Source organism: Rana temporaria, chromosome 12 (genome assembly GCF_905171775.1).
Source record: "Rana temporaria chromosome 12, aRanTem1.1, whole genome shotgun sequence".
NCBI lineage: Eukaryota > Metazoa > Chordata > Amphibia > Anura > Ranidae > Rana > Rana temporaria.
This window is the reverse complement of record NC_053500.1, coordinates 3061213-3332702: the sequence shown is the minus strand read 5'-3', so window position 1 is coordinate 3332702 and position 271490 is coordinate 3061213. Positions and strand designations below refer to the sequence as shown.

General features: G+C 47.3%; 5 protein-coding genes across 5 annotated transcripts; 2 read left to right on the top strand and 3 right to left on the bottom strand.

The window, feature by feature from the left end:
* Positions 1-7302: 7302 nt before the first annotated feature.
* LOC120919392 (protein SCO1 homolog, mitochondrial) lies at positions 7303-18101 on the bottom strand. Its single transcript, XM_040331545.1, has 7 exons — positions 17995-18101; positions 15346-15456; positions 13706-13796; positions 12456-12653; positions 10916-11008; positions 8910-9025; positions 7303-7592 (listed from the first exon to the last, which is right to left on the bottom strand). Exons 1-7 carry the CDS (start codon positions 18052-18054, stop codon positions 7458-7460), a joined length of 804 nt encoding a protein of 267 aa, XP_040187479.1. The 5' UTR covers positions 18055-18101; the 3' UTR covers positions 7303-7457.
* Positions 18102-27764: 9663 nt separating this feature from the next.
* LOC120919393 (ABC-type organic anion transporter ABCA8-like) lies at positions 27765-39961 on the bottom strand. Its single transcript, XM_040331546.1, has 7 exons — positions 39711-39961; positions 32367-32461; positions 30820-30939; positions 30176-30316; positions 28645-28724; positions 28491-28546; positions 27765-28241 (listed from the first exon to the last, which is right to left on the bottom strand). Exons 1-7 carry the CDS (start codon positions 39885-39887, stop codon positions 28149-28151), a joined length of 762 nt encoding a protein of 253 aa, XP_040187480.1. The 5' UTR covers positions 39888-39961; the 3' UTR covers positions 27765-28148.
* A 3134-nt stretch (positions 39962-43095) lies between these two features.
* LOC120919391 (ATP-binding cassette sub-family A member 10-like) lies at positions 43096-96433 on the bottom strand. Its single transcript, XM_040331544.1, has 39 exons — positions 96352-96433; positions 95384-95488; positions 91704-91947; positions 91287-91445; positions 89441-89538; positions 87311-87537; positions 85048-85186; positions 84758-84943; positions 81376-81523; positions 80300-80465; positions 78547-78605; positions 77438-77548; positions 71556-71731; positions 71357-71476; positions 69972-70110; positions 68916-69006; positions 67637-67776; positions 67316-67435; positions 66299-66500; positions 64297-64463; positions 64077-64207; positions 60848-60985; positions 60052-60159; positions 59801-59968; positions 57808-57921; positions 54612-54737; positions 54295-54357; positions 52002-52093; positions 51785-51905; positions 51002-51125; positions 50663-50754; positions 49854-50005; positions 48485-48560; positions 46810-46904; positions 46255-46374; positions 45875-46015; positions 45308-45387; positions 45156-45211; positions 43096-44031 (listed from the first exon to the last, which is right to left on the bottom strand). Exons 1-39 carry the CDS (start codon positions 96367-96369, stop codon positions 43939-43941), a joined length of 4905 nt encoding a protein of 1634 aa, XP_040187478.1. The 5' UTR covers positions 96370-96433; the 3' UTR covers positions 43096-43938.
* A 3405-nt stretch (positions 96434-99838) lies between these two features.
* Positions 99839-179151, top strand: LOC120918526 (ABC-type organic anion transporter ABCA8-like). Its single transcript, XM_040330155.1, has 39 exons — positions 99839-100139; positions 106978-107082; positions 111567-111774; positions 111979-112134; positions 115387-115484; positions 117815-118041; positions 118302-118440; positions 120589-120774; positions 122579-122726; positions 122994-123162; positions 125473-125531; positions 128232-128342; positions 129255-129430; positions 129523-129642; positions 131368-131506; positions 132238-132328; positions 134708-134847; positions 135129-135248; positions 137410-137605; positions 139654-139820; positions 142474-142604; positions 144829-144966; positions 147706-147816; positions 152940-153110; positions 155431-155544; positions 157606-157728; positions 161284-161349; positions 164031-164122; positions 166370-166490; positions 167078-167201; positions 170027-170118; positions 170513-170682; positions 170932-171007; positions 173344-173438; positions 174475-174594; positions 176646-176786; positions 178215-178294; positions 178393-178448; positions 178698-179151. The coding sequence occupies exons 2-39, from the start codon at positions 106978-106980 to the stop codon at positions 178788-178790; spliced, it is 4869 nt and encodes a 1622-aa protein (XP_040186089.1). The 5' UTR covers positions 99839-100139; the 3' UTR covers positions 178791-179151.
* Positions 179152-188385: 9234 nt separating this feature from the next.
* LOC120918527 (ABC-type organic anion transporter ABCA8-like) lies at positions 188386-243580 on the top strand. Its single transcript, XM_040330156.1, has 39 exons — positions 188386-188650; positions 193455-193559; positions 194804-195011; positions 195167-195322; positions 197207-197304; positions 197882-198108; positions 198351-198489; positions 199878-200063; positions 200419-200566; positions 201502-201670; positions 203119-203177; positions 203957-204067; positions 204725-204900; positions 204993-205112; positions 206233-206371; positions 206815-206905; positions 208973-209112; positions 209663-209782; positions 210125-210320; positions 212019-212185; positions 213470-213600; positions 215872-216009; positions 217928-218038; positions 219482-219652; positions 220799-220912; positions 224136-224258; positions 225994-226053; positions 229109-229200; positions 235454-235574; positions 236247-236370; positions 236737-236828; positions 237175-237344; positions 237721-237796; positions 238435-238529; positions 239569-239688; positions 240541-240681; positions 242832-242911; positions 243010-243065; positions 243315-243580. Exons 2-39 carry the CDS (start codon positions 193455-193457, stop codon positions 243405-243407), a joined length of 4863 nt encoding a protein of 1620 aa, XP_040186090.1. The 5' UTR covers positions 188386-188650; the 3' UTR covers positions 243408-243580.
* The last annotated feature ends 27910 nt before the right edge of the window (positions 243581-271490 follow it).

The window sequence follows — 271490 nt, the reverse complement described above, 5'->3', positions numbered from 1 at the left end:
GTCTATATACCCCTCTACTCACTATATACCCCCCTACTCCCTGTATATACCCCCCCTGTATACAATATATATATATATATACCCCCTCTTCACCGTTTATACCCCCTACTCCCTGTATATACCCCCTACTCCCTGTATATACCCCCTACTCCCTGTATATACCCCCTACTCCCTGTATATACCCCCCTACTCCCTGTATATACCCTCTACTCCCTGTATATACCCCCCTACTCCCTGTATATACCCCCTACTCCCTGTATATACCCCCCTACTCCCTGTATATACCCCCTACTCCCTGTATATACCCCCCTACTCCCTGTATATACCCTCTACTCCCTGTATATACCCCCTACTCCCTGTATATACCCCCCTACTCCCTGTATATACCCCCCTACTCCCTGTATAAACCCCTACTCCCTGTATATACCCCCTACTCCCTGTATATACCCCCTACTCCCTGTATATACCCCCCTACTCCCTGTATATACCCCCTACTCCCTGTATATACCCCCCTACTCCCTGTATATACCCCCTACTCCCTGTATATACCCCCCTACTCCCTGTATATACCCCCTACTCCCTATATATACCCCCCTACTCCCTGTATATACCCCCTACTCCCTGTATATACCCCCCTACTCCCTGTATATATCCCCTTCTCCCTGTATATACCCCCCCACTCCCTGTATACCGTCTATATACCCCTCTACTCACTATATACCCCCCTACTCCCTGTATATACCCCCCCCTGTATACAATATATATATATATATACCCCCTCTTCACCGTTTATACCCCCTACTCCCTGTATATACCCCCCTACTCCCTGTATATACCCCCTACTCCCTGTATATACCCCCCTACTCCCTGTATATACCCTCTACTCCCTGTATATACCCCCTACTCCCTGTATATACCCCCCTACTCCCTGTATATACCCCCCTACTCCCTGTATATACCCCCCTACTCCCTGTATATACCCCCCTACTCCCAGTATATACCCCCCTACTCCCTGTATATATCCCCTTCTCCCTGTATATACCCCCTACTCCCTGTATATACCCTCTACTCCCTGTATATACCCCCTACTCCCTGTATATACCCCCTACTCCCTGTATATACCCCCCTACTCCCTGTATATACCCCCTACTCCCTGTATACCGTCTATATACCCCCCTACTCCCTGTATATACCCCCTACTCCCTGTATACCGTCTATATACCCCCCTACTCCCTGTATATACCCCCTACTCCCTGTATATACCCGCTACTCCCTGTATATACCCCCCTACTCCCTGTATATATCCCCTTCTCCCTGTATATACCCCCTACTCCCTGTATACCGTCTATATACCCCCTACTCCCTGTATATACCCCCCTACTCCCTGTATATACCCCCCTACTCCCTGTATATACCCCCCTACTCCCTGTATATACCCCCTACTCCCTGTATATACCCCCTACTCCCTGTATATACCCCCTACTCCCAGTATATACCCCCCTCTACTTCCTGTATATACCCCCCTACTCCCTGTATATACCCCCTACTCCCTGTATATACCCCCTACTCACTATATACAATATATACCCCCTACTCCCTGTTGATACCCTCCTACTCCCTATATACCATGTATATACCCCCCTACTCCCTGTATACCATGTATATACCCCCCCTGTATACAATACATATCCTTCTACTCCCTGTATACTATATATACCCCCCTCTATTTACTATATACAATATATACACTCTGTATACTATGCACATATACTCACTATACACAGAGCATTTTCCCTAATTGTCAGCGCCATCTAGTGGCCATAATGCAGTATTGCGGCCTTTTTCCTAATTGTCGGCGCCATCTAGTGGCCATAATGCAGTATTGCGGCCTTTTTCCTTATTGTCAGCGCCATCTAGTGGCCATAATGCAGTGTTGCGGCCTTTTTCCTAATTGTCAGCGCCATCTAGTGGCCATAATGCAGTATTGCGGCCTTTTTCCTAATTGTTAGCGCCATCTAGTGGCCATAATGCAGTATTGCGGCCTTTTTTTCATGATTGTCAGCTCCTTCTAGTGGCCATAATGCAGTATTGCAACCTTTTTCCCAATTGTCAGCGCCTTCTAGTGGCCATAATGCAGTATTGCAGCCTTTTTCCCGATGGTCAGCTCCATCTAGTGGCCATAATGCAGTATTGCAACCTTTTTCCCAATTGTCAGCGCCATCTAGTGGCCATAATGTAGTATCGCGGCCTTTTTCCTAATTGTCAGCTCCATCTAGTGGCCATAATGCAGTATTGCAGCCTTTTTCCCGATGGTCAGCGCCATCTAGTGGCCATAATGCAGTATTGCGGCCTTTTTTCTGTCAGCTCCATCTAGTGGCCATAATGCAGTATTGCGGCCTTTTTCCTAATTGTCAGCGCCATCTAGTGGCCATAATGTTGTATTGCGGGCCTTTTTCCTAATTGTCAGCGCCATCTAGTGGCCATAATGTTGTATTGCGGCCTTTTTCCTAATTGTCAGCGCCATCTAGTGGCCATAATGCTGTATTGCGGCCTTTTTCCTAATTGTCAGCGCCATCTAGTGGCCATAATGCAGTGTTGCGGCCTTTTTCCTAATTGTCAGCGCCATCTAGTGGCCATAATGCAGTATTGCGGCCTTTTTCCTAATTGTTAGCGCCATCTAGTGGCCATAATGCAGTATTGCGGCCTTTTTTTCATGATTGTCAGCTCCTTCTAGTGGCCATAATGCAGTATTGCAACCTTTTTCCCAATTGTCAGCGCCATCTAGTGGCCATAATGTAGTATTGCAGCCTTTTTCCCGATGGTCAGCGCCATCTAGTGGCCATAATGCAGTATTGCGGCCTTTTTCCTAAGGGCCCTTTCACACTGGGGCATTTTTCAAGCGCTTTAGCGTTAAAAAAAGCGCCTGTTAAACGCCTGAAAGAAGCTGCATCTGCAATCCCAATGTGAAAGCTCGAGTGCTTTCACACTAAAGCGCCTGAAAAACACCCCAGTGTGAAAGTGGTCTTAGCGTTAAAAAAAAGCGCCTGAAAGAAGCTGCATCTGCAATCCCAATGTGAAAGCCTGAGTGCTTTCACACTGAGGCGCTGAGCTGGCAGGGCGTCAAAAAAAGTCCTGCATGCAGCTTCTTTGCAGCGCTTTAGGAGCGGTTAATACACAGCTCCTAAAGCCCCCTTCCCATTGAGGAAGCTTTTTTTAACGCCAAAGCGCCTGAAAAGCGCCTCAGTGTGAAAGGGGTCTTAGCAGCGCTTTACCAGCGTTTTTCGGGCGCTGGCAGTGTGAAAGGCCTCTGAAAGCACTTGGGCTTTCACATTGGGATTGCAGATGAGGCTTCTTTCAGGCGCTTTACAGGCTTTTTTTAAACGCCAAAGCGCCTAAAAAACGCCCGAAAAATGCCCCAGTGTGAAAGGGGTCTGTCTGTCAGCTCCATCTAGTGGCCATAATGCAGTATTGCGGCCTTTTTTTCATGATTGTCAGCTCCTTCTAGTGGCCATAATGCAGTATTGCGGACTTTTTCCTAATTGTCAGCGCCATCTAGTGGCCATAATGCAGTATTGCGGCCTTTTTCCTAATTGTCAGCTCCATCTAGTGGCCATAATGCAGTATTGCGGCCTTTTTCCTAATTGTCAGCGCCATCTAGTGGCCATAATGCAGTATTGCGGCCTTTTTCCTAATTGTCAGCTCCATCTAGTGGCCATAATGCAGTTTTGCGGCCTTTTTCCTAATTGTCAGCACCATCTAGTGGCCATAATGTTGTATCGCGGCCTTTTTCCTAATTGTCAGCGCCATCTAGTGGCCATAATGTTGTATTGCGGGCCTTTTTCCTAATTGTCAGCGCCATCTAGTCGCCATAATGTTGTATCGCGGCCTTTTTCCTAATTGTCAGCGCCATCTAGTGGCCATAATGCAGTATTGCAGCCTTTTTCCTAATTGTCAGCGCCATCTAGTGGCCATAATGTTGTATTGCGGGCCTTTTTCCTAATTGTCAGCGCCATCTAGTGGCCATAATGTTGTATTGCGGCCTTTTTCCTAATTGTCAGCGCCATCTAGTGGCCATAATGCTGTATTGCGGCCTTTTTCCTAATTGTCAGCGCCATCTAGTGGCCATAATGCAGTATTGCGGCCTTTTTCCTAATTGTCAGCACCATCTAGTGGCCATAATGTTGTATCGCGGCCTTTTTCCTAATTGTCAGCGCCATCTAGTGGCCATAATGTTGTATTGCGGGCCTTTTTCCTAATTGTCAGCGCCATCTAGTGGCCATAATGTTGTATTGCGGCCTTTTTCCTAATTGTCAGCGCCATCTAGTGGCCATAATGCAGTATTGCGGCCTTTTTCCTAATTGTCAGCGCCATCTAGTGGCCATAATTTTGTATCGCGGCCTTTTTCCTAATTGTCAGCTCCATCTAGTGGCCATAATGCAGTATTGCAGTGTTTTTTCCTGATTGCGCTATTTTAGAGAACACCACATTATGGCCACTAGATGGAGCTGGGGGGGGGGGGGGGATGACAGGAAATCACCACAAAAATCCAGCCAGAATTCATCAAATGAAAGCAAACATTCGTCCAGCAAATAGTTGATTAAAAAGGCCCCTAATCTGCACTTTCACTTTCCACAAATACCTGTTGATCCTGCCAGTGAGTGACGTCCACCCAATGCAGCTTCCTGTGACTGGGGGTGGGTGACAGCCATGCTCCTGAATTCAGAGCAGAGTTGTCACTCTCATGGGAGGAGAAGATGTTGCATGGGGCGTGGCAATCAGCCGATAGCCCCACCCACTGCTTTCTGGACTGACAGCGCTGCTTCTGTTGCTGAAACTCCTCCCACTGTGAGCTGCAGCGTCTGGGAGGGGGATCCTGTGAGATCCTGTAATGCCTCATTATGGCCACTAGATGGCGCCGACAATCACAGAAAATAGGCATTTAATTCCTAGGATGATCAGCTCCATCTAGTGGCCATAATGTATTATTTTCCTGGTTCACTCTATTCTTTATGAATGAATAACTTTTGATGTGGAGGAAGAAAAGAATAACCCAATAACATTTGATTTTTGCCCCAATGAATGTACTAATTAATTATTTCAGATCTTCCATCGTATGGAGACCCGTAACAAAGAAAGTCCAGCAGCTCGCGCGCCTCATCAATAATAACACACCGAATGCTCCTGACAGCCCATAAAATCCACCCCCTCCAGCAGAGGAAAGCCTTGTGTTGTGTGATGATAAAGGAATACAATGGAGTTGGTGAGTCTGCAGAAGAATGCGATTATTAATAATGACCCACATAGGAGGATTTATTCACTCGTCACAATGAAGACGATCGGCTCCCCTCCAGGAAATGTCACTTTATAGGAAATCCTTTTATTGGAATTCAAACTGAAGTTCATTTGTTCTCTGTGCACTAGGAACCGATACCCCTCCCCCTTATAGACTAGAGACCCATACACCCCCCCCCACAATAGACTAGAGACCGATACCCCTCCCCCCACCATAGACTAGGGACCGATACACCCCCCCACCACAGACTAGGGACCGATACACCCCCCCCTATAGACCGATACTCCCCCCCCCCCCCATAGACTAGAGACCGATACACCCCCCCCACCACAGACTAGGGACCGATACACCCCCCCCCCTATAGACCGATACTTCCCCCCCCCCCCCATAGACTAGAGACCGATACACCCCCCCCCCATAGACTAGAGACCGATACACCCCCCCCCATAGACTAGGGACCGATACTCCCCCCCCCCCATAGACCTATACCCCTCCCCCCCATAGACTAGGGACCGATACCCCTCCCCCCATAGACTAGGGACCGATACTCCCCCCCCCCCCATAGACCTATACCCCTCCCCCACCATGGACTAGAGACCGATACACCCCCCGATAGACTAGGGACTGATACACCCCCCCACCATAGACCGATACACACACCCCCCCCCCCCCCCATAGACTAGGGACCAATACACCTCCCCCACCATAGACTATAGACCGATACACCCCTCCCCCCCATAGACTAGGGACCGATACACCGCCACCCCCCCCCCCCATAGACTAGGGACCCTATACACCCCCCCACCATAGACTAGGGACCCTATACACCCCCCCACCATAGACTAGGGACCCTATACACCCCCCCACCATAGACTAGGGACCCTATACACCCCCCCACCATAGACTAGGGACCCTATACCCCCCCCCACCATAGACTAGGGACCCTATACACCCCCCCACCATAGACTAGGGACCCTATACACCCCCCCACCATAGACTAGGGACCGATAGACCCCCCACCATAAACTGGGTCACACCAGAGATACCCCCACCATAGACTAATGCACCGTGTCACACCCCCACCATGGACTAGGGAGCGATACACCCCCACACCATAGACTCATGTCACACCAATGATACCCCCACTATAGACTAAGGCCTAGGTCACACCAGAGATACCCCCACCATGGAGTAAAGATCACATGACACGGGACATGCAGACCATAATGTGGAAGTATCTTTGGCTATGATTGAGGAAAGTCCTGTGTTTTCAGGCAGCGATCTGATTGGACATCCCCCAATATTTGATACACTTTTCTTCCGGAGACATTTGCCGGCGGGGCTCCTGGGTAACCCCTACGCCGTATAAAAAAAAGAAGAAATTGCTGATTTTATCCCAATGGAAAAGGCCGACATCTCCGATCAGATCTCTGCCTTGCAAACCAAGAAGCGAAAGCTAAAACATTCCCCATGGTGCCCCAGGAGAGATCAGCCTGTTCATCTCCGGTGCCGGCCCAGCTCCTCTCCAGCAAAGCAATCAATTATTCCAGGAGCCCGGCCCACAGAGATCCCTTTACAGGAGGAAAATCATTTTCCATCTCTGTGTTCCTGTAATAATTGATTGGCTTCCAATCCTCCTATTGAGCGGCTCAAAGGGGGAAATACTATACAGGGGGGAAGGTCTGAGGCTGAAGGGGCGCTTTTACTTTTTCTTCTTCCAAATGCTGCAGAAAGGGTTCAAATTCCCCGTGCCGGCAGCACACAGGAGAGTCAGACTGCGGCTCTCCCATAACAAAGCAGAGGCCGGGCTCTCCAGCGGGCCGCCGCGCCCCCCCCCCCCTGCCCCCCAAACAATACACCAATCAACGGGGCTGCTTAGGGAGCAAGTGGTGCCGATTGGTGGGCTCAGGTAGTATCCACCTATCATATATATATATATATATCTCTCAATTAATATACAAAGAGTACAAGTCCAGCACAAGGTACACAGAAGATAAGACACCTGCAGGTAAATGCGACACCACGCTGAAAAAAAATCAATGCTCTATTTATTATAGATAAATCATAATTTATACTTCAGTTTGCAACAGAAAATAATTTGTATAAAAAAAAAAAAGAAGAAGAACGTAAACAAAGATGACTCTCCCCTCCCCCAAGCACTGCATTAAAGCTTCTGCTGGAATTTGGCCATGTGCAGTGCGATGGATCCGGCGATGTCGCGGTTGTTCTTGTTCTGTCCATAATAATCCACAAAGGAACCGTCCGGGGCAAGAAGATACATCACAATGGTGTGGTCAACCTGGGGGGGCATAAAACACGGGGTTATGGTTGGGGGTAGAGATCACATGTACAAAGCACCCCCGCAGCCGCCATGGGGACAGACACCACCCCCCCCCCCCCGCAGCCGCCATGGGGACAGATACCACCTCCCCCACCGCAGCCGCCATGGGGACAGACACCACCCCCCCCCCCCCCCGCAGCCGCCATGGGGACAGATACCACCTCCCCCACCGCAGCCGCCATGGGGACAGACACCACCCCCCCCCCCCGCAGCCGCCATGGGGACAGACACCACCCCCCCCCCCCCGCAGCCGCCATGGGGACAGACATGACCACCCCCCCCCCCTGGCAGCCGCCATGGGGACAGACATGACCACCCCCCCCCCCCTGGCAGCCGCCATGGGGACAGACATGACGACCACCCCCCCCCCCCCCCGGCAGCCGCCATGGGGACAGACATGACCACCCCCCCCCCGGCAGCCGCCATGGGGACAGACATGACCCCCCCCCGGCAGCCGCCATGGGGACAGACATGACCACCCCCCCCCCCCGGCAGCCGCCATGGGGACAGACATGACCACCCCCCCCCCCCGGCAGCCGCCATGGGGACAGACATGACCACCCCCCCCCCGGCAGCCGCCATGGGGACAGACATGACCACCCCCCCCCCCCCGGCAGCCGCCATGGGGACAGACATGACCACCCCCCCCGGCAGCCGCCATGGGGACAGACATGACCACCCCCCCCCCCCCCCCGGCAGCCGCCATGGGGACAGACATGACCCCCCCCCCCCGGCAGCCGCCATGGGGACAGACATGACCACCCCCCCCCCCCCCCGGCAGCCGCCATGGGGACAGGACAGACATGACCACCCCCCCCCCCCCGGCAGCCGCCATGGGGACAGACATGACCACCCCCCCCCCCGCAGCCGCCATAGGGACAGACACCAGCACCCCCCCCCCCCCCGCAGCCGCCATGGGGACAGACACCACCTCCCCGCAGCCACCATGGGGACAGACACCCACCCCCACCACCCCCCCGCCATGGGGACAGACATGACCACCCCCCCCCCGCAGCCGCCATGGGGACAGACACCACCTCCCCGCAGCCACCAAGGGGACAGACACCCACCCCCACCACCCCCCCGCCATGGGGACAGACACCCACCACCCCCCCGCCATGGGGACAGACACCAGCACCCCCCCCCCCGCAGCCGCCATGGGGACAGACACCACCTCCCCCCCCCCCCCCCACCATGGGGACAGGCGGCACCACCCCCCGCCATGCCAACCATGCTGCAGTCATCAGTGGGATAGGAATTAATCTTCACACTCACTATGTAATCGCTGTCCTCGTCTTTGGGCCCCGGGCTGAAGTACACTCTGTACGCCTTCGCCACCTGCGAAATCTGCTCCGGCGTCCCCGTAAGACCGATCAGTTTGGGGGAAAATTCTGAAGAGGCAACAGAAAATTTTAAACAAAAAAATGGAGTAGCGCTAAAAAAATAATAATTGAAGGCCTTCAAATGACAGAAGGCTGTGTGAAAATATCAATCAAGATTGTGTAGTACATATAAATAAAAACAAATAATCAATAGTCCAAGTGAAAAACAGATTAGGAGCGTGACGCCCCAAGCAATAGAGTGAAGTCTGGCTCCAATGTGGAAAAAAGCAACTTGCTGACCCTTACCACAGAAAATTTTAAAAGAGATGAAAACAAGTTCCCGACAGCCACCTTACTGGGTTTTTAGCGAAAGATGGCGGTGGGCGGAGCCATTGCTGATGCCGGCGCTAGCCAAGCTTGCCATGAACACAGCTCTGGCTCAGTACACACGGCACTTCGAAGTGACCCTTTCCTAGGTCCATGCAGGGAAAGGGAAAGGTTCACACTCCCTCCTTGCTGGAGAGGAAGCTGTACCAGAGGACCTGCAGTGCAAGGATCCCCCTGCTTCTAGTCTCATGGAATTTGGTGAGGTCACTTTTGTGCTGCTTATTGTTTTCCTTGCTGGAGAGGAAGCTGTACCTGGAGGACCTGCATGGAAAGATCTCCTTGCTTTCAAGCCCGACGATCTTTGGAGATTAGGTAGGGTCACTATTGTGCTGCTCACTTTTCCTTGTTGCAGAGGAGGCTGTACCCGAGGACCTGCACTGACAGAATCTCCCTGCTTCCAAACCTGGCACTCTCCAGAGATTTGGAATGAGATTCAGTAACGTCACTACTGTGCTACTCATTGCTGGAGAGGAAGCTGTACCTGAGGACCTGTAGTGCAGACATCTCCTTACCTCCAAGCCTGGTAATCTCCAGAGATCAGGCAGAGTCACTCTTGTGCTGCTCACTTTTCCTTGCAGCAGATGAAGCTGTACCTGAGGACCTGCAGTGCAAGGATCTCCCCACTTTCCAAGTCTGGTAGTCTCAGGAGATTTGGTGATGTCACTACTGTTCTCTTTACCGGAGAGGAAGCTGTACCTGAGGACCTCTAGTGCAGAGATCTCCTTGCTTTCAAGCCGGATGATCTCTAGAGATTAGGCAGGGTTCACTATTGTGATGCTCACTGTTCTCCTTGCTGGAGAGGAAGCTGTACCTGAGGACCTGCAGTGCAAAAAACTCCCTGCTTCTGAAGTCTGGCAATCTCTGGAGATTTGGAATGAGATTCAGCAACGCAACTTCTGTGCTGCTCACTGTTCTCTTTGCCGGAGAGAAAGCTGTACCTGAGGACCTGCAGTGCAAGGATCTCCCCGCTTTCCAAGTCTGGTAGTCTCAGGAGATTTGATGTCACTACTGTTCTCTTTACCGGAGAGGAAGCTGTACCTGAGGACCTGTAGTGCAGAGATCTCCTTGCTTTCAAGCCGGATGATCTCTGCAGATTAGGCAGGGTTCACTATTGTGCTGCTCACTGTTCTCCTTGCTGGAGAGGAAGCTGTACCTGAGGACCTGCAGTGCAAAGAACTCCCTGCTTCTAAGCCTGGCAATCTCCGGCGATTTGGAATGAGATTCAGCAACGTCACTTCTGTGCTGCTCACCGTTCTCTTTGCCGGAGAGGAAGCTGTACCTGAGGACCTGCAGTGCAAGGATCTCCCTGCTTCTAAGCCTGGCAATCTCCAGAGATTTGGAATGAGGGCCTGCAGTGCAATAATCTCTTGGTTTCTTCTTCACTCATTCTGTGGAACACTCAGTGCTCAATGTTTTCCTTGCTGGAGGCTCTGACATGAGGAAGCAAAGCCCTGCCTCTACCAAGATGGCCACTTCCACACAGTCCCCAGCTCTGCAAGCTATAAGCAGTGTCTCTCTCTCTCGCCCTCCTCCACCCCCCTACACATAACAATGACTGGAAGAAGTTGTTACCTTTAATATATTTGGCTACTGCCTCTGGGTTATCCCTGTCGGGATCAATAGAGATAAATAGAGGAGTGAGATTGGGAACGCCCTTCATGGCATCTGGAAGAGAGAAATCAACACTTTATAAAGCCGGACACCCGAGCATCGTTACCCTGAGCTACCCCCGTTCCATCAACCAATCCCAAACCCGATCAGAGCGGAAACCCAGGCGAAACCGATCAGCTCTACACAGAGAGGAGGAAGATTACAACCCCAGTCAGGCTTTTTCCTGCATCCGTGTCCCCACTGGAGACATTTCACTTCACTTCCTGTCCCAGTGATAGAACAGGAAGTGTAGGGAAAACGTCTACAGCTTATGTACTCCCCTTCCATACCCACCTGTACACTTCACTGGAAAATGAGACTCCTCTACCTTCCACTGTACCCCTCAAATACCCCACCTACCTCCCCCATCCCATAACTACCTGTAAACTAGGGATGTCCCGATACCGATACTAGTATAGGGACCGATACCAAGCATTTCCAGAGTACTTGTACTGTCAGGTATCGGGTGGTGGGGGGAGTTACAAGTCTTCTCTGTTGTCTTCTCCCCCCCCCCCCCCCTGATGTCTTCTCCCCCATGCCGTCTTGTTCCCCCCATGATGTCTTCTCCACATCCATGCCGCTCCCCCCTCCGTGCCATCTTTCCCCCCAATCCATGCCGCTCCCACTCCGTGATGAGTTCTCCCCCTCTGTGCCGCTCCCCCCCCAATCTGTCAGGAAGGAGAGCGGAGGTAGGAGCCGCTAAACCCGGCTCCTACCTTTTCCGAATGGACAGAGTCAGTGATCACTGACTGTCCATTCACATAACTAAAACATCGTAACCTCCTGTGTTTACAATGCTTCAGTTTATGAATGGAGAGGAGCTTTTCTCCATTCATTTCAGCTGAGGCTGCTGAGAAAGGGACTGGGGAATCTGTGTCCTTCGTCCCTTTCTCTGTCCTAAAGGGGAGATGTCAGAGGTCTGTTAAGACCCCTGATATCTCACCAAAGACCCCCAACAGGGCTAATAAAAAAACACACACACACTCTGACAATCCACTACCCCCCCCCCCCCCCCCTTAAAAAAAAAAAAAAAAAAAAAACACTGTAAAAAAAAAAAAAAAAAAAAAAAAAAGAAGAAGAAGAAAAAAAAATACTGTCATATCACATTAAAAAAAAAAAGTATCGGTATTCGGCGAGTACTTGAAAAAAAGTATCGGTACTTGTACTCGGTCTCAAAAAAGTGGCATCGGGACAACCCTACTGTAAACCCTCCTGGTACCCCACCATTTCACTGTACCCCTCAACCCCCCTCTTCTGTACCTACCTGTACCCCCACGTACCTTCTCCACTTTTCACCCCACCCATTGTACTTCCCTGTACACTCCAGATACCCCACATACCATCTCCCTTACCACCCCCATCCCATGCCTTCTTATGCCGTCGTCCCCCCCCAGCAAAAACTCTAACCCAGACGCTGTTCAGCGTTATCACGGCAACAATTTAGACATCCGTCACATATTACCGATTTCATCCACCACCTCGATCATCTTCTCGATCTCCTCCGGACAGATGTCGGGACAATGGGTGAAGCCGAAGTACAGCAGGACCCACTGACCCAGGAAATGCTGGTCGGTCTTCGGTAAACCGGTGTGGTCGATTAACGAGAACGGTCCGCCCAGTAATGGCTTCCCCATAGACCTGGTCCTCTCCTTCTCCATCTCTGAAATGGGGAAATGAATACAGGAAGTTCATTCATACACAATATGAAAATTATAATATATATATATACACACACACACACACACAGTATTATACACACACACATACACTGCCAACACCTCCCACTTCCTGTACAAACCAGCCAACTAAAATTACCATATAGGCGGTTATTTCACCCCAGATAGGAGAGCGCCCCCTATCATCTACGGAAGGGCTCGACAAATCCTGGTCGCCATGGCGACTAGAAATAGTGTCCTGGCGACTTGGCTTGGAAGGGGGGGCAAAAAAATATATATATTTTTTTTTTGTGAGCTGGAGCCATCTGGTGGTGAGTCGTTGGTATTACAAGTTATTACCACCAGATGTGTGAGCTGGCGCCATTTGGTGGTGGCCGTTGGTATTACAAGTTAAGCATTACAAGTTAAACAGCAATTCTAATGTCATTTTTCACTATTTTCACTGCCATCTTCTTCCCTCTAATTAGAACCCCCAAACATTATATATATTTTTTATCCTAACACCCTAGAGAATAAAATGGCGATCATTGCAATACTTTCTGTCACGCCGTATTTGCGCAGCGGTCTTACAAGCGCACTTTTTTGGGAAAAAATTACACTTTTTTTAATTAAAAAAATAAGACGACAGTAAAGTTATCCCCATTTTTTTTTATATTATGAAAGATAATGTTACGCCGAGTAAATTGATACCCAACACGTCACGCTTCAAAATTACGTCCGCTCGTGGAATGGCGACAAACTTTTACCCTTTAAAATGTCCGTAGGCGACGTTTAAAAAAAATCTACAGGTTGCATGTTTTGAGTTACAGAGGAGGTCTAGGGCTAGAATTATTGCTCTCGCTCTACCAATCGCGGCGATACCTCACATGTGGTTTGAACACCGTTTACATATGCGGGCGCTGCTCACGAATGTGTTCGCTTCTGTGCGCGAGCTCGTCGGGACGGGTGCGTTTTCTGGCTCCTAACTTTTTTAGCTGGCTCCTAGATTCCAAGCAAATTTGTCAACCCTGCTCTACGGATGGAGAACAGAACTTACTCTCTTCTTTCTCTTTCTTCAAATACTTCATCCCCACCAACACCACTCCACCCAGAGCCACCGTGATCGCCAGAGACTTCCAGGTGACCGGCTACTGGCACAGAAAGAAAAGGGAAATATCACAAAGAGCAAAACAAGTCACCTGAAAAAACTCTGAGCAGCAAAACCACAATGTGTGAGAAGATTACATACTGGAACACATGATGAGGCGGGGGGGGGGGGGGGGGAGAGAGGACAGAACAGGCAGGATCATGCCAGTGGGGGGTTGTTGTTACAAAAGGCGGGATCGCAGCGGGGGGGGCTTGACAGTTGAGTGTGTGGCAAAAGCGGGGTGGGTGGCGAGTGCGGCGGGGGTTTGGGAGGACATGCAGGAGCACAGCGGCATGGGGGTGTGAGACAACAGGCGGGATCGCAGCGGCGTGGGGTATTGGATGACGACGGGCGGGATCGCGGAGGCGGGGTTTAGGACGATGACATGTGGGATCGCGGAGGCGGGGTTTAGGACGATGACAGGCGGGATTGTAACGGCGAGGGAGGGGGGGGGGGGGGGGGGGGTTGTACGGCAGGCTTGATCGCTGGGGTGGGGTTTAGGACGACGACAGGTGGGATCGCGGCGGCGTGGGGTATTGGATGACGACAGGCGGGATCGTGGCCGCGGGGTTTAGGACGATGACAGGTGGGATTGTAGGGGGGGCGGGGGTATAACGACGGCAGGCTTGATCGCGGGGTGGGATTTAGGATGACAACAGGTGGGATTGTAGGGGGGGCGGGGGTAGAACGACGGCAGGCTTGATCGCGGGGGTGGGATTTAGGATGACGACAGGTGGGATCGCGGCGGCAGAGTTTAGGACGATGACAGACGGGATTGTAGCGGCGTTTTTTTTTTTAGAACGACGGCAGGCTTTATCCGGGGGGTGGGGTTTAGGACGACGGCAGGCGGGATTGTAGCGGGGGGGCGGGGGAAGAACGACGGCAGGCTTGATCGCGGGAGTGGGGTTTAGGATGACGACAGGTGGGATCGCGGCGGCAGAGTTTAGGACGATGACAGACGGGATTGTAGCGGCGTTTTTTTTTTTAGAACGACGGCAGGCTTTATCCGGGGGGTGGGGTTTAGGACGACGGCAGGCGGGATTGTAGCGGGGGGGCGGGGGAAGAACGACGGCAGGCTTGATCGCGGGAGTGGGGTTTAGTACGATGACAGGTGGGATTGTGGCGGGGGGGGGGCTAGAACAACGGCAGGCTTGATCGCGGGGGGTGGGGTTTAGGACGACAGGTGGGATTGTAGAGAGGGGGGTGGAGTTTAGGACGACGGCAGGTGGGATTGTAGCGGGGGGGGGGGGGGGGGGGGAAGAACGACGGCAGGCTTTATCGCGGGGGGGGGGGGGTGGGTTAGGACGACAACAGGTGGGACGGTAGTGGCTGGGGGGGGTTAGGACGACGGCAGGTGGGACGGTAGCGGCGGGGGAGGGGGGGGGGGGGATTGGATTGGTTTAGGGGGACAGTAGTGGCGGGGGGGGGGGGGTTTAGGATGGCAGGTGGGACGGTAGCGGCGGGGGAGGACGACAGACAGACATGGATACATTTGTTGCATTCAGGGAACAGACAGAACATCGCAGTGTGAAATGTACAGACAGACTTACCCCGAATTTGAACTGATCCCCCCCATGTCTAGGCGGGGGAGGGGGGAGAGTGCTCAGCAGGCGGGGGCTCCCGGTGGGTTTCGGACAGGTTTTCAGGTGATTGGTGGAGATCTGAAAAGACGAGACAATCCGGTCATCAGTAACATATTCACTACAAAACACACAGTTAGGTAGAGGGTTCTTTACTGTAAGAGCGGCAAGGATGTGGAATTCCCTTCCACAGGCGGTGGTCTCATTGGGGGAGGGGCATCGATGGTGTAAAGAAACGATTGGATAATCACCTGACCGACCCCAACATACAGAGATATACAATAGAATCACACACAGAGGGGGGACTTGTGTCTTTTTTCTTACTATGTAACCATATAGGTGACATCACTGCTTAAACTAGATCTCCTGTTTTGAATGGGGTGGGGGGAGGGGCTTATTGTTGTCTGTGGTCCCTCCCCCATTCCACGAGGGGGGGGTCACTGGGACAATTTAAAAAAAAAATCCAGAATGTGACCGCTGTCCCCAGAACAGGAAGTCGGAGGAAGGTGTCCCCACTTGTTGTTTCCCCCAGGTTGTGCCTCACTTCCTGTGTTGGTGACAATTAGTGGGGGGAGGAACCGCCCATAACACGGACAGAGACAACAAACCCCTCAGACTCCGCCCATAATGAAAACAAAGCGCAGTGCCGGGACTCGGCTGCACTCCGCCGTGCGTGTCGGGAGAAGAGCGAGTACAGCGCGTCGTTCTTCCTCGGGGGGAGATGTAGGTCGGTACATTGAAGGGAACAGAAATGTATTTATTTAGAGCTCTCATCCTCCAACAGGGGAGGTGGTAAGGTAGGTATCTGGTCCTCTTACCCTCCATCAGGGGGTACAGGTAGGTAGGTACAGTGGAAGAGGTGGGGTAACTCACCCTCCAACAGGGGGTGGGGGGCAAGTACAGTCGGGGAGGGGTACGGTACTATGGGGCAGGTAGGTGCTATGGGGGTAAGTAGAGTGGAGGAGGAAGGAAGGTACTATGGAGGAAGGAAGGTACAGAAGTTGTAGGTACTATGGGGAAGGAATGTACAGTAGAGGAGGTAGGTACTATGGGGCAGGTAGGTAATATGGGGGTGGGAAGGTACAGTAGAGGTAGGTACTATGGGGGAAGGAAGGTATCATAGAGGAGGTAGGTACTATGGGGGCAGGAAGGTATCGTAGAGGAGGTAGGTACTATAGGAGCAGGAAGGTACAGTAGAGGAGGTAGGTACTATGGAGGTAGGAAGGTACAGTAGAGGTGGTAGGTACAGTAGAGGTGGGTACTATGGGGGAAAGGAAGGTACATTGGAGGAGGTAGGTACTACGGGGGTAGGAAGGTATAGAGGAGGTAGGACTTATGGGGAAAGGAAGGTACATTGGAGGAGGTAGGTACTACGGGGGTAGGAAGGTATAGAGGAGGTAGGACTTATGGGGAAAGGAAGGTACATTGGAGGAGGTAGGTATAGTAGAGGAGGTAGGTACTATGGGGGTAGGAAGGTATAGAGGAGGTAGGACTTATGGGGGAATTAAGGTACATTGGAGGAGGTAGGTATAGTAGAGGAGGTAGGTACTATGGGGGTAGGAAGGTACAGTAGAGGAGGTAGGTACTATGGGGGTAGGAATGTATAGTAGAGGTAGGTACTATGGGGGTAGGAAGGTACAGTGGAGGTAGGTACTTTGGGGGTAGGAATGTATAGTAGAGGAGGTAGGTACTATGGGGGTAGGAAGGTACAGTGGAGGTAGGTACTATGGGGGTAGGAATGTATAGTAGAGGAGGTAGGTACTATGGGGGTAGGAATGTATAGTAGAGGAGGTAGGTACTATGGGGGTAGGAAGGTACACTAGAGGAGGCAGGTATTTTGGGGGTAGGAAGGTTCAGTAGAGGAGGTAGGTACATTAGAGGATGTAAGTACTATGGGGGCGGGTAGGAAGGAAAAGCGAGGAGGGTATTTGTGTCTCACCCCCCCAGCAGGGTACAAATAAGTAGGTGCTAGAAGGTATAGGTAGTTACCATGGAGGGTATTTGAGGTTTCTTACCCTCCAGCAGGAAAAATATTGGGGGGGAGGTAGGTACATTGGGGGGGGGGGGGGGGGGTAGGTACATTGGGGGGAGGTCTCACCCTGCAGAAGAGGCTACAGTGGGGTAGGTAGGTATGTGGGACCTCATCCAATCTAGCAGGGTACAGGTAGGTATGCGGGGTAGTTAGGCATGTACAGGGAAAGAGGTATTTGGGGTCTCTAACCCTGAAGCAGAGGGCACTGTGGGGTAGGTAGGTATTATAAGGGGTAGGTGGTGGGTATATGCAGGTCCTGCGAGGGTATGTCAGTACAGCGGAGGAGGTAGGTGTACTATGGGGGGGGGGGGGGGTAGGTGCGTATTTGAGGGGTTTTGACCCCCAGCAGGGTACAGACAAGTAGGTTCTATAGTGGGAAGGTAGGTACCATGGAGGGTATTTGAAGTCTCTTCACCTACAGCAATAAATATATTGGGTGAGGGGGAAGAGGTAGGTACATGGGGGGGTCTCACCCTCCAGCAGGGGGTACTGTTGTGGGTATGGGGGGGTCTCACCCTCTAGCAGAACACAGGGCGGTAGGTACTATGGGGGTATGTAGGCGCAGTAAAGGAGGTAGGTGGTCTCACCCTCCAGCAGCACACAGCGCCTCCCCGGACTCGGAGCAGAACTGACAGCCGGGCCGCCATCTTCACTTTGCCCTCCAAAGCCGCACATGGATGGCACTTCCGGTGTAACGGCTTCTTCCTCCCTCCGCCGGAAACAACGACCCCGGCACTATAGTTCCGCCCCTCCTCCTTCAATGTGATCAGCAGAGAGGAGACTTCCCCACACACAGCTGATTGCAGCATTCCCCCTTCCCTGAGCCCAGCTCCTCTCAGTACTGCTGACTACACGTGACCTCCAGACATTCCTTGGCAGCTGAGCTTGCACTTCTTTGCTTTATTGTTCAAAGACTCCCTTCCCCATGGCAGCGATACTCACTCCTGATTGGTGAGGATCTCCTCACTCCAATCATATGTCTGTCCATTATGAGGGGTTCCCACCATCCCTGTGCCGAGTTCCCGGGTCTGTACACCCGCTGTGCCCATTATGAGGGGTTCCCACCATCCCTGTGCTGAGTTCCCGGGTCTGTACACCCGCTGTGCCCATTATGAGGGGTTCCCACCATCCCTGTGCTGAGTTCCCGGGTCTGTACACCCGCTGTGCCCATTATGAGGGGTTCCCACCATCCCTGTGCTGAGTTCCCGGGTCTGTACACCCGCTGTGCCCATTATGAGGGGTTCCCACCATCCCTGTGCTGAGTTCCCGGGTCTGTACACCCACTGTGCCCATTATGAGGGGTTCCCACCATCCCTGTGCTGAGTTCCCGGGTCTGTACACCCACTGTGCCCATTATGAGGGGTTCCCACCATCCCTGTGCTGAGTTCCTGGGTCTGTACACCCGCTGTGCCCATTATGAGGGGTTCCCACCATCCCTGTGCTGAGTTCCCGGGTCTGTACACCCACTGTGCCCATTATAAGGGGTTCCCACCATCCCTGTGCTGAGTTCCCAGGTCTGTACACCCGCTGTGCCCATAATGAGGGGTTCCCACCATCCCTGTGCTGAGTTCCCGGGTCTGTACACCCGCTGTGCCCATTATGAGGAGTTCCCACCATCCCTGTGCTGAGTTCCCAGGTCTGTACACCCGCTGTGCCCATTATGAGGGGTTCCCACCATCCCTGTGCTGAGTTCCCAGGTCTGTACACCCGCTGTGCCCCATTATGAGGAGTTCCCACCATCCCTGTGCTGAGTTCCCGGGTCTGTACACCCGCTGTGCCCATTATGAGGAGTTCCCACCATCCCTGTGCTGAGTTCCCAGGTCTGTACACCCGCTGTGCCCATTATGAGGGGTTCCCGGGTCTGTACACCCGCTGTGCCCCATTATGAGGGGTTCCCACCATCCCTGTGCTGAGTTCCTGGGTCTGTACACCCGCTGTGCCCATTATGAGGAGTTCCCACCATCCCTGTGCCGAGTTCCCGGGTCTGTACACCCGCTGTGCCCATTATGAGGGGTTCCCACCATCCCTGTGCTGAGTTCCCGGGTCTGTACACCCGCTGTGCCCATTATGAGGGGTTCCCACCATCCCTGTGCTGAGTTCCCGGGTCTGTACACCCGCTGTGCCCATTATGAGGGGTTCCCACCATCCCTGTGCTGAGTTCCCGGGTCTGTACACCCGCTGTGCCCATTATGAGGGGTTCCCACCATCCCTGTGCTGAGTTCCCGGGTCTGTACACCCACTGTGCCCATTATGAGGGGTTCCCACCATCCCTGTGCTGAGTTCCCGGGTCTGTACACCCACTGTGCCCATTATGAGGGGTTCCCACCATCCCTGTGCTGAGTTCCTGGGTCTGTACACCCGCTGTGCCCATTATGAGGGGTTCCCACCATCCCTGTGCTGAGTTCCCGGGTCTGTACACCCACTGTGCCCATTATAAGGGGTTCCCACCATCCCTGTGCTGAGTTCCCAGGTCTGTACACCCGCTGTGCCCATAATGAGGGGTTCCCACCATCCCTGTGCTGAGTTCCCGGGTCTGTACACCCGCTGTGCCCATTATGAGGAGTTCCCACCATCCCTGTGCTGAGTTCCCAGGTCTGTACACCCGCTGTGCCCATTATGAGGGGTTCCCACCATCCCTGTGCTGAGTTCCCAGGTCTGTACACCCGCTGTGCCCCATTATGAGGAGTTCCCACCATCCCTGTGCTGAGTTCCCGGGTCTGTACACCCGCTGTGCCCATTATGAGGAGTTCCCACCATCCCTGTGCTGAGTTCCCAGGTCTGTACACCCGCTGTGCCCATTATGAGGGGTTCCCGGGTCTGTACACCCGCTGTGCCCCATTATGAGGGGTTCCCACCATCCCTGTGCTGAGTTCTCGGGTCTGTACACCCGCTGTGCCCATTATGAGGGGTTCCCACCATCCCTGTGCTGAGTTTCCGGGTCTGTACACCCGCTGTGCCCCATTATGAGGAGTTCCCACCATCCCTGTGCTGAGTTCCCGGGTCTGTACACCAGCTGTGCCCATTATGAGGGGTTCCCACCATCCCTGTGCTGAGTTCCCGGGTCTGTACCCCCGCAGTGCCCATTATGAGGGGTTCCCACCATCCCTGTGCTGAGTTCCCGGGTCTGTACACCCGCTGTGCCCATTATGAGGGGTTCCCACCATCCCTGTGCTGAGTTCCCGGGTCTGTACACCCGCTGTGCCCATTATGAGGAGTTCACACCATCCCTGTGCTGAGTTCCCGGGTCTGTACACCCGCTGTGCCCATTATGAGGGGTTCCCACCATCCCTGTGCTGAGTTCCCGGGTCTGTACACCCGCTGTGCCCATTATGAGGAGTTCACACCATCCCTGCGCTGAGTTCCCGGGTCTGTACACCCGCTGTGCCCCATTATGAGGGGTTCCTACCATCCCTGTGCTGAGTTCCCGGGTCTGTACACCCGCTGTGCCCATTATGAGGGGTTCCCACCATCCCTGTGCTGAGTTCCTGGGTCTGTACACCCGCTGTGCCCATTATGAGGGGTTCCCACCATCCCTGTGCTGAGTTCCCGGGTCTGTACACCCACTGTGCCCATTATGAGGGGTTCCCACCATCCCTGTGCTGAGTTCCCGGGTCTGTACACCCGCTGTGCCCATTATGTGGGGTTCCCACCATCCCTGTGCTGAGTTCCTGGGTCTGTACCCCCCGCTGTGCCCATTATGAGGGGTTAATTTTGTTTATTGAAAAAATCTTAAAAACAACAACTTATATCCAATAAAACCATAATAAATAAAACATATTTACAAAACAATTGAATATGACTATACAAAACAGAAACAAACACAAGAACATAATAAACGGTGCAAACCAAATTGCGCACAACATAATCCCTACGGGAGAGCCAGACTAAAGAGCATCACCATGCATGTCACCTTTTATATAAAGTGAGTGGGAACTGCCATTAAGGTGGCTGAGGCCGTTTCCCAGCCTGGCTCCTCCCTCTCCCTGGAGAACCAGCGCGCTTCGTTGCACCCTGGCACTCTTCATCCATAGAGGATGCAGAACTGAACGAGTCCCATTCATAGTCATCCTCAGACAGTACCGTAAATTTATTCGCCAAAGGCAAAACCTCAGGACTTAAGGTAACTGTACCTCCTTTTTTCCCCTTCTTTTTGCCTCTCCTCCTTTTATCCTCCAACCACTCCATATCATCCTTGGACAACCCGGAGTCAGCAGCCTCCCCACACCCTTCACCCCCCTCCCCCCCATACTCCCTTCCCTTATCTACCCCCAGGCCAGCCTCTTCACCATCCTCCCCACTCCTCTGCACCCCACCATCCTTAACAGGAACCCTGCAGCATCGAGGGAGGGGGACTGGCACCGCACCTGATGCACCAGCACCTCTTGCTGCCTCTGCAATTTTAGAAGACACAGAAGGATTGGACACATTCTCTGCAACTGACACCTTACTTACAGACTGGGAAGACACTGACACATTGGGAATTGGCACAGACTGGGGCACCACAGACACATTGGGAATTGGCACAGTCTGGGGCACCACAGACACATTGGGAATTGGCACAGACTGGGGCACCACGGACACATTGGGAATTGGCACAGTCTGGGGCACCACGGACACATTGGGAATTGGCACAGTCTGGGGCACCACGGACACATTGGGAATTGGCACAGTCTGGGGCACCACGGACACATTGGGAATTGGCACAGACTCAGAGGGACTCACAGGCCCTCCAGCTGTTGAGCTCCGAGCATCCTCCATGTCCAGGCGGAAGAACTCCCTCATGAGCTCAGGCTTATTGTGCATTGCCTCAGGACACTGGCTATAAGGATGCCCCACCGCATTGCACAGATTGCACCTTATGATGTTACAATCCTTAGCCAGATGTCCTATACCCTGGCACAGAGAGCACTTCATCACTGGACAGGAGGACGCAAGGTGACTCTTGTCTCCACATTTATTGCAGAGCTTTGGCTGGCCCGGATAGAAGATGGTCAGCCTGTCCCTCCCCAGGAAAGCTGAGGATGGCAGATGCTGGACGACATGGTCAATGACTTTTAGTTTCAACTGAGCAGACCATCCCCCCGTCCATATTCCCCGGTCATCCAGAATCTTCTTTAGGGGGCCCAGGACGTCTCCATACCTCCTCAGCCATATACATAGATCCCCCGGTGGTATGGACTCATTACGGACCAGAATCGTGACCACTTTAATGAGTGGCTGGCGGGAGACAAGCTTGGGCATGAGCCCCTTCCAGTCCGGCAGGCCCCTACACACGTGTTCATATTTCTCCCAAAAAATGTCCAAAGACTCCGGACGGAGAAAGGACAAATCATACTCATAGGAACCTGCCGGACTGATCAGGGCGAAGATATCTGCGGGCGTGAACCCCATCTGTAGAATCTTATCCACCACCGCCCTCCTGTGTGGGGGGATTCCACCGCCTTCCCACCTCAGCTGCACAACATTCCTCCTTTTAAACATGGAGGAAGACAACCCATTCCCATGCTCCTTCCCTGCTTGTTCCCCCTTCCCAGATCCTGCAGCAGCAACACCAGCATAGGATTTCCTTCCACCCCCAGTATTCACAGTCCTGTCCTTAGACACAGTCACACCTGCCGGCAAAGCGTCTGATTCAGCTGGGATTGTATTAGCAGAGGCAGGACCCACCCCCTCCCCCCGCTCTGTACACACAGCTCCAGTCCTGTCCAATGTAGACTTCTGCAGAGTTGTGGCACTACTGCACCCAGCATCTCCTCCATCATTCGCAGGTACAGCCGCTGTGCCTGGTCCAGGCAAAGTCACTGTATTGTCCATGGACCTCTCCGCAGACTGGCAGTTATCAGGTGTACGCTGTACATTGTCCATGGGCTGACTGCCTGCAGCACTACAACTCTCAGCAAGCTTATTGTCATTAATAAAGTTCCCACCACCATCCTGCACACACACTGTACCTGCTTGCTGGGTTGTCACCTGTGCGATTTTATGGCTGGGATCAGAGCTTCCCTCAGCTGCTGCAGACTCCATGGTGGATCTTGCTCTCTCCACAGGACTAGAAACGGCGTCCATCTTGACATCACCATCCGGGGAAGCCGCATCTGGAGGGGATTCCAACTTGGTTATGAAATCCAGCATGGCAGGACCTTCACCCTCCTGAGATGTGCCACATTGCTGGGGTGTGAAGGGGGCAGAGGGCTCAGCGAATGTCAGAGGTGCCTGTACCTGCATCTCCTCGCTGGCTTCCCCATCCTCCATGCATGAAGCGGCTCCTCTTCTCATGCGATTAAATCGCTCCTCATTCTTATATATTTTTTTAAATATTCCGCTCTTCTCCTTCAGAGAATACAGCAAATCCTTCTGTTTCCTCACAGCTTGTTCCAGGTCCTTCAGCTCAGGCCTCAGAGCCGGTCTTTTCTTACTGTATACTTTAGCACAGATCTGTTTTTTCTTTCTGAACTCGGCCATCAAAACCATCAATTTCTCCTCCTCCTTCTCAATCTGCTTCAACTTACTGACAGTCCTCTGTCTGGAGGCTGACAGGGACTCATCTTTCCTTTGGGTAGGCCCAGAATCTTCCACAGGCCTATCCAGGGGGGCCCCGCCCGGCTCTTCCCCAGGATCCAGCATCCCTCCTGGGGGAAGAGAAGCCACTCTAGCCCCTGGTCTCTGGAGCACAGGAGCAAAGGAATTAGCAACCACACCCTTCACTGACAAGGAGTGGAATGGCAGTTTCCCACCATCCCTGTGCTGAGTTCCCGGGTCTGTATAACCGCTGTGCCCCATCATGAGGGGTTCCCACCATCTCTGTGCTGAGTTCCCGGGTCTGTACACCCGCTGTGCCCATTATGAGGAGTTCCCACCATCCCTGTGCTGAGTTCCCGGGTCTGTACCCCCGCTGTGCCCATTATGAGGGGTTCCCACCATCCCTGTTCTGAGTTCCCGGGTCTGTACACCCCGCTGTGCCCATTATGAGGGGTTCCCACCATCCCTGTGCTGAGTTCCCGGGTCTGTACACCCGCTGTGCCTCATTATGAGGGGTTCCCACCATCTCTGTGCCGAGTTCCCGGGTCTGTACACCCGCTGTGCCCATTATGAGGGGTTCCCACCATCCCTGTGCTGAGTTCCCGGGTCTGTACACCCGCTGTGCCCCATTATGAGGGGTTCCTACCATCCCTGTGCTGAGTTCCCAGGTCTGTACACCCGCTGTGCCCATTATGAGGGGTTCCCACCATCCCTGTGCTGAGTTCCCGGGTCTGTACACCCGCTGTGCCCATTATGAGGGGTTCCCACCATCCTTGTGCTGAGTTCCCAGGTCTGTACACCCGCTGTGCCCATTATGAGGGGTTCCCACCATCCCTGTGCTGAGTTCCCGGGTCTGTACACCCGCTGTGCCCATTATGAGGGGTTCCCACCATCCCTGTGCTGAGTTCCCGGGTCTGTACACCCGCTGTGCCCCATTATGAGGGGTTCCCACCATCCCTGTGCTGAGTTCCCGGGTCTGTACACCCGCTGTGCCCCATTATGAGGGGTTCCCACCATCTCTGTGCTGAGTTCCCGGGTCTGTACACCCGCTGTGCCTCATTATGAGGGGTTCCCACCATCTCTGTGCCGAGTTCCCGGGTCTGTACACCCGCTGTGCCCATTATGAGGGGTTCCCACCATCCCTGTGCTGAGTTCCCGGGTCTGTACACCCGCTGTGCCCATTATGAGGGGTTCCCACCATCCCTGTGCTGAGTTCCCGGGTCTGTACACCCGCTATGCCCATCATCAGGGGTTCCCACCATCCCTGTGCCTCGCCCTCTCAGGGGCCCTCGCGGCTGCCTAGTTTGCCTAAAGAGCAGCCTCTGCTATCCTTATTAAAGGTATTTGAGCGTCTGCTATCTAGCAAACAAGGACAAGATGTATAGAGAAGATGTGTTTAGATAATAAAATTGACAGTTTACAAAATATAGTACAAAAATATATAGAAAAAGTTTCTTCACATGATTGTCATGTTTGCCCTCCATAAAAATAAAAAAAAACACCCACAATTTTATTTTATTTTTTAAACATTTGTGTCCCCCCCCCCCCTTCTCTAAAAAAAATATAAAAAAACTCCACGACTTTTATAAATGTAGAGTAACTGAATATAAGAAATATAAAACACTTTGGCTACTATTTATATTAAAAAAAGAAAAAGAAAAAAGACAAAAAGGAAAAGTAAAGTGGGCAAAAATAAATGTCCTATTTGGCCATTTCCCTTCCTAACCAATCTACTTTTATCACTTCAAAAAAAATAAAAAAATAAAAAAAAATTTTGATAAAAAAAAAATATTTGATTAAAAAAAAAAATATATATATTTTTTATCATGGCAAGCAGTTCGCTTGCCATGATAAAATATATATATTTTTTTAATCAAATATTTTTTTTTTTTTTTTTTTATCATACCGCATTGTGGCCACTAGATGGAGCAACATTTTAACAAGAGATACATCATAACAATTTTAGCCTGGAAGGTTTTATATAATAAAATAGCAGAGGTGATCAAATACTATATATCACCCTCTGTGGTTTTTATTTTTTTGCTTTAACTGACAATTGCGCGGTCGTGTGACGATGTACTCAAATAAAATGTGTCCCTCCCCCCACAAATGGAGCAGAATTGGCCAAAATTGATGAAGAAATTCGATTTTTTTTTTATTGGATGTTTTATAGCAGAAAGTAAAAAATATTGGCCCGGATTCAGTAAGATTTGCGCATAAATTACAGAGGCACAGGGCAACGATTTTGCCCTGCGCCCCCGCAGATTTGCGCCGCTGCCCTCGATTCACGGAGCAGTAGCTCCGTAAATTGCGAGGGCGCGCTGGCAAAATTGCCCGGCGTAAGCACACGCAATTTAAATGATCCCGGCGGGAATCATTTAAATTAGGCGCGTTCCCGCGCCGATCGTAAAGCGCATGCGCCGTCGGGAAACTTTCCCGACGTGCATTGCGGCAAATGACGTCGCAAGGACGTCATTTGCTTCAAAGTGAACGTGAATGGCGTCCAGCTCCATTCACGAATCACTTACGCAAACGACGTGAAATTCAAATTTCACGACGCGGGAACGGCGGGTATACTTTAGCATTGGCTGCTCCTACTATTAGAAGGGGCAGCCTTACGCTAAAGACGCCGTACGGAAACTCCGTAACTTGCGTACGCAGGGCCCGCGCAACATTGTGAATCAGTGTTAGTATGCAATTTGCATACTATACACTGAGCACAATGGGAGCGCCCCCTAGCGGTCATCGCAAGAATGCAGCCTAAAATCTGCGTGGCATTACGATGTTCCTGAATCAGGAGCATTCGTAACGCCGGAGCAAGTCAGCAATTGCGCTGCGTAACTATGGTTACGCAGGCGCAATTGCTCTCTGAATCCGGGCCATTGTTTTTTTTTATAGTGCAAAAAAATATAGGGGTAGATTCACGTAGATCCGCGTATCTTTGCGGCGGTCGTAACGTATCCGATTTACGTTACGCCTCCGCAACTTAGACGGGCAAGTGCTGTATTCTCAAAGCACTTGCTCCGTAAGTTGCGGCGGTGTATCGTAAATCGGTCGGCGTAGTCCCGCTTAATTCAAATGTGGGACAGGGGGGTGTGTTTTGTGTAAATGTTCTGTGACCCGACGAGATTGAAGTTTTTCCCGAATGGCGCATGCGCCGTCCGTGGAATTTCCCAGTGTGCATTGCTCCTAATACGCCGCAAGGACTTCATTGGTTTCGACGTGAACGTAAATTACGTCCAGCCCCATTCTCGGACGACTTACGCAAACGACGTAACTATTTCAAATTTCGACGCGGGAACGACGGCCATACTTAACATTGGTACGCCGCACTTACGCCACCATATAGCAGGGGTAACTTTACGCCGGGAAAAGCCTAACGTAAACGGCGTAAATGTACTGCGTCGGCCGGGTGTACGTTTGTGAATTTGCGTATCTAGCTGATTTACATATTTGGACGCGTAAATCAGCGTACACGCCCCTAGCGGCTAGCGTAAAAATGCAGTTACGATCCGACAGGTGTAAGAGACTTACGCCTGTCGGATCTTAGGGAAAGCTATGCGTAACTGATTCTAAGAATCAGGCGCATAGATACGACGGCGCACCTCAGAGATACGACGGCGTATCAGGAGATGCGCCGTCGTATCTCTTGTGTGGATCTGCCCCATAAACTGCAGAGGTGAGGTGATCAAATACTTTGAATATCCTCTGCGTTTTTTTTTTTTTTTGCTCTATAAACAAAAAAAGTCTGACGATTTTGAAAAAAAAAACAAGAATATTTTTTACTTTCTGCTATAAAACATATAAAAAAAAATCGAATTTCCTCACCAATTTAGGCCAAATACGTATTCTGCTACATTTTTCTTTTTTCTTTTAATGAACAGACGCCTGAAATTCGGCTCAAAACTCTACGAAAAAGTTCTGTTAAATTTGAAAAGAACGTTTACTTGGAATAGTAATGTAGCTCCTCCCCCCCCCCCCCTCTGTGGTTACATAATCACACAGCTGATAGGTCAGTATATACTGTATACAGGCACATATAAAGGGTTAGTCTTCTTTTTAAGGAGTCCTCCGACACTTCTTATAGGTCATGAATTCCTCGCTGGTCAGGTGACTTGATTTCGGCTTCCTCCATAATATCCATCTCAGTGCAACTTCTCAGGCAGAAGGTTCAGCCGCACACACAGGACCCATAATAATAATAATAATATTACAGACAATGTTATATCTCTTCACTCTTCAGGTGTTTCCATCGGAATGATGAATCCAAGTGGAAGTCTTCCTTCTCCTGTTCTTTGGCCAACTCGAGGAAGACCTGTCAGTAAATCCAACAACAAAGACTAAGAACCTTCTCACCGCACCTTACATTCAGGAACATGGACAGGAAAATCAAGCAAGTTAGTAAAGACAAAGGTTCTGTTTTTTCCTTGCCCCTGCTGTCCCCTGAGACCCTTATTAGATTTCCTAACCTTCTGAAATCCTACAGAACAAAATAAATCACAGCAAGAAAGTCGGGATTTTATCACCGTGTTTGTCAGTGTTCATTGGATATCAGGGCCATTACCTGCTCGAGGGTGGACTGGGAGAAGCTGTACTCCTCCATGTTATACGTTTGTTTAGCTGTGTAAAGAAAATACACAAATGTCAGCGACCTTCGTACCGTCCTGTGAGGTCCTTCACATTCATCTTCAGCTCCATTACCAGCTGCATAATCTTACCATTCTCCAAGTGTAGGAAGGCCTGGGACAGAGACTGGACGTTATCCATTGGGATCTTATAGACCAACAAGGAGGAGAACCTGCGGGGTAAAGAACGACATTCAATGGAAACATCCAATCACTATACCCAACAAGTCTATAAAGTAAAGGTCATCCAAGGAGAACCTGCGGCGTAAAGACCGACATTCAATGGAAACATCCAATCACTAAACCCAACAAGTCTACAAAGTAAAGGTCATCCAAGGAGAACCTGCGGGGGGAAGACCAACATTCAATGGAGACATCCAATCACTAAACCCAACAAGTCTATAAAGTAAAGGTCCTCCAAGGAGAACCTGCGGGGTAAAGACCGACATTCAATGGAGACATCCAATCACTAAACCCAACAAGTCTATAAAGTAAAGGTCCTCCAAGGAGAACCTGCGGGGTAAAGACCGACATTCAATGGAGACATCCAATCACTAAACCCAACAAGTCTATAAAGTGAAGGTCACCCAATAAGAACCTGTGAGGTAAAGACCGACATTCAATGGAGACATCCAATCACTAAACCCAACAAGTCTATAAAGTAAAGGTCACCCAAGGAGAACCTGCGGGGGGAAGACCGACATTCAATGGAAACTATCCAATCACTAAACCCAACAAGTCTATAAAGTAAAGGTCACCCAAGGAAAACCTGCGGGGTAAAGACCGACATTCAATGGAAACATCCAATCACTAAACCCAACAAGTCTATAAAGGTCCTCCGAGGAGAACCTTCGGGGTAAAGACCAACATTCAATGGAGACATCCAATAACTAAACCCAACAAGTCTATAAAGTAAAGGTCACCCAAGGAGAACCTGCGGGGTAAAGAATGACATTCAATGGAGACATCCAATCACTAAACCCAACAAGTCTATAAAGTAAAGGTCCTCCAAGGAGAACCTGCGGGGTAAAGACCGACATTCAATGGAAACATCGAATCACTAAACCCAACAAGTCTATAAAGTAAAGGTCATCCAAGAAGAACCTGTGGGGGGGAAGACCGACATTCAATGGAGACATCCAATCACTAAACCCAACAAGTCTATAAAGTAAAGGTCCTCCAAGGAGAACCTGCGGGGTAAAGACCGACATTCAATGGAAACATCCAATCACTAAACCCAACAAGTCTACAAAGTAAAGGTCACCCAAGGAGAACCTGCGGGGTAAAGAATGACATTCAATGGAGACATCCAATCACTAAACCCAACAAGTCTATAAAGTAAAGGTTATCCAAGGAGAATAAAAAAATTTGCTGAAAAACTCGGCTTATACTCGAGTATATTCGGTACTTACAGATCCGTCTATACAGGATTGTGGTCTGTCGTTGCTGAGATCTTGAGGTCACTTACCACGTGATTCTGCCATATCCCAAGATCCAAGAATCTGTTATCTAAGGGATATGTTAACACTGAGGATCAACCATTAAGGAGACCCAAGAATCGCTTAATAATGGGGTTAGAAGAATCAATTGTTACTGGAGGTCTTGGAATATTGTCCAGATTTACCTGTCCTGCCTGGCGGCTTGTGGGAAAAGGCAGAGGACCTCCTGGTGGATCACATCGGCCTGCTGGGTGTCCTTCAGTTTGATCTCTAGGAGGTAACCTTTACCAAATTTGTTCTTCAGATGCTGGATGGATCCGATACACCTGGGGGAGGGGAAGAATGCTGTGTGGGTGTGTATGCAAAAGAAAAACATATTTTTGTTAGTTCTTGATAGAGTAAGGAAGGGTTAGACCTTCAACTGAGTTTTTATCATGGACCGTGTACCCGCCGAGGAGATTGACCTCTCCATTTGTACTGGTGACCCTTCTCATTACTACAGAAAGTAAGAGGATACCCAAAATGTCACTGCTGTATAATCTTCTTAATACCAAAATATAAAACGTCTTTATTTGGAAATAGGAAGAAATTTCCAATAACTCGTGTTTGCAGAGAGGTCTCCATCTCCAACCTCTGTCATACCAGAGCGAAGTAATCTGCATTATATTATCCTTCCTCATGAAGTTTATGGGGTAGGGTTCCCCCATGACTCAGGTATACTGGATCAATGTCCTACAGATCATACATGGAAGAGATCCTGACTTCCTCTGTGTATTCCTGGCTTCCTAAAAGCTTCCCCTGACTCAGTCCTGACATCGTTCCTTCTCACCTGAGTTTTCCGGACACCATGATTGCCACGCGGTCGCACACAGCCTCGGCCTCCTCCATATAGTGTGTGGTCAGGATGGCGCCCCTTTCCCGGTTCTTGAAGGCCGCTCGGATGGCTCTCCTTGAACACACAAAAGAAGCCTAAGGTGTCATACCTTTGTATCAGTGGCATACTAAGGGGCGTCACACTGGGGGTGGGTGTCAGGCCGGCGCCCCCTTTCCGCAACTGAAGTGGAGACAGCGCTGTGGTTTTAGGCAGTGGCACCTGTATAAACCTCTTAGTGTAGTGCATGGGTTATAGGATTTAAACCAATAATATAAATGGAGGAGACAAATGTTTCTACAACATCAAGATGATGGGCACTAGCGCAATGTCAGAAACTTGGTAGAAGGCCGAGATGCTAGGAGGGCTCCCCTTGTGGCCGAGCACAGCCAGGGGTGGACTGACAACTCACGGGGCCCCCGGGCAATAGAAGATTATGGGGCCCACGGGCTTACAGATGGCCATCACGTCAGGAGGCAGTGCAGAAGCAGGGCAACTAAAATCTCAGGATTTTCACATCAAAAGCATGTTGGTTTTGGACATATCAGGGAAAGATGTAAAAAAAAGACAGATTTTTACATACTGTCCCTGGTTTTATTGAGCCTGGCAACCCTGATGGGGCCCCCTAGTGGCATGGGACCCTCAGGCAGTGCCGAAAACCCCAATGGTCAGTCCGCCCCTGAGCGCAGCACACCACTGAAGGTGACACAGCAGGTGTGGTGCCCACCGAAGCACAGGTGCCGGGAAGCTGGAATTGTAGACAGGCGTGCTTGGGTGGTCCAGGAAGCAGGAACCGGAGGGCAAACTAGATAGCGGAGTAGGGAGCCAAGCCAGGGGTCAACACAGGAAATCAGTCCAGAATTCAAGTTCAGGGAGCAATATAAAAGAGTCCAGTGGCCAGGCCAGGATCAGATGCAGGAAGCAGGCGGAGAGAAGTCAGGTGCAAGCCAAGGATCAAGCCAGAAGGTCAGAAGGATCAGGTCAGGGCAAGCCGGGTTGGTACACAGATCAGGAACAGCAGATACACGGAACTCAGGAATGCAGGACAAGCTGAAGATACACCAGCGATGCGCCAGTGTCAGCAGCGGGTTTAAATAGGCCGGGGGCAATCATCACGCCGGGCGTGCACCATTGCGCACGCGCGTGCGCCTATTCACGGCGTGGCGCATCCTTGTGCGCCCATGCGCATCAGCACGTCTATTTCCCTGATACGCTACAACTACACATTCAGTCCTCAAAAAATTAGGAGCTCTAATTTAATTTCTTGAGCTCAGTCTGGTGTTAGAAGGTCATGTGGCAGCAAGAGACACTAGTCAATACAGTTGTGACTATGAGAAAACAAATCCATCAACATGGATGAAGTCTGGCCTTGCTGTGTCCTGAGAAGATCACTGATACCATGAGGCTCTTGCTATGTGTCACAATAAGAATCGGGGTCTATAATTATAAAAGCAGAGCACCCCTTTAAGGTATTAGCTCCTTGATCAACTTGTGACGAGACTCACCAAAGCCTTTGTTGTCCTTTTGGGTCCAGACCAGTTGAAGGTTCGTCCAGGAGAACGATGGTGGGATTACCCAACATGCTGATGGCAAAACACACCTAAAGAACAACAGAGAGCTAAAAGGACAATTCCGGCTACTGCTATGTTGGCAACATTATTGATACCTAATGTTTATGATTACTGTATGAATTTTTAAGGCAATAAAGACGCAACCGAGATCGTGTCAATACAGTCTTTACAAGGGATTCCAGCAAATCAGAGGTCACACTGGGGTCGGATCTTACTATCTGAAATTAAATTGAAACGATGTAGTTTAACATCTAGGAAAACAAACGTCTCTAAGCATGAGGAACAGGCTCTACGGAAAGGGGTTAGTGATGAAGGAAGCAGATAATGGAGGGGCGGTGGGCCGGTGGCGGGAACAATATAGATCGGAAGATATCAGACAGCTTAGTGACAGCGATACATATCGTCCCCTGTCCAACAATCCCGCTAAGCCGCTTCAATCAACTCCTTTAACCACTTCAGCCCCGGAAGATTTCATCCCCGTCCTGACCAGAGCACTTTTTAGAATTCAGGAGAGGGGAACCCAGGGGTGTTGCTAGGTGGCTATAGCCCGAAGTCTAAGGCCGGAAACCGGGGGGGGGGGGGGGAGGATGCTTTGGTGTATGTGATGCAGGTATTTTTTGGCTGGCCTGTGACCTACCTGACCTACATACACTGACCTACATACCCTGACCTACATACCCTGACGGTAGTGACCTACCTACACTGACCTACATACCCTGACCTACATACACTGACGGTAGTGACCTACATACACTGACCTACATACCCTGACCTACATACACTGACGGTAGTGACCTACATACACTGACCTACATACCCTGACCTACATACACTGATCTGCCTGACCTACATACCCTGACGGTAGTGACCTACATACACTGACCTACCTGACCTACATACACTGATCTGCCTGACCTACATACCCTGACCTACCTGACCTACATACACTGACCTACCTGACATACACTGACCTACCTGACATACACTGACCTACATACATTGACAGTATTGACCTACCTACATTGACCTACCTACACTGACGGTAGTGATCTACCTACACTGACCTACATACCCTGACCTACCTGACCTACCTGACCTACATACACTGATCTGCCTGACCTACATACCCTGACCTACATACACTGATCTGCCTGACCTACATACCCTGATCTACCTGACCTACATACCCTGACCTACCTGACCTACATACCCTGACCTGCCTGACCTACAAACACTGATCTGCCTGACCTACATACCCTGACCTCCCTGACCTACATACCCTGACCTACCTGACCTACATACCCTGACCTACATACACTGACCTACCTGACATACACTGACCTACATACATTGACAATATTGACACTGTCTGACAGGGCTGGACTGGGACAAAAATTCGGCCCTGGTCAGAACTTGCATCCAGTTGTTCATCTTCCCTGCCTGCACCTGCCTAGCTCTGGCTGGAGCTTCTTCTACTGTGGGTTACCAGTCTTCCTGCACCTGTTGTCAGCCGCTGCCTGCTGTCTACCAGTCCAGGTTCTGCTGTTCCAGCTATCCAGCCAGCTCTCACAGCCGCCACTCATACCTCACCATACCTCACCACGCTCTCACAGCCACATCAGTAGTCCCCGAGCCAGAGGTGTACGAGAGGCCTCCCTCTGCACATCAGATTCAGGCAGCATGGTATGTGACAATAGCATTCTTCCCACTGATCACCAATGTAAGGGACATTCTTCCCACTGATCACCAATGTAAGGAACATTCTTCCCACTGATCACCAATGTAAGGGACATTCTTCTCACTGATCACCAATGTAAGGAACATTCTTCTCACTGATCACCAATGTAAGGAACATTCTTCCCACTGATCACCAATGTAAGGAACATTCTTCTCACTGATCACCAATGTAAGGGACATTCTTCTCACTGATCACCAATGTAAGGAACATTCTTCCCACCGATCACCAATGTAAGGGACATTCTTCTCACTGATCACCAATGTAAGGAACATTCTTCTCACTGATCACCAATGTAAGGGACATTCTTCTCACTGATCACCAATGTAAGGGACATTCTTCTCACTGATCACCAATGTAAGGGACATTCTTCTCACTGATCACCAATGTAAGGAACATTCTTCCCACTGATCACCAATGTAAGGGACATTCTTCTCACTGATCACCAATGTAAGGGACATTCTTCCCACTGATCACCAATGTAAGGAACATTCTTCCCACTGATCACCAATGTAAGGGACATTCTTCTCACTGATCACCAATGTAAGGGACATTCTTCCCACTGATCACCAATGTAAGGGACATTCTTCTCACTGATCACCAATGTAAGGGACATTCTTCCCACTGATCACCAATGTAAGGGACATTCTTCCCACTGATCACCAATGTAAGGGACATTCTTCTCACTGATCACCAATGTAAGGGACATTCTTCTCACTGATCACCAATGTAAGGGACATTCTTCTCACTGATCACCAATGTAAGGGACATTCTTCTCACTGATCACCAATGTAAGGGACATTCTTCTCACTGATCACCAATGTAAGGAACATTCTTCTCACTGATCACCAATGTAAGGGACATTCTTCTCACTGATCACCAATGTAAGAGACATTCTTCTCACTGATCACCAATGTAAGGGACATTCTTCCCACTGATCACCAATGTAAGGAACATTCTTCTCACTGATCACCAATGTAAGGAACATTCTTCCCACTGATCACCAATGTAAGGGACATTCTTCCCACTGATCACCAATGTAAGGGACATTCTTCTCACTGATCACCAATGTAAGGAACATTCTTCTCACTGATCACCAATGTAAGGGATATTCTTCTCACTGATCACCAATGTAAGGGACATTCTTCTCACTGACCACCAATGTAAGGGACATTCTTCTCACTGATCACCAATGTAAGGAACATTCTTCTCACTGATCACCAATGTAAGGAACATTCTTCCCACTGATCACCAATGTAAGGGACATTCTTCTCACTGATCACCAATGTAAGGAACATTCTTCCCACTGATCACCAATGTAAGGGACATTCTTCTCACTGATCACCAATGTAAGGAACATTCTTCTCACTGATCACCAATGTAAGGGACATTCTTCCCACTGATCACCAATGTAAGGAACATTCTTCCCACTGATCACCAATGTAAGGGACATTCTTCTCACTGATCACCAATGTAAGGGACATTCTTCCCACTGATCACCAATGTAAGGGACATTCTTCTCACTGATCACCAATGTAAGGGACATTCTTCCCACTGATCACCAATGTAAGGGACATTCTTCCCACTGATCACCAATGTAAGGGACATTCTTCTCACTGATCACCAATGTAAGGGACATTCTTCTCACTGATCACCAATGTAAGGGACATTCTTCTCACTGATCACCAATGTAAGGGACATTCTTCTCACTGATCACCAATGTAAGAGACATTCTTCTCACTGATCACCAATGTAAGGGACATTCTTCCCACTGATCACCAATGTAAGGAACATTCTTCTCACTGATCACCAATGTAAGGAACATTCTTCCCACTGATCACCAATGTAAGGGACATTCTTCCCACTGATCACCAATGTAAGGGACATTCTTCTCACTGATCACCAATGTAAGGAACATTCTTCTCACTGATCACCAATGTAAGGGATATTCTTCTCACTGATCACCAATGTAAGGGACATTCTTCTCACTGATCACCAATGTAAGGAACATTCTTCTCACTGATCACCAATGTAAGGGACATTCTTCTCACTGATCACCAATGTAAGGGACATTCTTCTCACTGATCACCAATGTAAGGGACATTCTTCCCACTGATCACCAATGTAAGGGACATTCTTCCCACTGATCACCAATGTAAGGGACATTCTTCCCACTGATCACCAATGTAAGGGACATTCTTCCCACTGATCACCAATGTAAGGGACATTCTTCCCACTGATCACCAATGTAAGGGACATTCTTCTCACTGATCACCAATGTAAGGAACATTCTTCCCACTGATCACCAATGTAAGGAACATTCTTCTCACTGATCACCAATGTAAGGAACATTCTTCTCACTGATCACCAATGTAAGGGACATTCTTCCCACTGATCACCAATGTAAGGAACATTCTTCTCACTGATCACCAATGTAAGGGACATTCTTCCCACTGATCACCAATGTAAGGGACATTCTTCCCACTGATCACCAATGTAAGGAACATTCTTCCCACTGATCACCAATGTAAGAGACATTCTTCTCACTGATCACCAATGTAAGGAACATTCTTCTCACTGATCACCAATGTAAGGAACATTCTTCCCACTGATCACCAATGTAAGGAACATTCTTCTCACTGATCACCAATGTAAGAGACATTCTTCTCACTGATCACCAATGTAAGGGACATTCTTCTCACTGATCACCAATGTAAGGGACATTCTTCTCACTGATCACCAATGTAAGGAACATTCTTCTCACTGATCACCAATGTAAGGGACATTCTTCTCACTGATCACCAATGTAAGGGACATTCTTCCCACTGATCACCAATGTAAGGAGCATTCTTCTCACTGATCACCAATGTAAGGAACATTCTTCCCACTGATCACCAATGTAAGGGACATTCTTCTCACTGATCACCAATGTAAGGGACATTCTTCTCACTGATCACCAATGTAAGGAACATTCTTCCCACTGATCACCAATGTAAGGAACATTCTTCTCACTGATCACCAATGTAAGGGACATTCTTCCCACTGATCACCAATGTAAGGGACATTCTTCCCACTGATCACCAATGTAAGAAACATTTTTTTACGGGTTCCTCTGTCAGCACCCAAAGCCCCCTTTTTTTTCCTTTTTTTTGTCAGCACCCAAAGCCCCCTTTCCCGACCTCTAAGGGGCCCGGTGGTCCCCAGGGCCCCAGATGGCTTCCCCCCTTTTAGTTTTTTCATTTATTTATTGTTCGTCAGCACCCAAAGCCCACCCCCCCCTCCCCAGACCTCTAAGGTGCCCAATGGCATCACCCTTTTTTTTTATTTATGTATTTATTTTTTATTTTATTTTTTCATCAGCGCCAAAAGCCCCCGATCTCTAAGGGGCCTGGTGGTCCCTAGGGGCCCAGATGGCTTCCCCCCTTTTTTTTCTTAAGCACCCAAAGCCCCCCGACCTCTAAGGGGCCTGGTGGTCCCCAGGGTCCTGGATGGTATCCCCCTTTTTTTTTTCATCAGCACCCAAAGCCCATGTGTCAGGTCACCTGTGGCCAGGTGACAAGTGCACCCCGTGGGGGTCAGGGATGCACCACAGGATAGTGAACCCTATAGCCGACTGCTGCGATCAGAGAGGAAGTGAACCCAAGATCGCCCAGGGCGTGGAGTCTAAGACCCAGCTTTGTGTTCACCAGAGCCTCTAGTGGTGAGGTTGGTCTTCGACACAGCTGGATCCAGGTCGCAACCCCTGGGATCGCCTAGGTCACGCTCCGCAGAGAGAGAGAGGGGAAGCAGCAAGCAGGACAAATGGTAGTGATGAGTAAGCCGAGGTCAGGGCAACAGGCAGACTAGGGTAACCAAGGGACAGGCAAAAGGTCAAGGGCACAGGCAAATAGGAGAAGTCAGGGACAAGCCAAAAACAGTACACAGGAAGGTAATCGTAGCACACAGCAGACAGGAACTTGAGCAAACAACACTGTTGAACAGCAAAGCAGACTAGCAGTGCAGTGGTTAATATAGGCTTCCTGGGATGACCTAGGGTGGAGCAATACAGGGAGGGTCAGGCCTCTAATGAGCACATGGAGATCAGGTAAGCTGCCAGACTTTATTGCATATCCATGACAGTACCCTCCCTCTTATGGCCCCTCCCCCTCCCCAGCCTGGGCCCAGGCCTAAAGGGAAATCCCAGATAAAACCTCAACAAATGGGGCGCAAAGACCTCATATGCAGAAATCCAAGATGCCTCCTCAGGACCAAACCCTCTCCAAAGCACAAGGTACTGAAGAATGTCTCTGCAGAGACGAGAATCCAGAACTTGAGTAACCTCATACTTTAGATTATCCTCATTGACCAGAACCGAAGTAGAGAGAGGACGAGAGGATTTATTGAGGACCAAGGGCCTTTTAGGAATAAGTAAGGGCATTAGAGGATCAACGGGAATCTGAGTAGGATCAAGCAGACCCTTAAAGATGAACTGGGCATCTAGCCCAGGACCATCAGACTGGGCAGAGGTCACAGGAACCCTGAAGTCAGGTTGGTTAGAAGGTGACAGGGCACAGGAGTCAAGCTGGATAGCAGAAAAACCAGCAGAATGCAGAGAGCCCTGAAAACAAGGTAGAAAATCCCACTTGGCCGAATGAGGCAATCTATCCAAAGGATGGATTGAGCCCCTTAGACAGGTTGCAGAAGGTCCTGAACAAGAAAAGGTAGGAGGCTCACTGGGTATGGGTTAGCCTGGCATAGCTGATGCAGAGGCCGATAGAATAGCATAGTCAGGTGTAATGACTACCCGAATCGCATCACAAGGCGTAGCGACTGCAGAACTTGCAGACAAGTTAGCCTGGCTGTGCGTTTTAGGGACAGACAACGGTAACCTGGAGTGAATGATCGGCTCAGGTTCACAGGCGGACTCCTCATCCAGAGTGCCACATTGGCTAGAAAATGCATTAGCCTGACTATTGCAGGACACATTCCGGACACCACTACATGTGGTAGGAAGAGCAAAAGATACTGGAATGGTGGCAACAGGAAGTTTCTCTTTTGGGGCAACCTTGGGTAGGCAGGACGTGGAACAGGAGGGACCCCAAGCCAGGATCTGTCCGGCAGTCCAGTCAATGTGTGGAGAATGGAGCCTTAACCAAGGAAGACCCAAAACGATAGGAGCTGAGGCCTTAGGTAGGATAAGGAAGGATATCCACTCCTGGTGAAGTGTCCCTACTGACATCTTAACAGGAAGTGTCTGGAAGCGAATGGGGCCCCCTGGGAGAACAGTGTCATCAATCGCCAAGACCACCAATGGCGTGGTGAGGGGCAAGAGGGTAAGTCTCATGGATGATGCGATTTCCCTGTCCACGAAGTTGTCAGAGGCTCCGGAATCTAGATATGACGAGACCGAACGAGACGAAGCACCAAGATGAAGGGACACAGAAAGAAGAAGACGAGAAGGTGAAGGTGATATTTCTGGGTCCAATACTCCACCTTCCAGATGTATTGAACCCAAGCGTTTCTCCGGGCGAAGAGAGCAAGTGTCACGAAAATGACCCACTTACCTTAGGTGTCGGAGAGGATCGGACACGCGGCCACCCCGATCCTCCTATACCACCATCTGTTCTGTCTTCTCCTCGCCCAGCACAGCGTCCGTCTGAGGAGGTCACATGACGGGGACGCAGATGTGCCTGCGATGTTGGCCCAGCTCCCAGAATCCTCGCTGGGGATCGCTGTTCCATTTGTGTGTGAGCCGAGAACGTCCATCAGAGACAATTCTCATATTGTGAGGACCCCCAGCCCAGAACCGTCTTCCCCCATCCAATCCACATTCTTCATCTGATGGTTGGGGAGCAGAGGAAGCCAAGATCCCCCCTCCCCCACCCAACCCCCCAACTAAAGATCTGAACTTTTGCACAGATCGGACCGGCTCTGTGGTCAGCATTGTGCAAGATACAGAAGGGACATTTGTACTGTATGGGGGAGGGGGGTCCTTAACCATTGAGCGCCATCCAGACCTATGAATGATTTATGGTAGATTTTTTTTTTACAATGCAGTGTTTTGATAGAATGACATGCTTATTATAATATAGTATTTAATTTTGTTTTTTGTTTTTTCCTTTTTTTTCAGTTTACAGTGGAACCTCGGATTGCGAGTAACGCGGTAAACAAGCGTTTTCGCAATACGAGCGCTGTATTTTTTTTTAAATCATAACTTGGTTTGCGAGTGTTGTCTCACAAAACGAGCATGAATCAAGCCAAAGAGGTGTGCAGTACCGCATTTGGCCTGAGGTGGGGGGGGCGCCGGGGGCGAGCAGAGCCGAACGTCGCCGATAGCAGCCAATCAGCGCCGTTCGGAAATGCACGGAAAAGGCCCTCAGCTGACCTTGGCAAATCTCGGGAACGGAGTCTTTCCGAGGTTTGCAGAGGTGTCCTCTGGCCTTTTCGGCTGTTTCCGAGGCTCTCCGGCGCCCCCCCGCCTCTGGCCACATGCGGTATTGCATACCATTGAAGTCAATGCGGAACAAATTAATTGTGTTTCCATTGACTTCAATGGGGAAACTCGCTTTGATATACAAGTACTTTGGATTACGAGCATTCTCCTGGAACGGATTATGCTCGTAATCCGAGGTTCCACTGTATGTTATTATACATATTGATTTGTTGTTAGTGGCCATTTATATTTATACCTGGTTCACCCAGGGGCGGCACGAGTTTGGGGGCGACTCGGCAAGGTCGATCTCAAGACGTTGCCCCCAAAGTCGTACAAGAACCTTTTTCTAAGTCGGAGCGACTTGAGCCGCTCGTATTAGAACGGTTCCATTGAACAGAGCGGAGCACGCCGACTTGTCAGGCGGCTGAGTCGCCCCTGACGAGTCGCCTCTGTGTGAACCGGCTCTTAGTTGTATTTTAGCTTTGTAAAGGGAAGGAGATCGCGCTAAAAGTAACAGTGAATGGTGAAAAAAGTTCAAATCAATGTAGATAGTCCCGCCACACAGGCAAATTCATAAACGTAATCTCCCAGGTGCACCAACGAAATCCACAAGAAAAGTGCTTTAAAGGAAAGATCCTCCACCAAGGTTAAAAAGGGCCTCTTACCGGATGGAATTGATCTCCAGATTATAAGAGATCTCACACAGCATGATAAGAGGTACTGGAATGATATCACATAGGCAGCCACAGCATTGGAATCCTTATCAGAATACGTCCTCATTAAGCCAGAAACTTCCCATTAGAACATCTGTTCATGAAAAACAAAGGTGGATTAAAGCTGCAGATGAAGTGAAGAATGAAGACACCTCTCAACCAGCAAACATGAAATTGGACGAGTCATAAAAAGCCCTCTCTGCATCCTTGATGTCCCAGTTTCAGAGGTGCTGTAATATGACCATTTCAGTATATCCTACCTAGGATATACTGAAATGGTCATATTACAGCACCTCTGAAACTGGGACATCAAGGATGCAGAGAGGGCTTTTTATGACTCGTCCAATTTCATGTTTGCTGGTTGAGGCAGTGACTATGATAGTTCATATACCTCCATCCCCGGTATGATTGAAAAAGGAGAGGGGCTGTGGGACTTTATATGAAGCACACTACTAAGACGAACCAATCAGTATAAACATTGTTTATTGTTACAAAAGTCATACATACACATGTAATAGTAGAAAAATATAATATTATAATAGTAGGTCTTGATAGATATCCTCTAAACAATTTGTGATTATACACAATTATCTCAACATGATAAACATAGTAATGGGCCTTGGGTATGTAGGCTAGAATTGTAATAGTAACATATAGGCATTAGAGTTGTCCCGATACTTTTTTCAAGTACTTACCAATACCGATTACCGATACTTTTTTTTAAATGTAATATTACAGTTTTTTTTTAATATATTTTTTACAATTTGTTTTAATATATTTTTTACAATTTTTTTTAAAATATATTTATTACAATTTTTTTTAAATATATTTATTACAATTTTTTTTTAAATATATTTTTAAAAAAAAAATATTTAGTTTTTTTTTACAATGCTTTATTTTATATATATTTTTTTTTAAAGGGGGTGGGGTGTCTGTGTGTTTTTATTTACATTTTTATTATTTTTTACAATTTTTTATTATTTATTGCGATACTTTTTTTTTTATCTCCACCTTGAGACAGAGAAAGAGACAGAGGATAGAGATTCCCGACTCCCTTTCTCTGCAGCCTAAGCTGCACTGAAAATGAATGGAGAGAAGAGACAGCGGCTCCTCTCCATTCATAAACTGAGACATCGTAATCACAGGAGGTTACAATGTTTCAGTTATGTGAATGGACAGAGTCGTCGATCACTGACTCTGTTCATACAGAAAAGGAAGGAGGAGGACATGGAGAGGGACAGCAGAACGGAGCGGGACACGGAGGAAGAACGGAGGGGGACACAGAGGAAGAACGAACGGGGACATCAGCAGAACAGAGGGGGTCACGGAGGAAGAATGAAGGGGGTCACAGAGGAAGAATGGAGGGGGACACGGAGGAAGAACGGAGGGGGACAGCAGCAGAACAGAGGGGGTCACGGGGGACACAGAGGAAGAACGGAGGGGGACAGCAGCAGAACAGAGGGGGTCACGGAGGAAGAACGGAGGGGGACATGGAGGAAGAACGGAGAGGGACACGGAGGAAGAATGGAAGGGGACACGGAGGAAGAACGGAGAGGGACAGCAGCAGAACAGAGGGGGTAACGGAGGAAGAACGGAGGGGGACACAGAGGAAGAACGGAGGGGGACAGCAGCAGAACAGAGGGGGTCACGGAGGAAGAACGAAGGGGTCACGGACGAAGAACAGAGGGGGTCACGGAGGAAGAACGGAGAGGGACACGGAGGAAGAATGGAGGGGGACACGGAGGAAGAACGGAGAGGGACATGGAGGAAGAATGGAGGGGGACACGGAGGAAGAACGGAGAGGGACAGCAGCAGAACAGAGGGGGTCACGGAGGAAGAACGGAGGGGGACAGCAGCAGAACAGAGGGGGTAACGGAGGAAGAACGAAGGGGTCACGGACGAAGAACAGAGGGGGTCACGGAGGAAGAACGGAGGGGGACACGGAGGAAGAATGGAGGGGGACACGGAGGAAGAACAGAGGGGGTCACGGAGGAAGAACGAAGGGGGGCAGCAGCAGAACAGAGGGGGACAGCAGCAGAACAGAGGGGGTCACGGAGGAAGAACGGAGGGGGACCTGGAGGAAGAACGAAGGGGGGCAGCAGCAGAACAGAGTGGGACATGGAGGAAGAATGAAGGGGGACAGCAGCAGAACGGAGTGGGACAGCAGCAGAATATAGAGGGACATAGAGGAAGAACGGAAGGGGTCACGGAGGAAGAATGAAGGGGGTCACGGAGGAAGAATGAAGGGGGTCGCGGAGGAAGAATGAAGGGGGTCACGGAGGAAGAATGAAGGGGGTCACGGAGGAAGAATGAAGGGGGTCACGGAGGAAGAATGGAAGAGGAAGGAGGAGGACATAGAGAGGGACATGGGATACCGTCAGCAAGCGGTTAAATCATTCAATGTATTGGTTAAATGCAAGCAACTTAGTACTGTATCAGTTCATATACAGCAGGGCTGGAGTGTAAAAGCAAGAAGCTGACAAAAAGCATGCTGATAGGAGGAGAGCGCAAAGTAACAGAGAGATGATCTCATCATTGTGCTGCTTCTTCTTTCACTGTCCAATCGCAGGCTGGGGGAGGGACAGGACCTGTAAGCGTTACTGAACTGCAGCAGAGAGAGATCAGGTGTTTTTCCGGAGTTCAGCTTTAAATGTCCTCACTGCTCAACTGCCTCCAACCGAACGATGATTCCAGGTGGAAGTCTTCCTTCTCCTGCTCCTTGGCCAACTCCAGGAAAACCTGAGAAGAAAACAACAACAACATTTAAAGATGAAACAACCTTTTCACACACCTTCCATCCCATAATACAGCCAGGCGAATCAAGCAAGTCAGCAAAGCTTTTTCCTCCTGCTGTCCCCCGGGAGTTGTGTGAGATCCCTCAACCATCTACCAGATCAGATCTCCGGGGCCTGTACAATGTCATCTGCAGATGTCCTCCTATAGCCGGCATAGGTACCACCCCACTACATACAACCCATCTCTGGAATGGTCAAATAAAATACTCTGGGCCAGATTCAGGTAGACTTACGACGGGCGTATCAGTAGATACGCCGTCGTAAGTCCGAATCCGCGCCGTCGCAACTTTAAGCGTATGCTCAAACTGAGATACGCTTAAATGTTGCTAAGATACGGCCGGCGTAAGTCTCCTACGCCGTCGTATCTTAACTGCATATTTACGTTGGCCGCTAGGGGCGTGTACGCCGATTTACGCCTAGAATATGTAAATCAGCTAGATACGCCTATTCACGAACATACGCCCGGCCGTCGCAGTAAAGATACGCCGTTTACGTAAGGGGTTTTCAGGCATAAAGATACACCACCAAAAAGATGGCGCAGCCAATGTTAAGAATGGACGTCGGAACCGTGTCAAATTTTTCAAATTTTACGTTGTTTGCGTAACTCGTCCGTGAATGGGGCTGGCCGTAATTTACGTTCACGCCGAAAGCATTGACGATTTGCCAACGTCATTTGGAGCATGCACACTGGGATACGTCCACGGACGGCGCATGCGCCGTTCGATCGAAGCGTCATTTACGTGGGGTCACACTTAATATGCATAAAACAAATATACATAAAACACGCCCACAGCTTCAACATTTGAATTAGGCGGGCTTACGCCGGCCCTAATACGCTAGGCCGCCGTATCTTCGGTGGCAAAATCTTTGAGAATACCATACTCGCCTCTCAAAGTTACGGTGGCGTAGCGTATAGGAGATACGCTATGCCCGCCTAAAGGTATGTGAATCTAGCCCTGCATTTCCATATAAAATACCACATGGAAGGAAATGTCATTGGTAAGGTCTAGAGAAGATTGAATAGCAATGAAAAAATTGGGGATGTTCTCTCCAAATCTGTGGTGTCACCTGCTGGAGGGTGGCCTGGGAGAAGCTGTACTCCTCGATGTTATACGTCTTCTTAGCTGTAGAGAGGAAGATTCATGAAGGAGGGTCAGTGTCACATCCTGAGGATTCATTTACAGTCATGGTCATCCTCATCCCAAAGTCTACCGCCTTACCCTTCTCCAGCTGTAGGAAGGCCTGGGACAGGGACTGGACGTTATCCATGGGGATATTATACACCAACAGCGAGGAGAACCTGCCGAGTAAAGGCTGACATAAGTTCAGGTCCCATCAAAAAATTCTACGAGTCTAAGAAAGTTAAAGGGGACCTGTCACCTACGTATTGATCAGAGTACTAAGCAGTAAGGACGGGCGAACGGTCCGGCCCGAGCATGAGTTTGGACGTACATTGGCTGTTTGCCCGTTCGCCGGACACCAGGGGCCAGATTCAGAAAGATGCGCGTATCTTTAGGCGGGCGTAGTGCATCTCATATGCGCTACGCCGCCATGTCTTAGAAGTTGTGCCCGAAGTTACGGTGGCGTAGCGTATATGAAGAGCATTTTAATTTCCATCTACCTGTTTCAGATTTCCTCTGTGTCCTGAAACCATCACCTGGTGCCAGTTGCATTTAACTTTAGTTTTAAATTAGCAAATTTAGAAGGATCTACAAAACGTTTTAGAATAAGATTGTGAAGTTGAAAACTAGACATTACCAAAAGTTGCCCCAGATTAGCGGCATTACCTGTCCTTCTTGGTGGCTTGTGGGAAAAGGCGGAGCACCTCCTGGTGGATCACATCGATCTGCTGGGTGTCCTTCAGTTTGATCTCTAGGAGGTAACCTTTACCATATTTGCTCTTCAGATGCTGGATGGATCCGATACACCTGAGAGATAAATTGCTGTGATGTATTATCTCCTTCTATTATACCCTTATTTATACATCAAATAGAAGGTCAATCAGCAGCAGCCCAAGAAACCCCTGGCATCCTCTGTAGGAACCCTTGGGTCCCCGGGAGCCTTGGTTGAGGATAGCTGCACCAAGGGTACATAACCTGATCATTTTTCAGATTGATTTGCATTACTGGGGTATCACCTGACTTGGTCCTGATGTTCATTCTCTCACCTGAGGGTCCCGGACACCATGATTGCCACGCGGTCACACACAGCCTCCGCCTCCTCCATATAGTGTGTGGTCAGGATGGCGCCTCTCTCGTTGTTCTTGAAGGCCGCTCGGATGGCTCTCCTTCAGTAGACAAGAAACACGTGTCAAAGCGACTGCTGGTTGTAGACACTGATGATGGGAAAACATCTTAAAGCAGAGACATTAGCTGCTGAGCCCAATGACTCACATGGAGGGAAGAAAAGCACAGATCCAGAAACCTGGAGTATCTAAGTACCAGGGAGCCATGATGACCACAAAATGGACATCTGTAGGGTAAATGGGCTCCGGTCTGGTCTGCTGTTGGGCACCTGATTCCATCATCTCTAAATTACAGCTGGAGAATGCCCCACCCCTGCTGGCATTTACATGTTCTGTTGGCAAATTTGTCAACATGGATGAGGTCTGGCCTTCCCCATGTGGGGTGAAGGGTGCCGGAAATCAACAGACTAAATTTATTCAAAATCAGACAACCCCTTCAAGGTATTAAGTCCTTCATCAGCCCGAGACAAGACTCACCAAAGTCTTTGTTGGCCTTTTGGATCCAAACCAGTGGAAGGTTCATCCAGGAGAACGATGGTGGGATTACCCAACATGCTGATGGCAAAACACACCTAAAAAAAAAATATAGAAGATCTAAAATGGCAACCCCAGGTTTTATCATGTTTATTTTCTAATGTAAATGTGCCAAAACTACCCAGCCATAATATATATGTTAAGAACACAAACAGCACCAGGCTTGAATCAGTGCTTTTCAGAAGTGGCGGCTGGTGAAGTTCCTTTATTTTTGACAATTCCCACTTGTCATAAGCCCCACCCCTTATAGAATCCACCCACTTCGTCCCCTGTATTCCACTTGCTTCCACCCCTAGTGTCAGGATCATACAGCTCAGCATCACAGGACAGAGTATATAGCTCAGCATCACAGGACAGAGTATATAGCTCAGCATCACATGACAGAGTATATAGCTCAGCATCACATGACAGAGTATATAGCTCAGCATCACAGGACAGAGTATATAGCTCAGCCTCACAGGACAGAGTATATAGCTCAGCCTCACAGGACAGAGTATATAGCTCAGCCTCACAGGACAGAGTATATAGCTCAGCCTCACAGGACAGAGTATACATCCCCAGTATCACAGGATAGAGTATACAGCTCAGCATCACAGGACAGAGTATACAGCCCCAGCATCACAGGACAGAGTATATAGCTCAGCCTCACAGGACAGAGTATATAGCTCAGCCTCACAGGACAGAGTATATACAGTAGCTCAGCATCACAGGACAAAGTATATAGCTCAGCATCACAGGACAGAGTGCATAGCTCAGCATCACAGGACAGAGTATATAGCTCAGCATCACAGGACAGAGTATATAGCTCAGCATCACAGGACAAAGTATATAGCTCAGCATCCCAGGACAGAGTATATAGCTCAGCATCACAGGACAGAGTATATAGCTCAGCCTCACAGGACAGAGTATACATCCCCAGCATCACAGGAAAGAGTATACAGCTCAGCATCACAGGACAGAGTATACAGCCCCAGAATCACGGGACAGAGTATACAGCTCAGCCTCACAGGACAGAGTATAGAGCTCAGCCTCACAGGACAGAGTATATAGCTCAGTCTCACAGGACAGAGTATATAGCTCAGCCTCACAGGACAGAGTATACATCCCCAGCATCACAGGATAGAGTATACAGCTCAGCATCACAGGACAGAGTATACAGCCCCAGAATCACAGGACAGAGTATATCGCTCAGCCTCACAGGACAGAGTATATAGCTCAGCCTCACAGGACAGAGTATATAGCTCAGCATCACAGGACAGAGTATATAGCTCAGCATCACAGATCATGGTATATAGCTCAGCCTCGCAGATCATAGTATATAGCGCGGCCTTGCAGATCATGGTATATTGCGCAGCCTTGCAAAATCGATTGCGCCACAGGGAGGGCTAAAATGGGCAAATGAAGTGTCACGGGATTGCACAGACGTCACGCTTCCCAATGGGGCACTGTGTCCGGCGCCCGAGCACAGTGCACATTTTTTTTTAAAGGGGCCCCTTTTTTTTGTGACAGCCTTGGCAGGGGGGGGGGGGGCGGCGCGTGTGCCCCCTATGGATGGGCTGCCACTGCTCTATAGGAATGCCGCCACTTTGATCCAACACCATCCAATACAATGACACACCTTTCTGGAAACTCCAGCTGAAAGCCTCCTGGTGGGTTTTTGCAGATGATCCCTCAGCTCCAAAGCTTCGGCCACCCTACAAAGACATCAATAGCAATCAGGTTATGCTTTATAGGACCAAGTTAATGATGAATTTATTTATAAATATGGAAAACAAAATATATAATGAATGGGGGTACAAGACTGTGAGCCATCTGAAGGAAGGAGACTAGGGGACAGAACCAATCTTTGACGAATATTAGCAACAATAGGGCAAGAAAGATAAACTATTTATTTAGGCCTCTGTGGAGATGAGATAAGGTGAAGCCACATCAGATTAGTTGGGGGAACTGTATAACAATATAGAGGGAAAGGTCCTGAAAGTCGCTGGTCTTTGCAAAACCTCGTAAGAAGGTGTATGACAGCCTCAGCCTGGGCTCCAACCAGGCCACGCCCCCCAACACGTGTCACTCCACCCACGGAGCTTAGTCATGGGGAGCATTTCACTCCCAGAAATGCTCTCCGAGTGCCACCCTCCAAGTAACCAAAGATGCCACGTATGCCCCGCCCCCTGTAATGTGCTTCTGCTCCCAGCGCGCCCGAGCTACAGGGATCTATTGGACAGGTACTGATCTATGGGGACACCTGATGTGGGAGGCTCTGATGGGGGACACCTTCTGTGGGGAGGCTCTAATGGGGGACACCTGCTGGGGAGGCTCTGATGGGGGAAAATTGCTGTGGGGAGGCTCTGATGGGGGACACCTTCTATGGGGAGGCTCTAATGGTGGACACCTGCTGGGGAGGCTCTGATGGGGGACCATTGCTGTGGGGAAGCTCTGATGGGGGACACCTGCTGGGGGTGACTCTGATGGGGACAACTGCTGTGGGGAGGCTCTGATGGGGGACACCTTCTGTGGGGGGGGGCTCTGATGGGGGACACTAATGAAGACTTCTTAGGGGAGCATCTCTGTGTTTAAGTCGTAGCCATAGAAACATTTGTAAAGGGGAGGAGTTAGTAAGAGGACCCGCCCATGTGGGGGCGCCAGAAATATTTCTGCACCCAGGCGTCTGTGACCCTAGGATCGGCCCTGATTGTAATTCGGGCATGGCCTCGTTGGAATTCGGGATGAGGCTGTCAAACACCTTATTACGAGGTTTTGCAAAGACGAGCGTCTTTCAGGAGCTTTCCTTTTTCCATTAGATGTGTAGAGCTGGGGCGAGCTCTGTCCTTCTCTGCATCCCAGGCAGTTGCCACATAAGACCGGTGGAGCCTTGAGTGGCACCTGTAAATTTAGTTTGGGTCACAAGCAATGTGGAGGAGCAGAGGAAGTTGAGTCAGGCAACTCCTGAAAGGCATTATGATGAGGACTTTGAGTCATGCACAATTTACCGTTTGATAGCACGGTCTGTGTCCTCTTTATTCATGCCCTTGATGGCGGCGGAGATCTCTAGGTGTTCCTTCACAGTCAGATTGGGCCACAAGGAGTTGTGTTGGGGGCAGTAGCCCAGTGTGGAAGAGTCTCCTGCATTGCCCAGTACCACCTGTAGGGGGCAGTCAGGTAAGGTGAGAGAGGAGACATCATGAGGGTCCATGATTAGAATCGCATGTTAATTGTTGAGTATGTGAAAAACTTTTCTACAACCTCCTGTCTCTTTAGGGTCATTCACCCTTTTTTTTTGTGGGAGTCAATTAGTTACTGCTTTGGTCTACCTGATGTAGCACCCTGATGTTTAGGCAGGGATGCTGTTAAATTTAGTTGCCAGGCGGTAGTTGCCTCGGCCAATTATCAGGAGGTCAAATGATTTCACCCTAATTCTGGAGTTTCTGCACTTTTCTCTTCTGTCGCTAGATGGCCGGGTACCTTGTGACATTAGATAAGACAAGGGCATTGCCAGCAGAGGCGGCTCTTTAATTAGGCGGTCGCCTAAGGCCTTGCACTCACAGGGGCCTCGCGGCCGCCTAATTTGGCTCTTTTCAATCCCTGTGTGCTAGATCCGTGCAACATTCTGCAGCCATTTTTATTTGGTTGAATTTTTTTACCCATTATGGGCATGGTGGGGCCCCCATGTCTAAGGCCTCACAAAGCCTAGAGCCGCCTCTGATTGCATGGACAGATTAACAATGAATGAGGTGTCTCAGCCAATGGGCAGGGATTTTCTTGGAAGGACTTAATACCTTGAAGGGCATTTCCCCCTCACCTGTCCAGCTGTGGGCTTCATCTCTCCCGCCAGAATCAGCACAGATGTGGTCTTCCCAGCTCCATTGGGCCCCAGAAGTCCCAGGACTTCACCTTCAGGAGAATAAAAAATTGCCCAAGCACCGATAAATATCTCATTGGACCTCTTTTACAAAAGTTTCTGTGAAAGATATCCATTTCCTCCTAGCAACCAATCAGATCTTTTGCTTCATTTTACAAAAAAATAGGAACTTTCGTCCTTTCAGTATTTTTAGATCGAAGTGAAGAAGGGAAGAACTGAAAACAACCTCGAGACATTTCCTTAACATATCCGGGTTCAGGCTCTAGGAGGAATGTTTACCTTTCTTGACGCAGAATGAGGTGTTCCTGATGGCCGTCCTCTTCTTTTTCCTCCCGAAACATTTGGAGACCCCCGACCTCTCCTCAAACTCTTTGCGCAAAGCGTCCACCAGGATGGCTGGGCTCTAAAGGGGAATAAATCACCATCAGAATGGGGTTCCAATCATATAGCCCAATTAGAGACTGTAGAGGAAGGGCTTCCACCCAGGAGAGGCTGAGATATGCCCCCCCAGACCACCAGAATGGGGTTCCAACCATGTAGCTCATTTAAAGGCTGTACAGGAAAGACTTCCACCCAGGAGAGGCTGAGATAAGCCCCCCAGACCACCAGAATGGGGTTCCAACCATGTAGCTCATTTAGAGGCTGTACAGGAAGGACTTCCACCCAGGAGAGGCTGAGATATGCCCCCCAAGATCACCAGAATGGGGTTCCAACCATGTAGCTCATTTAGAGGCTGTACAGGAAAGACTTCCACCCTGGAGAGGCTGAGATAAGCCCCCCAGACCACCAGAATGGGGTTCCAACCATATAGCTCATTTAGAGACTGTACAGGAAGGACTTCCACCCAGGAGAGGCTATGATATGCCCCCCCAGACCACCAGAATGGGGTTCCAACCATGTAGCTCATTTAGAGGCTGTACAGGAAGGACTTCCACCCAGGAGAGGCTGAGATATGCCCCCCAGACCACCAGAATGGGGTTCCAACCATATAGCTCATTTAGAGACTGTACGGGAGGACTTCCACCCAGGAAGGTAAACATGTGCATGATGTATACATATTACCTCTTCCTCTTGGTGTGTTGTTTTCAAGGTGTTAACCCTTTCTCTCTCAGCCAGGACCTCCTCATCGGCATCGTCCAGCTGCTCGGGATTCTGGGTAAAGGGATGTTCTCTTTTGGTGAACCTGATTGTAGAGAGAGGAAAGAGTATTGGCTGAAGTGGCCCCTCTAGTTGAGGTTCCACCAATTACCATATCTTATATTATGTCTTCTTGACCCACCTGAACATGGGATCTCGTTTCAGGCTCCTCGTTCCGAATTTCCATTCTAAGAACCACAGGAGGCCCCCGAATGTGACAATCTGAAGGTACGGCTGAAGGGAGAGAGAATTGTGTATTTTGCTTCTCTAGTGCAAAGGATTTCTGTTTAGTGGGACCCATTTGTGATGGCCATGGGAGCTGCGCAGAGATGGGAACCCTCACATACAGTGCCTTGAAAAAGTATTCATACCCCTTGAAATTCTCCACATTATGCCATGTTACAACCAAATACGTAAATGTATTTTATTGGGATTTTATGTGATAGACCAACACAAAGTGGCACATAATTGTGAAGTGGAAGGAAAATTATAAATTATACAAATAAATATGTGAAAAGTGTGGGGGGGGGATTTGTATGGGGCCCCCCTGAGTCAATACTTTGTAGAACCCCCTTTCTCTGCAATTACAGCTGCAAGTCTTTTTGGGGGTGTCTCTACCAGCTTTGCACATCTAGAGGAGCGGCCATAGCATGCTGGGGGCTGAGGAGGAGAAGGACAGGGGATCGAAAGAGCGGACGGAACACACAGGGTGGAGGAGAAGGGCAGGAGACTGGAGGAGCGGCCAGAGCACACTGGGGCAGAGGAGGAGAAGGACAGGGGACCGGAGGAGTGGTAGTAGCACACGGGACAGAGGTGAGGAACAGGGGACCGAAGGAGCGGCTGGAGCACACAGGGGGTGGAGAAGGACAGGGGAGCGGCTGGAGCACACGGGCGGAGGAGAAGGACAGGGGCCGGAGGAGTGGTCGGAGCACACGGGGCGGAGGAGGAAGAAGAGGAGAAGGACAGGGCCAGAGCACATGGGGTGGAGGAGAAGAAGTACAGGGGACCAGAGGAGTGGGAGGAGCACACAGGGCGGAGGAGGAAGAAGAGGAGAAGGACAGGGCCAGAGCACATGGGGTGGAGGAGGAGAAGTACAGGGGACCAGAGGAGTGGGAGGAGCACACAGGGCGGAGAAGAAGGACAGGGGACCAGAGGAGTGGGAGGAGCACACAGGGCGGAGGACAAGGACAGGGGACTGGAGGAGCGGCTGGAGCACACTGGGGGCGGAGGAGAAGGACAGGGGACCGGAGGAGTGGCTGGAGAACACAGGGGCGGAGGAGAAGGACAGGTGCCGGAGGAGCGCCCGGTGCAAGCTGGGGGCAGAGGAGGAGAAGGACAGGGACCGGAGGAGCAGCCAGAGCACACGGGGTGGAGGAGGTGGAGGAGGACAGGAGACTGGAGGAGCGGCTGGAGCACACGGGTTGGAGAAGAAGAAGAAGGACAGTGGACCAGAGGAGAAGAAGAAGAAGGACAGTGGACCGGAGGAGTGGGCGGAGCACACAGAGGCTGAGGAGAAGGACAGGGGCCCGAAGGAGCTCCCGGAGCAATCTGGGGGCAGAGGAGGAGAAGGACAGGGACCGGAGGAGTAGCCAGAGCACACAGGGTGGAGGAGGAGAAGGAGGACAGGGGACCAGAGGAGTGGGCGGAGCTCACCCAATGGAGGAGGAGAACAGGGGCCGGATGAGCTGCCAGAGCACACTGGGGGCAGAGGAGGACAGGGGACCGGAGGAGCAGCCAGAGCACACGGGGCGGAGGAGGAGGAGGACAGGAGACGGGAGAAGTAGCCGGAGCACACTGGGGGCAGAGGAGGAGGACATGGAAGAGGAGGACACAGGGAACAGCCGGGGATGATCGGTGCGTTGGAAGCCGCGCAGCCATTCGTTTTGACAGGCTCAGACTGTCACTGAAACCGGTCCACTGAGCCATCAGCCCACCGGGAAACTCCCGGTAGTTCCGATGGCCAGTACATGCCTGCTGACAACTCATGGGGCCCCCGGGCAATAGAAGATCATGGGGCCCCCTGTGTCCCCACCTACACTAAAGCCACACCGGCACAAAGCCCCACCTACATATTTCACTGTCCACATTACATGCATTTGTCACAGAATTTCTTTACATTACGTTCAACATAAATGCTTAATAAGTTAAGAAAACAAAGAAAAATAAACTTACATTAAAGTGCAACTATGGGGCATTTCCAAAATGTACAAAAAAAAATGTCCACAGTACACGGGGGGAAGCATGGCCAAGTGTAGGAGTCAGCAGGTCAGAGCACAGGGGGTCAGGAGAGCGCACTACATGGGGAACATCAGGATACATTATGGGGCACACCAGTGCACAGTATGGGGGGGGGGGGCTGCGGCAAAGCAGGGCACATTATGGACTCATCCCTGGGCACATAGTGGAAGATCAGAGCGGGTGGCCATCATACTTACAAATATCGGATGGATGTACAGATCCCGTTCGCTTTGCTCGGTTTTCATATAATGATGCATGGTCTAAAAAAGAGATACGACTTTTATCACTTTATAATGTCCGGAATACAAAGAACTCCTCGCCCCACAAATCTCCTCCTGCCACGTTCTGTACAGAGATTTATATTCTCTCTATAATGCGCTCTGTACAATGTGGGGGGCTCGGTCACCTGGGCTATGATTGCTGGAATGGCGGCTGTACACATGCCATGGCCACGGGAAATTTTATTCCCCCATATCACCTCTAAGCCACCTGAAATTTACACATCAGTACTTACCAGTTGTACATAATAACCGATGAGGTTGGTGGGCGGCAACAAGAACAAGACGATGAAATAGAATGTGCGAGTGCCTCCATCAATGTAGGGGGTGAAAGCTTCAATCACCAACGGGATAAGGGAAGACTGTAGGAAAGAGAGATGATGTTAAAGTATCAAATGTATTCCTAGGACACACGGAGAGCATACCAATAGGGGGGGGGGGGCAGAGGCGTTGCTAGGGGGGTGCGGGGGGTGCGGTCCGCACCGGGTGACACCCACTAGAGGGGTGACACCATCCCGTTTTTTTTTTTATCTGACATGCCTGCCCTGTGCAATCCCAGCCTGCCCTGTACCACCCCAGCCTGCTCTGTGCCACCCCAGCCAGCCCTGTACCACCCCAGCCTGCTCTGTGCCACCCCAGCCTGCCCTGTACCACCCCAGCCTGCCCTGTATCACCCAGCCTGCCCTGTACCACCCCAAACTTTCCCATGCCACCCCAACTTGCCCTGTGCCACCCTAACTTGCCCTGTACCACCCCAATCTGCCCTATGCCACCATAACTTTCCCTATACCACCCCAACCTGCCCAATGCCACCCTAACTTGCCCTGTACCACCCCAACCTTTCCCATGCCATCCCAACTTGCCATTTGCCACCCTAACTTGCACAATACCACCCCAACCTGCCCTGTACCACCCTAACTTGCCCTATACCACCCCAACCTGCCCTTTGCAACCCTAACTTGCCCTATACCACCCCAAACTACCCTAAATCACCCCAACATGCCCTATACCACCTTAACCTGTCCTATACCACCCCACTACACCAACCTGCCACTATACCACTCTATACTACCCTAACCTGCCACTATACTGCCCTATACTATCATTTACAGGGGCTGGTTTGGGGTGCGCCCCGTGCCCGTGCGCTGCCTGCTTGGTGCTGGGCAGCCTAGACAGAGGGGGGGTGACACCATGTTTTACTGCACCGGGTGACACCAACCCTAGTGACGCCACTGGGGGGGTCATCAACAGCCGGACAGAGCAGGTACCGAGACGTGAGGCAGAGACAAAGACGGGACACGGGCCAGGTTCGGTACACAGTCGGGCAACGAGGCACAGGAACATCAGGCAGAAGCGGAGTCAAGCACAAGCCCGGGGTCACAAGTAGGCAGGCGGAGGTCAATAGGAAGGTGCAGGTAGGCCGGGTCAAGATACAGGAAACTGGTACAGATCGGGTAAACAGGCACTAGCTGAAAAGACCACTCAGCAAAGTATGCATGTCACTGGCAGGTTTAAATATGCGGACTGGCGCCAATGAGCGCACGTGTGCGTGCACGCACCGGCTCATGCCCACACGCCTCACGCATGCGTCAATACATGTCTTTTCTTGTGCATCTCTGAGAATGTCCACGCCTGCGCACCACTGCGTGCTTGTTATCCAGGTTTTGTCTTAAGGGCCCCTGGGCAAAGTAATGCCCTGGGGCCCCTACCAACCTGACCCAATATACGCACTTATTCTCAAGAATTGAAGTATAAATAGTTGATAGAATTTAACATATATTATTTAATACTTTCAATAAAATCTATTTTAAACAACATAAAAAACATTCAAAAAATCAAGGACTAGTCAACACAAAGGGCACAGTACAGGGGGGTCAGGAGCATGGCCACCATCAGGGAGGTACAGGCAGTAAACCTGTAAGTGGCAAGGTGGTCCCCAGGGGCTCGGATGGCATCCCCCTTTTTTTTATTTATTTTTGCCAGCATCCAAAGCCCCCCAGACCTCAAAGGAGCACAGATGGCATCCCCCCCTTTTTTTTTCGTCAGCACCCAAAGCCCCCACCGACCTCTAAGGGGCCCGGTCCGACGGCATCCCCCCTTGTTTTTTATATATTTTTTTGGTTCGTCAGCACCCAAAGCCCCCCCACCTTAATTTGCGACGGCAGCCCCCCCAGCTTCTCGATTCGCGGCACCCCCCCTTTTCGCGCCCCCCGCTTCCTAGACTTGCATCACCCCCCCCGCTTCCTCAACTTACATCACCCCCCACTTCCTCAACTTACGCCACACCCCCCCCGCTTCCTCGACTTGCGACACTCCCCCCGTTTCTCAATTTGAGGAGGCAGCACCCCCCCCCCCGGGTCCCTGCTCCAGGGGGCCCCATGCCTGAAGCTGTGTAAGGGGCCCCAAGATTCCTGGTCAGGAGAGCACAATACTGGGATCAGGAGGGCACAGTATAGGTCAGGATATGGCCGTCCTGGGACAACTTGGTAAAAAAAAAAATTTACTAGCCCGGCAAATCCGGGACGTATTGTAAAATAATCATGGGGCCCCCCATGTACCTGGGGCCTCTGGGCAATGCCCAGGCTTTAAGACAGCTCTGCTGAGATAAGAAGAGCAATAAAACACAATGACATAATGCACTCAGGGGTGGGCGGAAGAGGCAGCCTGCCTTGGTTGCTTCAGCAGAAGAGAGATGCAAAAAAAAGGGGGGCAGCCAGGACCTGCAACCTTTTTGCCTTGGGTCCTAAACGAACTTGTCCCAGCACTGACCCTGCTCAGCGAGGTTATGTAATGAGCAAATACCATGGCCCTAAATGTGAGCGAAGATTTCATGAGGACTCGAGCAACTCTAATGCCGCGTACACACCATCACTTTATGTGATGAAAAAAAATGACGTTTTTAAAAACGTCACTTTAATTGACTGTGTGTGGGGGAAAACGTTGTTTTATGTCTTGTAAAAAACGACCAAAAAAAATTGAAGCATGCTTCAATTTTATGTGTCGTTTTTCAAAAGTGCACTTTTTACTTCACAGAAATTGACCGTGTGTAGCAAAAAACGTCGTTTTCTAAGACGTTTTTTCATCCGCGCATGCCCAGAAGCTACTTATTAAGCAAGCTTCAATGGCAAAACGTGGTGGAACGTAACCTCACTTTGCTAGAACATTGTGAGAAAACGATGGTGTGTAGGCAACTTCGTCTTTGAAAATTGAAGTTTCAAAAACGTCATTTTTTACTTCACAGAAAGTGTCGTTTTTTTTCATCACATAAAGTGATGGTGTGTACGCGGCATTAGAAGACAGTGGATGGTGAAAGCCAAGCTTCATCGGATGGCAATGTGAGCCATGTGTGCTGAGCTGAAGAATAATTGTATCATGTAGATCTCCTTCAAGACAACCACCTTATTCTGGGCACCTGATATCTGATGTACTTACCAAGATAAAGAGGAAAGACCATCGGTCGTTCTGAATTTTTTTCTTCCCAAGAAGTGATGCGATTACGTAAACATTAAGGACCACGGCCATTCCGTAACCCAAAGTTTCCATAATCTGAAAAAAAAAAAACGTTAATTGAAGATATTGAGAATATGAGTGGAGGGTGAAAATTCATAAGCACGCAAATCCCAAGAAGAGGAGAAACACCTAAAAGGTGAGCAAGAAGACCCTTAGCTGAATTGGGCACCTCTCAAGGTGGGTCGGAACACCCCAAGGTGACAGAAGAACCTCAAGATAAGCAAGAAAACCTCATAGGAACGGGCAGCTCTTATGGTGAGTCGGAAACACTCCAAGATAAGCAAGAAAGCCCCTGTTTATCAGGCACAACCTAAAGTCAAACAGACACATCCAACAATGAACCTTCCAAAAGGTGAAAAGGTGCATCCCAAGGTAAGGGGAAAAATCCCCAAGTGAGTGGCAACACCCCAAGGTGACCGAGATTACCCATGGTGAGGAGGAACATCCGAGGGTGACCAGGAACATCCTAAGGTGGGCAGGAACATCCGAAGATGGGCAGGAACATCCGAAGATGGGCAGGAACATCCCAAGGTGGACAGGAACATCCCAAGGTGGGCAGGAACATCCCAAGGTGAGCAGGATTACCCATGTTGAGAAGGAACATCCGAGGGTGATCAGGAATATCCCAAGGTGAGCAGGAACATCCCAAGGTGAGCAGGAACATCCCAAGATGAGCAGGAACATCCCAAGGTGATCAGGAACATCCCAAGGTGGGCAGGAACATCCCATGGTGATCAGGAATATCCCAAGGTGGGCAGGAACATCCCATGGTGGGCAGGAATATCCCAAGGTGAGCAGGGATATCCCAAGGTGAGCAGGAATATCCCAAGGTGAACAGGAATATGCCAAGATGAGCAGGAACATCTGAGGGTGAGCAGGAACATCCCAAGGTGAGCAGGAACATCCCAAGGTGAGAAGGAACATCCCAAGGTGAGCAGGAACATCCCAAGGTGATCAGGAACATCCCAAGGTGGGCAGGAACATCCCAAGGTGGGCAGGAACATCCCAAGGTGATCAGGAACATCCCAAGGTGAGCAGGAACATTCCGAGGCAAGGAGGAACATTCCAAGGCAAGGAGGAATGTCCCAAAGTGATCAGGAACACCCCGATGTGAGTTGGAACATCACAAGGTGAGCAGAAACACCCTGAGCTCAGCAGGAACATCTCAAGGTGATCAGAAACATCCCAAGGTGAAGGAACATCCCAAGGTGAGCAGGAACATCCCAAGGTGAGTAGGAATGTCCCAAAGTGATCAGGAACACCCCGATGTGAATTGGAACATCCCAAGGCGAGGAGCAATGTCCCAATGTGATCAGGAACACCCCGATGTGAGTTGGAACATCCCAAGGTGAGCAGGAACATCCCAAGGTGAGCAGGAACATCCCAAGTTGAACAGGAACATCCCATGGTGAGCAGGAACATCCCAAGGTAAACAGGAACATCCCATGGTGAGCAGGAACATCCCAAGGTAAACAGGAACATCCCATGGTGAGCAGGAACATCCCAAGGTAAACAGGAACATCCCAAGGTGAGCAGGAACATCCCAAGGTGAACAGGAACATCCCAAGGTGAACAGGAACATCCCAAGGTGAACAGGAATGTCCCAAGGTGAGGAGGAATGTCCCATGGTGAGGAGGAATGTCCCAAAGTGATCAGGAACACCCCAATGTGAGTTGGAACATCCCAATGTGAGCAGGAACATCCCAAGGTGAGCAGGAACACCCAGTACCCGATTCTGGGCAGAATCACAACTGGAACCATAGGAAGGGTCAAGGTTTTTGTCAATGGAGTTTTCAAGAGATGCAAGAAGCCAGACTAAAGTGAAATATCAACGATGAATGGTATGATCCTTTCCTTTGAGAATTTCCACTTTCAGGAACCCTGACAAGACAATTAGAAGACTATGGAAACTCACAAGCAGCCACAACTCCCAGAGTGGATTAAGCTTTGGATAGATCACATAGATGGTGGTGTTTATGAGGAAGAGCACCAGCCAGTAGAGGGCGACGTCCACCAGGACTTGTCCACACCAGTACGCGGAGGGGAAGAGGCCGAAAAGACGCATCTGGGAGCGAACTTTAATCTGAAAGAGAGAAGAAGAAGTCATGACCGATACTGTAAATAAGTCCACTCTAGAAGGTGACCGATGAGGGAGGGGGTACTTACTTTTACATCCTCCATACTGCTCATTGCAAAGTGGGGGGCAAGTCCAGAGGCAAATAATAACAGCAAAATCATTGCGTAATGGAACACAGGAGTAAAATACATCTCTTCCTGAAAAAAGAAAGAAGAATTATTCTCTATGCAGACGCTTCACATCTCCACTCGCCTGAAGCTCAAAAAAATTCTGGAGCTTTTTCATAGCTCGGTTTGGGCAGATTTGTGTGTTTTTGGCACATTTTTATTCCCATAGAAATTTATGGAAATGTGCGATTTTTGTGTGATTTTCTGCTCAAATAAAAACGAAGGGCCAGATCCACAAAGAAGTTACGACGGCGTATCTATTGATACGCCGCGTAACTTCTAGTTTGCTCCGGCGTATCTTTGTTTTGTATCCACAAAACAAGATACGCCTGAAGCTGGGCTAGATCCGACTGGCGTACGTCTTAGTACGCCATCGGATCTAAGGTGCATATTTACGCTGGCCACTAGGTGGCGCTTCCATCGATTTCGAGTATGCAAATTAGCTAGATACGCCAATCCACAAACCTACGTCCGGCCGGCGCATTTTTTACGTCGTTTCCGTAAGGCTTTTTTCGGCGTAACGTTACCCCTGCTCTATGAGGCGTAGCCAATGTTAATTATGGACGTCGGGCCAGCGTCAAATTATTTTCCGTCGTGTGACTCATGCTGATAGCAGAGGAAGGAGGGCGGGAACTAATTTTTAGGTAGGTTGGGGTTCCAGTCTCAGCATTCGGGAAAAGGCAGAAAAATGTTGGGGAGCCTCCAGAGGGGTCCTCACCTGATGGACGGGGTCATTCCACACCCTGATCCGCTCCGGGGAGTTATACAACCTCAATAAGGCGTTACTGATAATATTAACCAATACCGGGAGGATATTGTGCGCTCGGGGGTTTCCGATTATTCTGAACCCGTAACCCTGAAAAATAAACATAGAACATGTGATCAGAGATCTCTGTACAACACCACGGTATATGTGAGAGCCATATATATGACAGTGTGTGACTGTGATTAGAGTGTACATTTGTGTTTAATAAAAATCTTACAAACATAATAAAAACATATTTACATACATACAGTGCATTCAGAAAGTATTCACAGCGCTTCACTTTTTCCACATTTTGTTATATTCCAAAATGAATTAAATTCATTATTTTCCTCAAAATTCTACAAACATCCCCCATAATGACAACGTGAGAGAAGTTTGTTTGAAATCTTTGCAAATTTATTAAAAAAAAGTATCACAGACTCCTCCCATGCACATAAGCATCACAGACTCCTCCCATGTACATAAGTATCACAAACTCCTCCCATGCACATAAGCATCACAGACTCCTCCCATGCACATAAGCATCACAGACTCCTCCCATGCACATAAGCATCACAGGCTCCTCCCATGTGCATAAGTATCACATACTTCTCCCAGGTACATCAGTATCACAGGCTCCTCCCATGTGCATAAGTATCACAGGCTCCTCCCATGTACATAAGTATCACAGGCTCCTCAAAAGTGCATAAGCATTACAGGCTCCTCCCATGTACATACGTATCACAGGCTCCTCCCATGTACATAAGTATCACAGGCTCCTCCCATGTACATAAGTTTCACAGACTCCTCCCATGCACATAAGCATCACAGGCTCCTCCCATGTACATAAGTATCACAGGCTCCTCCCATGTACATAAGTATCACAGGCTCCTCCCATGTACATAAGTTTCACAGATTCCTCCCATGCACGTAAGCATCACAGGCTCCTCCCATGTACATAAGTATCACAGGCTCCTCCCATGTACATAAGTATCACAGGCTCCTCCCATGTACATAAGTATCACAGGCTCCTCCCATGTGCATAAGTATCACAGGCTCCTCCCATGTACATAAGTATCACAGGCTCCTCCCATGTACATAAGTATCACAGGCTCCTCCCATGTGCATAAGTATCACAGGCTCCTCCCATGTACATAAGTATCACATACTTCTCCCAGGTACATCAGTATCACAGGCTCCTCCCATGTGCATAAGCATCACAGGCTCCTCGAAAGTGCATAAGCATTACAGGCTCCTCCCATGTACATACGAATCACAGGCTCCTCCCATGTACATAAGTATCACAGGCTCCTCCCATGTACATAAGTTTCACAGACTCCTTCCATGCACATAAGCATCACAGGCTCCTCCCATGTACATAAGTATCACAGGCTCCTCCCATGTACATAAGTATCACAGGCTCCTCCCATGTACATAAGTTTCACAGATTCATCCCATGCACATAAGCATCACAGGCTCCTCCCATGTACATAAGTATCACAGGCTCCTTCCATGTACATAAGCATCACAGGCTCCTCCCATGTACATAAGTATCACAGGCTCCTTCCATGTACATAAGCATCACAGACTCCTCCCATGTACATAAGTTTCACAGACTCCTCCCATGTACATAAGTATCACAGGCTCCTCCCATGTACATAAGCATCACAGACTCCTCCCATGTACATAAGTTTCACAGACTCCTCCCATGTACATAAGTATCACAGGCTCCTCCCATGTACATACAGACTCCTCCCATGTACATAAGTATCACAGACTCCTCCCATGTACATACAGACTCCTCCCATGTACATAAGTATCACAGGCTCCTCCCATGTACATAAGTATCACAGGCTCCTCCCATGTACATAAGCATCACCTTGACAGGAAGGACTTTTTTCCCCCGAGTGGAAATCTGACACCGTGCATTCCATGTGAAGTAACGGACTACTAAGCCAATTAGAAAAAGTGTCTCAAAATCAAAATCCCAATGCGTCTGAAAAGCCCCGTGTGACCTCTCCGCATAACTCAATCGAGAAAGGAAAGGGACACCCAGAGCCCCATCCACCCACTTATAGACTTCTATATTGAAGGGGCACTGAAGCAAGAAATGGTCCATCGTCTCCTCCACCCCACCACACTCCACTCCACTCTTAGGCAGGCCATTCACGGGTCGAATTTCGAAAGTATTTTCTTTTGAAATTCTTATCTAAGAATTTTCGTTCGAATTTGGCACTATTAGTGGGGCTGCAGCAACAGACGATTTTCATGTGGCCACTAAATTTTAATAATCGATTTTTTTTTGAAAAACTAAAGACTTTCTAATCGATGATGGGAGAATCGTGCGAGAAATGTAAATCGAAAAAGAAATGCGCATGTGCAAGAAAGGAAAATTCCCGGAAATAAAGAAGATTCCCAGACACGAAAATTATTTTCTGTAGCCAAAGGAGGTGAAATTGAAGGTTTGATTGGTTGAATTTCAAAATCAATGGTGGCGCCATCGGATCACAAAACGCACACATTTTCTGGTTTTCAAAAGAAAATTCTTTCAAAATTCGACCCGTGTATGGCCAACATTAGACAACCACGGTTCCCCGTAGAGCGATGCTTCAGGTTGCCCTTCACATGGAACGAGCTCCAGGCCAAATCCCGAAACTTTAAAGGGATTCTCTCCGGATGAATTAAACGCAGACCCTCACCTTATAACAGGGCCTGGGCAATCCCTCAAGGCCAGCGGCTCGTTAAAGGCCGATTCAACAACCCTCCTCTCCAGGGCCTTCCTAGGAAGAGACTTCATTTCCCCCGCAGTCACTCGCCACTGCCAAAGCATTTTCAGGCATAAACATAAACCAAGAACTTACCATGTCGGACCTTCAGGCTTTTCACTGGCCCACCATTCTCCCAGCTTTGCAGAAAAGGTCTAAACCAGGACTAAAACATATCAACCCAACCAGGCGGTTCCTCTGGTAGCAAATTGCCAAAACATCAGAGAAGCGTAAACCACCAGGTTGACCATACCCAAGCCACCCATTCGCCTGGCAAGGTAGGACACAGACCTCTAAATGAGGTTCAGCCGTTCCCCCATAAGAGCTGGAAGAAACATCTGTAAATCTAGTGGTGCAGAGACTAGTCCGAATTTGGTTAGCCTCCTGAAACGCATACTAATAAACTCAGCCTTAGCGGGAGAGAAAAGTTGCCTTGCCTTATCATCACGAGTGACCTCTATAGCTCCATTGTATTCCGTAGTGTTGTCCATGTCATATGGCCCATCCACAACATCCACAGCAAAATCTTGAGCTGTGACACCATAAAGGAAGTTGTCGATGGGGACACCTATACAGGAGAGACAGTACTGTATGTTCTGATGACAGTTTTCTCCAAGGTGATTCACGATATTGTATGTATAAGTATTTTTTTGTTACCAGTGTTGTTGTTGACTAGAAGTTTGGTGTAAAATTTGTGTTCTCGTTCTCCAGCTCTCCGGAAATAAAGGTGCGGAGTCATCTCCCAGGCTTGGTAGGAGTAAGAGACTTTTGTCAGTATGATGACGGTGACCATAGGAAGGATGAAGAGAGCCAGCAGAAGTAGCCTGAAAATAGACAGGTTATGTTCATACATGGTGGGGGGTGTCATGTGCATGGAAGTCTCCTCTTGGAATTGCTTCCTCTAGTTTCTGTAAAGTCCTGCAGTTCTAATTTAACAATTCCACCCATCTGAAGGACATATTTTAATATGCATGCCTGGTCTTAATATGACCACTCCAAAATCTCCATGTCCTAACTGTGCACACCCCAAGATCTCCATGTCCTAACTGTGCACACCCCAGGATCTTCACATATACCTGTGCACACCCCAAGATCTCCATGTCCTATGTATGTACACCCCAGGATCTTCACATATAACTATGCACACCCCAAGATCCCCATGTCCTGACTATGTACACCCCAGTATCTTCACATAACTGTGCACACCCCAATATACATGTGGGGTGTAATGTGCATGGAAGTCTCCTCTTGGAATTGCTTCCTCTAGTTTCTGTAAAGTCCTGCAGTTCTAATTTAACAATTTCACCCATCGGAAGGACATATTTTAATATTCTTAATGTTCTTAATGGGACCACTCCGAAATCTCCATGTCCTAACTGTGCACACCCCAAGATCTCCATGTCCTAACTAGGCACACCCCAGGATCTTCACATATAACTGTGCACACCCCAAGATCCCCATGTCCTGACTATGTCCACCCCAGGATCTTCACGTATAACTATTCACACCCCAAGATCCCATGTCCTGACCATGTACACCCCAGGATCTTCACATATAACTGTGCACACCCCAAGATCTCCATGTCTTAACTATGCACTCCCCAGGATCTTTACATATAACTGTACACACCCCAAGATACATGGTGGGGGTGTCATGTGCATGGAAGTCTCCTCTTGGAATTGCTTCCTCTAGTTTCTGTAAAGTCCTGCAGTTCTAGTTTAACTATTCCACCCATCTGAAGGACATATTTTAATATGCATGCCTGGTCTTAATGGGACCACTCCAAAATCTCCATGTCCTAACTGTGCACACCCCAAGATCTTCATGTCCTAACTGTGCACACCCCATGATCTCCATGTCCTAACTATGTACACCTCAGGATCTTCGCATATAACTATGCACACCCCAAGATCCCCATGTGCTGACTATGTACACCCCAGTATCTTTACATATAACTGTGCACACCCCAAGATACATGGTGGGGGGTGTCATGTGCATGGAAGTCTCCTCTTGGAATTTCTTCCTCTAGTTTCTGTAAAGTCCTGCAGTTCTAATTTAACAATTCCACCCATCTGAAGGACATATTTTAATATTCTTAATGGGACCACTCCAAAATCTCCATGTCCTAACTGTGCACACCCCAAGATCTCCATGTCCTAACTATGCACACCCCAGGATTTTCACATATAACTGTGCACACCCCAAGATCTCCATGTCCTGACTATGTACACCCCAGGATCTTCACATATAACTGTGCACACCCCTATATCTCCATGTCCTGATTATGTGCACACCAGGATCACCATATATAACTATGCACACCCCAAGATCTCCATGTCCTGATTATGTGCACCCCAAGATCTCCATGTCCTGACTATGTACACCCCATGACCTTCACATATAACTGTGCACACCCCTAGATCTCCATGTCCTGATTATGTGCACCCAAAGATCTCCATGTCCTGACTATGTACACCCTATGGCCTTCACATATAACTGTGCACACCCCTAGATCTCCATGTCCTGATTATGTGCACCTCAGGATCACCATATATAACTATGCACAACCCAAGATATCCATGTCCTGACTATGTACACCCCACGATCTTCGCATATAACTGTGCAGGAGGCCAATGTGGCATCACCTACATGTACCTACATGGATCGAAAACTTTGCATGTTGTGGATAAGCTTCAAGTATCGGATCCTCGCAACGGCCAACACCTGCTGTCTCCACAATGCCATTCCACTAATGGTGGGTGTACCGGAGTCTGACATCAAAAGGGTCGAATCCTCCGGCTCCGAGGAGAAGTGATCCCGGTTCTGTTCTTCATTTGGTTCTTGGGCAAAAACACCGTAATCTGACAGTCAAGAAAAAAAAGGAAAAATGTATCAACTATCCTATGTTATAATCACCTGTAGACCAGAAAAGAGAGTGGAAGTACAAACACTGTATTTCATTGCACAGTTTTGCCACCCTTCCATGTTTCAGGCCAGGGCTGGACTGGGACAAAAATTTGGCCCTGGACTTCATCCAGACTGGCCCACTTTGACAGGTCTCTCCCATAGCGTCCAGACAACTCCCGCACCCCCCCCGGCCACCCAAGCCCCCTCTCCCCCTTCACTAGCCATTCTACTTTTTTAGAGTAGAACGGCTGGTACTCTTATAGACAGTACCAGTGGGGAAGCTAAACATTATTTCACCTGGGGCAAAGAATCAGTTTGGTGCCCCCCTTATGGGACAAGATTAGGCAGAAGTGAGAAACTCCCAGGCTACAGCTGTTGAGTCAGCTCTCTGTCCCCTCCCCCATGCTCCTCTGTCGTCCCCCCTGCTCCTCTGGTCCTCCCCCTGCTTCTCTGTTCCCCCCAGGTGAGCACTGCAGGAAGGGAGAGACAGAGGAGCGGAGGGGGGCGGCGGTCTGCTGTCACTGAAGCCGGCCCACTGAGCCATCCGCCCACCGGGAAACTCCCTGTAGTTCCAATGGCCAGTCCATCCCTGTTTCAGGCTGTGGGGGCTGGAGGGGGAGGTGTTTAGGCAGCTCACAGGAAGATAGAAAGTAAGGAGGACACAGCAGTGTGATCCTTCATGGCTGAAGGTCTACCTTAAATCACCGAGCTGGGAGATATCTTGCCCTTGAAGTGTTGAACATTTAAAACACATAAAAATGTCGCTCACCTCCTTTTTCAATCTCGTCCTTTCCTTCCAGTTTCAGGAACACGTCGTCCAGCGTGGTGATAGAGACGCCATAACTCACAATTTCCCGCCCAACATGTCCCTCCAGGTCAGAGAACAGAGCTTCAAAAAACAAATTCAAAGCATTAGACAATTCTCATAGAGTAGGTGAGGATCACACTTCATAGAGAAACCATCCTATGGTGGAACGGTTTCAATGTACATTCGCAGATATGTGCGACTGAGCCTTATGCTTTTTTTATTTTTTATTTAGACCTCCTCTGCCAGCTGGGAGAGTAAAGGAATTTTGTTGTGTCCCTGTACCTGGGAAGGTGTCTATGTCCTCGAAGGGTAGGGTGAACGTCACATCCTCGACGTTCTGAGTGCTGAGTTTGGCGTTGGAGACGTGCTGCGTTATGAGGGATGTGATGGCCTCTGTGTCACATGACGGGGTCACCTGCATCCTGGTCACCCAAGGAGAAATAAATAGAAAGGCATCAGACAACATTTTCCACCAATATTGTAACGGAATGGCCCGTGACACCCAGAGACTTTTGAAGGATGTGGGGTACTCCTGTGCCAGCTTCACTAACGACTCTTGGGTCTAGGGCCATCCCATGTCCCTTTTGGGCATAGGATGACTGAGAACTGATATCTCGGATTACATGAGATGGGACAGTAATGATAATTCATGTATTGCAGGAGATCTGGACATATTACAGGTGATTTCATTCTGACCCCCACCAGGTCAATAAGAGTGTCTCCTTCAATGCTTAACATAGACTGTTGAGATGCTAATTAGGTCTGCTTCTAAGATATTTAATTGTGTATGCTAATGACACTGTTTTGTGTGAAAAGTCTATTGATGATAAGATGTGGAATGTGACCTGTCAACTGTAGTAATTACCTCCTCTAAATGCGGAGCCAGGCTGTCTGGATAATGATTAGTAATTGGCCCATCTAAATGCGTAATTGAAGCCCCATTGTGTGATGTAGGGGGTGGAGAGTTTCATTGTCCCCGTAACGTGCTTTTTGGTTGTGAATTGTATAAAAGACTGAGTTTTACCATTAAAAGTATTCATTCATTTTGGAACCAGAAACAGAGCGTGTGTCTCGTCTTACTGGGGAATGAAATGGGTCCTGTCGGCTGGATTGTCGGATAAGCTGTCGTGGGGTGATGGAATGGAATATCGTAAACGGTGGTGACCGTTACAAATATTAATCCCTTATTCCCGAGAAGTCATCAACCTTTTAGCTGGGGCCAATATGTTTCACTGAGGGTGCAAAGATCACATTTTAAAGAGACCACACTGCAAAATCACAGGGAAATTTGCTTTGGTACCAACACAATGGATGGTGTGTGTGCCAGAATGACCAAAGGAGACTGGGACTTGGGGTCCAAAAGTGTCTGTAAGGAAGGACTGTCTACGATTCCCACCACAACTAATAAAATGTTCCCTCTTGTGGGGCAAAACAGTCAAGAGGCCAGTCATGTTTGCCAAGCCCCTTAAAGGGATTGTGTGAGTCCTATGCCAAATCCCACCGCTTTACATTCTGCAATTTCCTTTCTGCAAGGCTTTACCTTTAGGTTTTAGGTGCTTACCTCAAGTGATAGCCAATGCCCCATTTCCTCTTCAGAAACAAGGAGCTTCCCACACATTTCAGCCTTCCTTTGGAAAGCACGGCCTTGCGGTCTGCAAACAATTCAGATGATGGGGGTGAGATGTGGATGGAGGGCAAACCTTACATTCACTGAGGGTATTCTTGCAGGAGCCACCATTATACGATCAATGGGTGGGTGTTAGCATACAAGGTATGTCTATTAAATAACGAGACTGTGACAAAACAACTGCACAGAGCAGGTAAGTATAATAAAAAAATTTAAAGAGACTTTAATATCACTAAGTCATAGAGAATCTTATTGGGTTTATAAACTAAAGTACTTGTCCCTACTGGTCTTAATATAGAATTTGATTTGCAATTTTTTTATCAGTGACTTTTGAATTGCCATCTGTTTTTTACTTTTTCATAAATCTTACCCAGTTACAGACTTTGGACGTGTGACACGAGACCAAAAAAAGGCCAATGTACACAGGGCATGTGTAGTACGTTCAAATCCTTCTACCCTTCCACGGAGACCTCCCCTGTCCCAGTACTCAGCAATTCATCCCCACCTGTCCATTGCCGCCTCTCCTATCCATGCGTCCGACCCCTTTCAGGACACCAGCCCATGGATTACAATGTAGAGGGGCTGTTTTTTTGAAGCACCAATTAGAGCTAGAGGCGTTTATAGGCTTCAATATAGGGTGGGCTCAGGTTGCAGAGAGTGCGCTCCAACCCCACCCAGGTGCGAATCAATATTCTCTGTTGTAACACTGCGCCTCCTCCCGGCCAATCAGGAAGCAGGTTTTTATACCTGTCACCTGATTGGCTGAAAGGACAGGCGATCCTATTGAACACCTAGGAGGAGGAAGGAGGAGCCGTATGGTGGAAGCCGCCGTGATTCAGAGAGGACATAGGAGCCAGAAACCTGCTGCCTGTAGGAGCCCGCAACCCCCACCCATAGGAGTCCGCTGACCACCACCCGTGGGACTATTTTAAACAGGGTGTCATAACATACAGCAGAAAAGGTTTACATCAAACCCACAGAGCCCCGTACCTGCCAGGATGTCGGCTTCATCCATAAACTGCGTGCTGAATAAGGTGACGTGACCAGCCTTGCGCTCTTTGAGAACAGACCATACGCGGTGCCTGGAGGACGGGTCGAGGCCGGACGTCGGTTCATCCAGCAACAGAACCTGGAAGGAGGGGATGTTTTTAGGAAATTTGAATTTATATAAAAGACAGGGCCGCCATCAGGAATTTTGGGGCCCCTTACACAGCTTCAGGCATGGGCCCCCTGGAGCAGAAGAGAACCGGCGGGGGGGGGGGTGCTGCCACCGCAAATTGAGAAGTGGGGGGGTTATGGGTTATATTGCAAGTTAAGGAAGGGGGGGTTATGCAAGTTGAGAAGCACAGGGGGCACCGCAAATCGAGAAGCTGGGGGGGTGCCATCGCGAATTAAGGTCGGCGGGGCTTTGGATGGTGACGAACAAAAATAAAAAAGGGGATGCCATCGGACCGGGCCCCTTAAAGGTCGGGGGGGGCTTTGGGTGCCGACAAAAAAAAAAGGGGGGATGGCATCCGGGCCACTGGGGAGCAGGGGAGCTTTGGGTGCTGACAACAAAAAAAATTAAACAAAAACAAATTAAATAGGGGATGCCACCCCTAGAGGTCTGGGGGGCTTTGGGTGCTGGCAAACAAAAAAAAATTATAATAAAAAAAATTATTAAAAAAAAGGTCCCCCATACCATCTGGGCCCCTGGGGACCAGGGGAGCTTTGGGTGCTGACGAAAAAAAAGAATAAAAAAATTAAAAAAAAAAAAAAAAAAATAGGGGATGCCACCCCTTAGAGGTCTGGGGGGCTTTGGGTGCTGGCAAACAAAAAAAAAATTATAATAAAAAAATTATTAAAAAAAAGGGGGGATACCATCTGGGCCCATGGGGACCAGGGGAGCTTTGGGTGCTGATGAAAAAAAAGAAAAAAAAAATGAAACCAAAAAAAAAAAAAATAGGGGATGCCATCCCTTAGAGGTCTGGGGGGCTTTGGGTGCTGGTGAACAAAAAGAAATTATAATAAAAAAAATTATAAAAAAAAGGGGGATGCCATCCGGGCCCCTGGGGACCGGGGGAGCTTTGGGTGCTGACGAAAAATAAATAAATAAATAAAAAATTAAACAAAAAAAAAAGGGGATGCCACCCCTTAGAGGTCTAAGGGGCTTTGGGTGCTGGCAAACAAAAAAAAAAAAATTATAAAAAAAAGGGGGATGCCATCTGGGCCCCTGGAGACCACGGGGCCCCTTACAGGTGTACTGATGGGGATATTAAAGATAAAATGATATTTAGCTGTGTATTTCTGAGTGTTCCTGTCATGAGGAGCCTACATAGCAGTTAGTGAGATTAATTTACTAAATAAAAAAATAAAGAATATTTCGGGAAGATCACCTCGGGGTCTCCTAATAGGGCGATCGCCAGCGTCAGTTTCCTCCTCTGACCTCCACTCAGTTTCCCAGCTTGGAGATGTTGAAGGTCGACCATGGCCAGGTCTGAAAGGACCGTTTCTACCTAGAAAATACATCTTCTTGGTGAAAATATCGACATTCTCGGTAGGTCTGTAGGGAACACAGATTCATATTTATCGTACCTGAGATTTAATTTTTCTCTTAGGAATTCCTTTAATATTTGCAAAGACCTCCAAATTCTCCTTTACTGTTAGAAGGTCAAAGTTGACATCAAACTGCGGACAAAACCCGATCTTCCTCTGGATCTCCAGCCGGTGATTGAAGTCCGATAACTGATAATTATAGATGGTGGCAGATCCTACAAAGAGAGGGATGGGATTGGTGGAATGAGAGGGATAGGATCGATGGAATGAGAGGGATGGGATCGATGGATTGAGAGGGATGGGATCAGTGGAATGAGAGGTTCCATCCAAAACTGATATTTGTTATTGGGACAGGTACCAGTGACTTGATTCACATTCTGGCTTCCTATACTATCTCTTGAAGACTTCCGTGACCTTACTAGAATCTTATACAGTCATTCTCAACCAGGGATCCCTGGAGCTAAAGGGTCCTTCCAATAGTTTCTTGAGTTGTGGTTGATTGACCTTCCATTTCATGGTGTCTACATAGTTCTAAGACCAATGCCACTTGGCAGAGCCAGAAGCATGACACTATTGTTCCTTCTGTAAGGGTTGTATTCTCCCTTCTGACCACCAACGCAGGGGACATTCTTCCCACTGATCACCAATGTAAGGAACATTCTTCTCACTGATCACCAATGTAAGGGACATTCTTCTCACTGATCACCAATGTAAGGAACATTCTTCTCACTGATCACCAATGTAAGGAACATTCTTCTCACTGATCACCAATGTAAGGGACATTCTTCTCACTGATCACCAATGTAAGGGACATTCTTCCCACTGATCACCAATGTAAGGAACATTCTTCTCACTGATCACCAATGTAAGGGACATTCTTCCCACTGATCACCAATGTAAGGGACATTCTTCTCACTGATCACCAATGTAAGGGACATTCTTCCCACTGATCACCAATGTAAGGAACATTCTTCTCACTGACCACCAACGCAAGGGACATTCTTCCCACTGATCACCAATGTAAGGAACATTCTTCTCACTGATCACCAATGTAAGGGACATTCTTCCCACTGATCACCAATGTAAGGGACATTCTTCTCACTGATCACCAATGTAAGGGACATTCTTCCCACTGATCACCAATGTAAGGGACATTCTTCTCACTGATCACCAATGTAAGGAACATTCTTCTCACTGATCACCAATGTAAGGGACATTCTTCTCACTGATCACCAATGTAAGGAACATTCTTCTCACTGATCACCAATGTAAGGAACATTCTTCTCACTGATCACCAATGTAAGGGACATTCTTCTCACTGATCACCAATGTAAGGGACATTCTTCCCACTGATCACCAATGTAAGGGACATTCTTCCCACTGATCACCAATGTAAGGGACATTCTTCTCACTGATCACCAATGTAAGGGGCATTCTTCCCACTGATCACCAATGTAAGGGACATTCTTCCCACTGATCACCAATGTAAGGGACATTCTTCCCACTGATCACCAATGTAAGGGACATTCTTCTCACTGATCACCAATGTAAGGGACATTATTCCCACTGATCACCAATGTAAGGGACATTATTCCCACTGATCACCAATGTAAGGGACATTCTTCCCACTGATCACCAATGTAAGGGACATTCTTCTCACTGATCACCAATGTAAGGGACATTCTTCTCACTGATCACCAATGTAAGGGACATTCTTCCCACTGATCACCAATGTAAGGGACATTCTTCCCACTGATCACCAATGTAAGGGACATTCTTCCCACTGATCACTAATGTAAGGGACATTCTTCTCACAGATCACCAATGTAAGGGACATTCTTCCCACTGATCACCAATGTAAGGGACATTCTTCTCACTGATCACCAATGTAAGGGACATTCTTCTCACTGATCACCAATGTAAGGAACATTCTTCCCACTGATCACCAATGTAAGGGACATTCTTCTCACTGATCACCAATGTAAGGAACATTCTTCCCACTGATCACCAATGTAAGGGACATTCTTCTCACTGATCACCAATGTAAGGGACATTCTTCCCACTGATCACCAATGTAAGGGACATTCTTCTCACTGATCACCAATGTAAGGGACATTCTTCTCACTGATCACCAATGTAAGGGACATTCTTCCCACTGATCACCAATGTAAGGGACATTCTTCTCACTGATCACCAATGTAAGGGACATTATTCCCACTGATCACCAATGTAAGGGACATTCTTCTCACTGATCACCAATGTAAGGGACATTCTTCTCACTGATCACCAATGTAAGGGACATTCTTCTCACTGATCACCAATGTAAGGGACATTCTTCCCACTGATCACCAATGTAAGGGACATTCTTCCCACTGATCACCAATGTAAGGGACATTCTTCTCACTGATCACCAATGTAAGGGACATTATTCCCACTGATCACCAATGTAAGGGACATTCTTCTCACTGATCACCAATGTAAGGGACATTATTCCCACTGATCACCAATGTAAGGGACATTCTTCTCACTGATCACCAATGTAAGGGATATTCTTCCCACTGATCACCAATGTAAGGGACATTCTTCTCACTGATCACCAATGTAAGGGACATTATTCCCACTGATCACCAATGTAAGGGACATTCTTCTCACTGATCACCAATGTAAGGGACATTCTTCCCACTGATCACCAATGTAAGGGACATTCTTCTCACTGATCACCAATGTAAGGGACATTATTCCCACTGATCACCAATGTAAGGGACATTCTTCTCACTGATCACCAATGTAAGGGACATTATTCCCACTGATCACCAATGTAAGGGACATTCTTCTCACTGATCACCAATGTAAGGGATATTCTTCCCACTGATCACCAATGTAAGGGACATTCTTCCCACTAATCACCAATGTAAGGAACATTCTTCCCACTGATCACCAATGTAAGGGACATTCTTCCCACTGATCACCAATGTAAGGACATTCTTCTCACTGATCACCAATGTAAGGGACATTCTTCCCACTGATCACTAATGTAAGGGACATTCTTCTCACAGATCACCAATGTAAGGGACATTCTTCCCACTGATCACCAATGTAAGGGACATTCTTCTCACTGATCACCAATGTAAGGGACATTATTCCCACTGATCACCAATGTAAGGGACATTCTTCTCACTGATCACCAATGTAAGGAACATTCTTCTCACTGATCACCAATGTAAGGGACATTCTTCTCACTGATCACCAATGTAAGGGACATTCTTCCCACTGATCACCAATGTAAGGAACATTCTTCCCACTGATCACCAATGTAAGGGACATTCTTCCCACTGATCACCAATGTAAGGGACATTCTTCTCACTGATCACCAATGTAAGGGACATTCTTCTCACTGATCACCAATGTAAGGGACATTCTTCTCACTGATCACCAATGTAAGGAACATTCTTCTCACTGATCACCAATGTAAGGGACATTCTTCTCACTGATCACCAATGTAAGGGACATTCTTCTCACTGATCACCAATGTAAGGAACATTCTTCTCACTGATCACCAATGTAAGGGACATTCTTCCCACTGATCACCAATGTAAGGAACATTCTTCCCACTGATCACCAATGTAAGGGAACATTCTTCTCACTGATCACCAATGTAAGGGACATTCTTCCCACTGATCACCAATGTAAGGGACATTCTTCTCACTGATCACCAATGTAAGGGACATTCTTCCCACTGATCACCAATGTAAGGGACATTCTTCTCACTGATCACCAATGTAAGGGACATTCTTCTCACTGATCACCAATGTAAGGAACATTCTTCTCACTGATCACCAATGTAAGGGACATTCTTCTCACTGATCACCAATGTATGGGACATTCTTCTCACTGATCACCAATGTAAGGAACATTCTTCCAACTGATCACCAATGTAAGGGACATTCTTCTCACTGATCACCAATGTAAGGGACATTCTTCCCACTGATCACCAATGTAAGGGACATTCTTCTCACTGATCACCAATGTAAGGGACATTCTTCTCACTGATCACCAATGTAAGGGACATTCTTCTCACTGATCACCAATGTAAGGGACATTATTCCCACTGATCACCAATGTAAGGGACATTCTTCTCACTGATCACCAATGTAAGGGACATTATTCCCACTGATCACCAATGTAAGGGACATTCTTCTCACTGATCACCAATGTAAGGGATATTCTTCCCACTGATCACCAATGTAAGGAACATTCTTCTCACTGATCACCAATGTAAGGGACATTCTTCTCACTGATCACCAATGTAAGGGACATTCTTCCCACTGATCACCAATGTAAGGAACATTCTTCCCACTGATCACCAATGTAAGGGACATTCTTCCCACTGATCACCAATGTAAGGGACATTCTTCTCACTGATCACCAATGTAAGGGACATTCTTCTCACTGATCACCAATGTAAGGAACATTCTTCCCACCGATCACCAATGTAAGGGACATTCTTCCCACTGATCACCAATGTAAGGGACATTCTTCTCACTGATCACCAATGTAAGGGACATTCTTCTCACTGATCACCAATGTAAGGAACATTCTTCTCACTGATCACCAATGTAAGGGACATTCTTCTCACTGATCACCAATGTAAGGGACATTCTTCTCACTGATCACCAATGTAAGGAACATTCTTCTCACTGATCACCAATGTAAGGGACATTCTTCCCACTGATCACCAATGTAAGGAACATTCTTCCCACTGATCACCAATGTAAGGGAACATTCTTCTCACTGATCACCAATGTAAGGGACATTCTTCCCACTGATCACCAATGTAAGGGACATTCTTCTCACTGATCACCAATGTAAGGGACATTCTTCCCACTGATCACCAATGTAAGGGACATTCTTCTCACTGATCACCAATGTAAGGGACATTCTTCTCACTGATCACCAATGTAAGGAACATTCTTCTCACTGATCACCAATGTAAGGGACATTCTTCTCACTGATCACCAATGTATGGGACATTCTTCTCACTGATCACCAATGTAAGGAACATTCTTCCAACTGATCACCAATGTAAGGGACATTCTTCTCACTGATCACCAATGTAAGGGACATTCTTCCCACTGATCACCAATGTAAGGGACATTCTTCTCACTGATCACCAATGTAAGGGACATTCTTCTCACTGATCACCAATGTAAGGGACATTCTTCTCACTGATCACCAATGTAAGGGACATTCTTCCCACTGATCACCAATGTAAGGGACATTCTTCCCACTGATCACCAATGTAAGGGACATTCTTCTCACTGATCACCAATGTAAGGGACATTCTTCCCACTGATCACCAATGTAAGGGACATTCTTCTCACTGATCACCAATGTAAGGGACATTCTTCTCACTGATCACCAATGTAAGGGACATTCTTCCCACTGATCACCAATGTAAGGAACATTCTTCCCACTGATCACCAATGTAAGGGACATTCTTCTCACTGATCACCAATGTAAGGGACATTCTTCCCACTGATCACCAATGTAAGGAACATTCTTCTCACTGATCACCAATGTAAGGAACATTCTTCCCACTGATCACCAATGTAAGAGACATTCTTCTCACTGATCACCAATGTAAGGGACATTCTTCCCACTGATCACCAATGTAAGGGACATTCTTCTCACTGATCACCAATGTAAGGGACATTCTTCTCACTGATCACCAATGTAAGGGACATTCTTCTCACTGATCACCAATGAAAAGGGACATTTTCCCATTGACCCTCTCAATGAACTGGTTTTAATAAGGGTTTCCCAAAGCCAAAATACTATTTTAGGGGATCCCGCAGGCTTAAAAAATGGAGAAATAAATATATTTCTGGTGGTCCTGATATTTAACAAGAGGAAACTTTTACCGCTAGTGGCTCCGCCCATCCCGCTGAGTATATTCAGTAATGTTGTTTTTCCAGCTCCGTTGTGACCGAGTAACGCTGTGATCTGTCCCTCGTAAACGTTGAGATCGAGACCTGTGGGGATAGAAACACCTAAAAAGTATATTTTAAAACATTTGCTAAGTGAAGGTCTCACAGCATTTGCACAGATGTCATGAACAGTCCCTGTAATGTGTCTAATGTCGTTCATTTCCGATGATCGTCAGCGCCATCTACTGACCATAATGATGTATAGTCCTGAAAAAACTCAATCTTGGAAATACAGCTTTATAGCCACTAGATAAAGCTAGTAAAAAAAAAAAAGAGGAACCAGTCAGTTTATATATATTTTAGGAGGGTTGGATTTATTTTACTCCTCTCCATTCCTTTTTTACCAAAAATATGTAGAAGAATACGTATCGGCCTAAACTGAGGAAAACATTTTTTTTAATATATTTTTGGGGGATATTTATTACAGCAAAAAGTAAAAAATATTGATTTTTTTTCATAATTGTCGATCTATTTTTGATTATAGCGCACAAAATAAAAACCGCAGAGGTGATCAAATATCACCAAAATAAATCTCTATTTGTGGGAAAAAAGGACGCCAATTTTGTTTTGGAGCCACGTCGCATGACCGCGCAATTGTCAGTTAAAGCGATGCAGTGCCGAATCGCAAAAACTGTCCGGGTCCTTTACCTGCCTAAAGGTCCGGGGCTTAAGTGGTTAAACACCCTATCCCCGGTAGCTCGCACTCAGAAGCGAATGCACGCGTAAGTCCCGCCCACATATGTAAACGCCGTTCAAACCACACATGTGAGGTGTCGCCGCGTGCGTTAGAGCGTGTGCAACAATTCTAGCGCTAGACCTTCTCTGTAACGCTAAACTGGTAACATGTGAAAAAAAATCTGGTTTTATTGCCAAAGCTTAACCGAAGAAGCTGAACTTAGAAGCCGATTGGCTCCCACGCAAAGCTGTACCAGATTCTGAGTGCGCTAGTTTTAGTAAATCTCCCCCTCATTGACTTTCTACATGAAGGAACTTGTACTGTGAGATAGAGAACCTCGTATAACAGGCAACAAAAGTCACATCACCTCGTAGCGCCTCCGTTTTATCGTCTTTGCCGCTGTACATTTTCTTAACGTTGAATATTCTGTAAGGAAACAACATTTTGAAATTCAGTTTTTAGAAATGGAGTTAGCTTCTTCTAACCTTTCCAAAAATCCATCGATATGGTTTTGGCTGCCATGATCTTTAACCACTTAAGCCCCGGACCATATTGCTGGTCAAAGGCCGGGGCCCCTTTTTGCGATTCGGCACTGCGTCGCTTTAACTGACAATTGCGCGGTCGTGCGACGTGGCTTCCAAACAAAATTGGCGGCCTTTTTTTCCCCACAAATAGAGATCTCTGAAACTCTTCTTGGCACCTTTTTTCTGAGACTTGAGTGTAAATCACATGGGCATAAAAAGATACAAAGTTACATTTTTTAAGTCTGTACTGGCTTTATCGCTACATAATTTCTATATAAAAGAAGTGATAACATCCTTGTCATGGCATTGTTAGCTGCGTGAATACATGATTCAGGAATATTTGTTGTGTTGGGTGCAGGGGCAGATCCGGGGGGGGGGGGGGGGGGCAACGTGGCAAGTGACAATCTGCAATGTGTGGCATGGGACGTGGCAAGTGACAATCTGCAATGTGTGGCATGGGATGTGGCAAGTGACCCGCAACGTGTGGCGTGGGACGTGGCAAGTGACAATCTGCAATGTGTGGGGTGGAACGTGGCAAGTGACAATCCGCAACGTGTGGCATGGGACGTGGCAAGTGACAATCTACAATGTGTGGCATGGGACGTGGCAAGTGACAATCTACAATATGTGACGTGGCAGGTGACAATCCGCAACGTGTGGCATGGGACGTGGCAAGTGACAATCTACAATGTGTGGCATGGGACGTGGCAAGTGACAATCTGCAAGTGTGGCATGGGACGTGGCAAGTGACAATCTGCAAGTGTGGCATGGGACGTGGCAAGTGACAATCTACAATGTGTGGCATGGGACGTGGCAAGTGACAATCTACAATGTGTGACATGGGACGTGGCAAGTGACAATCTGCAATGTATGGCATGGGACGTGGCAAGTGACAATCTGCAATGTATGGCATGGGACGTGGCAAGTGACAATCTGCAATGTATGGCATGGGACGTGGCAAGTGACAATCTACAATGTGTGACATGGGACGTGGCAAGTGACAATCTGCAATGTATGGCATGGGACGTGGCAAGTGACAATCTGCAATGTATGGCATGGGACGTGGCAAGTGACAATCTGCAATGTATGGCATGGGACGTGGCAAGTGACAATCTGCAATGTATGGCATGGGACGTGGCAAGTGACAATCTGCAATGTATGGCATGGGACGTGGCAAGTGAAAATCTGCAATGTGTGGCATGTGATGTGGCAAGTGACAATCTGCAATGTGTGGCATGTGATGTGGCAAGTGAAAATCTGCAATGTGTGACGTGGCAAGTGACAATCCGCAACGTTTGGCATGGGACGTGGCAAGTGACACACTCGGGGCTCCCACTGTTTCTGCATTATGGTGAGTTGAACTATTTCATTTTTTAGAACAATGTAACAATAGTAAGAATGCTCTTCAATCATCCTGACACCATAACAACCATGGTGCCCTGATGATTGAAGCGCCAACATCAGCCATTGCCCCAACAAATTTACCCCAAAAAACATATTTCCTGGCAGTGCCCCTCCCGAAACAAGACTCTGGATCCGCCCCTGGTGGGGTGTCTACTATAGAGATGGAGGTTCCCTCACCATGAAGATGAATACCTGATCACATCTTTTCCCAGCAGATCAGCAGGAACCTTTTCAGCGTAGTCCTCGGAGTCAGGCTCGGCCCTTCCTTTCTCTCCGGGCGTTATGGGGGTCTTCTTCTTCTTCAACCAAAATGAAGATCTCAGGAAAAACAGCGGCTCGTGCCTCAATCCGTGTTTATCTAGTGGCAGAAGACATGTTCGAAGGGCATTTCCAGACCAAGATAACACCAAGCTATTAACAGCTAATGTTAATTTCTCCTTTATGTAAGATCACCGGATTGCATCTAGCCAACCAGGGATGGACTGGCCATTGGGACTACCGGGAGTTTCCTGGTGGGCCGATGGCTCAGTGGGCCGGCTTCAGTGAGCAGGGCCAGTTTGGAGCTGTTCGGAAATACTCAGTTCCCGGGGGTTTGCAAGCCTTAACTTGGGTTTCTGAGGTCAGCCTAGCGGTCCTCGGGGCTTTCCGACCATTCCAGAGGCTCTCCGGCACTCCCTCTGGCCACATGCGGTATTGCATTCCATTGAAGTCAATGCGGAACAAATTATTTTCATTTCCATTGACTTCTATGGCCCCGTACACACGGCCGAGGAACTCGACGTGCCAAACACGTCGAGTTCCTCGGTGAGTTCAGGGATGAAGCCGCCGAGGAGCTCGGCGGGACGCCTTCTCCCATAGAACAACGAGAAAATAGAGAACATGTTCTCTATTTTCTCGACGAGTTCCTCGGCGGCTCCATCGGGCCAAAAGTGTACAGACGACAGAGTTTCTCGGCAGAATCCGGGTTTGACCGAGTTTCTCGGTGAATTCTGCCGAGAAACTCTGTCGTGTGTACGAGGCCTCAGAGGGAAACTCGCTTTGATATGCGAGTGCTTTGGATTACGAGAATTCTCCTGGAATGGATTATACTCGTAATCCGAGGTTCCACTGTACTTATACTCTCAATTGTTGGTGTGGCACTCTTATTCAACTACATCTCTTATATGTTTCTTGTACAAGCCGGGGACACAAGCGGTATACTGAGGCTCCTCTTGAGTTCTTCAACCAAATCCTTTAATAGAAAATACCAATTCTCAAGCTACCATTACCTGGAATTATCTTGTCGAAGTAGAGAGTGAGGAGGATGTAAAGCACAGAGTCTATGATCAGGTAGATGATGCTGGAGAGTATGTGGAAGGAGTCACCCGTGATGTCCGAGAAGAAGGAGCCCTGAAGGTCATTTTCCATGTGCATGCCCTGAAAAGGCAGAGAAGCCATAAGTAACACACACATCACACACCAGCAATACAAGAGTCATTCCGAAACATAACAGGACCTTAACCACTTCAGCCCCGGACCATATTGCTGGTCAAAGACCAGAGCACTTTTTGCGATTTAACTGACAATTGCGCGGTCGTGCGACATGGCTCCCGAACAAAATTGGCGTCCTTTTTTCCCCACAAATAGAGCTTTCTTTTGGTGCTATTTGATCACCTCTGCGGTTTTTAGTTTTTGCGCTATAATCAAAAATAGAGCCACAATTTTGAAAAAAATTAATATTTTTTACTTTTTGCTATAATAAATATCCCCAAAAATGTATAAAAAAAATTTTTTTTCCTCAGTTTAGGGCGATACGTATTCTTCTACATATAAAAAAAATCACAATAAACGTTTATAGATTGGTTTGCGCAAAAGTTATAGCGTTTACAAAATAGGGGGTAGTTTTATGGCATTTTTATTAATATTTTTTTTTTTACTAGTAATGGCGGCGATCAGCATTTTTATCGGTACTGCGACATTATGGCAGACACTTCGGACACTTTTGACACATTTTTGGGACCATTGGCATTTCTATAGCGATCAGTGCTATAAAAATGCATTAATTACTATAAAAATGGCACTGGCAGGGAAGGGGTTAACACTAGGGGGCGGGGAAGGGGTTAAGTATGTTCCCTGGGTGTGTTCTAACTGTAGGGGGAGGGGACTGACTTGGGGAAATGACTGATTGCTGTTCATACATTCTATGAACAGATGGTCAGGCATTTCTCCCCGGTCCTCGCTCTGTAAGGAGCGATCGCGGGTGCCCGGCAGTGATCGCGACCGCCGGGCACATGCGCGGGAGTCAGGAGCGAGCGGGGGGCGCATGCGCCCCTAGTGGCCGCTTCGCGAGGCAACGTAGAGCTAGGGCTCTTGTGCAGGAGAGCCGACCTGCCGCCATAGAACTGCGGCGGCTGTTTGGCGTGTAGTTAAAGTGACTTTTTTTCTAGAAATATAAAAAAATAAAGAATCAAAAGGTTTCATGCAAAAGACAGTTATCGCACTTAGCAGTGTGGAGGGTGGGGTACTGCCGAAAAAATTGTTTGTGTTTTTTTTTTGCATTTTTCGGGAAATTTGAAAATTCTGAATTTAGAAATCCGGAAATTAGAAAATTCTGAATTTTCAAAAATTTTAAATAATGAGTTTCGGAAATTCGGAAATTCAAAAAAATTTTGAATTTCTGATTTTCTAATCTCAGATTTTCGAATTTTCGAATTTCCGAATTTTCGAAATTTAGAATTTCCTAATTTCTGAAGTTTCCAAATTTCTGAAGTTTCCCCTTCTTCTTTAGGGAGGCAGAGATATTTGCAAGCCTGGACGTCACCATTGCGGGCCGGGCTCAACGGGAGCATCGGTGGTCATACAGTACTGACAAACCACCCAGCTCCCAAAGGTTTGACTTCATACACCTCATCAAGAAGTTGGCTGCAGCCAGAGACTTTTAGCTAGATTCAGTAAGAGTTAGGTCGGTGTATCAGTAGATACGCCGACCTAACTCAGACTCTGCGCCGACCTAGGTTTAAGTGTATTCTCAAACAGAGATACGCTTAAACCTATCTAAGATACAACGGCTTGCACCGTCCTATCTTAGGGTGCAATATTTAGGCTGGCCGCTAGGTGGCGCTTCTATTGCGGTCGGCGTAGAATATGTAAATCACTAGATACGCCTATTCACGAACGTATGCCCGGCCGACGCAGTACAGATACGCCGTTTACGTAACGCATTAGCAGGCCTAAAGTTATTCCATCAAATAGCTGGAATAGTAATGTTAAAGTATGGCCGCCGTTCCCGCGTCGAAATTCGAAAATTTTAAGTCGTTTGCGTAAGTCGTCCGTGAATAGGGATTTACGTCGTTTACGTCCACGTCAAAATCAATAGGCCCGTGCAGCAGACTTAGCCGCAATGCACACTGGGAAATGTAGGCTCACGGCTCATGCGCAGTTCCAAAAAAACGTCAATCACATCGGGTCTAGCCCAATTATAATAAAACACGCCCCCTCAGCCGAATTTGAATTAGGCGCGCTTGCACCCGCCGCATTTACGCTATGCCGCCGTAAGTTAGGAGGCAAGTACTTTGAGAATACAGTACTTGCCTCTCTGACTTAAGGCGGCGTAGCGTAATTATGATACGCTACGCCACCTTAAAGTTGCGGCCATCTCTCTGAATCTGGCTATTCGTCAGTCCCTAAGATCGTGCGGCGCGTGGTCATGGACCGTTATTTACTCACTCTCCCCGCCACTTTGAGGAAGTGGGTCAGCCATGGGGACCCTAAGACTGCAAACCAGCTGGTGACCCTGGTGGAGAGATTTACTGCTGCTGAGGACTTGTCTGTGTGCCCCACCCCAAAGTCCCAAGGGGTGAAAAACCACCCAAAGGAAGCATCGAGTACATGAAGTCAACAGACAGTATGTCACTACACAACAATCTTTGACACCCTACCGCTTCACCATTTCAGGGCTCCTCCAGCAATCTGCAAGTTCCTCTGTTCTCTATACAGCTAGATGTCCTCCATTGACAGAGCTCGCTCTTAAAGTGGCTTCCACAATGACTTTTTATCTCTCATTTGAGAACTAAGTTGGCCAATCAGTGGCAGCACCCCCCCTCCCCTCCCCTGGTTCTCTGATCCAGGGGGCCCATGCCTGAAGCTGATAGCGGCCCTGAGTGCTGGAACAAGATAGATCATCCAGTGCCCAGGGCAAAGATGCCCAATTGCCCCCCCTTGCCCATTATGTATGAGCTTATGAGAAGGAGGCAGAGAGAGAGAGCACAGCCCGCACCTCCTCCCTGTTCTCTCCTCTTCTCTTTTCTGCTTCCAGAGCTGGGCTGACCGAAGTCTTATTGTGGAAGGAACCCCCATCTCTACATGCTGTGCCCAAGACAGCTTCCCCTTGTGCCCACTTGTCCTGGCACTGCTACCAATTGTGGCTCTGTCATCTGCACTGTAGAAACTACCAAAGAGTGACCTGCAACTGTTTAGAGAGACAACTTACATGCAACTCTGAGCAAATGGTTGGGGGGGGGGGTCCTTTAACAAGCTGGCACACAGGCTCATTCCACACATCCAAGAAGCAGAGTTGGGTAATTAATGAAAGCTGCTTTCTGATTGGTTGATGGTGATGACCGTACAACACTTGGCGCCGTTTAGAAAAACGAGTTATAAACAGTTATTTACCGATGTGATCCCAACAGCAAAGGAGAAGGGGTGGAAAAGGCTCAGGAAGACTTCCAGAGACGTGGGTATGACTTTCAAGAGCGGAAGGATGCCCAACGCAGACAGGAAGACGGTGATGAAAAATCCCGAAATTGCTGTGAGGTGGTGCTTCCTGAGGAGGGCGCTCAGCATGCAGTTAAAGCAGACCTGGGGGGGGAGGGTAGAGGATTATTCACTGAGATTTGTTTCATTTCATTGAAAGGAGCATAAAATGGACCTTCATTGACAGAAAATACATCGGTCAGACTTACCGTCGCAATGCCATAGAGACAGAAGAGCAGAAAAATAACTCCGAAGGAACTTTTCACAAACACATAAGTGGTGGCGACCAGAGTAATGAGGACGGCAATGATGATGGCGCTGAGTGAGTACAACACCACCCAGGATAACCTAAAATACAAGATTGTTTCCCCATATCAGAGACCTTGCAAAACAGGAAAACTCCATCCATATATTCAGGTGAGGCACCTACACCAGGACCGGTCCAATCAATCACCAGGACCGGCCCAATCAATCACCAGGACCGGTCCAATCAATCACCAGGACCGGTCCAATCAATCACCAGGACCGGTCCAATCAATCACCAGGACCGGTCCAATCAAACACCAGGACCGGTCCAATCAATCACCAGGGACCGGTTTAATCAACAAAAGGTTGTGAAAAACAGGACAGGTCCTCTTGCGGTCCCCCCACTCTGCTGCAGTGTTATAGTGCCACATGGCCTACAGAGGGCGTAGCCAAGTTGGGTTTTACCAGACCTAATTTGGAAGGAGGAGAGGCTAGTTCTTTACAAACAGGCATTTACTGAATTTTTTTTTATCCTATAGCCATGGGCGTCTGCAGGTAGGGGCAAGGGGGGGCAAGCGCCCCCCCCCTCCCCGGAATCAGAGATCAGCAAGGTGTCTGCCATAGGCATGCGCATGGCTTGTACACGCCTGGAATCTGCACCCTGCACACAGGGATGGACTGGCCATTGGGACTACAGGGAGTTTCCCGGTGGGCCGATGGCTCAGTGGGCAGGCTTCCGTGACAGCGGACTGCCGCCCCCCCTCCACTTCTCTGTCTCTCCTTTCCTGCAGCGATCACCTGGGGGGGAACAAAGAGGCAGGGGGAGGACAAGAGGAGCAGGGGGGACGACAGAGGAGCATGGGGGGAGGGGACAGACAGCTGACTCAACAGCTATGGCCTGGGAGTTTCTCACTTCTGCCTAATCTTGTCCAATAAGGGGGGGGCACCAAACTGATTCTTTGCCCCGGGTGAAAAAATGTCTAGCTTCCCCACTGGTACTGCCTATAAGAGTACCAGTACCAGACGTTCTACTCTAATAAAGTAGAACGGCTAGTGAAGGGGGAGAGGGAGCTTGGGTGGCCGGGGGGGGGGGGGTGCGGGAGTTGTCCGGCCGTCATGGGAGAGACCTGTCAAAGTGGGCCAGTCTGGATAAAGTCCAGGGCCAAATTTCTGTCCCAGTCCAGCCCTGCCTGCACATAGCACACGCCTGGAATCTGCACCCTGTACATAGTACACGCCTGGAATCTGCACCCTGTACATAGCACACGCCTGGAATCTGCACCCTGTACATAGTACACGCCTGGAATCTGCACCCTGTACATAGCACACGCCTGGAATCTGCACCCTGTACATAGCACACGCCTGGGAATCTGCACCCTGTACATAGCACACGCCTGGAATCTGCACCCTGTACATAGCACACGCCTGGAATCTGCACCCTGTACATAGCACACGCCTGGAATCTGCACCCTGTACATAGCACACGCCTGGAATCTGCACCCTGTACATAGCACACGCCTGGAATCTGCACCCTGTACATAGCACACGCCTGGAATCTGCACCCTGTACATAGCACACGCCTGGAATCTGCACCCTGTACATAGCAAACGCCTGGAATCTGCACCCTGTACATAGCAAACGCCTGGAATCTGCACCCTGTACATAGCAAACGCCTGGAATCTGCACCCTGTACATAGCACACGCCTGGAATCTGCACCCTGTACATAGCACACGCCTGGAATCTGCACCCTGTACATAGCACACACCTGGAGTCTGCACCCTGTACATAGCACATGCCTAGAATAAAGTCTGCCGTTTCCCCTTAAAAAATAAATACTTGCGAGTCACGGCTTCATTTACATTGTCAAAAGGGGGCGGAGCATGAGTGACCTTAAAATGAAGCCCCTCCCCACTGAAAAAGTTCTGCGGACACCCATAGCTGTTTGAAAGATGCTTTTTCCTGGAGGAGGTGAAGACACAGGACAAAAAGTCGGCACCCAAGATAAATTCAAATATCAGTGTTTCGTTATTGAATTACATGTATACAAGTGTAAAAAAAAAAAACAGCCATCAAGCCTTAGTCATGGCACGAATGGTGCCGAAACGCGTTGATCGTTGCATTAGGCATTGCAGAGTCATTAGAGGCCTCTACACCTTCTGTATCCAGCCTACAGCGCCGTAACATTCCTACAATGGGTAGAACTTGGGTTGACTGGCACCACTCACCAAAACGCCAGATCCTTCACTCCCATCATCCTCATCAGCTCTCTGGTTTTCCTCCTCTCCTGGGTGATGTGCAGCGTCATGACATAGGACAGCGAGACGAAACACACGCTCAGGAGAAAAGTGTAGTAACACATGTGCAGAGTTGACCGGTCACCGAGAGTAACCGACTTCATCTTCACCACCGTCATGGTCTCCATAGACTCCCATATGGATTGATTTGTGAAGTGCTGCAAAATATTTCATTTTATTGTATTTTTACAGCCAAACTTCTTGCAAACAGACAAATAAATACCATTGAAATACAAATAAAGAAAATAAGTCATCTATGACTTTGTATGCCTCTGATAGGCTCCTGATCCCATACCAATGTGTAGATCTCAACACTCAGTCATAGTCATCCATGGCCCCTGTGAGCCCCTGAGAGGGTCCTGACCCCTCACCTCTTTAGAGATCACAACATCCAGTAAGATCTAGTACCGATCCTGTAACTATTTATATTAATATATTATATTATCTCAAGGTTTAGTCAACCATGGCCCCCACGTGCGCCCCCCCCCCCTTCCAGGGAGGATTCTGATCTCATATACTGTACATGTATAGATCTCAATGTCTGGTTGCAATCAACCAAGTCCCCTGGTTGTCAACTAAGAAGGTCCTGATCCCATTCCTATTCATAGATCTCAAGGTCCATTAGGGTCAACCATGGCCCCCCCATGTGCCCCCCCCCAGGGAGGGTTCAGGTCCCATATACTGTACATGTATAGATCTCAATGTCTGGTTGCAATCAACCAAGTCTCCTGCTTGCCAACTGAGAAGGTCCTGATCCCATTCCTATTCATGGATCTCAAGGTTCAGTCAGAGTCAACCATGGCCCCAATGTGCCCCCCAGGGAGGGGTCTTATCCCATATACTGTACATGTATAGATCTCAATGACTGGTTGGTTGCGATCAACTAAGTCCCCTGGTTGCCAACTGAGAAGGTCCTGATCCCATTCCTATTCATAGATCTCAAGGTTCAGTCAGAGTCAACCATGCCCCCCCCAGGGAGGGATCTGACCCCATATACTGTACATGTATAGATTTCAATGTCTGGTTGCAATCAACCAAATCCCCTGGTTGCCAACTGAGAAGGTCCTGATCCCGATCTCAAGGTCTGTTCAGATCAACCATGCCCCCCCCCCCCCATGTGCCCCCCCAGGGAGGGTTCTGATCTCATATACTATACATCTATAGATCTCAATGACTGGTTGCAATTAACCAAGTGCCCTGGTTGCCAACTGAGAGGGCCATTCCTATTCATAGATCTCAAGGCCCATTCAGATCAACCATGACCCCCATGTGCCCCCATGCGCCAGTTAGGATTCTAATCCCATATACTGTACATGTATAGAACTCAATGTGCCCTGGTTGTCAACTGAGAAGATCCTGATCCCATTCCTATTCATAGGTCCCACGGTTCAGTCAGAGTCAACCATGGACCCAATGTGCCCCCCAAGGAGAGTTCTGATCCCATATACTGTACATGTATAGATATCAATGTCTGGTTGCAATCAACCAAGTTCTTTGGTTGCCAACTGTGAGGGTCCTGATCCCATTCCTATTCATAGATCCCACGGTTCAGTCAGAGTCAACTATGGACCCAATGTGCCCCCCAAGGAGAGTTCTGATCCCATATACTGTACATGTATAGATATCAATGTCTGGTTGCAATCAACCAAGTTCTTTGGTTGCCAACTGTGAGGGTCCTGATCCCATTCCTATTCATAGATCCCACGGTTCAGTCAGAGTCAACTATGGACCCAATGTGCCCCCCAAGGAGAGTTCTGATCCCATATACTGTACATGTATAGATATCAATGTCTGGTTGCAATCAACCAAGTTCTTTGGTTGCCAACTGAGAAGGTCCTGATCCCATTCCTATTTATAGATCTCAAGGTTCAGTCAGCGTCAACCATGGCCTCAATGTGCCCCCCAAGGAGAGTTCTGATCCCATATACTGTACATATATAGATCTCAATGACTGGTTGCAATCAACCAAATCCCCTGGTTGCCAACTGAGAAGGTCCTGATCCTGTTCCTATTCATAGATCTCAAGGTCCATTCATACACATCCATGTCTATGTAGCTCACCTCCACAATGGCGGAGTCTATGGTGGCTTGTAGAGACAGGAACCCCTCGCTCAAGTACTGCAGTGAGTGACAGTAAGTTAAATGATCTCCACAGGAACCTGAAGGAAGGAAGAGAAACGGAACCAGCTGTTCATAAATTCTGATTGGTCAGCTGATCTCTGAACCCTTTTCTCATCTTGTTTTTTTTCTAGATGTTCTCCCGTTCACCAACATAAAAACAGAACAAAAAAAAAAATCCCCAAAGGGTTCAAATATGAAATACAACATCTGAATTATTATCCTGATGGAACGGGCCATAATGGAAGAGGCAAGGGTCAAATCTGCAGAATTACGCCAATTTATAAAGGAGTGACGATACGAAAGTAAACTTCTTCTGGACCAGCAGGAAGACCAACATGGAATTCCTAATGGAAATTGTTGGGGAACTTGGAAGGTGTGTGCAAGTTATACAATGTGCTATTTTTTAGTCTGGCTGGAGAACTATTGTAAAAATTAGCATAGCTGTGTCCTGCCCCCACCCCCAGCTGGGGGGAGCCATTGTAAGAATTAGCACTGGCTTTGTCTTGGCCCCGCCCCTGACTAGGATGCTATTGTCAGACTTAGCACCAGCTGTGTCCTGCCCCCACCCCCAGCTGGGGGGAGCCATTGTAAGAATTAGCACTGGCTATGTCTTGGCCCCGCCCCTGACTAGGATGCTATTGTCAGACTTAGCACCAGCTGTGTCCTGCCCCCACCCCCAACTGGGGGGAGCCATTGTAAGAATTAGCACTGGCTATGTCTTGGCCCCGCCCCTGACTAGGATGCTATTGTAAGACTTAGCACCGGCTGTGTCCTGCCCCCACCCCCAGCTGTGGGGAGCCATTGTAAGAATTAGCACTGGCTATGTCTTGGCCCCGCCCCTGACTAGGATGCTATTGTAAGACTTAGCACCGGCTGTGTCATGCCCCCACCTCCAGCTGGGACAGCTATTGTAAGAACTAGCACTGGCTATGTCTTGGTCCCACCCCCAGCTGAGGAGCTATTGTAAAAATTATCACTGTCTGTGTCTTGGCCCTGCCCTCAACTGGTGGGCTATAGTAAGAATTAGCACTGGCTGTGTCTTGGCCCCACCCTCAAACCTGGAGAATTACGCCAATTTATAAAGGAGTGACTATACGAAAGTAAACTTCTTCTGGACCAGCAGGAAGACCGATATGGAATTCCCAATGAAAATTGTTGGGGAACTTGGAAGGTGTGTCCAGCTGGGAAACCATTGTAAGAATTAGCACTGGCTATGTCTTGGCCCCGCCCCTGGCTAGGACAGTATTGTAAGACTTAGCACCGGCTGTGTCTTGCCCATATCTCCAGCTGGGACAGCTATTGTAAGAATTAGCATTGGCTGTGTCTTGGCCCCGCCTCTGACTAGGAAGCTATTGTAAGAATTAGCACCAGCTATGTCTTGGCCCCACCCCCAGCTGGGGAGCTATTATAAGAATTAGCACTGGCTGTGTTCTGGCCCCACCCCCAGCTGGGGAGCTATAGTAAGCATTAGCATTGGCTGTGTCTTGGCTCCGCCTCTGACTAGGAAGCTATTGTAAGAATTAGCACTGGCTATGTCTTGGCCCCACCCCCAGCTGCGGAGCTACTGTAAGAACTAGCACTAGTTGTGTTCTGGCCCCGCCCTCAGCTGGGGAGATATTGTAGGAATTAGCACTGGCTGTGTCTCGGCCCCGCCCCCAGGGAGCTAATGTAAGAATTATAACTGTCTGTGTCTTGGCCCTGCCCCCCAGATGAATATTCATTATAATCATTACCCCCGGCTGTGCTGCAGGCCATATACCAGCAGATATATCATGCATGGACTCACCTCTCATAGCTGTGTAGTCATTTGGGTCAGTGTGGTACTTATAAGGAAACCTTAGTGAATAGTTAAATTCGTTCTCAGAAAAGACCACGGTGCCGAGGTGGTATTTCCATTTTGGACTTGTAACATCGGTGGCATTCTCATATTCCTCCACTAATATTCCTAAAAGGGGGAGATGTGACATTGGTAAGGAGGGTTACAACACTTTCCCCCGTCTACAGTTCTGTAGACCCAGTGCCTCTGCCCCACCCCCCTCGTCTACCCCGCAGTAATATCACTGGTGACACCCAACCTTGACTTTCTCACTTTCTACAAGACCACCTAAGAACCTCCCCCTTCCTGTCCCATCAGCTAACACAACTCCTACTGCCAGCCTGATTTTGGCCTTCAGCTCAGCTTGCAGGTGACGGCAGAACCTACCTGGCAGGATGGTGCTTCTGTTGACCAGCTGCATTATTTCCCGGATGGTCGGGCTGCCAGGGAAGTAGCCAACTTGGGAAGGGAAGACTGAGACGTTAAGGGAAAAGTTAAGATTCTCTAAATGATTGAGACTCCCCAGGACCCGGGCCGGGCTGTAGCTATTCCAGGCCTGTGGCTTCATAAATTGTGATTCATCGATGAAGAAGAACAGCAAGAGGACCAGCGCCAAATGCTGGAGCCACTCCTGAAAAAAACAAGTACAGGGTCAGCGCCAACATCGATTGGAAGAAACACAACTACATCACAGACAGTTCATAGAGCCAGAGATCTCTCCTCTTCTACTGGTAGTCCCAGATCTCTACTTAAATTCTTCCATCAAAGGAGAATTTCTTCTGCAGCATCCCCCTAGGTAAAAGTGTCTTGTTAAAGTGTCGTTAAACCCAGATTTATACTCAGAAAGCCACTTTGTTTTGTGTAGAGTGAAATATACCTGGTTGATCCTGCCTTCATCTGCCCCTCCCATCTTCTCTGTGTGCCCACTGCAGCCTGACATTGTATAGACCAGCTGGTGTCCTCTACGGAGCATGCTCCAGTTTCAGTTCCCTACTAAGCTCTATCGTTTCCTTTTTTATTCATATCTGTGCAGCCCACATGACTACAGAGTCGCACATATGGGCGTATACACAGTGGCGGAACTACCAGGGTCACATATACCAGTGGTCATCAACCCTGTCCTCGGGGGCCCACTAACAGGCCAGGTTTTATGTATTACCTTGGGGAGATGCAGACTAGAATACTGCAATCACTGAGCAGCAAATGATATCACCTGTGATGTATTTCAGTTATCTTGCAAACCTGGCCTGTTAGTGGGCCCTGAGGGACAGGGTTGATGACCACTGGCATATACGACCGGACCCTGACGTTCTGCCACCATAAGGGGGCCAAGCCCAGAATTTCCCCCTGCACCTTTGGCCGGCAGTTCACTATGCAGTGGGAGAGATTGGTAGCTCTGTGTGGTGCCCGTGGCATCTCCTTCTGCCCCTCTGGCCAGTAGTACAGCTGTACAGTGGAGAGGGGAGGGGCCTCAGACCCGGGCAGACACCGGCTTCAGTTCACAAGCAAAGCAACTTGAAATTGCTAGAAAATTTGAGTTTTGGCCCCTCCCTCTCTGCAAGTCATAGCCCTAGGTCCGGGACAAGAGGTGGGCAGGAGGGGCGATTGCCCTGGACACTGAGGTATCATGTGAGCTGGGGGGCACCTCAAGGAGATTGAGTGTGGGGATTTGTGTTGGGAGGGGGAATCTGGGGATCAACAGGGGGTAAGAATTGTTTCAGGCTGGGAAATTTGTGTGTGTGTGTGTGTGTGTGTGCGCAAGGAATGGTGATATGGAGTGATTTGTGTTGGGAGGTTATGGGGGAAAAGATTTGTGCTAGGAGGGGGGATTTGAGGGGGGGGGGGGCTGTGCTAAAATAGTTCATATGGTAGAGGGGGGAGAGAATTTGTTTTAGGAGGGGGGGGGTTTCGGGCTAGTAGGGATGATTGGGGCCGAGACATGTGCAGAACGGAAAAATTAGTTGAGGCCAGGTTCACACTGGTACAACACGACAGTCGTACTACCTTGGATTCGACTTTGGGTCACCGGAGATCCACCCCTTATGACGTTACCACCCACCATGCCCCCGGTAGTGATGTAATAAGGGGCAGGGCATCCGCATGACGCCCCATGCCTATATAAGTAGTGGCACACTGCGCACCGGGCATTAGAGTGGGAGAGAGCGTTGTGTCAACATCGGGAGAAGAGCAGAGGGAAGAAGACAACGGAGAAGAGCGGGCAAAAGAGCAGAAGATAGCGGAGGAGGCCCGGCAGAAGACACTGGACAGAGGAAGAAGAACCAGAGAGAGCGGAGAAGAGCCGGAGAGGGGAGAAGAAATCGAAAGAGACCTCCGGAGCTGTCTAATAAATAAAAATGTGTGCTGTGTTTTATTTCTGACACTTTTTTTTCAGGTGAATGGGTAGGGGTACAATGTACCCCATACTCATTCACATAGGGTGGGGGGCAGGGATCTGGGGGCCCCCTTATTAAAGGGGGCTCCCAGATTCCGATAAGCCCCCACCCCGCCCGCAGACCCTGGCAACCAATGGCCAGGGTTGTCGGGAAGAGGCCCTTGTCCTCATCAACATGGGGACTAGGTGCTTTGGGGTGGGGGGCACAGGAGCAGAAGATAGCGGAGGAGGCCCGGCAGAAGACACCGGACAGAGGGAGAAGAACCAGAGAGAGCGGAGCAGAGCCGGGGAGGGAAGATGAAACTGGAAGAGACCCCCAGAGCTGCCTAATAAATTACTTTAAAAAAATGCCATTCACCATCACACAGCAAGCTGTGACTTGATGTGTGGCTCCCGGGACACCTATCACTCTCTACCTTATAGGAAGATTGGGAACCAAGATATGAGTGTGAGAAGCTCAGGCTGTATGGGACTGAAGTCCCCATGAGTAAGCTCCGGTGGGAGGAGTGAAACGTTGGAGGCTCCCGGGACACCTATCACTCTCTACCTTATAGGAAGATTGTGAACCAAGATATGAGTGTGAGAAGCTCAGGCTGTATGGGAATGAAGTCCCCATGAGTAAGCTCCGGTCGGCGGAGTGAAATGTTGGAGGCTCCCGGGACACCTATCACTCTCTACCATATAGGAAAATTGTGAACCAAGATATGAGTGTGAGAAGCTCAGGCTGTATGGGACTGAAGTCCCCATGAGTAAGCTCCGGTGGGCAGAGTGAAACGTTGGAGGCTCCCGGGACACCTATCACTCTCTACCTTATAGGAAGATTGGGAACCAAGATATGAGTGTGAGGGGCTCAGGCTGTATGGGAATGAAGTCCCCATGAGTAAGCTCCGGTCGGCGGAGTGAAATGTTGGAGGCTCCCGGGACACCTATCACTCTCTACCATATAGGAAAATTGTGAACCAAGATATGAGTGTGAGGAGCTCAGGCTGTATGGGACTGAAGTCCTCATGAGTAAGCTCTGGTGGGCGGAGTGAAACACGCTGGAGGCGTGACATGGCAGGGGTCAAGACTGACACTGCCATTCACCATCACACAGCAGGCTCTGACTTGATATGTGGCTCCCGGGACACCTATCACTCTCTAACTTATAGGAAGATTGTGAACCAAAATATGAGTGTGAGGGGCTCAGGCTGTATAGGAATGAAGTCCTCATGAGTAAGCTCCGGTGGAGCAAGGGAAACACGTTGGAGGCGTGGCCTGGCAAGGGTCAAGGCTGACATTGCCATCACCATCACATAACAGGCTGTGACTTGATGTGAGGCTCCTGGGACACCTATCACTCTCTACCTTATAGGAAGATTGAGAATCAAGATATGAGTGTGAGAAGCTCAGGCTGTATGGGAATGAAGTCCTCATGAGTAAGCTCCGGTGGGTGGAGTGAAACACGTTGGAGGCTCCCGGGACACCCATCACTCTCTACCTTATAGGAAGATTGAGAATCAAAATATGAGTGTGAGGGGCTCAGGCTGTATAGGAATGAAGTCCTCATGAGTAAGCTCCGGTGGGTGGAGTGAAACACGTTGGAGGCTCCCGGGACACCTATCACTCTCTACCTTATAGGAAGATTGTTGTCTCTTTAATGTCTTTGAGGCCCCACTCTCAAGTATTCACTTACCAGTATGACGTAGCCCAGCCGCCTCCATTGTACCAGAATGTTCTTCCTCAGTAGAGCCAATGTCTGCTGGATGAGACTGACCTCCCTCTGTGCCTCTCCAGTCATCTGCAATGGAGGATACTGCCCATCAGTGCCATGTACTAATGCCACGTTTCAGTGCTTAGCAGTGCCGCCTATCAGTGCCCAGCAGTGGTGCCCATCAGTGCCCAGCAGTGGTGCCCATCAGTGCCACTCATAAGTACCCATCAGTGCAGCCTTTCAGTGCCCATCAGTGTGGCCTATGAGTGCCCACCAGTGCCCCATGAGTGCCCATCAGTGCCGCCTATCATTGCCCATCAGTGCTGCATATCAGTGGCACCCATCAGTGCCGCCTATAAGTGCCCATCTTCAATGCCCGTCAGTGCCCATCAGTGCCACCTCAGTGGTGCCACCTCATTGGTGCCCGTCAGTGCCGCCTTATCAGTGCCCATCAGCGAAAGAGAAAACTTACTTATTTACAAAAAAAATTCTGCTTGGGTATATTTGATGCCAGATACCACACCGGGCCTTCAGAGGTCTAGTGGAGCCCATGCCTGGAGGGGTCAGGGCTGTTTTAGCAGAAATTGGGGGACCTACTCAATATTAGGTGGGGGGGGGTCATAATATTGTAGCTGATTGGTGTACATCACTGCTACTGCTCTACTTGGCAAAACTGGTCCTCAAAAAGCTTGGGAGATGTCAGGATGACTATGAAGCTTACTTGGGCCATAATGACTTACCTTGTGAGGAGGACAACACAACCCAAAAAAAGTCTTGATGGGTTCCACGTGTGATCTGTCCAATCACCAACAATCCCAGCAGACGTCCAATTTGTTTTCCATGAACGCAGCTCACCGGCAACCACAACGCCCCCCGAGGAGATCAGCAATAAGAAAGCAGAACGTTCACAAAGATACAAAAACACTAAAGGACCAAAAACGAAGACTTACACTTTCTATCGTGTTCATCCCCGGACTGTCTCTAAAAGTTCTGCTCTGCAGTCAGGAAATCAACCGCCGTCCCCCTATTCCCAACCCCCCCCCCTCCCCATTCCCTCTTATATGGGAGGTGGGGGGGGGGATAAAATTCCTTTCTGGCCCCCGGAGAATCAGTTGGAAAGGAAGGAAAGATTCCAAGTATCGTATTCAATCCCATTATCAATCCAGATGTTCCAGTCTCTTGGCGGAGGGAAAATTATTCTTCTTCTAAGGATTTCTGGGTGGCAGAAAAGACGAGATATAAAAAAGGGGAAAGAAGGTCAGAAAAAAAATTAAGAGTTTCATAACTCAGGAAGGAAATCGCGAAACACGTCCAAAATCCCCAGATATGCATGTTGGCCTTGTAGAATTTGTTACAATGTTAATAAAAATATACACTCACTGGCCACTTTATTAGGTCCTCCTTGCTAGTAGCGGGTTGGACCCCCTTTATTAGGTCCTCCTTGCTAGTAGCCAGTTGGACCCCCTTTATTAGGTCCTCCTTGCTAGTAGCGGGTTGGACCCCCTTTATTAGGTCCCCCTTGCTAGTAGCGGGTTGGACCCCCTTTATTAGGTCCTCCTTGCTAGTAGTGGGTTGGACCCCCTTTATTAGGTCCTCCTTGCTAGTAGCGGGTTGGACCCCCTTTATTAGGTCCCCCTTGCTAGTAGCGGGTTGGACCCCCTTTATTAGGTCCTCCTTGCTAGTAGCGGGTTGGACCCCCTTTATTAGGTCCTCCTTGCTAGTAGCGGGTTGGACCCCCTTTATTAGGTCCCCCTTGCTAGTAGCGGGTTGGACCCCCTTTATTAGGTCCCCCTTGCTAGTAGCGGGTTGGACCCCCTTTATTAGGTCCCCCTTGCTAGTAGCGGGTTGGACCCTGTAACGGTCACCACCGTTTACGACCTTCCACGACAGCTCATCTGACACACAGACAAACCAGCAGGCATCCCATTTCCCAGAATAACAAGACTTGCTCCGTGTTCTCTGATTTCAAATGAAGACATCTTTAATGGTTTCTTCTCAGCTTATATACAGTTTTCAAGGCACAGGAACAATCAAACTGTCCCCACCCACACATCACACCGTGGGGGCTTCAATCACATTCTTTCATTAACAGCATTACAAACAAAACACCATCACACAATGCTCTTTTTCTAATCCACATCCCCAGACAGACGCTCTGTCTCCAACAAGTATATTCCACACATAAACAGTATTTAGCATGCATAATTAGAGTTCTGGGAGCAGACCTGGGTTAACACCTTTACAGCCATACACAATGGTTAATGGAATCTCTTAGGAGTCTATGCAATTAACACCTTTCACAAGGACTATGGAATGTCTTTCAGGCCCTGACTCAATTAGCATGTCACTAGTCAGGGCAAATCATAGAATGAGTCACTATTGACTGGTTGGGCCAACATCCTGCAGTATCTCAAAATCCTGCAATACGAACTATCAGTGATGTCAAATCTCATGTAATACATGAATTATGATTCACTTGCCACCCCATTCCCAAAGGGCACAGGGTGGACTCAGACCCAAGAGTTATCAGTGACGCTGACACAGGAGTATCCCCCATCCTCACAAAGTCTCTGGGTGTCCCGGGTCATTCTGTTACAGACCCCCTATATTACGTCCTCCTTGCTAGTAGCCAGTTGGACCCCCTTTATTAGGTCCTCCTTGCCAGTAGTGGGTTGGATCCCCTTTATTAGGTCCACCTTGCTAGTAGTGGGTTGGACCTCTTTTATTAGGTCCCCCTTGCTAGTAGCGGGTTGGACCCCCTTTATTAGGTCCACCTTGCTAGTACCAGGTTGGACCCCCTTTATTAGGTCCCCCTTGCTAGTAGCGGGTTGGACCCCCTTTATTGGGTTCTCCTTGCTTGTACCGGGTTGGACCCCCTTAATTAGGTCCTCCTTGCTAGTAGCGGGTTGGACCCCCTTTATTGTGTCCTCCTTGCTTGTACCGGGTTGGACCCCCTTTATTAGGTCCACCTTGCTAGTCCCAGGTTGGACCCCCTTTATTAGGTCCCCCTTGCTAGTAGCAGGTTGGACCCCCTTTATTGGGTCCACCTTGCTTGTACCGGGTTGGCCCCCCTTTATTAGGTCCCCCTTGCTAGTAGCGGGTTGGACCCCCTTTATTGGGTCCTCCTTGCTTGTACCGGGTTGGACCCCCTTAATTAGGTCCTCCTTGCAAGTAGTGGGTTGGACCCCCTTTATTAGGTACACCTTGCTAGTAGCAGGTTGGACCCCCTTTATTAGGTACACCTTGCTAGTAGCGGGTTGGACCCCCTTTATTAGGTCTCCCTTGCTAGTAGCTGGTGGGACCCCCATTGTTAGGTCCTCCTTGCTAGTAGCGGGTTGGACCCATTTTATTAGGTACACCTTACTAGAAGTGGGTTGGACCCCCTTTATTAGGTCTCCCTTGCTAGTAGCTGGTGGGACCCCCATTGTTAGGTCCTCCTTGCTAGTAGCGGGTTGGACCCATTTTATTAGGTACACCTTACTAGAAGTGGGTTGGACCCCCTTTATTAGGTCTCCCTTACTAGAAGTGGGTTGGACCCCCTTTATTAGGTCTCCCTTGCTAGTAGCTGGTGGGACCCCCATTATTAGGTTATCTTTGCTAGTAGCGGGTTGGACCCCCTTTATTAGGTACACCTTGCTAGTAGCGGGTTGGACCGCTACAAACAACAAACAACAAACAAAACTTACACAGAACAGCAACAAACAAAACTAAAACACAACAACAAAACTAGAACACAATAAGAAACAAAACTTAAACACAACAAACAAAATTAAAACGCAACAACAAAACTAGAACACAATAAGAAACAAAACTAAAAACACAACAAACAACAAACAAAACTTACACGGAACAGCAACAAACAAAACTAAAACCCAACAACAAAACTAGAACACAATAAGAAACAAAACTAAAAACACAACAAACAAAACTAAAACCCAACAACAAAACTAGAAAACAAGAAGAAACAAAACTCAAACACAACAAACAAAATTAAAACGCAACAACAACAAACAAAACTAAAACCCAACAACAAAACTAGAAATAAGAAACAAAACTCAAAAACAACAAACAAAATTAAAACACAACAACAACAAACAAAACACAAGAAATGACCACTAGCAACAATTCAATATGTATAATAATATACATTTTTAAAAAGGAGGTTAAACAAAATGAAATACTATACTATAATAAGCATATCATCCTATTATAACACAGCATTATGAAAAGAAAAAAAAAATCGAAATCATTCATAGGTCCAAATAGCACTCAAGGGTTAAGGACCCCCCTCCCCCATACAGTGAAAATGTCCCTTCTGTATCTTGCACAATGCTGACCGCAGAGCCGGCCAGTCCTTGTAGCTTTGATTGTCCGATCTGTGCAAAAGTTCAGATTTTTTATTTAGTTTCCCCCTCTGGTTGGGGAGGGGGGATCTTGGCTTCCTCTGCTCCCCAACCATCAGATGAAGAATGTGGATTGGATGGTGGAAGACGGTTCTGGGCTGGGGGTCCTCACAATATGAGAATTGTCTCTGATGGACGTTCTCGGCTCACACGCAAATGAGAACAGCGATCCCCAGCGAGGATTCTGGGAGCTGGGCCAACATCGCAGACACATCTGCGTCCCCGTCATGTGACCTCCTCAGACAGACGCTGTGCTGGGTGAGGAGAAGACAGAACAGATGGTGGTATAGGAGGATCGGGGGTGGCCGCGTGTCCGATCCGCTCCGACACCCAAGGTAAGTGGATTTCCTGCCCAGGAGATGGAGAGAGTTGATGCTTTGCAGGCGGCGGCTCTTATCAGGCTTCGCCATGACTCTTCCAACCGATAACAGCGGAAGTCATTATTATTCAGGATTTATATAGCGCCAACAGTTTGCACAGCACTTTACAATCTTAAGGGAAGACAATACAAAAATACAAGAGGATCCTACTCATAAGAGCTTACATTGGGGACATAATGTAACATTGTATATGTCATATGTAATGTTTATAGAACATCTTCCTCCGTCTGTATCATGGCTCATCCGGGGGACACATAGAAAAGAATGTTACATTGTATAAATAATATGTAACAGTGTATAGAGGATCTTCCTCTGTCTGTATTATGGGTCATCCAGGGGACACATAGAAAATAATGTTACATTGTATAAATAATATGTAACAGTGTATAGAGGATCTTCCTCTGTCTGTATTATGGGTCATCCGCAGCACTTGCAGCATATTGGAAAGTCTTATTTAGTTTTGGATAAAGTGGGGAAGGATTAGATTTGATTACATCAGAGTCCCCAGAGAGCCCCTCTCACATCAGAGTCCCCAGAGAGCCCTCCCTTACATCAGAGTCCCCAGAGAGCCCCCCTCACATCAGAGTCCCCAGAGAGCTCCCCACTTACATCAGAGTCCCCAGAGAGCCTCAGGCTTGCATCAGGGTCCCCAGAGAGCTCCCCACTTACATCAGGGATCCCAGAGAGCCCTCCCTTACATCAGAGTCCCCAGAGAGCCCCCCTCACATCAGAGTCCCCAGAGAGCCTCCCTTACATCAGAGTCCCCAGAGAGCCTCGGGCTTGCATCAGGGTAACCAGAGAGCTCCCCACTTACATCAGGGTTCCCAGAGAGCCCTCCCTTACATCAGAGTCCCCAGAGAGCCCCCCTCACATCAGAGTCCCCAGAGAGCCTCCCTCACATCAGAGTCCCCAGAGAGCCTCCCCTACATCATAGTCCCCAGAGAGCCCCAGGCTTGCATCAGGGTCCCCAGAGAGCTCCCCACTTACATCAGGGTTCCCAGAGAGCCTCCCCCTTAAATCCGGGTCCCCAGAGAGCACCCCTTACAACAGAGTGCCTCCACCTTACATCACAGTCCCCAGATAGCCCCACTCACATCAGGGTCTCCTGAGAGCCTCCTCTTACATCAGTGTCCCCATAGAGCCCCCCTTTTCATCAGTGTCCCCAGAGAGCCCCCCTTTACATCAGGGTCCCCAGAGAGCCCACCTTTACATCAGGGTCCCCAGAGAGCCCCCCTTTACATCAGGGTCCCCAGAGAGCCCCCCTTTACATCAGGGTCCCCAGAGATCCCACCTTTATATCAGGGTCTCCAGAGAGTCTCCCCCTTACATCAGGGTCCCCAGAGATCCCACCTTTATATCAGGGTCTCCAGAGAGTCTCCCCCTTACATCAGGATCCCAAGAGAGCCACCCCACTTACATCAGGATCCCCAGAGAGCCGCTCCTTACATCAGGGTCCCCAGAGAGAGGGCTGGCAGTGAGAGATGATGTAATCTCTCTGCTGCCCTTGGCTGCACAGTGAGGGCAGAACAGCGGTGATGCAGGGCTGGTGGCGAGACATGATTTTATCTCTCAGCTCTCTCACCCGTCCGGCTCTCCCGAGTTGCCCGCTGCACAGAGTACCGGGCCGGGGCCTTGTGGTTGGGAACCCCTGGGACATCGGACTATGGGCCCCAGATTTGGGGCTTTAGTCCCAAAAGCCACACCCCCTAGCAACGCCACTGTCTGTCACTGAAACCGGCCCACTGAGCCATCGGCCCACCGGGAAACTCCCGGTAGTCCCGATGGCCAGTACATACCTGTTTAAAACTACTTGGGGTGACAACGCTGCTGTGCAAATTTATTGCAGAATGAATAGCGTTGTCACCCTGTTATGGGGGGGGGGGGGGGCTCCTGTATTCTTATTACTGACCGGCTGTATCATGTATGTCATTCTGGTCAGAGTTACACTGTAAAGCGGATCTTCCAGTGTGTGGTGGATGTGCGGTGATTTCTTCTCCCTCTCGGGGGCGCTGGTGGGGTTTCGCAGAGCTCTGCAATCATTGGAAGTTCTCCATTACATTGAATACATTCCTATGTATCTGGGCTGAAAGAAGTAACATCTGTGTGACATCCCCGGGAAGTCACTGGAGAATTTTTCGTTTTTTTTGGAGAAGTGAAATCTCTCGCGGCTTTGCAGTTTTACATAATGTACTCGACTTATTATTGAATAGGAGAGCAGCTCAGCCTCAGAATCATTAAAAACGCAACCAAAAAAGATACAAAGCATCAACAAAAAGATGCGAAAACAAGTATTTTCAAATTGATCATTAAACAGATTGCAAAACAAAACAAAAACCAACAAAGATACAAAAAAAAAGCAAAACGATACAAAAACAAAGATACAAAATATCAACAAAAAGATACAAAAACAAGTATTTTCAAATTGATCATTAACCACTTAAGGACCGAGCCTGTTTTTCAGACTTGGTGTTTACAAGATTAAAATCGCTCGCTCTCAAATCTACGCTGGGTTTCCTCGGCGTAAGCCAGCGTAGGTGGAAGTGGGTGTGAGCCATGCTAATGAGGCCTGACCCCATGCAAATGATGGGCCAAGCGCCATAGAAGTACTTAAAACGAACGGCGCATGCGCCGTCCCATGGACACATCCCAGTGGGAATCACGTCGGAACTACTCCCTAAGATACGACTGATCACTGCCTACGACGTGAACGTAACCTACGCCCAGCCCTATTCACGTACTACGTAAACAACGTAAAATACGACGGCTTGTGTTCCCTGGTCCATACCTTAGCGTGAGTTGCGCCTCCTATATGGGGAATAACTTTACGCCGGATGTACCACTTACGCAAACCGCGTATATTATGCGCCGGGCGCAACTACGTTCGTGAGTCGGCGTATCTCCCTAATTTGCATATGTAGAAAATCAATGGGAGCGGCAAATGCGCCCAGCGTAAATATGCGCCCATGATACGACGGCGTAGGCAAGTTACGTCGGTCGTAGGAAGCCTATTTTTAGGCGTATCTCAGATTGTGAGCACGGCGCACAGATACGACGGCGCATAGTTACACTTACGCGGCGTATCTCGAGATATGTCGCCGTAAGTGATTTGTGAATCTGGGCCATAGAGAATAAAATGGCCGTCATTGCAATAATTTTTGTCACACCGTATTTGCGCAGCGGTCTTACAAGCGTACTTTTTTGGAAAAAAAATAATTTTTTGAATTAAAAAATAAAGTTATCCCAATTTTTTTTTATACTGTGAAAGATAATGTTACGCTGAGTAAAATGATACCCAACATGTCACGCTTCAAAATGTGCGCCGGCTCGTGGAATGGCGTCAAACTTTTACCCTTAAAAATCTCCATAGGCGACGTTGAAAAAATTCTACAGGTTGCAACTTTTGAGTTACAGAGGGCTAGAATTATTGCTCTCGCTCTAACGATCGCGGTGATTGCTCACTTGTGTGGTTTAAACACCGTTTTCATATGCGGGCGCTACTCACGTATGCGTTCACTTCTGCTCGCGAGCTCGTCGGGACGGGGCGCTTTAAAAACAATTTTTTTTGTTTTCTTATTTATTTTTATTCATTTTATTAATTTTTACACAAAAAAAAAATGGGTCACTTTTATTCCTATTGCAAGGAATGTAAACATCCCTTGTAATAGAAAAAAGCATGACAGGTCCTCTTATATATGAGATCTGGGGGTCAAAAAAATGTCAGATCTCATATTTAGACAAAAATGCAAAAAAATAAATAACATTTGTCATTTGAAAAAATGACAACAAGAAAATATGCCTTTATGAAGCATGGGCGGAAGTGAGGTTTTGACGTTGTCTCCGCCCTGCTATGCTATGGGGACGGGTGGGGGGCCATCTTGCCCCTCACTCGTATCTCAGCCGAGCAGGGGAGAGGACCCGATCGCCTCCGCCGCTGCCGACGGCTCCAGTAAGCGGCGGAGGGGCGTGGGAGAACGGCGGGAGGGGGGGGGCACTCCCGCCGCCGAGAACGGTGACCTCGCGGCGAATTCGCCACGGAGACCACTGTTATCTTTTAACCACTTGCTTACTGGGCACATATACCCCCCTCCTGCCCAGGTGAAATTTCAGCTTCCGGCACTGCGTCGCTTTAACTGACAATTGCGCAGTCGTGCGACGTGGCTCCCAAACAAAATTGGCGTCCTTTTTTCCCCACAAGTAGAGCATTCTTTTGGCGGTATTTGATCACCTCTGCGGTTTTAATTTTTTGCGCTATAAACAAAAAAGAACGACAATTTTGAAAAAAAATACAATATTTTTTACTTGTTGCTATAATAAATAGCCCAATAAAAAAAAAAAAAATCAGTTTAGGCCGATACGTATTCTTCTACATATTTTTGGTAAAAAAAAAAATCGCAATAAGCGACTGGTTTGCGCAAAAGTTATAGCGCCTACAAAATAAGGGACAGAATTATTATTTTTTATTATTTTTTTTTTACTAGTAATGGCGGCGATCTGCGATTTTTATTGCGACTGCGACATTATGGCGGACACATCGGACACTTTTGACACATTTTTGGCACCATTCACATTTATACAGCGATCAGTGCTATAAAAATGCACTAATTACTGTATAAATGTGACTGGCATTGAAGGGGTTAACACTAGGGGGTGAGGAAGGGGTTAAATGTATTCCCTATATAGTGTTCTAACTGTGGGGGGAAGGGGGGTGACTGGGGGAGGTGACCGATCTGTGTCTCTATGTACAAGAGACACAGATCGGTCTCCTCTCTCCCTGACAGGACGCTGTCATTGTGAGAGCCGGCAATGAGAAATGATCTCATATGTTTACATATGAGATCATCTCTCATTGGCCGCACAGATCGCGCCTACCAAACGGCCACTCCGATTGGCCGTTTACGGCGATCTGTGATTGGCTGTGTCCAAGGGACACGGCCAGCACAGAAGTTCCCCGCTGCGCGCTCGGGGAACGCGGAAAGGGGCGGCCGTAAAAAGACGGCGCCCCAGAGAAGTAGAACCACCCTGCGGCCGTATATAGTCGTACGGCCGTCGGGAAGTGGTTAAAGGACCGCTCACAGGAAAGATGCATATCTCGGTTGTGGTAGCGGCCGCTGCCGTTACCGAGATATCCATCTTTAAAAAAAATGATATATATATACAGTGAGGGGTCCTTACGTGGTTAAGACCCGGTTCACACGGGGGCGGCACGACTTTGGGGGCGACTCGGCAAAGGCGATCTCAAGACGAATTCAGAGGCGACTTGCAAGTTGACTCCTTTATTGAAGTCAATGCAAGTCGTACAGGAACCTTTTTCTAATGCCCTGTACACACGATCGGTTCGTCTGACGAACCGATCGTGTGTGGGCCCCATCGTTTTTTTTCCCCATCGGTGAAAAAAAATAGTACCTGTATTAAAATGTTCTGATGGTTAAAAAAAACGATCATCTCTGGGAAAATCCATCGGTCAAAAATCCACGCATGCTCAGAATCAAGTCGACGCATGCTCGGAAGCATTGGGGTAGATTCAGAAAGCAATTGCATCTGCGTAACCATAGTTACACAGCGTAATTGCTTAGTTGCGCCGGCGTATCGACTGCTCCTGATTCAGAAAGCTCGATACGCCGACTGCAGCCTAAGATATGACTGGCGTAAGGCTCTTATGCGTCATATCTTAGGTTGCATTCTTACGCAGGCCGCTAGGTGGCGTTCCCGTAGTGGTCAGCGTAGAGTATGCAAATTGCATACTAACGCCGATTCACAACTGTACGCGCACCCTACGTACGCAGTTTACGTTCGTCGGGTTCCGCGTAAGGCTGCCCATGCTATTAGCAGGGGCAGCCAATGCTAAGTATACCCGTCGTTCCCGCGTCACGATGTTTAAAAAATTACGTTGTTTGCGTAAGTGAATCGTGAATGGCGCCATTTACGTTCACGTTGAAGCAAATGACGTCCTTTTACCGCAATGCACGTCGGGAAAGTTTCCCGACGGAGCATGCGCACTACGTTCGGCGCGGGAACGCGCCTAATTTAAATGATCCACGCCCCCTACGAGATCATTTAAATTACGCGCCCGTACGCCGGGCAGTTTTAAGGAGCGCCCGCGCAAATTACGTAGCTACTGCTTCATGAATGAAGCGTAGCGCAGGTAATTTACGGAGGCGCAGCGTTAAAACGGTACGCTGCGCCTCCGTAAGAGGGCACAATTCCTACCTGAATCCAGCCCATTGAACTTCATTTTTCTCTGCAGGTCGTTGTGTTTTACGTCACCGCGTTCTGACACGATCGGATTTTTAACTGATGGTGTGTAGGCAAGACTGATGAAAGTCAGCTTCATCGGATATCTGATGAAAAAATCCCTCAGTCCGTTTTCATCGGATGAACCGATCGTGTGTACGTGGCATAAGTCGGAGCGACTATTAGAACGGTTCCATTGAACAGAGCGGAGCGTGACTTGTCAGGCGGATGAGTCGCCCCTGTGTGAACCGGCTCGAAACAGAATGAAAAATGAAACAAAAACCAACAAAGAGCAAAATGATACAAAAAAAACAAAACGTACAAAATATCAACAAAAAGATACAAAAACAAGCATTTTCCAATTATTCATTAAAACAGATTGCAAAATGAAACAAAACAAAAAACAACAGAGATACAAAAAAAGATACAAAAACAAGTATTTTCAAAACAACAAAAGGCTAAAGAAAAATTAAAAAGATACACAATGATAACAAAAAAAAAACTTGCAAAACAACAACGAGGAGTATTTCCAGAGTAATCAGTGGTGATGTGTGTTTTTCAGATGACCGGAGGGACAGGGAGGGAGGCCGGCCTCGTCCAGCAGACCTTTGCTCTGCTGCGGAAGAATATTCTGGTACAATGGAGGCGTCTGGGAAATGTAGTGCTGGTAAGTAAACCGTGACTGGGGGGCAACCCTGTGGCTGTTGGGGGGGGGGGGGGGGTGAGAACAATGTAAGTGGTTGCTGCTGACCTTTCCTTTTATACAATAAATTTGCAGGGAGCTCTGTTATCTGATGTTCACTTTAGAGGCATTAAAGTGTAACTCCAACCAAAATGTATTTTATTTTCAGTAGAACTGATAAGATTAAGCTTCTGTCAAGAAGGGGGGGGGGGGGGGCTCTCTCTATGTCCATATTGGAGAGTTCCCAGGGCCGATCCTAGGGTCACAGACGCCTGGGTGCAGAAATATTTCTGGCGCCCCCACATGGGCGGGGTCATCTTACTAACTTCTCCCCTTTACAAATGTTTCTATGGCTACGACTCAAACACAGAGATGCTCCTAAGAAGTCTTCATTAGTGTCCACCATCAGAGTCCCCCCCAGCAGGTGTCCCCCATCAGAGTCCTCCCCAGCAGGTGTCCCTCATCAGAGTCCCCCCCAGCAGGTGTCCCTCATCAGAGTCCCCCCCAGCAGGTGTCCCCCATCAGAGCCCCCCCAGCAGGTGTCCCCCATCAGAGTCCCCCCCAGCAGGTGTCCCCCATCAGAGCCCCCCCAGCAGGTGTCCCCCATCAGAGCCTCCCCACAGCAGGTGTCCCCCATCAGAGCCCCCCCAGCAGGTGTCCCCCATCAGAGTCCCCCCCAGCAGGTGTCCCCCATCAGAGCCCCCCCAGCAGGTGTCCCCCATCAGAGCCTCCCCACAGCAGGTGTGCCCCATCAGAGCCCCCCCAGCAGGTGTCCCCCATCAGAGCCCCCCAGCAGGTGTCCCCCATCAGAGCCCCCCCAGCAGGTGTCCCCCCATCAGAGTCCCCCCCAGCAGGTGTCCCCCATCAGAGCCCCCCCAGCAGGTGTCCCCCATCAGAGTCCCCCCCAGCAGGTGTCCCCCATCAGAGTCCCCCCCAGCAGGTGTCCCCCATCAGAGCCTCCCCACAGCAGTTGTCCCCCATCAGAGTCCCTCCCAGCAGGTGTCCCCCATTAGAGACCCCACACAGCTGGTGTCCCCCATCAGAGCCCCCCACGTCAGGTGTCTCCATAGATCAGTACTTGTCCAATAGATCCCTGTAGCTCGGGCGTGCTGGGAGCAGAAGCACATTACAGGGGGGCGGGGCATACATGGCATCTTTGGTTACTTGGAGGGTGGCACTCTGAGAGCATTTCTGGGAGTGCACAGGATGATTGGCAGCAGCTCCGGCCAACCCAGAAGCCTCTCATCACACCGCCTATGGGAGAAGAGCCGACACACAAAGAGGGGGCGGGGCAGACAGGAGATTGCTCCATGCGCACTGGACAGAATTAATTAGTGGAGCCTAGTACCGAAACGTGTTCCAGTACTAGGCTCCGCTGTGGTACCCAGCCCGGATTCCGGGGACAGCGGGAGGTATGCGCTCCTGTCAGTTGCCAGCGGAGAGATTAAGCGGGATGGGGAATCGCAGCACCCGCTACATGCGTTCCACCTCTGGACACAGACAAGGAGGAGAGAGGGGAGCACTTTGGAGCTTCGGCGCCCCCACCTCTGCGGCGCCTGGGTGCAGAGCACCCCGTGCAACCTGCCTAGGATCGGCCCTGAGAGTTCCCCTTACTTCCTCTCAGTGACACTAAGGCCCCGTACACACGACCGAACATGTCCGCTGAAACTGGTCCGCAGACCAGTTTCAGCGGACATGTTCGGTCGTCTGTACGTCCGACCGGACAATTTTCCGGCGGATCGGACAGGTTTCCAGCGGACAAATGTTTCTTAGCATGCTAAGAAACATGTCCGCTGGAAGCCTGTCCGTCGGACATGTTTGGTCGTCTGTACAGACTCACCGGACATGTCCGCTCGGCCGAAAGCCCTCGCATGCGTCAAAGTGATTCGACGCATGCGTGGAAGCATTGACCTTCCAGGGCCGCACACATCGCCGCGGCGACGGCGCGGCCACGTCACCGCGTATCGTGTCCGCGCGGATTTCTGTCTGATGGTGTGTACAACCATCAGACAGAAATCTCCGAGCGGACATGTCCGCTGAAAACGGTCCGGCGGACCGTTTTCAGCGGACAGTCCGTCCGTGTGTACGAGGCCTAAGGCATAAGATGACAGAGTGCAGGTGGGGTGCAGGTGTAGGTGGGGTGCTGCTGGTGTAGGTGTTGGGGCGCAGTGGCAAGAACACAGAGGCCCAGATTCACGTAGATCGACGCAAAATTGTGCAGGCGTAACGTATCTCATTTACGTTACGCCTTCCGCAAATTACACGGGCAAGTGCTGTATTCTCAAAGCACTTGCTCCGTAAGTTGCGGCGGCGTAGCGTAAATCACCCGGCGGAATTCAAATTCGGCGGGTAGGGGGCGTGTATCATTTAAATGAAGCGCGTCCCCGCGCCGAACTAACTGCGCATGCGCCGTCTGTAAAATCTCCCAGTGTGCATTGCTCTAAATGACGTCGCAAGGACGGTCATTGGTTTCGATGTGAACGTAAATGACGTCCAGCCCCATTCACGGACGACTTACGCAACAGACATAACTTTTTAAAATTTCGACGCGGGAACGACGGCCATACTTAACATTGGCTGCGCCTCATATAGCAGGGGCAGCTTTACGCCGGGAAAAGCCTAACGTAAACGTCGTAACTTTACTGCGTTGGCCGCGCGTACGTTCGGGAATTCGCGTATCTAGCTAATTTGCATACTCGATGCGGATTTCGAAAGAAGCGCCACATAGCGGCCAAAAAAAAATGCACTTAAGATCCGACGGCGTAAGAGACTTACTTTTTGTCTTGTGTGATTGAGGTAGCAGAGGGGCGGAGTGCTGGGATGTTATAGATGGGAGGGATCTGTGATAGGGGGGAGATCTGTGATGGGGGCTATGTGAGGAGAGAAGTTTGTGTTGGGTGGGCTTTGTGATGGGGGGAGTCTGTGATGGGGGGAACTGCTATGGGGGGGAGACCTGATATGAGGGCTTTTTGATGGGGGGAATCTGTGATGGAGAGGAGTCTGTGATGGGGGATCTGTGATGGGGGATCTGTTATGGGGGTCTATGATGGGGGGGTCTGTTATTCTGGGCTTTGTGATATAGAGGAGTTTGTGTTGGGGGGCCTTATGTTGGGAAGGATCTGTTATGGGGGCTTTTTGATGGAGAGGAGTTTGTGTTGGGGGACTTTATGTTGGGGATGATCTGTTATGGGTGCTTTTTGATGGAGAGGAGTTTGTGGTGGGGGGGTCTGTTATTGGGGGCTTTGTGATGAAAATAAGTTTGTGTTGGGGGGCATTTTCTGATGGGGGTCAGTTATTGGGGGGCTTTATGTTGGGGAGGATCCGTTATGGGGGCTTTTTGATGGAGAGGAGTTTGTGGTGGGGGGTCTGTTATTGGGGGTTTTGTAAAATAGAGGAGTTTGTGTTTGGGGGGCTTTAAGTTGGGGAGGATCCGTTATGGGGGTTTTTTGATGGAGAGGAGTTTGTGGTGGGGGGGTCTGTTATTGGGGGCTTTGTGATGAAAATAAGTTTGTGTTGGGGGGCATTTTCTGATGGGGGTCAGTTATTGGGGGGCTTTATGTTGGGGAGGATCCGTTATGGGGGCTTTTTGATGGAGAGGAGTTTGTGGTGGGGGGTCTGTTATTGGGGGTTTTGTAAAATAGAGGAGTTTGTGTTTGGGGGGCTTTAAGTTGGGGAGGATCCGTTATGGGGGCTTTTTGATGGAGAGGAGTTTGTGGTGGGGGTCTGCTATTTGGGGCTTTGTGATTTAATGGAGTTTGTGTTGGGGGTCTTTGTGATTGGGGTTCAGTTAGTGGGGGCATTAAAATGGAAAGAAGTTTGTGTTGGTGGGCTTTATGTTGGGGAGGATCTGTTATGGGGGCTTTTTGATGGAGAGGAGTTTGTGGTGTGAGGTCTGTTATTGGGGGCTTTGTGATATAGAGGTGTTTGTGTTGGGGGGCTTTGTGATGGGGGGGTCAGTTATTGGGGGCTTTGTGATGGGGGGGGTCAGTTATTGGGGGCTTTGTGATATAGAGGTGTTTGTGTTGGGGGGCTTTGTGATGGGGGGTCAGTTATTGGGGGCTTTGTGATGGGGGGTCAGTTATTGGGGGCTTTGTGTTGGAAAGCAGTTTGTGTTGGGGGGAGCTTTGTGATGGGGGGCCTAATATGGGGGGAATCTTTGATGGGGTTAGGGTTTTTTTGCACTTCAAATAAGATGTGTGCATAGGTTCACATTTTTTTTAAACTATAGTCCGGCCCCCCAACAGTCTGAGGGACCGTGAACTGGCCCCCTGTTTAAAAAGTTTGAGGACCCCTGATCTAGAGAGACCATCCTATGTCCTCCAGCCGAGTGTGGATTCCTCTGGTTAGGAGCCCCTTTATCTTACCCATAACTTCCTGTAGTGGAGAGGTCAGGAGATCCCTGTCTGTGATGTCGAAGTATTTATCATAATTGGTGATGGTGGTTGGTGACCCCATGTTTTGGTTTACAGGAGTGGCTCCAGCATTTGGCGCTGATCTTCATGCTCTTCATAGTGCTGAATATTAACGGTGGTCCAGGCCTGAGGGCGTACACACCGGCTACGGTCCTGGGGCGTCTGGATGAATTCAGCAACAAAAGTTTTCCAGTTGGCTACATCTCTTCAACCCCGGCCATCCAGGACATCATGCAGAGGGTCAACAGAAGCCCCATCATCCCAGGTAAGATCAGCCGAGCATGGGGCTCCTCTCCACTGAATGAGGAGTGTATGGGGGTCACCAGAGGGCCTGACTGCTTTATAAAATGTTTTAGTTCCCGTTCAAGTGTTATCTGTGTGTACGAAGCTGGGGCACCCCGAGAATGACCCCCCCCCCCCCCGCTAATAAATGAATGGAAGTTACAAAAGTCTCCATTCCTCCTTCCAGAAATATCGGTGAAGGAATTCGAAAATATATATGACCTCCTGGACGCAGTTAATTGGAAAATCACCGCCGGCGTGGAATTTGAGAACGAGTTCACGTATTTTATCCGATATCCTCTCAACAACGTCCCGAGCCCCAATCACTACTTGGCTGAAAGAGGTAAGAGAACATCTCGCCAATTCCTCAGCCGCGGAGGTCCTAAACAATTTCACTTCCTTTAAAAACATCGACATGCTGCAACTTTCACACCGTCTGCCACTTCCTTCCTTTTTACATTTACATGAAAGTCTACTTCAGCCTTTCTCAACCATTTTACCCCAGAGGAACCCGTAAAAAAAAATCAGAGCTCTGTGAACCTCCTGCTAATCCAATTCATCGGGGATCAGTGAAAAAAATGCCCCTTATATTAGTGGCCAGTTGTAAGAATGCAACCCTTACATTTAGTCATTGGGAAGAATGTCCCTTACATTGGTGATCAGTGGGAAGAATGTCCCTTACATTGGTGATCAGTGAGAAGAATGTCCCTTACATTTAGTCATTGGGAAGAATGTCCCTTACATTGGTGATCAGTGGGAAGAATGTCCCTTACATTGGTGATCAGTGGGAAGAATGTCCCTTACATTGGTGATCAGTGGGAAGAATGCTCCTTACATTGGTGATCAGTGGGAAGAATGTTCCTTACATTGGTGATCAGTGGGAAGAATGTCCCTTACATTGGTGATCAGTGGGAAGAATGCTCCTTACATTGGTGATCAGTGGGAAGAATGTTCCTTACATTGGTGATCAGTGGGAAGAATGTCCCTTACATTGGTGATCAGTGGGAAGAATGCTCCTTACATTGGTGATCAGTGGGAAGAATGTTCCTTACATTGGTGATCAGTGAGAAGAATGTCCCTTACATTGGTGATCAGTGAGAAGAATGTCCCTTACATTGGTGATCAGTGAGAAGAATGTTCCTTACATTGGTGATCAGTGAGAAGAATGTCCCTTACATTGGTGATCAGTGGGAAGAATGTCCCTTACATTGGTGATCAGTGGGAAGAATGTTCCTTACATTGGTGATCAGTGGGAAGAATGTTCCTTACATTGGTGATCAGTGGGAAGAATGTCCCTTACATTGGTGATCAGTGAGAAGAATGTCCCTTACATTGGTGATCAGTGAGAAGAATGTCCCTTACATTGGTGATCAGTGGGAAGAATGTCCCTTACATTGGTGATCAGTGAGAAGAATGTCCCTTACATTGGTGATCAGTGGGAAGAATGTCCCTTACATTGGTGATCAGTGAGAAGAATGTCCCTTACATTGGCGGTCAGTGAGAAGAATGTTCCTTACATTGGTGATCAGTGAGAAGAATGTTCCTTACATTGGTGATCAGTGGGAAGAATGTCCCTTACATTGGTGATCAGTGGGAAGAATGTCCCTTACATTGGTGATCAGTGAGAAGAATGTCCCTTACATTGGTGATCAGTGAGAAGAATGTTCCTTACATTGGCGGTCAGTGAGAAGAATGTTCCTTACATTGGTGATCAGTGAGAAGAATGTTCCTTACATTGGCGGTCAGTGAGAAGAATGTTCCTTACATTGGTGATCAGTGGGAAGAATGTTCCTTACATTGGTGATCAGTGGGAAGAATGTTCCTTACATTGGCGGTCAGTGAGAAGAATGTTCCTTACATTGGTGATCAGTGAGAAGAATGTTCCTTACATTGGTGATCAGTGAGAAGAATGTCCCTTACATTGGTGATCAGTGGGAAGAATGTCCCTTACATTGGTGATCAGTGAGAAGAATGTCCCTTACATTGGCGGTCAGTGAGAAGAACGTTCCTTACATTGGTGGTCAGTGAGAAGAACGTTCCTTACATTGGTGGTCAGTAAGAACAATGCTACTGTCACATACCTTGTGGCTGAGCCTGATGTGCAGAGGGAGCCTCTCGCACAGCCCTGGCTTGGGGACTACTGATGTTGCAACAGCGGTCTTGAGAACGTGGTGAGGTATGAGTGCCTGTGTAGTCTGGTGGTATTATTGATGTGTAGCAGGAACATCATCGGAGCTACATAGCTGCAACAGCAGAACCTGGACTGGTAGACCGCAGGCAGCAATGGGCAGCGGCTGACAACAGGTGCAGGAAGACTGGTGACCCACAGTAGAAGACGCTCCAGCCAGAGCTAGGCAGGTGCAGGCAGGGCAGGATAAACAACTGGATGCGAGGTCAGACTAGCCAGGTCGGCAACAGACAGTCAAATGCCGGCATAGACGGCAGGCAAGGAACCGTCAGGATACAGGCAGAGATTGGCAACACGAGATCACGCAGATACGCAGAAGGCAGAGCAAAGTCCGGAGACAGGCCAAGGTCAGCACATGTAGCGTTCAAGCGAAGTCAGGAGCATGCCGGGTAAACACAGAAGTCAGCAGAATCCGATACAAGAACACGGGTACCGCTGCACATCAGACACCAATGGACTAGTGCAGCTGCTGCACTTATATAGGCCATGTAACGAAAGGTCCCACACTCCGCTTGAGTGCTTTCGTCATATACCGCTTCCTCCCAGTCTGAATATAGATATCAGAGAACCATAAACAAGACGATACTCGTTTGGTTGCTCACCATGAACTGTTTATTAGAACAAGAATAGTGTTATATACAGATGAAGAGGAGGTTCCCCCCCCCTCCTGCTCATATTACTCTAACAATACACCTGTAACCAGAAACCTAATTAACATGAGCTAATTAACTAATCCCTTAAAGCAGCCGATGTGACTCCGTGCCCTCCTGGGCATTGTTGTGATGAATCAGGATTCTACTACAGGTCAGACTTGATGTCACTGAGCTTCACACAGTAGATGATACATTATCATAAGTATAAACACAGGACACCTTCACACAATAGCAGAAGCTCCAGCAGGAGTCGGCCCGTCTCCTACATTGTACAGAGGCCAATGTGATCGGCTCTCTCAACTAACATGTTGAGTTCAGAATCAAACAAACCGAGAATAGTCTTTACATGTATCCCGGGAGATATTGTGGAGAAATATTACTGTCCCATTTTAAGTAATCCAAGACATATTTTCTCAGTCACCATGTGCCCCTAATGGACATAAGAGGTGCATGGGGAGCTAAAACAAGGGTTTCCCATCCTTTCCAAGGGGTTCTGGATTCCACAGGCCCTCCCGTTACAGGCCACTTGGTGGCAGTGTCAATGGCTAATCCATGCATGTGCATAGGTGTGTGGGTTCGCCTGAGCACAGTAAGACGGGCACCAGCATCCCACGTTGCATGCACCTCAGAGCTTCAGCTGTGCTATGGCCAAGCACAGTCCAGATACCTACCGTTCTCTATCACAGGGTTGCATAAAAGAAACTCTACTGTCTATAATTCTTTTTGTCTTTGCTCTTCCTGTGTGTTCCTCCAGGTTACTGCGAAACTTCAGAAAAATTCTGCCGCCCCCTGGAGTACTGGAAAGTGGGGTTCATCTCTCTACAAGCCAGCCTTGACTCCGCCATTGTTGAGGTGAGCCCAAAGCCATTTCTGTCCCATCACTCCTCGTTATATAGGTAGTTGTCTGATCAGTGGGGCCAGAAAGACCCTGAGGGGTAAACCGAATAAAGAATGGACCCGGTTTCCTAAAAGCCCCTAACAGCCACACTTACGTTTCTAAGTGGGAAGAAGACCAAGGAAGGTACCAAAGACAAGGAAGACGATCACAAATCTGGACCAAGATAGCCTCCTGTGAAGCTAGAGGCATCGTTCAGATGTCCTTCTTTTCAAGCCGGCGATTCTGCGCACAATAAAAATGATCATAGGGGCAGTTCCGCCGCTTGATTGTTCTTATAGGCAACGGGAGGGGACGTCCCCCCTCCCGCCGACATCCGGTGCTTCTCCGGGGTCTCTCGTGTCATCGGGGACCCGGAGAAAGAATTGGCTGCCGCCGGATGACGACCATAGAGATTTACGGTGACCAGTCATCTCTATGGCCGTCAGAGGCCCGGGCGCGACGTGATGTCACGCCCGGGGGCCCTGCATGTAAACAAAGCCGAGATCGCGGCTAGCAGCATGAGATTGGTGAATTTTTATTATTTTTTTCCGATCTCATGCTTTACAGCCTGGAGGAGAGATGTGTGGGGTCTTATCGCATCTCTCCATAAAGAGGACCTGTCATGATAGATTCCTATTACAAGGGATGTTTACATTCCTTGTAATAGGAATAAAAGTGATAATAAAAAATTTAATGTAAAAAAAAAGTGTAAAAAAAAGGAAAATAAAAAAAAACAATTAAAATAGTTTTTTTTTTTAAACGCCCCTGTCCCCAGTAGCTCGCGTTGAAAAGCGAACACACACGTAAGTACCGCCCACATATGTAAACGCAGTTCAAACCACTCATGTGAGGTATCAACAATTCTCGCACTAGACCTCCTCTGAGGCCTGGATTCAGAAAGGACTTACAACGGCGTATCTCCAGATACACCATCGTAAGTCCAAATGAGCGCCGTCGTATCTATGCGCTGATTCATAAAGGCAGTTACGCCTGAATTTGGCCAAGATGTCACGACGTAAGTCTCCTACGCCGTCGTATCTTGGGTGCATATTTACGCTGGCCGCGTCGAATATGCAAATGACCTAGATACGCCGATTCAGAAACGTACTTGCGCCCGTCAGATTTAGCTACGTCGTTTACGTAAGGCGTCGGTCCGGCGTAAGTTTACCCCTCATAAAGCAGGGGTAAGTCATGTTAAGGTATGGATGTCGGAAACGTCGGAACAGCGTCGTATTTTACGTCGTTTGCGTAAGTCGTACGTGAATGGGGCTGGGCGTATGTTACGTATGTTACGTTCACGTCGACAAAGCATTGAGCCGACGTATCTTAGGGAGTATTTGCGAAGTGACTCTGAGCATGCGCACGCATGCGCCGTTCGATCGGCCACTCATTTACATGGGGTCACGGCTCAATGCTTTGTCGTTGTGAACGTAACATACGCCCAGCCCCATTCACGTACGACTTACGCAAACGACGTAAAATACGACGCTGTTCCGACGTTTCAGACGTCCATACCTTAACATGACTTACCCGTGCTTTATGAGGGGTAAACTTACGCCGGACCGACGCCTTACGTAAACAGCGTAGCTAAATCCGACAGGCGCAAGTACGTTTCTGAATCTGCATATCTAGGTCATTTGCATATTTGACGCGTAAATCTACGGAAGCGCCCCTAGCGGCGCGTAAATATGCACCCAAAATACGACGGCGTAGGAGACTTACGTCGGTCGTATCTTGGCCAAATTCAGGCGTAACTGCCTTTATGAATCAGCGCATAGATACGACGGCGCTCATTTGGACTTACGACGGCTGATTTGGAGATACGCCGTCGTAAGTCCTTTCTGAATCCGGGCCATGACCTGTAAAAAAAATTGAAAGTGTCGCCTATGGAGATTTTTAAGTACTGAAGTTTGGCGCCATTCCACGAGTGTGCGCAATTTTAAAGGGTGACATGTTGGGTATCTATTTGCTTGGCGTAACATCATCTTTCACGTTATACAAAAAAATTGGGCTAACTTTACTGTTTTGTTATTTTTAAATTCATGAAACCGTTTTTTTTCCCCCCAAAAAAAGGCATTTGAAAAATTATTGCGCAAATACCGTGCGAGATAAAAAGTTGAAATGACCGCCATTTTATTCCCTAGGGTGTCTGTTAAAAAAAAACATATATAGTGTTTGGGGGTTCTGAGTAATTTTCTAGCAAAAAAATGATTATTTTTACATGTAGGAGAGAAGTGCCAGAATAGGCGCGGTACGGAGGCGGTTAAAAAATTCTGAAATAATTAGCACAAGCAATATTTTGCAGAGGACCACCAAGCAGTCGCTGTGGGATGGTTTGGCGGCCACAGAGGTGGTGAAGATGAAATCTGTGGATTCCACAGAAAGGACGCCTCTGTACATGGGCGCCATCATCTATGACCTGAGCATGTGCTTCGTCTCGCTGTCCTATCTCATGACGTTGCAGATTACCCGGGAGAGGAGGAAAACCAGAGAGCTGATGAGGATGATGGGACTGAAGGATCTGGCGTTTTGGTGAGTGGCGTTGGTCAACCCAAATAAATATATTCTTGGTAGGGATCCTTTATGGAAGAATAAATAGCTCAGGTAGGGTGCCAGTGGTGTGGGAGGTGGGGCATTGACACAGTGGTGGCGTTACTGACTTTGAACAGTTCAGGAAGATCGGGGGTCACAAGCATGCCTGCCTTTCTGTTGGCAGATAAAATGGCCCCCATTGGTTGGAGATTTCCACTCTTAGAAGATCTCCAGTATGGTGTCATCATCTTGTATTTCAGGTTGTCTTGGGGGTTGCTGTACACCGTCAGCGCCATCATCATCGCCACCCTCATGGCTCTGGTCGCCACCACTTATGTGTTTGTGGAAAGTTCCTTTGGCGTTATTTTTCTGCTCTTCACCCTCTACGGCGTTGCAACGGTAAGTCTGGATGATGTGTTTGCGTAAATGAGGGCCACATTTGTAGGTTGCTAGTAGTATTGAGGTAAATATAGATGTTGGCTCTTCTGTAACCAGTGGGGCGAAGTTTGATTGCTTTTGGCTGTTCTGGGTTCTGCTGGTTGCAGGCTTGGCTGCTTCCCCCCTGATTTTTGGTGGGTTCCAGAATCGAGTGGTTTAACGACACCCCGAGTATGAAAGGGGTTAAAGTTGTTTAGGACATTCCATTCCCGAACACAAAGGCAGCTACCGAACACTCCAACCAGCCAAACAAGAAACCCATACAAATAATTCTCCCCCCAAGTACGAGACAAGGCTCCATATTGAGGGTCAAACAGGAATCAGATTTTATTGAAAGGAAAACAAGTCTAATATACAGTAAAAGAGGAGGTGCATACTCCTGCTCATATTACTCTGAAAATACACCTGTGACCAGAAACCTAATTAACATGAGCTAATTAACTAATCCCTTTAAGCAGACTGGTCATTGTTATGATAAATCAGGATTACTCACTACAGGTCACCGAGCTTCACACATAAGATGATACATTATCATAAGTTTAAACACAGGACATCTTCTCACAATAGCAGGAGCTCAGGTAGCAGTTGGCCCGTCTCCTACATTGTACAGAGGCCAATGTGATCAGCTCTTTCAATTAACATGTTGAGTTCAGAATCAAACAAACCAAGAATAGTATTTACATGTATCCTGGGAGATATTGTGGATAAATAATACTGTCCTATTTTAAGTAATCCAAGACATATTTTCTCAGTCACCCTGTGCCAGGATAACACATGGTGACTTCGACATAAGAGGTGCATGGGGAGCTGAAACAAGGGTATCCCATACTTTCCAAGGGATTCTGGATTCCACAGGCCCTCCCGTCACGAGTAAGTTGGAAGAGGCAGGTCCTTACTTTGCATATTGAACAGCCTCAGCCAATCCTGAGATAGAAAGAATGACCAGTAGGTGGGTGAGGTGTGTATAAATAGAATGGGCCATAGAACAGCAGGATCCTTGTCTGAGAAGATCCAGCCTGAGGGTTGTGGCCCTTTGGGTCACTTAGTAAAAGTTTGAAGGAAGCTACTGTGGTTCCAGCTCAACTAGAGCTTAGGGATCTGTGTCTGATGAGGAGTAGTTTGGAAGAAGTGTCTACAGAGGATCTGGTTCTGGAGGCTCATAGTACAGAAGCTGGCTGGTACTGCAGGAAAGCATTCAAGGGCACAGCGAGTACAGGCCTGAGCGAGATCCTAGAGACTGCCCTTGTTAACTCTTGGAGAGACTGTTTTAGGCTCAGGATTTGCTCCTTCATTTGAGTCCACTGAGGGGTTTCACCCTGGGGAGTCCATTATAGTCAGAGAGTGTCCTCCATTATACTTTTCATCAAATTTAGGTAGGGTAGTGTTGGAAGATTGAGCCTTGGGATACTCCAAATGCAGTATGCCCAGGCTCACCCTGCACCCTACCCTAGTTTAGCTACAAAATTTGTAGTTGTCCCCCCCCCCATTAATTTGTTCAGATCTTCTTGCAAGGTTTCCACATCCTGTGTCGAAGTTATTGCCCTGCTTAGCTTAGTATCGTTCGCAAGTACAGAGATTGAGCTGCTTATCCCATCTTTTTTTTTTTAACAGAGATATCCCATCTTTAATATCTTTTCAGAAGTCATTTTCAAAATTCATGCTGAGAAGGTCATGGAACTTCCTATTATGGGGGTGACATAACACTGTCTCAGTCTCCCTGCATTGTCACAAGGGATTCCAGTGGAGACTACAAGCGGACATGTCAATACACATTACACAGGCATAGTCAAGTTTTGTCACCATCAGGAAACCCTCTGAAATGCCACGCCGCCATCCCTGCAGTGCATGTAGACAGGAAGTGGCTGGAGATCTCCAGGGCTGGGATGGAACAAAGGATACGAAAAAATATTTTAGAAATGACAGTTGCTTATGATACACAGTGCACCAAGATAATTCCATGTCACCTAGCCTACATCGCTAGGGTTTCACAAGGGATCCTTACCATATGAGGGGCATTATAGACCAGTGGTTTATGGAGGTAGTTTTCTTCTCCAGCTCCTTTTTTATGAACTGAATCCAACCTCACTGTTTAATCTTTTACCCACCCAGGTCTGTTTTAACTGCATGCTGAGCGCCCTCTTCAGGAAGCACCGCCTGACAGCGATTCTGGGGTTTTTCATCACTCTCTTCCTAGCCGCGCTGGGCCTCCTCCCACTGATGAACGCCATACCCAAATCTCTGGAAGCTTTTCTCAGCATTTTCCACCCCTTCTCCCTCGCCGTCGGGCTGGTGGAGGTAATCATTTATTATTGGGAAATGTTTTTCGAGATTACACAGGGCTGAGGAATATTGCCCCACCCCCTAGGGCACTGTGTCAATCGCCAAGCACCAGAGCAGTCATATGACAGGAAGGGGAATGTGATGGAGATGTAGGTGGAACAGACACACGGGGAGAGTAGGAGCACCCACAAAGCTTTTTATTTAATGGTAGAGGGGGTTAACACACAGCCAGGTAGCAGTTATCACAGCCAGGCAAAACAAGAGTCTGTAACACAATATAAATGCACAGCGGGGTAGCAGACTCTGTGCTGGTAAAGGGTAATCCAGGCCAGGCTGTCCAAACAAGAGAAATAGCAGAGTTCTGGTAGATAGGGGTAGTCCGTACACAGTCTTGGACACACAAGAACAGAGTTTGCTCTACTCACAGTGCTGGCGATAACAGGGTTAATCCACTCCCAGGATGGCACACAGCCAGGGATAATCCACACACAGGATGGCACACAGCCAGGGATAATCCACACACAGGATGGCACACAGCCAGGGACAATCCACTCACAGGATGGCACACAGCCAGGGACAATCCACTCACAGGATGGCACACAGCCAGGGACAATCCACTCACAGGATGGCACACAGCCAGGCATAATCCACTCACAGGATGGCACACAGCCAGGGGTAATCCACTCACAGGATGGCACATAGCCCGGGATAATCCACTCACAGAATGGCACACAGCCAGGGATAATCCACTCACAGGATGGCACACAGCCAGGGACAATCCACTCACAGGGTGGCACACAACCAGGGATAATCCACTCACAGGATGGCACACAGCCAGGGATTATCCACTCACAGGATGGCACACAGCCAGGGATAATCCACTCACAGGATGGCACACAGCCAGGGATAATCCACTCACAGAATGGCACACAGCCAGGGATAATCCACTCACAGTATGGCACACAGCCAGGGATAATCCACTCACAGGGTGGCACACAACCAGGGATAATCCACTCACAGGATGGCACACAGCCAGGGATTATCCACTCACAGGATGGCACACAGCCAGGGATAATCCACTCACAGGATGGCACACAGCCAGGGATAATCCACTCACAGGATGGAGGCCGCAGGACTGGCAGACTTGGTCACTCAGATGAAAAAGGACAAAGGGGGTTGGTCTGTAGTCGCTGGCCATAGCCTAGGACCGCTCAGACTGGCAATGTAGAAGGCAGGAACCGGAATGGTAAACCACACAACTGCCTCTATCCCAGCACATGTTACAACAGATATTCCACTACAAGACACTTCCCCCCCCCCACCCTTGGATTGGTTAAACTGTCCAATGACAATAGACACACAGGTCAGGTGTGTTCAAACTTCTCATCAGTAAACAGTCTTATCAGCAGGGGGCTTCTGGAGGAGTCCTCTTCCCTTCACAAGGCAGACAGACACAAACAATGGAATACAACCACACCCCAAACGATCACAGCAACGAGTACATAACACAGGAGGGGACAGCTCTCTGGGGTGTAAGGGACAAGGAGGTGCAGAGACCGTGACAGGGAGTAAGTGGCATGGTCATCTATACCTGAAAGTACTGATTTTCTTCATTTGGCAGCTGAAGGGAGCAAAGGAAGAGTGAAGGAGCGGTTCTTCAGGGGCGGGCATTTATGTGAACTTGTTCTCCTGCACTGCACAGACAAAAGCATCAGCTTGGTTTAAATACACTTCAGAAAACACCTGTGATGTATGGGATGGACTCTTGTATTGTTGGTGTGAAATGTGTCCATTAATGATGACCGCTCTGTGTTTTTAGAGCATCCACATGGAAAATGACCTTCAAGGGACCTTCTTTTCAGACATTGGCGGTGACTCCTCCCACATACTCTCCAGCGCCATCTACCTGACTCTGGACTCAGTGCTTTATATCATCCTCACTCTCTATTTCGACAAGATTATTCCAGGTGATATTTTTCATCATTTAACGGTGGGTCAAGGTGTTCCATTAGCAAAATGTTTCAGATGGGGCGCATGGGTGGGAATGCCAGTCGTGTCCAAGCCTCAAACATAAGAATGAAAGCTATTGCATTGACTTGTCTTGGTCACTGTGATGTCACTCTTATGATGTCATTATATGCACGCTGGTCTAAAAGCCTCAACAAAAGTAACTCTACAGCTGTCTTTATTTTATCCTCATGGCCTTAACCAGACTTGACTTCTTCTCATGGCAGATAAAAACGGAGTGAGACACGACCCATTGTTCTGCCTGAGACCTTCATTCTGGTCAAAGAAGAAGAAGATGACCCCCGTACCGCTAGGAGAAGGAGAGCGATTAGAGGAGGACTCTGGGGACTATGTAGAAAAAGTTCCTATTGAGTTATTAGGAAAAGAAGCGATCAGGTACTGATGTTCGAGGTGAAGTCTTCACTTCTCTCCATTATAGAAGACACACAAAGTAAGCACCTTAAATTAAAGAGAGCCCAAAGCTCATTGACTTGGACCCCAAAATATTATATTTAGCAACGATCCAGGTTTGGGACAAGTTTTCTTTTCAACATGATGTTATATACATGAATTGCCATGGAACTGGAAGCAGCCATATTTGCCCATTATACGGTGCCTTGAAAACTCTGTTGATTCATGTAGAGCCTTTCTCAACCTTTTACCCCAAAGGAACCCTTGAAATTATTTTTTGGGTTTTAGAGAACTCCTGCTATTAATAATTCTTTGGTGGTCATTGGAAAGAATGCTCAACATTGGTGGTGAGATTTGCAAAACACAGCAAAAAAGATCATTGGTGGTATGGTTTCTAGTTCTGTTGTGTGGCGTTGGCTTCGGAACTATGCAGGCACCATCAGTTGGGAGGTCAACCAACCACTGCTCAAGAAACTCTTAAAAACCTGTTGAGGAACCCTGACAAATGGCTGATATTTTTTCTCATCATTTAATGGTGGATCAAGGTGTTTTATTAGCTATAAATAATTATATGGTGGTCATTGGTAAGAATGCTCAACGTTGGTGGTGAGAATTGTAAAACACAGTTAAAAGGATCATTTGTGGTATGGTTCTGTTAAGTGGTGTTGGCTTTGGACCTATGGAGGCCCCATCAGTTGGGAGGTCAACCAACCACTGCTCAAGGAACCCCTAAAAACCTGTTGAGAGAACCCTGGTTTAGATTAGTAGATGTAAATTGGTAATTTTAGTATTGGGAACTAGCTCTGTAGAGTGGGGTTGGCCCTGAAACTATGGAGGCACCATCAGCCCGGGAGGTCAACCAGAAACAGCTCAAGGAACCCCCTAGAAATCTCTGGAGGAAACCTGGTTGGGAATCAGGGATGGACTGGCCATTGGGACTACAGGGAGTTTCCCGGTGGGCCGATGGCTCAGTGGGCCGGCTTCAGTGACAGCGGACCGCCGCCCCCCTCCGCTCCTCTGTCTCTCCCTTCCCGCAGCACTCACCTGGGGGGAACAAAGAAGCAGGGGGAGGACCAGAGGAGCAGGGACGACGACAGAGGAGCATGGGGGAGGGGACAGACAGCTGACTCAACAGCTATGGCCTGGGAGTTTCTCACTTCTGCCTAATCTTGTCCCATAAGGGGGGGGGGGGGCACCGAACTGAGTCTTTGCCCCGGGTGAAATAATGTCTAGCTTCCCCACTGGTACTGCCTATAAGAGTACCAGTACCAGCTGTTCTACTCTAATAAAGTAGAACGGCTAGTGGCTAGTGAAGGGGGAGAGGGGGCTTGGGTGGCCAGGGGGGGGGGGGGTGCGGGAGTTGTCCGGCCACCATGGGAGAGACCTGTCAAAGTGGGCCAGTCTGGATGAAGTCCAGGGCCAAATTTTTGTCCCAGTCCAGCCCTGTTGGCAATGGTTGATGTAAATTATGAATTTTAGTATCGGTAGCTAGCTCTGTAGAGTGGTGTTCGCTCTGGAACTATGGAGGCACCATCAGCTGGGAGGTCAACCATCCACAGCTCAATTAACCCTTAGAAATCTCTGGAGGAAACCTGGTTGGGAATGGTTGATGTAAATTGTGAATTTTAGTATCGGTAGCTAGCTCTGTAGAGTGGTGTTGGCTCTGGAACTATGGAGGCACCATCAGCTGGGAGGTCAACCAACCACTGCTCAAGGAACTCCTAAAAACCTGTTGAGAGAACCCTGGTTTAGATTAGTTGATGTAAATTGGTAATTTTAGTATTGGGAACTAGCTCTGTAGAGTGGTGTTGGCCCTAAATCTATGGAGGCACCATCACCCGGGAGGTCAACCAGCCACAGCTCAAGGAACCCCTAGAAACCTCTGGAGGAACCCTGGTTGGGAATGGTTGGTGTACATTGTGAATTTTAGTATCAGGAGCTAGTTCTGTAGAGTAGTGTTGGCTTTGGAACTATGAAGGCACCATCAGTTGGGAGGTCAACCAGCCGCAGCCCAAGGACCCCTAGAAACCTCTGGAGGAACCCTGGTTGGGAATGGTTGGTGTAAATTGTGAATTTTAGTATCGGGAGCTAGCTCTGTAGAGTGGTGTTGGCTCTGGAAGTTTGGAGGCACCATCAGTTGGGAGGTCAACCAATGACAGCTCTAGAAACCTCTGGAGGAACCCTGGTTGAGAATAGTTAATGTAATATATGAAGTTTAGTATCAGGTCAAAGAACATTTCCTTGGACTGGTTTTATGTGATTTCCTCTAAATCGACATCTTCTCCCTTCATACAGGATAAATAATGTCAAGAAAATGTACAGCGGCAAGGACAAGACGACAGAGGCGCTACGAGGTGATCCAATTCCTAAAATGTTCACTTCTCTTGTCTGTAATACGGATTTTTTTTTTATAGAATGGATACAAATGAGGATCTTTGTTCTAACAATTCTGGAAAAAAATACCGTACTTCACATTAGAGATTTGCACAACAGAGAAAGATTTGTGTGTTAAAGCGGGGGGTCTACCCAAATATAAATGTTTAACATTACATATAGCCGAGTAGTCCTAATGACAATCGGCTGTTTGTTTTTTGTTTTTTTTATGTACATACCGTATTTCACCACCGCTTCCGGGTATGTCTTCTGCGGGACTGGGCGTTCCTATCTGATTGACAGTCTTCCGACTGTCGCATACAGCGCATCACGAGTTGCCGAAAGAAGCCGAACGTCGGTGCGGCTCTATACGGCGCCTGCCCACCGACGTTCGGCTTCTTTCGGCAACTCGTGATGGGTAGTATGCGACGGTCGGAAGCCTGTCAAACAGATAGGAACGCCCAGTCCCGCAGAAGACATACCCGGAAGCGGCGGTGAAATACGGTATGTACGGAAAAAAAAACAGCCGATTGTCATTAGGACAACTCGGCTGAATGTAATGTTAAAAATGTATTTTTTGGGTGAACCTCCACTTTAAGTTAATTTGTTTGTTTCCTCATATTCATGATGTTGGAATGGTTCGTTTTCAGAATTAGATTCGTATTTTTGGATTCGAAGTTCCTTATTTTCAAATCGATTCAAAATGAACTTGAAAATGTATTTGAATTTGAAATGGAACATATTGCAATAAACACAACGAGATATACAAGTGAAATAAGATGATGATTCCTACTTAGGGTGCTTTATATCAAAGAATTGAAAAGAATAGATTATAATAGAGTAGAAAATAATAGAATATTGTGAAATGTTTGCCTGTACAAGGTGATTATACTACTTAAGTTGTATATTGAATGCAATTTCCTCAAGTGTTGTAAATTGATAAACCCAATAAAAATGTATTGATAAAAAAAAGAAAATAATAGAATATTATGCTATGTGTTATTCTATAAAAAAAAATTCTGTTCTATTCTACATCATTATTTTTTATTCTATCCTTTTTTTCTGTTCTATTCTAATCTATTATTTTATATTCTGTTTTATTCTATTATTTTCTTTTCTATTCTATAAAACGGCCTAAGTAGGAATCATCATCTTATTTCTCTTTTATAGCATTACTGTATTTATTGCAATAAGTCTCCATTTAGAATTCAAATTCAAATGTATTTTTTCATTCGAATTTGGATCATTCGTTTACAATTTATTTAATAAGGTTTTTCATTTATTTTGAATTTATTGAAATTTGTTGTGAACTCCGAATGTTGTGAATCTGAATTCTTCTTAATATACATTTCCCGTCATTTAAGGCAGAGGAAAGGCTGTCTGTCCTGAGGAATTCCTATTTAGAAGACAGTGGGCATACAAACATTCACAGCCAATAATTAATTATTATGAACACACTGGCCCGGATTCAGAAAGGACTTACGACGGCGTATCTCCAGATACGCCATCGTAAGTCCAAATGCGCGCCGGCAAGAATTTTGCAAGATACGACCGACGTAAGTCTCCTTACGCCGTTGTATCTTGGGTGCATATTTACGCTGGCCGCAAGGGGCGTTTCCGTAGATTTACGCGTCGAATATGCAAATGACCTAGATACGCCGATTCACGAACGTACTTGCGCCCGTCGGATTGAGCTACGCCGTTTACGTAAGGCTTATGTCCGGCGTAAGTTTACCCCTCATAAAGCAGGGGTAAGTCATGTTAAGGTATGGACGTCGGAACAGCGTTGTATTTTACGTTGTTTGCGTAAGTCGTACGTGAATGGGGCTGGGCGTAAGTTACGTTCCCTTTGAAAGCATTGAGCCGACGTATCTTAGGGAGTATTTGCGAAGTGATTCTGAGCATGCGCGCGCATGTGCCGTTCGATCAGACATGCATTTAACATAGGGTCACGCTTCATTACAATACAACACGCCCACTGCCTTGCTCCTTTGAATTACGCGGGCTTACGCCGGCCCATTTACGCTACGCCGACGTAACTTTGGGAGCAAGTGCTATCTGAATACAGTACTTGCCTCTCAATGTTACGTCGGCGTAGCGCATAGGAGATGCGCTACGCCCGCTCAAAGATACGACAATGTATCTGAATCGCGGCCACTGTATGTAATAATTAAAAAGATTAATGGGTCCATTTAAAAAAAAAAATTAAATTCTATAAAACATCTCAAGCATTCAACTGTCTCAAATATTTCCCATATATTGACAGATGATTATTCTTATAATCGCCAGCTCCATCTAGTGGCCATGATGTGATATTTCCACGATTGAGGTATTACAGAAAAATACTGCATTATTGCCAGTAGATGGAGCTGATGATCATAAGAAAACACACATATTAGGCTAATTATGGGAACTATTTGTTATGGCTGTAAGAAAGCTTAAGGTATTTATATATATATATATAAATAAATAGAACTCTTTAAGAGTAAGGAGACCCAAAAAGTTCCAGAAAGCTGGGAAAGGATAAGTATACTTAAAAAAAGACAGTCCTCCTTTTTATGTAAAGAGACACAATGTTGCATTCCACAGTTTTTTTTGTCTCTGATGGAAGCATAATACTATATTGTGTGGCCATGCATTGATCATTGAAATGTTTTACCCCCCCCCCCCCCCCAATCCAGGTCTGAATCTGGACATCTATGAGGGACAGATCACAGCGTTACTTGGCCACAGCGGAGCTGGAAAAACAACATTACTGAATATACTCAGCGGGATGGGCGGAGTCACGAGCGGTGAGATTTTCCTCTCGTTATTTGCATTACCTGTCTATATAAAATTTGATAGGCATGACCTCTACAGTCTGCGTCCGGGGCTGCATGTGAACGCTGTCGGGCACATTTGTTAGTGTAAATTTGGCCTAACATTAAAAAAGCTGACCCAAATCCAATTCAGTTTCCATTAGACATGTGCACTGCTGTTCGTTTTCGTTACATTCGTATTTTTTTTTGTTTTTTTTTTCGGAAAGTCGGAAAGTCAAAGATTTGGAATTCGGAATTTCGGAAATTCGAAAAATCGTAAGTTCAAAAATCCAAATTTTCCAATTTTTTAATTTCCGAATTTTGGAATTCTAAATTTTCGAATTTCCGATTTTACAACTTTCCGAATTTTCAAATTTCCGGATATTCAAATTTTGGAATTTGGAGTTTTGAAATTTCTGATTTTCAAAATTTTGAATTACCTAATTTAGAATTTTCCAATTTCCAAATTTTCAATATTCCGAAATTTAGAATTTCCGAAATTTCAAAATTTCGGAAATTCGAAAATTTGGAATTAAAAAATTTTGGAAATCCGAAAATTCGGAAATTGAGAAATTCTGGAATTTCGGGAATTAACGAATTTGTCAAAATTCGTTCAAAAACTGATTCGGAACTAAACAAATTGCACATGTCTAGTTTCCATCTCTACTTATATTGAGCTTCAGAGAGCCCTCTGACAACACTGTGCTAATACCACATCTAGAAACATCTGAGAGGTGGGCACCATACTGCTGTTGAATAGAACGGGCAACGGTGTCACTGTGCATTATGGGTACATGACTTCTAATCTTCTGATAGGACCATAACCAACCCCTACAATACAGATGTAGGCTCAGATATACGTTTTGGGTGGAGATGACCTTTAACGTAATTTCTTCCTCATTGTAGGGTCTGCCAACATCTATGGCCATCCTCTATCAGACCTCAGTCTTCGTCAGGAGATCCAGAGAAAGATCGGCTTTTGTCCGCAGATCGACATCAACTTTGAGCTTCTAACGGTGAAGGAGAACTTGGAGGTTTTTGCTCAGATTAAAGGAGTTCCTAGAAGTAAAGTGAAACCCGAGGTACAAACCAACGTGGATGTGTAGAAGTACATCAACAATTGACATCTGCAAATGGAAGGTTTGAGTTTTTGCTGATCAGATTTATTTTATAGGTAGAAAAGGTCCTCTGTGACCTGGACATAGAGAACATTCAAGACCTGAGAGCCAATAAACTGAGTGGAGGTCAGAGGAGGAAGCTGACCCTGGCGATTGCACTATTGGGAGACCCCGAGGTGATATTTTCAAGCATTTTTTGGCTTTCATTGAAAAAAAAAACACATTGTGAGAACCAGCTTAAATAATGGAGCATTAAGGACGCAGCCTTTGGCTTAAAGTGAATGTAAACTTGTGAAATGAAAAATGAACAAAGCACAGAGTGTGATTTCTGTCTACTCTCACAATCTTCTGCTATCTGCATGAACCAGTCTATGCCAGGGGGTGTCAAACTCGAGTTCATTGTGGGCGGCATCAGCATTATGGTTGCATTCAAAGAGCTGGTTGTATCTGTAAGACTAGATGTCCAGGGTAACCCACCCCCCTTACATCAGATGTCAAGAGTCCTCTCTGCTGCCGACTGCTGAGCAGGGGACACGAGTGAGGGGCCTCTCTGCGGCTGCAAGAAAAAGCGCTGGCCTTGGTGGAAGAGTTCTGTCCTCCCCTCTCTGTTGACTGTTCAGACGAGATGGGGGTAGAGATAAGGGAGTTGCCGCAGCTGCAGGAGATGGATACTGGGGGCCAGGGGAGGGCTGGGCCGGGGGGCAGGGTGACAATTGCCTCCCAGGCCACTCTAACTTATGTTCAAATTGGCCGGCAGCCGCTGCCCGCTACCATTTTCTTTTTTATTCTGCACTAGGAAGTGGGGCCGGGGGGCATGGCCACATCGGTTGACCACTAGCTGTTGCATTGCGGGAGTTGTAGTCCATGCTCAAGCTCCCGGTGGGTGCAAAACAGAGCAGCGCAGAGGAAACTACAACTCCCTTGGACCAGATCCTTGAAAGCAGGCAGAGGCAGTGCGTGCTAGGGAGTCGGGACGCAGGGCTAGGTGCTGGCTGCACCTTGACCCCAGGACCAGGAGCATTACCCCCCCAGGAGGCCGTGGCATGCAAGGACCTACTGAGCTGAGATCACTGAGGTGAGAGACCCTGACACCCCTAGCTGACCCCCCATCTCCCCCCCATACACCCCATGTAACCTGCCCCAGTGATCAGGCTGCATTGATGGGCACTGGAGTTGGCTGCACTGATGGGCACTGGTGAGGCTGCATTGAAAAACCAGGTGGGCTATGGATGGTGAACTCATTCGGCGGATCAGTGGGCCACTTGACTGGACTTGCCCCCCAGGCCTAAGGTTGCCAGCCCTCCCCTGCTGGGGGCTGTCTCTCACATCTCATGGTATAGAGCAGTGGAATTATTGCAAGCTACGATGGCTTTTAAGCTACAATCTCTACCTACCTTCAGTAAGCTATTCACAGATACTGAGTATGTAAAAGAGCCACTAGGTGGCGAAATTACAATTTACTTTACATACTATTAGCATATTCAAAAATTAACAAAGGAACATAAGAAAACCTTGCTGAAGGCATGACAAGAACAGCCCTCCACAAACCTAGGCTGCTGGTGGACCCATGTTGGGAGCTTCATCCCTTCCAAGTCTCTACAAAGTCCCCGGGCTCCAGGACCCAATCCGAGTTTTACCAATCTCTGAAGAAGCATAAAAATCCAGTTTCCCTTGTATGACATAAGCACCCTGGAGTTCTTCAACCTGCCTGGATGAAAACCATGGGGATAAAAAAGCCTTTTCACACCATGGCACCGCACTTTTTTTATACATGGTAAATCTAACATCTTACAATTTAGGGATTCTCATAATTTATGTCTTAAGTTCTCTTTTAATCGTTGGTATGCAATACAAATCTTTACAAACTTCTCTTCTATTTTTAAAACTGTCCTTCCTTTTAGATTTTGTTGCTGGATGAACCGACGGCTGGCCTTGACCCGTTCTCCAGGCACCGTGTATGGTCTGTTCTCAAAGAGCGCAAAGCTGGCCACGTCACCTTATTCAGCACGCAGTTCATGGACGAAGCGGACATCCTTGCGGGTGCGGTGCTTTAAGGTTTTAGTGTCCACCTTTCTGGTGTAGTTTAAACCCTCAGGACCCTCGAGAAACATTTATTTGAAAAAAATGTACTCAAGACTACTCATGTCCTTTTTTTTAGCCCAATAAATGGTCCGTGCCCAAATAATCTGAAGCCAATCAGCATGGTTGTATCTGCTGTAAAAGTTCCAGGGCCGATCCTAGGCAGGGTGCACAGGGTGCTTTGCACCCAGGCGCCTGTAGAGGTGGGGGCGCCGAACATCTAACAGACTCTCTAACAGAAGCCCTCTCTGTGTCCAGTAGAGGTCCCCCTCCAGGTCCCAATAAAGTACTCTGCTTCTCTTCCTGTATTTTGTTTATTGTTAAGAGATCACGTAAGGATCCCAGATTAATGAAGACTTAGTGGGGGAGCATCTCTGTGGTTGAGTCATTGCCATAGAAACATTTGCAAAGGGGAGGAGTTGGTAAAATTACGATGCCATTGTGGGGGCGCCAGAAATATTTCTGTACCCAGGCGCCTGTGACCCTAGGATCGGCCCTGAAAAGTTCACACGACAGAGTGTTGTTTTTCCTTTAAATTTGTGACCTTAGCTATCATTTGCGCTATTTTGGCCTACAACGAAGGTTGGCTTTTCAAAAACCAATCTCTGTAACCAGATCTGCATCCAATTTACATACAAAATGTTTAAACTTGTTGGAAATTTTTATAAGCTTATCTTTTCATTTGGTTCCAGACCGTAAGGCTGTGCTCTCCAACGGGAGGCTGAAATGTGTTGGGAGTTCTTTTTTCCTAAAGCGAAAATGGGGCATTGGCTATCACTTGAGGTGAGCATGGAGACCCAAACCTGCATGTAATGCTTTGAGACTTGTAGAAGATGTCATTGCACCACGTATAGGAGTCACCAAACAATTCCTTTAACATCTAGACTGTGGTGCAAAGACAAAGGGTCTCATACTTGAAATTTCAAGGAAGGGTTAAGGTTCACCAAACAACTCCTCTAACATCTAAACTTTGGCGCCAAAACAAAGTGCTTCTTACCTAACTACATGGAAGGGTTAGGATTCACCAAACAACTTCTCTAACAATTAGGCTGAAGAGCAAACACAAAGGGTCTCACGCCTGAACCTTCAAGGAAGGGTTAGGATTCACCAAACAACTTCTCTAACATCTAGACTATGGTGCAAACACAAAGGGTCTCATACCTGCATCTTCAAGAAGGGTTAGGATTCACCAATCAACTGCTCTACTATCTAGATTATGGTCCCAACAGAAAAAGGTCCCATACTTGTAGCTTCAAGAAGGATTAAGATTCACCAAACAACTCCCCTTAACATCTAGACCAGTGATGGTGAACCTTGGCACCCCAGATGTTTTGGAACTACATTTCCCATAATGCTCTTGCACTCTGCAGTGTAGTTGAGCATCATGGGAAATGTAGTTCCAAAACATCTGGGGTGCCAAGGTTCGCCATCACTGATCTAGACTGTGGTGCAAACACAAAGAGCCTCATACTTGAAATTTCAAGGAAGGGTTAAGGTTCACCAGACAACTAATCTAGCATCTAGACGTTGGTGCTTTCACAAAGGGCTTCTTACCTAAACTTGTAAAAGATGTAGTTGGTGCACCACGTATAGGAGTCACCAAACAATTTCTTTAACATCTAGACTGTGGTGCAAAGACAAAGGGCCTCATACTTGAAATTTCAAGGAAGGGTTAAGGTTCACCAAACAACTATACTAACATTTAGACTTTGGCGCCTAAACAAAGGGCTTCATACCTGAACCTTCAAGGAAGGGTTAGGATTCGCCAAACAACTTATCTAACAATTAGGCTGAAGAGCAAACACAAAGGGTCTCATACCTGAACATTCAAGGAAAGGTTAGTATTCACTAACAACTCCTCTAACATCTAGACTATGGTGCAAACACAAAGGGTTTCATACCTGAACCTTCAAGAAGGGTTAGGATTCACCAATCAACTGCTCTACTATCTAGATTATGGTCCCATACTTGTAGCTTCAAGAAGGATTAAGATTCACCAAACAACTCCCCTTAACATCTAGACTGGTGCAAACACAAAGAGCCTCATACTTGAAATTTCAAGGAAGGGTTAAGGTTCACCAGACAACTCATCTAGCATCTAGACGTTGGTGCTTTCACAAAGGGCTTCATATCTAAACTACATGGAAGGGTTTGGATTCACCAGACAACTCCTCCAACATTTTGGCTGTGGTGCCAACACAAATGGTCTCACATCTTAACCTTCAAGGAAGAGTTAGGATTCACTAAACAACTCTTCTAACATCTGTTGTGGTGCCAGCACAAAGGGCTTTATACAGGAACCCACATGGAAGGGTTAGGATTCACTAAACAACTTCTCGAACATCCAGACTGGGGTGCTAACACAAAGGTCCCCCTACCGGAACCATAAAGGAAGGGTTAGGATTCACCAAACAACTCCTCCACTATCTAGACTGTGGTGCTAACGCAACGAGCGTCATACCTGAACCATAAAGGAAGGGTTAGGATTCACTTAACAACTTCTCGAACATCTAGACTGGGGTGCTAACACAAAGGTCCCTCTACCTGAACCATAAAGGAAGGGTTAGGATTCACAAAACGACTCCTCTTAACATCTAGATCAGGGGTCTTAAATTGGCGGCCCTCTGGCTGTTGCAGGAACTACAAGTCCCATGATGCATTGCAAGGCTGACAGTTACAAGCATGACTCCCACAGGCAGAGGCATGTTGGGACTTGTAGTTCAGAAAACAGCTGGAGGGCCATAAATTTAGAGATCCCTGACCTAGACTGTGGTGCAAACACAACAAAGCCTCATATCTGAACAACTAAGGAAGCTTTAGTTGCCTGGAGTCACCTGGTCCCATACTACACTACAAGAATACAGAACTAAGCCTAGTTGGGGTTTATGAAAATGCAGAAAATTCTATGCTGTGGGTCAATGTGGCAAATAGAGAGAAAAAAAAACCTATTGGTCATTTCAGCATAGACTACCCGTCCACCATTGTTGTGTCAATAAACCGTAATCTCTGGTATAGCAAGTGGCCCTTTTTAAGACTAAGTCTGATATTTGCAGCTTCAAAGGAATTTAAGGTAGATCCAGATCTATCCATGTCCCTCAAAAGTATGGAGAGTGTTTAAGTGATGTGATGAATTTTTAATGATAACTTTTTTTGGGTTACCAGGATGCAGGTGACCCCATCATGTGACACAGAGGCCATCACATCCCTCATAAAGCAGCACGTTCCCAACGCCAAACTCAGCACACAGAATGTGGAGGATCTGACGTTCACCCTGCCATTCCTGAACATGGATTCCTTCCCAGGTACGGGGATCATGTCATGGTCTGGGGGAGGGGCATAAATGGGAAGTCTTTTGGGCATTCATTTGTAGTGGATTCATAAAATAACAGGGAAAGGAAGCAGAGAGTGCAGAGACCAGGAGCATCGAGCTAAGGGGTACGTTCCTGCCATATTTATATGACCCCTAAGTCCGAAAAGACAGCATGGAGATAAATATAATACATTGATTACACCGACCTCCTCCTGTCCTTTCCACTTCTAAATCCTGAAGTTCTCCTTTAACACTGAACTGTTTTTTTTGCAGCTCTGTTCTCTGACCTGGAGGGACATGTGGGCCGAGACATTGTAAGTTACGGAGTCTCTGTTACTACGCTGGACGACGTGTTCCTGAAACTGGAAGGAGAGGCCGAGATCGAAAAAGGAGGTGGGCGGCGCTTTTATGTTTTTATAATCTGGCCGTTCTAATTTCTGGAATTCTGCAAACTTTTACCAATTCTTAAAGAGGAAGTAAACCCCGGGCCATTTTGTTATTTTTTTTCAATTTTCAAATACTATAGCTAATTACAAAGGATAATGCATTAAAATCGGCATAAAACGAGGTCTGTAAATACCTTCTTTAGCGTCTTTATTATATCTCTATTTCCGGGGTATTGGCCGCGCCATTGCCTCTACTGTTTTGTGAATCTTTTCTGGACGTCACTTCCGCCCTTACTATGTTTCTCTTTGGAAATCTTGCGCATGCGCCGTAGCGCCGAAACCAAGCTTCTATCTCCATTGCTTCCTTTCAATCTCTCTATGCTGCTCTGATTCACTCCCCTGTGTGACATCTTATTTGGGGGGGGGGGGGTAGCCGGAAGGAGATGATCAGAGCAGCATCGCGAGACTTCCCTATGTGCCTTTCAGAGGGGGAGCTTATCAATACCAAAGTCCCGGCATGCAATGGAGATAGAAACGGCACTCTTAATGTGCCGTTAATGAAAATACATACTGCGCAATCGCGCCTGAAGTCACTTTTGATTGCAGGACGATTTCCATGTAAACGAAAACAGGGAGTACACTTACACAGGCAGCGATTAGCTGCTTGTGCTATCTACATTACTAAGAGATAAAGTTGTATTGAAGGGTTTACAAACACTTTAAATGCGGAGGCTGTCCCTACTTTACCAACTCAGTAAATACACGCCAAACCTGGGAGTCAGGGCCTTAAAAAAGGATCTGCCTGACCCTAGATGGCTGTTAGAGTCACATGGGATGGCAGCAGCCAATAGGATAGCTTCCCTAGTGACCCAGGAAACCATAGAGGGACCATGTTCCTCTTGACCCCCTCTCGGGCTGCAGTGTCACGGCAGAAGAGGGCCTCCCACAGTAGAAAGAGTAGACTGCACTTGCCTACACCCCACCCTCCTTAACAGATGCTGAGTGACCTCGGCATCAACATAAAATGGAAACAACAGTAACAATAGTGATAAAAGCACAATCACAATATGGGTAGGCAGAACAATAAACAACTCAAACAACTGCGGAGCAGAGCTGCCCGCGGTTAGACTGCAAAGAGAGTGCCGGCTCTCTTGATTCCCCGTAGAGGCCTCTACGGGAATCAAGAGAGCCGGCGCTCTTTGCAGTCTCAACCGCAGGCAGTGACTTGGGGGGTCTCAGGTTACAAGGAACCAGGCATGTCTTCTATTTTTTCTCTTCACCTGAGCCCAAGGTTGAATCTTCGGATGAGTCAGTACAGTCTGTGGTACTGGATGGTGTGGATGGGCATTCCTGGCTCCCAACTCCAACGTCATGAGGCTCAGGACTGTGAGAGGCCAAGGACTCAAGCACCACCTGCAGTAGAGAAAGTAGACGGCACCTGCCTACAGGCTTTATGTGAAGTTACCAGATCACTGGATTTCTGGCAGGATCGCAATAAGCGTTTATTGATTTGGTTTACGCAAAAGTTATAGCGTCTACAAAAATTATGGCGGACACATCAGACACATTTTTGGGACCATTGCTATTGATACAGTGATCAGTGCTACAAAAATGCAAAATGCCCATTAAGTGTGCCCTAGTGTGTGATTCTTACTGTAGGGGGGTGTGGCTGGGCGTGTGACGTCACTGATAGTCGTTCCCTATGACAGGAAACAGACGATCACTGACAAGACACTAGGAAGAACGGGAAAAGATCGCGGGACACCGGCGGCGATCAGGTCCGCGGGTGCCGCGGGCGCTTTCACTGAGCTTCGGACCGGGTCACGCGCCGCCGCTGGCGCCCTCGCGACCCACGGCTGGGTTCTTAAAGGGGACATACCTGTGCCCAGCGGTGCCATTCTGCCGACGTATATAGGCGTGCAGCGGTCCTCAAATGGTTAACAAACTAAAAGGAGCCAAATAAAAGAGGTTCATTGTTCGGGTTTACATAATGCTTAATGACATTCCAAGGCTAAGCTTGAGGTCAAAATTGCTACAAACGTGGTAATAAGGACTAGTCATGGCGATTAATGACAATGAAATATGCCAAAACAAGGTCTTTGCAATTAAAGTTATGCTGTCTATGTACAGCACACCAAATTATGATTTCTCTCATCTTGAATTATCAGATTACGGCGTTTTTGCCCAAGAGCAAAATGAAGAAGAGGATCACTTCTCCTCGGAGCCGGAGGATTCGACCCTTCTGATGTCGGACTCCGGTACACCCACCATCAGTGGACTGGCATTGTGGAGACAGCAGGTGTTGGCCGTGGCGAGGATCCGATATTTGAAGCTTATCCATGACATGAAAGGCTTTCGATCCATGTAGGTGTAATCGATTTTTGGTGATCTCTGATATGGTGGGGTCAGGGTACAATATAAAGAGTTAATCCATGTATAAAAATTTTGTGACGGAATGTCCCACACTCTGCTTGAGTGCTTCCTTCAGTATATCGCTTCCTAAGTCCTGGAACACGAGACCAATGGATCTGGCTATAGTAACCCCCAAGAACCAGACAACACCAGTCTTGGAGTGCATCAGGAATAGCTTTTTTATTTGAGATCTCACACAAATATATACACAAGGGCCTTCAGAAGAAAGATCAAGACCCATCTCTTCTGAGGGATAAAAGTTCACTTCGGGAATAGATACTAAGCGCCCAGAGGCGATTCGGTTCGCATGTGTTGCGCTATATAAGTTTTTCACTCACTCAATACAAACTGTAACCAGAAACCTAACTAACGTGAGCTAATTGCTAATCGTTTAGACAGCCTAGGTGACTCAGAGGCATGACCTTTAGGACAGACTTGTCGTCTTTTAGCTCAGAAGACAGAATCAACATTATCATACATATAAACACAGAAAACCTTCTCACAATAGCAGAAGCTAATTACAATTAACAATACAAACAGTGATCTCCCCCCATCCTCAGCCTAGTAGACAACAAACTATAGTAGGAGTAGACTGTCCGGCTCCTACCCAGATCTCTAGGCCTGTGATCAGCTCTTTATATATATCCTGGGAGATATTGTGGATAAATATTACTGTTATATTTAAAGCGGGAGTTCACCCATTTATTATTTTTTTTTTCCTCCCCTTAGATTCCTGCTCGTTCGGTCTAGGGGAATTGGCTATTTGTATTAAAATATGAGCAGTACTTACCCGTTTTCGAGGTGCATCTTCTTCCGTCGCTTCCGGGTATGGGTCTTCGGGAGCGGGCGTTCCTTCTTGATTGACAGTCTTCCGAGAGGCTTTCGACGGTCGCATCCATCGCGTCACTCGTAGCCGAAAGAAGCCGAACGTCGGTGCGGCTCTATACTGCGCCTGCGCACCCACGTTCGGCTTCTTTCGGAAAATCATGACGCGATGGATGCGACCATCGGAAGCCTCTCGGAAGACTGTCAATCAAGAAGGAACGCCCATTCCCGCAGCCCATACCCGGAAGCGACGGAGAGGATGCCTCTCGTAAACGGGTAAGTACTGCACATATTTTAAAACAAATAGCCGATTCCCCTAGAGAAAACGAGCAGGAATCTAAGGGGAAAATGTGCCCTCTAAGGGTGAACCCCCGCTTTAAGTAACCACCTTCTCTTTGTCCATTAAACAGCTGTCTATCAATTTCCTCATTAACCCTGTGCCTCTAATGGGCACAGGGTGGCTTAGACATAGGAGGTGCATGGGGAGCTAAAACAAGGGTTTCCCAACACCTCCAAGGGATTCTTGGTTGCACAGGCCCCCGTCACATCTCTACATATCGAAAAACGTACACAGAAGACCTGGCTTGCAATCGGCATCCCAACTCATCCCTATGGTGCTTAAAAGGCTCTGTCCAGCACCCTCAGGTTGCTCCAAACCAAACTGGTCAAACCATGTCTTTATGGAGCTGGTGTTGTATACAAAAGACCTCGCTCACATTTGGCATTCCAATTAATTCCAAAGGTGTTTAGTAGGATTGAGGTCAAGGCTCTGTGAAGGCCACTCATGGTTCTCCACACCAAATTGGTCACACCATATCTTTATAGAGCTGGTTTGTACACAAAGGCTCAGTCATGGTGGAACAAAAAGGGGTCTTCCTCAAATTTTTGAAAGAGCACAATTGTCTACAGTGTCTTTGTATAATGGAGTGTTTACCAGGACCCGTCACTGGAGACACCTGAATGCCATGGAGCCACCATCGGAGAGGTGGCCCCATATAGTGTACATTTTTCCTAAGATATACAGTATACTATTTTTGGTTATCTGATGGGTGGAGTTGGGAACATTGGTGTTGAAGTAGCAGGTTACTGACTGCCAACCACACCTGTCAGACTAGGAGACTGTGTGTAGTTGTCCTTAATCTAATATGCACGTAACGCGCCATCTTGAATTTCAGACTTCTTCTGCTGGTATTGTTCATCCTTCCCCTGGTTTCCTCCACCATAATGATGAAAAGTTTCCAGACTAGGAACTCCTGGGAGCTGACTCCACAGCTTTACTTTCGAAGACCCGGAGATCGGGCCCACAAATACTACTCTAATCTTCTGCTCGTCAACACCACCGGTACAAAAACAAAAGGGGCCGTCGTTTTCAATTTGACAAATCAAAAACATTCTCAGTCTTTAAGATGAACAGAAGCAGCAGTTCCAGAGCATTTACTCTAATGTCCAGGCATGTTGCACCTTATGGTGACTTAGATTGGCCAGCTATGCATGGTCCATGCTCCACCTCGTCGCTGCAATCTCCTTCTAGGCTTCTTCTGGTCCGGCATCTTCTTTATTCCACCCTTAGTGGGCCACTGATGATGGACCTCCAACATGTGTGTTGTAGTCACGTCTTCCTGTTACCCAGCTCCATTTGCTTGTAGATGCCGGGTCAATGGGCTAATAGACAGGAAAATATTTTTTGGGGGGGCGAAAAAAACATATAGGGCCAGATTCTTAAAAGAGATACGTCGGCGTATCTCCAGATACGTCGGCGTATCTCCAGATACGCCGTCGTATCTCTGAGTCTGACCGGTCGTATCTATGCGCCTGATTCAGAGAATCAGTTACGCATTGATTTCTGTTAGATCCGACCGGCGTAAGTCTCTTACGCCGTCGGGTCTTAACTGCATATTTACGCTGGCCGCTAGGGGCGTGTACGCTGATTTACGCCTAGAATATGTAAATCAGCTAGATACGCGAATTCGCGTTTACTTTAGGCTTTTCTCGGTGTAAAGTTACCCCTGCTATATGAGGCATATATGCGGCATACCAATGTTAAGTATGGCCGTCGTTCCCGCGACGAAATTTGAAAAATTTACGTTGTTTGCGTAAGTCGTCCGTGAATGGGGCTGGACGTAATTTACGTTCACGTCGAAACCAATACTTCCTTGCGGCGTACTTTGGAGCAATGCACACTGGGAAATTCCACGTACATCGGGTCAGGGTTAATTTACATAACACACGCCCACCTCTTCACAATTTGAATTAGGCGGGCTTAGGCCGGCCTATTTACGCTACGCCGCCGCAACTTTCTTTTAAGAATACGGCACATGCCTGTAAAAGTTGCGGAGGCGTAACATAAATCGGATACGTTACGCCCGCACAAAGAAACGCCATTCTGCATGGATCTACCCCATAGGGGTTGGTTTACTGGAGAGTGTGAAATCTGGTGCAGCTCTGCATGGTAGCCAATCAGCTTTTAACTTCAGCTTGTTCAGTTAACTTCAGCCCCGGACCATTTGGCTGGCCAAAGACCAGAGCAATTTTTGCCATTCGGCACTGCGTCGCTTTAACTGACAATTGCGCGGTCGGGCGACGTGGCTCCCAAACAAAATTGACATCCTTTTTTTCCCACAAATAGAGATTTCTTTTGGTGGTATTTGATCACCTCTGCGGTTTACATTTTTTGCGCTGTAAACAAAAAAAGAACGACAATTTTGAAAAAAAAAAAAGCAATATTTTTGTTACTTTTTGCTATAATAAATATCTCCAAAGAATATATAAAAGACTTTTTTTTTTCCTCAGTTTAGGCCGATACGTATTCTTCTACATATTTTTGGTAAAAAATAAAAAAATCACAATAAGTGTTTATTGATTGGTTTGCGCAAAAGTTATAGCGTCTACAAAATAGGGGATAGTTTTATGGCATTTTTATTAATAATTTTTTTTTTTACTAGTAATCGCGGCGATCAGCAATTTTTTATTGTGACTGCAACATTATGGCAGACACATCGGACACTTTTGATGCCATTTTGGGACCATTGTCATTTATACAGCGATCAGTGCTATAAAAATGCACTGATTATTGTTAAGTGAGAAAACTGGCAGTGAAGGGGGTGAACCAGTAGGGGGCGCTGAAGGGGTTAAGTGTGTCCTAGGGATGTGTTCTAAATGTGGGGGGGGCGTGGCTACGTGTGACACGACACTGATCACCGCTCCCGATTACAGGGGGCTGTGATCCGCGTCCTGTCACTAGGAAGACTGGGGAAATGCCTTGTTTACATCAGTGTTTCCCCATTCTTCTGCTCTGTGAGACGATCGCGGGTATCCCCGCAGACATCGAGTTTGCGGGACCAGCGGTCGGACTCACAGAGCTTGTGGCGTTGCGCACGTGCCCACAATGCCGCATCTTAAAGGGGAGATACCTGTACGCCTATTTGCCCAGCCGTGCCATTATGCCGACGTATATTGTCGTGCGCTGGTCGGCAAAGAGTTAAGCTTTGACATAAAAAATAATAATCTGGAAGCTGATTGGTTCCTATGAAAAGCAGCGCCAGATCTTGCACTCTGCAGTTTTAGTAAACCAAACCCATAAAGTCTATGTAGAAAAAAAAAAGATCACTGTGAAAATGTGGAAATGCCTCAAGCATTTTTACAACGGTCAAAGTCATTATTGTCAGCTCCATGTGGTGGCCGTATTGCAGAATTTTTCCTGAAATACCCCAATGAAGAAAATACTGCATTATGGCCACTAGATGGAGCTGACACTCATAGGAAATAAATATATTCCTCGCATTATGACAAAGTGTGAAAGCTTGAGGCATCCACACAGCAAATATTTTGACAAAATGGATCTATAGGCAAAAAACAATGTTACCAAAAGAGTAAAACAAATCAACCCTTCAACCACCTGAGAATGTTTTTACTATTAACCCGTACACGTCACTAAGCTTTCTTTTAACTAAACCATGACCTTCCAAAATAGTGACTTCCAGTATTTCCCCACATAGGTCTCCCCATTGAGAATCTTGTTCATGGTGTCCTGGCTCAAGATATCGCCATGGATGTTGTGGATGGTCCATATGATGAAAACACTACGGCCTACAACGGCGCTATAGAGATCACACGAGGCAACAACACGGTAATAAAACTTTCTTACAAAGTAACGATTTTCTACCACTAAGGATGCTGAGAATAACCCAACAGGACATGTCCCCTACCGTAGTCCTGATCTATACAGCACAGACACATAACATTATCACTAATCTCTAAACCATGAAAATTACGCTATGGCCATAGTATGTGTACCCCTGACCATCTCACCTATTTGAGATTGTTGGACATCCCGTTCCAAAACCATCACCATTAATATGCAGTTTTTGATTGAGTTGCCCCCCTTTGTGGCTATAACATCCTCCACTCCTTTGGGAAGACTTTCCACAAGATTTTGGAGTGTGTCTGTGGGAATTTGGTTTAATTTGTAAGTACTGATGTTGGATGAGAGGGTCTGGTTCCAATTCATCGCAAAGTGGCGTTGAGGTTAGGGCTCCATACAGGACACTCAAGCTCCTTCACACCATACTGGCCAAACCATGTTGAGTTATCCCACTTTTGTGTCTATAACAGCCTTAACATATGTAAGAAGGCTTTCTGCAAGATTTTGGAGAGTGTCTGTGGGAATCAGTGTCTATTTGTGAGACCAGGTGCTGATGTTGGACGAGAAGACCTGTCTCATAATCTGTCATCCTACCACAGTTGTAGGGTTGAGCCCAGGGCTCTATATACAGCATTCAAGTTCCTTAAAACCAAACTGGTCAAACCATGTCGAGTTATCCCTTCTTTGTGTCTACAACAGCCCCCACTCTTCTTGGAAGGCTTTCTATGAGATTTTGGAAAGTGTCTGGATATTTGTGCCCATTTGTGAGGTCAGGTACTTATGATGGATAAGAAGGTCTGGTCCAATTAGCTCTGTATTTAGCTGGCTTTGTACACAGAAGACCTGGCTTGCAATCAGCATTTCAATTCATCGCATATGCGTTCAGTAGGGTTAAGGTCAAGGCCCAGTGTAGGCCCTCAAGGTTCTCCACACCATACTGGTCAAACTATAACTTTATGGAGCTGGCACAGAAGACCTGGCTTGTATTCATTGTTCCAGTACATCCCAAAGAAGTTCAGTAGGGTTGAGGTCGGGCCTCTGTACAGAACCCTTGAGGTCCTCTACACCAAATTGGTCAAACCATGTATTTATGGAGCTGGCTTTGTACACAGAAGGCCTGGCTTGCAATCAATGTTCCAATTCATCCCAGAGTTGTTCAGTAGGGTTAAGTCCAGGGCTCAATGTAGGCCACTCAAGGTTCTCCACACCATACTGGTCAAACCATATCTTTATGGAGCTGGCACAGAAGACCTGGCTTGTATTCATTGTTCCAGTACATCCCAAAGAAGTTCAGTAGGGTTGAGGTCGGCCTCTGTACAGAACCCTTGAGTTCCTCCACACCAAACTGGTCAAACAATGTCTTTATGGAGCTGGCTTCGTACACAGAAGACCTGGCTTAAAATCAATGTTCCAATTCATCCCAGAGTTGTTCAGTAGGGTTGAGTCCAGGGCTCAATGTAGGCCCTTAAGGTTCTCCACGCCGTACTGGTCAAACTATATCTTTATGGAGCTGGCTTTGTACACAGAAGATCTGGCTTGTATTCATTGTGCCAGTACACCCCAAAGTTGTTCAGTAGGGTTGAAGTCGGGTTTCTGTACAGAACCCCCTGAGTTCCTCAACCCTACTGAACGCCTTTGGGATGAACTGGAACATTGATTGCAAGACAGATCTTCTGTGTACAAAGCCAGCTCCATTAAGACATGGTTTCACCAGTTTGGTGTTGAGTCCAGAGCTCTGTGTAGGCCACTCAAGGTTTCCCACAGCACACTGGTCAAACAATGTCTTTATGGAGCTGGCTATGTACACACGGGGGGTTGGGGGGGCACAGTCATGCCGGAACAGAAAAGAGTCTTCCCCAAACTGTTACCACAAGGTTGGAAGAACACAATTGTCTACACTGTCTTTGTATGACGACAGAAAAAGATAACCTAATATGGGTTGCAATGCTTTCCTACTCAACCCAAAACTAACAAAAAATGCTTTGCTATACATACACTCTAAATCCAATCGCATTGGATGAAAATGCAAGAAATTATGAAATAAGTTTATGTGGCCTTGCCCCCTACAATTCCCAGATTGATGTCTCAGTGTTGGGACACATTCAGCAGATGCCTAGGCCACGCACGTGTGCACAAGTCCAAAAGACGATTCTGTTGAACATATTATTTATTTTGTGTGGTATTACTTTTCTGCTTTTATTTTTTTTAGGCTTACGGGTACAAAATAATCGGAAACCCCCGATCACACAATATCTTCCCGGTATTGGTTAATATTATCAGTAACGCCTTTATGAGGATCTATAACTCCACGGAGAGGATCAGGGTGTGGAATGAGCCCATCATGCCTGTGAGTACCCGTCTGTCCGTTCCTGGGTTACTTTTGTGTCAGGTCATGAGGTTATTTTCAATGCACAGCGATGTACCATCACCACCTGCACCGGTTTCTGCAGGAACTGGCCCAGGATCTGCTCTATTGTTATCAGAGGGAATGTGTCAGTTTTCAGTATAGAAAACTGCTGCATATCCTTGCAGCCAAGTCGGGACTGCCATGCATGGTGTGAGCAGCAGACAGCTCACCTCCCACTCTCTACTTATGTAATGATTACATTATATGAGTTTTCAGCTCTTCTCCTCCCTCCCAACTCAATGAGCACTAGAACAGACCCACCAGCCCTGACACAGCTGGGAACTTGAGGATCATTAGAACAGCCCCCCCCCCCAGCCCTGACACAGCTGGGAACTTGAGGGTCTCTAGAACAGCCCCCCCCCCCCAGCCCTGACACAGCTGGGAACTTGAGGATCATTAGAACAGCCTCCCCCCTAGCTCTAAAACAGCTGGGAACCTGAGGATCACTAGAACAGACCCACCAGTTCTGACACAGCTGGGAACTTGAGGATCATTAGAACAGCCCCCCCCAGCCCTGACACAGCTGGGAATTTGAGGATCACTAGAACAGGCCCCCCAGCTCTGACATACCTAGAAACTCTATGTTTACTAGAACATGCCCCCCAGCTTTGACAGATCTGGGAACTTGAGGATCACTAGAACATACCCCTCCAGCTCGGACACACCTGGGAACTTGAGGATCATTGGAACAGACCCCCCCCCAGCTTTGACACAGCTGGAAACTTGAGGATCATTGGAACAGACCCCCCCCCCCCCAGCTTTGACACAGCTGGAAACTTGAGGATTACTAGAACAGACCCTGCATTTCTATCACAGCTGGGAACTTAAGGATCACTAGAACAGGCCCCCCAGCTCTGACACAGCTGGGAATTTGAGGCTCACTAGAACAGGACTCCCAGTTCTGACACAGCTGGGAACTTGAGGTTTACAAGAACAGGCCCCCCAGCTCTGACACAGCTGGGAACTTGAGGATCACTAGAACAGGCCCCCCAGCTCTGACACAGCTGGGAACTTGAGGCTCACTAGAACAGGCCCCCCAGCTATGACACAGCTGGGAACCTGAGGATCACTAGAACAGACCCCCCAGATCTGACACAGCTGGAAATTTCAGGATCACTAGAACAGGCCCTGCAGTTCTGACACAGCTGGGAACCTGAGGATCACTAGAACAGACCCTCCAGCTCTGACACAGCTGGGAATTTGAGGATCACTAGAACAGGCCCCCCAGCTCTGACACAGCTGGGAACTTGAGGATCACTAGAACAGGCCCCCCAGCTCTGACACAGCTGGGAATTTGAGGATCACTAGAACAGGCCCCCCAGCTCTGACACAGCTGGGAACTTGAGGATCACTAGAACAGGCCCTGCAGTTCTGACACAGCTGGGAACCTGAGGATCAATAGAACAGACCCCCCAGCTCTGACACAGCTGGGAACTTGAGGATCAATAGAACAGGCCCTGCAGTTCTGACACAGCTGGGAACCTGAGGATCACTAGAACAGGCCCCCCAGCTCTGACACAGCTGGGAACTTGAGGCTCACTAGAACAGGCCCCCCAGCTATGACACAGCTGGGAACCTGAGGATCACTAGAACAGACCCCCCAGATCTGACACAGCTGGAAATTTCAGGATCACTAGAACAGGCCCTGCAGTTCTGACACAGCTGGGAACCTGAGGATCACTAGAACAGACCCTCCAGCTCTGACACAGCTGGGAATTTGAGGCTCACTAGAACAGGCCCCCCAGCTCTGACACAGCTGGGAACTTGAGGCTCACTAGAACAGGCCCCCCAGCTCTGACACAGCTGGGAACTTGAGGATCACTAGAACAGGCCCCCCAGCTCTGACACAGCTGGGAATTTGAGGATCACTAGAACAGGCCCTGCAGTTCTGACACAGCTGGGAACCTGAGGATCAATAGAACAGACCCCCCAGCTCTGACACAGCTGGGAACTTGAGGATCAATAGAACAGGCCCTGCAGTTCTGACACAGCTGGGAACCTGAGGATCACTAGAACAGGCCCCCCAGCTTTGACACAGCTGGGAACCTGAGGATCACTAGAACAGGCCCCCCAGCTCTGACACAGCTGGGAACCTGAGGATCACTAGAACAGGCCCCACAGTTCTGACACAGCTGGGAACTTGAGGATCACTAGAACAGGCCCCCCAGCTCTGACACAGCTGGGAACTTGAGGATCACTAGAACAGGCCCCACAGTTCTGACACAGCTGGGAACTTGAGGATCACTAGAACAGACCCCCCAGCTCTGACACAGCTGGGAACTTGAGGATCACTAGAACAGGCCCCACAGTTCTGACACAGCTGGGAACTTTAGGATCACTAGAACAGGCCCCCCAGCTCTAAATCAGCTGGGAACTCAAAAAAGTTTCGAAAGCGTTTCGAATTCAAATTTCCTCCAAAAAAAAATTCTCGTTATTTCGGATTCATTTAAATTCGGTACTATTGTAATTTGGAAGTTCGGATACATCCAAAAAGCGAAAATTTGTCCGAATTCTAGTGGGTAGAGGAGTAAGAGCGCTTTTAGGCCTGTGTGGTTGAAGGGCGGGACCACGCAAGGAAAACTACTAGATTGGAGAGGAAGATAAGTATTTAATAGTTTTTTATTTGCTTTCTAATTAATAAAAATGAATTTGTTGTTGTAACAATTTTTCTGTCACCAGGACTACGGGGATCGCAGCTCTTATATGATGTTCTACATGGGAGTAATGTGTATGATCTATGCATCCGGACTCGCCCCCCACTTTGCAATGACCAGCATGCAGGATATGAAGGTTAGTACAGGCCAGTGGTCTCCAAACTGCGGCCCAGGGACCGAATGTGACCCTCTGCTTGCCTTTATCTGGCCCTTGTGGCATTATTTCCCCCACTGTCAGCAACAGTGGGGCATAGTCCTTGTCACTAACAAGGACAATGGGGCACTATTCTTCCCACTGACACCAATGATAGGGTACTGTTCCTCCCACTGAAAACCAACAATGGAGCACTATTCCTCCCACTGATACCAATGATGGGGCACGATTCCTCCCACTCATGCCAATGATGGGACACTATTCCTCCCACTGATGCCAATGATGGGACACTATTCCTCCCACTGATTACCAATGATAGGAAACTATTCCTCCCACTGACACCAATGATGGGACACTATTCCTCCCACTAATGCCAATGATGGGACACTATTTCTCCCACTGATACCAATGATGGGACACTATTCCTCCCACTGATACCAATGATGGGACACTATTCCTCCCACTGATGCCAATGATGGAATACTATTCCTCCCACTGACTCCAATGATGGAGCATGATTCCTCCCACTGATACCAATGATGGGACACTATTCCTCCCACTGATACCAATGATGGGACACTATTCCTCCCACTGATACCAATGATGGGGCACTATTCCTCCCACTGATACCAATGATGGAGCACTATTCCTCCCACTGACACCAATGATGGGACACTATTCCTCCCACTGATACCAATGATGGGACACTATTCCTCCCACTGATACCAATGATGGGACACTATTCCTCCTACTGATATCAATTATGGGGCATTATTCCCCCCAATGATGGCGCACTGGTATAGGCTGTGGGAGTGGTTTTCAACCTCAGTCCTCAAGTACACCCCCAGCAGGCCATGTTTTCAGGTTCTCCTTTATCTTGCACAGGTGCTTTAAATCTGAGTCAATGACTTTCTATTTTGGACAGTTATTTTATCTAAGAAAAATTCCCCAAATATGGCCTGTTGGGGGTTCTTGAGGACTGAGGTTGAGAACCACAGGACTATGGGACTTAATTACTATCGTGTTTTCTGATTTAGACTTAAAGGAGTACGGAGAAATCTTGTTTGGCTGTACTTCTCCTGTAGATAATAGAAGTTCTGTTCATTCTGCACTCCTTTAACCCCTTATCGACAGGCTGAAGCCCTCTGTTGGCTGAGGTCTCAAAGCTGGTCCAGGCTTGAGCAAGATCATGACAATGAGGTCGGGATCCACCCACATGCCCCGACACACAGCTCTGCCTTTCAGCCAGCCATTGCAAGCCTGAGCCAGCCACTCCCACCCCCTCCACAGCCCAGCGCTCCAGTGAGCAGGGGGCGGGGGGCAAAGCAGGGAGCCTTGAGATGAGAACCGATCGATCAGCAATGTTTGATCGCTTGGTTTTTAGTGTTAGAGCCATTGGGGGACAGATGCAGCATCTAAGTAAGTATAATTCAGAAAAAAACAGACTCCATACTTCTTTTTTAAATCGGATCTCTACTTTAGAAGGCCAAAAAAGGCAAGGGGAGGGACTAGGACTAGTCACCAGTAATCAGGGCAGGACTTAGGGTGGTGGGGGCCCCTGGGCTTGAGTGTTGAAGGGGCCCCCTGGAGCCGAGAATTGGGGGGGATCGAAGTTGTTGAGCGGGGGGGGGGGGCGAATTGAAGTTGTTGAGCGGGGGGGAGCGCATTAAAGTTGTTGAGCGGGGGGGGATTTTGCAGTTGTTGAGGGGGGGGAGTGCCTCTCACCTGTGCCAACAGCCGGGGCCACATACTGTCATTAGCCCGGCTCTCGGCTTTCTTCCCTTCAGCAGCCACAGTCCTCCACACACCACTCCGGTTCCTCCTGCTTCCGTGTTGCCTCCTCTTGCAGTGCGGGAAAATTAACCCTTTTGCGGGACTGCGGGAAGAAGCTGTCTGTGCGGGAAAGTTCCACAGAATCCGTGCGTGTTGGGAGGTATGCGCAGGGCCCCCATCAGGAATTTTGGGGCCCCTTGCACAGCTTAAGGCATGGGCCCCCTGAAGCAGAGAACCTAGGGGGGTGGGGGTGCTGCCGCCTGAAATTGAGAAGCGTGGGGGCTGCCGCAAATTGAGAAGCGGGGGGCCTTTACAAAAAAAAGAAGAAATAAAGAAGAAAACAAATATATATAAATATATGTAGCCATCCGGGGCCCTGGGGACCTCTGAGCCTTTTAATAAAAAGAAAAAATAAACCTCTGGGCCCTTTAATAATAAAAAAAAAAACATTTATAAAAAATACATAAAAAAAGGGAGGTTGCCAAACCCGGGGGCCCTGGGGACCGCTGGGCCCCTGGGAACCTCTGGGCCTTTTAATAAAAAATAAAAAAATAAACAAAAATAAAAAAATAAACATTTATAAAAAAAATAAAAAAGGGGGGGTTGCCACATGGGGCCCTGGGGACCTCTGAGCCCTTTAATAAAAAAAAAAAATATATATATATATATATATATATATATATATATATATATATATATATAAAAAATGTAATTTTTTTTATAAAAAAATAAAAAAGGTGGGTTGCCATCCGGGGGCCCTGGAGACCCCTGGGCCCTTTAATAATAATAATAAAATATATATATATATATATACATATATATATATTATATATATAAAAATAAAAAATATATAAAAAAAACATTTTTTTACAAAAAATAAATAAAAAAAAGGGGGGTTGCCATCCGGGGCCCTGGAGACCCCTGGGCCCTTTAATAATAATAATAATAAAATATATATATATATATATATATATATATATATATATATATATATAATATTATATATATAAAAATAAAAAATATATAAAAAAAAACATTTTTTTACAAAAAATAAATAAAAAAAAGGGGGGTTGCCGTCCGGGGCCCTGGGGGCCTCCGGGCCCATGGGGACCTCCGGACCCCTAAAAAAAAAAAAAAAAAAATTTTTTTTTTTTTTTTTTTTTTTTTTTTTAAAGGGGGCCCCCTATTGGGTGGGGCCCCTGGGCTTGAGCCCAGGCAAGGCCAATGGTAAGTCCGGCCCTGCCAGTAATACCTGTGGGCTTTTGGCAGCCAATCTTTTCTACAATACAGATTTACCATGCCCTGTTCTGCACTGTGTCTCTGTGTGGAGGCAGCCATGTTGGTAGAGACGGGGCTTTGCTCCTCATGTCAGAGCTGCCCCCAGATGACTGATGGTTATCTGATGACTCCACAGATCCACAGAGTGGATGAAGTACAAGCAGGGAGATCCTTGCATTGTAGATTCTCAGGTGCAGCTTCCTCTCCAGCAAAGAGAACAGTGAGTAGCATTGTAGTAACATTCTCAGGTGCAGCTTCCTCTCCAGCAAAGAGAACAGTAGCAGTAGCGTTGTAGGAACATCACCAAATCACACTCCAGATCTCCTGAGGCCACCAGGCGGTGTAGAATAAGGGCGGTCCTTGCACTGCAGGTCCTCGGGTCAGGGCCAGGACAAGGGGTGGGCCGAAGGGGAAGCTGCCCTTTATGGTTTACTGGGGGCACCTTCCTTCTGTTGCAAGTAGTGACAACACTTAAGTGTAAGCTTGATCATCATGAGCGGGGGAGTGGGGTGCAGTTTGGAATCTTTGCCCTGGGCACTGGATGACCTTGTCCCAGCACTGCCTCAGGTACAAATTCCTCTCCAAAACTCTTGAGGCTACCAGGCTTGGAAGCAGGGAGATGCTTGCACTGCTGCTCCTCAGGTACAAATTCCTCTGCAGCAAGAACAGTGAGCAGCATAGGAGTGACATCACAAAATCTTACTCCAAAACGCCTAAGGCCACCAGGCTTGGAAGCAGGGAGATTCTTGCACTGCAGGTCCCTAGGTACAGCATTCTCTCCAGCAAAGAGAACAGTGAGCAGCACTAGTGACATAACCTAATCTTATGCCAGATCTCCTGAGGTCATCAAGCGTAGAAGCAGGGAGATCCTTCTACTGATGCTCCTCTGGTACAAATTCCTCTCCAGGGGAACAGTGAGCAGCACAGGAGTGACATCAGCTAATTTTATTCCAGATCTCCTGAGGTCATCAGGCATTTAAGCAGGGAGATTCTTCCACTGATGTTCCTCGGGTACAAATTTGTCTGCAGAAAGGAGAACAGTGAGCAGCACAGGAGTGACATCACAAAATCTTACTTCAAAACTCCTGAGGCCACCAGGCTTAGAAGCAGGGAGATCCTTGCACTTCAGGTCCTTAGGTACAGCTTCCTCTCCAGCAAGGATAACAGTGAGCAGCACATTAGTGATGTCACTAAATCCCACTCCATATCTGTTGAGCCTAGCACTAGCAGTCAGAAGTAGCAGTGCCTTAGTTGATCTCACATTACAAATATGCAACTATGAGGTTCCAGAATAGAAGTGCCTAGGAACAGGAAATGCTCTGCTAGTTTTCTGAAGGAATTCAAGAAAAAGGGTAGATTTCTTAAGGTACTGCTTAGGCCCAAAAACATTTCTTGAATTGTCCGAAATCTTCACTTTCAGGTCCGCTTTATCTTGTGTGTCAGTATGTTTTTCAGTATACTTCAAACTGATAAAGACTCACTGTACAAAGTAATGGAGCTAATACCCAACCCCAGCCTAGGCTGATGGGAAAGATCTCAGGTTCACCAGCTTGTCGAAGGAGATCCCTTTTCACTTTCCAGCTTGCTGATACCAGACTAAGAATAATGGGAATGGGGGCTGTCAGATCAGAAGGACTCACAGAGGTTCTAACTCCACAATGCTAAAAAAAAAAAAATGTGTTTTTGCTATTGTCACTTGCTTCCATCTTAGAGGTTCTCCTCATGTTGTCACTAGAACAGGAAGCAAGGAGAAACCTCCTACCTTGAGGCCACAAAGAACCAACAGAATCTGACAGAAGTTGGTGAATGGAGTTTAGCTGTTTATGAAGCCTGTAGAGTAAAGGTCCACCTAGGTCAGTGATAGGGGATTCTCGGCACCCCAGATTTTTTGGAACTACATTTCCCATGATGCTCTTGCACTCTGCAGGGTAGTTGAGCATCATGGGAAATGTATTTCCAAAACTTCTGGGGTGCCAAGGTTCCCCATCACTGGCCTAGGTGATCTTTTTTTATGTTGGTGGAGATCACAACCAGCGATTCTTTTCTCCTTCCAGATCAAAGCTCGCTCCCAGCTGCGTATTTCCGGCCTTTTCCCCTCCGCGTACTGGTTTGGACAAGCCCTGGTGGACGTCGCCCTCTCTTGGCTCCTCCTCTTCCTGATGGTCGCCATCTTGTTTGCCTTCAGCCATTCCATCCATCTGTCATTCATAAACGCGGTGCTGCTTGTGAGTATCATCGCTCAGCTTTTCACAGCCATGCATTTAGCTGCTGAACCTCAGAAATTTCAATCATTTAAAACCCAACTGGACTTTTCATTATAAACCATCTGAATACCTTCCAGGTGCATCAAAACAAAAGGTGAGCCAAGTCTTAGGCCCCGTACACACCATAGAATCCATCCGCAGATAAATCCCAGCAAATGGGTTTCAGCGGATAGATCCTATGGTGTGTACACGCCAGCGGATCTTTTTCCGCGGATATTTCTCCCCTGGGATGGATTCCAGCAGATCGGATATTTGCTGACATGCACAACATATCCATCTGCTGGAGTCCATCCCAACGGATGGATCCGCTGGTCTGTACAGACTCACCGAATCCATCTGTCCGAAGGGATCCCCTGCATGCGTCGTAATGATTTGACGCATGCGTGGAATTCCTTATATGACAGCGTCGCGCACGTCGCCGCGTCATAATCGCGGCGACGGCGCGACACGTCATCGCAAGAGGATTTCGGCGCGGATTTCAATGCGATGGTGTGTACACACCATCGCATGAAAATCCGCCGAAATCCACGAGAGGATTTATCCGCGGAAACGGTCCGCTGGACCGTATTCGCGGATAAATTCTATCGTGTGTATGGGGCCTTACAGTTGGATTTCTTTAGAAATCAGCCACATCCCGAGTAGAGAAGACTGTCCCTTCCAAGCAGCTTCAGAGAAGGACTGTTGCTCTCTGTGTGGAAGCAGTGGTCTCTCTGTAGAGGTGAAACATGTCCCCTGCTGAGTTATAGCCGGAGCTCTCCAATCAGCAAGAAGTATGAGCTTTTGTGATTGCACAGCTATAGGTCGGCCACAGCAGGGGGTGTGTTGGTCCTCTCCAAGGACACCTTGCCAACCCACATTGTTCAGTCCTGGTCCATCATTTTCACCAAGCTGGAAGGGAAGATGGTCCAAAGCAATGATGTCATCACTGGGTCTTAGTGCAGATTATGGCGAGTTGGCTGGGGGGGGGGCTATGCATAGCTTCCTAAAAACATCAGATCACTATGCACCAGTACTCCCCTCAAGAGCCCTCAATCTTGATGCAAACAGTGGGCTGGCTTTTGGGAGGAGTTATGCAAGTATCAGAACACCTTCTTGGGGGCCGATGTCAATCTGGAGGAGTGGGCATACCTATGCAGACTGTCCTCAGTCTGGTGAGAGGAGTTGGGGGTGCTGTCCGGTAGGCTGGGGGTTCATTATTGTACAATGCTGGGGGTTCATTATTGTACCATGCTGGGGGTTAATTAATGTGCAGTGCTGAGGAGTAGGTATTGAACCATGCCCTGGTTAATTACCGTGCTGTGCTGGGGGTTAATTACTGTATCCCACTGGGGCCCCATAATTTCTAACAGCAGCCCTGCCCTCATGTGATGCTGAGCCTCCATGATTGAGAGAGTTTAAATCCAATAAATGAAAGGGGGTGGGCCAGGGCTGTCCTCCAGGATGTCAGTCAGGGATGGACTGGCCATTGGGACTACAGGGAGTTTCCCGGTGGGCCGATGGCTCAGTGGGCCGGCTTCAGTGACAGAGGACTGCCGCCCCCCTCCGCTCCTCTGTCTCTCCCTCCACGCAGCGCTCACCTGGGGGGAACAAAGAAGCAGGGGGAGGACTAGAGGAGCAGGGGGGACGACAGAGGAGCATGGGGGGAGGAGACAGACAGCTGACTCAACAGCTATGGCCTGGGAGTTTCTCACTTCTGCCTAATCTTGTCCCATAAGGGGGGGCACTGAACTGATTCTTTGCCCCGGCTGAAATAATGTCTAGCTTCCCCACTGGTACTGCCTATAAGAGTACCAGCCGTTCTACTGTAATAAAGTAGAACGGCTAGTGGCTAGTGAAGGGGGAGAGGGGGCTTGGGTGGCCGGGGGGGGGGGGGGGTGCGGGAGTTTTCCCGGCCGCCATGGGAGAGACCTGTCAAAGTGGGCCAGTCTGGATGAAGTCCAGGGCCAAATTTCTGTCCCAGTCCAGCCCTGATGTCAGTCTGGAATAGTAGGCATTCCTGGGCAATCTTCCTCCAGCCAGGAAATGGGTGCTGGGCTCTATCTGACTTGCTGAGACTTCTAATGCACATTGTGAGACGCTCACAGCGTGCGGTGATATCAGAGGAAGCCGTTTCAGTCCAGGAGAGGAGTCGGCACACCTTGTGCAAGACCAAGGGGAAGCCAGAGGTCAGATTTAGGGTGGCCCCCAGATTACAATAACCTCATGACAATTCTACATTTGGCCAACGTCTGTGGATTAGGATTACGTTTGTTACGTTACAGTTATTTTTTTTGATTTGCAGATTGTAGCCATTTTGGGTTACGGCATGGCCACGGTCCTCTATGTTTACGCAATCACATTCGTGTTTGGGAAGAGGAAGATTCACCACGACCGATGGGCCTTCTTCTTTATCTTGGTAAGTAGGTGACATCGTCTCCAGAGGGTCACTTTGGCTCTCTCACGTCTGAGAAGGACTACGAATCGGAGATCACGTCCTGTGAGCCACATTCTAAGCCATAGATCATTTTATTTGGGTCTGCAGACATCAAGAAAAACTCTCCGGGATTTGGGTGGTGGAGCTCTTGGAGGTTCCAAATAATTAAATATGTGGCAGCTTTCTTTTACCCAATGGAGACCCAACTGGGTCCCAAGAGGAGTCAAAGAATGAGAGAACCAGACCTTACAGCTCAATCCAGATATGAATGTTTTTAAGGGGTCTATGACATCCAACACGTTCCGGGCTATGCACAAATCCTCCTTTATCAGGGCTGAGCTGTATTGGGTTAAAGGGAATCTGGACGGGTGAATGTTGGAGTTTATTTCTTCGTAAGCCGTAGTTGGAAGCTCAGGTAAAGCCAAGCCATCTTCATCTGGTCTTCCAGGTTCATCATCTTTGGCCACCTTGATTGACCGGCCCAGGATGGTGTAGCTGTTGAGCACGGGTGTTAATTCGTCTCCTACCAAGGCTGGCTGAGAATGTACAGAGAATCTTGCAGAGACACCTTCAGGAACCATGTTGTCGGCAAGCAGAAGTGGAGCCTTTGCTGCAGAAGAGGCATTGTCACGTACCTAGTAGACAAGCCCGATCTGCAGAGGGAGGCCTCTCTCTTACGGCTCTGATTCCAGGCCCCTGGTAGAGTGAACAGGAGGCACAGGAGTGGCACGAGTGCCTGGCAGGATCAACAGCAGGAGGTAGGCCTGGAGTTCAGGCGGCTGGAGCTGGATGCAGGGGAGGGCTGGGCCAGGGGGCAGGGTGGCAATTGCCTCCCAGTAGCCCCATCTTATGTTCAAAATGACCGGCAGCCGCTGCCTGCTACCATTTTCTTTTTTTATTCTGGTCTAGGAAGTTGGGCCAGGGGCACGGCCATGGCGACCGACCACTAGCTTTTGCATTCCCGTAGTTGTAGACCGTGCTCAAGCTCCAAGTGGGTGGAAAACAGAGCAGCGCAGACCTCCCACCATACATCCCATGTAACCTTCCCCAGTGATCAGGCTGCATTGATGGGCACTGGTGAGGCTGCATTGAAAAACCAGGTGGGTCATGAATGGTGAGCTGATTTGGCGGTTCAATGGGCCACTTGACTGGACTTGCCCCCCAGGCTTAAGGCTGCCAGCCCTCACCTGGCTGGATGGCAGACAGGAACCTCGAACAAGCTAGACCAGCAGATAGGTGCAGCAGACTGGAACTCAGGTTGGTCAAGCAAGATGGGTCAGTTATCAGGCAGACGGTAGAGGGACCAGAAGAGAAGTCAGACAGGCCGGGGTCAGATGCAGGCGGATGACAGGGATGGTCAGGAACAAATTGGGCAAAGTACTGGAACAGGTTTCAGGTATCAAGAAAACACATAATGCTGTAGAGCAGACAGCAAAGTCCCAGTGTCTCAGTCTGGTTAGTGGGCGTGCGCGCAAGCGTGTGCGCACTGGTGCCCACGATCGCGCACCAGCAAATCCAGAACACCGGTTACTGGCAGGATCTTCCTACAGGGGGCTCATTCACACGGGCAGCTGGGGGGCAGTAAAAGCAGGCAGTTTCGCCACCCCCCAACCATTCACCTAAATGAGACAATGCACCTGCTTTAGGGCTGTCCAAGTGAATGGGGGCCACGCATCCAGAGCACAGCGTCCGCCCTGCCGCAATAGATCGTAGACATCTGGCAAGAGTACAAATCCACTGCAATAAAAAAGTCACACGTGCAAGTCACTACAAAAAAAAATGACAAAACCCTTGAAGAAACTCATTTGCGGTCCCATGATGATGTCAATTGTGACGAAACGCGTTGGCCCAAGCTAACAATCTAACCTTTTTTTCCCTTACAATGTAGTACTGCTAACATATTTTGTCCTTTTATCTCTAGCCAAAAGCTAAAGGAAATAAAAATATATTTTAAACTAATTTGTAGGTTGCTTTTTACATTTTATTGTGGCCGACATTCCGCTGCCGGGTTCTCCTCTCACCTGCATTTCTGGTCTCTTGCAGTCCTCCCTCGTCCCGATAATATACAACGCATTTCGACTCTTTGTTAATTTGTCAGAAGAATTCTATTTCATCTTCTTGATCTTGGTGCCGCCCAGCAACTTGATGGCATTTTTGATCGATCTGGTGAGTGTTGATTTGTAGGTTTTTATATCACACATTATTATATATAGATATATTGTACGGTGGATATGCTGACAAAAAAAACGTGAAATGTGCTCTTTACATGAAGAACTTAAAGAATAGGTCAACCCAACATTTCCTATTCCCGATATGAGCCTGCTGTACCATGTACATGTATGAAAACGTCTCCAGTTCTCTTTGTGTTGCTTCCTTTGTGTGAAATCCCTGGTGTTTTCCCGCCAGTCCCTCTGCTTTCATATTAAAAACTGACCAGACTGGGCATGAGAGCACAGAGTGGTCAGTTCTCTAAGCCTGCTCTCCTCTAATGATCACACTTGTCCTGATATGCCCCCCCCCCCCACACACACACACATACACAAACACACTGGGAAGACTAGTGTACTGCTGTTTCTCCTCTCCAACTCTCTGAGCAACTTTTGCAGCTGAGAACAGAGGGTATGTGATTACTTATAAAAGAAGCGGAAAATAAGGTATTTATAATATTTGAATATATATATACACACACACACAGTATATAAACACAAACGTTTTCCCTATAATTTATGTTTTAAACTGAATGGGTTGCTTTACAAGATGAGGGTTTACATATGCTTTAACCCACAGTGGGACGCAGTAATTAACCCCCCGGCACAGCATGGTAATTAACCAGGGCATGGTTCAATAACTAACCCTCAGCCATGGGCGTCCGCTGAAATTTTTTCAGGGTGGCGCTTCGGCAGCAGCGATACAGAGTCACATTTTACCCTTTCTTCGACCAATAGTGGGGGTTGAAAGCGCCCCCCCCCCCACATTAAAATGTACAAACACACCACTGTGCCCCCTGCATCTTTCAATATCTCTTTGTCACTACTGTGTACCCCCTCTCCACAACTGCACCTCTGGACCCCTTTACATTACACAGCACCCCACAACTCTGGACCCCTTTACATTACACAGCACCCCACAACTCTGGACCCCTTTACATTACACAGCACCCCACAGCTCTGGACCCCTTTACATTACACAGCACCCCACAACTCTGGACCCCTTTACATTACACAGCACCCCACAACTCTGGACCCCTTTACATTACACAGCACCCCACAACTCTGGACCCCTTTACATTACACAGCACCCCACAGCTCTGGACCCCTTTACATTACACAGCACCCCACAACTCTGGACCCCTTTACATTACACAGCACCCCACAACTCTGGACCCCTTTACATTACACAGCACCCCACAGCTCTGGACCCCTTTACATTACACAGCACCCCACAGCTCTGGACCCCTTTACATTACACAGCACCCCACAGCTCTGGACCCCTTTACATTACACAGCACCCCACAACTCTGGACCCCTTTACATTACACAGCACCTCACAGCTCTGGACCCCTTTACATTACACAGCACCCACAGCTCTGGACCCCTTTACATTACACAGCACCCCACAACTCTGGACCCCTTTACATTACACAGCACCTCACAGCTCTGGACCCCTTTACATTACACAGCACCCACAGCTCTGGACCCCTTTACATTACACAGCACCGCACCTCTGGGCCCCTTTACATTACACAGCACCGCACCTCTGGACCTCTTTACATTACACAGCACCCTGCATCACTGGACCCCTTAAAATTACACAGCACCCTGCACCTCTGGGCCCCTTTACATTACACAGCACCCTGCATCACTGGACCCCTTAACATTACACAGCACCCTGCACCTCTGGGCCCCTTTACATTACACAGCACCCTGCACCTCTGGACCCCTTTACATTACACAGCACCGCACCTCTGAACCCCTTTACATTACACAGCCCCCCTTTCCCTTGACTGAAACACTACACTATATTGACAGTATATTTATTTCAGGTCTAAAAGAGGAACCTTTTGGAATGAGGGACAACGAAATGGATTTGATTCCAGAAGAGGGACAGGCACTCTAAATAAGGGACAACTAGAAACTATGCCGTGGGCTACAACTCTGTGTTGTGTTTGCTCTGCGTTTCCACATCAGAAAATAGTCTAGTGTTACCTGTGGCAACAGATGTTGGCACAAACAAAGCACAGGCCTGGTAAACGATATAAAACAGCACTCCCCTCCTCTGTCCTCTGGCGCTCGTATTGTGTGTCACGGAGCTGGGTCTGTGTGCAAGGTCCCGCCCCCCCTAGTTCGGCTCGTGTGATAGGCGGAACACTAGAAGACTATCAGACGAGCCGAACTAGGGGGGCGGGACCTTGCACACAGACCCAGCTCCATGACATACGATATGAGCGCCGTAGGACAGAAGGAGGGGAGCACTGCAGTCGCCGCTTAAAGCGGCCCCAGGGCCAGTTCGGCCCTGCTCCTGGCTCTCCCTGGTGATTCCAGGGGGGGGGGGCAAACGACCCCCCTTGTCCTATGGAGCGGACACCCATGCCCTCAGCACTGCACAGCAATTAACCCCCAGCATGGTACAATAATTAACCCCCAGCATTGTACAATAATTAACCCCCAGCATGGTACAATAATTAACCCCCCGCATGGTACAATAATGAACCCCCAGCATAATACAATAATTAACCCCCAGCATTGTACAATAATTAACCCCAGCATTATACAATAATTAACCCCCAGCACTGTACAATAATTAACCCCCAGCATTGTACAATAATTAACCCCAGCATTGTACAATAATTAACCCCCAGCATTGTACAATAATTAACCCCAGCATTATACAATAATTAACCCCCAGCACTGTACAATAATTAACCCCCAGCATTGTACAATAATTAACCCCAGCATTGTACAATAATTAACCCCCAGCATTGTACAATAATTAACCCCCAGCATTGTACAATAATTAACCCCAGCATGGTACAATAATTAACCCCCAGCATGGTACAATAGTTAACCCCCAGCATTGTACAATGATTAACCCCCAGCATGATACAATAATTAACCCCCAGCATGGTACAATAATTAACCCCAGCATGGTACAATAATTAACCCCCAGCATGGTACAATAATTAACCCCCAGCATGGTACAATAATTAACCCCCAGCATGGTACAATAATTAACCCCCAGCATTGTACAATAATTAACCCCCAGCATTGTACAATAATTAACCCCAGCATGGTACAATAATTAACCCCCAGCATTGTACAATAGTTAACCCCCAGCATTGTACAATAATTAACCCCCAGCATGATACAACACAGGTGTGCAGCTGGGGGTCCCTGGGCAGTGCCCAGGTGTGCCCTCTCATTAACCCCGCCATTGTCTATGTGCCATTTACCAACACAATTAGACACAGCAACAAGAAGGGGGGATGGGGGAGAAGGGATGTAGCATTACATTACATCATCTCAGTGCCAGCTTGTCCCCGGGTCTCCAGTCTCTTCTGGGCCATAATCCGGGGGCAGGAGGCTCCGCCCACAGTCCCTTCCAAAACACGCAGACAGCGGGATCTGTCACAGTTTCTCTTGGCTAGAGATACATGTAATGAAGGATTCCGATTGGTGGACTTGATACTTTGTATAATACATTGATATGATTTTCTCTTTCTAGGTTTATCTTCACGAACCTTATTACACTTTTCTGTCATTCCCAACTGCGTACGTCCGCCTGGCGATTGTAAGTAAAAGAAACTCTCCGATCCCAATAATAAACACCCCGTGTGAAGCGTTCAGAGACCAGAGGGGCCCCGGGGGGTTCTATTCATGAAGGGCCAAGTCATCCAGTGCCCACAGGGCAAACATGGCAAACTGCGTACCATTGCTGTCAGTCAACACAATAATAACCCCCAACATTGGTGTCTGTGAAGTCAATAATAACCCCCAGCATTGGTGTCATTTCCTGCAATTATAACTCCCTGGACTGATGACAATTTCCGCAGTAATAACCCCCAGCATCAGTAAAAATAACCCTAGCATTGGTGTCAATGAATGCAATAATAACCCCAAACACTGGTGCCGGTTTGTGCAATAATAACCCCCAACATTGGTATCAGTTTCAACAAAAATAACCCCCAGCATTGGTGTCAGTCAACACAATAATAACCCCCAACATTGGTGCCTATGAAGTCAATAATAACACCCAGCATTGGTGTCTGTGAAGTCAATAATAACCCCCAGCATTGGTGTAATTTCCTGCAATTATAACTCCCTGTACTGGTGACAATTTCCGCAGTAATAACCCCCAGCATCAGTAAAAATAACCCTAGCATTGGTGTCAATGAATGCAATAATAACCCCAAACACTGGTGTCACTAGCAGCAATAATAACCCCCAATATTGGTATCAGCTTCAACAATAATAACCCCCAACATTAGTGCCTATGAAGTCAATAATAACCCCCAGCATTGGTGTCATTTCCTGAAATTATAACTCCCTGTACTGGTGACAATTTCCACAGTAATAACCCCCAGCATCAGTAAAAATAACCCTAGCATTGGTGCCAATGAATGCAATTATAACCCCCAGCACTGGTGCCAGTTTGTGCAATAATAACCCCCAACACTGGTGTCACTAGCAGCAATTACAACCCCCAATATTGGTATCAGTAGCAGCAATAATAACCCCCAACATTGGTATCAGTTTCAACAAAAATAACCCCCAACATTGGTGTCAGTCAACACAATAATAACCCCCAACATTGGTGCCTATGAAGTCAATAATAACCCCCAGCATTGGTGCAATTTCCTGAAATAACTCCCTGTACTGGTGACAATTTCCACAGTAATAACCCCCAGCATCAGTATCGGTAGCAGTAAAAATAACCCTAGCATTGGTGTCAATGAATGCAATAATAACCCCCAGCACTGGTGCCAGTTTGTGCAATAACCACCCCCAACACTGGTGTCACTAGCAGCAATAATAACCCCCAATATTAGTATCAGTAGCAGCAATAATAACCCCCAACATTGGTATCAGTTTCAACAAAAATAACCCCCAACATTGGTGTCAGTCATCACAATAGTAACCCCCAACATTGGTGTCTGTGAAGTCAATAATAACCCCCAGCATTGGTGTAATTTCCTGTAATTATAACTCCCTGTACTGGTGACAATTTCCGCAGTAATAACCCCCAGCATCAGTATCGGTAGCAGTAAAAATAAACCCCCAGCACTGGTGCCAGTTTGTGCAATAATAACCCCCAATATTGTTATCAGTTTCCACAAAAATAAACCCCCAGCATTGGTGTCAGTAAACGCAATAATAACCCCCAACATTGGTGTCAGTAAACGCAATAATAACCCCCAGAATTTGTGTCTGTAAACGCAATAATAACCCCCAGCATTGGTGTCAGTAAACGCAATAATAACCCCCAGCATTGGTGTCAGTAAACACAATAATAACCCCCAGCATTGGTGTCAGTAAACACAATAATAACCCCCAGCATTGGTGTCAGTAAACACAATAATAACCCCCAGCATTGGTGTCAGTAAACGCAATAATAACCCCCAGCATTGGTGTCAGTAAACACAATAATAACCCCCAACATTGGTGTCAGTAAACGCAATAATAACCCCCAACATTGGTGTCAGTAAACGCAATAATAACCCCCAGAATTTGTGTCTGTAAACGCAATAATAACCCCCAGCATTGGTGTCAGTAAACGCAATAATAACCCTCAGCATTGGTGTCAGTAAACGCAATAATAACCCCCAGCATTGGTGTCAGTAAACACAATAATAACCCCCAGCATTGGTGTCAGTAAACGCAATAATAACCCCCAACATTGGTGTCAGTAAACGCAATAATAACCCCCAGCATTGGTGTCAGTAAACACAATAATAACCCCCAACATTGGTGTTCATTTACATAATAATAACCCGCAGCCTTGGAAATCCAATTCTGCAATAATAACCCCCAGAATTAGTTTCATGCATATGTAGACCAAAGGTGTGAATTGTGTCAAACAAAATTATTCCTTTAATAAATCACATTCCAGTTTAACCCTCAGTCAGGTTTAATGTACTCCTTCCTCCCCTTCTCCCCTTAGCTGTTTTCTATTCTTTTTTTAAAAAAAAAATTTTTTTACTAATTACATCAAATCATTCATTTATTTATTTTTTGTACCAGAAACAGAATTTTACGGTCACTTTATTTTAAATTATAAATTACAATTTGTACTTTTTATTTACAGTAAAAACGTCTTTTTTTGTGTGTCAAAGATGTAAAGATTACATAGAACTGTATTTATTTTTATTTTTTTTATTAAAAATTTTGCAAGACAATATTGGCAAAAAGAGGGCGAGAATTTCCGCCTCTCCACCTCGCCGGGTTTTCCGACTCTCTCTGCTTCCTCCTCAGCCGTACGGACAAACCATCGTACTCTGGGGGCTCCTGTGGTTTCTGGAATGGTGGATGGGAACCAGAAGTTTGAAACGAGATCCGGTATTCAGGTGGGTGATCGGTCTTCATCACCGCGCCGTGGAGGTGGCCGCCTAGCTGAACATAAAAGCCACAATAAACAATCCAAAAGTGGGTGCTGATCTCACTGTGGACTCACCTTTTGGCTTTAAACAAGGCAGACAATTGCCCCCCCCAGCCACTAATGACTTCAGACATGTTTATCCTCCTGCCTGCGGTGCCAGACTTACTGGAACTATTGCAACCAGGGCGCACGTCCCTTCAGCCCCCCCACCCCTTGTCTGAGCCCTGTGTTCAGGCATTACTTTAGAGTTTTTACAATAACCCCCAGCATTGGCGTCAGTTTCTGCAATAATAACCCCCATCATTGGTACCATTTACCTCAATAATAACCTCCAGCATTGGCATCAGTTTCTGCATTTATAACCTCCAGGATTGGCATCAGTTTCTGCATTTATAACCTCCAGGATTGGTGTCAGTTTGTGCAATAATAACCCCCATCATATGTACCATTTACCTCAATAATAACCCCCATCATTGGTGCCATTTACCTTAATAATAACCCCCATCATTGGTGCCATTTACCTCAATAATAACCCTCAGCATTGGTGCCATTTACCTCAATAATAACCCCCATCATTGGTGCCATTTACCTCAATAATAACCCTCAGCATTGGAGCCATTTACCTCAATAATAACCCTCAGCATTGGAGCCATTTACCTCAATAATAACCCCCAGCATTGGTGCCATTTACCTCAATATTAAAAACCTCAGCATTGGTGCCATTTACCTCAATAATAACCCCCAGCATTGGTGCCATTTGTCTCAATAATAACCCTCAGCATTGGTGCCATTTACCTCAATAATAACCCCCAGCATTGGTGCCATTTATCTCAATAATAACCCTCAGCATTGGTGCCATTTACCTCAATAATAACCCTCAGCATTGGTGCCATTTACCTCAATAATAACCCCCAGCATTGGTGCCATTTATCTCAATAATACCCCTCAGCATTGGTGCCATTAACCTCAATAATAACCCCCAGCATTGGTGCCATTTACCTCAATAATAACCCCCAGCATTGGTGCCATTTACCTCAATAATAACCCCCAGCATTGGCATCAGTTTCTGCATTTATAACCCCCTGGATTGGTGTCAGTTTCTGCATTTATAACCCCCATCATTGGTGCCATTTACCTCAATAATAACCCCCAGGATTGGTGTCAGTTTCTGCAATAATAACCCCCATCATTTCTGCCATTTACCTCAATAATAACCCTCAGCATTGGCATCAGTCTCTGCATTTATAACCCTCAGCATTTGAGCCATTTACCTCAATAATAACCCCCAGCATTGGTGCCATTTACCTCAATAATAACCCCCATCATTGGTGCTATTTACCTCAATAATAACCCTCAGCATTGGTGCCATTTACCTTAATAATAACCCCCAGCATTGGTGCCATTTACCTCAATAATAACCCTCAGCAAAAAATAAATAAAAGAAAAAAAATAAATGTATAAAAAAAAAGGGGGGGTTGCCATCCGTTGCCATACATTTTTTTTTAACCTTTTTTATAAAAAAAAAAGCGGGAGTTGCCACCCGGGGCCTGGGGATCTCTGGGCCCTTTAATAAAAAAAAGGGGGGTTGCCATCCGGGCCCCTTACAGGTGTACTGCCTGTACCCCCCTGATGGCGGCCATGCCTCTACCCAGCATGTGCTTTTGTCTATTTCTGATACAATTCTTCTATATTTTGTATATATTTCATACGCCGATTACAATATAACATTATTAGGTAGCGCATTGTGTTTCCTTTCTTTTCTATATGTGATGATTTACTGCTAGAATAGCCAACTCTATTGCCGCGTACACACGCTCTGAATTTCCAACAAATTTCCGACAACAAAAAATTGAGAGCTGGTTCTCAAATTTTCCGACAAACAAAATCTGTTCTTGTTAACTTCCGATCGCGCGTAGACAATTCCGATGCACAAAATTCCACGCATGCTCGGAATTACGAGACGGAAGCGCTCGGCCTGGTAAAACTAGCGTTCGTAATGGAGATGGCACATTCGTCGCACTGTAACGGACTGAAAAGTATACATGTGCACTGCCGAATTTTTTTTTTTCGTTTTTTTTGCTTTTTTCTGAAATTTAGAAAATTTATTTTTTTATTTTTCGTTTTATTTGTTTTTTTGCTTTTTTCGGAAATTCGAGAAATTCGGAAATTGGGAAATTTGAAAATTCGGATCTGACACTTTCCTCTCTTCATTCAGATTCACCAAAAGAGAACATCCGTTTACCCAGAATCCCGAGCAGCTGGACGATGCTGATGAAGAGGTCCTCGCTGAGAAGGAAAGGGTTAACACCTTGAAAACAACAGATCAGGAGGAGGAGGTAATATATTGCTGAATGCAAGTCCAGCAAATATACATCACACTCCTGTATATTCATTTCACTCTTTGCCCTGCACACTATCTGAATCAGGCTGGCAGTGGGAGTGGCTGCTCTGCTGGCTGACCATAGAGGAGGTGGTGAGTCTCAGCTCCTTTCTTTGTCAGGTTATAAGGAGTACCCCTTCTATAAGCATTGTGTTGATATAAAGACAAGTCTACAAAGAGCACTGTATAGACTGGTCTTTCTACCTCAGAGGGACCCTCAAATTTATTTTCAGGTCTCAGGGATCAGTGGGAAGAATGCCCCCCCTCCCCCTCTTCCTTAAAACATTGGCTTTGCCAAGTGGTGTAGGTCCTGGAATTAATAGAAGGTCAACCAGTCACAGGTCATGGAACCTCTGGAGGATCCCGGCTTGAGAATGTCTGACCTAGAAGTGAAATAAAAATATTAATAGAAGTTACAGAATTTAGTAACTTTGTAGCACACAATTGTCTCTTCTTGTATTGACCTATTTTTGAAATCTTGTATCAATTTACAAATGTCACAGAATCAAAATACACATTTAATTTGTGTTTTCACCCTTCCAGAGGCCGACCATCCTCGTGGACAGCTTACGGAAAGAGTTTAAGGAGAAGGTAGGCATCTGTGGACGCTTCAGGAAGAAGAAGAAGAGAACAGCCATCAGTAACACCTCGTTCTGTGTCAAGAAAGGTCAGTCCCTGTTCATTTCTGTTCCTTTTAATGACTTCGGCCACAGAGAATATGTGGCCAAAACACCCATTTGTGGTTGGAAACCCTGTTAATTTCTGTTTCTTTAATGACATTGGCCATAGAGAATGTGTGGCCAAAACACCCATGTGTGGTTGGAAATGTGCGGCCAAGACACCCATGTGTGGTTGGAGATGTGCGGCCAAGACACCCATGTGTGGTTGGAGATGTGCGGCCAAGACACCCATGTGTGGTTGGAGATGTGCGGCCAAGACACCCATGTGTGGTTGGAGATGTGCGGCCAAGACACCCATGTGTGGTTGGAAATGTGTGGCCAAGACACCCATGTGTGGTTGGAGATGTCCGGCCAAGACACCCATGTGTGGTTGGAGATGTACGGCCAAGACACCCATGTGTGGTTGGAGATGTGCGGCCAAGACACCCATGTGTGGTTGGAGATGTGCGGCCAAGACACCCATGTGTGGTTGGAAATGTGCGGTCAAGACACCCATGTGTGGTTGGAGATGTGCGGCCAAGACACCCATGTGTGGTTGGAGATGTGCGGCCAAGACACCCATGTGTGGTTGGAGATGTGCGGCCAAGACACCCATGTGTGGTTGGAGATGTGCGGCCAAAAAGCCTATGTGTGGTTGGAATTGTGCGAACAAAATGCCCATGTGTGATTGGAAATGTGCAGCCAGAACGCCCATGTGTGGTTGGAAATGTACAGCCAAAATACCAATGTGTGGTTGGAAATGTGCGGCCAAAAACACCCATGGGTGGTTGGAAATGTGTGGCCAAAACACCCATCTGTGGTTGTAAACCCTGTTCATTTCTGCTTCTTTTAATGACATTGGCCATGGAGAATGTGCGGACAAAACACCCATGTGTGGTTGGAAATGTGCGGCCAAAATACCCAAATGTGGTTGGAAATGTGTGGCCAAGACACCCATGTGTGGTTGGAAATGTGCAGCCAGAACGCCCATGTGTGGTTGGGAATGTGCGGCCAAAATACCCATGTGAGATTTTGGAAATGTGTAGCCAAAACACCCATGTGTGGTTGGAAATGTGCAGCCAAAACACCCATGTGTGGTTGGAAATGTGCGGCCAAACCGCCCATGTGTGGTTGGAAATGTGCAGCCAAGACACCCATGTGTGGTTGGAAACGTGTGGCCAAAACGCCCATGTGTGGTTGTAAATCTGCGTCCAAAACACCCATGTGTGGTTGGAAATGTGCGTCCAAAACACCCATGTGTGGTTGGAAATGTGCGGCCAAGACACCCATGTGTGGTTGGAAATGTGCGTCCAAAACACCCATGTGTGGTTGGAAATGTGCGTCCAAAACACCCATGTGTGGTTGGAAATGTGCGGCCAAAACACCCATGTGTGGTTGGAAATGTGCGGCCAAAACACCCATGTGTGGTTGGAAATCTGCGTCCAAAACACCCATGTGTGGTTGGAGATGTGCAGCCAAAAAGCCCATGTGTAGTTGGAAATGTGCAGTCAAAATGCCCATGTGTGGTTGGAAATGTGCAGCCAGAACGCCCAAGTGTGGTTGGAAATGTACAGCCAAAATACCCATGTGTGGTTGGAAATGTGCAGTCAAAAACACCCATGTGTGGTTGGAAACCCTGTTCATTTCTGTTTCTTTTAATGACATTGACCATGGAGAATGTGCGGACAAAACACCTATGTGTGGTTGAAAATGTGCGGCCAAGACACCCACATGTGGTTGGAAATGTGTAGCCAAGACACCCATGTGTGTATGGAAATGTGTGGCCAAAACACCCATGCATGGTTGAGAATGTGCAGCCAAAAACACCCATGTGTGGTTGGGAATGTGCGGCCAAAACACCCATGTGTGGTTGAAAATGTGTGGCCAAAACACCCATGTGTGGTTGGAAATGTGCAGCCAAGACACCCATGTGTGGTTGGAAATATGTGGCCAAAACACCCATCTGTGGTTGGAAACCCTATTAATTTCTGTTTCTTTTAATGACATTGGCCATGGGGAATGTGCGGCCCCAACAATGTGTGGTTGGAAATGTGTGGCCAAGACACCCATGTGTGGTTGGAAATGTGCGGCCAAACCGCCCATGTGTGGTTGGAAATGTGTGGCCAAACCGCCCATGTGTGGTTGGAAATGTGTGGCCAAACCGCCCATGTGTGGTTGGAAATGTGTGGCCAAACCGCCCATGTGTGGTTGGAAATGTGTGGCCAAACCGCCCATGTGTGGTTGGAAATGTGCGGCCAAACCGCCCATGTGTGGTTGGAAATGTGCGGCCAAACCGCCCATGTGTGGTTGGAAATGTGTGGCCAAAACGCCCATGTGTGGTTGGAAATGTGTGGCCAAACCGCCCATGTGTGGTTGGAAATGTGTGGCCAAAACGCCCATGTGTGGTTGAAAATGTGCAGCCAAAACGCCCATGTGTGGTTGGAAATGTGCAGCCAAAACGCCCATGTGTGGTTGAAAATGTGCAACCAAAACACCCATGTGTGGTTGGAAATGTGCGGCCAAACCGCCCATGTGTGGTTGGAAATGTGCAGCCAAAACACCCATGTGTGGTTGGAAATGTGTGGCCAAACCGCCCATGTGTGGTTGGAAATGTGCGGCCAAACCGCCATGTGTGGTTGGAAATGTGCACAACGACCTCTAAGGTCCAATTTTAATTCCCTGAATACAGAAGTGAACCCTCATGACAGTGCCCTCATTTACTTCCTGTGCAGAAGGAATTTGCTTGGCGGCCAGGAGGAAAGCTGACAATTTTTCTTTCAGAGATTTATAAATATCAATGTATCAGTTTTTGTCTGTTTTTCATCTTTTGAAGGTGAAGTCCTGGGACTTCTGGGCCCCAACGGAGCCGGCAAGACCACATCTGTGCTGATTCTGGCGGGGGAGATGAAGCCAACAGCTGGACAGGTGAGGCATGAAAAAAGCCGTAAGAGTAGAGGACTTCGGGGCTCATGGTTGGAGGTGCTACAGGAACATGGGGGGGGGGGGGGGACCAAGGCAAAAAGGTTTCCTGAAAAACACTGCACCACCAAAATGCAATCAATAGAATGTTACTGAATATCACAAATACATCTACAAGCAAGTTATTAAAACATCTACGAACCACAGTAATTTATTACTCCCTTCAACAACAAAAAAAAAGATTAACGTCCGTAGATGAATGGCTGGTTGAACATATGAGATTCACCTAACCACCTTTCCTTACAAGTTTTGTGATTGGCTCTATTTCTAGTAGACCAGTCCTGGAGCAAATGTCCAGCTTGGCATTCTTTAAATCTACCTTCTTGGATGCCCCCTACAGGTGGTGCTAGGAAATGAAGGAGACCCCCATAGAACTGAAGACTCTGCAGCATTGGGCTTCTGTCCTCAACACAACCCCTTGTGGCCCAACCTCACCGTGAAGGAACATCTGGAGATCTACGCCGCCGTGAAGGGCATGAATAAAGAGGACGCAAACCGCGCTATCAAACGGTAGGATAAATTCTGCACCAAATCATCAGGAGGTGTCTGACTCCACTTCCTCTGGTCTCCTCAGTATTGTTTGGCCCTGGCAGTCCCATCCACAAAAATGTTGATTCCATCCTTATGCTTTTAGGGTTCTGGAGAAAACAAGGCCCAATGGAAACTCACGCAGACACATACTATGAACTCTATCTCTACACCTTAATAAATCCTAACTAGATTGTTCCTCTCATTGTGTCTCCATATTTTGGTCTGCAGGGTGAGTGAAGCTCTGGAGATGAAGGACCATCTTGATAAACCAACCAAGAAGTTATCAGCCGGGGTCTCCAGAAAGGTGCGTGCTCAAATGAGGATCTGCAGAGCTGGCCAAGGCCCTACCCTCACGAGCCACATCCTCAACGTGAACCTCTCAGAGCTGCTGGGTCTTTCCCATCTCCACCAGTTCTGCTTCTGAAAACCATTACATTTATCTGGAGCCATAAAAGGCCAGAATGGATTTCGTCCTTCTCCGAGTCCAGGAGCCTTATGCCGCGTACACACGGTCGGAATTTCCGACAAGAAATGTCCGATGTGAGCTTTTGGTTGTAAAATCCAACCGTGTGCAGGCTCCATCGGACTTTTTCTGTCGGAAAAATTTCAGAGCTGGTTCTCAAATTTTCAGATGGGAAAAGTTCTCGTCGGAAATTCCGATCGTCTGTATGCTCAATTCCGACGTGCAAAAAAAACCATCATCTCTGCTCATCGTAGTGTCGTACGTCACCGCGTTCTTGGCGGTCGGAATTTTGTGTGACCGTGTGTATGCAAGACGAGTTTGAGGCAAAATTCAGTTGAAAAAAAATCCACAGTTTTCTTGTCAGAACTTCCGATCGTGTGTACGCGGCATAATGCGGAATTTCCGACAAGAAAAGTTTGATGCAAGCTTTTGGACGGAAATTCCAACTGTGTGTAGGCTCCACCTGACTTTTTCTTTTAGGAAATTTTCGACAGCAAAAATTTGAGAGCTGGTTCTCAATTTTTCCGACGGGAAAAGTTCTCGTCGGAAACTCCGATCGTCTGTATGCAATTCTGACGCACGAAAAAAAACAAGCATGCTCGGAATAAATTTGACGCAAATGCTCGGAATCATTCAACTTTATTTTCCTCGGCTCGTCGTAGTGTCGTACGTCACCGCGTTCTTGACGGTCAGAGTTTTGTGTGGCCGTGTGTATGCAAGACGAGTTTGAGACAAAGTTCAGTCGGGAAAAAATCCACGGTTTTCTTGTCGGAATTTCCGATCGTGTGTACGCGGCATAACACTAATTAATGATAGTTGTTCATTTAGGTGTCCAAAATGTATATAATAGTAAAAAGAATATGTTGGAAGGCAGGGCCGATCCTAGGGTCACAGATGCCTGGGTGCAGAAATATTTCTAGCGCCCCCACATGGGCGGGGTCATCTTACTAACTCCTCCCCTTTACAAATGTTTCTATGGCTACGACTCAAGAACAGAGATGCTCCCCTAAGAAGTCTTCAATTATTGTCCCCCATCAGAGCCTCCCCACAGCAGTTGTCCCTCATCAGAGCCTCCCCAGCAGGTGTCCCCCATCAGAGCCCCCCCCAGCAGGAGTCCCCCATCAGAGTCCCCCACAGCAGGTGTCCCCCAGCAGGTGTCCCCCATCAGAGCCTCCCCACAGCAGGTGTCCCCCATCAGAGTCCCCCACAGCAGGTGTCCCCCATCAGAGCCTCCCCAGCAGGTGTCCCCCATTAGAGCCTCCCCACAGAAGGTGTCCCCCATCAGAGCCCCCCACATCAGGTGTCCCCATAGATCAGTACTTGTCCAATGGCTCCCTGTGGCTCGGGCGTGCTGGGAGCAGAAGCACATTACAGGGGGCGGGGCATACGTGGCATCTTTGGTTATTTGGAGGGTGGCACTCGGAGAGCATTTCTGGGAGTGCACAGGATGATTGGCAGCAGCTCCGGCCAACCCAGAAGCCTCTCAACACACCGCCTATGGGAGAAGAGCCCGACACACACAGAGGGGGCGGGGCAGACAGGAGACTGCTCCATGCACACCGGACAGAATTAATTAGTGGAGCCTAGTGCCGGAACGTGTTTCGGTACTAGGGTCCACTGTGGTACCCAACCCGGATTCTGGGCACAGCGGGAGGTATGCGCTCTTGTCAGTTGCCAGCAGAGAGAGCAAGCGGGATGGGGAAACGCAGCACCCGCTACATGCGCTCCGCCTCTGGACACAGACAAGGAGGAGGGAGGGGAGCACTTTGGAGCTTCGGCGCACCCACCTCTGAGGCGCCTGGGTGCGGAGCACCCCGTGCACCCTGCCTAGGATCGGCCCTGTTGGAAGGCTTATGAATCATCGGTCATCATCCAGCATGTCCACAAGTCTATTGATTGTATCCTCTTTACTAATATCTGTAGTTATTCTGCCCATGTAATGTAATGGATATCGGCTATCCTCTCTGCTGGATTAAGAACACAGAGGAGCCGTGGTGAGCTAGAATGGTCAGGTTCCAAAGAATTGAAAATAGCTCCCTGGCATGGAATCCGCCACGTATTTCCTCGAAAATGTACAGTTATCACAAACATTAAGTATCAATAAAGTTGCCAATTTTGTGTTTAAGCCAACATAGCAGTAGCCGGAATTGTCCTTTTAGATCTCTGTTGTTCTTTAGGTGTGTTTTGCCATCAGCATGTTGGGTAATCCCACCATCGTTCTCCTGGACGAACCTTCAACTGGTCTGGACCCAAAAGGACAACAAAGGCTTTGGTGAGTCTCGTCACAAGTTGATAATACATTAACCACCGCTTACCGGGCACTTAAACCCCCCCCTCCTGCCCAGACCAATTTTCAGCGCTGATGCACTTTGAATTACAATTGCGCGGTCATACAACGCTGTACCCAAATTAAATTTGTATAATTTTTTCCCCACAAATAGAGATTTTCATTCATTCATTCAGTGATTCGCTGAGAGACTGAGCCGGTCCAGGTATGTGGGAGGATCCCAACCAGGGCAGGGAGAAGGGGTGGTCAGGAGGGGAAGCTGCCCTGGGCACTGTGGTATCATGTGAGATGGGGGGTACCACAAGGAGATCAGGGGGAGGATTTGAGTTGGAAGGGGGAATTTGGGGGCAGCAGGGGATAAGACTTGTTCTAGGAGGGGAAATTTGGGGAGGTGTGCTAGGAATTAGGACCACAAATCTAATTTCTACTGCTCAGTCTGATGTCAGAAGGTCATGTCGCAGCAAGGAACACCAATCAGTGAACTTGAAGCCTGGTCTTGTGTCCAGAAAATAAGTCTTGCTTGCTGTGCCCAGGGAAGATTCCTGGAAAAAATAAAGGAGAAATACGGGGAAAGCTTGTTTGGCTGTACTCCTCCTATGGATCACAGGAGTGCAGTTTATTTCAACACAAATCCTCTCCCCCTGATCTCCTTGTGGTGCCCCCCACCTCACATGATACCACAGTGCCCAGGGCAGCCGCCCCTCCTTTGTCCCGGCCCTGATGGGGATCCTCCCACATGCCTGGATTGGCTCCGTCTCTCACTGACTAATTGAAAGCTTGAGCCAGCAGCTCCCGCCCCCAAGTCTTATGAGTGTATAATTGTAGCGCCAGTGCCCATCCTCCTGATCATGTAGCCACATCTGTCTCCTCCATTTATGAGAGTGATACTCAACACACACACACACTGTTTAATTTACAGCCAAGTTCCTCCACCCCAAACTCGCTCATCCACGCCTTTATGGACGTTTGAGGGTTAAATTAAAAAAAGTATGACACCTTAGACTTTTCTTGTGTATTTAAGGAGAGCCATCCGAGCGGCCTTCAAGAACCGGGAAAGGGGCGCCATCCTGACCACACACTATATGGAGGAGGCCGAGGCCGTGTGCGACCGCGTGGCGATCATGGTGTCCGGAAAACTCAGGTGAGACGGAAAGATGCCAGGAATACATTGAAGGAGTAGAGATGTCTTACATGTTTGATTTCTAGAACATTGATCCGGTATTCCTGTGTTGTGGGGATCCAACTCAAAAACGCAATGTGTAGACATGAGGAAGGATAATAAAATGCAGAGGACTTGGCTCTGGTATCACAGAGGTTGGAGGTGGAGACGAGTAATTGGAAGATACTGTAAACAGAATTCCCCCTATTGTGGTAAAATTTTGAAGAGTTGTAAAAGTTGAGGAACCCATTGGCACTACTCATTATTTTTTAATGGAAACATTGTAACAGCTACTGGGTTCCACTTACTCGTTCTTCTTTTTGAATGCCTTAAAGTGTATGTATAAGCAAAACTTTTTACTATAGAGTGAGACGTGTCACGTACCTAGTGGAGATCGAGCTGTAGAAAGGGGGGTTCTCTTGCACCTCCTGTCCAACACCCCTGGTAGTGATGACAGGGAGTGAAGGACCATAGAGTGGCACAAGGGCCGATGCCATGGATGGTGCTGGTTGGGCCTTGGCAGGAACCAGGTGGCTGAAGAGCGCTGGGCAGGCTCTGAGAACTGGAACTCTGTATCTGGGACAGCAGATGGAGGTGTAGCCGGTGGCGTAAGCCAGGGGGTCATCAACAGCCGGACAGAGCAGGTACCGAGACGAGAGACGGAGGCAGAGACGGGACACAGGCAGGGTTCGGTACATAGACGGGCAGCAAGGTACAGGAATATCAGACAGAAGCGGAGTCAAACACAAGCCGGGATCAGGTAGGCAGGTGGAGGTCAAGGAGCGGTTTCAGGTGAAGCCGGGTCAAAACACAGGAAGCTGGAACAGATCAGGTCTACAGGCACTAGCAGAAAGACCACTCAGCAATGTTCATGTGTCAGGGTTCAGCTTAAATAGGCTACTTGGCGCCCATACGTGCACGTGCGCGCATTGGCACGCATACGCACGCTGGTATTGGCTTGCACATGCGCCAATACAAGTACTTCTTTAGTGTGCCCGTGCTTGTGCGCAGATGCGCGTCTGTTAGCCAGACTTCTCTTACAGGAAGGGTTAATACCCATGCCAGGTTATTATCGGCTGCTGGAGAGATTTCCCTCAACTTTCTATTTTGGAGACACAACCAGAAGTGAGAGGAAATCTCCCCAAATTTAGACGGATTCCCCTTCTAGACAGGTGTCCCCATTGAAAGATTTGCCCTCATCTCACAACTCTAACATTTAGGATGTCCCTTCAGGGACAAAGGTCACCAGGACAAACGGAGGATACACAGACCACAATAGTATCTCAGTTGAGGGTCTAAACCTTCCTTACTTTATCTAGAACAGTGACCTCCAAACTACGGCCCGGAGACCAGATGCAGCCCTTTGCTTACCTTTTTTCTGGCCCGTTGGGGCTCTATTCCTCCCACTAATGACAATACTCTGCCATCTCACACCGACAACGGGACATGATTTCTCCCACTGACACCAATAATGGCTCCCTATTCCTCCTTATGATGACCATGATGGGCCATTATTCCACTGACACCAATAATGGCTCCCTATTCCCCCCTATGATGACCATGGTGGGCCACTATTCCATTGACACCAATAATGGCTCCCTATGATGACCACGATGGGCCACTATTCCACTGAAACCAATAATGGCTCCCTATGATGACCACGATGGGCCACTATTCCACTGACACCAATAATGGCTCCCTATTCCTCCCTATGATGACCACGATGGGGCCACTATTCCACTGACACCAATAATGGCTCCCTATTCCTCCCTATGATGACCACGTTGGGCCACTATTCCTCCTCCTAATACCAAATGTGGTGAAATTTACTCCCACTGGTGCTAGTAAGATTTCAATCCTAGTGGTCAAAGTCTGGCCCTCCTAGAGTCTACAGGACAATAAACTGGCCCTTTGTTTAGAAAGTTTGGAGACCTCAAACTAGAACATAAAAAAAGTTTTGCTGTCATTGGTTGAACTGGGCTAACTACTGTATATAACATGCACTTTAATAAGTCACATCATTTCTCCCCTAGGTGTATCGGATCCATCCAACATCTGAAGAGCAAATTCGGTAAAGGTTACCTCTTGGAGATCAAACTGAAGGACACCCAGCAGGCTGATGTGATCCACCAGGAGGTCCTCCGTCTCTTCCCACAAGCCGCAAGGCAGGACAGGTAATGCGGCGCATACTCTGCAAGATTCCAAGACCTCCAGTAATGCCTGAGCCTTCTATCTCCTATGGTTCCTCTATAATGATTGATCCTCAGTATTAACCTCTAGGTGCCGATGGTATACAAATGTGTGGCCTCTTGGCGGGTGGGCCTTGGCACAGAGAGGCCGCATACTTGCTTACCAATTTGCGGAAAGCTAACAGAAGGTAAAGGAAAGATCCTGATCGCTTCTTGTAATTGGGTGTTTTCCGATCATGTGACTGCCATGACAGCCAATCACAACGGTCACATGATCAGAAACCCCTCCCTGCCTTCCAGCATCTGAAACCGCTTAAAGGGCCAGAAGGCGCCGGCTCCAAGTGGTGTTAAAATATCCCTTAGATCCCAGCAACAACAGACCACAAGTAATAACAGATCTGTGACATTCTGGAAATCTTCCAGATCCCTTTTAATAATAGCTCCCCAGGATCCATGTTCAGAGGGATCCATAAGTAAATATAATTTCTCCTTCGTCTGATTCTTAAACCAAATTGCTCTGTTTCAAATGCCGCTTTATACATTGACAAACCTCTTTAGACCCAGACTGTACAGACAGTATGGTCACCTGCTGACTTGGCACCGTCCACAGGCAGCTTAACTCTTCAAGAAGACACAGAAGTTGAATTAAATCTCCTTGGATGACCTTTACTTTATAGACTTGTTGGGTTTAGTGATTGGATGTCTCCATTGAATGTCGGTCTTCCCCCCGCAGGTTCTCCTTGGATGACCTTTACTTTGTAGACTTGTTGGGTTTAGTGATTGGATGTTTCCATTGAATGTCGGTCTTCCCCCCGCAGGTTCTCCTTGGATGACCTTTACTTTGTAGACTTGTTGGGTTTAGTGATTGGATGTTTCCATTGAATGGCTTTCTTTACCTCGGAGGTTCTCCTTGGGTGGCCTTCACTTTATAGACTTGTTGGGTTTAATGATTGGATGTCTCCATTGAATGTCGGTCTTTACCCCACAGATTCTTCTTGGGTGACCTTTACTTTATAGACTTGTTGGGTTTAGTGATTGGATGTTTCCATTGAATGTCGGTCTTTACCCCGTAGGTTCTCCTTGGGTGACCTTTACTTTATAGACTTGTTGGGTTTAGTGATTGGATGTTTCCATTGAATGTCGGTCTTTACCCCGTAGGTTCTCCTTGGGTGACCTTTACTTTATAGACTTGTTGGGTTTAGTGATTGGATGTCTCCATTGAATGTCGGTCTTCCCCCCGCAGATTCTTCTTGGGTGACCTTTACTTTATAGACTTGTTGGGTTTAGTGATTGGATGTCTCCATTGAATGTCGGTCTTTACCCCGCAGGTTCCCCTTGGATGACCTTTACTTTATAGACTTGTTGGGTTTAGTGATTGGATGTCTCCATTGAATGTCGGTCTTTACCCCGCAGGTTCTCCTCCTTGTTGGTCTATAAGATCCCAATGGATAACGTCCAGTCTCTGTCCCAGGCCTTCCTACACTTGGAGAATGGTAAGATTATACAGCTGGTAATGGAGCTGAAGATGAATGTGGAGGACCTCACAGGACGGTACGAAGGTCGCTGACATTTGTGTATTTTCTTTACACAGCTAAACAAACGTATAACATGGAGGAGTACAACTTCTCCCAGTCCACCCTCGAGCAGGTAATGGCCCTGATATCCAATGAACCCTGACAAACACGGTGATAAAATCCCGACTTTCTTGCTGTGATTTATTTTGTTCTGTAGGATTTCAGAAGGTTAGGAAATCTAATAAGGGTCTCAGGGGACAGCAGGGGCAAGGAAAAAATAGAACCTTTATCTTTACTAACTTGCTTGATTTTCCTGTCCATGTTCCTGAATGTAAGGTGCGGTAAGAAGGTTCTTAGTCTTTGTTGTTGGATTTACTGACAGGTCTTCCTCGAGTTGGCCAAAGAACAGGAGAAGGAAGACTTCCACTTGGATTCATCATTCCGATGGAAACACCTGAAGAGTGAAGAGATATAACATTGTCTGTAATATTATTATTATTATTATTATTATTATTATGGGCCTTGTGTGTGCGGCTGAACCTTCTGCTTGAGAAGTTGCACTGAGATGGAAATTGCGGGGGAAGCCGAAATCAAGTCACCCGACCAGCGAGGAATTCATGACAAGATTATGTAGCTTCTTGAGCCGTGTTTTCAGGGATCTATTAACAGTTCTGTGTAAAGTGGGAAAAAATGGATGTTCTTTCAGCTATTTTCTTAAATTGGACAAATGTTCTTTTATTATGGGCAGTAAAATACCACATGATGGCCACTAGATGGAGCTGAGGAGCATAGGAAATACATAGGTCTTTGGAACAAGTGATGCAATGTAATAATCCTAGAGAACACTAAAGAGAATTAACAAATACATGTAAACAATGGTTACAATTATCTATCACTAGGGATTTTTTTTATCAGGAATGTAGGAAAACGCCCCGCCAGCAGCACCACCCAGCACCCCCCCCCCCTTCAACCCCAAAACGAAGTCGTTGATTTACTAATATGTATTAATACTAGTACGGGCTTACTTGAGATCTTGCACGTTGCAGAGCTTAGTCCTTCCTCCTTGACTCCTCTAGGTTGTGGCTCAAGCTGCGCTCTCTACTCCTCCCATCACGTTGCGCTCTCTGCTCCTCCCATCACGCTGCTCTCTCTGCTCCTCCCATCCCAGTGGGAAGTCTGATCTCCTGCTCCTCTGTGTCTCCTCCCATCACGCTGCGCTCTCTGCTCCTCCCATCCCAGTGGGAGGTCTGATCTCCTGCTCCTCCTCCCATCACGCTGCGCTCTCTGCTCCTCCCATCCTGGTGGGAGGTCTGATCTCCTGCTCCTCCTCCCATCACGCTGCACTCTCTGCTCCTCCCATCCTGGTGGGAGGTCTGATCTCCTGCTGCTCTGTGCCTCCTCCCATTATGCTGTGCTCTCTGCTCCTCCAATCACGCTGCGCTCTTTGCTCCTCCCATCCCAGTGGGAGGTCTGATCTCCTGCTCCTCTGTGCCTCCTACCATCACACTGCACTTTCTGCTCCTCCCATCCCAGTGGGAGGTCTGATCTCCTGCTCCTCTGTGCTTCCTCCCATCACGCTGCGCTCTCTGCTCCTCCCATCCCAGTGGGAGGTCTGATCTCCTGCTCCTCCTCCCATCATGCTGCGCTCTCTGCTCTCCCATCCCGGTGGGAGGTCTGATCTCCTGCGCCTCCTCCCATCATGCTGCGCTCTCTGCTCCTCCCATCACGCTGCGCTCTCTGCTCCTCCCATCACGCTGCGCTCTCTGCTCCCCCCATCACGCTGCGCTCTCTGCTCCTCCCATCCCGGTGGGAGGTCTGATCTCCTGCTCCTCTGTGCCTCCTCCCATCACGCTGCGCTCTCTGCTCCTCCCATCTCAGTGGGAGGTCTGATCTCCTGCTCCTCTGTGCCTCCTCCCATCACGCTGCGGTTTCTGCTCCTCCCATCACGCTGCTCTCTCTGCTCCTCCCATCACGCTGCTCTCTCGGCTCCTCCCATCACGCTGCGCTCTCTGCTCCTCCCATCTCAGTGGGAGGTCTGATCTCCTGCTCCTCCTATCACGCTGCGCTCTCTGCTCCTCCCATCCTGGTGGGAGGTCTGATCTCCTGCTCCTCTGTGCCTCCTCCCATCATGCTGCGATTTCTGCTCCTCCCATCACGCTGCGCTCTCTGCTCCTCCCATCACGCTGCGCTCTCTGCTCAGAGAATCTCCGCTGACAGGGCACAAGGCAAATGAATTGCCATCTTTTAGAAGGACACTTCACTGTGCCCCCCCCCACCCTCAATAAATTGTACTGCCCAAGGCATCTGTCCCTTACTCCCCCCCCCCCCGTACCGGCTCTGGCCGGAAGGTCTATCGTTGCTGGCTGCTGGGGACCTATTTGTCAGTTAGTGTCCCGATTGTCCGCTGCAATGTCGCAGTCCCTCTATGAGTCATTGATCGCCACCATTACTAGTTTAAAAAATATATATATATATCCTATAGCTTGTAGATGTGATAACTTTTGCGCAAACCAATCAATATGCACTTATTGGAATTATTTTTACCAAAAATATATATAACAGAATAATTTTTTATTTATTTTTTGGATAATTTTTAAAGCAGAATTTAAAAAAAATATTGTTTTTATTAATGTTCTTGGAGGGGGGGTCACACAGGTAGTTAAAAAATCAGAAGACTTTGCAGGTGTTTTTTATGCCGACAGAAATACGAAGAAACTTTTTTTCTATAATGATTTGTAAACTGTAATTGTTACCTAAATACATGGCTGAGCCTCCCGGAGAGCAGGACACGCCGCTCACGCCTAAAGAACTTTATATTAAATAACATACATTTCTATACCAGCTTATTTTTTTACCTATTATTGAGTATCATTGTATATTGATATATTGGAAAATAAAAATTTTACATTTTTTCAATATTGTCCTCTGAGTGATTCCTCTGTCTACTACTTCCAATACGAACTGACATAATAAAAACATAAAAAAAATACAAATCTCTGCAGATCTGTGGATGTCGGCTGCCTCCAACCCTTCTGTCTCTTCATGCCGTCCCAGAGAGACTCCGTGATGGTGAGATCAGGGCTCTGTGGGGGGCCAAACCATCACTTCCAGTGACTACAGATGACCCACCTCCATCATACCCCAACTGACTACAGATGATCCACCTCCATCACCCCCCAACTGCTGACTACAGATGACCCACCTCCATCGTCCCCCAACTGACTGCAGATGACCCACCTCCATCACCCCCAAACTGCTGACTACAGATGACCCACCTCCATCGCCCCCCAACTGACTACAGATGACCAACCTCCATCTCCCCCAACTGACTACAGATGACCCACCTCCATCTCCCCCCAACTGCTGACTACAGATGACCCACCTCCATCACCCACAACTGACTACAGATGACCCACCTCCATCACCCCCCAACTGACTACAGATGACCCACCTCCATCACCTTCCAACTGCTGACTACAGATGACCTACCTCCATCACCTCCCAACTGACTACAGATGACCCACCTCCATCACCCCCCAACTGCTGACTACAGATGACCCACCTCCATCACTCACAACTTCTGACTACAGATGACCCACCTCCATCACCCACAACTGACTACAGATGACCCACCTCCATCACCCCCCAACTGACTACAGATGACCCACCTCCATCACCCCCCAACTGCTGACTACAGATGACCTACCTCCATCACCCCCCCCCCCCCAACTGACTACAGATGACCCACCTCCATCACCCCCCAAATGCTGACTACAGATGACCCACCTCCAACTGCTGACTACAGATGACCCACCTCCATCACCCCCCAAATGCTGACTAAAGATGACCCACCTCCATCACCCCCCAAATGCTGACTACAGATGACCCACCTCCAACTGCTGACTACAGATGACCCACCTCCATCACCCCCCAAATGCTGACTACAGATGACCCACCTCCATCACCCCCCAACTGCTGACTACAGATGACCCACCTCCATCACCCCCCAACTGCTGACTACAGATGACCTACCTCCATCACCCCCCCCCCCCAACTGACTACAGATGGCCCACCTCCATCACCCCCCAAATGCTGACTACAGATGACCCACCTCCATCACCCCCCAACTGCTGATTACAGATAACCCAAATATTTTGAAATGAATAAAAATATATTGGAATAAAATATTGCGACCTCAAAAATCTTTGCTAATTGCAAACTGCTGACCGTCAAACTACCAAAACCCAAACTTCCCTCCCCCAATAAAAGCATGCGTGAGAAACCCCCAAAAATAAACACAAGGCACCCCCCCCAAAAAAAGCAAACCCTACACGTGTCACAAGAGCTTCACCACCAACATAAAGAGTGAGAGAAATATAAAAGGGTAGATAAACTATCCCCACATGGTGTAAAGAAAAAAAAATGGCGTGCCCAGCCCATCTATTTATAATATTGATGGGCTTGGGCAGCACCTAATTTTGTATTATCGCCATCTTGTGGAGGGAATGCAGAAGGCATGTTCTCCAGATGGGGGGGGGGGGAAGTGAATGTATTTTATGTATTTATTTTATTTATACACGATTTATAATGTATGAATGTATGGGAGCATTTATAAAGAGGACTTGTCATCTTGACCCTTTCCCACCTAAGGGTAAAATAAATCTTAACGCCTAAACGCAATTGCGACTTAGTAAAACCGTACATATCATCCCAACTACTTTGTGCCTCCGGGTGGATTATACCGCTTTTTTTTTTTTTTCTGGTGGTAAATGGTAATTGACCCCCCCTGATTTTTCATTTTATTTTTTGGTCCAAAATAGTAAAAAAATAAATAAAATAATAATAACATTTAAAATTTAGCTGTACAGTTCTTGCTACTTCCATAACCAATCACCAAAGAACAACCCAAAAATTTATTCTCCTGGCGATCGCAGCGTAGCCACACATGTACCCAAATAAAATTGATGTCCTTTTTTTCCCCCTCAAATAGAGATTTATTTTGGCGGTATTTAACGCAATTTTTATTTTTTATTTTTTTGCGCTATAAACAACAAAAAAAAAAAACAATTTAAAAAAAATATATATATTTCTACTTTCAGCTATAAAACATAAGCAATATTATTTATATTTTTATTTATTATTGCATATGTTTTATAGCTAAAAAATATATATATATATATATATATATATATATATATATATATATATATATATATATATATATATTTATTTTATTTAAAAAAAAAAAATGTAATTGTTAGTCTTTTTTGTTTATAGCGCAAAAAAAAATATAGAAATCGCGTTAAATACCACCAAAATAAATCTCTATTTAAATTTAGCTGTACAGTTCTTGCTACTACCATAACAAACCACCAAAGAACAACCCAGAATAAATTCTCCTGACGATCGCAGCGTACCCACACATGTACACGCTATAAACCAAAAAAAAACAATTAAAAAAAATATATATATATATTTTTTTTTTACTTTCAGCTATAAAACATATGCAATAAAAAAAATATATATATATATATATATATATATTTATTTTTTTTTTTATTTTTTTTATTGCATATGTTTTATAGCTGAAAGTAAAAAAAATATATATATATATTTTTTTAAATAGTTTTTTTTTTTTTTATATATTTTTTTTTTGTTATATATATTTTTTTATTGTTGGTCTGGTACCCACACATGTACCCAAATAAAATAAAAAAATTTTTTTTTCTCACAAATAGAGATTTTTTTTGGTGGTATTTGATCACCGTTTTTTTGCGCTATAAATAAAAAAAAGGCTGACAATTAAAAAAAAAAAAAAAAAACAATATTTTTTACTTTCTGCTCTAAAACATATGCAATACATTTTTTTTTAAAAGAGCACATTTCTTCATCAATGTATTCTGCTACATATTTTTATATAAAAAAAAAAATCCCCCCTCCGCCGCTTACCAGAGCCGTTGGTGGCGGAGGCGATCGGTGAGGGAATATGGCCCATCACTTGCGCCCATAGCTCTTAAAGGGCCTTTTTTTCTCTCTATTTTTTTTCAAATTACAATTTATTTTTTATTGCTTTTTAGTGTAAATATGAGATGTGACGTCTTTTTGACCCCCCAGATCTCATATTTAAGAGGACCTGTCATTCTTTTTTTCTATTACAAGGGATTCCTTGTAATAGGAATAAAAGTGACCATTTTTTTTTAAAGAACAGTGTATAAAATAAAAATAAAAGGTCAAATAAATAAGAATAAAAATTATAATTTTTAGCCCGCCCCCCCCCCCCTGAACCCGCCGTGATCACGCACAGAAGCGAACGCATACGTGAGCAGCGCCTGCATATGAAAACGGTGTTCAAACCGCACATGTGAGGTGTCGCTGCGATCGGTAGAGCGAGAGCGATAATTCTAGCTCTTGAGTCTGACCTCCTCTGTAACTCAAAACATGCAACCTGTACAATTTTAGTACTGTAGGATGTTTACATTCCTTGTAATAGGAATAAAAGTGACACAATTTTATTTATTTTTTTAAAGAACAGTGTAAAAAATAAAAATAAAAGGAAAAATTAATTATATATAAAAAAAAAATGTAAATGCGCCCCGTCCCGACGAGCTCGAGCGCAGAAGCAAACGCACACGTGAGCAGCGCCCGCATATCGTCAGAGCGAGAGCAATAATTCTAGCCTTAGACCTCCTCTGTAACTCAAAACGTGCAACCTGTAGAATTTTTTAAACGTCGCCTATGGAGATTTTTAAAGGGAAAATTTGGTCGCCGTTCCACGAGCGGGCGCAATTTTGAAGCGTGACATGTTGGGTATCAATTTAATCGGCGTAACATTATCTTTCACAATATAGAAAACAAATTGGGCTGACTTTACTGTTGTCTTATTTTTTTATTAAAATTTTTTTATTTTTTACCCCCAAAAAATGATTTTTTTACCCCCCAAAAAATATGTATTTTTTACCCAAAAAAAACTGCGCTTGTAGGACCGCTGCGCAAATACGGTGTGACAGAAAGTATTGCAACAACCGTCATTTTATTCTCGAGGGTGTTAGAACATTTTGTTTAAAATGTTTGGGGGTTCTTAGTAATTTTCTAGCAAAAAAATAAATAAATGTTTTTAACTTGTAAACAACAAATCTCAGATTGAGGCTCCGTTCTTAAGTGGTTAAAGTAGAGCATGCCGTGTCCCCAAAAAATTGCCTGGTCATGAAGGGGGGGTAAATCTTCCGGAGGGCAAGTGGTTAATAGGATTTTGTCTAAATTGCTTTTTTGTTGCAGTTTTTTAATGACTTGAAATTTCCTCCATGTGTTTTGCCACATGTGTCTTGTTTTTCCTCTCTGATTAGGGAAGACGGGTGTGAGGTTTGCAGAGCTCTCCTCACCTGTGATAATCACCGACCTCCAACACTCGTCCAATATTATCCAATCTTATCCTGCCCTGGGGACCTCTGTGCCCTTTAATAAAAAGAAAAAAAGAAAGAAAAAATATATATAAAAAATATTTATTTTTTTTAAAAAAGGGGGGTAACCATCTGGGGCCCTGGGGACCTCTGGGCCCTTCAATAATATATTTTTTTTTAAGAAAAAAAATTACAAAAGAAGGGGGTTTGCCATCCGGGACCTCTGGGCCCTTTAAAAAAATATTTTTTTAAATATATAAAAAAAAAGAAAAATAAACGTTTATTAAAAAAAAAGGGGGGGGGTTGCCATCCAGGGCCATGGGGACCTCTGGGCCCTTTAATAAAAATAAAAAAAAGAAGCCTCTGGGCCCTTTAAAAAAATATTTTTTTAAATATATAAAAAAAAATAAAAATAAACGTTTATTAAAAAAAAAAGGGGGGGGGAGTCCATCCAGGGCCATGGGGACCTCTGGGCCCTTTAATAAAAAAAAAATATATAAACAAAAATAAAAAAATAAACATTTATAAAAAAAAAGGGGGGGTTTTGCCACATGGGGCCCTGGGGACCTCTGAGCCCTTTAATTAAATTATATACATATATATATATATATATATATATATATATATATATATATATATATATATATATATGTGTGAAAAAGAAAAGGAAAAAAAATAAATAAAATAATATAAAAAATAAATATTTTTTTTATAAAAAAAAAGGGGGGGTTGCCATCCGGGGCCCTGGGGACCTCTGGGCCCTTTATTATTATTAATAATAATAATATAATAATAATATATATATATATATATATATATATGTAAAAAAATATATATAAAAAAAATATTTTTTTTTATAAACAAAAGGGGGGTTGTCATCCGGGGGCCCTGGGGATCTCCGGACCCCGAAAAAAAATTGACCCTTTAATAAAAAATAAAATAAAAATATATAAAAAATAAATAACAAAAAAGGGGGGTTGCCATCTGGGGCACTGGGGACTTCCGGGCCCCTTACAGGTGTACTGCCTGTACCCCCCTGATGGCGGCCCTGTACACCAGTCAAAAAATGTAAAAAAAAAAGAAAGCCCTAAGGCTGACACAGCGCAAAAAAAAAGTGATTTTTGATAAATATAATAAATGCTGATATGTTGGTGGAAAAAAGCAGCTGGCACCTAAGTTCAGTACAAAAAAATTAAATACAAATAAAAAAAACAAAAAAAAAAAAACAAACGGCCCTGAGAGCAAATGATAGTGCCACCATATAATGACTGAATTTAGATTGATAAATCATTCAATGTACATAAATAAATCCGTTTCTCTTGTTTTTTTTTGCTTCTGCGCCACATGCGCGCAATTTTTATTCCTATTATTCCTATTTCCTATTTTATTCCTATTCCTATTACAAGGAATGTAAACATCACTTGTAATAGAAAAAAGCATGACAGGTCCTCTTACATATGAGATCTGGGGGTGAAAAAGACATCACCTCTCCTATTTACACTAAAATGCCCAAAAAAAAAAAAATGTTGCCATTTGAATAAATGCCAAAAAAATCTCACTTTAAGAGCCATGGGGGGAGGTGATGTTTTGACGTCGCTTCCGCCCTGCTATGATATGGAGACGGGTGGGGGCCATCTTGCTCCTCAGTCGTCTCCATACCCAGCCGGCAAGAGGACGCAATCGCCTCCGCCGCTGTCGACGGCTCCGGTAAGCGGCAGAGGGCACGGGAGAGTTGCGGGAGAGGAGGTGAATCCGCCGCAGAGACCACTATTATCGGAAACCGGACGGCCGGCTGAAGAGGAGGATACCGGGGGTTATGGTACCTAGCTGCTGCCATAAACATCCCTTGTGACAGTAATAGGTGGTGACAGGTACTCTTTATAGAGGGTTGGGGGGGGTCTCAAAGACCTCAAATCCCTCCTTTACACTTCAAAGTATTCAGATCGCCAAAAACTGTGATTCTTTAAATGCTGTGTATTTTTTTTATATCTGGCACCATTGACAGCCGAGTAAACCGGAAGTGGCGTCGTGACGTTGTGACGTCGCTTCCGTGTTTCTATTCAATCGACTGGAAGGAAGACATTTCCGGCTTTGTTCCAGTCTGTCTCTAGCCGCCGGAAGTGGCGGATCGGGGGTCTCCCGGTGGGACGGGAGGACCGGTCAGAGCGGCGGGAGGGGGGCGATGCCCCCTCCCGCTCCTCCAGGATAACAACCGAGCGGCTTGTTATGCCTGGAAAGCCGATCGCCCGCTCTAAACAACGGTTCCGGGATGGTGCTTGCAGCTGCGGCTGGCATCATCCCGGTATAACCCCCTATATGTGCGCACGCTGGGCGGGAATGGGTTAAACTATAATAAGAATACAATTTTATGAAAACACAACTTTGAACAAAGAACACGGGTTCGCAGAAAGAAAATCATTCATAGGTCCAGATAGTGGTCAAAGGTTAAGGACCCCCCTCACCCTCCCCCATACAGTAAAATGGGACGATTAGGATTTGCGCTGTCTCTTTTGCTGACCACAGAGCCGGCCAGTCCTTGTAGATTGCCCAATCTGTGCTAAAGTTCAATTCTTTGGTTTAGTTCCCCCCTCTGGGGCCCCTGGTTGGGGGGGGGGGTTGGGGGAGGAGGGGGATCTTGGCTTCCTCTGCTCCCCAACCATCAGATGAAGAATGTGGATTGGATGGGGGAAGACGGTTCTGGGCTGGGGGTCCTCACAATATGAGAATTGTCTCTGATGGACGTTCTCGGCTCACACACAAATGAGAACAGCGATCCCCAGCGAGGGTTCTGGGAGCTGGGCCAACATCGCAGACACATCTGTATCCCGGTCATGTGACCTCCTCAGACAGACGCTGTGCTGGGTGAGGAGAAGACAGAACAGATGGTGGTATAGGAGGATCGGGGTGGCCGTGTGTCCGATCCTCTCCGACACCCAAGGTAAGTGGATCTCCTGCCCAGGAGAGATTTGATTCTTTAATGCACGGGGGGGGGTCCAAACTTTCTAAACAAAGGGACAGTTTACTGTTCTTCAGACTTTAGGGGGGCCGGAGTGTGGCCGGTGGGAATAGAAAATGTCCTGGCTTTAGTGGGGGGTAAACAATACCCCAATAGGGCCCCATCATTGGTGTCAGTGGGAGGAATAGTGCCCCATCATTGGTGTCAGTGGGAGGAATAGTGTCCCATCATTGGTGTCAGTGGGAGGAATAGTGTCCCATCATTGGTGTCAGTGGGGGGAATAGTGTCCCATCATTGGTGTCAGTGGGAGGAATAGTGTCCCATCATTGGTGTCAGTGGGGGGAATAGTGTCCCATCATTGGTGTCAGTGGGAGGAATTGTGTCCCATCATTGGTATCAGTGGGAGGAATAGTGTCCCATCATTGATGTCAGTGGGAGGAATAGTGTCCCATCATTGGTATCAGTGGGAGGAATAGTGTCCCATCATTGGTGTCAGTGGGAGGAATAGTGTCCCATCATTGATGTCAGTGGGAGGAATAGTGTCCCATCATTGGTGTCAGTGGGAGGAATTGTGTCCCATCATTGGTATCAGTGGGAGGAATAGTGTCCCATCATTGATGTCAGTGGGAGGAATAGTGTCCCATCATTGGTATCAGTGGGAGGAATAGTGTCCCATCATTGATGTCAGTGGGAGGAATAGTGTCCCATCATTGGTGTCAGTGGGAGGAATAGTGTCCCATCATTGGTGTCAGTGGGGGGAATAGTGTCCCATCATTAGTATCAGTGGGAGGAATAGTGTCCCATCATTGGCGTCAGTGGGAGGAATAGTGTCCCATCATTGGTGTCAGTGGGAGGAATAGTGTCCCATCATTGGTGTCAGTGGGAGGAATAGTGTCCCATCATTGGTGTCAGTGGGGGGGGAATAGTGTCCCATCATTGGTGTCAGTGGGAGGAATAGTGTCCCATCATCTGTGTCAGTGGGGGGAATAGTGTCCCATCATTGGTATCAGTGGGAGGAATAGTGCTCCATCATTGGTGTCAGTGGGAGGAATAGTGTCCCATCATCTGTGTCAGTGGGGGGAATAGTGTCCCATCATTGGTATCAGTGGGAGGAATAGTGTCCCATCATTGGTGTCAGTGGGAGGAATAGTGTCCCTTCATTGGTGTCAGTGGGAGGAATAGTGTCCCATCATTGGTGTCGGTGGGAGGAATAGTGTCCCATCATTGGTATCAGTGGGAGGAATAGTGTCCCATTATTGGTGTCAGTGGGAGGAATAGTGTCCCATCATTGGTGTCAGTGGGAGGAATAGTGTCCCATCATTGGTATCAGTGGGAGTAATAGTGTCCCATCATTGGTGTCAGTGGGAGGAATAGTGTCCCATCATTGGTGTCAGTGGGAGGAATAGTGTCCCATCATTGGTATCAGTGGGAGGAATAGTGTCCCATCATTGGTGTCAGTGGGGGGAATAGTGTCCCATCATTGGTGTCAGTGGGAGGAATAGTGTCCCATCATTGGTGTCAGTGGGAGGAATAGTGTCCCATCATTGGTGTCAGTGGGAGGAATAGTGTCCCATCATTGGTGTCAGTGGGATGCATTGAGGTACAAGAGGGTTAGGAGGGTCCTGCTCAGAAGAGCTTACAATCTAATAGAGTGGGGCGATATTGTACCATTGTATAGAACATCGCCCTCTGTCTGTCACTGGCCATCCGGGGGAAATAACACCATATGAAACTTTTTCTGTAGTTTAAGATGGAGTGGGGAAGGATTAGACCCCCCGTCGTGCTTTTACGGCTCTCTAGAACCCCTTTGAGGGGTTTCCCCTCACTTCCTGTCCCGGTGACAACATTTTAACCCCTTGTCTGTGTAAAGGCAGGTGTCCCAATACTTTTGGTAATATAGTCATTCTGGTCATAGTTGCACTGTGAAGGGCCAGTCCACTGACAGCGGATCTTCCTGTGTGTGGTGGGTGTCCGGAGATCTCTTCTCCCTCTGGGGGGGGGGGGGGGGGGTGGGGTTTGGCAGAGCTCTGCAATCATTGGACGAGTGCATTGTTTCTGGTTTGCTGAGAGAAGAGCGGAGAGGAACATCTGTGTGACATTCCCGGGAAGTTTCTGGAGGATTTTCTTGTTTTTCGGAGAAGTGAAATCCCTCGCGGCATCGCAGAGTTACATAAAGTACAGAACTTATCAATGAATAGAAGCTCAGCCTCAGGATCAATAAACAGAAGGCAACAAAAGATAAAAAAAAACAGCTACAAAAAGATACAAAAATAAATGAATAAAAAAAGATACAAAAAAAACAATAAAAAGATACAATAAAAACAATACAAATGTATAAAAAACAATAAAAAAAAACAATAAAAAGATACAATAAAAACAATAAAAAGATACAATAAAAAGATACCATTTTTTTTTAAAAGATAAAAAAAACAATAAATATATATAAAAAAACCAATAAAAAGAAAAAAAAAACAATAAAAAAAGATACAATAAATAGTGTGAACCCAGCCTGCTGGTATGTAGGCAGGAGTAAAAGGGTCCAAAATAAAATCCCAAAGAACTACCCACATTTTTTATTTTTCATAATGGTGTCCTCTGTGTACTTTGCAAAACTGTATTTTATTTTGCTCTTAAACATGCTGATATTTATGTTTAATTATGTTTTAATTCAATAAATGATTATATTTTTTGGTTAACCCCTTCACTGCCAGTCACATTTACACAGTAATCAGAGCATATTTATAGCACCGATCGCTGTATAAATGACAATGGTCCCAAAATGTTTCCAAAAGTGTCCGAAGTGTCCGCCATAATGTCGCAGTCCTGATAAAAATCGCTGATCGCCGCCATTACTAGTAAAAAAAATATTAATAAAAATGCCATAAATCTATCCCTTATTTTGTAGACGCAAACTTTTGCGCAAACCAATCAATAAACGCTTATTGTTTTATTTTTTATTTTTTACGAAAAATAGGTAGAAGAATACGTATCGGCCTAAACTGAGGAAAAAATTGTTTTTTTATATATTTTTGGGGGTTATTTATTATAGCAAAAAGTAAAAAATATTGCATTTTTTTCAAAATTGCCGCTCTATTTTTGTTTATAGCGCAAAAAATAAAACCTGCAGAGGTGATCAAATACCACCAAAAGAAAGCTCTATTTGTGGGGGAAAAAAGGACGCCAATTTTGTTTGGGAGCCACGTCGCATGACCGCGCAATTGTCAGTTAAAGCGACGCAGTGCCAAATCTCAAAAAGTGGCCTGGTCTTTGGCCGGCCAAATCCTCCGGTGGTTAACTTTGGTTTCACTTTTAAAACTCAGCTGCTCTGTAATCACACAGGTGTGTCAGGAGACCACACCCCCTCTTCTTCACAGGTATATAAGGAGATCACAGGTAGCCTCTCCCCCCTTCTACTCAGAGCTCAGATGTTCCCAGAGGAAAAACTTCTCATCGCCTTCTGAGAACAAATGTTCTCCTCTTCATAAACAGGGAGGAGGAGATTTTTCTCTGAGAACTGAAATTGAGATAAATTATCAATGTTTGATAAACAAACACCTATATGTGAAATACAAAACCACATGTGTGTATGTGCCTTAAAACTTCAATAAAATGTATTGATCAAAAATTACGAAATTACGAAAATTACGAAAAAAGTAAAATAAAAAGATAAAACAACAAAAGATACAAAAAACAACAAAAAGATAACAAAAAAATAAGATGAAAAAACGAATAAAGATACATAAGAATTACAACAAAATGTTAATACACCAAAAAAAAAAAACAACAACAAAATAATACAAAAAATAAGAGACAAAAAAAAAAAAGATAAAAAAATAAGATACAAAAATTTTAAAACATATATACAAAAAACAAGTTACTGCTACAACAAAAGATACAAAAAACAACAAAAAGTTAACAAAAAAATAAGATACAAAAAAACAACAGAAAGTAAAAAAAACGAATTAAGATACATAAAAATTACAACAAAAAAGTTAATACACCAAAAAAAAAAAAAAAAAAAATAATACAAAAAATAACAGACAAAAAAAAGGTAAAAAAATAAGATACAAAAAGTTTAAAAAACATATATACAAAAAACAAGTTACTGCTACAACAAAAGACATAAAAAAAACAACAATAAAAAGATAACAAAAAATAAGATACAAAAAAGATAGAAAAAAAAACAACAACAAAAAGTAAAAAAAAAGAACACGTTACTGCTACAACAAAAGATACAAAACACAACAAAAAGATAACAAAAAATAAGCTACAAAAAAAAAGGTTAAAAAAACACAGCAGCAAAAAGATACAAAAAACAACAAGTTACTGCTACAACAAAAAGAATCACAACAAAATAAGAGTAAAAAATCAGCAACATAAGAGATTAAAAAAATAACATAAAGTTAATACAACAAAAAAAAAAAAAAAAAACGAGAGACAAACAACAATAAAAAGATAAAAAAAAAAAACAATAAAGGTACAACAAAAGATACGGAAAAAAAAACAATAACAAAAAGTTAAAAAAAAGTCATAAAAAGATACAAAAAACAACAAGTTACTACAACAAAAAAATACAAAAAAAAAATAAAATAATACACAAAAAGACAAAAATAATATAAAGATACAACAACAAAAAAGATAAAAAAAACAAAAATATAGAAAAATAAGTTACAAAAAACAACAATAAAGATAAAAAAAACAACAAAAAAAGATACATAAATAACAAACTAGTTACAAAAACAAGGAGGAGTATTTCCAGAGTGATCAGTGGTGATGTGTTTTTCAGATGACCGGAGGGACAGGGAGGGAGGCCGGCCTCGTCCAGCAGACCTTTGCTCTGCTGCGGAAGAATATTCTGGTACAATGGAGGCGTCTGGGAAATGTAGTGCTGGTAAGTAAACTGTGACTGGGGGGGGCAACCCTATGGATGTTGGGGGGGCGCCTTTAAATAAGAGAACAATGTAAGTTGCTGCTGCTGACCTTTCCTTTCCTACAATAAATTTGCAGGGAGCTCTGTTATCCGATCTTTAATATTAGCGGTCGGGTGGGTGGGTCTGGAGCACTTGCCCCATGTTCGGTGTGGCAGCGCTTCTTTACTGGCGGCTACCCCTTCCCCTGCTCTCCAGGTCATCACGGCGGCTTCCATTTCCTCCCTCCTCCTCAGCAGCCAATCGGGACTCTTCTCTTTTCAGCCAGTCGGGAAACGGGTCTCAGACCCGCTTCTGATTGGCCCGGATTGAGGATCAGTGTTTCAATAGTAAATATTTATTCGCTGTTGTATCACCCGGGTGGGCTCGTAGCGCAATGCTCTGTGACCCGAGCCCACCCTTTTTTTGAAGCCTATTAGAGCCCCTGGCTCCAATTAGGTGCTTCCAAAAACACCCCTGCCGCTGTAGTTCAGATGCCCGGCGCCCAACAAGGGGCCGGACACCTGAATAGGGGCGGCAGCGGCGACAATAGATGGATTCATGCAGTGCACAAATCTATCTATTGGTGATAGAGCGATGGTAGGAGAGGGGGCGGCGCTCCTGCGCCCTCTATTGACGCACCGCTGCTGCTCCTCGCCCCTGTGCTCTCCCTACCTCCTCTTCCTAGGCGATCGATATCGGTAATTGGTATCAGTCGTCGTACTCGGTATTAAAATAGAATCGGTGCATCCCGAGTTCCAACCCATCGCCTATCCGTCCAAAACTAAATAAAACTGTTTGTCCGGAGTTCAGCTTTAATGATTCAGAGAACCCGTCCCATGTCCCCCCGGGGGTATGTATCACTCTGGCTAAGTGCCCCTTTATCTAACCCAGGGGGTCTCCAAACTTTCTACGCCAAGGGCCAGTTTACTGTCCTTCAGGCTTTAAAGGGCAATACTGTGGCCAGTGGGGGGGGGGGGGGACACAATGCTGAAATTGTTGGTTTTAATGGAAAGAATAATGCCCCATCCTTGGTGGTCAGTGGGAGGAATAGTGCCTCATCATTGGTGTCAGTGGGAGGAATAGTGTCCCATCATTGGTATCAGTGGGAGGAATAGTGTCCCATCATTGGTATCAGTGGGAGGAATAGTGTCCCATCATTGGTGTCAGTGGGAGGAATAATTCTCCTTGGTGATGGTGGTTGGTGACCCCATGTTTGGTTTTGCAGGAGTGGCTCCAGCATTTGGTGTTGGTCTTCATGCTCTTCATAGTGCTGGCTAGTAGATATAGTCCAGGCCCAAGTGAATACATACCGGCCGAGGTCCTGGGGCGTCTGGATGAATTCAGCAACAAAAGTTTTCCAGTTGGCTACATCCCTACAACCCCGGCCATCCGGGACATCATGCAGAGGGTCAACAGAAGCCCCATCGTCCCAGGTAAGATCAGCCGAGCATGGGGCTCCTCTCCACTGAATGAGGAGTGTATGGGGGTCACCAAAGGGCCTGACTGTGTGAAGCTGGGGCACCCCGAGAATGACCCCCCCCGCTAATAAATGAATGGACGTTACAAAATTCTCCATTCCTCCTTCCAGAAATATCGGTGGAGGAATTCCGAAATATGTCTGACCTCCTGGAGGGAGTTGTTGGGAACATCACCGCCGGCGTGGAATTTGAGAACGAGTTCACGTATTTTATCCGATATCCTATGTACACCGTCCCCAACCCCAACATGTACGTGGCTGAAAGAGGTGAGAGAGAAGATCCCCAATTATACGCCGGGCCGCGGAGGCTCCGTATCACACCGACACTTTCTGGCATGAACGTCTACTGCAGCCTTTCCCAACCGGTTCACCCCAGAGGAGCCCCTGAAATAATTATCAGGTCTTGGGGAACCCCTAATAATCCAATTCATTGGAAAAATAACCTTTACATTGGTGATCAGTGAGAAGAATGTCCCTTACATTGGTGATCAGTGAGAAGAATGTCCCTTACATTGGTGATCAGTGGGAAGAATGTTCCTTACATTGGTGATCAGTGGGAAGAATGTTCCTTACATTGGTGATCAGTGGGAAGAATGTCCCTTACATTGGTGATCAGTGAGAAGAATGTCCCTTACATTGGTGATCAGTGAGAAGAATGTTCCTTACATTGGTGATCAGTGAGAAGAATGTCCCTTACATTGGTGATCAGTGGGAAGAATGTCCCTTACATTGGTGATCAGTGGGAAGAATGTTCCTTACATTGGTGGTCAGTGAGAAGAATGTCCCTTACATTGGTGATCAGTGGGAAGAATGTCCCTTACATTGGTGATCAGTGAGAAGAATGTCCCTTACATTGGTGATCAGTGAGAAGAATGTTCCTTACATTGGTGATCAGTGAGAAGAATGTCCCTTACATTGGTGATCAGTGAGAAGAATGTCCCTTACATTGGTGATCAGTGAGAAGAATGTCCCTTACATTGGTGATCAGTGAGAAGAATGTTCCTTACATTGGTGATCAGTGAGAAGAATGTCCCTTACATTGGTGATCAGTGGGAAGAATGTCCCTTACATTGGTGATCAGTGAGAAGAATGTCCCTTACATTGGTGATCAGTGGGAAGAATGTCCCTTACATTGGTGATCAGTGGGAAGAATGTTCCTTACATTGGTGATCAGTGAGAAGAATGTCCCTTACATTGGTGATCAGTGAGAAGAATGTCCCTTACATTGGTGATCAGTGAGAAGAATGTCCCTTACATTGGTGATCAGTGAGAAGAATGTCCCTTACATTGGTGATCAGTGGGAAGAATGTCCCTTACATTGGTGATCAGTGAGAAGAATGTCCCTTACATTGGTGATCAGTGAGAAGAATGTCCCTTACATTGGTGATCAGTGAGAAGAATGTCCCTTACATTGGTGATCAGTGAGAAGAATGTCCCTTACATTGGTGATCAGTGGGAAGAATGTCCCTTACATTGGTGATCAGTGAGAAGAATGTCCCTTACATTGGTGATCAGTGAGAAGAATGCCCCTTACATTGGTGATCAGTGGGAAGAATGTCCCTTACATTGGTGATCAGTGAGAAGAATGTCCCTTACATTGGTGATCAGTGAGAAGAATGTTCCTTACATTGGTGATCAGTGAGAAGAATGTTCCTTACATTGGTGATCAGTGGGAAGAATGTCCCTTACATTGGTGATCAGTGAGAAGAATGTTCCTTACATTGGTGATCAGTGAGAAGAATGTTCCTTACATTGGTGATCAGTGAGAAGAATGTCCCTTACATTGGTGATCAGTGAGAAGAATGTTCCTTACATTGGTGATCAGTGAGAAGAATGTCCCTTACATTGGTGATCAGTGAGAAGAATGTTCCTTACATTGGTGATCAGTGAGAAGAATGTTCCTTACATTGGTGATCAGTGGGAAGAATGTCCCTTACATTGGTGATCAGTGAGAAGAATGTTCCTTACATTGGTGATCAGTGAGAAGAATGTTCCTTACATTGGTGATCAGTGAGAAGAATGTTCCTTACATTGGTGATCAGTGAGAAGAATGTTCCTTACATTGGTGATCAGTGGGAAGAATGTTCCTTACATTGGTGATCAGTTGGAATCTCTGGTTTTCTGTCTTTGCTCACCTGTGTGTTCCTCCAGGTTTCTGTGACAGTCCGAAATATAACTGTATCAACCTGGAGTATTGGAACGTGGGGTTCATCTCTCTACAGGCCAGCATTGACTCTGCCATTGTTGAGGTGAGCAAAAAGACAATATTGTCCCGTCGGGCAATAGAGGATTATGGGGCCCCCCGGGCAATAGGAGTTTATGGAGCCCCCGGGAAATAGGAGATTATGGGGCCCCCGGGCAATAGAAGATTATGGGGCCCCCGGGCAATAGGAGATTATGGGGCACCCTGGGCAATAGAGGATTATGGGACACCTGGGCAATAGGAGACTATGGGGCCCCTAGGCAATAGATTATGGTGCCACACAGTATACACACACACAAAATATACATATACACACACTGAAAAGGTACTGGAGAGGCGGGGCAACTATAATCTTGGGATTTTGGGGGGTATTTTTTTTAAAAACACAGATTTTTACATACTGTCCCTGCTTTTACTGAGGCTGGCAACCCTGATGGGGGCCCCCTAGTGGCATGAGGCCCTCGGGCAGTGCCCGAATGGTCAGCCCACCCCTGGTTGTATGCCTCTCTTTACTACCTTTCTTTAAATTCTAACAAAAAAAATATAAGAAAATATTTTAAAAGTTGGTCAGCTTTTAAAAAAAATACTGTAATTATCGAAAAAAATATATATATATCCTGCAGCGGAATACCAAGCAGTCGCTGTGGGATGGTCTGGCGGCCGCAGAGGTGGTGAAGATGGAATCGGTGGACTTCTCAGACAGGGCGCTTCTGTACATGGGCACCACCATGTATTTACTGAGCATGTCCTTCATCTCGCTGTCCTATATGATGACGTTGCAGATTACCGAAGAGAGGAGGAAAACCAGGGAGCTGATGAGGATGATGGGACTGAAGGATCTGGCGTTTTGGTGAGTGGTTGTTGGTCAAACCCAAAATTAATATTCTTGGTAGGGATCATTTTAGGGATAAAGAGTTCAGGGAAGGGTGTCAATTGGGTGGTGGGAGGCGGGGGAATGACACAGTGGTGGCGCTACTGACCTTGGAAAGTTCAGAAAGGTCGGAGGTCACGAGCATGCCTGTCTTTCTGCTGACTGATCCTCATTGGTTGGAGATTTCCATTCTTAGAAGATCTCCATCTGTTGTATTTCAGGTTGTCTTGGGGGTTGCTGTACACCGTCAGCGCCATCATCATCGCCACCCTCATGGCTCTGATTGCCACCACTCATGTGTTTGTGCAAAGTTCTTTTGGAGTTATTTTTCTGCTCTTCTGCCTCTATGGCATAGCGACGGTAAGTTTGGATGATGTGTTTGAGCAAATGAAGGCCACGTTTGTAGCGCCCTTCTAGTTAGGTTGCTAGTAGTTTCGTGCACTGGCAGCTGGTGCTCAAAATTTTGGGGGGGGGCGCAAACAAACTGAACAAAAAAAACATCAATTGCTGCTACTGTGCCCATCAATTGCTGCCACTGTTCCATCAAACGCAGCCACTTTGCCATCAAACGCAGCCACTGTGCCCATTAATTGCTGCCACTGTGCCATCAAACGTAGCCACTGTGCCCCATCAATTGCCGCCAGTTTGCCCCATCAATTGCCAGCAAAGTTTGCCCCATCAATAGCCACCAATTTGCCCCATCAATAGCCGCCAGTTTGCCCCATCAATAGCCGCCAGTTTGCCCCATCAAATGCCGCCAGTTTGCCCCATCAAATGCCGCCAGTTTGCCCCATCAAATGCCGCCAGTTTGCCCCATCAATAGCCGCCAGTTTGCCCCATCAAATGCCGCCAGTTTGCCCCATCAAATGCCGCCAGTTTGCCCCATCAAATGCCGCCAGTTTGCCCCATCAATAGCCGCCAGTTTTTCCCATCAATTGCCAGCAAAGTTTGCCCCATCAAATGCTGCCAGTTTGCCCCATCAATAACCGCCCGTTTGCCCCATCAAATGCTGCCAGTTTGACCCATCAAATTCCACCAATTTGACCCATCAATAGCCGCCAGTTTGCCCCATTAAATGCCGCCAGTTTGTCCCATCAATAGCCGCTAGTTTGCCCCATCAATAGCCTCCAGTTTTCCCCATCAATAGCCACCAGTTTGCCCCATCAATAGCCGCCAGTTTGCCCCATCAATAGCCGCCAGTTTGCCCCATCACTAGCCGCCAGTTTGCCCCATCAATAGCAGCTAGTTTGCCCCATCATATGCTGCCAGTTTGCCCATTCAATAGCCGCCAGTTTGCCCCATTAATAGCCACCAGTTTGCCCCATCAAACACCGCCAGCTCACCACTGTAATTCAGATGGACGGCGCTCGACAAGGGGCCGGACACCTGAATAGGGGGCAGCAGGGGTGACAATAGATAGATTCATGCAATGCAGGAGAGAGGGGGTGGCGCTCCTGCACTATCTATGCACCGCCACTGATTTTGAGGTAATTTTAGGCTTTTTGGTGTCTCTGTAGCAAATGGAGTGAAGTTTGATTGCTTTGGGCTGTTCTGGGTTCTGATGGTTGCCGGCTTGGCTGCTTCCCCCTGATTTCTGGTGAGTTCCAGAATTAAGTGGGTTGGAAGAAGCAGACCCTTATCTTGCATATTCATACAGCCTCAGCCAATCCTCCGGTAGTTTTCCTCAGTTCCTTTTTTATGAACTGAATACAACCACCCTGATTAAACTTTTTCCTCCCCACCCCTAGGTCTGCTTTAACTGCATGCTGAGCGCCCTCTTCAGGAAGCACCGCCTGTCTGCGATTCTGGGCTTTTTCATCACTCTCTTCCTAGCCGCGCTGGGCCTCCTACCGCTGGTGAACACCATGCCAAAACCTCTGGAAGTTTTTCTGAGTATTTTCCACCCCTTTTCCTTCACCGTCGGGATGGCGGAGGTAATAATTTAATTATTTGGAGCTGTTTTTGGGGACTTACATAGGGCTGAGGAATATCGCCCCCTACAGGTATCACCAATCACCAAACACCAGCATGGTCATATGACAAGAAGGGGAAGTAAGTGGTATGCTAATCACCTGGGCATACTGATCTTCTTTACTTGGTAGATGAATGGAACCGATGTGTCGTGAAGGAACGGTTCTTTAGGGGCGGGCATTAATGTGAACCTGTTCTCCTGCACTGCATGGACAAAGCATTGGTTTGGTTTAAATACACTTCATTGAACACCTGTGATGTTTGGGATGGGCTCTCACATTGTTGGCATGAGATGTTATGGATTCTCTGTGTTTTTAGAGCATGCACATGGAAAATGACCTTCAAGGGGCCTTCTTCTCGGACATCGGCGGCGACTCCTCCCACATACTCTCCAGCGCCATCTACCTGACTCTAGACTCAGTGCTTTATATCATCCTCACTCTCTATTTCGACAAGATTATTCCAGGTGATGACAAATGGCTGATATTTTTTCTCATAATTTCATGGCAGATCAAGGTGTTCCTTTAGCAAAATGTGTCAGGTGGAGCTCACAGGTGTCCAAGCCTCAAACATAAGTATGGAAGCTTTTTCAATGACTTGTCTTGGTCACTGTGATGTCACTCTTATGCTGTAATTATAAACACGCTGGTCTAAAAGCCTCAAAAAATGAACTTGTGACGAACCCAGGACTATGTCCGCCGTCAATGCTTACTTTGTCCAGAACCAGCATTATCCAAGACTCTTTAACTCACCCAGTGACCAGACCACACCAGTCTTGGAGTACATCAGGAATAGCCTCTTTATTTGAGATCTCACACAAATATATACACAAGGATGACAATACCAACTGTAACCAGAAACCTAATTAAAATGAGCTAATTACCAATCCTTTAGACAGCCTAGGTGACTCAGAGGCATGACCTTTAGGACAGACTTGCCGTCTTTTAGCTCAGAAGACACAATCAACATTATCATAAATAGAAACACAGAGTTAATTAACACAAACAACAATGGGTAAAAGACTTAAAGCCCACACTAGCCTTATTTGCAATGAACACATAATAGCAGACAACAGATAGACAGGTGGCTGGGGTTGATGGCATCAGCATCTTCTATGAGCCCCAACATTATGAAGCCATCACTATAATATGGCATATGCAGGGTTACCAGAGTCTGTGTGTTTTGGGGGGACATGGACTTGAATCCGTAGTAACATTACTTCAAGGTCCCCAGGCATACACCTCGCAAAGAGTATTGTTCCCTTAAAATCCAGGGCCCATAATCAGAAGGCCAGCATTCAGTCCAAAAACCTCCGTCCCGGCTAGGTCTGTCACAGAACTCTATAGTTGTCTTTATTTTCCCCTCATGGTCTTAACCAGACTTGTCTTCTTTTGACGCCAGATAAACACGGAGTGAGACACGAGCCGCTGTTCTGCCTGAGACCTTCATTCTGGTCAAAGAAGAAAAAGATGACCCCCGTACCGCTAGGAGAAGGAGCGCGATTAGAGGAGGACTCGGGGGACTATGTTGAAAAAGTTCCCATTGAGTTACTGGGAAAAGAAGCGATCAGGTACTGATGTTTGAGGTGAAGTCTCCACTTCTGTCTATTATAGAAGACACACACAGTAAGCACCTTAAATTAGAGATCCAGGATGGGGACACGTTTTTTTTTTCAATGTGGTGTTATATGAGTTGCATGTGGAAGCCGCCATTATTGCCCATTATATATACAGCACATGCTGGGCTTTGAACTTTGAAGTGGTGCACAATGGTTGTGCCTCATAGATCCTTGTCTTCCGGGAACCCTAGAGGACAGGTTCTTCTTAACTGAAAAGGTTCTCTGCAGTCTGTAATAACGTGAAACACTCACAAAGCTGCTGATGACCAGAGACCTGTGAGATTTAGCTTTTGCGAGCTGCGATATTTCATTCATGGCAAGGTAAAGGTCCTCCTTTGTTACCCAAGAAATGTGATTTGGCCACAAGCATTCTGTTGATTCATGTAGAGCCGCTTTCTCAACCTTTTACCCCAGAGGAACCCTTTAAAAATGTTTTCAGGTCTCAGAGAATCCTTGCTAATTAATTCTTTGGTGGCCATTGGAAAGAATGCTCCTTACACTGATGGTCAGAATGCCTCCCATACAAACACCTAAAAAGGCTACTGGTGCAATGGCGCTGGTCCTGTTGGGTGGTGTTGGCTCTGGAACTATGCAGGCCCCATAAATTTGGGGGGTCACCCAGCCACAACTCAAGGAACCGATTTGGAAGCTCTAGAAGGTGAATCCTGGTTGAGAATGGTCAATGTAACTTATTAATTTTAGTGGAGGCATCAACAGTTGGGAGGTCACCCAGCCACAACTCAAGAAAACCAATTTGGAAGCTCTAGAAGATGAATCCTGGTTGAGAATGGTCAATGTAACTTATGAATTTTAGTGGAGGCATCATCAGTTGGGAGGTCAACCGGCCACAACTCAAGGAACCCATTTGGAGGCTCTAGATGAATCCTGGTTGAGAATGGTCAATGTAACTTATGAATTTTAGTGGAGGCATCATCAGTTGGGAGGTCACCCAGCCACAACTCAAGGAATCCATTTGGAAGCTCTAGATGAATCCTGGTTGAGAATAATTGGTTAATACAAATTCTGAATTTTCGTATTGTGAGCTAGCTCTGTTGTGTGGTGTTGGCCCTGGAACTATAAAGGCTTAATCAGTTTGGAGATCAACCAGCCACAGCTCGAGGAACATCTATAAACCTCTGGAGGAAACCTGCTTGAGAATGGTTGGTGTAAATTGTGAATTTTAGTATCGGGATCTAGCTCTGTAGAGTGGTGTTGGCTCTGGAAGTATGGAGGCACCATCAGTTGGGAGGTCAACCAATGACAGCTCTAGAAACCTCTGGAGGAACCCTGGTTGAGAATGGTTGATGTAAATTATGAATTTTAGTACTAGGTCATAGTTCATGTCCTAGGTCTATTTTAATGTAATCTCCTCTAAATCATCATCTTGTCCCTTCATACAGGATAAATAATGTCAAGAAAATGTACAGCAGCAAGGACAAGACGACAGAGGCGCTACGAGGTGATCCAATTCCTAAAATGTTCACTTCTCTTGTCTGTAATATGGCAATAAACTACAAAAAACAGTAAATCCATGACTGACAGTTATAAATCTATATATATATCCACATGCTCCAGACCCCACTGGGAACCCTGACTGCCCCCCCCCCCCCCCCCCAAGGGGTGTCCAGACTGTCAGCATAGCAATACAGTTTAGAAGACTTTTTCCCAAAAACACTTCTAGGGCACTGAGCGAGGCCTATTTGTGTGATATGACCTTCTGAAAAAGAGTGGAAAATCCTGTCCAGCAGTTATAACCCATTCTTCTCAGATCCACCAGCCTAGCAGGTCAATCAAGAACAAATGTTGCAGACACTTACACTGTAGCATCAGGTCTGTAAATCTAACATAGTTGACCTGAGTAAACGCTGATCAACAGAAAAATGTAACACTCATAGGCGTGCGCACAGGGTGTGCCAGGTGTGCCCAGGCACACCCTAATCACCCTTTACAGCACAGATTTCCCCTACTGCCCTGGCTCCCCCTTCCCCCTGCAGTGCTACCAGCTTCCCTCCTCTCCTGCCAGCTGTTGCCCGGTAAAATATGTAATTGACCATCCCCTTCCCTTTCTGAATGAATGATCAGTAGTGTGTGCTTGATCTTTGAGGTGTACACCCTAATGCAATACGCTGCGCACACCTATGGTAACACTTTAGAATCTTGGAAGCACCTGTTTGCAAGTGTAATCCTATATCATGTAGCCTAGCCATGCATTGATCATTAAAGTGTCTTACCCCCCAGGTCTGAATCTGGACATCTATGAGGGACAGATCACAGCGTTACTCGGCCACAGCGGAGCTGGAAAAACAACATTACTGAATTTACTCAGCGGGATGTGCGGAGCCACCAGCGGTGAGATTTTCTTCTCGTTATATGCAGATGCGTAGCTTGAAGCTTGTGGGCCCCCGATGCAAAAGTTGACCTGGGTGCGGGGGTGCGATTGTGACCCCTGAGACCCCTTATGCTACACCCATGCCTATATGCATTACCTGTCTATATAAAAATAGATGAGCATGACATCAACAGTCTGTGTCCAGGGCTGAACTGCAGGCAATTGCGATTCATGCAAGCAGCCGCAGTTAGCTGTGGGAGCCGGCAGCCTCCCTTTGCTTTCAATGTGGTTGCCTTTTGCAGCTAATCACTGGGAATCCACACTGGGGTTCTCGCATATAAATGCTGTTGGGAACATTTGCTAGTGTGAAGGTGGCCTGCCATTAAAAAAGTTGACCCAGATCTACAGTTTCCACCTCTCTTCTTTTATAGAGCTTCAAATAGAAATAAATCTGACAAGAGATCTGTGCTAATACCACACTGGGAAACATCTGAGAGGTGGGCACCATACTGTTGCTGACCAGAATGGGCAATGGTGTCATTATCTTGCTGTGCATTATGGGTACATGACTTCTAATCTTCTGATAGGACCGTAACCAACCCCTACAATACAGATGGAGGCTCAGATATACGTTTTGGGTGGAGATGACCTTTAACGTAATTTCTTCCTCTCTGTAGGATCTGCCAACATCTATGGCCATCCTCTATCAGACCTCAGTCTTCGTCAGGAGATCCAGAGAAACATTGGCTTTTGTCCTCAGTACGATGTCAACTTTGAGCTTCTAACAGTGAAGGAGAACTTGGAGGTTTTTTCTCAGATTAAAGGATTTCCTAGAAGTAAAGTGAAACCCGAGGTACAAAACCACGCGGATGTGTAGAAGTACATCAACAATTGACATCTGCAAATGGAAGGTTTGAGTTTTTTCTGATCAGATTTATTTTATAGGTAGAAAAGGTCCTCTGTGACCTGGACATAGAGAACATTCAAGACCTGAGAGCCAATAAACTGAGTGGAGGTCAGAGGAGGAAGCTGACCCTGGCGATTGCACTATTAGGAGACCCCGAGGTGATCTTCTCAGGAATAATTTATTTAACTTTCATTTAAGAAAAACACATTGTGAGAACCGGCTTCAAATGATGGAGCATTAAGGACACAGTCAGTTGCTAAAATCTTTTTAAAGGTTTTTCTTTACCACTTTTATTAAAACAAAGCTCAAGTTCAACACAAACAGTCCTCATTTCTCAATAATTCTGTAGCACATTGCGTTGAGGATATGTAATCTAACCACCCAGGTGTATTCTTAGTGTAACGGTCACCACCGTTTACGATTTCCGTTCCATCAACCACGACAGCTTATCCCACACTCCAACCATCCAACAGACACGATCCATTCCATAAGAATTCCCCCCAGAATTAAGACGAGACACAAGCTCTGTTCTTTCTGGTTCAAAAAATGAATGAATGCTTTTAATGGAACCTTAGCTTTCTTATATACAGTATAACATGTTACAGTTAATCAAAGGAACAAAGAACTCTCCACCCCACATCCAGACAGACATTCTGTCTCCGCATTTAGAGGGGGTAATCACTACAGTTAACAAGTCACACTCCACATCTAATCATCAACAGGCTCTTCACACAAACAGTGTCATTAGCATCACACAATGGAATGTCTTTCAGGAGCCGGGCTCAATTAACACCTAAAAGTTAGACAACTGACCTTTACAGACTTAATTAGTACAATGGACACAGCATGTAATCACAGCAAGATACTTTAACATCCCATAATAGCCAGCCAGGCTGACTCTCAGCTTCAATCCACATCACCACAGTAGCAGACTTAGTTAGCATCTCAACAGTCTAGTTTAAGCATTGAAGGTCTCTTATTGACCTGTTGTGGGTCAGCATGAAATCACCTGTAATGTGTCCAGATCTCCTGCAATACATGAATTATTTTTTCTCGGTCACCCTATGCCCAAAAGGGACTCCCATTACACTTGGGTAATGCAAAATTACACTTCAGTGATCCAGAAGAATTAAGATTAAATTGAATGAATAAATTGAATGAATTAAGATTAAAATAAATTGAAGCAAACAAAATTTTCATTGACTGAAGTTCTAATCACTAGTATACAAAATATTCACGAACATCTTTTCTGTTTTTGAAAACTTCCCTTCCTTTTAGATTCTGTTGCTGGATGAACCGACGGCTGGCCTTGACCCGTTCTCCAGGCACTGTGTATGGTCTGTTCTCAAAGAGCGCAAAGTCGGCCACGTCACCTTATTCAGCACGCAGTTCATGGATGAAGCGGACATCCTTGCGGGTGCGGTGCTCAAAGATTTTGACCTCCATCTTTCTGTTGTAGATTAAATGCTCTGAGCCTTCTCGAAAAATACCTTTTTAAAAAAGGACTCAAGAAGAGTAGACATGTTCCTTCTTATATCCCAACAAATGGCCCAAGCTCAAATATTCTGAAGCCAATCAGCATGGTGGTGCTTGCGGTATAAGTTCACATGACCAAGTGTTTTCCTTTAAAACTTGTGAACTTGACTATCATTTTGGTTAGAACTACAACAAAGTGTAGTGCTTAGAATCTATGTAACCAATGCATCAATTTAGTGTAATAAACTGATGGTGTGGCTGTACTAGAGGTAGATGGGAAATACTCCCAACACTCAGACTTGCTTCTCACAGCATGCAAAACATTTTAGCTTGTTGGAAATTCTTATCCATGTCTGACCTTTTATCTTCTCATTTTGGTTTCAGACCGTAAGGCTGTGCTCTCCAACGGGAGGCTGAAATGCGTTGGTACCTCTTTTTTCCTAAAGCGAAAATGGGGCATTGGCTATCACTTGAGGTGAACACGGAGGCCCAAACCTGCATGTAAATCTTTGAGAAGAAAATAACATTTCAAGGAAGGGTTAGGATTCACCAAACGACTCCTCTAACATCTAGATTGTGGTGTCAACAGAAAGGGTCTCATACCTGAACCTTCAAGGAAGGGTCAGGACTTGAAAAAAAACTCCCCTAACATTTAGACTTAGGTGCCAACACAAAGGGCCTCATACCTGAACCTACATGGAAGAGTTGGGATTCCCCAAACAACTCCTCTAACATCTAGACTGTGGTGCCAACACAAAGGGTCTCATACCTGAACCTACAAGAAGGGTTAGGGTTTAATTACCACACAATTCCTCTCACATCTAGACCAGGGGTCTCCAAACTTCCTAAACAAAGGGCCGGTTTAATGTCCTTGAGACTTTATGGGGCCGGACTGTGGCCATCCCGAGTACAAAGTGTCCTAGAATCAGTGGGTATAAGCAAACCCCCATCATTGGTGTCAGTGGGAGGAATTGTGCCACTTCATTGGTGTTAATGAGCCCATTGTTGTTGCCATTGGGAGGAATTGTGTGCCATCATTGGTGTCATTGGGCCCTTTTGTTGGTGCCATTGGGAGGAAATGTGCCACATAATGTCCCAACATCAGCGGGAGTAAGAAAACCCTCATCATTGGTGTCAATGGGCCTTTTTGTTAGTGGTGTTTCGGGAGGAATTGTGCCCCATCACTGGGCCCCATTGTGGGTGTTATTGGAAAAAATTGTGCCCTGTCATTGGTAGGAACTGTGCCACAAAATGTCCCAGCATCAGTGGGAGTAAGCAAACCCCTATCATTGGTCAGTGGGAGGAATTGTGCGCCATCATTGGTGTCATTGGTGTCATTGGGCCCTTTTTTTGTGCCATTGGGAGGAATTGTGCCCCATCAGTGGGCCCTATTGTGGGTGTCATTGGAAAAATTGTGCCCCATCATTGGACCCCATTGTTGGTGTCATTGGTAGGAACTGTGCCCCATGGTTGGTGTCATTGGACACAATTGTTGGTGTCATTGGGAGATACTGTGCCCCATTGTTGGTGTCATTGGAAGGAATTGTGCCCTTCATTGTTATGAATAAAATAGCACTCCATGGGCCAGTTAAAAGCAAGCAAAGGGCCACATCTGGCCCCCGGGCCACAGTTTGGAGACCACCATCTAGACATTGGTGCTTACGCAAAGGGATTCATACCTGAACCTCCAAGAAGGATTAGGATTCCACAAACAACTCCTCTAACATCTAGAATGCAGTGCAAATGCAAGGAGCCTATTACCTGAACCATCAAGGAAGGGTTAGGATTCACAATACTACTCCTCTAACATCTAGACTGTGGTACAAACACAAAGGGTCTCAGACTTGAAATTTCAAGGAAGGGTTAAGATTCACCGATAAACTCCTCTAACATCTAAACTTTGGCGCTTTCACAAAGAGCTTCATACCCAAAGTACACGGAAGGGTTAGGATTCACCAAACAACTCCTATAACATTTAGGCTGTGGTGCAAACACAAAGGGTCTCATACCTGAATCTTCCAAAAAAAAACAAAAAAAACTCCCCAAACATTTAGATTTGGGTGCCAACACAAAGGGCCTCATACATGAGGTGGGGTTAGGACTCACCAGACAACTCTTCTAACATCTAGACTGTGGCGCAAACACAAAAAGCCTCCTACTTGAAGCTTCAAGGAAGGTTCAGTTGCCTGGAGCCACCAGCTACCATACTTTGTCACAAGCTTAGAAGACATAACCTGGTTGGGTTTATGAAAATGCAGACATTTGAATGCTGTGGGTCAATGTGGCAAATACAAAGAAAAAAAAACCTTTTTGGTAATTTTGGCACACAATACCCACCCACCATTGTTGTGCCATTAAACCGCAATGTCTGGTAGATCAGGTGGCCCTTTAAAAAGACTAAGTCTAACATTTCCAACTTTAAGGGAATATCAAGTAGGCCCATATGAAGGATCCATGTCCCTCGAAACTGTGGAGAGTTGGTTTAGTGATGGGTTTTTACCTAATATTATTATACTTACTTTGTCTTTTGTTGGGTGACTAGGATGCAGGTGACCCCGTCATGTGACACAGAGGCCATCACATCCCTCATAAAGCAGCACGTCTCCAACGCCAAACTCAGCACTCAGAATGTGGAGGATCTGACGTTCACCCTGCCATTCCTGAACATGGATGCCTTCCCAGGTACGGGGCTCATGTCATGGTCTTGAGGGCATAGAATAGAATTCTGTTGGGCATTCATCTGCAGTGAATTAATAAAAAATAACAGAAAAAGGAAGCAGGGACGTCACTGGTTGCTAGATGCAAGGCGGCTGTAGCAACCAGTGGCTGGGAGTAGACTCAGGAGGCAGAGCCAGAGCCAGCAATACAGCGGCTCAGTCCATACCTGTCCCCTTCATTCCATTTTGTTAATTGGGGGGCACAGTATAATGTTTGGGGGCCATGGCCCCCTCTGGCCCCAACCTAGTGACGCCACTGATGCCATCTGCCTTCCAGCACGGCTCTGAGCTGAGAGCGTGTCTCACATGAAACAGCTCAGAGCCCGAGAGTCGGCATTGATAGCTCTCTCTCCCCTCCTCCCAGGGAGTGCCGGGATCAAGATACCGTAAAGTTCCTGCCATATTTATAAGATCCGTATGTTGGAAAAGACATTCATTGATTACACTGACCTCCTCCTGTCCTTTTCATTTCTATATCCTGAAGTTCTCCTTTAACATTGGACTGGTTTTTGCAGCTCTGTTCTCTGACCTGGAGGGACATGTGGGCCGAGACATTGTAAGTTACGGAGTCTCTATTACTACACTGGACGACGTGTTCCTCAAACTGGAAGGCGAGGCCGAGATCGAAAAAGGAGGTGAGCGAACGTTTTTATGTTTTTCTCAATCCGGCTGTTCTGTCTTAAATTCTGCAAACGTTGACCGCCCTCAATCTGAAAATTGGCCTGGGCAGGAAGGGGGTAAAAGTGCCTGGTATTGAAGTGGTTAATAAACCAAAAGGAGCCAAATCAGAGAAGTTCATTGTTCGGGTTAACCGCATTCCAAGGCCAAGCTTGAGGTCAAAGTTGCTACCAATGAGGATTAATATTATCACGGCGAGTAATGACAACAAAATGCGCCAAAACAAGATCTATGCAATTCAAGTCTTGCCGTCTATGTTCAGCACACCAAATTATACTTTTCTCATCTTCAATAACCAGATTACGGCGTTTTTGCCCATGAGCAAAATGAGCAAGAGGACCACTTCTCCTCGGAGCCGGAGGATTCGATCCTTCTGACGTCGGACTCCGGTATCCCCACCATCAGTGGACTGGCATTGTGGAGACAGCAGGTGTTGGTCGTGACGAGGATCCGATACTTGAAGCTTATCCATGACATGAAAGGCTTTCGATCCATGTAGGTGACGTAATCCGCTCCTGGCAATCTTTGGTGTGGCGGGACGGTGGTCTGGTATAGACAGTTAATCCATGTATAAAATTCTACATATTGAGGGGAAGAGGTGTCAGATGATGTTCGACAATTTTTTCCCTGTATATGCTCTCTGAACCTCGGTGTAGCTTTATCGGAACAGAGGCAAGAATTTAAGACCAGCTCTGTTCCAAACTACCAACGTAGTATATGTGGGAGACACCAGGTTCCTCCACAGGGCTCTGTGCCGTACACTTGAGTTCCTCCACATCAAACTGGTTAAACCATGTCTTTTACAAACTGGCTTTGTACACGGAAAACCTGGCTTGCAATTAGCGCCCCAATGTGATCAGTAGGTTGAGGTCAGGGATCACTAGAGGCCGCTCATGGTTTCTCCATGCTGTACTGGTCAAACCATGTTTTTTTTGGAGCTGCCATTGAATACAGAAGACCTGGCTTGCATTTGGCTATCCAACTCAACCCAAAGGTGTTGAGTAGGGTTGAGGTCAGGGCTCTGTGCCGTACACTTGAGTTCCTCCACATCAAACTGGTCAAACCATGTATTTTTTGAGCTGGCTTTGTACACAGAAGACCTGGCTTGCAATTAGCGCCCCAAGGTGATCAGGGATCACTAGAGGCCGCTCATGGTTTCTCCACACTGTACTGGTCACACCATGTTTTTTTATGGAGCTGGCATTGAATACAGAACACCTGGCTTGCATTTAGCTATCCAACTCAACCCAAAGGTGTTGAGTAGGGTTGAGGTCAGGGCTCTGTGCCGTACACTTGAGTTCCTCCACAGCAAACTGGTCAAACCATGTCTTTTTTGGAGCTGGCTTTGTACACAGAAGACCTGGCTTGCAATTAGTGCCCCAAGGTGATCAGTAGGGTTGAGGTTAGGGATCACTAGAGGCTGCTCATGGTTTCTCCACACTGTACTGGTCAAACCATGTTTTTTATGGAGCTGGCAATGAGTACAGAACACCTGGCTTGCATTTGGCTATCCAACTCAACCCAAAGATGTTGAGTAGGGTTGAGGTCAGGGCTCTGTGCAGGGCACTTGAGTTCCTCTGCACCAAGCTGGTCAAACAATGTTTATATGAAGCTGATGTTGTATACATAAGACATGTGTCAGGAAAGGGTTCACCCGTTGGTGGCGCTGTTGGTTCCGTGAATCGCAGTACCGGTGTCCACCAGCAGGTGTCTTCTTGCAGCCAGGATCTGTAATAAAGGATTTCACCTGCTGGTTGCACTGTCAGATCCATGGGCTGTAGTACCGGTGTCCACCAGCGGGGGGTTTTACGGCAGTGTTGAGCCAACATTATCTCCTGCGATCAGGCGTCACCTGCGGGAGATATGTATAAATACCCAGCAACTCACACTGGTATGCCTTGGTATCTCTCCTTGCACCCTGACCTTACTAGCCTGTTACCTGATCCTGAGCCTGCACCCAAGTCTTTGTATGATGGAGTATTAACAGGACCCTTCACTGGAAACACCTGAACTCCATCATTTGAAGCAATGACCCCATACTTTTGGCCAAAAATACTGTATATAGTACTTTTATATTATCTGATGGGTGAAGTTGGTAAGTTGGGTCTTCAAGTAGCAGATTACTGGCAAAAACATGCCAAATGCCATGAATGAAAAATGAATGGAAAAATAACGCGCCATCTTGAATTTCAGACTTCTTCTGCTGGTATTGTTCATCCTTCCCCTGGTTACCTCCGCCATACTGATGAAAAGCTTCCACTCCATAGACACCTGGGAGATGACTCCACAGCTCTACTTCCGAAGACCAGGAGATCGGGTCCACAGATATTACTCCAATCTTCTCCTCGTCAACACCACCGGTACAAAACCAAAAGGGGGCGTCCTTTTCAGTTATCAGCTCTCTAGGCTTAAATATTTCATTTGGTAAATCAAAAACATTTCCTCTTAAAGCAGAACTCAAGCAGCTGTTTCCAGAACTTTCGCTATAATGTGCAGATATGTTGCACGTTATAGTGACTTCGATTGGGTGGTCCATGCTCCTGTCGCCCAGCTCCATTCTCTTATAGATTATTGTTACTAATCATACAGGATTTATATAGTGCCAACAGTTTATGAAGTGCTTTACGATATAAATGGAGACAATAAAGTTACAATACAATAAAAATACAAGAGGGTTCAGAGGGCCCTGCCCAGAAGAGCTTACAACCCAATAGGGTGGGACAAGTGGTATAAAAGGTTGTAACTGTGGGGACTGAGCCGATGGAAGTGATAAAAGATTAGTTGGAGGTGTGATAGGCTTTCATGAAGAGATGAGTTTTTAGGGATCTCCTGAAGGCAGACAGAGTAGGAGATAACTGGGCAGACTGAGGTAGAGAGTTCCAGAGGATGAGAGAGGCTCTGGAGAAGTCCTGGAGATGAGCATGGGAGGAGGAGACACAGGAGCTTGAGAGCAGGAGGTCTTGAGAGTAGCGGAGAGGATGTTTTGATTGATATTTGGAGACATGGTTGGCGATGTAGTTGGGGGCAGAGTTGTGGATGGCTTTGTGTGTTGTAGTTAGTTAGTATTTTGAATTTAATTTACAGTGGAATCGGGATCCAGTGTAGGGATTGGCGTACACTGAATGGTTGGTAAGATAGATGAGTCTGGCAGCAGAATTCATGCTAGACTGAAGAGGGGATGTACACATAAGAGGGGTCGGGGAAGCTGGACACAGAGTTTACAGAGCTCTCCAAGGTAAGCTGAGTTGCACAAACCCCCCACCCGAAGTGACTCCTTTCACAGGCATCATAAAAACAGGCAGCAAATTTAATATTTGTGTCATTGTCAAAACTTTTGTCCAGGGCTGTAGATTGCGCTGGCGATCATCGTAAATAAATATATTGCTCACATTACGGCAATTATTTGTGACAACTGTATGAATGCTTGGGGCACCCACACAGCAAATACATTTTTATGTATTGATCTTCAGGCATAGAAAATCTGCAACAATATTACCAAAGAGTAAAACACGTTTCCAGCTATAGGAGTCGTCCCTACATGCGCCTGAGGATGTTTTTACGTTTAACCCGTACACGTCACTAAGCTTCCTTGTACCTGTATTATAACCTTCCATAATGGTGACCTCCGGTATGTCTCCACCTAGGTCTCCCCATTGAAAGTATTGTCCATGGTGTCATGGCTCAAGATATCGCAGTGGATGTTGTGGATGGTCCATATGATGAAAACACTACGGCCTACAACGGCGCTATAGAGATCACACGAGGCAACAACACGGTACTGGAAAATTCTACAGTAACATTTCTCCACCACTAAGGATGCTGAAAATAACCCAACAGGACCGTTCTCTTACCATACTCCTGATGTCTACATCACTGACACATCACTGTGCTGAGTATTAATAACATTATCACCAATCTACCCCTATTCAAAAGGCCTGGCTCGCAGTCTCCGCTCTAGTTCATCCCAAAGATGTTCTATTGGGTTGTGAAGGCCAGTCAAGTTTCTTCACCCCAAACTCGCTCATCCGTGTCTTTATGGACCTTGCTTTGTGCACTGGTGGGCAGTCATGTTGGAACAGGAAGGGGCCGTCCCCAAACTGTTCCTACGAAGTTGGGAGCATGAAATTGTCCAAAATGTCTTGGTATGCTGACGCCGTACACACGATAGGTTAACCAGAGGACAACAGTCTGAAGGGCCGTTGTCCTAGGTTAGCATATGAAGCTGACTGATGGTCCGTCATGCCTACACACCATCAGTTAAAAACCGATCGTGTCAGAACGCGGTGACGTAAAACACAACGACGTGCTGAAAAAAACGAAGTTCAATGCTTCCAAGCATGCGTCGACTTGATTCTGAGCATGCATGGATTTTTAACCGATGGACGTGCCTACTAACGATCGTTTTTTTCCCATTGGTTAGGAATCCATCGGTTAATTTTAAATCAAGTTGGCTTTTTTTTAACCTAAGGTTAAATAACCTATGGGTCCTACACACGATCGGTTTGGACCGATGAAAACGGTCCATCAGACCGTTGTCCTCTGGTTAACCTATCGTGTGTACGAGGCCTAAGAGTTCCCTTCACTGGAACTAAGGAAGCAAGCCCAACCCCTGAAGAGAAACAAACACACACCATAATCCCCCCTCCACCAAATGATTTGGACCAGTGCACAAAACAAGGTCCATTAAGACATGGATGAGCGAGTTTGGGGTGGTGGAACTTGACTGGACTGCACAAAGTCGGGAGCATGAAATTGTCCAAAATGTCTTGGTATGCTGACGCCTTAAGAGTTCCCTTCACTGGAACTTAGGAAGCCAAGCCCAACCCCTGAGGGGCCAAGCCCAACCCCTGAAGAGAAACAACCCTACACCATAATCCCCCCTCCACCAAATGATTGGGACCAGTGCACAAAGCAAGGTCCATAAAGACATGAATGAGCAAGTTTGGGGTGGAGGAACTTCACTGGCCCAACATCAGTGCCTGACCTCACAAAGCTCTTCTGGAAGAACGGCCAAACATTCCCATAGACACCCTCCTAAACCTTGTGGACGGCCTTCCCAGAAGAGGTGAAGCTGTTATAGCTGCAAAGGGCGGGGCCAACTCAATATTGAACCCTACGGCATAAGACTGGGATGCCATTAAAGTTCACGTGTGTGTAAAGGCAGGCGGCGTCCCCATACTTTTGGAAATATAGTGTATGTACTCCAATAGCACCCCACTATTGACAAAGCATTTCTTATTAGTTTTGGATGGGGTAGACAGGGCCGATCCTAGGGTCACAGGCGCCTGGGTGCAGAAATATTTCTGGCGCCACCACATGGGTGTCGTCATTTTACTAACTCCTCCCCTTTACAAATGTTTCTATGGCAATGACTCAACCACAGAGATGCTCCACCACAAAGTCTTCATTACCCTGGGATCCTTACATGATCTCTTAAAAATAAACAAAATACAGGAAGAGAAGCAGAGTACTTTATTGGGACCTGGAGAAGGGCCTCTGTGATGGACACAGAGAGGGCTTCTGTTAGAGGGTCTTTTAGATGTTCGGCGCCCCCACCTATGCAGGCACCTGGGTGCAATGCACCCTGTGCACCCTGCCTAGAATCGGCCCTGGGGGTAGATAAGGATGAGGGCCTCTCTCAAGTTGTATTACTGTCTGTGTTCCCGCTAAGGAGATTCACCCTTTCTATTGTTCCTGGTCCTCTCACTTTCTAATGCGGCTCAAACACAAGAAATGAGGTAAAATCTCCCAAGCAGAATAAAGACAGCAAAAGATAACCTAAGAGGGGTTTCAACGCTGCCCTACTCTATCCAGAACTATACAACACTGCCATACACACACTCGTATTTCAGTTGTATTGATGAAAATGCATGAAATACGTTTATTTGGCCTTGACCTCTACAATTCCCAGACTTGAGTTCCGGTGTTGGCACACGTTAAGCAGATGGTTAAGGGCATTCACAAGTCCAAAAATGATTCTGTTCAATATATCATTTATTTTGTATGGTATCACTTTTCTGCTTTTATTCTTTTTTATTTTTTTCAGGGCTATGGGTACAAAATAATCGGAAACCCCCGAGCACTCAATATCCTCCCGGTATTGGTTAATATTATCAGTAACGCCTTTATGAAGGCCTACAACTCCACGGAGAGGATAAGAGTATGGAATTACCCCATCCCGCCTGTGAGTACCTGCATAGCGCTCGCCCCCCAAAAGGGCCCAGCTGATTTTTGTCCCGGGTTTTTTTCCCACACTGGTGTAGTACCGGGCAGGCGCCCACTAACGGTCACTCTTCTGGCTCAATGAACAGTCTGCAAGTTTATTTTTGATGCTTTACTGTAAGTCATGGGTGCTCAACCTGTGGCCCTCCAGTCCCATCATGCCTCTGCCTTTGGGAGTCATGCTTGTAACTGCCAGCAGCTTGCAATGCCTCATGGGACTTGTAGTTCTGCAACAGCTGGAGGGCCACGGTTGAGCACCCATGCTGTAAGTTAAACTTTCATAGGGTGAAGGGAGGCTGTTCTGCTGGATGTGGCTGGAATTGAGCTCTGACCAGGAATGGAGTGGCCATTGGGACTACAGGGAGTTTCCCGGTGGGCCGATGGCTCAGTGGACTGGCTTCAGTGATAGCGGACCGCTGCCACCCTCTGCTCCTCTGTCTCTCCCTTCCCGCAGCGCTCACCTCCTCTCCCTGCCCACAGCGCTCACCTGGGGGGAACAAAGAAGCAGGGGGAGGACCAGGGACGACGAAAGACAGCTGACTCAACAGCTATGGCCTGGGGGTTTCTCACTTCTGCCTAATCTTGTCCCATAAGGGGGGGCACCAAACTGATTCTTTGCCCCGGGTGAAATAAGGTCTAGCTTCCCCACTGGTACTGCCTATAAGAGTACCAGTACCAGCCGTTCTACACTAATAAAGTAAAACGGCTAGTGGCTAGTGAAGGGGGAGGGGGGCTTTGGTGGCCGGGGGGGTGCAGGAGTTGTCCAGCCGCTGTGGGAGAGACCAAAGTGGGCCAGTCTGGATGAAGTCCAGGGCCAAATTTTTGTCCCAGTCCAGCCCTGGCTCTGACCCATCTGAAAACGGGATGATCACTAGAACAGCCACCCCCTCCCAGCTCTGAAACTGCTGGGAACAAGATGATCACTAGAACAGGCCCCCAAGCCAGTGGCAAACCAGTCCATTAGGGGTGGAGGGGCCTCGCCCCTCCTATCCATGCGTCAGACCCCCTAATCTACATGTGGGGCATCGGATGCATGGATTCCAATGTTTTTTTTTTCTGAAGCACGTGATTAGAGCCAGAGGCTCTAATTGGCTTCAAATCACTGTGCCCTGAGCCCATCCAGTTGTGTGACAATAGCGAATAGATATTCACTATTCTCACACTGATTCTCCTCCCAGCAGTGGCGTCACTAAGGGGGGACCAGAGGGGGCCCTGACCCCCCCCAACATTATGCTGTGCCCCACCATGTGCCCCTCCCAGACCAATCGGGAAGCGGATCCTGAGACCAATTTCTAGATTGGCCGAAAGGAGAAGCAAGCCCATTGACCTAGGAGGAGGAGGAGGGAGGAGAGGCAGGGACGCTGTGATGCCAAGGAGGAAGGTGAGACTGCCGCCAGGAGGGAAGCACTGCCTGCGCCATAGCTATAACCCTAACTGACTGGGGGGGGTTGTGAGGGTTAACCAATAGAACCCATAGGGGGCTGCGGGTGACCCAACAGACATGTGCAAAAAAATGTGGCTACTCGAGTATATACGGTATGTTTATTTCCTCTGATCGCGATTTTCGCTGGGCAGCCCTGTTCGGCTTTTGCACTGGAAAGCAGAAAATGGCTCCTCTTCCTACTCATTCCTATGGGTGAGCTGAATGGCTGCAGGCCACCATAAGTAGGGATTACCCCCCATGAAATGAATGGGGCCCCCATGCGTAGTAGGAAGAGCAGTAAGGGCCCTTTTGCTTGCTGCGCAGCGGAAGGTTAGAGTCAGACAGGGAAGACTGCTGGAATGGAGGGGTGGGGGGGGTATTTAACCTATAGTCATCCTTACAAAATATTTTTTGTTTGCGGAAAATGTATTCGTTGTAACAATTTTTCTGTCACCAGGACTATGGGAACAGCAGGTCTTCTTCGACGTTCTACTTGGGATTGGCGTTTATGGTCTATGCGTCTGGACTCGCCCCCCACTTTGCAATGACCAGCATGCAGGATATGAAGGTTAGTATAGGCCAGGGGTCTCCAAACTTTCGAAACAAAAGGGCCAGCTTGTTGTGCTTCAGACTTTAGAGGTGCCGGACTGTGGCCAGTGGAGTGTAACATTTTCCTGGCATCAGTAAAACATTAACGCATTTGATAATAGGGGGAAGAACAGTGCCCCGTCGTTGGTGTTATTGGTATTGTAACGGTCACCACCGTTTACGACCTTCCATCAACTACGACAGCTCATCTGACACACAGACAAACCAGCAGGCTTCCCATTTCCCAGAATAACGAGACTTGCTCCGTAGTGACATCACCAAATTTCCTGAGACTACCAGACTTAGAAGCAGGGAGATCTTTGCACTGTAAGTCCTAAGGTACAAATTAGTCTCCAGTAAGGAGAACAGTGAGCAGCACCGTAGTGACTTCACCAAATCTCCTGAAACGACTAGGCTTGGAAACAGAAAAATCCTTTCACTGCAGGTCCTCAGGTGCACCTTTCTCTCCAGCAAAGAGAAAAGTGAGCAGCACAGAAGTGACATCACCAAACCTCCTGAAGCTGCCAGGCTCGGGAGCAGGGAGATCTTTGCACTGCAGGTCCTCGGAAACATCTTCCCCTCCAGCAAGGATAATAGTGAGCAGTACAGAAGTGACATCACCAAATCTCACTCCAAACCTCCTAAAGCTACCAGGCTTGGGAGCAGTGAGATCTTTGCACTGCAGGTTCTCAGGTATAGCTTCCTCTCCAGCAAGAACAGTAAGAAGAAGAGCAGGGACTTCACCAAATCTCCTTAGACTACCAGGCAAGGGAGATACTTGCACTGCCGGTCCTCAGGTACAGCTTCCTCTCCAGCAAGGAGAACAGTGAGCAGCACAGTAGTGGCATCACCAAATCTCCTGAGACTACCAGGCTTGGAAGCAGGAAAATCCTTGCACTGCAGGTCCTCGGAAACATCTTCCTCTCCAGCAAGGATAACAGTGAGCAGTACAGAAGTGACATCACCAAATCTCACTCCAAACCTCCTAAATCTATCAGGCTTGGGAGCAGTGAGATCTTTGCACTGCAGGTTCTCAGATATAGCTTCCTCTCCAGCAAGAACAGTAAGTAGAAGAGTAGGGACTTCACCAAATCTCCTTAGACTACCAGGCAAGGGAGATCCTTGCACTGCCGGTCCTCGGGTATAGCTTCCTCTCCAGCAAGGAGAACAGTGAGCAGCACTGTAGTGGCATCACCAAATCTTCTGAGACTACCAGGCTTGCAAGCAGGGAGATACTTGCACTGCCGGGACTCTGGTACAGCTTTCTCTCCAGCAAGAATAGTGAGCAGCAGAGTAGTGCAGGGATAAGGTCATGTCCAGAGCGAACATTCCAAACTGCACTCCCCAAGATGTATGAGCAATATGTGTCAGCAAAAACCCCCCCCACAAAAACTGCACTAATCTTAATGCTTTCTCCTTCCAGATCAAAGCTCGCTCCCAGTTGCGTATTTCCGGCCTTTTCCCGTCCGCATACTGGTTTGGACAAGCCCTGGTGGACATCCCTCTTTCTTGGCTCCTCCTTTTCCTGATGGTCGCCATCCTGTTTGCGTTCGGCCATTCCGTCCATCTGTCGTTCTTTAACGCGGCGCTGCTCGTGAGTATTATCGCTCAGCTTTTCACAGCCATGCATTTAGCGGAATCTGAGGGCCCTTTCACACGGGCGCCTCTGTGTAGTAGAATCCACTTGCTCAGTGGGGAAATCACTCACCTGAGCAGGCAGATGACAGGTCAGTGCTTGCTCTGCATGTCCGTGTCCGCTCCGCTATGCAGAGCGGACACGGACACAGTCTTGCTCTTCTCTGTGGGGAAATCAGATGGAAACGGATCTCCTGTCCGTTTCTATACGATTCGCCAGACGGATGGAAAATCGGACCACCATCTGTCTGGTTTTTGTGGGCAGGATCTGATGGCGGCGGCTGTCAGCGGACATCCGCTGCGCTATAGAAGAGACTGCAGGGTCCGATCAGGTCCGCCTGAAAAACTGACAGGTGGACCTAATCGGACAGCCCGTGTGACAGGAGCCTGTATTATTTACTGTAAAACCCAACAGGACTTTTCATTTTAAATAATCTTAGAACCTTCAAGGTGAATCAAAACAAAAGGTGAGAAAAATCTTACGGTTGATCTATTTTTTTTTTTAGAAATCACCCACAGCCTGTTTAGAAAAGCCTGTCCCTTGCAAGCAGCTTCAGAGAAAGACTCATGCTCTCTGTGTGGAAGCAGTGGTCTCTCTGGAGAGGTCCAACACACCTTATGCTGAGTTATATCCATAGCTCTCCAATCAGCAAGAAGTATGAACTTTTCTGAATGCACAGCTATAGGTCTGCCACAGCAGGGGGCGTGTTGGTCTTTGCTAACACATATTGTTCAGGCCTGATCCATCATCGTCATCATTGGAAGCTGGTCCAAAACAATGCTGTCATCACTGGGTCCCTGTGCTTGTCTCAGTTCCGGCAGATCATGGCTGGTGGGAGGGGCCAGCAGGGTGCTATACATAGCTTCCTGATATCACAGTACCCTGCCTCAGTATTCCTCCCCAGAACCTTCAGTCCTGATGCAGGCAATGGAGTTATGCAAATATCAGCCTGTACCGGGGAGCCTGTACAACTGTGCAAGACTGAAGGGAAGGTCCAGTTTACAGTGGCCCCTCAGATTACAATAACGTCATGACATCATTTGTCCAATGTGTGTGGATTTGTATTACGTCTGTAATGTCACAGTTATTGTTTTTGATTTGCAGATTGTGGAAATTGTGGGTTACGGCATGGCCACGGTTCTCTATGTCTACTCAATCACATTCGTGTTTGGGAAGAGGAAGATTCATCGTGACCGATGGTCCTTCTTCTTTATCTTGGTAAGTAGGTGACATCGCCTCCAGCAGGTCACTTCGACTTTTTCATCTCTAAGGAGGGCTACAAATTGGAGAACATTTCCTTTAAGACACATTCTGAGTCGTAGATTTGTCACAGATCTTCAGATACCGTACAAAACAAAAATGCTTGTTATAAAAAAAAAAAGGAGTGGGGTTCCTCCCCCCCCAGTCCACATCAGGCCATTTGGGTCCGATATGGACTGGGGGGAACCCCACACCCAAAATAAATGAAAGATAATCCATACATAGACCCTTATGTGAGCATGCAGCTCGGCAGGTCAGGAAAGGGGGGGGGTAACGAGCGAGTGAGAGAAGGAGAAGACAACGACATTGACAGAGGGAGAAGACATCACCAGAAGGAGGAGACAGTGGAGGGAAAAGACCGGAGGAAGAAGACATCAGAAGAAGGAGATGACCGGAGGAAGAAGACATCAGAAGAAGGAGATGACCGGAGGAAGAAGACATCAGAAGAAGTAGATGACCGGAGGAAGAAGACCTCAGAAGAAGGAGATGACCGGAGGAAGAAGACATCAGAAGAAGGAGATGACCGGAGGAAGAAGACATCAGAAGAAGAAGATGACCGGAGGAAGAAGACATCAGAAGAAGGAGATGACCGGAGGAAGAAGACATCAGAAGAAGGAAAAGACCGGAGGAAGAAGACATCAGAAGAAGGAGATGACCGGAGGAAGAAGACATCAGAAGAAGGAGATGACCGGAGGAAGAAGACATCAGAAGAAGGAGATGACCGGAGGAAGAAGACATCAGAAGAAGGAGATGATCGGAGGAAGAAGATATCAGAAGAAGGAGATGACCGGAGGAAGAAGACATCAGAAGAAGGAGATGACCGGAGGAAGAAGACATCAGAAGAAGGAGAAGACCGGAAGAAGAAGATATCAGAAGAAGGAGATGACCGGAGGAAGAAGACATCAGAAGAAGGAGATGACCGGAGGAAGAAGACATCAGAAGAAGGAGATGACCGGAGGAAGAAGACATCAGAAAAAGGAGATGACCGGAGGAAGAAGACATCAGAAGAAGAAGATGACCGGAGGAAGAAGACATCAGAAGAAGGAGCTGATCGGAGGAAGAAGACATCAGAAGAAGGAGATGACCGGAGGAAGAAGACATCAGAAGAAGGAGATGACCGGAGGAAGAAGACATCAGAAGAAGGAGATGACCGGAGGAAGAAGACATCAGAAGAAGGAGATGACCAGAGGAAGAAGACATCAGAAGAAGGAGATGACCGGAGGAAGAAGACATCAGAAGAAGAAGATGACCGGAGGAAGAAGACATCAGAAGAAGGAGATGACCGGAGGAAGAAGACATCAGAAGAAGAAGATGACCGGAGGAAGAAGACATCAGAAGAAGGAGATGACCGGAGGAAGAAGACATCAGAAGAAGGAGATGACCGGAGGAAGACAACATCAAAAGAAGGAGATGACCAGAGGAAGAAGACATCAGAAGAAGGAGATGACTGGAGGAAGAAGACATCAGAAGAAGAAGAAGATGACCGGAGGAAGAAGACATCAGAAGAAGGAGATGACCAGAGGAAGAAGACATCAGAAGAAGTAGATGATTGGAGGAAGAAGACATCAGAAGAAGGAGATGAATGGAGGAAGAAGAAATCAGAAGAAGGAGATGACCGGAGGAAGAAGAAATCAGAAGAAGGAGATAACCGGAGGAAGAAGACATCAGAAGAAGGAGATGACCGGAGGAAGAAGACATCAGAAGGAGATGACCGGAGGAAGAAGACATCAGAAGAAGGAGATGACCGGAGGAAGAAGACATCAGAAGAAGGAGATGACCGGAGGAAGAAGACATGAGAAGAAGGAGATGACCGGAGGAAGAAGACATCAGAAGAAGGAGATGACCGGGGGAAGAAGACATCAGAAGAAGGAGAAGACCGGAGGAAGAAGACATCAGAAGGAGATGACCGGAGGAAGAAGACATCAGAAGAAGGAGATGACCGGGGGAAGAAGACATCAGAAGAAGGAGATGACCGGAGGAAGAAGACATCAGAAGAAGGAGATGACCGGGGGAAGAAGACATCAGAAGAAGGAGATGACCGGAGGAAGAAGTCATCAGAAGGAGATGACCGGAGGAAGAAGACATCAGAAGAAGAAGATGACCGGAGGAAGAAGACATCAGAAGAAGGAGATGACCGGAGGAAGAAGACATCAGAAGAAGGAGATGACCGGAGGAAGAAGACATCAGAAGAAGAAGAAGATGACCGGAGGAAGAAGACATCAGAAGGAGATGACCGGAGGAAGAAGACATCAGAAAAAGGAGATGACCGGAGGAAGAAGACATCAGAAGGAGATGACCGGAGGAAGAAGACATCAGAAGAAGGAGATGACCGGAGGAAGAAGACATCAGAAGGAGATGACCGGAGGAAGAAGACATCAGAAGAAGGAGATGACCGGAGGAAGAAGACATCAGAAGGAGATGACCGGAGAAAGAAGACATCAGAAGACTGCAATACATCCTTTTTTTCACACAAATAGAGTTTTCTTTTGGTGGTATTTGATCACCCCTTGTGGTTTTTATTTTTTGCGCTATAAACAAAAATAAAGCGACAATTTTGAAAAAAAATGAATAAATATCCCCCAAAAATGTTTAAAAAAAAATCGCAATAAGCGTTTATTGATTGGTTTGCGCAAAAGTTATAGCGGCTACAAAATAGGGAGATAGATTTGTAGCATTTTTATTATTTATTTTTTATCAGTAATGGCGGCGATCAGCGATTTTTTATCGTGACTGCGATATTGCGGCGGACGCATCGGACACTTTTGACACCATTTTTGGTGCCTAGTGGCTCGGGAAGGCACGACTTCATGTGACGTGCGCCCAAGAACGAGAGAGTCTTCGTCCCGCTGTCAAATGAAGGTGGGTGGTAGACAAGCGGTTAACAGCCATTCAAACCCCTTTGTGTCACCTTGTGTGCGTGTTATCAGGCCACAATCACCGGGGTATGAAAACTTTTGATCGGGGTCATTTGGGTCGTTTCTGTTGCCATTATGATATAAAAAGAGTAAACGCAGTTGATTGATTAAGACCAAACACTAACTATGAGTAAAAGAAATGTTTTTGTGTTATTCATATCTCTGAAAAATGGCCAAAAAAGCAAATTCTGCCGGGGTATGTAAACTTATGAGCATGGCTGTGATATATATATATATATTTTTTTTATTTTTCTTATCTCTTACAGTCCTCCATCGTCCCGCTAATATTCAATGCATTTCAACTCACTGTTACCTTGTCAGAAGCATTATTTTTCATCTACTTGGTCTTGGTGCCGCCCAGCAATTTGATGGCGTTTATGATGGGATTGGTGAGCATTCATTTGGAAGTTTTTATCTCATTATTGGAGTAAATGGCCACTAGATGGCGACGAGGAACATACTTATTTCTTACGATAGTCAGCGCCATCTAGTGACCACAGAGTCTCTTTAATTAGGCGGTCGCCTAAGGCCTCGCACTCACGGGGGCCTGAGTTTGCATGCAGTTTCAATGGAGGAACAACTATGCCAATTTATTTTGTACCTAAACCCCCCCCCCCCCCCCCCGAAGTGTAGCTAAAGCCAAAACTTTGTTCTTTAGTTTTAAATGGACTGGGGGATGCGTAGAACCCATTGGAGAGATTTCTCTGCACCTAAAGCCACAACAACTTTCATTGGAATTCTCTCCAAAAGGAGGGAATTTCCCGGGGTGTCCCCATGAGAATATTTCTCTCTGTATCTGTCATGGGGACAACTTCAATTTCCCATCACTTCCTGTGTGAGTGACAACAGTCCCCAGTACAGATGAGAGGGTGGATCTCCCCACCAGTCCCCAGTACAGATGAGAGGGTGGATCTCCCACCAGTCCCCAGTACAGATGAGAGGGTGGATCTCCCCACCAGTCCCCAGTACAGATGAGAGGGTGGATCTCCCACCAGTCCCCAGTACAGATGAGAGGGTGGATCTCCCCACCAGTCCCCAGTACAGATGAGAGGGTGGATCTCCCACCAGTCCCCAGTACAGATGAGAGGGTGAATCTCCCCACCAGTCCCCAGTACAGATGAGAGGGGGAATCTCCCCACCAGTCCCCAGTACAGATGAGAGGGTGAATCTCCCCACCAGTCCCCAGTACAGATGAGAGGGGGAATCTCCCCACCAGTCCCCAGTACAGATGAGAGGGTGAATCTCCCCACCAGTCCCCAGTACAGATGAGAGGGGGAATCTCCCCACCAGTCCCCAGTACAGATGAGAGGGGGAATCTCCCCACCAGTCCCCAGTACAGATGAGAGGGTGGATCTCCCACCAGTCCCCAGTACAGATGAGAGGGTGAATCTCCCCACCAGTCCCCAGTACAGATGAGAGGGGGAATCTCCCCACCAGTCCCCAGTACAGATGAGAGGGTGAATCTCCCCACCAGTCCCCAGTACAGATGAGAGGGGGAATCTCCCCACCAGTCCCCAGTACAGATGAGAGGGTGGATCTCCCACCAGTCCCCAGTACAGATGAGAGGGTGGATCTCCCCACCAGTCCCCAGTACAGATGAGAGGGTGGATCTCCCACCAGTCCCCAGTACAGATGAGAGGGTGAATCTCCCCACCAGTCCCCAGTACAGATGAGAGGGGGAATCTCCCCACCAGTCCCCAGTACAGATGAGAGGGTGGATCTCCCACCAGTCCCCAGTACAGATGAGAGGGTGAATCTCCCCACCAGTCCCCAGTACAGATGAGAGGGGGAATCTCCCCACCAGTCCCCAGTACAGATGAGAGGGTGGATCTCCCACCAGTCCCCAGTACAGATGAGAGGGTGGATCTCCCCACCAGTCCCCAGTACAGATGAGAGGGGGAATCTCCCCACCAGTCCCCAGTACAGATGAGAGGGTGAATCTCCCCACCAGTCCCACGTACAGATGAGAGGGTGGATCTCCCCACCAGTCCCCAGTACAGATGAGAGGGGGAATCTCCCCAACAAGGATCTAATGAAGTTCTTTCCACATGAAGACAACACTTTAAAGAAGGATTCTGATTGGTGGACTGGAAATCTTTGTATAATACGATGTTCTCTTCCTAGATTCACCTTCATCATTCTCGTGACGCTTTTCTGCCAACTGTGTACGGCTACCTGGTGATTGTAAGTAAAGCAATGCGCCAATCGCAATACAAAAAAAAACACGTGAAGCGTTCAGAGACCAGAGGGGCTCAGGGATCGGCGTTCTGGTCAGACAAGGTCAGATCGTGCCCAGGGCGAAAATGGCGAACCGTGCGCCATTGGTGTCATTGAACGCAATAATAACCCCCAATATTGCTGTCAGATTCTGCAATAGTAACCTCCAGTATCAGTGTTGTTGGATGCAATAATAACCTCCAGCATTGGCACCACTTTATGCAATAATAACGTCCAGAATTGGTGCCAGTTTCTGCAATAATAACCCCCAGCATTGGTGACAGTTTCTGCAATAATAACCCCCAGCATTGGTGACAGTTTCTGCAATAATAACCCCCAGCATTGGTGCCAGTTTCTGCAATAATAACCCCCAGCATTGGCGCCAGTTTCTGAAATAATAACCCCCAGCATTGGTGTTAGCTTCCACAATAATAACCCCCAGCATTGGTGCCAGTTTCTGCAATAATAACCCCCAGCATTGGTGCCAGTTTCCACAATAATAACCCCCCAGCATTGGTGCCAGTTTCTGCAATAATAACCCCCAGCATTGGTGCCAGTTTCTGCAATAATAACCCCCAGCATTGGTGCCAGTTTCCACAATAATAACCCCCCAGCATTGGTGCCAGTTTTTGCAATAATAATCCCCAGCATTGGTGCCAGTTTTTGCAATAATAACCCCCAGCATTGGTGCCAGTTTCCTCAATAATAACCCCCAGCATTGGTGCCAGTTTCTGCAATAATAACCCCCAGCATTGGTACCAGTTTCCTCAATAATAGTCTGCAAGAGTCATTGACTGATATAATGTAACAACATACGGTTACATTGTACTTCTTTTGTTACTATATTAACTTGTATTTCATTCACATGTAGATCACAGGTGTAAATTTTGATCTGCATATGAAATAAGTAAAATAAACCTTATATAAGGAAAAACTGAATTATTCTTTAATTAAGTGTATTCTGATTTTACCCCTTATTAACCCCAGTTAGTCACAATTAGGTAGATTCAGAGACATTGGTGTAAACTTGCGGCGGCGTAGCTTAGCGTGTTTAGGCTACGCCGCCGTAAGTTAGCGAGGCAAGTACTTGATCCTCAAAGTACTTGCCTGCTAAGTTACGGCGGCGTAGCCTAAATCGGCGGGCGTAAGGGCGCCTAATTCAAATGTGTGTAAGGGGGCGTTTTATGTTAATGGAGCTTGACCTTAAGTTTTTGACGTTTTTTCTCAATTGCGCATACATTTCCCAGTGTGCATTGCGGTTAAGTATGCCGCAGGGGCCTATTGATTTCGACGTGGACGTAAACGACGTAAATCCCTATTTGCGGACGACTTGCACAAACGACGTAAACATTTTGAATTTCGATGCGGGAACGGCGGCCATACTTAACATTACTATTCCAACTAGGGCCAAGCTCTAACTTTACGCGGCCTATCTCTTACGTAAACGGCGTAAAAGTACTGCGCCGGGCGTACGTTCGTGAATCGGCGTATCTACTAATTTGCATATTCTACGCCGACCGCAATGGAAGCGCCACCTAGCGGCCATCCGAAATATTGCAACCTAAGATAGGACAGCGCAAGCCGTCGTATCTTAGATATGTTTAAGCGTATCTCTGTTTTAGAATACGCTTAAACATACGTCGGCACAGATTCCGAGTTACTGATACGCCGACCTAACTCTACCTGAATCTACCTAAATGTACTTCTTACCCCAATTTTCCCTTCAGCTGTTTTTTTCTGCTGATTGTTTTTTATTTCAAATTTTTTTTTTTAACCAATCATATTTAATTATTTATTCATGTCAGTATTGCATAGTAATTTGTACTTTTTATTTACATTTAAACCTTTCTTACCTAACATTTGTTAAAATTTGATTTCTTTTGTTTTGTTGTATAGATTACCTAAAAATGTAAATAAAAAATAAATAAAAATAATAATATTAAAAATAAAATAAAATTTGTGTCCCCAAAATCAAAGGCCCGGATTCACATACAGCGGCGCATATTTATGCCGCCGTAGCGTATCTCATATACGCTATGCCGACGTAGCGCCGAGAGGCAAGCACTGGATTCAGAAAGCCAGTGCTGCCAAACCTGTGCTGGGTTTCCTAGGCGTAAGTCATCGTAGGTGGAAGTGGGCGTGAGCCGTGCAAATGAGGCGTGACCCCATGCAAATGATGGGCCCGAGCGCCATAAAGATACGAAATAACGAACGGCGCGTGGATGCATCCCAGTGCGCATGCTCAGAATCACGTCGGAACGAATGCCTAAGATACGCCGGATCACTGCCTACGGCGTGAACGTAACCTACGCCCAGTCATATTCCCGTACAACGTAAACGACGTAAAATACGCCGGCTTGATTTCCCTGGTCCATACCTTTGCATGGGTTGCGCCTCATATATGGGGAATAACTTTACGCCGGACGTACTGTACGACTTACGCAAACCGCGTATATATCGGGCGCAAGTTCGTTCGTGAATCGGCGTATCTCCCTCATTTGCATATTTGAATAGAAAATCAATGGGAGCAGCAAATGCGCCCAGCGTAAATATTCGCCCACGATACGACGGCTTAGGCAAATTACATTGGTCGTAGGAAGCCTATTTTTATCCGGCTTCCTACGACTGCGGAATTCCTACGGAATCCGGGCCATTGATTTTGGGGACACAAATTGATTTTATTTTTAATATTATTATTTTTATTTTATTTTTTTATTTACATTTCTAGGTAATCTATACAACAAAAAAAATTAAATCAAATTTTTAGGCGTATCTCAGTTTTTGGGCACGGCACAGATACGACGGCCCATATTTGCACTTACGCCGCGTATCTCGAGATACGTCGGCGCAAGTGCTTTGTGAATCCGCAGCCAAAGTGTTTATTACCTTGTTACCCTTCTAATTAATTACAAAGATATTGCTGATATAACCGGCCCATAGTGGCAAATTGTTTAATTGCTTTATAAGAAGTACACAGAGGGCCAAACACCGGAATTCCCGACTCTCTCTGCTTCCTCTTCAGCCGTACACACAAACCATCGTACTCTGGGGGCTCCTGTGGTTTCTGGAATGGTGGATGGGAACCAGAAGTTTGAAACAAGATCCGGTATTCAGGTGGGTCGGTGACCAATGTACATCACATCGGCAATCATTTATCTACATATGATTGTGGGTGTGGCCAGCTAGTTGAGCAAATATAAAGGGAAAGTCGCAGCCAAGTGCCGCCAAAGAGTGCCCAGTGCCGCCAAAGAGTGCCCAGTGCCGCCTATGAGTGCCCATCAGTGTCACCTATGAGTGCCCATCAGTGCCGCCTATGAGTGCCCATCAGTGCAGCATACCAGTGCTGCCTATCAGTGCCCATCAGTGCCGCCTCATCGGTGCCCATCAGTGCCACCTCATCGGTGCCCATCAGTGCCGCCATATCAGTGCCCATAATTGAAGAAGAAAACTTACTTTTTTACAAAAAAAATTAACAGTTAAAATAAAATAAAAAAATTAAAATAAAAACTTAATTTTTTTCAAAAATGTCGTTCTTTTTTTAGTAGTTGCGCAAAAAATAAAAATCGCAGAGGTGATCAAACACCACCAAAATAAAGCTCTATTTGTGGGAACAAAATGATAAAAATTTCATTTGGGTACAGTGTAGCACGACCGCGCAACTGTCATTCAAAATGCGATAGCGCTGAAAGCTGAAAATTGGCTTGGGCAGGAAGGTGCGTAAGTGCCTGGTATGGAAGTGGTTAAACTTGGTAACTCTTCAGTGATTCGCTTTCCGTGGCTTCACGGCCTTATAAAAGCAAGCTGGTATTTACTTTAACACTTGTGATTACTTCTCAAAAACAAACAGATCTTAAAGCGAAAAAACACTTTTTCAATATATGGACCATTTGGTTAACCATAAAACAAACTCGGTCATTTTAACCAAGATTGACTTTTAAATTTAGAATGAATCAACGCATACTATAACCAATCCAATTCTAATACTTTTATGAAAAATGGGGGGAACTAATATGCAAACCGCACTGACCAGAGAAGTCCGTTTTGTGACATGTGACAATATATGTATCTCCCTAGTTTTAAAAGTGAAACAAATTCATACTGCAGTTGGAATTCACTCCACTCCAAAACTGATCCGGGTCACGGCACCAATGTAGTGATATATATGTATATAGCCGGATTCAGGTAGAGCGGCGCTTCTTTAGGTCGGCGTTGCGCATCCCATTTGCACTATGCCGACATAACATAGTGAGGCAAGTACTGTATTCACAAAGCACTTGCCTCTTAAGTTACGTCGGCGTAGCGCAAATGGCCCGGCGTAACCACGCCTAATTCAAAATAGGCAGTTAGGGGGCGTGTTGTATGGTAATGAATCGTGACCACATGTAAATGAAGGTCGTTTGTACGGCGCATGCTGAGAATCACGTCGCAAATACTCCCTACATCACAACGTCGGCTCAATGCTTTCGACGTGAACGTAACCTACGCCCAGCCCCATTCACGTACGCTTACGCAAACAACGTAAAATACGACAGCTGTTCCGTCGTCCATACCTTGCATGGGCTGCGCCATCTTTTTTGTAGTTTATCTTTACGCCGGCGTATGTCTTACGTAAACATTGTATCTTACTGCGAGGGGGGGAAAGTACGTTTGTGAATCGGCGTATCTTGCTCATTTACATATTCTAGGTGTAAATAAAATGTACACGCCCCTAGCGGCCAGCGTAAATATGCAGCTAAGATACGACGGCGTAGGAGACTTACGCCGGTCGTATCTTAGCAACAGAGAAGCGTATCTCAGTTTGAGAATACGCTTAAAGATACAACGGCACGGATTCGGACTTACGACGGCATATCTACTGATACGGCGTCGTAAGTCTTTCTGAATCTGGCTAATAGTGTCCAGTCCGATTAGATAATTGATATTTAGATGTTAGTATGATGACTATAAATTATATTGTTCCGCAGCAACACACAGGCTCTCCAGAGAATGCATTTTATTTAACTTCCAATAACGAATAAAAAAAGTCCGAAGTCCACAGACGATACAAAATCCAACAGAGCATATAATTCAAATCTCTTCCTAGACCTGTGCCAAGACTCACAGAATGCCAGCTTGAATGTCTCAAAAACTGGTCTCACACACTGGAGGGAGGAGTTCTTCCAGGTCTACCAAATGTTTCCCTGAATGAACACCCCCTCAAGTCTAATTACCATCAATAAATACTTCCTTATGTATGTAAGCAATTTACCCTTTGAGGCAGGCCATACCTCACACACCCAGGTAGTCTTGGACAAGATTAACACATCTAAGGGTCTTCAGCTGTCCCTTTGTTGGCCACTAACCTTTGGTCAGCAAACACCCTTTGATGTGTAATCTTGAATGCCTGTATGCAACATATATATATATATATATATATATATATATATATATAATACCTACACATATATACTAATATTACAACACCAATTTTGATTGGATTAGTCAAGCATATGCTCAACCAAACTTCAATTACCTAAAAGGTAAAATAAACAGAATAATACTTTACCGGGACTTAAGAATTCTGTCGTTTTGAGAAGCATCAAGTAGGTGTCCCGAAGGACCTCTTTCGACATTCCTACATCTCTGCTCTATCTCCTCCTCCTCCTCTCATCTTACAAGACTCTCTCCGGCTTTTCTTTAGATTTTACAATCTTCGCCCTCCTCCCTCTGCTATGTGTAACCACTTTTATCCCACCTAAAAAGTGTGTGTGTGTGTCACTACTACGTAATTGATGATGTAAAATGACGTGCTGTTTCCATGTTACCATGACAACTACGTCTGGTGGCCATCTTGGACTCTTTAATATTTTTCCCACCATTGGACGATGATATTCTGAGCCTTTTTATTGGACTAAGAGCTCCGCCCCCTGGATCGCTGAGAGGGGAGGTGAGCCTGGTCCAGGGCGGATCCTAGGATCACAGGCGCCTGGGTGCAGAAATATTTCTGGCACCCCCACATGGGTGTGGTCATTTTACTAACTACTCCCCTTTACAAATGTTTCTATGCCAATGACTCAACCACAGAGATGCTTCCCCACAAAGTCTTCATTACCCTGGGATCCTTACATGATCTCTTAACAATAAACAAAATACAGGAAGAGAAGCAGAATACTTTCTTGGGACCTGGAGGGGGGGCCTCTCTGATGGACTCAGAGAGGGCTTTTGTTAGAGAGTTTGTTAGAAAGAGCCCCAGACATACTGCAGACATGATACAGGAGATGGTCAGAGACTGCAGACATAGTACAGGAGATGGTCAGAGACTGCAGACATAGTACAGGAGATGATCAGAGACTGCAGACATAGTACAGGAGATGGTCAGAGACTGCAGACATAGTACAGGAGATGGTCAGAGACTGCAGACATAGTACAGGAGATGATTAGAGACTGCAGACATAGTACAGGAGATGGTCAGAGACTGCAGACATAATACAGGAGATGGTCAGAAACAGCAGACATAGTAAAGGAGATGGTCAGAGACTGCAGACATAGTAAAGGAGATGGTCAGAGACTGCAGACATAGTACAGGAGATGGTCAGAGACTGCAGACATAATACAGGAGATGGTCAGAAACAGCAGACATAGTAATGGAGATGGTCAGAGACTGCAGACATAGTAAAGGAGATGGTCAGAGACTGCAGACATAGTACAGGAGATGGTCAGAGACTGCAGACATAGTACAGGAGATGGTCAGAGACTGCAGACATAGTACAGGAGATGGTCAGAGACACATCAGCTCTGGACAGACACACACCCATGCTCAGAACACTAGTTCTGGAAGGACACAAACAAGGAGAGGAGGCGGGAGGGGAGAACTCTACCACTGTGGCGCCCCCCACCTCTGCAGGCGCCTGGGTGCAAAGCACCCTGCCTAGGATCGGCCCTGGCCTGGTCCATGTCATAGTACTTAGTCTGTGTGCATTATGTAGACTCTTGTGCACTTTGTACTCCACCATTTGTTAAACATAACTATTCACATGTAAAGTATATTTCACCTTCTGACCAGTGGCGGCCCGCCCATAGGGGGCGCCCGGGCGCCGCCCCCCCCTCCCCCAGTCAGTAAAAAAAAAAATCTAAAAAAAAAAAAAAAAAAAAAATTTTTTTTATTTAAACATGTCCCTTTAAGGAAAAAAAATTCCAAAAAAGGTTCTTATGTGCACTGAGTCCGGGCGTCGGGCGCCGGGAAAAGCGCGGTATGGGTAGCGCCACGTCTGTGCAATCACGGGATTGCAGACGTGGCGCTACATTGGCAGCCCAAAAATGCCTTTGTGGCGCGGTCCATCGCGCCACTTGCTTCCGGCGCGATGGACTGCATTGTTATGGCTGGGCGGGTGCATCCACTATTTGTGCTCGTTCCGTCCTGACGTCCCTGGAAGAACAGGAAGTGACGTCGGGACTCGGGGCGCTCAGTGCGAGTACAGGTAAGCTGAGCTATGCCGCCTGCCTCTGCCCCTCTGTAATGGACTGTTTTCTCTGCAAAGTTCGGCGGCAGCAGCTGCAGCTGTCCACCCCCCTTCTGCAAAGATTACCTGTGTTCCAATTTTTTTTTAGTGAATATTCGGCCGAAATCGCGGCACCCCCCTCCCCCCCCCGGGGGGGGGGGATGGGGGTGCCGCGATTTCGGCCGAATATTCACTATAAAAATTTTTTTGGAACATTTGGAATTTTTTTTTTTAGTGCACATTTGGCCGAAATCGCGGCACCCCCCATCCCCCCTCAGGGGGGGGGGGGGGTGGGGGTGCCGCGATTTCGGCCGAATGTTCACTAGACATGATGAGCAATTAACCCAGTGCAGATGTAGGCTCATTGCAAGGGTGGATTTTTTTTTAACATTTTCATGGAGTTGGGCATAATAAATGATTTTTAATGTTCAATGCAATGCATAATCTGGGTGAAATGCCAGCCGTCAGCAGCCTGAGCCCCAGGAGAAGATGGGGAGCTACAAGTCCCAGCAGGTTATAATATAAGGCTCCTAGGTGGATGGGAGTCTTATATTATAAACCTGCTGGGACTTGTAGTTCCCCATCTTCTCCTGGGGCTCAGGTGCATGCAATCCACCATCTATGGGACTACAAGTCCCAGCAGTGAGAAAAACTGGACAAAGATGGTGGATTGCATGCACCTGAGCCCCAGGAGACGATGGAGAACTACAAGTCCCAGCAGGTTATAATATAAAGCTCCGAGGTGGATGTATGACTGGACAGTGACACAGTGGGGACAATTGGCACAGTGGCTGTGTTTGATGGCATGGCACAGTGGTGACAATTGATGGCACAGTGACCACAATTGATGGCATGGCACAGTGGCTGCATTTGATGGCATGGTACAGTGGCTGCATTTGATGGCATGGTACAGTGGCTGCATTTGATGGCATGGCACAGTGGCTGCATTTGATGGCATGGCACAGTGGTGACAATTGATGGCACAGTGGCCACAATTGATGGCATGGCACAGTGGCTGCATTTGATGGCATGGTACAGTGGCTGCATTTGATGGCATGGCACAGTGGCTGCATTTGATGGCATGGCACAGTGGTGACAATTGATGGCACAGTGGCCACAATTGATGGCATGGCACAGTGGTGACAATTGATGGCACAGTGACCACAATTGATGGCATGGTACAGTGGCTGCATTTGATGGCATGGTACAGTGGCTGCATTTGATGGCATGGTACAGTGGCTGCATTTGATGGCATGGCACAGTGGTGACAATTGATGGCACAGTGACCAGAATTGATGGCATGGTACAGTGGCTGCATTTGATGGCATGGTACAGTGGCTGCATTTGATGGCATGGTACAGTGGCTGCATTTGATGGCATGGTACAGTGGCTGCATTTGATGGCATGGTACAGTGGCTGCATTTGATGGCATGGTACAGTGGCTGTGTTTGATGGCATGGTACAGTGGCTGTGTTTGATGGCATGGTACAGTGGTGACAATTGATGGCATGGTACAGTGGTGACAATTGATGGCACAGTGACTGTGTTTGATGGCATGGCACAGTGGTGCGAATTGATGGAACAGTGGCTGCATTTGATGGGCACAGTGAGGCTTATATTTTTTTTTCTTCTTCGTTTGCGCCCCCCCAAAAATTTTGAGCACCAGCCGCCACTGCTTCTGACACATTATAACATTGTAAGTGATGTCCTCCGCCTAGCATGTGCTTTTATGTAATTCTGGTGCATTTCCCTTGTATGTTGTATATGTTTCATACACCCATTACAATATAACATAATTAGGTAGTGTATTGTGTTTCTGTTCATTTGTATATTGGGAAATTGAGAAATTAATGCTAACACGTCCCATGCTACGTCCTATCTTCATTCAGATTCACGAAGAGAGAACATCCATTTACCCAGAATCCTGAGCAGCTGGACGATGCTGATGAAGAGGTCCTCGCTGAGAAAGAAAGAGTTAACACTTTGAAAACAACAGATCAGGAGGAGGAGGTAATATATTGCTAAACGCAAATCCACCATGTAAATATACATCACACTCCTGTATGATAACTCTCACATCATGTCCTGCACACCATCTGAAAGTTCCAACCAGGCTGGCAGTGGGAGTGGTTGCTCTGCTGTCTGACCAGAGAGGAGGTGGTGAGCAGGAGTGAATGGTCATATTCAGTCTCTGCTTATTTCTTTGTCAGATTATACAGAGTAGCCCATCTATCGGCGCTGTGTTAATGTAAGGAGAAGTCTACAAAGGGCGCTGTATGGACCCGACTTTCCCAACCCTTTTACCCCTCAAATTAGTTTCCAGGTCTCAGGGAACCCCCTGGTGAAATTAAATTTATCTGGGATCAGTGTTGGTTTTGCCAAGTGGTGTTGGTCCTGGCATTAAAACTGCGCCACCAAACGGGAGGTCAATCAGCCACAACTCAAGGAACCTCTGGAGGAACGCTGGTTGAGAATGGTGGCTCCAGCCTGACCCAGAAGTGTAACTCTGCAGATTAACTTCTATTAATAATTTTAAGATTTTAGTAACTTTGTAGCAGTCACAGGAGACTCTTCTTGTATTGGCCCATTGTTTTTATTTTGGATCGATTACAAATCTCACAACAATCTGATGTCCTTCAGAATCAAATCACACATTGACTTTGTCCTTTTTTACACTTCCAGAGGCCGACCATCCTTGTGGACAGTTTGCGGAAAGAGTTTAAGGAGAAGTCAGGCACCTGTGGACGCTTCAGGAAGAAGAAGAAGAGAACGGCCATCAGTAACACCTCGTTCTGCGTCAAGAAAGGTCAGTTCCTGTTCATTTCCGTTTCTTTTAATGACATCGGCCTTAGAGACTGTGCGGCCAAAAACCCCCATGTGTGGTTAGAAATGTGCACAAGAACGTCCATGATCCAATTTTAATTCCAACTGGAAGCAGAACATGCTGGTCTGTTTGATATAAAGGTTATGTTCTCTTTTTCCACCATTTAAAATCACAACGTTTCAGATTAAAGTCTGCAGTAAAGGAGGTACTCTACCCTTAAACACCCTGGTCATTTCTTTCCAGTGCATGAGAATTAAAGAGCCTAACTGGTTGCTTGGAGAAAAGCAGACAGTTCTTCTTCCAGAGATTTATAAATATCAATGTATCAGTTTTGTCTGTTATTTGAAGGTGAAGTCCTGGGACTTCTGGGCCCCAACGGAGCCGGCAAGACCACATCTGTGTTGATTCTGGCAGGAGAGATGAAACCATCAGCTGGACAGGTGAGAGGTAACAGAGGCTCGGAGTGGAGGTCTTCAGGGTTCATGTATAGCGGATTTTGAGGGACATCTTACCCCACTATGACCTTGAGGGATCAAAGAAAAAGGGTTCCTGGAAAACACTGCACCACCAAAATGCAATCAATTAAACATTACCGATTATCACAAATACATCTACAGACAACTTGTGTTTATAAAAAAAAAGGTTAATGTCCCTAGATAGATGGTTGGTTGAACATATGAGATTCACCTAAATACATTTCCTTAAAAATGTTATTATGGGCCCCATTACTAGTAAGCCTGGCACAAATGTCTCTTTTAAGGCACCTTCACTGACTGCCTCCTACAGGTGGTGCTGGGTAATGCAGGAGACCCCCATAGGACTAAAGACTCTGCAGCATTGGGCTACTGTCCCCAACACAACCCTCTGTGGCCCAACCTCACTGTGAAGGAACATCTGGAGATCTACGCTGCTGTGAAGGGCATGAATAAAGAGGACACAGACCGTGCTATTAAGCGGTAAGTTAACGTGCAATGAACCTTCCTCATGATGCAGACCAGGAGTTGTATGACTCCACTTCCTCTGCTGTCCTCCATATTGTTTGGTCTTGACAGTCCCATCTACAGTGATGTTGGCTTTACCATTATGCTTTTAGATTGTTGGAGAAAAAGAGAGCCTAAAGGAAACTCACGCAAACACATGCAAACAGTGGCCTTGCCAGAATGAAACCCAAGCGCTACAAGGAAACTAACATCTCAGCTCTGACCTAGGCTTGACAAGCCATCTGTGTACACACATTACATTAAAGAAATGTTCCCTATAAACCTCACTCACAAGTTAATATATCCTAACTAGTCTGTTCTTCTGGTTATGTCTCCATACTTTGGTCTGCAGGGTGAGTGAAGCTCTGGAGATGAAGGACCATCTCAACAAGCCTGCCAGGAAGTTGTCAGCCGGGGTCTCCAGAAAGGTGCGTTGTTTTCCTGGACTGTGTTCTTATCATGCTCAATGGAGTAGATGTGTTCAGAGATTTAGGATATCTAAAGAGGATCTGCAGAGCTAACCAAGAACATACCCCCCCCATAGACTCAAACTTCACCATGTCTTGTAAAATGATTGGCTGGACTTTTCCCATCTCCACCAAGTCTTCCCTCTGAAAACCATTGAATGTAGCTGGGGTTGTAAAGCCCAGATTAAAGAGGCTTTTATAAAGCTACGAGTCCAGGAGCTCATTGGTAATTTTATGATAGTTGTTAAAGTCGGTGTCCATAATATATACAATAATGGAGGTTAAACACTCCTTGGCTCCTGAGTCATCATCCAGCATGTCCATAAATCTATTTTTTTTATCATCTTTGTTAATATCTGCAATTATTCTGAACATGTAACATAACTGAGAGCAGCTCTATGTTCTGCTTTGGATCATGGATAGAGGCATGGTCAGCTAGAATGGTCATATTCCTAACAATTGCAAATGGATCTCTGGTCGGGAATCCACCATTTATTGCCTTAAAAATTCATACAGTAATCATAAACATTAGGTATCAATAATGTTGCCAACAATAGCAGTAGCCGGAATTGTTCTTTTAGCTCTCTGTTGTTCTTTAGGTGTGTTTTGCCATCAGCATGTTGGGTAATCCCACCATCGTTCTCCTGGACGAACCTTCAACTGGTCTGGACCCAAAAGGACAACAAAGGCTTTGGTGAGTCTCGTCACAAGTTGATCAAGGAGCTAATACCTTAAAGGGGTGCTCTGCTTTTATAATTATAGACCCCGATTCTTATTGTGACACATCGCAAGAGCCTCATGATATCAGTGATCTCCTCAGGACACAGCATGACACAGTCCATGTTGATGTATTTGTTCTCTCATAGTCACAACTGTATTGATTGGTTGTCCTTGCTGCCACATGACCTTCTGACACCAGCCTGAGCAGGGCCAATCCTAGGCATGGTGCACAGGGTGCATTGCACCCAGGCGCCTGCAGAGGTGGGGGCGCCGAAGTGCCAGAGTTCTCCCCTCCCTCCTTCTCTCCTGGTTAGTGTTCTGAGCATAGGTGTGTGTCTGTCCAGAACTGATGTGTGAGTATAGGGCAGCCCGTCCAGCCTGGCAGTGCTCGGGGGAGAGGCCTATTCCTGACATGAGGGTTCTAGTTTTCAGTGGATGCTGAGTGCTGATGTGCAGGAATAAATTCCTAACACTGTGAGTTTTGGATCCCGAACTGTCTCCACCAACTCCAGTTGGAATGAATCCCCCTCCCATCTCTATCTCAGGCTGCACAGAGAAAGAATCGAGGTGAGTCACAGTGTTCAGTGTGTTGGGGGATGGCATCCCCAGCATCCCTTTACACATGCTCTGGGCTGCCCCTGCTCTAGATGTTTTATGGCATGATAGATTGCATAGGATACACAGCCCTGCCCATTCCTGCGCCTAGTCAATCTACAGATGTGATGTACAATGAGATGTAAAGGGGAGGAGTTAGTAAAATGACAACGCCCATGTGGGGGCGCCAGAAATATTTCTGCACCCAGGCGCCTGTGACCCTAGGATCGGCCCTGAGCCTGAGCTAAAGAAATTAGATTAGCGCTCCTCATTGTTTTGGGTACTTACGAGTGTGCAGTTGTAGTGCTAGTGCCCATGACCCTGATCTTGTAGTCACGTCCATCTCCTCCATTTATAGTATTTACATCCTACAACACATACAAAAGTATGACACCTTAGACTTCTCTTGTGTATTCAAGGAGAGCCATCCGAGCGGCCTTCAAGAACCGGGAAAGGGGCGCCATCCTGACCACACACTATATGGAGGAGGCCGAGGCTGTGTGCGACCGCGTGGCGATCATGGTGTCTGGAAAACTCAGGTGAGAAATCATAACGGCAAGACTGAGTCAGGGGAAACTTTTAGGAAGCCAGGAATACACAGAGGAAGCCAGGATTTCTTCATGTATGGTCTGTAGAGCATTGATCCAATATACCCGAGTCATGGGGGTTATTTTCCAAAAAACTCAAAAACATCATGGTAGAGACATGAGGAAGGATGATATAAGATTACTTAGCTCTGGTATCACAGAGGTTGGAGGTGGAGACCTTTCTGCAGACACAAGCTATTGGCACAAATGTTATAGAAAATTCCCTCTATTGTGGCCAAATTAAGACATTTAATATTTTGGCATCAAGAAGATTTTTTTTTTATGCGTTTATTAAATTAAAGGAAGCAAAAATAACACAGAAAAGGTAACAGCGGAATGTAACAATTTTCTATTTGTTGCCATTTACAATCATTATTTTCATTTAAAAGTTGAGAAAACCATTGGCAGGGCACTTTTTATAATGGAAACATTGCAACAGTCCTCTTAATATGTACTTTAGAATGTTTTATGTGTATGTACAGCTAAAACTTATTTTAAGTTTTGTACTGTAGGGAAAGTTTAAAGCCCCTACCAGGTTTTTCTTTCTTTATTTATTTGTTCTGTGTTCTGCTGAGGAGATTTCCCTTCACTCCTTGTTTTGGAGACACAACCGGAAGTGAGAGGAAATCTCCCCCCAAAGTGAGGGGAATTCCCCTTCTAGACAGTTGTCACCAAAACATTTGCCCTCATCTCAAATTTCTAAAATTTAAGATTTCCTTTTACTTTCTGGGGTGATGAGAAGGGTCACCAGGACTCTACTTTCCTTTATGTACACTTTGATATTTCACATCATTTCTCCCCCAGGTGTATCGGATCCATCCAGCATCTGAAGAGCAAATTTGGTAAAGGTTACCTCCTGGAGATCAAACTGAAGGACACCCAGCAGGCCGATGTGATCCACCAGGAGGTCCTCCGCCTCTTCCCACAAGCCGCCAGGCAGGACAGGTAATGCGGCTCATTCTGGGCAAGATTCCAAGACTTCCAGTAATGATTGATCCTTCTATTCCCTATTATTGATAGGTTTGTAAGTCCCCCATAATGACTGATCTTCAGTATTGACCGACCCCTTGAGTGACAGATTCTTAGATCCCTGGGTATGGAAGAGCCACAGTGGTAAGGGACCCCTAGATTCCAGGAACAACAGACCACAAGTGATAACAGATTTGTGAAACTCTAGGAATCTTCCAGATCTTTTAATAATAAGTCCCCAGGATCCATGTGCAGGCATATTGGTAAATAGGATAAGTTGTCTTCCATCTGATTCTTAAATCAATTTTTATCTCAAATGCCACATAAGACATTGGCATACCTCCTGAGACCCACCCTGTCTGGACAGTATGGTCACCTACTGACTTGGCATCATCCACAGGCAGCTTAACTCTTCAATAAGACACAGAAGTTGAATCCAATGCAACTTTACTGTACAGAGGATGTATTGTCTAGTATTTCGAAGTGTAAGAAAACAATGACTACCCTAAACCCCATCTTTGCAAAGTGCTAACACTCACCAGGGCTAACTTAATGGCATCATGGGCCCCTGGGCAAAGTAATGCACTGGGCCCCAGCTTGCCTCAATTTACACATCTACTTTTAAGAAATAAAGTATAAATAGTTGATAGAATTAAACATATATTCATTAGTACTTTCAATAAAATCGATTTTACAAAGGAAAACATTCCATAGATCAAAGACTAGTCAACACAAATGGCACAGTACGGGGGGGGGCAGGAGGGCACAGTACGGGGGGGTCTGGAGGGCACAGTATAGGCTCTGGGGAGCTTCCCGGGACACGACCATATCGGGACAGTTTAGTAAAAAGCATGACTGTCCCAGCAAATCCGGGACAATTGGCAAGTATGATGTAATGCAATATTATTGTGGGGCCCCCCATGTACCTGGGGCCCCTGGGCAGTGCCCAGGAGTGCCCTTGCATTAAGATGGCCCTGACACTCACTGAAGAGCCATGGAGAAAATGGGGAGGACCTAGCTAGGACTGAATTAACTAGCACTTAACAGGATGGGAGGACACAGGGATATACCAAAATCATGTAAACAAGTTGTTGTGGCTCAAAACCACCACTTGATCTCAGCATAGTATAGAACAATAATAATCTGATGCAGTTCAGTACAACACACAAAAAATACATGAAAGTGGGGCAGAACACAAATAGTGCATGGTTGTGATGGATGACACTTGTTGGGTTTAGTGATTGGATGTCTCCATTGAATGTCGGTCTTCCCCCCGCAGGTTCTCCTTGGATGACCTTTACTTTATAGACTTGTTGGGTTTAGTGATTGGATGTTTCCATTGAATGTCGGTCTTTACCCCGCAGGTTCTCCTTGGAGGACCTTTACTTTATAGACTTGTTGGGTTTAGTGATTGGATGTCTCCATTGAATGTCGCTCTTTACACCGAAGGTTCTCCTTGGAGGACCTTTACTTTGTAGACGTGTTGGGTTTAGTGATTGGATGTTTCCATTTTATGTCGGTCTTCCCCCCGCAGGTTCTCCTTGGGTGACCTTTACTTTGTAGACTTGTTGGGTTTAGTGATTGGATGTCTCCATTGAATGTCGGTCTTCCCCCCGCAGGTTCTCCTTGGGTGACCTTTACTTTATAGACTTGTTGGGTTTAGTGATTGGATGTCTCCATTGAATGTCGGTCTTCCCCCCGCAGGTTCTCCTTGGATGACCTTTACTTTATAGACTTGAGTTTAGTGATTGGATGTCTCCATTGAATGTCGGTCTTCCCCCCGCAGGTTCTCCTTGGGTGACCTTTACTTTATAGACGTGTTGGGTTTAGTGAGTGGATGTATCCATTGAATGTCGCTCTTTAGCCCGCAGGTTCTTCTTGGGTGACCTTTACTTTATAGACTTGTTGGGTTTAGTGATTGGATGTTTCCATTGAATGTCGCTCTTTACCCCGCAGGTTCTCCTTGGATGATCTTTACTTTATAGACTTGTTGGGTTTAGTGATTGGATGTCTCCATTGAATGTCGGTCTTTACCCCGCAGGTTCTCCTTGGGTGACCTTTACTTTATAGACTTGTTGGGTTTAGTGATTGGATGTCTCCATTGAATGTCGTTCTTTACCCCACAGGTTCTCCTCCTTGTTGGTCTATAAGATCCCAATGGATAACGTCCAGTCTCTGTCCCAGGCCTTCCTACACTTGGAGAATGGTAAGATTATACAGCTGGTAATGGAGCTGAAGATGAATGTGAAGGACCTCACAGGACGGTACGAAGGTCGCTGACATTTGTGTATTTTCTTTACACAGCTAAACAAACGTATAACATGGAGGAGTACAGCTTCTCCCAGTCCACCCTCGAGCAGGTAATGGCCCTGATATCCAATGAACCCTGACAAACACGGTGATAAAATCCCGACTTTCTTTCTGTGATTTATTTTGTTCTGTAGGATTTCAGAAGGTTAGGAAATCTAATAAGGGTCTCAGGGGACAGCAGGGGCAAGGAAAAAATAGAACCTTTATCTTTACTAACTTGCTTGATTTTCCTGTCCATGTTCCTGAATGTAAGGTGCGGTAAGAAGGTTCTTAGTCTTTGTTGTTGGATTTACTGACAGGTCTTCCTCGAGTTGGCCAAAGAACAGGAGAAGGAAGACTTCCACTTGGATTCATCATTCCGATGGAAACACCTGAAGAGTAAAGAGATATAACATTGTCTGTAATATTATTATTATTACTATTATTATTATTATGGGCCTTGTGTGTGCGGCTGAACCTTCTGCCTGAGAAGTTGCACTGAGATGGAAATTGTGGGGGAAGCCGAAATCAAGTCACCCGACCAGCGAGGAATTCATGACCTATAAGAAGTGTCGGAGGACTCCTTTAGTGTTCCTTAAAAAAAGGCTAACCCTTTATATGTGCCTGTATACAGTATATACTGACCTATCAGCTGTGTGATTATGTAACCACAGAGGGGGAGGGGGAGCTACATTACTATTCCAAGTAAACTTTTATTTTTAATCCCTTTTATCAACAAGACTATTTAGTCGAAACAAATAAAAAAAAAAAAAAATCACGTTGATATTCATTCAGAAAATTTGTATGTACATTTATTGTGAATGAATTGGGCAAAAACAAATATTTTGGGCCATTTTCTTATCTGAACAAATCTTCTTTTTTTATGGGCAGTAAAATACTTTATTACGACCACTAGATGGCACTGAGGAGCATTGGGAATACGTATGTCTTTGTAACAAGCGATAAAATGTAACAATTCTAGAGAATAGACATGTGCAATTCGTTTAGTTCCAAATTCCTTTTTTAACGAATTTTTACAAATTAGTTAATTCCGTAAATTTCCAAATTTTCAAATTTTGGAATCTTAAAATTTCCAAATTTTCAAATCTTAAAATTTCCGAATTTTCGAATCTTCAAATTTCCGAATCTTCAAATTTCCGAATTTTCAAATTTTCGAATCTTAAAATTTCCAAATTTTCAAATCTTAAAATTTCCGAATTTTCGAATCTTCAAATTTCCGAATCTTCAAATTTCCGAATTTTCAAATTTTCGAATCTTAAAATTTCCGAATTTCCGAATTTTCGAATCTTCAAATTTCCGAATTTTCGAATCTTCAAATTTCCGAATTTTCGAATCTTCAAATTTCTAAAATTTTCGAATCTTCAAATTTCTAAAATTTTCAAATTTCCGAAATGACGAATTTCCAAAATTACGATTTTCCAAAATCTCGAATTTTCACATTTCCGAATTTGCAAATTTCGTAAATGTAAAAAATTCCGAATTTAGAAATGTCCAAATCTAGAAAATTACGAATTTAGAAATTTCGGAAATTTGAAGATTCAGAAATTCGAATAATTCGTAAATCTAAAAATTTGAAAATTCGGGAATCCGGAAAATTCAGAATTTTCGAATTTTCAGAATTTCAGAATTTCCAAAAAAAGTTAAAATACTAATGAAAAGAAAACGAAAATGAACACATTTTTGGGCACTGCACATGTTTACTAGAGAACACTAGAGGGAAACGGCAAATTAATGTAACCAGGGGTTACATTTCTCTATCACCATTAACCACTGGTTACATTTATCTGCTACCTCCCTCTGGCGTTCTCTGCCGACTCTTGCCGACTGCCTTACGTAGATATACCTCGGCAGAATGGCACGGGCAGGCAAAGCAACGTACATCGCTGCGGGCTCTGTGGCCGTGCCCACGGGACCCGCGGACTCGATGTCCACCGCTGTCCCGCGATCGGGTCACGGAGAGGCAGAATGGGGTGATGCCTTTGTAAACAAGGCATTTCCCTGTTCTGCCTAGTAACAGGACTCTGATCTTCTGCTCCCTGTAATCGTGAGCGGTGATCAGTGTCGAGTCGCAGGTAGCCACGCCCCCACACAGTTGAAATCACTCCCTAGGACACACTTAACCCCTTCCTCGCCCCCTACTGACTAACTCCTTCACTGCCAGTGTCATTTACACAGTAATCAGAGCATTTTTATAGCACTGATCGCTGTATAAATGGCAATGATCCCAAAATGTCAAAAGTGTCCGATATGTGTCCGCCATAATGTCGCAGTCACGATAAAAAAAAGCTGATCGCCGCCATTACTAGTCAAAAAAATATTAATAAAAATGCCATAAAACTATCCCCTATTTTGTAGACGCTATAACTTTTGCGCAAACCAATCAATAAGCGCTTATTGCGATTTTTTTTTTTTTTTTACCAAAAATAGGTAGAAGAATACGTATCGGCCTAAACTGAGGAAATTTTTTTTTTATATATTTTTGGGGATATTTATTATAGAAAAAAGTAAAAAATATTGTTGTTTTTTTTTCTCAAAATTGTCGCTCTATTTTTGTTTATAGCTCCAAAAATTAAAACCGCAGAGGTTTATAGCGCCAAAAATAAAAATACCACCAAAAGAAAGCTCTATTTGTGGGGAAAGAAGGACGCCAATTTTGTTCGGGTGCCACGTCGCACGACCGCGCAATTGTCAGTTATAGCGAATCGCAAAAAAAAAAAATGCTCCGGTCTTCGGCCAGAGAAATGGTCCGGGGCTGAAGTGGTTAACCACTGGTTACATTTATTTGCTAATCCCCTCCAATGTTGTCTAGAACTGTTTCGGCGTATCTCTTGTTACAAATTCGGCTCCATCTAGTGGCCATATTTCGGTATTTTACTGTTGCCCATAATAAAAAGCACATTTGTTAGGAAGAGAAACAGCCTAAAGGACATTCGTTTTTTTTTTTTACCATTTTACACAGAATAAATGTTCATGTACATTTCCTGATGAAGGGCTGTGTGATATATTATATATATATTTTTATAAGCAGAACCTTAAGTGTTTATATTTCTTATATTCAGTTATTCTACTTTTATAAAAGTCATGGAGGTTTTTCTGTCTTGGGGAAGGGGGGGGGGGAGGGGCACACAAATGTTAAAAAAAAAAAAAATATATTATAAATTTTTGGCTGTTTTTTTTTATAAACGTGAAGAAATTATTTCTATATTTTTGTATAATATTTTGTAAATCGTAATTTTTTTATTACCCATTTTGTCCTGGTTGCCCAGATAACGGGGACACCGCAGTAAAGTAGATGCCCGAAATAAGACTCAGTTCCCATATATGCGAAATCGGATGCGTTTTGAGCCGCATCCGATTCGCATGACCTGTGAACCGAAAGGCTTTCAATGGAGTCGGTTCACATAACACTATATTACCAAAAGTATTGGGACGCCGGCCTTTACACGCACATGAACTTTAATGGCCTCCCAGTCTTAGTCCGGAGGGTTCAATATGGAGTTGGCCCCGCCCTTTGCAGCTATAACAGCTTCAACTCTTCTGGGAAGGCCGTCCACAAGGTTTAGGAGGGTGTCTATGGGGATGTGTGACCATTCTTCCAGAAGAGCATTTGTGAGGTCAGGCACTGATGTTGGATGAGAAGGCCTGGCTCGCAGTCTCCGCTCTAATTCATCCTAAAGGTGTTCTATTGGGCTGAGGTCAGGACTCTGTGCAGGCCAGTCAAGTTCCTCCACCCCAACCTCGCTCATCCATGTCTTTATGGACCTTGCTTTGTGCACTGAGGGGGATTGTGGTGTGGGGGAAGGGGGATTATGGTGTGGGGGATGGGATTATGGTGTTTGGGGGAGGGGGATTATGGTGTTTGGGGAGGGGGATTATGGTGTGGGGAGGGGGATTATGGTGTGTGGGGGGGGGGATTATGGCGTGGGGTTGCTTTTCAGGGGTTGGTCTTGGCCCCTCAGGGGTTGGTCTTGGCCCCTTAGTTCCAGTGAGGGGAACTCTTAAGGTGTCAGCATAACAAGACATTTTGGACAATTTCAAGCTCCCAACGTTGTGGGAACAGTTTGGGGACGGCCCCTCCCTGCTCCAACATGACTGAGCACCAGTGCACAAAGCAAGGTCCATAAAGACATGGATGAGCGAGGTTGGGGTGGAGAAACTTGACTGGCCTTCACAAAGTTGAGAGCATGAAATTGTCCAAAATGTCTTGGTATGCCGACGCCTTAAGAGTTCTCTTCACTAGAACTAGGGGGCCAAACCCAACCCCTGAAAAACAACCCCACACCATAATCCCCCCTCCCCCCACACACCATAATCCCCCCTCCACCAAAAAGACTTGGACCAGTGCACAAAGCAAGGTCCATAAAGACATGGATGAGCGAGTTTGGGGTGGAGGAACTTGACTGTCCTGCACAGAGTCCTGACCTCAACCCAATAGAACACCTTTGGGACGAATTAGAGCGGAGAATGCGAGCCAGGCCTGACCTCACAAATGCTCTTCTGGAAGAACGGTCAAACATTCCCATAGACACCCTCCTAAACCTTGTGGACGGCCTTCCCAGAAGAGGTGAAGCTGTTATAGCTGCAAAGGGCGGAGCCAACTCAATATTGAACCCTCCGGACTAAGACTGGGATGCCATTAAAGTTCCTGTGCGTGTAAAGGCAGGTGTCCCAATACTTTTGACAATATAGTGTGTATGCGAATTGGAATGCGTTTTGTACTGCATCCGCTCCGCAATAAAATGTAAATCGATAAGGCTTTCAAAGTCGATTCAGCTTTGTCCGGGGGAGCGGTCGCGGTCTGTGAGAGGCCGCGGTATGTTTTTTTAAAAAGAGGCCTGTGCGTTTTTCGGTCTGGTTCAGGCGCACTTTCATGTAAAAATTTGCACCTGAACCAATGAACAAAACCGCACCAGATTCCCTTTAAAAAAAACGCTCTGAGACCGCGGCCGGACGTATGTGAACCGAGCCTTATTAATAAATATTAATTTTGTACCAACTTATTTTTTAGTAATTGTTGAGTATCATTGTACATGTGCAGTATATTGTAAAATAAAAAGAATTAAACATTTCAAAATTGCTCTCTTATTTTTTAATTCAAACTATAATGTAATAAAGATAAAGGAATAGGAACCTGCGCTGGGACTGGAGTAGTAGGCTGCTGCCCCCCTAAAGTCTGTCCCCCTGAGGAGGAAGATACTCTTATACAACTTATCTACTTCTATAATGTAATAAAACCCGTCTACCGAGTGCGAAGATCCTCCACATGTGAGCGTTCGTCATTGCCACCAGACAATAGACGTGTGCAGTTTGTTTCGTTCCAAATTCATTTTTAACTAATTTTGACAAATTCCTTAATTTCAAAATCTTAGAATTTAAAAGTTTCTGAATTTTCGGATTTCAGAATTTCCGAAATGTAGAATTTTTGAAATGTAGAATTTCCAAAATGTAGAATTTCCGAAATGTAGAATATCCGAAATGTAGAATATCCGAAATGTAGAATTTCCGAAATTTCGTAACATTTCGAAAATTTCGTAAAATTCTAAATTTTTGAAAGTCAGAAATTCGAAAATCGTAAATTCAAAAAATTTTGAATTAGAAAATCATAAATTTCAAAAATTCTGAATTCGAAAATTGTAAATTTCAAAAATTCTGAATAAGAAAATCGTAAATTCGAAACTTCTAAAAAATGAAAATTAAAAAAATTGGAAATTCAAAAAATCGGAAGTTCAAAAATTGAAAATTCCTAGATTCGAGAAAATCGGAAATTCGAAAATTCAGAATTCAAAAATTTCTGAATCTTCGAATTTTCACAGTCAAGGTATTCCATCCTACCTTTCTGTCGCTAAATTAAACGGTTTTGACTCGATCCTAAAGCATCGAGGGCTTTCAGGTTCAGTGATTACCACCCTGATTAATGCTAGAAAGCCGGCCTCTAGGACCATTTATTATGGGGTCTGGGGGGCTGATGTCTCCTGGTGTGAAACCAAGGGTTGGCACCCTCGAAAATATGTCATAGGTAGTATTTCGGCGGCCGATAGGTGACGTTTCCGTCGAAATCCGCATCGAGTATGCAAATTAGCTATTTACGGCGATCCACAAACGTATGTTCGGCCGGCGCATTTTTTTCCGTCTTTTGCGTTCGGCTTTTTTCGGCGTATAGTTAAAGCTGCTATACTGAGGCGTACTCAATGTTAAGTATGGCCGTCCTTCCCGCGTACAATTTTGAATTTTTTACGTCGTTTGCGTAAGTCGTTCGTGAATAGGAATTTGCGTAGAATGACGTCACCGTCGTAAGCATTGGTGGGTTCCGGTTTAATTTCGAGCATGCGCACTGGGATACCCCCACGGACGGCGCATGCGCAGTTCCAAAACAACGTTGTTTACGTCGGGTCACGACGTATTAACATAAAACACGCCCCCATTAGATCCATTTGAATTCCGCGCCCTTACACCGCGAGAGATACACTACGCCGCTGTAACTTATGACGCGGATTCTTTGTGGATTAAAAAAAAAAAAGATAAGTTACGGCGGCGTAGGGTATCTTAGATACTCTGCGCCCGGCACAGATGTATGTGGATCTTCCACCTGATGTTTTGTTTGTACTGCCAGAAGGCCCCAGAAAGGGCCGGGCAGCGTTGAAATCAACTACTGCTAAGTGGATTCGTCAGGTGATTAGTCAGGCTCATAGTCTGAAGAAAAGGTTCCACCTTTTTCAGGTTAAGCGCACTCTACCAGGGCAGTCAGTGCTTCATGGGCAGTGCATCACCAAGCCTCTGTGGCTCAGATTTGCAAGGCTGCTACTCGGTTGTCAGTACCTACATTCACAAAATTTTATCAGTTGGATGTAAGTCGGCAGGAGGATGCCGGCTTCGGGCGCAGTGTGCTGCAGGCAGCAGTATAGATCGTCCTTTTTTTGCTTTGTGCCTCCCTCCCCTCAGATGGCATTGCTTTGGGACATCCCACATAGTTATGACTATGGCTGCTCTGTGTCCCGTGATGTACAATAAAGAAAAGGATTTTACATGTAATCTGCTATAAAAATCCTATTTTTTGAGTCACATGTCCTTTAAAAAAAAAACACTCCGCAAACACAGTAAAATCGCTGCAAAATTGCATTTTTTTTCAACCCAGCAGGCCGAACAAAAAAAAAACAGAAGCGCGCAGGAGGAGCCGCTGTACTAAGTATGTGATGTTAGTACAGCAATCTCCCCCTGCTGAGCCAGGACAAGAAGACAGCATCACTGCTGGGCGGGGGGGTAACACAGGGGAACTCCAGGCAGTAGGGGGCATCAGCACTGCACGTAGCAATTAAAGTGTGCCTGGCACACCCCATGCGCACCCCTACACACGATGCCCCCATGCCCCGTACACACGATCAAATTTTCCCTCAGAAAAACCTTGGGCGGTTTTTCTGACGGAATTCCGCTCAAGCTTGGCTTGCATACACACGGTCACACCAAAGCTCTCTGAACTTTCGACCGCCAAGAACGCCGTTGACGTACGACGAGCTGAGAAAATGAAGTTCAATACTTCCGAGCATGCGGCGAATTGTATCCTAGCATGCGTCGGGAATTGCTACAGACGACTGGAATTTCCGGTAGGAATCTTTTCCATCGGAAAATTTGAGAACCAGCTCTGGCGGAAATTCCGACAGCAAAAGTCCGATGGAGCCTACAAACGGTCGGAATTTCGGACCAAAAGCTCACATCGGACTTTTCTTGTCGGAATTTCCGATCGTGTGTACGGGGCGTTGGTTTCTCAGGTGCATTTATATCTATTATCCCGGCACAAACACACTGGGCCAGATTCACAAATGAGATACGACGGCGTTTGTCCTGATACTCCGTCGTATCTCTGTTTCTATCTATGCGCCTGATTCATAGAATCAGTTACGCATAGATATCCCTAAGATCCGACAGGTGTACCGTATTTATCGCGGTATAACGCGCTCCCGCGTATACCGCGCACCCCTAAAGTGACCCCCAATCCTGTGGAAAAAAAGTTATTTTTGTACTTACAGTTTTGGTGTCTTGCGCGGCGTCTATCGGCGGCCTCGTCGGGTCCGGCGTCCTTCTGCGGCTTCGGGTGTACTTCTGCGGCTTCGGTGTCCTCTTCGGCGGGTCCGGTGTCCTCTTCGGCGGGTCCGGTGTCCTCTTCGGCGGGTCCGGCGTCCTTCTGCGGCATCCTCGCGTCCTCCCCGCTCGTTTCCTGCGCCGAGTTTTGAATACTGCGCCAGTATATACCAAGCGCAGTACACTCGGGCAGGCTCGGCAACTGTCGCGCTCACGTCCTGTACGTCCAGGACGTGACCGCGGAAGAAGCCGAGACTGGCCGACTATACCCGAGTGTACTGCGCTCGGTATATGTCGGCGCAGTATTCAAAACTCGGCGCGGGAAAGCGGGTATCGGCCTATATCGCGCACCCACGATTTTGCCCTGATTTTCAGGGCAAAAAAGTGCGCGATATACGCCGATAAATACGGTAATTGTTTTACACTGTCGGATCTTAGGATGCAGTACCGCGGCCGTCGCTGGGGGGGAGTTTGCGTCGTAAACCAGCGTCGGGTATGCAAATTAGGAGTTACGGCGGATCCACAATGGTTTTTCGCATTCGCTACGTCGCCGCTAGTCAAGTTTCCCATCGCAAAAGTTGTTTTTTTTGGTGCCCTAACTTTAGTCAGCAAGTGTATTGCTGTCTAAAGTATGGCCGTCCTTCCCACGTCGAAATTCAAAATTTAACGTCGTTTGCGTAAGCCGTCCGGGAATACGGAAGTACGCTACGCTCAAAAAAATTCCGTCACGGCGTGCAAAGCACGGCGGGAGTTAGGAAACGGAGCATGCGCAGTAGGTCCGGCGCGGGAGCGCGCCTAATTTAAATGCCACGCGCCCATTTGAATTGGCCCGCCTTGCGCCGGAGGCCGCGGGCGTAGTTTTCATCGCAAGTGCTTGGTGAATCAGGCACTTGCGATGAAAAATTGCGGCGGTGTAACCTATCTAGGATACGTTACGCCGCCGCAATTATTCGTGAATCTGGCCCAATGTTCCAGAATTCCGTATGGGAGAGAAGGTAGAGTGCTTATCGGGGTGTGCGCTTCCTTACTACAAGGATACTACAAGGTTCATGTCTAAATACAGGATTATTTTGAATGAACCTTCCATGGATGATGAAGTACGGGAGTCTCCCTTCCTCTCCTCCTCTCGCTGCAGTTGGTGGTCTTTTAAGGACATCGATATCTTGGCAGAATTTTGGCTCCGGATTCCCCCAAGTTAAGCGCCTTCTCGGAATTTGCTTTGGAAGAGAACGTAAAACCAGAGAAGTTATGGAGGTCGGGGATCATCAGATGCTGTTATCTAAATGTACTTTGTCCAGCATTGCAGGGATGTTTATTTACCAGACATCCCAGTTGGCAGCTTTTTCCTGTAAAGAGCCATACTTGACTATTCATAAGGACAAGGTGGTATTGCGTCCTCACCCAACCCTTTTACCTAAAGGTAGTGTCAGGTTTTCATCTGAATCAGGATGTTTCCCTGCCTTCCTTTTTTAGAACCTCGTTCTGCGTAAGATAGATTGTTGCATTCTTTCGATGTAGTCAAAGCAGTCAAGGCCTATCTGAAGGCGGCAGCTCAGATACGGACAACTGGTGTTTTGTTTGTGCTGCCAGAAGGCCCCAGAAAGGGCCGGGCAGCGTTGAAATCAACTACTGCTAAGTGGATTCGTCAGGTGATTAGTCAGGCTTATAGTCTTAAGAAAAGGTTCCACCTTTTTCAGGTTAAGCGCACTCTACCAGGGCAGTCAGTGCTTCATGGGCAGTGCATCACCAAGCCTCTGTGGCTCAGATTTGCAAGGCTGCTACTCGGTTGTCAGTACCTACATTCAGAAAATTGTATCAGTTGGATGTAAGTCGGCAGGAGGATGCCGACTTCAGAGGCAGTGTGCTGCAGGCAGCAGTATAGATCGTCCTTTTTTTGCTTTGTGCCTCCCTCCCCTCAGATGGCATTGCTTTGGGACATCCCACATAGTTATGACTATGGCTGCTCTGTGTCCCGTGATGTACAATAAAGAAAAGGATTTTACAGGTAATCTGCTATAAAAATCCTATTTTTTGAGTCACATGTCCTTTAAAAAAAAAACACTCCGCAAACACAGTAAAATCGCTGCAAAATTGCATTTTTTTTCAACCCAGCAGGCCGAACAAAAAAAAACAGAAGCGCGCAGGAGGAGCCGCTGTACTAAGTATGTGATGTTAGTACAGCAATCTCCCCCTGCTGAGCCAGGACAAGAAGACAGCTTCACTGCTGGGCGGGGGGGGTAACACAGGGGAACTCCAGGCAGTAGGGGGAATCAGCACTGCACGTAGCAATTAAAGTGTGCCTGGCACACCCCATGCGCACCCCTACACACGATGCCCCGTACACACGATCAAATTTTCCCTCGGAAAAACCTTGGGCGGTTTTTCTGACGGAATTCCGCTCAAGCTTGGCTTGCATACACACGGTCACACCAAAGCTCTCTGAACTTTCGACCGCCAAGAACGCCGGTGACGTACGACGAGCTGAGAAAATGAAGTTCAATGCTTCCGAGCATGCGGCGAATTGTATCCTAGCATGCGTCGGGAATTGCTACAGACGACCGGAATTTCCGGTAGGAATCTTTTCCTTCGGAAAATTTGAGAACCAGCTCTGGCGGAAATTCCGACAGCAAAAGTCCGATGGAGCCTACACACGGTCGGAATTTTGGACCAAAAGCTCACATCGGACTTTTCTTGTCGGAATTTCCGATCGTGTGTACGGGGCGTTGGTTTCTCAGGTGCATTTATATCTATTATCCCGGCACAAACACAATGGGCCAGATTCACAAATGAGATACGACGGCGTTTCTCCTGATACGCCGTCGTATCCCTGTTTCTATCTATGCGGCTGATTCATAGAATCAGTTACGCATAGATATCCCTAAGATCCGACAGGTGTACCGTATTTATCGCGGTATAACGCGCTCCCGCGTATACCGCGCACCCCTAAAGTGACCCCCAATCCTGTGGAAAAAAAGTTATTTTTGTACTTACAGTTTTGGTGTCTTACGCGGCGTCCATCGGCGGCCTCGTCGGGTACGGCGTCCTTCTGCGGCTTCGGGTGTACTTCTGCGGCTTCGGTGTCCTCTTCGGCGGGTCCGGTGTCCTCTTCGGCAGGTCCGGTGTCCTCTTCGGCGGGTCCGGCGTCCTTCTGCGGCGTCCTCGCGTCCTCCCCGCTCGTTTCCTGCGCCGAGTTTTGAATACTGCGCCAGCATATACCGAGCGCAGTACACTCGGGCAGGCTCGGCAACTGTCGCGCTCACGTCCTGTACGTCCAGGACTTGACCGCGGAAGAAGCCGAGACTGGCCGACTATACCCGAGTGTACTGCGCTCGGTATAGGTCGGCGCAGTATTCAAAACTCGGTGCGGGAAAGCGGGTATCGGCCTATATCGCGCACCCACGATTTTGCCCTGATTTTCATTTGCGTCGGGTATGCAAATTAGAAGTTACGGCGGATCCACGACGGTTTTTCGCGTTCGCTACGTCGCCGCTAGTCAAGTTTCCCGTCGCAAAGTTAGTCGTCGTTTTTGGTGCCCTAACTTTAGTCAGCAAGTGTATTGCTGTCTAAAGTATGGCCGTCGTTCCCGCGTCGAAATTCAAAATTTAACGTCGTTTGCGTAAGCCGTCCGGGAATACGGAAGTACGCTACGCTCAAAAAAATTCCGTCACGGCGCGCAAAGCACGGCGGGAGTTAGGAAACGGAGCATGCGCAGTAGGTCCGGCGCGGGAGCGCGCCTAATTTAAATGCCACGCGCCCATTTGAATTGGCCCGCCTTGCGCCGGAGGCCGCGGGCGTAGTTTTCATCGCAAGTGCTTGGTGAATCAGGCACTTGCGATGAAAAATTGCGGCGGTGTAACCTATCTAGGATACGTTACGCCGCCGTAAATATTCGTGAATCTGGCCCAATGTTCCAGAATTCCGTATGGGAGAGAAGGTAGAGTGCTTATCGGGGTGTGCGCTTCCTTACTACAAGGATACTACAAGGTTCATGTCCAAATACAGGATTATTTTGAATGAACCTTCCATGGATGATGAAGTACGGGAGTCTCCCTTCCTCTCCTCCTCTCGCTGCAGTTGGTGGTCTTTTAAGGACATCGATATCTTGGCAGAATGTTGGCTCCGGATTCCCCCAAGTTAAGCGCCTTCTCGGAATTTGCTTTGGAAGAGAACGTAAAACCAGAGAAGTTATGGAGGTCGGGGATCATCAGATGCTGTTATCTAAATGTACTTTGTCCAGCATTGCAGGGATGTTTATTTACCAGACATCCCAGTTGGCAGCTTTTTCCTGTAAAGAGCCATACTTGACTATTCATAAGGACAAGGTGGGGTTGCGTCCTCACCCAACCCTTTTACCTAAGGTAGTGTCAGGTTTTCATCTGAATCAGGATGTTTCCCTGCCTTCCTTTTTTAGAACCTCGTTCTGCGTAAGAAAGATTGTTGCATTCTTTCGATGTAGTCAGAGCAGTCAAGGCCTATCTGAAGGCGGCAGCTCAGATACGGACAACTGGTGTTTTGTTTGTACTGCCAGAAGGCCCCAGAAAGGGCCGGGCAGCGTTGAAATCAACTACTGCTAAGTGGATTCGTCAGGTGATTAGTCAGGCTCATAGTCTGAAGAAAAGGTTCCACCTTTTTCAGGTTAAGCGCACTCTACCAGGGCAGTCAGTGCTTCATGGGCAGTGCATCACCAAGCCTCTGTGGCTCAGATTTGCAAGGCTGCTACTCGGTTGTCAGTACCTACATTCACAAAATGTTATCAGTTGGATGTAAGTTGGCAGGAGGATGCCGACTTCAGAGGCAGTGTGCTGCAGGCAGCAGTATAGATCGTCCTTTTTTTGCTTTGTGCCTCCCTCCCCTCAGATGGCATTGCTTTGGGACATCCCACATAGTTATGACTATGGCTGCTCTGTGTCCCGTGATGTACAATAAAGAAAAGGATTTTACAGGTAATCTGTTATAAAAATCCTATTTTTTGAGTCACATGTCCTTTAAAAAAAAAACACTCCGCAAACACAGTAAAATCGCTGCAAAATTGCATTTTTTTTCAACCCAGCAGGCCGAACAAAAAAAAACAGAAGCGCGCAGGAGGAGCCGATGTACTAAGTATGTGATATTAGTACAGCAATCACCCCCTGCTGAGCCAGGACAAGAAGACAGCATCACTGCTGGGCGGGGGGGTAACACAGGGGAACTCCAGGCAGTAGGGGGAATCAGCACTGCACGTAGCAATTAAAGTGTGCCTGGCACACCCCATGCGCACCCCTACACACGATGCCCCCATGCCCCGTACACACGATCAAATTTTCCCTCGGAAAAACCTTGGGCGGTTTTTCTGACGGAATTCTGCTCAAGCTTGGCTTGCATACACACGGTCACACCAAAGCTCTCTGAACTTTCGACCGCCAAGAACGCCGGTGACGTACGACGAGCTGAGAAAATGAAGTTCAATGCTTCCGAGCATGCGGCGAATTGTATCCTAGCATGCGTCGGGAATTGCTACAGACGACTGGAATTTCCGGTAGGAATCTTTTCCATCGGAAAATTTGAGAACCAGCTCTGGCGGAAATTCCGACAGCAAAAGTCCGATGGAGCCTACACACGGTCGGAATTTCGGACTAAAAGCTCACATCGGACTTTTCTTGTCGGAATTTCCAATCGTGTGTACGGGGCGTTGGTTTCTCAGGTGCATTTATATCTATTATCCCGACACAAACACAATGGGCCAGATTCACAAATGAGATACGACGGCGTTTGTCCTGATACGCCGTCGTATCTCTGTTTCTATCTATGCGGCTGGTTCATAGAATCAGTTACGCATAGATATCCCTAAGATCTGACAGGTGTACCGTATTTATCGCGGTATAACGCGCTCCCGCGTATACCGCGCACCCCTAAAGTGACCCCCAATCCTGTGGAAAAAAAGTTATTTTTGCACTTACAGTTTTGGTGTCTTGCGCGGCGTCCATCGGCGGCCTCGTCGGGTCCGGCGTCCTTCTGCGGCATCGGGTGTACTTCTGCGGCTTCGGTGTCCTTCTTCGGCGGGTCCGGTGTCCTCTTCAGGGGGTCGGTGTCCTCTTCGGCGGGTCCGGCGTCCTTCTGCGGCGTCCTCGTGGCGTCCTCGCGTCCTCCCCGCTTGTTTCCCGCGCCGAGTTTTAAAAACTGCGCCAGCATATACCGAGCGCAGTACACTCGGGCAGGCTCGGCAACTGTCGCGCTCACGTCCTGTACGTCCAGGACGTGACCGCGGAAGAAGCCGAGACTGGCCGACTATACCCGAGTGTACTGCGCTCGGTATATGTCGGCGCAGTATTCAAAACTCGGCGCGGGAAAGCGGGTATCGGCCTATATCGCGCACCCACGATTTTGCCCTGATTTTCAGGGCAAAAAAGTGCGCGATATACGCCGATAAATACGGTAATTGTTTTACACTGTCGGATCTTAGGATGCAGTACCGCGGCCGTCGCTGGGGGGGAGTTTGCGTCGTAAACCAGCGTCGGGTATGCAAATTAGGAGTTACGGCGGATCCACGGCGGTTTTTTCGCGTTCGATACGTCGCCGCTAGTCAAGTTTCCCGTCGCAAAGTTAGTCGTTTTTTTTTGGTGCCCTAACTTTAGTCAGCAAGTGTATTGCTGTCTAAAGTATGGCCGTCCTTCCCACGTCGAAATTCAAAATTTAACGTCGTTTGCGTAAGCCGTCCGGGAATACGGAAGTACGCTACGCTCAAAAAAATTCCGTCACGGCGTGCAAAGCACGGCGGGAGTTAGGAAACGGAGCATGCGCAGTAGGTCCGGCGCGGGAGCGCGCCTAATTTAAATGCCACGCGCCCATTTGAATTGGCCCGCCTTGCGCCGGAGGCCGCGGGCGTAGTTTTCATCGCCAGTGCTTGGTGAATCAGGCACTTGCGATGAAAACTTGCGGCGGTGTAACCTATCTAGGGTACGTTACGCCGCCGCAATTATTCGTGAATCTGGCCCAATGTTCCAGAATTCCGTATGGGAGAGAAGGTAGAGTGCTTATCGGGGTGTGCGCTTCCTTACTACAAGGATACTACAAGGTTCATGTCCAAATACAGGATTATTTTGAATGAACCTTCCATGGATGATGAAGTACGGGAGTCTCCCTTCCTCTCCTCCTCTCGCTGCAGTTGGTGGTCTTTTAAGGACATCGATATCTTGGCAGAATTTTGGCTCCGGATTCCCCCAAGTTAAGCCTCTTCTCGGAATTTGCTTTGGAAGAGAAAGTAAAACCAGAGAAGTTATGGAGGTCGGGGATCATCAGATGCTGTTATCTAAATGTACTTTGTCCAGCATTGCAGGGATGTTTATTTACCAGACATCCCAGTATAGAGGCCGGAGGTGGTGGGACGAAGCTTGGCTGGAGCTCAAGTGAAACTTTGCTTCAGCGAAACAGCAAGGATTTATGGAAAATGTGTATGGGGCAGATCCACGTAGCCTGGCGCATTGTTGCTTACAGCGTGTTTTCCTTATCCAGAAAGAATTTGCGCCGTAAGTTACGGCGGCGTAGTGTAACTTTGGCGGCGTAAGGGTGCGCAATTCAAATGGATGTGATGGGGGCGTGTTTTATGTAAATACGTCTTGACCACGACGTAAATGACGTTTTTTTTTAACGACGCATGCGTGGGGGTATCCCAGTGCGCATGCTCGAAATTAACCCGCAACAAGCCAATGCTTACGACGTGAACGTCATTCTACGCCAAGCCATATTCATGAACGGCTTACGCAAACGACGTAAAAAATTCAAAATTCGACGTGGGAACGACGGCCATACTTAACATTGGCTGCGCCTCATAGAGCAGGGGTAACTATACGCCGAAAAAAGGCTAACGTAAACGACGTAAAAAAAAATGCGCCGGGCGGACGTACGTTTGTGGATCGCCGTATCTAGCTAATTTGCATACTCGCCGTGGGAATGACGGCCATACTTAACATTGGCTGCGCCTCAAAGGGCAGGAGTAACTATACGCCGAAAAAAGCCTGACGTAAAAAAATGCGCCGGCTGGACGTACATTCGTGGATCGCCGTATCTAGCTAATTTGCATACTCGATGCGGAAATCGACGGAAACGCCACCTAGCGGCCAGTGTAAATATGCACCTTAGATCCGACGGCGTACTAAGACGAACGCCAGACGGATCTAGCCCAGCTTCAGGCGTATCTTGTTTTGTGGATACAAAACAAAGATACGCCGGAGCAAATGCACTGATTACTGTGAAAATGACAATTGCAGTTTGGGAGTTAACCACAGGGGGGCGCTGAAGGGGTTAAGTGTGACCTCATTTGTGTTTCTAACTGTAGGGGGGTGTGGCTGTAGGTGTGACGTCATTGATTGTGTTTCCCTATAAAAGGGAACACACGATCGATGACGCCGCCGCAGTGAAGAGCGGGAAAGCCCAGCGGCGATCGGGTCTGCGGGTCCCACGGTCACGGCTGGGCACTTCAGGAGGACGTACAGGTACATGCTTGTGCCCAGCCGTGCCATTTTGCCAACGTATATGTGCAGGAGGCGGCCCTTAAAGCGAATGTGCCATTAAAAAAAAATATTAAAAGCCAGCTACAAATACTGCAGCTGCTGACTTTTAATATTAGGGCACTACCTGTCCTGGAGTCCAGCGCCGTCCGCAGCAGAGGAGGAGCGATCGCTCGTCACTCTGCTGCTCCCCCCTCCATCCTCAGTGAGGGAACCAGGAAGTGTAAGAAAGGGACTCTATGGTGACCCTGATGTAAGTGGGGGGCTCTCTGGGGACCCTGATGTAAGTGGGGGGCTCTCTGGGGACCCTGATGTAAGTGGGCACTCGGGGAACTCTGATGTAAGGGAGGCTCTCCGGGGCCCTGATATAAGGAAGGGGGACCCTGGTGTAACTGGGAGGCTCTCTGGGGACTCTGATGTAAGAAGAGGCGCTCTGGGGACCCTGATGTATTGGGGGGCTCTCTGTAGACTTAGCAATGCCCCTGCCTCCCACTGACACCAATGATGGGACACTATTCCTCCCACTGACACCAATGATGGGACACTATTCCTCCCACTGACACCAATGATGGGACACTATTCCTCCCACTGACACCAATGATGGGGCACTATTCCTCCCACTGACACCAATGATGGGACACTATTCCTCCCACTGACACCAATGATGGGACACTATTCCTCCCACTGACACCAATGATGGGACACTATTCCCCCCACTGATACCAATGATGGGACGCTATTCCTCCCACTGACACCAATGATGGGACACTATTCCCCCCACTGATACCAATGATGGGACACTATTCCCCCCACTGACACCAATGATGGGACACTATTCCTCCCACTGACACCAATGATGGGACACTATTCCTCCCACTGACACCAATGATGGGACACTATTCCTCCCACTGACACCAATGATGGGACACTATTCCTCCCACTGACACCAATGATGGGGCACTATTCCTCCCACTGACACCAATGATGGGACACTATTCCTCCCACTGACACCAATGATGGGACACTATTCCTCCCACTGACACCAATGATGGGACACTATTCCCCCCACTGATACCAATGATGGGACGCTATTCCTCCCACTGACACCAATGATGGGACACTATTCCCCCCACTGATACCAATGATGGGACACTATTCCTCCCACTGACACCAATGATGGGACACTATTCCTCCCACTGACACCAATGATGGGACACTATTCCCCCCACTGACACCAATGATGGGACACTATCCCCCCACTGACACCAATGATGGGGCACTATTCCCCCCACTGACACCAATGAAGGGACACTATCCCCCCCACTGACACCAATGATGGGACACTATTCCTCCCACTGACACCAATGATGGAGCACTATTCCTCCCACTGACACCAATGATGGGACACTATTCCCCCCACTGATACTAATGATGGGACACTATTCCTCCCACTGACACCAATGATGGGACACTATTCCTCCCACTGATACCAATGATGGGACACTATTCCTCCCACTGATACCAATGATGGGGCACTATTCCCCCCACTGACACCAATGAAGGGACACTATCCCCCCCACTGACACCAATGATGGGACACTATTCCTCCCACTGACACCAATGATGGGGCACTATTCCTCCCACTGACACCAATGATGGGACACTATTCCTCCCACTGACACCAATGATGGGACACTATTCCTCCCACTGACACCAATGATGGGACACTATTCCCCCCACTGATACCAATGATGGGACGCTATTCCTCCCACTGACACCAATGATGGGACACTATTCCCCCCACTGATACCAATGATGGGACACTATTCCTCCCACTGACACCAATGATGGGACACTATTCCTCCCACTGACACCAATGATGGGACACTATTCCCCCCACTGACACCAATGATGGGACACTATCCCCCCACTGACACCAATGATGGGGCACTATTCCCCCCACTGACACCAATGAAGGGACACTATCCCCCCCACTGACACCAATGATGGGACACTATTCCTCCCACTGACACCAATGATGGAGCACTATTCCTCCCACTGACACCAATGATGGGACACTATTCCCCCCACTGATACTAATGATGGGACACTATTCCTCCCACTGACACCAATGATGGGACACTATTCCTCCCACTGATACCAATGATGGGATACTATTTCTGCTCCTGAAACCAATGATGGGACACTATTCCCCCCACCGACACCAATGATGGGACACTATTCCTCCCACTGATACCAATGATGGGGCACTATTCCCCCCACTGACACCAATGAAGGGACACTATCCCCCCCACTGACACCAATGAAGGGACACTATCCCCCCCACTGACACCAATGATGGGACACTATTCCTCCCACTGACACCAATGATGGAGCACTATTCCTCCCACTGACACCAATGATGGGACACTATTCCCCCCACTGATACTAATGATGGGACACTATTCCTCCCACTGACACCAATGATGGGACACTATTCCTCCCACTGATACCAATGATGGGATACTATTTCTGCTCCTGAAACCAATGATGGGACACTATTCCTCCCACTGACACCAATGATGGGACACTATTCCTCCCACTGACACCAATGATGGGACACTATTCCTCCCACTGACACCAATGATGGGACACTATTCCTCCCACTGACACCAATGATGGGACACTATTCCCCCCACCGACACCAATGATGGGACACTATTCCTCCCACTGATACCAATGATGGGACACTATTCCTCCCACTGATACCAATGATGGGACACTATTCCTTCCACCAATCCCAATGATGGGGCACTATTCCTCCCACTGACACCAATGATGGGACACTATTCCTCCTACTGACACCAATGATGGGACACTATTCCTCCCACTGACACCAATGATGGGACACTATTCCTCCCACTGACACCAATGATGGGACACTATTCCTCCTACTGACACCAATGATGGGACACTATTCCTCCCACTGACACCAATGATGGGACACTATTCCTCCTACTGACACCAATGATGGGACACTATTCCTCCCACTGATACCAATGATGGGGCACTATTCCTCCCACTGACACCAATGATGGGATACTATTTCTGCTCCTGACACCAATGATGGGACACTATTCCTCCCACTGACACCAATGATGGGACACTATTCCTCCCACTGACACCAATGATGGGACACTATTCCTCCCACTGATACCAATGATGGGACACTATTCCTCCCACTGACACCAATGATGGGACACTATTCCTCCCACTGACACCAATGATGGGACACTATTCCTCCCACTGACACCAATGATGGGACACTATTCCTCCCACTGACACCAATGATGGAGTTGGACAGCTGGGTTGCACTTCGCCTTGAGCACGTGATTTCAGAAATTTCGCTTGTACAGAGCAATGAGATCATTCCTGGATCGGCGGGACTTTCACTTTCATGGTCCCTCCCACATTCCTGACAGTATAAATATCTGCAGAGGTTTCCCACTCACAGACCTCCGATCACCACAGAGATCTCCTGCGGAGAGGTTGGACGGTAATACTTGAACTTGGAAATATCACACGGGGCGTCCATACTGCTGAAGAATCTGAGGCGGCCCGGGTCCCATTGTGCCCTCATCTCTTCACCACCAAGAGGTAAGAACTGTAGATCTTCCGATAGAGGAGACCAAAAGGAACGCATCCAAAATATGCGCATACAAGAGCCCCTTCCATCTACTACATACACTATGGGGTAGATTTAGCTAGGTGCGCGCACTACTACGGCGGTGCAGCGTACCGTTTGAACGCTACGCCTCTGTAAATTACTGGAGCTACGCTTCATTCATGAAGCATTTGCTCCGTAATTTGCGGCGGCGTTTCGTAAAAGGGGCCGGCGTAAGCGCGCGTAATTTAAATGATCCCGTAGGGGGCGTGGATCATTTAAATTAGGCGCGTTCCCGCGACGAACGTACTGCGCATGTTCTGTCGGGAAAATTTCCCGACGTGCATTGCGGTAAATGACGTCGCAAGGACGTCATTTGCTTCGACGTGAACGTAAATGGCGTCCAGCGCCATTCACGATCCACTTACACAAACGACGCAAATTTCGAAAATCGCGACGCGGGAACGACGTCCATACTTACCATTGGCTGCGCCTCCTAATAGCAGGAGCAGCCTTACCACGGAAGCGCCGTACGCAAACGACGTAAAACTCGATTGCCGGGCGCGCGTACGTTTGTGAATCGGCGTGAGTATGCAATTTGCATACTCTACGCTGACCACTACGGGTGCGCCACCTAGCGGCCAGCGTAAGAATGCAGCCTAAGATACGACGGCATAAGAGCCTTATGCCAGTCATGTCTAAGGCTGCAGTCGGCGTATCGAGCTTTCTGAATACAGAAAGTCGATACGCCGGCGCTACTTAGCAATTACGCTGCGTATCTATGGATACGCAGGCGTAATTGCTTGCTGAATCCACCCCTATATTGCCAAAAATATTGGGACGCCTGCCTTTACACGCACTTAGGGCCAGATTCTCGTAGAAGGGCGTATCTCTTGCGGCGGCGTAACGTATCCGATTTACGTTACGCCGCCGCAACTTACACGGGCAAGTGCTGTATTCTCAAAGCACTTGCTCCGTAAGTTGCGGCGGCGTATCCTAAATCGGCCGGCGTAAGCCCGCCTAATTCAAATGTGGAAGGGGGGGGGCGTGGTTTATGCTAAACTACTGTGACCCGACGTGATTGACGTTTTTTACGAACAGCGCATGCGCCGTCCGTGGAAATCTCCCAGTGTGCATTGCTCCTAATACGCCGCAAGGACGTATTGGTTTTGACGTGGACGTAAATTACGTCCAGCCCCGTTCACGGACGACTTACGCAAACGACGTAACTTTTTTAAATTTCGACGCGGGAACGACGGCCATACTTTACATTGGCTGCGCCTCATATAGCAGGGGCAACTTTACACCGGGAAAAGCCAAACGTAAACATCGTAACTTTACTGCGTCGGCCGCGCGTACGTTCGGGAGTTCGCGTATTTTGCTAATTTGCATACTCGACGCGGAATTCGACGGAAGCGCCACCTAGCGGACAAAATAAAAAATGCAGTTAGGATGCGACGGCGTAAGAGACTTACACCTGTCGGATCTAATGGATATCTATGCGTAACTGATTCTAAGAATCAGGCGCATAGATACGACGGGTCGGATTAGGACTTACGACGGCGTACATGGCGCTGCGCCGTCGTAAGTCCTTTAAGAATCTGGGCCATGAACTTTAATGGCGTCCCAGTCTTAGTCCGTAGGGTTCAATATTGCGTTGGCCCCGCCCTTTGCAGCTATAACAGCTTCACCTCTTCTGGGAAGGCCGTCCACAAGGTTTAGGGGTGTGTCTATGGGAATGTTTCACCATTCTTCCAGAAGCGCAATTGTGAGGTCAGGCGCTGATGTTGGGCGAGAAGGTCTCCGCTCTAATTCACGCCAAAGGTGTTCTATTGGGTTGAGGTCAGGACTCTGTGCAGGTCAGTCAAGTTCCTCCACCCCAAACTAGCTTCTCCATGTCTTTATGGACCTTGCTGCAAGGGGGGCTCTCTGGGGACTCTGATATAAGGGGGGCTCTCTGGGGACTCTGATATAAGGGGGGCTCTCTGGGGACCCTGATGTAAGGGGGAGGCTCTCTGCGGACCCTGATGTAAGGGGGAGGCTCTCTACGGACCCTGATGTAAGGGGGGCTATTTGGGTATCCTGATGTAAGGAAGGAGCTCTCTGGGGACCCTGATATAAGGAAGGGCTCTCTGGGGACCCTGATGTAAGGGGGAAGCTCTCAGGGGACCCTGATGTAAGGGGGAGGCTCTCTAGGGACCCTGATGTAAGGGGGAGGCTCTCTAGGGACCCTGATGTAAGGGGGAGGCTCTCTAGGGACCCTGATGTAAGGGGGGGCTCTCTGGGGACCCTGATGTAAGGGGAGGCTCTCTAGGGACCCTGATGTAAGGGGGAGGCTCTCTAGGGACCCTGATGTAAGAGGGAGGCTCAATAGGGACCCTGATGTAAGGGGGAAGCTCTCTGGGGACCCTGATGTAAGGGGGAGGCTCTCTGGGGACCCTGATGTAAGGGGGGGCTCTCTGGGGACCCTGATGTAAGGGGGGGGCTCTCTGGGGACTCTGATGTAAGGGGGGACTCTGAGGACTCTGATGTAAGGGGGGGGCTCTCTGAGGACTCTGATGTAAGGGGGGGCTCTCTGGGGACCCTGATGTAAGGGTGGACTCTCTGAGGACTCTGATGTAAGGGGGGGCTCTCTGGGGACCCTGATGTAAGGGGGGACTCTCTGAGGACTCTGATGTAAGGGGGGGGGGCTCTCTGAGGACTCTGATGTAAGGATCTATCCACTGGAATCTGGTGAATGCAGCTAAACATTACAGTCCGGTGTGAAAGGACTGGATCATTAAGTACAATGGAAATCTTGGTGTCGATTGCTGAAGCATGTTTATGCCCCTTTCACACTGCCCCCCTTGCAGTTGGGTTGTACTTCTCTTTGAATATGCAATTTAGGAGTTGTGTTACTTGTAAGGACCGTGCTCGGTCGTGTTCGCAACGCGCACGTGCCGAGCCCGCCTGGAAGTCGGCACTGCACATCACTATAATCACAGGTAGGTAGATTCACATAGAACGGCGCAAAGTTGCGGCGGCGTAGCCTAGCGTGTTTACACTACGCCGCCTTAAGTAAGAGAGGAAAGTACATGATTCTGAAAGCACTTACCTCCTTACTTAGGGCGGCGTAGTGTAAACACGGCGGGCGTAAGGGCGCCTAATTCAAATTGCTTGGAGGGGGGCGTGTTGTATGGAAATGAGGCTTGACCTCACGTTTTTTGAAGTTTTTTGCTACTGCGCATGCGCCGGGCACCTACATTTCCCAGTGCGCATTGCGGCTAAGTACGCCGTACGGGCCTATTGATTTCGACGTGGACGTAACTCCCGATTCGCGGACGACTTACGCAAACGACGTCAAAAAATCGAACCTCGCGGCGGGAACGGCGGCCATACTTTAACATTGGCCCAGATTCAGTAAGATTTGCGCATAAATTACGGAGGCACAGGGCAACGATTTTGCCCTGCGCCCCCGCAAATTTGCGCCGCTGCCCTCGATTCACGGAGCAGTAGCTCCGTAAATTGCGAGGGCGCGCCGGCAAAATTGCCCGGCGTAAGCGTGCGCAATTTAAATGATCCCGCAGGGGGCGGGAATCATTTAAATTAGGCGCGTTCCCGCGCCGATCGTAAAGCGCATGCGCCGTCGGGAAACTTTCCCGACGTGCATTGCGGCAAATGACGTCGCAAGGACGTCATTTGCTTCAAAGTGAACGTGAATGGCGTCCAGCGCCATTCACGAATCACTTACGCAAACGACGTGAAATTCAAATTTCGCGACGCGGGAACGGCGGGTATACTTTAGCATTGGCTGCCCCTACTATTAGAAGGGGCAGCCTTACGCTAAACACGCCGTACGTAAACGACATAACTTGCGTACGCAGGGCTCGAGCAACATTGTGAATCGGTGTTAGTATGCAATTTGCATACTATACACTGATCACAATGGGAGCGCCCCCTAGCGGTCATCGCAAGAATGCAGCCTAGATATGCGGGCATAAGAGCCTTATGCCACGCAGATTTTAGGCTGCAGTCGGCGTTACGATGTTCCTGAATCAGGAGCATTCGTAAAACGCCTGGCGCAAGCAAGCAATTGCGCTGCGTAACTATGGTTACGCAGGCGCAATTGCTCTCTGAATCCGGGCCAGTGTTATTCCACCTCATTGGCCAGGTGGAGATGGCCAATGGGAACTTTGGGCCAAATCCTCAAAAAACGGGCTTAACTTAACTTTTCCGAGTTAAGTTACACTGCCGCAAATCTCCCAAGTTAGGTGCCGATCCTCAAAGCACTTACCTGGAAATTTTCGGCAGTGCAACTTTACTCCGTCCGGCGCAAGGCGTTCCTAATACAAATGGGCGATTCCCATTTAAATTAGGCGCGCTCCCGCGCCGGACGTACTGCGCATGCCCGTGACGTCATTTTTCCCGGCGTGCATAGCGTGTTTTTACGATACGCCGAGTTTTGAGGATCGTGCCGGGTTAAAAAGTTGCGTCGAAAAAAAAAAAAGATACGGCGAAAAAAAAAAAATTCAAAATAAACAAAAAAAAACGCGTCGCGAGGAAGAAGGGTCTACTTTTACAAGGTGTAAACAGTTTACACTTTGTAAAAGCAGCCCTAATTTTACACATGCAAACGTAAACTTACGGGGAAAAAAAGAAGCTGAAAAGCTTTGTGGATCGCCGTAAGTCCTCATTTGCATACGCGAAGCGGCATTTCGACGCGAAATGCCCCCAGCCGCGGATGCGGTACTGCATCCTAAGATCCGACAGTGTAAGTCTATTACAGATGTCGGATCTTCTGCCTATCTTTGGAAAACTGCTTCTGAGGATCAGATCCAAAGATAGGCACAGGGATACGCAGGCGGAACAGCAGATCCGCCTGCGTATCCCTTTTGAGGATTTGGCCCTTTATGTACAATTATTACAATGTTTATACTGTAAACAGAATATTTATTGCAGCAAAATCGGAATGGGCCGAACACCCCCCTGGTTCAGTTCACGCCAGAACTTTTAAACATTGTAAAAGTTTGACCTGAACTGCAAACCCCATTTTAAAGGCTTGTGCATACCTCCCAACCGCCCCGGATTTCGCGGGAATGTCCCGCGATTCGCGTTAAATCACACGGTCCCGCCAGCAGTGCTATTGTCCTGCGATTTTGCGGCGATAGATCCGGTCGTGTGTAGGTCCGAGCGGACATTTGTCCAGCCGACGGATTTCCAGCGGATAAAAATTTCGTAGCATGCTACAAAATCTATCCGCTGGAATCCTGTCCCTCGGACTTATCCGGTCGTCTGTACAGACTCACCGGATAAGTCCGTCCGATCCCCATCCCTCGCATGCGTCGGAATGATTCGACGCATGCGTGGAAGAATTTACCTTCCAGCGTCGCGCATGTCGCCGCGTCATCGTCGCAGCGACGGCGCGGACACGTCGCGACACGTGACCGCGGATGTTTTCCGCGCGGATTTTGATCTGATGGTGTGTACAAGCCATCAGATCGAAATCCGGAGGAGAAATGTCCGATGGAAACGGTCCGGCGGACCGTTTCCATCGGATATCTCCTCGTCTGTACGGGGCCTAAGGCTGCAATGATAGTGAGGGGGGCTGTAATGATGGCGAGGGGGGCTGTAATGATGGTGAGGGGGGCTGCAATGATAGTGAGGGGGGCTGTAATGATGGCGAGGGGGGCTGTAATGATGGTGAGGGGGGCTGCAATGATGGCGAGAGAGGCTGTAATGATGGTGAGGGGGGCTGTAATGATGGTGAGAGGGGCTACAATGATGGTGAGGGGGGCTGCAATGATGGCGAGGGGGGCTGTAATGATGGTGAGGGGGCTGCAATGAGGGCACAGTAAGGCAGCAATGATAGTGAGGGGGGCTGTAATGATGGCGAGGGGGGCTGTAATGATGGTGAGGGGGGCTGTAATGATGGCGAGGGGGGCTGTAATGATGGTGAGGGGGGCTGCAATGATGGCGAGGGGGGCTGTAATGATGGCGAGGGGGGCTGTAATGATGGCGAGGGGGGCTGTAATGATGGTGAGGGGGGCTGCAATGATGGCGAGGGGGGCTGCAATGATAGTGAGGGGGGCTGCAATGAGGGCACAGTAAGGCAGCAATGATAGTGAGGGGGGCTGTAATGATGGCGAGGGGGGCTGTAATGATGGCGAGGGGGGCTGCAATGATGGTGAGGGGGGCTGCAATGAGGGCACAGTAAGGCAGCAATGATAGTGAGGGGGGCTGTAATGATGGCGAGGGGGGCTGTAATGATAGTGAGGGGGGCTGCAATGAGGGCACAGTAAGGCAGCAATGATAGTGAGGGGGGCTGTAATGATGGCGAGGGGGGCTGTAATGATGGCGAGGGGGGCTGCAATGATGGTGAGGGGGGCTGCAATGATGGCGAGGGGGGCTGTAATGATGGTGAGGGGGGCTGTAATGATAGTGAGGGGGGCTGCAATGAGGGCACAGTAAGGCAGCAATGATAGTGAGGGGGGCTGTAATGATGGCGAGGGGGGCTGTAATGATGGCGAGGGGGGCTGCAATGATGGTGAGGGGGGCTGCAATGATGGCGAGGGGGGCTGTAATGATGGTGAGGGGGGCTGTAATGATGGTGAGGGGGGCTGTAATGATGGTGAGAGGGGCTACAATGATGGTGAGGGGGGCAGCAATGATAGTGAGGGGGGCTGTAATGATGGCGAGGGGGGCTGCAATGATGGTGAGGGGGGCTGCAATGATGGTGAAGGGGGCTGCAATGATGGTGAGGGGGGCTGCAATGATGGTGAAGGGGGCTGCAATGATGGTGAGGGGGGCTGTAATGATGGTGAGGGGGGCTGCAATGATGGTGAAGGGGGCTGCAATGATGGTGAAGGGGGCTGCAATGATGGTGAGGGGGGCTGTAATGATGGTGAGGGGGGCTGCAATGATGGTGAAGGGGGCTGCAATGATGGTGAAGGGGGCTGCAATGATGGTGAGGGGGGCTGCAATGATAGTGAGGGGGCTGCAATGATAGTGAGGGGGGCTGCAATGAGGGCACAGTAAGGCAGCAATGATAGTGAGGGGGGCTGCAATGAGGGCATAGTAAGGTTGCAATGATAGTGAGGGGGGCTGTAATGATGGTGAGAGGGGCTGTAATGATGGTGAGGGGGGCTGCAATGATGGTGAAGGGGGCTGCAATGATGGTGAAGGGGGCTGCAATGATGGTGAGGGGGGCTGTAATGATGGTGAGGGGGGCTGCAATGATGGTGAAGGGGGCTGCAATGATGGTGAAGGGGGCTGCAATGATGGTGAGGGGGGCTGCAATGATAGTGAGGGGGCTGCAATGATAGTGAGGGGGGCTGCAATGAGGGCACAGTAAGGCAGCAATGATAGTGAGGGGGGCTGCAATGAGGGCATAGTAAGGTTGCAATGATAGTGAGGGGGGCTGTAATGATGGTGAGAGGGGCTGTAATGATGGTGAGGGGGGCTGCAATGATGGTGAAGGGGGCTGCAATGATGGTGAGGGGGGCTGTAATGATGGTGAGGGGGGCTGCAATGATGGTGAAGGGGGCTGCAATGATGGTGAGGGGGGCTGTAATGATGGTGAGGGGGCTGCAATGATAGTGAGGGGGGCTGCAATGAGGGCACAGTAAGGCAGCAATGATAGGCACGGTGAGGCGGCAATGATAGGCACGGTGAGGCGGCAATGATAGGCACGGTGAGGCGGCAATGATAGGCACGGTGAGGCGGCAATAATAGGCATGGTGAGGCGGCAATGATGGGCACGGGTTGGGGGACTTTCAGGGTTTTTTTGGGCAGTGGGGGGCACCATTGAAGGACCCGGCCTTGGGGTGGCAAGGAGAGTAAATCCGGGCCTGTGTATGTAGAGTACTTAAGTGTGTATCTGATGATTTACTGTAACATGTCTTTCTCCTAACAGGACAGCCAATACCTCAGATGGTGGGATCTCAAGGAGAAGCTTGGAAATTCTTGTCGAATTGATAACTTTTGGGGAAATATCACGTACCAAATTACCCACAAAGGGAAAGTTCTACAACATAAAAGAAACCATCAGTGGATTTTAAGATTATCATGCCGCGACTGAAGGGGGAAATAAAAGGTGTGGCATCAGCACACGGTCTTCTTAGAATGATTGACACATTTGACAGACCACCTAAAGCGAAAGCTAAAGCCCTATACGCTGGATTAGGCGCAGGATACACCGGATTTCAAAATAAACCTATGAAGAGGATCCCAAAGGCCCATATTTACGCTGAGGTCGGGGTTGGCAGAGCGGGGGCGGA

Coding starts and splice junctions, on each gene's coding strand:
- LOC120919392 (XM_040331545.1), bottom strand. CDS start 18,054: ATGGCGGCCCGGCTGTCAGTTCTGCTCCGAGTCCGGGGAGGCGCTGTG. Junction 13,797..15,345: donor GGGATCAGTTCAAATTCGGG/GTAAGTCTGTCT, acceptor CTGTGCCAGTAG/CCGGTCACCTGGAAGTCTCT. Junction 9,026..10,915: donor AGTAGCCAAATATATTAAAG/GTAACAACTTCT, acceptor TTGCCTCTTCAG/AATTTTCCCCCAAACTGATC.
- LOC120919393 (XM_040331546.1), bottom strand. CDS start 39,887: ATGGAACAGCGATCCCCAGCGAGGATTCTGGGAGCTGGGCCAACATCG. Junction 30,317..30,819: donor ATGGTGTCCGGAAAACTCAG/GTGAGAAGGAAC, acceptor CCCCTCCCCCAG/GTGTATCGGATCCATCCAGC. Junction 28,725..30,175: donor CAAGCCGCCAGGCAGGACAG/GTAAATCTGGAC, acceptor TTTACCCCGCAG/GTTCTCCTCCTTGTTGGTCT.
- LOC120919391 (XM_040331544.1), bottom strand. Junction 91,948..95,383: donor GGCTGGGCTACGTCATACTG/GTAAGTGAATAC, acceptor TGTTTTTTTCAG/GAGTGGCTCCAGCATTTGGC. Junction 50,755..51,001: donor CTCATTCTGCGTCAAGAAAG/GTAAACATTCCT, acceptor ATTCTCCTGAAG/GTGAAGTCCTGGGACTTCTG.
- LOC120918526 (XM_040330155.1), top strand. CDS start 106,978: ATGACCGGAGGGACAGGGAGGGAGGCCGGCCTCGTCCAGCAGACCTTT. Junction 111,775..111,978: donor CAGAAGCCCCATCATCCCAG/GTAAGATCAGCC, acceptor TCCTCCTTCCAG/AAATATCGGTGAAGGAATTC. Junction 129,643..131,367: donor CACTATTGGGAGACCCCGAG/GTGATATTTTCA, acceptor CCTTCCTTTTAG/ATTTTGTTGCTGGATGAACC.
- LOC120918527 (XM_040330156.1), top strand. CDS start 193,455: ATGACCGGAGGGACAGGGAGGGAGGCCGGCCTCGTCCAGCAGACCTTT. Junction 236,829..237,174: donor TGAAACCATCAGCTGGACAG/GTGAGAGGTAAC, acceptor TGCCTCCTACAG/GTGGTGCTGGGTAATGCAGG. Junction 243,066..243,314: donor CCCAGTCCACCCTCGAGCAG/GTAATGGCCCTG, acceptor ATTTACTGACAG/GTCTTCCTCGAGTTGGCCAA.